Raw genomic sequence first — 288,358 nt, 5'->3', positions numbered from 1 at the left:
TAATGATATGACTCATTAATCTCAATGGTTTGAGGCGATCACTTCAAATATGCTAATTAATAAGCGCAGAAGATATTTTAAGTAACGAAATCAGACACAAAAACATACTTTCTCTGAATAATTGTTTTTGTTTTGTTTTTGCAACGGATTCGAATTTCTGACCCTCAGAATATAAGCCGCAATGTGGGAAACCTTAGTTTGTTGAGGAGAGCGATCCCAAGTTTGGACTCTTTAATTTTACTTTTTGCGTCTCTCGCCTTATCGCGAACACTTTTTTTTAGATAAATTAAAAAACTTCTGCTTAAAATTATGAAATTTGCATGTCCAAAGATAATTCCATGCAAAAAATAAATTGCAGTAAATATTTATTATTTTACTTCGTAATAGCCGAAAAAATGTTAGATTGTGGGATACACATTTCTTATATAATTTTAAATTATGATATTTTGTGTGGCAAAATACAAAATTCGATCAAAATCGGTTGAATAGTTCCTGAGAAATCAAGTTTTAAGTATACGACTTACGTAAAATTCGATTTATCAGAAACTATTTACCCGATTTATTATATATATTATAATTTATTATATATATTATTACCGATTTATTATATATATTACCCAAGTATATATTATAAATAAGTAAATGCAAGTATATATTATAAGCAAGTATATGCAAGTATATATTATAAGCAAGTATATGCAAGTATATATTATAAGCAAGTATATGCAAGCATATATTATAAGCAAGTATATGCAAGTTTATATTATAAGCATTTATATATTATAAGCAAGTATATTCTTGTATATATTATAAGCAAGTATGTTCTTGTATATATTATAAGCAAGTATATTCTAGTATATAATATAAGGAAGTATATATTATTAGCAAGTATCTAATATCAGCGAATATATGCAAGTATATAATATCAGCGAGTATATGCAAGTATATATTATAAGCCAGTATACATTATATGCCCATAGATAATTTTGGAGGATCCGCAGATGGTGTTTAATTTTGTCGGTGAACGGGCTGCTGGACGTGGTCTAGCCTTGTTACGGCCCAAGAGGAATACGTACCACCACCATTATAAGCAAGTATATGCAAGTATATGTTATAAGCAAGTATATACATTATAAGCAATTATATGCAAGTATATATTATAAGAAAGAATATGCAAGTATATATTATAAGCAAGTATATGCAAGTATATTATATGTAAGTATATGCAAGTATATAATATAAGTGAGTATTTGCAAGTATATAATATATGCGAGTATATGCAAGTATATATTATAAGCAAGTATATGCAAGTATATATTATAAGCAAGTATATGCAAGTATATATTATAAGAAAGTATATGCAAGTATATAATATAAGCGAGTATTTGCAAGTATATTATATAAGCGAGTATATGCAAGTTTATAATATAAGCGAGTATATGCAAGTATATAATATAAGCGAGTATATGCAAGTATATAATATAAACAAGTATATGCAAGTATATATTAGAAGCAAGTATATGCAAGTATATATTATAAGCAAGTATATGCAAGCATATATTATAAGCATGTATATATTATAAGCAAGTATATTCTTGTATATATTATAAGCAAGTATATTCTTGTATATATTATAAGCAAGTATATATTATAAGCAAGTATCTAATATCAGCGAATATATGCAAGTATATAATATCAGCGAGTATATGCAAGTATATATTATAAGCCAGTATACATTATAAGCCCATAGATTATTTTGGAGGATCCGCAGATGGTGTTTGATTTTTCTGTCGGTGAACGTTCTCCTGGACGTGGTCTAGCCTTGTTCCGGCCCAAGAGGAATACGTACCACCTCCACCACCACCTCCACCACCATATATAATTAAGTATATGCAAGTATATATTATAAGTATATGCAAGTATATATTATAAGCAAGTATATACAAGTATATATTATATGCAAGTATATATTAAAAGCAAGTATATACTAGTATATATTATCAGCAAGCATATTCTAGTATATATTATTAGCAAGGATATATTATAAGCAAGTATCTGATATCAGCGAATATATGCAAGTATATAATATCAGCGAGTATATGCAAGTATATATTATAAGCCAGTATATATTATAAGCCCATAGATTATTTTGGAGGATCCGCAGATGGTGTTTGATTTCATGTCGGTGAACGTTCTCCTGGACGTGGTCTAGGCTTGTTCTGGCCCAAGAGGAATACGTACCACCACCACCACCACCTCCACCACCATATATAATTAAGTATATGCAAGTATATATTATAAGTATATGCAAGTATATATTATAAGCAAGTATATACAAGTATATATTATATGCAAGTATATATTAAAAGCAAGTATATACTAGTATATATTATCAGCAAGTATATTCTAGTATATATTATTAGCAAGGATATATTATAAGCAAGTATCTAATATCAGCAAATATATTCAAGTATATAATATCAGCGAGTATATGCAAGTATATATTATAAGCCAGTTTAAATTATAAGCCCATATATTATTTTTCAGGATCCGCAGATGGTTGTTAATTTTTTGTCGGTGAACGGGCTTCTGGACGTGGTCTAGCCTTGTTCCGGCCCAAGAGGAATACGTACCACCTCCACCACCACCTCCACCACCATATATAAGCAAGTATATGCAAGTATATATTATAAGTATATGCAAGTATATATTATAAGTATATGGAAGTATATATTATAAGCAAGTATATACAAGTATATATTATATGCAAGTATATATTATAAGCAAGTATATTCTTGTATATATTATAAGCAAGTATATTCTTGTATATATTATAAGCAAGAATATTCTAGTATATATTATAAGCAAGTATATTCTAGTATATATTATAAGCAAGTATATTCTAGTATATATTATAAGCAAGTATATATTATAAGCAAGTATCTAATATCAGCGAATATATGCAAGTATATAATATCAGCGAGTATATGCAAGTATATATTATAAGCCAGTATATATTATAAGCCCATAGATTATTTTGGAGGATCCGCAGATGGTGCTTGATTTTTCTGTCGGTGAACGTTCTCCTGGACGTGGTCTAGCCTTGTTCCGACCCAAGAGGAATACGTACCACCTCCACCACCACCTCCACCACCATATATAATTAAGTATATGCAAGTATATATTATAAGTATATGCAAGTATATATTATAAGCAAGTATATACAAGTATATATTATATGCAAGTATATATTAAAAGCAAGTATATACTAGTATATATTATCAGCAAGCATATTCTAGTATATATTATTAGCAAGGATATATTATAAGCAAGTATCTAATATCAGCGAATATATGCAAGTATATAATATCAGCGAGTATATGCAAGTATATATTATAAGCCAGTATATATTATAAGCCCATAGATTATTTTGGAGGATCCGCAGATGGTGTTTGATTTCATGTCGGTGAACGGGATCCGGGACGTGGTCTAACCTTGTTCCGGCCCAAGATGAATACGTACCACCACCACCACCACCTCCTCCACCACCATATATAAGCAAGTATATGCAAGTATATATTATAAGTATATGCAAGTATATATTATAAGCAAATATATACAAGTATATATTATAAGCAAGTATATATTATAAGCAAGTATATATTATAAGCAAGTATCTAATATCAGCAAATATATTCAAGTATATAATATCAGCGAGTATATGCAAGTATATATTATAAGCCAGTATAAATTATAAGCCCATATATTATTTTTCAGGATCCGCAGATGGTTGTTAATTTTTTGTCGGTGAACGGGCTTCTGGACGTGGTCTAGCCTTGTTCCGGCCCAAGAGGAATACGTACCACCTCCACCACCACCTCCACCACCATATATAAGCAAGTATATGCAAGTATATATTATAAGTATATGCAAGTATATATTATAAGCAAGTATATATTATAAGCAAGTATATACAAGTATATATTATATGCAAGTATATATTAAAAGCAAGTATATGCAAGTATATATTATAAGCAAGTATATATTATAAGCAAGTATCTAATATCAGCGAATATATGCAAGTATATATTATAGGCCAATATACATTATAAGCCCATAGATTATTTAGGAGGATCCGCAGATGGTGTTTGATTTTTCTGTCGGTGAACGTTCTCCTGGACGTGGTCTAGCCTTGTTCCGGCCCAAGAGGAATACGTACCACCTCCACCACCACCTCCACCACCATATATAATTAAGTATATGCAAGTATATATTATAAGTATATGCAAGTATATATTATAAGCAAGTATATACAAGTATATATTATATGCAAGTATATATTAAAAGCAAGTATATACTAGTATATATTATCAGCAAGTATATTCTAGTATATATTATTAGCAAGGATATATTATAAACAAGTATCTAATATAAGCAAATATATGCAAGTATATAATATCAGCGAGTATATGCAAGTATATATTATAAGCCAGTATATATTATAAGGCCATAGATTATTTTGGAGGATCCGCAGATGGTGTTTGATTTTATGTCGGTGAACGGGTTCCGGGACGTGGTCTAGCCTTGTTCCGGCCCAAGATGAATACGTACCACCACCACCACCACCTCCTCCACCACCATATATAAGCAAGTATATGCAAGTATATATTATAAGTATATGCAAGTATATTTTATAAGCAAATATATACAAGTATATATTATAAGCAAGTATATATTATAAGCAAGTATCTAATATCAGCAAATATATTCAAGTATATAATATCAGCGAGTATATGCAAGTATATATTATAAGCCAGTATAAATTATAAGCCCATATATTATTTTTCAGGATCCGCAGATGGTTGTTAATTTTTTGTCGGAGAACGGGCTTCTGGACGTGGTCTAGCCTTGTTCCGGCCCAAGAGGAATACGTACCACCTCCACCACCACCTCCACCACCATATATAAGCAAGTATATGCAAGTATATATTATAAGTATATGCAAGTATATATTATAAGTATATGCAAGTATATATTATAAGCAAGTATATATTAAAAGCAAGTATATGCAAGTATATATTATAAGCAAGTATATTCTTGTATATATTATAAGCAAGTATATTCTTGTATATATTATAAGCAAGTATATATTATAAGCAAGTATCTAATATCAGCGAATATATGCAAGTATATAATATCAGCGAGTATATGCAAGTATATATTATAAGCCAGTATACATTATAAGCCCATAGATTATTTTGGAGGATCCGCAGATGGTGTTTGATTTTTCTGTCGGTGAACGTTCTCCTGGACGTGGTCTAGCCTTGTTCTGGCCCAAGAGGAATACGTACCACCACCACCACCACCTCCACCACCATATATAATTAAGTATATGCAAGTATATATTATAAGTATATGCAAGTATATATTATAAGCAAGTATATACAAGTATATATTATATGCAAGTATATATTAAAAGCAAGTATATACTAGTATATATTATCAGCAAGTATATTCTAGTATATATTATTAGCAAGGATATATTATAAGCAAGTATCTAATATCAGCAAATATATTCAAGTATATAATATCAGCGAGTATATGCAAGTATATATTATAAGCCAGTATAAATTATAAGCCCATATATTATTTTTCAGGATCCGCAGATGGTTGTTAATTTTTTGTCGGTGAACGGGCTTCTGGACGTGGTCTAGCCTTGTTCCGGCCCAAGAGGAATACGTACCACCTCCACCACCTCCACCACCATATATAAGCAAGTATATGCAAGTATATATTATAAGTATATGCAAGTATATATTATAAGCAAGTATATACAAGTATATATTATATGCAAGTATATATTATAAGCAAGTATATTCTTGTATATATTATAAGCAAGTATATTCTTGTATATATTATAAGCAAGAATATTCTAGTATATATTATAAGCAAGTATATTCTAGTATATATTATAAGCAAGTATATTCTAGTATATATTATAAGCAAGTATATATTATAAGCAAGTATCTAATATCAGCGAATATATGCAAGTATATAATATCAGCGAATATATGCAAGTATATAATATCAGCGAGTATATGCAAGTATATATTATAAGCCAGTATATATTATAAGCCCATAGATTATTTTGGAGGATCCGCAGATGGTGTTTAATTTTGTCGGTGAACGGGCTGCTGGACGTGGTCTAGCCTTGTTCCGGCCCAAGAGGAATATGCAAGTATATAATATAAGCGAGTATATGCAAGTATATAATATAAGCGAGTATATGCAAGTATATAATATAAACAAGTATATGCAAGTATATATTATAAGCAAGTATATGCAAGTATATATTATAAGCAAGTATATGCAAGTATATATTATAAGCAAGTATATGCAATTTCATATTATAAGCATCTATATATTATAAGCAAGTATATTCTTGTATATATTATAAGCAAGTATATTCTAGTATATATTATATGCAAGTATATATTATTAGCAAGTATCTAATATAAGCGAATATATGCAAGTATATAATATCAGCGAGTATATGCAAGTATATATTACAAGGCAGTATACATTATAAGCCAATAGATTATTTTGGAGGATCCGCAGATGGTGTTTAATTTTGTCGGTGAACGGGCTGCTGGACGTGGTCTAGCCTTGTTCCGGCCCAAGAAGAATGCGTACCACCACCATTATAGGCAAGTATATGCAAGTATATGTTATAAGCAAGTATATACACAGTCCAGTCACATTAATGTGACCACCTGTCAAAAGCCAGAATAACCACCTTTGGCAGAGCTAACCGCTACGAGACATGCAGAAAGAGAGTCAATTAGGTTTCTGAAAGTGTTCACTAGGATGTTGAGCCATGCCGACTCCAGTGCCGTGGCCAGTTGCGCTAGATTACGCGGTTGAGGATCCATGGCGCGAACAATCCGATCGAGGTGGCCCCACAGATTCTCGATTGGGTTTAAATCCGGTGTGTTTGCTGGCCAGGGGACCACGGTAAATTCATCCTGGTGCTCTTCGAACCACGCACATGCACTGCTAGCTGTATGACACCTTGCATTGTCCTGGTGGTAGATGACATCATTCTGAGGAAAAATCATTTGCATGTAAGGGTGGACATGGTCCGCAAGGACGGATACGTACTTGTACTGATTACTGTGCCTTCCACAATGATGAGTGCACCCAGTGAATGCCAGGAAAACATTCCCCAAACCATAACGCTCCCTCATCCAGCCTGCAGCCCTCCGGCAATTGTTGCATGGTGTTTGCTTTCAGACGTTTCACGCCGTATACGCCAACGTCCATCTGTCCCATGGAGCATAAAATGTGATTCATCGGAAAAAGCCACCTGTTGCCACTCTGTGGACGTCCAGTTGCGGTACTGGCGTGCAAATTCCAGCCTTCGTCTCCGATGAACAGCAGTCAGCATAGGTGCATTGACCAGGCGTCTGCTGCGTAAGCCCATGCGCAGCAACGTTCGCTGAACAGTTGTTGAGGATACACTCTTTGTAGCCTCTTGGTTCATCTGGGCTGTCAGTTACTCAACAGTTGCACGTCTATTCGTCTGAACACATCTCCGTAGCCTTCGTTCGCCTCTGCCATCTTTGGCCCGTGGTGCACCACACGTGCCACGCCTCTTGTTTTGTATAGTGCCATTTTGCCATGCACGGTATACTTTTAACACGGTGGCACACAAACAGTTCACATAATCGGTCGTTTCCGAAATGCTTCCACACTTGGTCCGAAAGCCAATAATCGTGCCCTTTTGGACGTCGGATAAATCGCTACGTTTCTGCATTGCGCCAACGACTAATATGCTTTTCGATGCCCTAGGACATCCAATATATACACTGCATTGTAGTGTGCTGCCATCTGCACTCTGTGATTGGTTATTTCACGTTGACGTCGAAAGTAGGTGGTGGTCACATTAATGTGACTGGACTGTGTATATTATAAGCAATTATATGCAAGTATATATTATAAGAAAGAATATGCAAGTATATATTATAAGCAAGTATATGCAAGTGTATATTATAAGCGAGTATATGCAAGTTTATAATATAAGCGAGTATATGCAAGTTTATAATATAAGCGAGTATATGCAAGTATATAATATAAGCGAGTATATGCAAGTATATAATATAAACAAGTATATGCAAGTATATATTATAAGCAAGTATATGCAAGTATATATTATAAGCAAGTATATGCAAGTATATATTATAAGCAAGTATATGCAATTTTATATTATAAGCATGTATATATTATAAGCAAGTATATTCTTGTATATATTATATGCAAGTATATATTATTAGCAAGTACCTAATATAAGCGAATATATGCAAGTATATAATATCAGCGAGTATATGCAAGTATATATTACAAGCCAGTATACATTATAAGCCAATAGATTATTTTGGAGGATCCGCAGATGGTGTTTGATTTTTCTGTCGGTGAACGGGCTCCTGGACGAGGTCTAGCCTTGTTCCGGCCCAAGAGGAATACGTACCACCTCCACCACCACCTCCACCGCCATATATAATTAAGTATATGCAAGTATATATTATAAGTATATGCAAGTATATATTATAAGCAAGTATATACAAGTATATATTATATGCAAGTATATATTAAAAGCAAGTATATGCAAGTATATATTATAAGCAAGTATATATTATAAGCAAGTATATATTATAAGCAAGTATATTCTTGTATATATTATAAGCAAGTATATTCTTGTATACATTATAAGCAAGTATATTCTTGTATATATTATAAGCAAGTATCTAATATCAGCGAATATATGCAAGTATATAATATCAGCGAGTATATGCAAGTATATATTATAAGCCAGTATACATTATAAGCCCATAGATTATTTTGGAGGATCCGCAGATGGTGTTTGATTTTTCTGTCGGTGAACGTTCTCCTGGACGTGGTCTAGCCTTGTTCCGGCCCAAGAGGAATACGTACCACCTCCACCACCACCTCCACCACCACCATGTATAATTAAGTATATGCAAGTATATATTATAAGTATATGCAAGTATATATTATAAGCAAGTATATACAAGTATATATTATATGCAAGTATATATATAAAAAGCAAGTATATATTATCAGCAAGCATATTCTAGTATATATTATTAGCAAGGATATATTATAAGCAAGAATCTAATATCAGCGAATATATGCAAGTATATAATATCAGCGAGTATATGCAAGTATATATTATAAGCCCATAGATTATTTTGGAGGATCCGCAGATGGTGTTTGATTTTATGTCGGTGAACGGGTTCCGGGACGTGGTCTAGCCTTGTTCCGGTCCAAGATGAATACGTACCACCACCACCACCACCTCCTCCACCACCATATATAAGCAAGTATATGCAAGTATATATTATAAGTATATGCAAGTATATATTATAAGCAAATATATACAAATATATATTATAAGCAAGTATATATTATAAGCAAGTATATATTATAAGCAAGTATCTAATATCAGCAAATATATTCAAGTATATAATATCAGCGAGTATATGCAAGTATATATTATAAGCCAGTATAAATTATAAGCCCATATATTATTTTTCAGGATCCGCAGATGGTTGTTAATTTTTTGTCGGTGAACGGGCTTCTGGACGTGGTCTAGCCTTGTTCCGGCCCAAGAGGAATACGTACCACCTCCACCACCATATATAAGCAAGTATATGCAAGTATATATTATAAGTATATGCAAGTATATATTATAAGCAAGTATATATTATAAGCAAGTATATATTAAAAGCAAGTATATGCAAGTATATATTATAAGCAAGTATATATTATAAGCAAGTATATTCTTGTATATATTATAAGCAAGTATATTCTTGTATATATTATAAGCAAGTATATATTATAAGCAAGTATCTAATATCAGCGAATATATGCAAGTATATAATATCAGCGAGTATATGCAAGTATATATTATAAGCCAGTATACATTATAAGCCCATAGATTATTTTGGAGGATCCGCAGATGGTGTTTGATTTTTCTGTCGGTGAACGTTCTCCTGGACGTGGTCTAGCCTTGTTCCGGCCCAAGAGGAATACGTACCACCTCCACCACCACCATATATAATTAAGTATATGCAGGAATATATTATAAGTATATGCAAGTATATATTATAAGCAAGTATATACAAGTATATATTATATGCAAGTATATATTAAAAGCAAGTATATACTAGTATATATTATCAGCAAGTATATTCTACTATATATTATTAGCAAGGATATATTATAAGCAAGTATCTAATATCAGCGAATATATGCAAGTATATAATATCAGCGAGTATATGCAAGTATATATTATAAGCCAGTATACATTATAAGCCCATAGATTATTTTGGAGGATCCGCAGATGGTGTTTGATTTTTCTGTCGGTGAACGTTCTCCTGGACGTGGTCTAGCCTTGTTCCGGCCCAAGAGGAATACGTACCACCTCCACCACCACCTCCACCACCACCATGTATAATTAAGTATATGCAAGTATATATTATAAGTATATGCAAGTATATATTATAAGCAAGTATATACAAGTATATATTATATGCAAGTATATATATAAAAAGCAAGTATATATTATCAGCAAGCATATTCTAGTATATATTATTAGCAAGGATATATTATAAGCAAGAATCTAATATCAGCGAATATATGCAAGTATATAATATCAGCGAGTATATGCAAGTATATATTATAAGCCCATAGATTATTTTGGAGGATCCGCAGATGGTGTTTGATTTTATGTCGGTGAACGGGTTCCGGGACGTGGTCTAGCCTTGTTCCGGTCCAAGATGAATACGTACCACCACCACCACCACCTCCTCCACCACCATATATAAGCAAGTATATGCAAGTATATATTATAAGTATATGCAAGTATATATTATAAGCAAATATATACAAATATATATTATAAGCAAGTATATATTATAAGCAAGTATATATTATAAGCAAGTATCTAATATCAGCAAATATATTCAAGTATATAATATCAGCGAGTATATGCAAGTATATATTATAAGCCAGTATAAATTATAAGCCCATATATTATTTTTCAGGATCCGCAGATGGTTGTTAATTTTTTGTCGGTGAACGGGCTTCTGGACGTGGTCTAGCCTTGTTCCGGCCCAAGAGGAATACGTACCACCTCCACCACCATATATAAGCAAGTATATGCAAGTATATATTATAAGTATATGCAAGTATATATTATAAGCAAGTATATATTATAAGCAAGTATATATTAAAAGCAAGTATATGCAAGTATATATTATAAGCAAGTATATATTATAAGCAAGTATATTCTTGTATATATTATAAGCAAGTATATTCTTGTATATATTATAAGCAAGTATATATTATAAGCAAGTATCTAATATCAGCGAATATATGCAAGTATATAATATCAGCGAGTATATGCAAGTATATATTATAAGCCAGTATACATTATAAGCCCATAGATTATTTTGGAGGATCCGCAGATGGTGTTTGATTTTTCTGTCGGTGAACGTTCTCCTGGACGTGGTCTAGCCTTGTTCCGGCCCAAGAGGAATACGTACCACCTCCACCACCACCATATATAATTAAGTATATGCAGGAATATATTATAAGTATATGCAAGTATATATTATAAGCAAGTATATACAAGTATATATTATATGCAAGTATATATTAAAAGCAAGTATATACTAGTATATATTATCAGCAAGTATATTCTACTATATATTATTAGCAAGGATATATTATAAGCAAGTATCTAATATCAGCGAATATATGCAAGTATATAATATCAGCGAGTATATGCAAGTATATATTATAAGCCAGTATATATTATAAGCCCATAGATTATTTTGGAGGATCCGCAGATGGTGTTTGATTTTATGTCGGTGAACGGGTTCCGGGACGTGGTCTAGCCTTGTTCCGGCCCAAGATGAATACGTACCACCACCACCACCACCATATATAAGCAAGTATATGCAAGTATATATTATAAGCAAATATATACAAGTATATATTATAAGCAAGTATATATTATAAGCAAGTATATATTATAAGCAAGTATCTAATATCAGCAAATATATTCAAGTATATAATATCAGCGAGTATATGCAAGTATATATTATAAGCCAGTATAAATTATAAGCCCATATATTATTTTTCAGGATCCGCAGATGGTTGTTAATTTTTTGTCGGTGAACGGGCGTCTGGACGTGGTCTAGCCTTGTTCCGGCCCAAGAGGAATACGTACCACCTCCACCACCATATATAAGCAAGTATATGCAAGTATATATTATAAGTATATGCAAGTATATATTATAAGTATATGCAAGTATATATTATAAGCAAGTATATACAAGTATATATTATATGCAAGTATATATTAAAAGCAAGTACATGCAAGTATATATTATAAGCAAGTATATTCTTGTATATATTATAAGCAAGTATATTCTTGTATATATTATAAGCAAGTATATATTATAAGCAAGTATCTAATATCAGCGAATATATGCAAGTATATAATATCAGCGAGTATATGCAAGTATATATTATAAGCCAGTATACATTATAACCCCATAGATTATTTTGAAGGATCCGCAGATGGTGTTTGATTTTTCTGTCGGTGAACGTTCTCCTGGACGTGGTCTAGCCTTGATCCGGCCCAAGAGGAATACGTACCACCTCCACCACCACCTCCACCACCATATATAATTAAGTATATGCAAGTATATATTATAAGCAAGTATATACAAGTATATATTATATGCAAGTATATATTAAAAGCAAGTATATACTAGTATATATTATCAGCAAGTATATTCTAGTATATATTATTAGCAAGGATATATTATAAGCAAGTATCTAATATCAGCAAATATATTCAAGTATATAATATCAGCGAGTATATGCAAGTATATATTATAAGCCAGTATAAATTATAAGCCCATATATTATTTTACAGGATCCGCAGATGGTTGTTAATTTTTTGTCGGTGAACGGGCTTCTGGACGTGGTCTAGCCTTGTTCCGGCCCAAGAGGAATACGTACCACCTCCACCACTACCTCCACCACCATATATAAGCAGGTATATGCAAGTATATATTATAAGTATATGCAAGTATATATTATAAGCAAGTATATACGAGTATATATTATATGCAAGTATATATTATTAGCAAGTATATTCTTGTATATATTATAAGCAAGTATATTCTTGTATATATTATAAGCAAGTATATTCTAGTATATATTATAAGCAAGTATATTCTAGTATATATTATAAGCAAGTATATTCTAGTATATATTATAAGCCCATAGATTATTTTGGAGGATCCGCAGATGGTGTTTAATTTTGTCGGTGAACGGGCTGCTGGACGTGGTCTAGCCTTGTTCCGGCCCAAGAAGAATACGTACCACCACCATTATAGGCAAGTATATGCAAGTATATGTTATAAGCAAGTATATATATTATAAGCAATTATATGCAAGTATATATTATAAGAAAGAATATGCAAGTATATATTATAAGCAAGTATATGCAAGTGTATATTATAAGCAAGTATATGCAAGTATATATTATAAGCGAGTATATGCAAGTATATATTATAAGCGAGTATATGCAAGTATATATTATATGCAAGTATATATTATAAGCAAGTATATGCAAGTATATATTATAAGCAAGTATATGCAAGTATATATTATATGTAAGTATATGCAAGTATATAATATAAGTGAGTATTTGCAAGTATATTATGTAAGCGAGTATTTGCAAGTATATAATATAAGCGAGTATATGCAAGTTTATAATATAAGCGAGTATATGCAAGTTTATAATATAAGCGAGTATATGCAAGTATATAATATAAACAAGTATATGCAAGTATATATTATAAGCAAGTATATGCAAGTATATATTATAAGCAAGTATATGCAAGTATATATTATAAGCAAGTATATGCAATTTTATATTATAAGCATGTATATATTATAAGTAAGTATATTCTTCTTTATATTATAAGCAAGTATATTCTAGTATATATTATATGCAAGTATATATTATTAGCAAGTATCTAATATAAGCGAATATATGCAAGTATATAATATCAGCGAGTATATGCAAGTATATATTACAAGCCAGTATACATTATAAGCCAATAGATTATTTTGGAGGATCCGCAGATGGTGTTTGATTTTTCTGTCGGTGAACGGGCTCCTGGACGACGTCTAGCCTTGTTCCGGCCCAAGAGGAATACGTACCACCTCCACCACCACCTCCACCACCATATATAATTAAGTATATGCAAGTATATATTATAAGTAAATGCAAGTATATATTATAAGTAAATGCAAGTATATATTATAAGCAAGTATATACAAGTATATATTATGTGCAAGTATATGCAAGTATATATTATAAGCAAGTATATTCTTGTATAGATTATAAGCAAGTATATTCTAGTATATATTATAAGCAAGTATATTCTAGTATATATTATAAGCAAGTATATATTATAAACAAGTATCTAATATCAGCGAATATATGCAAGTATATAATATAAGCGAGTATATGCAAGTATATAATATAAGCCAGTATATATTATAAGCCCATAGATTATTTTGGAGGATCCGCAGATGGTGTTTAATTTTCTGTCGGTGAACGGGCTGCTGGACGTGGTCTAGCCTTGTTCCGGCCCAAGAGGAATACGTACCACCACCATTATAAGCAAGTATATGCAAGTATATGTTATAAGCAAGTATATATATTATAAGCAATTATATGCAAGTATATATTATAAGAAAGAATATGCAAGTATATATTATAAGCAAGTATATGCAAGTATATATTATAAGCAAGTATATGCAAGTATATATTATAAGAAAGATTATGCAAGTATATATTATAAGCAAGTATATGCAAGTATATATTATATGCGAGTATATAATATAAGCGAGTATATGCAAGTATATAATATAAGCGAGTATATGCAAGTATATAATATAAGCGAGTATATGCAAGTATATAATATAAGCGAGTATATGCAAGCATATAATATAAGCGAGTATATGCAAGTATATAATATAAGCGAGTATATGCAAGTATATAATATAAGCGAGTATATGCAAGTATATAATATAAGCGAGTATATGCAAGTATATAATAGAAGCGAGTATATGCAAGTATATAATAGAAGCGAGTATATGCAAGTATATAATAGAAGCGAGTATATGCAAGTATATAATATAAGCGAGTATATGCAAGTATATAATATAAGCGAGTATATGCAAGTATATAATATAAGCGAGTATATGCAAGCATATAATATAAGCGAGCATATGCAAGTATATAATATAAGCGAGTATATGCAAGTATATAGTATAAGCGAGCATATGCAAGTATATAATATAAGCGAGCATATGCAAGTATATAATACAAGCGAGCATATGCAAGTATATAATACAAGCGAGCATATGCAAGTATATAATAAGCAGATTTCTGCAATATATATATTATTAGCAAGTATATAATATAAGCAAGGTTTTGCAAGTATATATTATAAGCAAGTATATGCAAGTATATATTATAAGCAAGTATATGCAAGTATATATTATAAGCAAGTAAATGCAAGTATATATTATAAGCAAGTATATGGAAGTATATATTATAAGCAAGTATATGCAAGTATATATTTTATAAGCAAGTATATGCAAGGATATATTATAAGTAAGTATATATTATAAGTAAGTATATATTATAAGCAAGTATATGCAAGTATATATTATATGTAAGTATATGCAAGTATATAATATAAGTGAGTATTTGCATGTATATAATATATGCGAGTATATGCAAGTATATATTATAAGCAAGTATATATAAGTATATATTATATGCAAGTATATATTATAAGAAAGTATATGCAAGTATATAATATAAGCGAGTATTTACAAGTATATAATATAAGCGAGTATATGCAAGTTTATAATATAAGCGAGTATATGCAAGTTTATAATATAAGCGAGTATATGCAAGTATATAATATAAGCGAGTATATGCAAGTATATATTATAAATAAGTAAATGCAAGTATATATTATAAGCAAGTATATGCAAGTATATATTATAAGCAAGTATATGCAAGTATATATTATAAGCAAGTATATGCAAGCATATATTATAAGCAAGTATATGCAAGTTTATATTATAAGCATTTATATATTATAAGCAAGTATATTCTTGTATATATTATAAGCAAGTATGTTCTTGTATATATTATAAGCAAGTATATTCTAGTATATAATATAAGGAAGTATATATTATTAGCAAGTATCTAATATCAGCGAATATATGCAAGTATATAATATCAGCGAGTATATGCAAGTATATATTATAAGCCAGTATACATTATATGCCCATAGATAATTTTGGAGGATCCGCAGATGGTGTTTAATTTTGTCGGTGAACGGGCTGCTGGACGTGGTCTAGCCTTGTTACGGCCCAAGAGGAATACGTACCACCACCATTATAAGCAAGTATATGCAAGTATATGTTATAAGCAAGTATATACATTATAAGCAATTATATGCAAGTATATATTATAAGAAAGAATATGCAAGTATATATTATAAGCAAGTATATGCAAGTATATGCAAGTATATTATATGTAAGTATATGCAAGTATATAATATAAGTGAGTATTTGCAAGTATATAATATATGCGAGTATATGCAAGTATATATTATAAGCAAGTATATGCAAGTATATATTATAAGCAAGTATATGCAAGTATATATTATAAGAAAGTATATGCAAGTATATAATATAAGCGAGTATTTGCAAGTATATTATATAAGCGAGTATTTGCAAGTATATTATATAAGCGAGTATTTGCAAGTATATATTAGAAGCAAGTATATGCAAGTATATATTATAAGCAAGTATATGCAAGTATATATTATAAGCAAGTATATGCAATTTTATATTATAAGCATGTATATATTATAAGCAAGTATATTCTTGTATATATTATAAGCAAGTATATTCTAGTATATATTATTAGCAAGTATCTAATATAAGCGAATATATGCAAGTATATAATATCAGCGAGTATATGCAAGTATATATTACAAGCCAGTATACATTATAAGCCAATAGATTATTTTGGAGGATCCGCAGATGGTGTTTGATTTTTCTGTCGTTGAACGGGCTCCTGGACGAGGTCTAGCCTTGTTCCGGCCCAAGAGGAATACGTACCACCTCCACCACCACCTCCACCACCATATATAATTAAGTATATGCAAGTATATATTATAAGTATATGCAAGTATATATTATAAGCAAGTATATACAAGTATATATTATATGCAAGTATATATTAAAAGCAAGTATATGCAAGTATATATTATAAGCAAGTATATATTATAAGCAAGTATATATTATAAGCAAGTATATATTATAAGCAAGTATATTCTTGTATATATTATAAGCAAGTATATATTATAAGCAAGTATCTAATATCAGCGAATATATGCAAGTATATAATATCAGCGAGTATATGCAAGTATATATTATAAGCCAGTATACATTATAAGCCCATAGATTATTTTGGAGGATCCGCAGATGGTGTTTGATTTTTCTGTCGGTGAACGTTCTCCTGGACATGGTCTAGCCTTGTTCCGGCCCAAGAGGAATACGTACCACCTCCACCACCACCTCCACCACCATACATAATTAAGTATATGCAAGTATATATTATAAGTATATGCAAGTATATATTATAAGCAAGTATATACAAGTATATATTATATGCAAGTATATATTAAAAGCAAGTATATACTAGTATATATTATCAGCAAGCATATTCTAGTATATATTATTAGCAAGGATATATTATAAGCAAGTATCTAATATCAGCGAATATATGCAAGTATATAATATCAGCGAGTATATGCAAGTATATATTATAAGCCAGTATATATTATAAGCCCATAGATTATTTTGGAGGATCCGCAGATGGTGTTTGATTTCATGTCGGTGAACGGGCTCCGGGACGTGGTCTAACCTTGTTCCGGCCCAAGAAGAATACGTACCACCACCACCACCACCTCCTCCACCACCATATATAAGCAAGTATATGCAAGTATATATTATAAGTATATGCAAGTATATATTATAAGCAAATATATACAAGTATATATTATAAGCAAGTATATATTATAAGCAAGTATATATTATAAGCAAGTATCTAATATCAGCGAATATATGCAAGTATATAATATCAGCGAGTATATGCAGCTATATATTATAAGCCAGTATACATTATAAGCCCGTAGATTATTTAGGAGGATCCGCAGATGGTGTTTGATTTTTCTGTCGGTGAACGTTCTCCTGGACGTGGTCTAGCCTTGTTCCGGCCCAAGAGGAATACGTACCACCTCCACCACCACCTCCACCACCATATATAATTAAGTATATGCAAGTATATATTATAAGTATATGCAAGTATATATTATAAGCAAGTATATACAAGTATATATTATATGCAAGTATATATTAAAAGCAAGTATATACTAGTATATATTATCAGCAAGTATATTCTAGTATATATTATTAGCAAGGATATATTATAAACAAGTATCTAATATAAGCGAATATATGCAAGTATATAATATCAGCGAGTATATGCAAGTATATATTATAAGCCAGTATATATTATAAGCCCATAGATTATTTTGGAGGATCCGCAGATGGTGTTTGATTTTATGTCATTAAACGGGTTCCGGGACGTGGTCTAGCCTTGTTCCGGCCCAAGATGAATACGTACCACCACCACCACCACCTCCTCCAACACCATATATAAGCAAGTATATGCAAGTATATATTATAAGTATATGCAAGTATATTTTATAAGCAAATATATACAAGTATATATTATAAGCAAGTATATATTATAAGCAAGTATCTAATATCAGCAAATATATTCAAGTATATAATATCAGCGAGTATATGCAAGTATATATTATAAGCCAGTATAAATTATAAGCCCATATATTATTTTTCAGGATCCGCAGATGGTTGTTAATTTTTTGTCGGTGAACGGGCTTCTGGACGTGGTCTAGCCTTGTTCCGGCCCAAGAGGAATACGTACCACCTCCACCACCACCTCCACCACCATATATAAGCAAGTATATGCAAGTATATATTATAAGTATATGCAAGTATATATTATAAGTATATGCAAGTATATATTATAAGCAAGTATATACAAGTATATATTATATGCAAGTATATATTAAAAGCAAGTATATGCAAGTATATATTATAAGCAAGTATATATTATAAGCAAGTATATTCTTGTATATATTATAAGCAAGTATATTCTTGTATACATTATAAGCAAGTATATATTATAAGCAAGTATCTAATATCAGCGAATATATGCAAGTATATAATATCAGCGAGTATATGCAAGTATATATTATAAGCCAGTATACATTATAAGCCCATAGATTATTTTGGAGGATCCGCAGATGGTGTTTGATTTTTCTGTCGGTGAACGTTCTCCTGGACGTGGTCTAGCCTTGTTCTGGCCCAAGAGGAATACGTACCACCACCACCACCACCTCCACCACCATATATAATTAAGTATATGCAAGTATATATTATAAGTATATGCAAGTATATATTATAAGCAAGTATATACAAGTATATATTATATGCAAGTATATATTAAAAGCAAGTATATACTAGTATATATTATCAGCAAGTATATTCTAGTATATATTATTAGCAAGGATATATTATAAGCATGTATCTAATATCAGCAAATATATTCAAGTATATAATATCAGCGAGTATATGCAAGTATATATTATAAGCCAGTATAAATTATAAGCCCATATATTATTTTTCAGGATCCGCAGATGGTTGTTAATTTTTTGTCGGTGAACGGGCTTCTGGACGTGGTCTAGCCTTGTTCCGGCCCAAGAGGAATACGTACCACCTCCACCACCATATATAAGCAAGTATATGCAAGTATATATTATAAGTATATGCAAGTATATATTATAAGCAAGTATATACAAGTATATATTATATGCAAGTATATATTATAAGCAAGTATATTCTTGTATATATTATAAGCAAGTATATTCTTGTATATATTATAAGCAAGAATAATCTAGTATATATTATAAGCAAGTATATTCTAGTATATATTATAAGCAAGTATATTCTAGTATATATTATAAGCAAGTATATATTATAAGCAAGTATCTAATATCAGCGAATATATGCAAGTATATAATATCAGCGAGTATATGCAAGTATATATTATAAGCCCATAGATTATTTTGGAGGATCCGCAGATGGTGTTTAATTTTGTCGGTGAACGGGCTGCTGGACGTGGTCTAGCCTTGTTCCGGCCCAAGAGGAATATGCAAGTATATAATATAAGCGAGTATATGCAAGTATATAATATAAGCGAGTATATGCAAGTATATAATATAAACAAGTATATGCAAGTATATAATATAAGCGAGCATATGCAAGTATATAATATAAGCGAGTATATGCAAGTATATAGTATAAGCGAGCATATGCAAGTATATAATACAAGCGAGCATATGCAAGTATATAATAAGCAGATTTCTGCAATATATATATTATTAGCAAGTATATAATATAAGCAAGGTTATGCAAGTATATATTATAAGCAAGTATATGCAAGTATATATTATAAGCAAGTATATGCAAGTATATATTATAAGCAAGTAAATGCAAGTATATATTATAAGCAAGTATATGGAAGTATATATTATAAGCAAGTATATGCAAGTATATATTTTATAAGCAAGTATATGCAAGTATATATTATAAGTAAGTATATATTATAAGCAAGTATATGCAAGTATATATTATATGTAAGTATATGCAAGTATATAATATAAGTGAGTATTTGCAAGTATATAATATATGCGAGTATATGCAAGTATATATTATAAGCAAGTATATATAAGTATATATTATATGCAAGTATATATTATAAGAAAGTATATGCAAGTATATAATATAAGCGAGTATTTACAAGTATATAATATAAGCGAGTATATGCAAGTTTATAATATAAGCGAGTATATGCAAGTTTATAATATAAGCGAGTATATGCAAGTATATAATATAAGCGAGTATATGCAAGTATATATTATAAATAAGTAAATGCAAGTATATATTATAAGCAAGTATATGCAAGTATATATTATAAGCAAGTATATGCAAGTATATATTATAAGCAAGTATATGCAAGTATATATTATAAGCAAGTATATGCAAGCATATATTATAAGCAAGTATATGCAAGTTTATATTACAAGCATTTATATATTATAAGCAAGTATATTCTTGTATATATTATAAGCAAGTATGTTCTTGTATATATTATAAGCAAGTATATTCTAGTATATAATATAAGGATATATATATTATTAGCAAGTATCTAATATCAGCGAATATATGCAAGTATATAATATCAGCGAGTATATGCAAGTATATATTATAAGCCAGTATACATTATATGCCCATAGATAATTTTGGAGGATCCGCAGATGGTGATTAATTTTGTCGGTGAACGGGCTGCTGGACGTGGTCTAGCCTTGTTACGGCCCAAGAGGAATACGTACCACCTCCACCACCACCTCCACCACCATATATAATTAAGTATATGCAAGTATATATTATAAGTATATGCAAGTATATATTATAAGCAAGTATATGCAAGTATATATTATAAGCAAGTATATGCAAGTATATATTATAAGCAAGTATATGCAAGCATATATTATAAGCAAGTATATGCAAGTTTATATTATAAGCATTTATATATTATAAGCAAGTATATTCTTGTATATATTATAAGCAAGTATGTTCTTGTATATATTATAAGCAAGTATATTCTAGTATATAATATAAGGAAGTATATATTATTAGCAAGTATCTAATATCAGCGAATATATGCAAGTATATAATATCAGCGAGTATATGCAAGTATATATTATAAGCCAGTATACATTATATGCCCATAGATAATTTTGGAGGATCCGCAGATGGTGTTTAATTTTGTCGGTGAACGGGCTGCTGGACGTGGTCTAGCCTTGTTACGGCCCAAGAGGAATACGTACCACCACCATTATAAGCAAGTATATGCAAGTATATGTTATAAGCAAGTATATACATTATAAGCAATTATATGCAAGTATATATTATAAGAAAGAATATGCAAGTATATATTATAAGCAAGTATATGCAAGTATATTATATGTAAGTATATGCAAGTATATAATATAAGTGAGTATTTGCAAGTATATAATATATGCGAGTATATGCAAGTATATATTATAAGCAAGTATATGCAAGTATATATTATAAGCAAGTATATGCAAGTATATATTATAAGAAAGTATATGCAAGTATATAATATAAGCGAGTATTTGCAAGTATATTATATAAGCGAGTATTTGCAAGTATATAATATAAGCGAGTATATGCAAGTTTATAATATAAGCGAGTATATGCAAGTTTATAATATAAGCGAGTATATGCAAGTATATAATATAAGCGAGTATATGCAAGTATATAATATAAACAAGTATATGCAAGTATATATTAGAAGCAAGTATATGCAAGTATATATTATAAGCAAGTATATGCAAGTATATATTATAAGCAAGTATATGCAATTTTATATTATAAGCATGTATATATTATAAGCAAGTATATTCTTGTATATATTATAAGCAAGTATATTCTAGTATATATTATATGCAAGTATATATTATTAGCAAGTATCTAATACAAGCGAATATATGCAAGTATATATTATCAGCGAGTATATGCAAGTATATATTACAAGCCAGTATACATTATAAGCCAATAGATTATTTTGGAGGATCCGCAGATGGTGTTTGATTTTTCTGTCGGTGAACGGGCTCCTGGACGAGGTCTAGCCTTGTTCCGGCCCAAGAGGAATACGTACCACCACCACCTCCACCACCATATATAATTAAGTATATGCAAGTATATATTATAAGCAAGTATATACAAGTATATATTATATGCAAGTATATATTAAAAGCAAGTATATGCAAGTATATATTATAAGCAAGTATATATTATAAGCAAGTATATATTATAAGCAAGTATATATTATAAGCAAGTATATATTATAAGCAAGTATATTCTTGTATATATTATAAGCAAGTATATTCTTGTATATATTATAAGCAAGTATATATTATAAGCAAGTATCTAATATCAGCGAATATATGCAAGTATATAATATCAGCGAGTATATGCAAGTATATATTATAAGCCAGTATACATTATAAGCCCATAGATTATTTTGGAGGATCCGCAGATGGTGTTTGATTTATCTGTCGGAGAACGTTCTCCTGGACGTGGTCTAGCCTTGTTCCGGCCCAAGAGGAATACGTACCACCTCCACCACCATATATAATTAAGTATATGCAAGTATATATTATAAGTATATGCAAGTATATATTATAAGCAAGTATATACAAGTATATATTATATGCAAGTATATATTAAAAGCAAGTATATACTAGTATATATTATCAGCAAGCATATTCTAGTATATATTATTAGCAAGGATATATTATAAGCAAGTATCTAATATCAGCGAATATATGCAAGTATATAATATCAGCGAGTATATGCAAGTATATATTATAAGCCAGTATACATTATAAGCCCATAGATTATTTAGGAGGATCCGCAGATGGTGTTTGATTTTTCTGTCGGTGAAAGTTCTCCTGGACGTGGTCTAGCCTTGTTCCGGCCCAAGAGGAATACGTACCACCTCCACCACCACCTCCACCACCATATATAATTAAGTATATGCAAGTATATATTATAAGTATATGCAAGTATATATTATAAGCAAGTATATACAAGTATATATTATATGCAATTATATATTAAAAGCAAGTATATACTAGTATATATTATCAGCAAGTATATTCTAGTATATATTATTAGCAAGGATATATTATAAACAAGTATCTAATATAAGCGAATATATGCAAGTATATAATATCAGCGAGTATATGCAAGTATATATTATAAGCCAGTATATATTATAAGCCCATAGATTATTTTGGAGGATCCGCAGATGGTGTTTGATTTTATGTCGGTGAACGGGTTCCGGGACGTGGTCTAGCCTTGTTACGGCCCAAGAGGAATACGTACCACCACCATTATAAGCAAGTATATGCAAGTATATGTTATAAGCAAGTATATACATTATAAGCAATTATATGCAAGTATATATTATAAGAAAGAATATGCAAGTATATATTATAAGCAAGTATATGCAAGTATATTATATGTAAGTATATGCAAGTATATAATATAAGTGAGTATTTGCAAGTATATAATATATGCGAGTATATGCAAGTATATATTATAAGCAAGTATATGCAAGTATATATTATAAGCAAGTATATGCAAGTATATATTATAAGAAAGTATATGCAAGTATATAATATAAGCGAGTATTTGCAAGTATATTATATAAGCGAGTATTTGCAAGTATATAATATAAGCGAGTATATGCAAGTTTATAATATAAGCGAGTATATGCAAGTTTATAATATAAGCGAGTATATGCAAGTATATAATATAAGCGAGTATATGCAAGTATATAATATAAACAAGTATATGCAAGTATATATTAGAAGCAAGTATATGCAAGTATATATTATAAGCAAGTATATGCAAGTATATATTATAAGCAAGTATATGCAATTTTATATTATAAGCATGTATATATTATAAGCAAGTATATTCTTGTATATATTATAAGCAAGTATATTCTAGTATATATTATATGCAAGTATATATTATTAGCAAGTATCTAATACAAGCGAATATATGCAAGTATATATTATCAGCGAGTATATGCAAGTATATATTACAAGCCAGTATACATTATAAGCCAATAGATTATTTTGGAGGATCCGCAGATGGTGTTTGATTTTTCTGTCGGTGAACGGGCTCCTGGACGAGGTCTAGCCTTGTTCCGGCCCAAGAGGAATACGTACCACCACCACCTCCACCACCATATATAATTAAGTATATGCAAGTATATATTATAAGCAAGTATATACAAGTATATATTATATGCAAGTATATATTAAAAGCAAGTATATGCAAGTATATATTATAAGCAAGTATATATTATAAGCAAGTATATATTATAAGCAAGTATATATTATAAGCAAGTATATTCTTGTATATATTATAAGCAAGTATATTCTTGTATATATTATAAGCAAGTATATATTATAAGCAAGTATCTAATATCAGCGAATATATGCAAGTATATAATATCAGCGAGTATATGCAAGTATATATTATAAGCCAGTATACATTATAAGCCCATAGATTATTTTGGAGGATCCGCAGATGGTGTTTGATTTATCTGTCGGAGAACGTTCTCCTGGACGTGGTCTAGCCTTGTTCCGGCCCAAGAGGAATACGTACCACCTCCACCACCATATATAATTAAGTATATGCAAGTATATATTATAAGTATATGCAAGTATATATTATAAGCAAGTATATACAAGTATATATTATATGCAAGTATATATTAAAAGCAAGTATATACTAGTATATATTATCAGCAAGCATATTCTAGTATATATTATTAGCAAGGATATATTATAAGCAAGTATCTAATATCAGCGAATATATGCAAGTATATAATATCAGCGAGTATATGCAAGTATATATTATAAGCCAGTATACATTATAAGCCCATAGATTATTTAGGAGGATCCGCAGATGGTGTTTGATTTTTCTGTCGGTGAAAGTTCTCCTGGACGTGGTCTAGCCTTGTTCCGGCCCAAGAGGAATACGTACCACCTCCACCACCACCTCCACCACCATATATAATTAAGTATATGCAAGTATATATTATAAGTATATGCAAGTATATATTATAAGCAAGTATATACAAGTATATATTATATGCAAGTATATATTAAAAGCAAGTATATACTAGTATATATTATCAGCAAGTATATTCTAGTATATATTATTAGCAAGGATATATTATAAACAAGTATCTAATATAAGCGAATATATGCAAGTATATAATATCAGCGAGTATATGCAAGTATATATTATAAGCCAGTATATATTATAAGCCCATAGATTATTTTGGAGGATCCGCAGATGGTGTTTGATTTTATGTCGGTGAACGGGTTCCGGGACGTGGTCTAGCCTTGTTCCGGCCCAAGATGAATACGTACCACCACCACCTCCTCCACCACCATATATAAGCAAGTATATGCAAGTATATATTATAAGTATATGCAAGTATATTTTATAAGCAAATATATACAAGTATATATTATAAGCAAGTATATATTATAAGCAAGTATCTAATATCAGCAAATATATTCAAGTATATAATATCAGCGAGTATATGCAAGTATATATTATAAGCCAGTATAAATTATAAGCCCATATATTATTTTTCAGGATCCGCAGATGGTTGTTAATTTTTTGTCGGTGAACGGGCTTCTGGACGTGGTCTAGCCTTGTTCCGGCCCAAGAGGAATACGTACCACCTCCACCACCATATATAAGCAAGTATATGCAAGTATATATTATAAGTATATGCAAGTATATATTATAAGCAAGTATATACAAGTATATATTATATGCAAGTATATATTAAAAGCAAGTATATGCAAGTATATATTATAAGCAAGTATATATTATAAGCAAGTGTATACTTGTATATATTATAAGCAAGTATATTCTTGTATATATTATAAGCAAGTATATATTATAAGCAAGTATCTAATATCAGCGAATATATGCAAGTATATAGTATCAGCGAGTATATGCAAGTATATATTATAAGCCAGTATACATTATAAGCCCATAGATTATTTTGGAGGATCCGCAGATGGTGTTTGATTTTTCTGTCGGTGAACGTTCTCCTGGACGTGGTCTAGCCTTGTTCTGGCCCAAGAGGAATACGTACCACCACCACCACCACCTCCACCACCATATATAATTAAGTATATGCAAGTATATATTATAAGTATATGCAGGTATATATTATAAGTATATGCAAGTATATATTATAAGCAAGTATATACAAGTATATATTATATGCAAGTATATATTAAAAGCAAGTATATACTAGTATATATTATCAGCAAGTATATTCTAGTATATATTATTAGCAAGGATATATTATAAGCAAGTATCTAATATCAGCAAATATATTCAAGTATATAATATCAGCGAGTATATGCAAGTATATATTATAAGCCAGTATAAATTATAAGCCCATATATTATTTTTCAGTATCCGCAGATGGTTGTTAATTTTTTGTCGGTGAACGGCAAGCAAGTATATTCTTGTATATATTATAAGCAAGAATATTCTAGTATATATTATAAGCAAGTATATTCTAGTATATATTATAAGCAAGTATATTCTAGTATATATTATAAGCAAGTATCTAATATCAGCGAATATATGCAAGTATATAATATCAGCGAGTATATGCAAGTATATATTATAAGCCCATAGATTATTTTGGAGGATCCGCAGATGGTGTTTAATTTTGTCGGTGAACGGGCTGCTGGACGTGGTCTAGCCTTGTTCCGGCCCAAGAGGAATATGCAAGTATATAATATAAGCGAGTATATGCAAGTATATAATATAAACAAGTATATGCAAGTATATATTAGAAGCAAGTATATGCAAGTATATATTATAAGCAAGTATATGCAAGTATATATTATAAGCAAGTATATGCAATTTTATATTATAAGCATGTATATATTATAAGCAAGTATATTCTTGTATATATTATAAGCAAGTATATTCTAGTATATATTATATGCAAGTATATATTATTAGCAAGTATCTAATACAAGCGAATATATGCAAGTATATATTATCAGCGAGTATATGCAAGTATATATTACAAGCCAGTATACATTATAAGCCAATAGATTATTTTGGAGGATCCGCAGATGGTGTTTGATTTTTCTGTCGGTGAACGGGCTCCTGGACGAGGTCTAGCCTTGTTCCGGCCCAAGAGGAATACGTACCACCTCCACCACCACCTCCACCACCATATATAATTAAGTATATGCAAGTATATATTATAAGCAAGTATATACAAGTATATATTATATGCAAGTATATATTAAAAGCAAGTATATGCAAGTATATATTATAAGCAAGTATATATTATAAGCAAGTATATATTATAAGCAAGTATATATTATAAGCAAGTATATTCTTGTATATATTATAAGCAAGTATATTCTTGTATATATTATAAGCAAGTATATATTATAAGCAAGTATCTAATATCAGCGAATATATGCAAGTATATAATATCAGCGAGTATATGCAAGTATATATTATAAGCCAGTATACATTATAAGCCCATAGATTATTTTGGAGGATCCGCAGATGGTGTTTGATTTTTCTGTCGGAGAACGTTCTCCTGGACGTGGTCTAGCCTTGTTCCGGCCCAAGAGGAATACGTACCACCTCCACCACCATATATAATTAAGTATATGCAAGTATATATTATAAGTATATGCAAGTATATATTATAAGCAAGTATATACAAGTATATATTATATGCAAGTATATATTAAAAGCAAGTATATACTAGTATATATTATCAGCAAGCATATTCTAGTATATATTATTAGCAAGGATATATTATAAGCAAGTATCTAATATCAGCGAATATATGCAAGTATATAATATCAGCGAGTATATGCAAGTATATATTATAAGCCAGTATACATTATAAGCCCATAGATTATTTAGGAGGATCCGCAGATGGTGTTTGATTTTTCTGTCGGTGAAAGTTCTCCTGGACGTGGTCTAGCCTTGTTCCGGCCCAAGAGGAATACGTACCACCTCCACCACCATATATAATTAAGTATATGCAAGTATATATTATAAGTATATGCAAGTATATATTATAAGCAAGTATATACAAGTATATATTATATGCAAGTATATATTAAAAGCAAGTATATACTAGTATATATTATCAGCAAGTATATTCTAGTATATATTATTAGCAAGGATATATTATAAACAAGTATCTAATATAAGCGAATATATGCAAGTATATAATATCAGCGAGTATATGCAAGTATATATTATAAGCCAGTATATATTATAAGCCCATAGATTATTTTGGAGGATCCACAGATGGTGTTTGATTTTATGTCGGTGAACGGGTTCCGGGACGTGGTCTAGCCTTGTTCCGGCCCAAGATGAATACGTACCACCACCACCTCCTCCACCACCATATATAAGCAAGTATATGCAAGTATATATTATAAGTATATGCAAGTATATTTTATAAGCAAATATATACAAGTATATATTATAAGCAAGTATATATTATAAGCAAGTATCTAATATCAGCAAATATATTCAAGTATATAATATCAGCGAGTATATGCAAGTATATATTATAAGCCAGTATAAATTATAAGCCCATATATTATTTTTCAGTATCCGCAGATGGTTGTTAATTTTTTGTCGGTGAACGGCAAGCAAGTATATTCTTGCATATATTATAAGCAAGTATATTCTAGTATATATTATAAGCAAGTATATTCTAGTATATATTATAAGCAAGTATATATTATAAGCAAGTATCTAATATCAGCGAATATATGCAAGTATATATTATAAGCCAGTATATATTATAAGCCCATAGATTATTTTGGAGGATCCGCAGATGGTGTTTAATTTTCTGTCGGTGAACGGGCTGCTGGACGTGGTCTAGCCTTGTTCCGGCCCAAGAGGAATACGTACCACCACCATTATAAGCAAGTATATGCAAGTATATGTTATAAGCAAGTATATATATTATAAGCAATTATATGCAAGTATATATTATAAGAAAGAATATGCAAGTATATATTATAAGAAAGAATATGCAAGTATATATTATAAGCAAGTATATGCAAGTATATATTATAAGCAAGTATATGCAAGTATATATTATAAGAAAGAATATGCAAGTATATATTATATGCAAGTATATATTATAAGCAAGTATATGCAAGTATATATTACAAGCGAGTATATGCAAGTATATAATATAAGCGAGTATATGCAAGTATATAATATAAGCGAGTATATGCAAGCATATAATATAAGCGAGTATATGCAAGTATATATTATAAGTATATGCAAGTATATATTATAAGCAAGTATATTCTTGTATATATTATAAGCAAGTATATACTAGTATATATTATAAGCAAGTATATACTAGTATATATTATAAGCAAGTATATATTATAAGTGAATATATGCAAGTATATAATATCAGCGAGTATATGCAAGTATATATTATAAGCCAGTATATATTATAAGCCCATAGATTATTTTGGAGGATCCGCAGATGGTGTTTGATTTTATGTCGGTGAACGGGTTCCTGGACGTGGTCTAGCCTTGTTCCGGCCCAAGATGAATACGTACCACCACCACCACCACCTCCACCACCATATATAAGCAAGTATATGCAAGTATATATTATAAGCATGTATATATTATAAGCAAGTATATTCTAGTATATATTATATGCAAGTATATTCTAGTATATATTATAAGCAAGTATATATTATAAGCCCATAGATTATTTTGGAGGATCCGCAGATGGTGTGATTTTCTGTCGGTGAACGGGCTCCTGGACGTGGTCTAGCATTGTTCCATCCCAAGAGAAATACGTACCACCACCACCACCATATATAAGCAAGTATATGCAAGTATATATTATAAGTATATGCAAGTATATATTATAAGCAAATATATACAAGTATATATTATATGCAAGTATATATTAAAAGCAAGTATATGCAAGTATATATTATAAGCAAGTATATTCTTGTATATATTATAAGCAAGTATATTCTTGTATATATTATAAGCAAGTATATTCTAGTATATATTATAAGCAAGTATATATTATAAGCCAGTATATATTATAAGCCCATAGATTATTTTGGAGGATCCGCAGATGGTGTTTAATTTTCTGTCGGTGAACGGGCTGCTGGACGTGGTCTAGCCTTGTTCCGGCCCAAGAGGAATACGTACCACCACCATTATAAGCAAGTATATGCAAGTATATGTTATAAGCAAGTATATATATTATAAGCAATTATATGCAAGTATATATTATAAGAAAGAATATGCAAGTATATATTATAAGCAAGTATATATATTATAAGCAATTATATGCAAGTATATATTATAAGAAAGAATATGCAAGTATATATTATAAGCAAGTATATGCAAGTATATATTATAAGCAAGTATATGCAAGTATATATTATAAGAAAGAATATGCAAGTATATATTATATGCAAGTATATATTATAAGCAAGTATATGCAAGTATATATTATAAGCAATTAAATGCAAGTATATATTATAAGCAATTAAATGCAAGTATATAATATAAGCAAGTATATATTATAAGCAAGTATATGGAAGTATATATTATAAGCAAGTATATATTATAAGCAAGTATATGCAAGTATATATTATAAGCAAGTATATGCAAGTATATATTATAAGCAAGTATATGCAAGTATATATTATAAGCAAGTATATGCAAGTATATATTATAAGCGAGTATATGCAAGTATATGACAATCTATAGCTGGAACAATGATGAACATAGCTGGAAATAATTAAATTAACTCAAATATAAGGAAGTATATAATGTTAACAAAATCTGGACTAATGATAAAATTCAAATGCAAGTATATAATATGAACTATAGCTGAACTAATGATGAACCTAGCTTTTCATGATTAAATTAAAATGCAAGTGTATAATACAAGAAAGTATATGCATGTAAATAATATAAACTATAGCAGAACTAGTATATAGTATACTAGAATATATGAATATAACTTGTCACAATTAAATAAAATGCAAGGATATAATATAAGCAAGTATATAATATAAATTATACCTAGACTAATGATGAAATCTAAAATCCAGTATATGCAAGTGTATAATATAAACTATAACAGGACAAATTATGTATAACTTTTCGTATAATATAAGCTATAGCTGGGCTAATGAATAGAACTTTCTATAATTTTATTAATATGCAAGTTTGAAATATAAGCAAGTATATGCAAGTGTAAAATGTAAACTATAGCTGGACTCCTGATGAAAATAACTTTTCCTAATGAAATTGAAATGCAAGTCTATATTATAAGCAAGTATATAATGAAACTATAGCTGGACTCATGAATATAGCTTGTCATAATTGATTTGAAATACAAGTATATAACACAAGCAAGTATATGCAAATATTAAATATATGCAAGTATATAATATATGCAAGTATAAAATATATGCAAGCATATAATATATGCAAGCATATAATATATGCAAGTATATAATATAATCTATAGCTGGTCTAATGATGAGCATAACTTGAAATAATTAAATTAAAGCAAATATTAGAAAGTATATAATATTAACAAAAGCTGGACTAATGATAAAATTGAAATGCAAGTATATGCAAGCATATAATAAAAACTATTGCTGGACTAATAACGAACATAACTTGTCATAATTTAACAGAAATGCAAGTGTATAAAATAAGGAAGTTTAGGCAAGTATATAATTTGAACTATAGCTGGACTAAGGAATATTACTTGTTGTAATTAAATTTAAATGCAAATGTATAATATAAGCAAATATATAATATAAACTATAGCTGGAAACATGATGAATATAACTTGTCATAATTAAATTGAAATGCAAGTATACAATATAAGCACTTATATGCAAGCATATATTATTAACTACAGCTGAACTAAGTATGAAATTGAAATGCAAGTATATAATATAAACTATAGCTGGACTAATGCTGAATATTACTTGTCATAATTAAATTAAATGCAAATATGTAATATATGCTAGTATAGAATGTACCCTATAATTGTACTAATCATGAATATGACCTGTCATAATTAAATTAAATGCAAATATAAGGTAGTATATAATATAAACTATAGCTGTACTAATGATGAATCTAACTTGTCATAATTAAATTGAAATGCAAGTATAATATAAGCAAGTATGTGCAAGTATATAATATAAACTATAGCTGGACTAATGATAAAATTGAAATGCAAGTATATACAAGAATTAAAAATAAACTATAGCGGGTCATATTAAATTAAATGCAAGTATGTAGTATTTACATGTATATAATGTAAAATATAGCTGGACTTATGATGAATATAACTTGTCATAATTTAATTGAAATACAAGTATATAATATAAGTCGGTATATGAAATTTTATGTTATAAACTATAGCTGGACTAATGAAGATAACTTGTCATAATTAAATTGAAATGCAATTATTCAATTTAAGTATAAAATATAAACTATTTCTGGAATAATGATGAAAATGATATTCAAGTATATAATATAAACTACAGCTGGATTAATGACGAATATAGCTCACTAGCTCTAGCACTGAAGAAAAACCACGTATAACATAAATTATCAAAAACTATTGCCTGTATTGTAAAGTATTGTCTATAAACTGTCGTATAGCGTTGGGTTATAAAATGAATTTATAATGTTAACTTGGGAAAGGCTTAAAGAATGGTGAAGTAGAATGGTTGTATCACAACAACTCAGAAAACCAAAATTGTGGCAGTCTTTACAAAAAAACAAAAAAAAAAACATTTTGAAGAGGAAAACTTAAGAAAAAGGAATACCTTCTCAGTCCAGTGCTGAAAAAGAACGAGTCGAATATCTACATCAGTTGTGACAGCAGCATACTGCTGAAGAATTGCGAATGTAGAATAGGTCTCAGGAAAGAAGGTGGTGATCTGTTGGACACATTGCTCCGACGGAAGATACGTTGATTGGATTAATTACAATTATTTTGAAGAAGACAGCAGATGAATGTTCATTCGCGCCATCCTTCCTAACCGTTTTACGGGGAAGGTGAAAAAAACGCGCTTCATTTAACGGAGAATGGATCCAGAAAAAGACAAAAATCGAATGCGCGCGTTAAGTGACGTCAGCAGCTTGAATAGGAAAACGAGTTGCAGTTAGGAAAAAATTAGAAGTTACGGTTAAGACAGGCGTAGGAAGGTGAAATAAAAGTTAAAGTGTTTAAATATTTGAGATAGTTACGGTTAATAAATAAGAAAACGCGGAAAAGTAAAAGTTTTCACAGGAAACATCAAATAAAGCCGAAGCACCTGTTATTCTATGAACTTGAGGGGAGCGACATTCCAGTCCACTTCCATAAGGGAAAGTGTAATAACTGTCAAATTAATTAAAGGGACTATATAATTTTAGATCTAAAAAAAATGAGTGACGCAATGTCACATTAGTGATAGCAGATATTTTGAAACATGAAAATGTTTATTCTTATTAGTCTAAACAGCAATTCCGTTTAAAGACTTTTAAATTTATTAAAATCTTCTGCCATTTTTTCCCCCAAACACAAAATTTTTTAAAAGACAAAATTCAATTTTCAATCCTATCTTCGAATCATATTTATTTAAACAGTAATATTGAAGTTTGAAGATTGATTAATAATCTTCAAACTTCAATATTATTATTGTTGAAATAAAAATATCACAAACTTTCTTAAAAAAAGGTGGGAGGTTGGCAAGATGCACTAAAGTGCATAAATTATATGTTAGCGTACTTATTTAAGTCGTGTATCACTTACCTTCTAGGGATCAATATTGAGAAATAGAGCATTCGCCTCTCACTGAAGTGAACCAGGTTCGAAACTCAGTGATGGTTGGTCAATAAATAACTCTGAAATTGTGCGCTCGAATAAGAATAGGGTCACTGCTTAGATTTTAAGTCGTAATTTTTACACTTACCGCAGTGCTGATGTAAAATATTCTAAGTGGTGGGCAGATCATGGGTTAAAGTTCAATTCTGTCGGAGTATTCGGATGAGGTGTTTATGGTTCTTCAAATACATACTTGATCCTGAAGTTACCTTGTCTTCTGGACTGGGTCCAAAAATAACAAGGTTACGACGTTGAACATTGGTAGCCATAAACTTAAAGATTGGGTCCGCTGTTCACCGACGGTTATAAAAAAAAATAAAAAATTTTAATGAAAAACATCCGTTTATGCTTAGAAAAAACAGTGAATAAAACTAGTTGATAATAATTAAAAGTCCGCTTTTATAACCCATTAAGCATGCCATATAAATGTAATTTTTGATTTAACTTTTAAATGGGAATTTGACTTTCTTTTAATACTGTTGCCTTCAACAGCCGCATTAAACTGAAATTATTATAATATTTATAATTTTAAAATGTCTTCGGCTGGAAAATAATATCAAAACTCTAATCGCAAGTAAAACAAGTTTTATCTTAACAGGTTTTCTTCAGAAGTATCATTGAGCCAATAAAGACTATGTTTAAAATAATGTTGCTCTTAGCAACAAATCAGTTTCAAAATTCTCACTACTTTCATTTTAGAATCTAAAAGTGTGACCGTGTAAAAAGTGAAAGATTAGAATTTTTTGTCTTTTCTACGAAAGGATTATAAACTTTGTTTTTATTTTTTTAATTACGATTTTAAATTTCGAGACTCTTGAAATTAATCTTATTGAAAAAGGTGAACAAGTTGATCGCCAGAGACGGGTATAAAATGAAAATCATTTGAATACAATAATTTAAATCATTGAATAATAATCATGTGCGACTTCCAATTCGAATTTCACCTAATCAGTTATAATCTAAATTAGTTTGAGAACTTTAGAGGAACACTATACAAATATTTTGTTTCATTAAAACCTCTCAGTATTTAAATTAACATTTTTTTTCATTTTTTAATATCTTGTTTGATAATTGAGATCATGCATCGAAAAAAAAACAATTTGCAATCAAAATTTTTTCTAGTTATTCTGAGGTATTAGATTTGTTTGTTGTTGTTGTAAATTTACGTCGCACTAGAGCTGCACAATGGGCTATTGGCGACGGTCTGGGAAACATCCCGGAAGGTGATCCGAAGACATGCCATCACAATTTTGATCCTCTGCGAAGGGGATGGCACCCCCTAGATTTGTTTGCAGTTTACAATAATGAATGTGGATTTTTAGATTGAATATTTACTTTAAAACATTTTTGTTTCGTTTGTAAAATAGTATGTATATCATAAATAATTACAAATATTTGTATTTTAATGAAGACACTACTATTGCGATGTCAACAAAGAGGTTAGGCACTACATGAAGATATATAGTATTTAAAAAATATATAATTTAGAAAATAAAACAAATTTGATTAATATATAAATATAAAGACACATTTTCTAATAGTGTAATAGTGTACAAGATTATCCTTAATGGATTAATAATGGCTCATATTTCTGATCAAATTAAAAATGTGATTTATTGTTATCATTTTTTTAAAGATTTCTATCATAATCCTATTAACAATATCCACTAACGTAAGAGAAATAAATAAATAATTGCTTGTTAATAATTGTTATAACAATGATTACTTTAAGTCAGTTTCTTTAAAAGAGTTTAAAATTGGAGTGTATCGTTACCTTTATGGCTGCTTGTGGCTGATGCATAACAGTACGTAAGTAAAAAAAGCGAAACTGCAATTATTTTCCAAACCAACACTCGATGTTCAATTTTCAACTTTTTAGTGTGCATAACTTTTATACAATTAAGTATGATTTTTATCTGCTCTTTGTTAAAAGATTCTGGAATATTTGCTATTTCAAAAATGCAGAAGCATTCTACTCTAAACATATAACGCCGCGAGTGAATTTAGAAAAATAAAAACTGATGTACAGCGGCACGTCACGGAATTCATTTTAACTAATTTTTGCTTTCTTTTCTGAAGGAAACATTATTATTTAAATACAAAAATTCTACTTAGAGAATTCGAAAGTTCGTGTTTAAAATTGTTTTCCAACGATAGGATTTCGAACAACTTAGATTCATCCACCTTTACATTCACGAATACTCTAAACAATTTAAGACATACTACAGAAATGCATGGATATACTTTCTAACTAATTTGATAGAATATTTAACACGCTTTCGTTTACAGGTACAGTTACAGGTAGATTTATGAAAGTTATGCCTATGCAAGGGTAAAATACCCATTTACTACTGCAACTGAAATGTAACGCGAAATTCAAGGCATCAAACGATCAGCCAAAGAGTTGTGGGTGCGTTTATAAATTTGGATTGCAATATAATGAAGTTCAACACCGTAACAACAAACAATATTTGTGTATCAAATAAAATTGTGTTTGAAATTGAATAGCTTTAAATTTATTATTTTTAAAAAATTTAAAACCGAATTTCGAGAATTACTATAATTTTAAGAAAAATCGTCTCTGTTGAATAACTATTGTGAATCAAATTTTTCATATTTTTCGACCACGATAATTTTTTTCTTCAAATATTTATGTTTTAGCTCAGTTATTCCTTAAATAGTTATAAGTTAATAAAATTCTTTTATCAATAATTCATCAATATCTAATACACTTCATTAAAGCAAAACCGTCTAAGGTGAAATACATGAAACGCATCTTTGGTCCCGCGAGTCAGGAATAAATTATTGTTGTACTTTACAATGGTTAACATGGGCCTGGTAGGTAGGGCACTGGGTGGGCCCATTTAAAAGAGGCAGTGGGTTCGATCCCATCTGGCCGAAGAATGAATGGAGACTCATGCGCGTTAAATCTGTAGAGTCACAAAGTCTTCCATGTTCCCGTAACAAATCATACCTCTGGGGGTACTGATCGAGGAGTTTCCTTGTCTTCTGGATTGCTTCAAAATTACAGGTCTACGGAGTTGAACATTAGTTGTCGTAAACCCAAAATTGGGTCAACGACGGTTATAAAATAAAATAAATAAAATGTTTAACTTGAAATTTTGAAGCTGATTATTACTTAACATAAAAGGATTTTTTTTTGTTGTTGTTGTTAATTTACGTCGCACTAGAGCTGCACAATGGGCTATTGGCGACGGTCTGGGAAACATCCCTATCCGAAGACAAGTCATCACAATTTTGATCCCCTGCAGAGGGATGGCACCCCTGCTTCGGTAGCCCAACGACCTGCACGCGAAGTCGAGCACTTTACGGTAGAACAGTTTAACGAGGATCCATACCGCACACCCTCGGTCCCTACGCAGACTGATCCAAGTGGTCACCCACCCGCACACTGACCGCAGCCAGTGATGCTTGACTTCGGTGATCTGCTGGGAACCGTGTCTTAACGATCAGTCCACTGCGGGACTAACATGAAAGGAAACTGGATGAGATAACAAATAATTAGGTATGATATTATAGTATGTTAAAATATAACACCTAACCGAGTTTTTTCTTTTAAAATTTTTATATCCGTCGTTGAACAGCCGATCCAAACACTACTAATGTTCAACTCCGTAGCCTCGTAATTTTGAACCAATCCAGAAGACAAGGAAACTCCTGGATCAGTACCCCCAGAGGTATAATTTGCTGTGGGAACATGGAGGTCTTTGTGACTCGACAGATTTAACGTGCATCAGTCATCATTTACTACACAGGGAGTCTTTGGCTGGAACCTACGAACCGAACCCATGACCTCTTGGACCTGGGGGCCCAGTGCCCTACCAACCAGGTTATCCCGGTCCCTGACCGAGTTATTGTAATGAATGGTGATTAAAATCCCAATCATTCATTTTGAGGAATGCTATTTCCATTTTTTTCTTTTGTTAGAAGTAGCAGATGGACAAATAAATAAAATAGTTAAAATAAAATAGTTTAGTAAAATTGTTATAACTTTAAAGTTTATTTTAATTTGTTTAGTTCATAATAAAATTGTTTGCATACATTAATGTAGTACATAACATGCGTTAATAAATTGTTTTCGTGATGTATAGGATAAAACAAAATTCGGTTAACATGAAATAAATATGATAGTTCCGCCGATTTCGCGTTATCGAGTGTATATCATTTCGTTTCAGTTACTCAAATCTATAATTTTTCGAAGAAAAAACAAATGCTTACCAGTTTTCCTCGCAAAGCATATTCCAAGGAGCATAATCCGTAAATGTAGAAATCCTTTTGGAATCATATTTTGTCGTAGGATGTTGTGAGCCCTGCACTGCTGCCGAAAACAAATATCTACACTGTATTTCATTAGGACGGTATTTTTTTTTTTTTTCGAAAACAGGTCAAAGTCTGCTTTACTGATTCCCTCTCCTCAATTAAAAAAACAACTTACTGGTCGATGGGCACGTTTTGTCTTAGATTAAAATGTTAAGTGCGCAAAAAAGGGGCACTGTGAATAACTTTTAATCTAATGATATGACTCATTAATCTCAATGGTTTGAGGCGATCACTTCAAATATGCTAATTAATAAGCGCAGAAGATATTTTAAGTAACGAAATCAGACACAAAAACATACTTTCTCTGAATAATTGTTTTTGTTTTGTTTTTGCAACGGATTCGAATTTCTGACCCTCAGATTATAAGCCGCAATGTGGGAAATAGGGTCACCTTAGTTTGTTGAGGAGAGTGATCCCAAGTTTGGACTCTTTAATTTTACTTTTTGCGTCTCTCGCCTTATCGCGAACACTTTTTTAGATAAATTAAAAAACTTCTGCTTAGAATTATGAAATTTGCATGTCCAAAGATAATTCCATGCAAAAAATAAATTTCAGTAAATATTTATTATTTTACTTCGTAATAGCCGAAGAAATGTTAGATTATGGGATACACATTTCTTATATAACTTTAAATTATGATATTTTGTGCGGCAAAATACAAAATTCGATCAAAATCGGTTGAATAGTTCCTGAGAAATCAAGTTTTAAGTATACGACTTACGTAAAATTCGATTTCTCAGAAACTATTTACCCGATTTCGCATAAATTTCGCACTGTGCCATGTAAAATTAGATACTTAAATATGATGCAAAAACTTTATCGAGATTTCACGAATTCTGGCCACCCACTATAGTTTGAAGGTCAGTAATTCAAATTCGTCGAAAAAAGGTTTGTTTTTTCCGACCAAGAGCCTTTCTTTATTTGTCTGAGTTAATTCAAAATACCGTTTGCATTGATTCATTAACATAGTTGAGGTCACCCTCTCAAACCATTAATATTGAGTTTTAGTACGTGAAGATCCGATCATTAGATCAAAAGTAATCCGTGTTTTTCTTCTTTTGTTTTTTCTCTTTGTACGTTGCGTTTCAATTGAAAATATTAGAGTGTATAATTTAAATATTTCAATGTCAGTATTGCAACTATTCATTACTCGTTATTTCTTTTTCTAAATGATAAAAAAAATGATTTCAAAATAATTAAGTTTAAGTTTCATTATTTTTTTTTTACTTGATAAAGATTTTTTTTTTAATATTTCCAAAGCCTACTTGTGTTAGCATTTCGTCAATTCAGGCATTTACAGGGCAGAATTTTCGGCCACTCTTTCAGGGGTACCCTATGAGGTGGGTCAACGTTGCTCCCACAGTAGGAACAGAAAGTACAGAGAATGAAAGAACATCCATGCCTTGCTCGGGATTCGAACCCAGAACTTTTCTGAAACAAGGCCAGTTCCTTTACCCCTAAACAGTCTTGTAGGCCTTAATAAAGATTATTGGTCATTAAAAATGAGTTGATGCAGCTAAACAAGAAAAAAAAGGAACATAGAGGTAATAAGAATTGTAAGTTCGCAAGATACGGTTTCTGGTAGATCACCGATGACAGGTGAGTGAGCAGGTGGGTGACCACTTTGATCAACCTCTGCAAAGGAATCGCGGTGTAGGTCCTCCTTAAACTGTTCTAGGTGGTCTGTTTTTAAAGTAAGGACAGTTTTGTTGTGCACACTAATATGTGACGCTTTTGTCGCAATGAATGCTTGCGTAGCGTTCTGGCATTCCGTGAGAACAACTGTACTTAGTTACAGCTGTGTAGGCAACCTATATGGTCAGTTCTGTGTCTTTAACATGTTCAAGTTTAACAAATCATATGAGGTACGGTGATTGATGCATTCTTAGTCTGCAAAACACCTGTCTGCTGCATACATTCACTGACAGCAACAAAACTCCCTCTCATTGTGACGGGAAATTTTGCATTTCTATGACACTGACCCTCTTCACAGCTCAGTCCTGAGCTTTTGGATGGGAAGTTTTGGACCACTCCTCAATATAACCCAGACCTTGAGCTAAGTGATTTTTTTTTATATTTTCCGATGTTTCAAAGATCATTCTGGTGGCAACGATGACGAAGAAATGAAAAAAGTCGTGATAGTCGGAGCAGGCGTTAGTTAATATGAAGAGGGTGTTCTAAATCTAGTTGTAAGGTATGATAAGTGTTTAAGCAAACTTAGCAACGATTTAAAAAAAAAAAAAAAAAAAAAAAAACGAGAAACGTATGTTGAATCAAAAAATAATTTTTCTTCATGAAAATGTTCTTTGGCTTGGTTTTTTTTAAACGATCCTTACTTAAAAAACAGCCCTAGTACCATGAAGTGATCGACTTCGTGCAGAGGTTGATGGGCTACCATTTTCTCTGCCAAGGATAAAAATTGTAATGGAAAGTGTGCAGATTGTTCTCAGGAATGTTCCTCAGAAAGTCGCCAATAGAAATATGCAGTTCTAGTGCAATGTAAAATAAAGTACAACTACTTAAATTAAAACCGTCAACCCCTCAGCAGAGGATCAAAAATGGTATGTCTTCGGAACATCCTCAGGGATGTTTTGCAGACCGTCGCCAATAGCCCATTGTACAGCTCTAGTGTGACGATCAAAAATGTTTTCAAATTATAAACATAATTCAAAAGTAGCAAAATATTTCTTTAAACATGCTAAAATTCTCTTTTTCCAAAGCTAAAAATATTTACTATTTTTGTCAGAGTTTTTACAGGGATTTTTCAGAGCACAGAGTTTCACACAAATATTTTATGTTTTCTCATTGTTCATCTATAGTATTCATTCCTTTATAGCGGCTCCTCGAACAGTGGTCCTCATTCAGAAAATTGTCAGAGGAAGAGCAACATCTTTTCTTTCCGAAGGAGTCGTTTTCCAGACTGAACTAATGAACTTGTTTCCAGTCACTCCACATTATTTTATTATATTTTACGACAACTACTAACGTACAACTCCGCAGCTTTGTAATTTTGAAAATAGGATCACACATTGGGAGAAATTTTACCTTCGTGGGAGACGTTTTGATGGAACTAACTGGCATTTGCGTTACATGGAGAGGAAAACCACGAAATCCTCCCAGCCTGACGGAAAGGGGACCCGTGATTTATCTACCACTGAGGATATTTTATGTCAGCACTGTAGTCAGTGCAAGCCAGGTGCGGAATTTGAATCAAGCAGGGATTCGAACCCTTTTCCATCTCATTTCTATCCCCCTGAGCTATATCATTAGCCTACAGAAGTACGTATTTCTGCTATTCAAAACAGTGAAAAGTTATCAGAGTGCCGTGTTTTTTCATCAGCGGGAGCTACATCATCAGTGGACGCTATACCGCGGGAAAAATCCTTTATCGTAAATTCTCTTTCACCTACATAAGTAATCAGAAATGTAGACGAAGTGAGTTCAAGCAAACTCAAAGCAAACCATAAAATTTCAAATACGGCGAAAGTTTTTTTTTCCAAAATAAAAGTTTTTTTTTAAATTTTTTTATTTTTATTATTTTTTTTGGAAATGGAAATAAATTACTACAGGATGAAAAAGGATTACGGAGTGAAGAAGTAATCCTACCGTAATTCATTTGAATTTTTTTCTGCATATGAAACTTCATCGTTCTCACTAAGTTTGCCTGTTAGAATTTTGCTGCAAGAATTTTGAGTTGGGTAAGCCAACTCAAAATTCTTGATGATAACATCAAAATATTTTGATGGTTTATGTTGGTTTCAGTGTGATTCATGATGGTCCAACATCATTTGATGGTCACCATCATCCAATATTTTCTATTATGTGTCATGATTTTTTTATATGCAAACAAACTTCCATCATTCCATGATGGAAAATGATACTTCAATACTATGATGGTTAACCATCAAAGAGAAGTTTGACTCTCATGAACAAACAATTTCTGATGATGGTTCCAACTATACATTTCCATGGTGGTTTAATGAGAATTCTTGTTGATTCTCAGTAACACACTATTCAAACAATCCGGGTTTTTTTATGTTGGACCGTTATAAATCAGTCGGAATTCCTACATTGGGATGATGGTGGTTCATGATCGTTCCAACTTTTGATTTCTAAGATACTACGAGGGAAATTCGTAACTGTTTAACATGAACGAACCATCAAAACAAGTGGCTATTCTAATGTTGGACCATCATAAATCCTACATTGAGATGATGGTTACTATGTTAGTTACCATCAGAAAATATAATGGTTAATAATGGAATTATTGAAGGTTTTCATCAAGATTATGTAAGTCCATCAATGAAAAACCATAAAAAATTTGACTCGGGTACTTCTCCCCAAAACTTTTAAATACCAGTTTAAGTGATTTTGAAATGAAAAGTTTCGTCCTCGGTATAGAGTTCTGAACCTTTTACAACAAAACTCATATAATCACTCCACCAGGATATATTTTATGTCAATATATCATCACTCTTCATACTGACATAAAATATACTCTGACCATTATTCAAGGACAAGCTTTCATATTCTATTTTTAAAATGTTTCTTTTTTGCATCTAATTTCATAATATCCTATTTTAAGTTTACAGGTATTAAATCTAATTCAGTTACTAAGAACTGCAATTACATCTTAAAGCATAAATAGTCAAATATTTCTTTATATTACGAATATTTTCACAAGTTTGATAGTCACAAAAATGTTTTTGATCAAACTTTTTGTTTTTCAATTTATATTTCGATAATTTCAAATTTATGTAAAAAAAAATAATTTTTGCTAATTGATTGACTGATGTGTTATTCAGTTCAATGAAATTTTATAGCTTCGACGTTTTATACGCTGTAATTATGCTAAAATCCACCTTATCATGAAATTTTAATCGACAATGTAAATTGATCCTCTCGCTAGTGTGACTTCACTTTTCCGTGATTCTGTACGCCTCTGTCATTATTAGTTTTATAACTCTCATTTATAACTCGTTATAGCATTTAGTTCTGTAAAAAATTATCTCTCTTTTACATCCCATTTATGTGTCCATTCTCATGAATACGCATTTTTAGCTGCGTCCATTCTCTTAAACATGCAATCTGAACTGTGTCCAGTAAAAAAATTCCATCGACAAGAAATTCTTTTTGCTTATTTTTTAAATCCAATTGGTGATTACGTGAAAACCTTAAAATAATTTTTTCGCATAATGTAGTTTTGCAGGACATTAGAAAACAATAAAAAAAAGTATTTTGTTACATTATTTGCTTTTCCTTGAATGAAGTTTTTTGCATACGATTTTTTTAATATTTTTTCACAAAATGTTTATATTTGCATTATTTCGTCCCCTTGAAAAATCTTTTCACTTTGTATTTCTGTTTACCTCATCATGTCAACTATAGTAAAAAGGTTTACCATTTGCCCTTTTTTCGCCTAAGTGACAATTCTTTTTAATTGTTGTTGTTGTCAATTTACGTCGCACTAGAGCTGCACAATGGGCTATTGGCGACAGTCTGGGAAACATCCCGGAGGATGATCCGAAGACATGCCATCACAATTTTGTTCCTCTGCGGAGGGGATGGCACCCCCGCTTCGGTAGCCCGACGACCTGCGCGCGAAGTCGAGCACTTTACGGTAGCACAGTTTAACGAGGATCCACACCGCACACCCTCGGTCCCTTCGCAGACTGATCCAAGTGGTCACCCACCCGCACACTGACCATAGCCAGTGATGCTTGACTTCGGTGATCTGCTGGGAACCGTGTCTTAACGATCAGTCCACTGCGGGGCTCAATACTTTTTAAAAAGGCTTTAAAAGTAATCTTTAATTCTTTTTGGATGAAGGGTTTGAAATTTCAACATTTTTGCTCTATTGAAAAAACGGTTTTAGTGTAAACATTTTCTCGACACTGTAAAAAGAAACTTCTGACACAAGGTTGCTGTGAGGTTACATGATTTCTGGGTTCTAATCTTTTCAAGATTTATCTAATATTAGAAGTAACATATTTATAAAAAGTAAATAAAAGCTTTCACACTTTCTAAAAAATAGCATAAAATGAATCGTAGAACAATGCTTATATATATTTCTGCATTCATTATAAAAAAATAATTAAATCATGAATAGCACATTGCGTCAACATTTTTAAGGTTCTGAAAAACTGAAAAATTCAGAGTTTGGGTGAATGTGAAAACTACTATTTTGAGTAATGTAATTTGTAACTGAAGACTATTATTTTATGAAGAACATTTTATTATCAAGAATCTTTACAAACATTGCAAATCAGCTAACATAGTACGCGTGCACAGAATATGCCGATTTGCAACAACTTTATACAGGGTATATGTACAAACACACCTAGTGTGCTTATTTGTTTATCTCAGGTTCAAAAGTCTTTATAATTCTTGATATTTAAACATGCGAAACTGTTCGTTTATGGACACTTTATTCTTCAATTGAATTTTCCAATAGTCTATTTTTGTGCTAAAATAAAAATCCAATCAAGATGAACAAAGCTTTTAAACAAACTTTCGAGATCGAATTTAGGATTTGGTTTTTAAGATGCCATTCACACAGTAGTAACAATAATGGAATTAGTGGAAGAGAAAACAATTCCAGTTATATTACTGGTATTGTTTTCTTACCAGTTAATAAAAACAAGACAAGTTAATGTAAATGACAAAGGCAAGTAAAACAGCCAGAAATGAAGCGTCTGCGATGTTCACTTTTACTGAAAAGATCGTGAAATAAAAATTTATTAGAAGGCATCAAAAATGCAGGGGAAAAATTTAGATTCGATTTCTCAATAATACCTGTTTTTCATCATATGCTATGCCAGTAGTTTAATACTTATATTTATAACCATCGTTGAACAGTCGAACCAATTTTGGGTTCACGACAATTCATGTTCAATTTCGAAGTCCTGTAATTTTAAACCAGATGCAGAAGACAAGGGAACTCCAGGATCAAGGATTGGGAGAAATTTAATTTCGGCGAGGACTTTTTGATGGAACTAACCAGCATTTGCCTCCACTTTTTCTGGAAAGATCTTGAAATAAAATATTATTAGAAAGTATCAAAAATGCAGTGGAAAAAATGAGATTCGATTGCTCAACAATATCTATTTTTCATGATAGCAAGATGGTCTGCCAGTAGTTGAATAAATTAAGCTTAAAATTGTTTTTAAAGTTGCGACTTAGACTTTAGATTCATGAATACCTCCACTCGTGACATAAGCTTCAGTCGTCATCTTTAATTTATTGAAAGGGTTATTATGAGAGGTTGGATAAGTGAGAAATTTTTTCAATAATTTTTCAATGATTATTTTGATACTGTAAGAATACGATGAAAAACAGTTAATTGGTCTGACAGTTTATAAGTTATAAAGACTTTAAATATATAAAGAACAATTTTCGATTGATACTTGATTAGTTATTTGGGAAATTGCCATCTGGGAAATGTTGTGTAATTTTGGCATCGCGCAGATTGAAATGAAATTGAAATTAAGCTTATAAGAGCAATAACTCCGAAATTATAAGAGTTTAATAAGTAAAGAGGCAAATAAAAATATGATTCATAAAATCCTCATTTTTTCTAAATTATTAGTTCTTTCAGCTTCAGTACAACTTTATTCAATTCAGAGTATAAATAAATAAGAAACAATGCATAATTTGTTTGGATAGTATTTCAGGCAAATAATTGGGTATAAATATATAACGTATAAATTAAAAAAATTTTTAATTTATACATAAAAATCCACTAAACTTCTAAAATACTATTCTTGCTCATTTAGGTTTGATTCACCGGAAATAAGATTAGACGGAAACTGTTAGTTATTTGTCTAGATAGCAAAGAATGTTAAATTTTTTACTGATTTTAATATAAAGCTCTCGTAGTATCAAAATTATTAGATTTTGGTTTGATTTCGTAGGATTAAGGAGAAACAAAATCATTCAAAAATAACAAATTACTTTTGACAGCTGTGAACTGTATATTTTGCTGTGTGGGGAATTCCATACAGCATTCATTCCCAAAACTTAGCATTTAAACGCGGTTTTAGTAATAACTTCGTAAATAACATATTTGAAGAAAATTCCGTCTATCAAAGTCATTTGATTGGAAATTTATACAGATTATTATAAAAGCGAACAAAAGAAACCTTTAATTATTTTCATCAAGGCAAGTTATCTCCTAATATGGAACATATTCTGTTAACATGTTTTGTTTCTTTTTGTTTTTTTCGCCTGTTATCAAAAAAAATAAAAACGTTTAGAAACTTAAGAAGCAAAACATTGGGAAAAAAAACTGAGCTATTTTTTTCTGCGAAGTTAATACAAAGTATCCGTATTAAACCTAAATATTAAGGATCTTAAACCATTCAATGTAACTGAGTAGTAACTATGCACAGTCATTTACCATACTGGTGTAAAATTATAATTCATTTTTCGTGGCTTATTAAAAAAAAAGAAATATATTAAAATAATTTTAAGGATGCTTTGTCCAGTAAAACACCTAAAGATTATAATGGTGGGCCTCATTTCAAAAATATTTTTTAAATAATGCAGCAATAACAATTGACAGTGACCCCTTTAAAAAAGTTATTTAACTGTTTATGGTACAAAACAAACTAAACGTTAGTATGAATTTTTATCAATTTCATTATCTCAATATTGCATACATGTAACATGTAATATAATGACTTGCAGTATTGTATTAAGAATTTCATAAAATATAATATTATAACGTAATATTTTATAATATTATAATAAAAATGATTTGCATGAATGTAATATTGCAAGTCATTTAGTTCTAATTACCTTTCTATTTAACAAAATTAAATCCTATCTCTCTGTAGAGTAACAAAAAAAAGTCTTATAAGGTCGGATTGTAACATGAAGAACTATATACATACATTTTTAATACAAGTATTCAAAAACAAACAGAAATTACCTATAGAAATATGAAAAAGTTGCTATAATAAATGTTCTTTTATTTTTAGCCGTTTTTAGTGTACTTCTCCCTATGGTAAGTGGGATGATTTGCAGTCTTTTATGATATGATATAAAAATGGCTAAAACATAAAATTCAAGCCAAAATTCTTGATGGTCCCATCGAAAAATTTATTTTAATGGTTTATGTAGGTTTCAGTGCCATTTCTGACGATACAACAACATTTGATGATCACCATCATTCAGCATTTTCCATTGCGTGTTCATGGTTTTTGATATGACAACAAACTTCCATCATTCCATGATGGCAAATGCTACTTTAATAATATGATGGTAACCATCAAGAGAAGTTTGACTTTCATGAACCAACAATCCGTGATGGTTCCAACTAGACATAATCATGATGGACATATTCATTCGCAAAAAAATATATATATATATATATTATGACTCAAAGACTAATCTACTGAGAAACCGTATTAAGGAACAAAATGTAATATTTTAAACCTCAACGTGACTTCGATTCGATTCATTGAGCAGTGGTTCAAAATTATCCAATTTGTAAATCCAATGGTGTTCGCGGAACCTTGACGTTCCTTGGAAAAATTAAAAGGGTTTCGAAAATTAGGTTTTTTGAAACCAGTAAGAATTGTAGTTTAATACAGAATTTATTTAATATTTCTTTTAATTTCTTTAGCTTGATTTGTGAAAAATGTCAGTAAAAAAGCAAAATTTTAATAAAAAATTCAATTACAGTAAACTGAATAAATTATGTATAGGATTCTAGTTATGAAAAATTCTAGTCTTTCCATTCAAAAATAAAATAAATTCACCAATAATAGTTTATATTTCTCTGATAACTATTCAGAACGTACTAAATTCAAAACTGTATTTCAGCTAATTTTATTAGTTTCCATTATATGAATACAAAAAAAAATAATTCATAATATTACATATTTCATTTTTCACTATAAATATTTTTAAACATGCTACAGCAGAATAGCAGAACTTATTATATTTGGATTTTATTTATTTGTTTATTTATTGCTGTGTTAAAATTAAGTTTATTTTGTATAGACCTAAATTAAAAATCTTATAACTATTAAAACTATATTTTAATTTGTTTCATAAATTATAGAATACTAAAATAAAATGACGTTGATTTTACTCTTTAATCTAACTAATTAAAGTAAGAATTAAATTTATGCAACATTTCTGCACTGAACGACACTGAAGAGCCACATTATTTCTTTTCATTATTTTGGCAATAACACCTTTTAGATACTAAATGACACTATAGAACCATATTCTCCCTTTTAATTTTTTATTATGTCAGACAATACAATCTCTTAGAGATAGCAGTCAACCTTAGAGTTAAAATTTAAACTCTAGCAAGCACTTTTTGATTGTACTTAAAAAAGAAAAACTCGCATTTTCTACCAGTACTAAGCTCTCGTTGAAATTAGAGTTAGGTAAAAAATGGCTTACATACATATATATAATTGATATTAATCATGAAAGGCATTTTTCGAAAAATATTTCAACCAGCAACATTGAAGAAAATTTTAAGAAATAAGAGTTAAAGTAATTTTTAGAATTCCATTAAAAAAATACAATAATTTGCATTTTAAGATAAAATGTACTTACAGTAAGAATAAATCAATCAAACAGTCAAAATTAAAGATTTCTTAAATGTTTAGTGAAAGGCTAATATAATATAGCAGAAAGCAAGCTCAAATCAAATTTTTATCAAACAGAGAGAAATAAAATTGTGAATGTTTAAAACAATTTGAAGGGTTACCAGATTAAGTATGACGAAGCCAAATCTCAGCCAGTTGGCTATGTTTGCATACTTAAATTGGCGAAATCAGATAAAAAAGCGATTACTTTTTACTTAACTTGTAAAACTCTAAATTCGGACATATATACATATATTTTTTTAAATCTATTCTTTGCATTGATTTTAAACAGTACTGTCGTAACAAATCTTTTAGAGGGGAACGCTGAAAATTCGAAACTTTCATGCATATTTTATTTTTTTCTGAAAGTGTTTAAAAACTGTTATTTACTGCATTTGGGTTTTTGTGTAAAATTTCTCCAGATTATAACGACTTTAAAGAAGAGTTTTTTCATATTTACTTTAAATTCATCATAATTCATAATCATTAATAAAAAATACTCGTAAACATTAATAAATTAAATTCATAATCATAATTCATAATCATTTAAATTCATATCACTAATAAAAAAATAAACAATTACAAAATACAAGCACTTATAAGTCTTTAAGATTTTAATAAATGTTTGAAGAAAAATGTTCTGCGTATTTTAAATGATACGCAGGACAGAAATGGCTTTTCTTGAAAATGAACTGTCAATTTAATTCAATATGAAATTACGGTGTTGAGCTTCAAATATGCCTGCAGTCAGTGAACTTTTTGTTCTGGACACAGATCAAAGAAATATGTTTAAAAAAATTGAAGAAAAAAATCAATATTCAACCCAAATTTAACAACTAAGAGAGGAATTACTTTTTTAAACACTAAGCATATTATGATTATGTACATAATATGTAATATTTTGTAATTTTGGTCCCAACCCAAAAGACAAGGGAACGCCAGGATCAAGCATTGGGATAAACTAGCCTTGGTTGGTGAATTTTTAATGGAACTCTACCTATCCTCAATTTCTTTACATGGCGAAAAAAACTACGAAAACCTCCCACGGTAAACCCGACGGCAAGAGAATTCCAACTCGCGAACCAACTATTAGTGGGAATATTTTTTACCTCAGCACTGTGGTTGGTGCAAGCCGAGAGCAGAATTCATATCAAGCAGCCACCACTGGTATTCGAACCTGGGTCACCTCACTGGCAGGTGAATGCTCTATACCCTTATCCACCGCGTATTAATCACTAAGTATGCTTCATTTTTTTTATTTATTTTATAACTGTCGTTGAACAGCCGACCCAATTTAGGGTTTACGACTACTAATGTTCAACTCCGTGGCCTTGTAATTTTGAACCCAATCCAGAAGACAGGGGAACTTCTGGATCAAGTATTGTAAGAAATTTGTTTTCGCGGAGGACATTTTGCTGCAACTAAGCCACATTTGCGTTACATGTAGAGGAAAGCCAGGAAAACTTTCCTCGGTTAGCCTAATGATCCGTCTACCACTGAAAATATTTTTAAGTCAGTAGTGGGGTTGGTGTGAGACGGATGCGGAATTCAAATCAACCAGGTATCGTTGGGATCGAACCCGGAGCACCTCATTGAGAGGCCAGCGATCAATCCCCTAAACACTAAGTACAATCATTACGGGGTCGGAATTGCTGGGTTTATTACAGATAAAACGTTTCCGGCGAAGGGCCTGTTCAGTGACACAGAGCTATGGGGGCCCGCTCCAATTTTGTTTAAACTTTTGAGAAGTTAATCGTTTAACTGTTGCTATTTGTTTTACAGTTTATTTTACCAATAATTTAATTTTTTTCTTCAAAAAATTAAACTAGAAATGAAGCGTAAAAATTAATGAACTGCAATTCGCAATTTTTATAAATTAATGGAACGTTCCTACTGAAAGTGATGTGATTCTTTAAATGCGCTAGTCAAGTTCTTAATTTTCTTAATGTGTACTTTATAGGTATATCTTGCCTCTTTTATTTTGATGGAAAAGTGAAAAAAATATTGTCGATTCAGCATTGGAAAAACATTTTGTATTAAAATGAAAAATTTGTATTCCGAACATTACAATTCTATATAAAAAATTTTTTATTTATAACAGAACATCTCTTAAGAGGAGTAACATTTCTTCGCAAGTTAAGTACTACCTCCTTAACTACACTGGTGTTAGAAATTAAGAGAATTTTCAGACAATTATCTCTAGAACTACTGAACGGATTTGATATACAATACAAAACAAATAACACATTCCACAATTTTAATACAGATGCATATGATGATCGTGAGTGCAACACTCGTTGGAGTCAGAAAGTATGAAATTGCCACACACGACAATAATAAACTGCCTTTTTTCAAGTATGAAATCACGCCTGTAAGAGGGGACAACCCATTTTCTTTGTTTATTCTGCAACCGTTATTTCATACCTTCCAACGAGTATAGCGCACGATCATGCATGTGTATAACAATTGTTAACTAGTTATTTCTTTTGTATTGCATCAAAGTAAGTACATTTCCTTAAAATCGGTCCTGTAGTTCTAAAGATAATCGACCAAGTCTAAAAATTCTCTTAATTTCTTAAGCCAGTGTAAATTCAAGCAAAGAAAACGTGAGTTCTGGCACACCTTAAGTTAGTCAAAAAATTTTAATTGCTAAAAAAATTTTTATTGAAAAAATAAAAATGCAATCAATTATTGGAAGGCAACTTCCCTGTAGCGTGTTCCTAAGTTATCCTCTCACAAAGTGCTTATTTTCTGATATTTTGAAATTTTCATTTCAGTATTTGAAACTATTTTTCCTGATCTCAATTTTTCGATAGTTTATATTCAAAATCCTTTATGAAGGTGGAAGAGAATTTACAATGAAAAGTTTCTCCCGTGGTATCGCTTCCTCTTAAGATGAAAACCGATTTAACTTTTGTTGACGAGTAGCAATGTCTGAGCAGTTTGGAGCGTGCTCCAAATCTCCATGTTGGACCTAATCTTTTCATATTCAGCACACTAAACGATGAAGTCGTTTTTAAAAATCTAAATTTGTACAACGTCAATTTACTACCAAGTATAAATAACTGCCTAGTTTTTTAAAATTATTTTTAAAATCACGAAAAAGAATGATTGAAAAAAAAGTGACTTAGATAGGTAGATACTTTTTTAATATTGCACTAGATCAGCACAATGAGTTATTATTTTATTTTACAACCGTCATTGAACAGCTGACCCAATTTTTTGGGTTCACGACTACAAATGTCTTCAAATTTTGAACCCATCCAGAAGGAAAGAGAAATCTTGGATCATGTAACGGGCGAAATTTTGGTAAAACTTTTGGTGGAGGACATTTTGGTGGAACTAACCTGCATTTGCGTTACATGCAGAGGAAGACCATGAAAACATCCCTCGACTAGTCAGACGGCAAAAAGGGACTCCAACCCATGATCTTTCCACCACTGAAGATATATCACGTCAGCACTGTGGTCGATTCATGCGAATTTAGAAATTTTACACTCGCTTTCGAATTCTCCACCTACGCTATAGCACTGAACTTCTTATATGATAAGTAACAACTATTGCTTTACTAACTACTATAAATAAAACAATTTTTCAGATAAAATTTATTAACTTTACTATATTCCTCAGTTGAATCCTATCCAGAAGACAAGGGAACTCCTGGATCAAGCATAGGAAGAAATTTTGCCTTCTTGGGTGACTTTCTGTAAAGCCAACCTGCATTTGCGTTATGTGGAGAGGAAAATCATGAAAACCTCCCACGGTTAGCCTGACGACAAGGGAAGTCTCATAATCCGTCCACCATTGAGGATATTTTACGTTAGCACTGTGGTCAGTGGAAGCCGAGTGCAGAATTCGAATCGATCTGTTATCGCTGGGATTCGAACCCGGTTCATCTCATTGGAAAGTGAATGCTCTATCCCCTGGAGCTGTTCACAATGGGTTATTAGCAACGTTCTGGTGAACATCCCTGAGGATGATCCCCCTTCACAATTCTCCGGAGAGGAGATCCATTTTCGTAGCCTGCTCGCGAAGTCTTTAAAGAGAGCCGATACCGTGCACCCTTGGTCCCTAAGCAGGATGAAGAAAGTGGTCACACATTCTTATTGACAGCAGTCAGGGATGCTTAACTTTGGTATTCTTCTGGAAATTTCGGACCAAAAGGATTAAAATAAATGGTCGATTAATTCATGAGGGTTCACTCGTTTATTCTTTTAAAAAGATACATTTTTAGAGAAGTTTAAAAAACAAAACCAAATGCTAGATCTCTTTTTAAATGCACGTTTTGAGCCATGTTTATTTTCTTAAACACTCCTTTCAAGCTATGCACATAGTTCTCATAAATTTTTCGTTGTTCAGTGCCAAGTTTTTAACTTATGAGCTGTATTGAACAGAAGATTCGTAGAAAGGTTTTACTCTCCTTAATGTTATCCTTGACCCTGTCCTTAATGGTGAAAACCTTCCAATCTTAGTCCGACAGTACGAAGAATCTTTAACCAGTTGAGTTGAAAATCGAATTGATTGAATTAACGTGTGAAACAAATCAGTTTGCAGTTACTAGAAGTGCTTGATCGGAGATTCGAACCACGGTTATGGTCAATAAGTAAAATTTATATCTAATAAAAATAAATGTGATTTTTTATTTATTTTGCAATATTCTAGCGTTAATAGAAGATTTATTTTCTTCAAATTATTATTTGTTTCTCTTTTAGGCCCGTATAATATCGTTAAAATAGAAAAATTGTTGTTCATGTATTTTATTTATAAATGACCTACATCTTCCCTTTATATTAACTTATAATTTTCAAACCCGACCAGATATTATAATATAGTATTCGCTAACTCAATGACCTATAGGTGGCATTGTTATTTGAGGCTAGCAGAATAACATGCTCATCAATTGCACAGGGAGATTTCCTCATTGTAGCAAGGTAAGGTTCCTTTATTGTGGCTTATTAAATTTAAAAAAAAAAATTATCTATTCATTCTTTATGTATTCATTCTTTATATATTCATCCTTTATGTATTCATATATATATTATATCCCAAAAGTCAGCAATCGAAAAATCTACTCTAACTTGTATATCAATCAATTTCTAACTGACCATGGAGCTCAAGGTAGTTATCAGTCAAAATTGTTCGGGAAAGACCCGAACTGCAAAGTTATGAAGATATCGAGCACATACTTACTGTCTGTCCTGTTTATGATGATTTAAGAATTAAATTTTTCTCGAGAAATTTCAACTTTGATACCATTAAAAGAAACTGGAACCAAAAGAAACTAAACAAAGGAATTGAAGAGACTTTTTGAAAACAGAATGGAGGATCTGGCCTAATCCGATCCTTCAACAGTATTCCCTGGATGCCCCGAAACGGGGGCGGGACAGGGTAAAGCCGAATTATATTCATTCTTATAAAAGGGATGAGATTCTTCCGCGGATTTCCGCTTTTTCTCAGATTTTTCCATTTTTCCCGCTAATTTCCGAATTTTCGAAATTTTTTTTTTGCACAAGTTAAAATATTTTATGAGGAATTTAATTTTCCGCGGAGCGAAATTATTGAAGTCCTCATTCCTCCCTCTGAAGTTTCTCTAAAAATCATTTCCTTCGGATAAAACTGGTTGACCTTTATACAGGGATGAGATTTTTTTCGCTTTTGTCTCTCGAATTTCAGCCTTTTTATCAAAAACTCAGATTCTCTAAAAGTTTCGTTTTTTTTTATTTATTTATTTTTAAATATCCCGTTTTTTTAAAAAAAATTCAGTCGTTGAAGTCAAATTATTATATTTATTTACAATTTTCAAAGAAAAACAGAAAATTCAAACTACGTCCTAGCTGCTAATCCTTCCGCATGTTTACTTATATTAGCTATTTTCTCCGATTTCACGCACAGAAAATAAAATTTTCCGTATTTTTTATCCGTCGGCGGGATAGCTCGTATTTTCGTAATTTAGACGTCGCTGCTTCTTGTATTCTGGAGAGAAAGCAAACAAAAAAAGTGAAAAAAATAGAGGTGGATTTGTGGTGAAAATATTTATTTGCTCATTCAATTAATCTTGTAAATTTTTATTTATTGTGTAAATAAATGAATGCATCAACCGCTTCTTCAGGGATCGAAAATCGTTTTCCACGTAATTTATTTTTGATGTGGGAATAACAAGAAGTCTTTGTGTGCCAAATCAGGGCTGTACGGCGGATGACCCATCAGTTCGATCTTTCGCTCCGTCAGAAATGTCTTTGTTTGAGTCGATGTGTGAGAGCTCGCATTGTAATGATGCAGAATGATTCGCTTGTTCTTCTGCTTTTTTTGAATTTCTCCGATGACTTCTGGCAAACAAATGGTCGTGTACCATTCAGAATTGACCGTCCTGCGTTGCTCTAACGCCACTGTTGCCACATGACCGTTAATGCCGCAGAAACAGGCAATCATTTGTTTCGATGTGCTTCTTCCTCGAACAACTTTTGTTGATTTTGCCTCGTCTTGGAAGACCCATACAGTTGATTGCTGTTTTGTTTCCGGCTCATATGCATAGATCCATGATTCGTCACCTGTGTAGATGTTATACACAGCCTTTGATGTACCTTGAACGTATTTTTCCAACATTTCCTTGCACCAATCGACACGAGCCTTTTTTTGAGCGTTTGTCAGATTATGCGGGATCCAACGCGAAGAAATTTTTTTTTACGCTCAAATGTTCATGCAATATTTTATTGATGCTAGTCATACTAATGTCCAAAGACGCCTCTATCTCACGGTATGTCACATGACGATCTCGCACAGCATCGATCCTTTCTGGCACAACAACGGATTTTGGACGACCTGCACGGGATTCGTCCTGGATCGAACATCGACCACGATTAAATTCGTTATACCAATTTTTTACAGTGCTGTAGGATAGCGCTTTATCGCTGAATAAAGAATTAAGTTCATCGAAGCACTCTTGTCTTGACAATCCACGTCGAAAGTTATGAAAAATAATGGCACGAAAATGTTCACGATTCAATTCCATTTTTTGAAAGAGGGGAACTTTTCAATTTACTGTCAACAACACAAATGAAGCTATAATGGTAAATCGTCTGCTGAATTTATGTTTAAAAATATCAAACTTTCGATTAAAATCGTCTGCGGTCGCCTAGCAACACTTACTGTTGCCAAGGCCAGAAATATAAATAGCAACCCTCGTAATATTAACGTATAATTTTCACACTCGACCAGTTACTACATTGTAGTATACTCTATGCTACCTTACCAAAGGCCATAATTATCAACGAATTAGTGGGTCCACAATGTGCAAGCCCGGATTTACGTATAAGCTAAGTAAGCTGTAGCTTGGGGCCCCGAGATGGCAAGGCCCCCCCATCCCCCTTTTTTCCTTCTTTTTTAAAGTTTTATCCGAAGTTGGAGCCCTCTGAAACCTAAAATACATCTTTTTCTTCTTTTTCACATTGGCTAACGGTTTTCAAAATTTAATAGTAGTGCTTACAAATATAAAATAATTTTCTTCACTTTTCTAACCAAAAGAGCAATAAAACTGATATAAACATTCCTGCTGTCGTAGGTACCACCCACGGAATTGTCAAATAGCTGCCTCACTTCACACTGTTGGAAAAAGTTTTTAGCTTCTTGTCTTTTACTCTTTTTGTCCTTACTTCCGAAATATCGGATATCCACAGAAACACCCCTTTGTTTGATTTCTGGTCATAAATTGCTTGGAACAAAAAATTTCTAAGACTGCTAAAAAGTTCTTGTTCGTATTTCTTTATTTGGGTCACTCTGCTTCGAGATTTCCGTTGTATCACTCGTTCAGTTCTAATTTTTCTTTTTTACAAAATTTGGATCTTTTTTTCTAATTTATAAAATAGGCTTTTTTTTTCCTTTAATTATCCTAAATGTTTCAACAAGCCTAATTGTTTAATTTACTTAAATATTGTAATTGATTTTATATTGTTTAATTAATCCAAAATAATCGCACATGAATTCGTGAACTCCTAATTTCTATATTGAAGGACATCAAAGAGACATAAATTTTTCACCTTTGGAGGTAAGTAAAGGTTTTTATTAAATGAACTTTGTGGTAAAGGAAAACATGTGAAAGGTTTGCACAGTTTTTCATTTATAAATTTTTTAACATAATGAAATTATCAATTATCTAATAGCTTATTATATTTGCCCCTGCTTACATCAATATTTTTTACTTAAATTAAAAACTTTGTCAAATTAAAAAATATGTTTTATAAATAATTTTTAAGAGGTGAAGAACTTAGCCAAAGCTTCTTACTAAAGGGTAACTTGACCCACTTTGCTCTGAAGGATGAGTATTTTGTGAACCACCAAAGCAATAAGTAAGTATATCTAAAAAATGCTATAATTTTGTTTAAAGAAGCATCAAATCTTATTGTTATTTACTGTTGAATAGTAAGAAATCTGAAGCAACATTGTTAAATATTAATATTAATGCTTATTAAGGAATGAATAGTAAGGTTTATTCAGTAATTTGAACTTAATGGAGAGAAATATATCTTTTTTTATTTATTTATTTAGTTTTTCTAATTTATTTAGTTTTTTATTTATTTATTTAATTCTTCATTTGGTCTACTTTGGATGAAATTCAGATTACAGATCTGATTTTATTTTAATTTTACTTACGGCTAAAAGACAGAAACACCATGTGATATTGCTTGATACAGCATTGAAGTCAAGTGATCATTAGCTAAACAAATGTTTTAATATATATGTAAAAAAATGTTCAAGTCTACTGTCTGACCAAATTTTCATGTTTTCCCTAAATATGAAATATGTTTAATTTGTAAAATATTATATTTCGTACACAAATGTTTATCAATCATACTTTTCTTCAGTCCCGCAGTGGACTGATCGTTAAGACACGGTTCCCAGCAGATCACCGAAGTCAAGCATCACTGGCTACGGTCAGTGTGCGGGTGGGTGACCACTTGGATCAGTCTACGTAGGGATCGAGGGTGTGCGGTATTGGTCCTCGTTAAACTGTACTACCGTAAAGTGCTCGACTTCGCGCGCAGGTCGTCGAGCTACCGTAATAATATCGAAATTTTATAAACATCGCGGAAATACGTCATTTAAATATGCGATAAAGTTTGCGCAAATAAAGTACGTCGAAAACGAGTTTATTTAAATGCCCCATTTCAAACTTTCAAAACGTGAAATAAATTTTTAAAATAATTGCGGTTTCAGAAGCTGCGTGAAAATGGGTAGCAATAACTGCGGACACACATGAACAGCGTCAAAAGTGATAACTAGAATTCAAAATTCGTGTATCGTAATAATGTCGTTTTGAAAATATGGTATTTTCAAAACTATGCTTAAATCCGTAGGGTTAAAAATCGAAAAAAAGAGATCGAAAAACGACATTGATTGAGATTGGGTGTGTTAAAAACCTTACTAAGCAATTACTGATTTTTTTTTATTTAAAAAAAAATTCTTCGTCTTTTTTTTTTTTTTGATTATTTTATTTAGGTTGTTGCCGCAGGCCGCTCATCGACAGTTGGCGGGCATTTATGAAACTAAACATTTTTGAAACTTAATCCCTTAATTACGCGGTCTTGCCTGTTTTCGCAGCTGACTATTTTACCAACTATTTAGTTGTATTTTTACATTTTTCAAGATCTTATTATGTACGCAACCACGCAAATTATATTTTCAATAACATACTAATCAATTGTGCTAGTCATTTAGTTTAGGTCTTTCTTTAAATTAAAGGTTCGTTTTTAAATTATTTTATTTAACAACCGTCGTTGAACAGCCGACCCAGATTTAGAGTTTAGGACTATTATTTTTCAACTCCGTAGTCTTCAAATTTTGAAGTCAATCCAGAAGAAAAGGGAAAACTAAGATCAAGTATAGGGCGAAATTTCGACTTCGTGGAGGACATTTGGTGGAACTAACCAGCATTTGCGTTACTTGGAGAGGAAAACCATGAAAACCTCCATGAATTAGCCCGACTGCAAAGGGACTCCAAACCATGATCTATCCTACCACTGAAGATATTTCAAGTCAGCACTGTGGTCGATTCATACAAATTTACAGATTTTACTCTCGCTTTTGGACTCTCCACCTACGCACTGAACTTCTTATATGAAAAGTTAAAACAACTATTGCTTTTCTATTATTACTTTTATTACTGTTTCTAACTATAATAACTCTTTTTCAGATAAAATTTATTAGCTTCACTATATTCCTGAGTTGAACCCGATCCAGAAGACAAGGGAAGTCCTGGATCAAGTATCTTTTCCTCGTCACTTTTTGTGAAACTAACCAGCATTTGCGTTATGTGGAGAGGAAAGTCACGATTTTTTTTAAAAACAAAGTTGCGACAAGTTATAAGTTATTATTTTTTCAAATTCAGAGCCAAAGCTTCTTTCCAATCTTACGTAAAACTTATTTTAATATCGCGTGAACTTATCTATATATATATTTCTCTTACACGGCACCAAAAAAAAGCCTCATTACAACTCCCCGAATGGCAACGTTAGAAAAGCGACCAATGATTGCTACTAAAAATGTCACATGGCAAATCTGGACGAGGTGGCTCAACATATAGCGCTTTTAAAAACGGAAACAATAACCAGACTGAGCATTATCAGGCTGTTCAATTCAGCTGCGGCAATCTCATACTATTAAGCTAGGCAGAAGTGAGTAATAGATCTCTATTTTAGTATTTTGTCGAAAGCGCTTTTCTGAAGTACTTTGTACAACACTTCACAACACTTCTCTTTTTCACAACACTTAAATATTTACTTTAATTTCTTCATTTATAGAGAAAACAGTCGGCAAAGAATTTTGTTTGGTTAAAAACATTTCGCTAAAAAAAGAACGAATTCTAAAAGAAATAAAAATAAACAACTTAAAAAATAAAAATACTGTTGCCAGCCATAGAATTTTTTGAAAGTTAACTTAGCAACATAAATCAAAATGACATAGAAGCGCAACTAGATCAAAATTATGATACCTGAGCGCTTGACGTAACAAATTCTATAAGTGTTGTATCGCCAAATGCCCAAATTAACAATTGCAATTTCAAATTAATATTGAAATGTACAGGTTCAAAATTTTCTACAGTGAAAAGTTTTCGGAACTTCAGTATTCAAAAAAGTATACAAAAGCTAGACGTTAAGAACGTATCCAATGAGCGAGCATAGCGAGCATTGGATTGCGAAGCAATCCGAAATGAACTGCGAAAGCAGTTCCGGGGGTTGGTGAGCGCCAGCAAGTAGGGGGCGAAGCTTCCTAGTTTTAATTTAATATACTTTGTTACTACGTGAATAATGCCAAGTAATTGCTATGCTTTTAGTGTGAAAAATCTCAGTTTCATTACAACACGCGAGTTTTAAATCACACATTTAAATAATCACTTTTTAATGTACTGTGTTTTGTCCGTTTTTATTGAAAATCCATGTTATTCTTTAATTTTTGGCAGTTTTTTTAATGCAATCCCAGATGATTTTAAAAATTCCGATATTTATTACATCATGGGAATTATAAATCATCCATTCAAATAATTACTCATAGTTACTTATTCGTGCTAATTTTATCGTAAATTAATGCATTTTTTGTTCAATTATTGCGATAATAAATTTTGCTTTTAAGTTTTGCTTTTTGTTTAAACTCTATGAATTTTCTTCAATAAAGATATTTAATTTGATTTTATATTACTCATTAAAATACATTTGTATATATATATATATATATATATATATATATATATATATATATATATATATATATATATATATATATATATATATATATATATATATATATATATATATATATATATATATATATATATATATATATATATATATATATATATATATATATATATATATATATATATATATATATATATATATATATATATATATATATATATATATATATATATATATATATATATATTTACTCTTTTTTCAGTGAGCATTACAATTTTTTTCATAGAATTTCTATTCCTTTTCCCCAATATTCAAATATCGATATATTATACTTTTTTTAATCGAATTAATTACTGATAAATATGGAGAAAAAAAATAGAAAAAACGCAAAAATGGGTACTCAGCTGGTAATAGATAATAAAAAAAATGAATTCGTGCTCTATTATGCCTTTAATAAAATAATAAGCAAATTCCCCAAAGAAAAATTAATCAAGAAAAAGAAAATATTTAACAGATCATCATTCGAGGGCACTTTGATAACTGTAGCAACATTCAAAGTCATATAAGATTGACTCAAACTTGCTGAAGAATTTGGTTATTATTTATTACATCTGCAGGTTTGTGTGCTCAATTTAGGCTGGGAAGATTTCCGTACCGTGATTTGTGACCGAATAATCGCTATATCTTGGCCACTTCAGGGCAGCGGACCGCGAGAAACTAAAAGAAACGTCGTAAAATGAGACTAACTCGAAGGGTGTAACTCATAGCCACTCCCAAGCAAACATTTACATGTTTTTCTTAATAATTTTTCCCATTAAAATAAATTTGGCTCCTTGGAGATCGTAGTTGGCGTTTTAGATCACGATACGGAAATATCCCCTTTATTCTTATTATACCTTTGTCAAATAGAGAGACAGATAGCTGAATACAGAGAAGTTGGAGCACGGTGGCTCAGGGGATAGAGTTTTTGACTTCCAATAAGGTGAACCGGGTTCGAATCCCGACAATGGCTTATTGATTCGAGATCTGCACCCGGATCGCACCAACCATAGTGCTGATGTAACGTATCCTTAGTAGTAGACGGATCATGGGTTAGATTCAGTTCGTCGTCAGGAAAAACAAAACTGTGGGAGTTTTTCGTGGATTTCCTTTCCATGTAACTCAAATGCGGGTTAGTTCCATCATAAAGTCCTCCACGTAGGCAAATTTCTTCCAATACTAGGCCTAGGTGTTCTCTTGTCTTCTGGATTTGGTTAAAAATTACAAGACTACTGAGTTGGACACGAGTAGTCGTGAACACAAAAAATCAGATCGGTTGTTAAATAAAATATAGAGAGTGTCCTCAGTGGTAGACGGATCATGGGTTCCTTTGCAGTCAGGCTAACCGTGGGAGGTTTTTGTGCTGTTTTATTCTCCATGCAACTATAATGCGGGTTAGTTTCATCGAAAAAGTCCGTCATGGAGGCAAAATTTCTCCGAATATCTGATCCAGGGGTTCCCTTGTCATCTGTATTGGGTTCAAAATTACAAGGCTACGGAGTTGAACATCCACATTCGTAAACACCACGAAAAAAATTGAGTCGGCTGTTCAACGACCGCTATAATACAGAGAAGGGTGGCTGAGAGAATAGAGCCTCTAAATGAGGTGACCTGAGTTCGATCCCAATGATAGCTGGTCGATTCGAACTCGGCACCCACGAGGTATGACGAGGGGACGCTATTTTCAAGATTGCGGCTACAGCGATGTAGGTAAGAGACGTGTCCGGGAAGTTCCAACAGTGTACATACATGGCAATTTTTCATTTTTCCCCCCCGTTAACTATTAGGGATTCTTTCAATTTAGCTTTAGAACAATTGTTTAAATACTTTATTGGATGCAACATAAAGTTACATAATCCTGGCTCTCCCAAAAGAGCCATAAATGATCGCTTTCCAGAAAGCGGCTTGTCTGAACGAAAGAAAATAGAAATGAGAAGTTCCGATCTTCAAATAATTAACCATGTGCGGGGAACTGCTAGATGCGGTACGCTATACAAGAAAAACAACTCACAGGCTGAGAAGCATACTCAGATTTAGTAGAGCGCTCTGCTATTATTATCTAATAAGAATTCTATTTTTTTTTTTTAAATTTGGCTTTAATTGACTGTCATAGACAAATGTATGTACACCAAACTTAAATGTTAAAGGGTTATGTAATAAGTTCCAAATATATTAATATTGGTATACGAAAGCTGCCCACGCAAAGTACTGCGCTACATGCTACGGCGAGCTTAAAAATTCGAACATGCATGTACTTTAAGAACGTGCTCTGCGCATTGTTAAATGGCGATCGTTGTACGACTTATCGGATCGTATTCTCTCTGCAAAAATAGTGCTTCAGACAGGAAATGCAGTCCGAGTAGTCGTTACGAAATATTATTTCGAAGACAGACATGGCTGCGAAAAAACATTCATCCTATCATTTCATTGATTACTTTCCATAGAATTACAAACTTCGCTCCATTGCAGAGCTTTAGTTTAATTTTTAAATACGGATTTTTAAGGTTCGGTTATATACACCATAAAAAAAGAAAAGTTTGTTTCTGTTGGTGGTAAAAATAAAAAAAGATTGGAACCTTAAATAAATTAGATGAATTAAGAGACATATCTGTTCATTTGAATTTTTTTTATTGTTCGTTTACATATCCCCGAGTGCAATGACTTCTGTACATTGGTATTAAACTGTTTCTTCTTATGTCAGATGGTTGAGCATATCCTGGAACAATAAAAAAAATAGAGATTTAAGACATTAAAATATACTGGGGGACGTTAAATTTAATAAAATAATGGTTGTTTTCCTAATTATATTCATTGATTGCACAATACATATATATATATATATATAGAATGCGTTGTCAGAAATGTCAATATACACGCGTCTAGAGTGCTTCTCTAGTATGGAAGTTTTATTTATCTAAATTAACTTACACGCCTTAATTATATGTTTCTAATAATTGTCAAAAATATCACTTTGATAGGCTCGTCAATAGCTGTTTTATAGTTATTGTTATTGAAATGACATGCCTGAACGATAATAATGTTGTTTTTAGTAGATTTTAATGAGGGGACGTATTTTTCATTCATGTTGTCTTGTGTTTCATATTTTTCCCAATCGCTTCCTATTTTTAGTTACTTATTGCCAACTCGAAAAAGAAATTGCGTCACTGTTTTTAAGTTAAAAGTTTTATGCTACATAGATATCATGATAGTAAGACTTCTGAATAACTGTTATTTTGAAGGTTTTTTGTCAGGTCACTTAAAAAAGTACTCACGCATGAAATAACACGAGTCTTTGCAAACAATCGCCATTATTTTGCAAAATGACAGACTAATTGTTAATGTTTTCAGGATCGGTCTTTTGGGGCTCTCTTATCGATAGCCTCATCGTCCCGTGAGTGATGGGTGGTCCATCCATAGTAAAATGGAATGGTTCTTGAAGGCATTTCACTCAGTCAAAGAAGCACCAAGAGAGGTGTCTTCGGATGAACATCCATTATGACCTCACGGTTAGCTACATTCAAAGATGTCACGATTCTAATGACATTCTGGAAATGCTTGCTTAGAATCCCCTCCTGACTGGTCTGATAACTTTGGAGAATTCGAACTCACTTACCTTGATGCTAAAGGGAATACCTTGCAAGTGACGTAGGGTGGGTATCTCGATCCTGATTGGATTGTTGAAGCGTGGCATTTGTTTACGCTAGCAACTGTTCTTTCCATTCCCTTTCGAGTAAGCCAAGCTCGTCAATTATCCATTCTCTTAAGTGACGCATTCTAAATTCTTTCGCAAAGATTGAAACTCTCTCACTCTACATTTACACGGAGACTTTAACACAAAGCCACGTGGAACATAAAAAAACTACTTATGCATCGAAGTGGCCAGGAACACAAAACAAAAATACATCACGGTTAAAATGAAACACATAACCAAATAATAAATCTAAGTTTAGTAAAAGAGATGGGCGAGAAGGAATTCCATAAATTCGATGCGCGATACAGTTCTGCATTTTCTAACTTGTGTCGATAAACTTTGCTCAACTTTAATACCGCCATTTTGCTGATAACTGGCGATGACGTCATAGGTCGCATGTGTGGGAGGTCTCCTCTTGAAGTACAAAATGGAAATATCAGAGCATTCTTTTTCTTCTTTTGCTGTTTTCACTCAATCGAGATTAATTTTTTACTCTTTTGAAATGCCTTTTTTTCTTAAACAAAAACTTAATATTGAAAAGTTCCCAGATCACTCCACTTTATATACTGTTTTAGAGTCCTTGTCAAAAATAGAATCAGAGAAACATAGATATCCTTCAACATTGAAGAATGTCGCAACCTGAGATTATTATTTTTTTCTCTAACAATTTTATTGGCCTAGTTTAACCTCATTTGGGCCGTGATCACATGATTCTCCCTCGCGGTATCGATTCAAAGGATATGTAGCGACCCGAAATCTCAATAAGGTACTCATCTGGACATCCGGTTGTTAGGGTGGTGGAAACAGAATAGAGTTGTTTTATGTGGTTTGACCTGTGTCCATTAGTTGTGAGCAATGCTGCTCTCTCAACTCTTATGGCAATATTTTGGGCCTCTTCCAGCATTCACGCATCGAGGCTTGCACAGACAAAATAGTTGTAGCTCATTGACTGCACAATGGGCTATTGGCGACGGTTTTTCGAAACATCCCTGAGGATGATCCGAAGACATGCCATCACAATTTTGATCCTCTGCAGAGGGGATGGCTTCGGTAGTCCGACGATCTGCACGCGAAGTCGAGCACTTTACGGTAGAACAGTTTAACGAGGACGCAGACTGATCCAAGGGGTCACCCACCCGCACACTGACCGGTGATGCTTGACTTCGGCTATCTGCTCGGAACCGTGTCTTAACGATCAGTCCCACTGCGGGTCGCACAGACGAAATAGGTGTTCAGGAACTGGACTGGCCTTCCACAGAACACCTTTAGGACGCATTAGAGTGCAGATTTACGTTAGCCAGTCAAAATCCTCCCTCTGCAAGCACAGCTGAAAGTCCAATCAAAAACTGGTGGAAAAGTGTTCGTGTCATGACTGCAAAAGGGGGGGGGCACATCCTATTAATATGTCTCACAGGACGCTCCATACCAATGGGTGTCTGAATACATTTGGCAAGATAGTGTAGGTACTTTTTAATGCTTGGAATTTGGAACCCCCTGATAAAAGGGTTAAACCAAAATAATATAGTTATTCATTTGATGTACTGACAAGTAAAGTAATTAGAAGAAGAATAACTTCAGTCTCTATTTACAGAAAATTCCTAAAACAAAACGAATTCCTTTAGCCTTACCTGATAAGAGCATTGTGTCGTTGAATTCACTTTTCACTAGATTCAGTACTTGCTTTACGCCTTCAGAACCCTGAAATACAATAATAGGATGTTCTTTTTTGAAAAAAGAATGGAGCTTTGACGTATCGAATGAAGTGCGGATTGTGTCAATCTTAGAAATCTCCCTCAGTTCTCTGTTAAATTTCGCGAAAAAAACGGAAAGAATTATACTTTTATTTAATGAAGAATTAACAATTCATTTATGAAATGGTTACTATTGTTGGAAACTTGACAAAAAGAAATTGTCCAAAAAACATAATAAAATACAAAATGCAGTCCATGGCAAAATTATTCGACGCACAATAAGATTCTATGTAATAATCTTAATGATCAGGTGATACACTCTATACAGCTTTATAGTTCTTACGAGGCTGTTTGCACTTGTTTACGTTCCTGTATCCATGGGTTAAATGAGACGATATATAATGACGATTGGATAAATTGAATGATATATTATATAAATAATATAGAATATTTATTATATCAAGCATTAAATTAGCATATTATAATAACCAGCGGGTGACCGAGCCCCGCTCGGAGAAAACAGGTATCGAAGCTAACTCGAAGATTTAAATTTTCAATTTGTTCGGCGTAATGGAGAAGCATTCTGACAATGACGGTATCTTCTAGTTGTCCATTTGCGGGTAGAATTGAGTTGATCGCTTGTTGTTCCAAAATTCCGGCTCCTTGAAGAATTTCATGTAGAGGTGCGTTCTGCATGTTGAAAATGTAGCTTGAAATCTGATGAATGTTGAAATGTCGGACTTTGTTGACGGTGATTTGAAATCGAAATCAGTTCCTTAAATGCTTTTTTGGAAATTCGAATATTTGGAAATTGGAATTTTGAACGAATCAAAAAGAACGAATCTTTTTAGTTAACGAACGAGCGCTAAATTCAAAATTTCATTAACAAATTTCCCTTAATAAAAAGCAGTGGAATTAGAATCGTACTTTTTCAAAAGAAAATTTAGTAAAAATATCAAAGTTATCCTTATTTTTTTCTTTTATATTTGTTTTACCTTAATTTTGTGATTTAAAAATAATCGTGTGGTCATCAAACTTTATTAGTTCGCCATATTGGCTATAGATGGCAGCACGTTACCGCTTGAAACTTATTAGGCAATAGACAAAGAAAATTTAAGTGCTGCCATCTATAGCCATTATGGCGAACTAATAAAGTTTGAAAATATCCTATCTGTAACTCCGAACTGCTCGACCGTAGCGCTTAAAAACCGGCGCCAATCGATTCCTCATGGCCAAAAACCCCAGACCCCCAAGTTTACAGGAGTTTATTAATTCTGGGGCGATTTTCGACTTGGCAACCATTCCTCGTATTATAGTATAAGATAGATCCAATGATGAGGCGTGTTTTAATAATGACATTGTTCCGCACGAGTTTATAGGTAATACTTTTGTAGTCAAACATACGGGCTTTTATTCGGGAGATTTTTTTATGCACATCCTATTTGTATTTATTTTAAACGTATTGCATTACCCATGTTAACCCATTGATGCAGGAGCGTAAGCAAATGCAAACCGGTTTCATCCTCGCAAAAACACTGAAGCTGTATAGAGTATCATTACTGATAATTATAATTTTATATAAAATCTTGGAGTGCGTCTCATAATATGGCCAGGGACTATATATAACATAACTGCACTATAACCAATCATGAAAAAAAAGACCAATTAACAGCTCTAATTAATTTCTCGGCATAATGCAGGGGTTCGTATTTACTGTTTACATGAGGAATGTACAAAACTCGTCAAAGCATTGTTGAGTCTTTTTAAAGAAGCCGACATCTAGGAATAACGCCTGATTCTGCTTAACAAAGACTACCCATAATAGACATAAGTATATTTTATACGATAACATTGCGATTTTTGATGATAACAATGCATATGGAATACGATAATATCGTCATCATTATGGATACGATACTATCCTGGTCTAAATCGATAACATGGCACGTCAAATTGGGAATATTATTGATAACGATACATAGTGACAGCTTATAGTGACAGTTCATACATTTTGTTTCGGTATGGGTAATATAGACCACCAAAAATAACATTCATGAGTTAGATGAAACAAAGAAATATTCGGATACTATTTAAAAATCGGTATTTTTTTTCATTATACATCACGATATTAAAATTCATTTTTATCGCTTACGTGGCGCAATATGGGTGACCATTCGGTATCCCCAACACATGGATGAGTACCAATTTTTGATTTCGTGATTGGAGATATTTCTGTTTCCATGAAAGATTCAAAATTGAATAATTACGTTGATGGTGAGTCCCCAGATGGTCGGCCTTCCGAAGAACACCATTCTGGCTCCACTTGCTATAGCCTTGAATGCATCTACTCCACTACGAATACCCCCGTCCATGTAGACTTCTCTGGGTGGATAGAATACCTTCAACGCATCCACTACATTCGACACCACATCAATCTGAAACACACACCTCAGTGTTCACTTGCATAGAGAGAATTAATTTAAAAATACAGAGAAAAGTCAGTTTATAAAGTTTCAAATGTTGAAAAAAAGAAATGTTTTCAAATGAGCATAGTGCAAACCCCATTGCGTAATCCCCAAAGCGTTGAAATGATGGACAGAAAAATTCAGATTCTTCAGCTGAACTTGCTTAAGTAGATGAAAGGTTTGTCTCATCCTTTTAAGAGACATTCTCTAAAGCGGAGTAAGGGTTACATTTGTGGAGAGAGAAGCTGTAGACCAGGGGTTTCCAACTTACATGAGGCTAATTAAAAACTCCAGTCAAATGGCGGGCTGCAACTTTATCAAAATTTTATACAGGACTCTTTTATGTTTGAAGGAACATCAAATATTACTGTCAGATTTCTATCAAGTTGTACAAAACAAACGTATTGAATTACAAATTAAAATTAGAAGTAGATTTTTAAGCAACATGCGCGATGTATTTGAATAAATATTTTCTCGGAAGCAAAACCTGAGAAATAAATTTTTTTGCGTCGTTATTATGTTAAATTTCGCAGAAACGAAGAATTAAGGAGTTTTTTTTAAACGAAAGAAAAGTATTTTAAAACCATATAGTTTTTTTACGAAAATTGTCCGCAAAAATGACAACTAATATAATTTAGTTCGCGGGTCGCCAGTTGGTAACCACTGCTATAGACAATGTCAACCTTCATCTACGAAAAGGTATCTTAAAATAGAACGGATTTAACATAAGTAGTGAATTAGAATTTCATTTTTGTAGTGGTACCCAAGACAAAATTTATGATGGTTTTTCTTTGATGGACCAACATGAATATGATGGTAACCATCATGAATTTCCATCAAAAACCATCATGTTTTATGATTATTCTACAATTTTTTGATTTGCGTTCTCTTTCTATTTTTTTTTTAGTACTTAACACACTTTTGATGAAATAGTATCACTTGGCACCTTTAAATAAAAGGGTCGCTCCGTATTAGATGAGAAGAAACATAATTTCCACGGATATTTCTTCAAAACTCTAAAGCAATAAAGTGATGCGATTTAGAGTAACTAATATAAAACTTAACATTTATCAGCGTTTAGATTTTAAAATTTTTCTTTATTTTTAGTTCAGCTTAAAGCGATGGAAACTGATTCAGAAGATGCTAAAAAAAATGAGTTTAACATCAATAATGATACTTCATCAAAAATCTAACATCAGACAACTGATTATCTAAAACGATCTCAAAAACAATGGATTGCTAAATTGTATGGGTATAACTTTCGGATATATGTAAGTGACGTTGTGCCACTACAAAACTGTGCGTTTGCTTATACACTTCGACTATTTAACTCGATCAAGAGGAGGTCATCAGGGAGTTGAATAAAAGTTTACTTTGGTTTGCAACATAATTAGAAAGAAACTTTTAGCAAAAAATGATTTTTAATGTTCTACCCATTTTATTCAAATTCTGGTCATCTAACATCATAAATATTAAAACATTACAATTTTCTTTTACCTTTGACAATTCGAAATCTTGTGCTCGTTATCAATAAAAAAAAATTAAAATAATAAAAAATTATTAAAATTATTTTTTTTTAATGAGTGATTGATTTTTATAATTTGGGAGAATTTTTTAAAATTTTATTTTTTTTGGTTACATTGTCCAAAAAAAGTTTTTTAAAACAAGAGGGTGGCTTTATCCATTAAACTGTTGGCACCCTATTTCCTGGATTGCGAACTTATTCTGAGGGATTATGAATAGCTTGAAAATAAAATTGTTTTTTTTTTTTAGGTGATCCAACTCACTAACTAAGTAGTCTTTTTATTAACCTTTTTTTAAGAAATTATTTTTCGCAATGACCTTCTTTATTTCGCGCTTTATCTTTTCATTCCCTGCGACGTTTGCAATATAGCAATCATCTGTAGATTAAAAAATAAATAAAGAAGCAAATCATACAGTAGCTGGATCAGAATCTAGTTGTCTCGCCCCGTGGTTAGATACCAAAATAGCGGAAGCTCCTGCCTGCACTGCACTTCTTGCATCTTCTCCTACATTTCACAAAAAAAAGTTCATGAATGTACTACAGAAATAAATAGTAGCGGGGCTAGTTACTATTTCAGTTATTTTTTTTCTCTAAAAACTATGATAAATTATGAACAAAAAAAAACTTTGAATGATGAAAAACAATGAAGTAAGGGGGGGGGGGAAATAAGAGAGAGATGCTAAGTCACTACAGAGTCGGCGTTTCATTTCTCGAATTCAATAATACCTTAGTAATATTGTAGTCGCATTATAGTAGTTCAACGCATCGACTACTATACCCAGAAAGCATATAACCTTGCGTCGGAATTTTCTTTCGAGTGTCACGAAGATGTTCGCACTAAAAACCTTTTTTCAATGAAGCAAAAATAGTGCAGTTACAAACCTTTCATTCGAAAAGGATTAAAAAAATATTTCTTTAAAGCTTTTTTAAAAAAGTAGTGGTCACTCATGACGTTTTAGGTGACGTCACACTAGCGATAGGATCCAGTTGTCCATTAAAATTTCAAGACAAGGTGGATTTTAGTTGAGCATAACAAGACTTTACGAGAAGAAACCTTCTAATGACCCAGATTTAAGATTGCATTCCCCTTGAGACGATGAAAGCAATTTTTCACACTCGAAAACCCCAAGTCAACCTCGATGTAAGGTTTTTACAGAGAAGGTTGTATTCCAAGGTTTCGGATGAGGGTAATGTGCGTAGAATAGAGCAGAGGGTCACGGATCTCGTTTCAAGGTGAGAAGGCTTACACGTAAACAGCATAAAAAAAACTTTTTAGGTTTACATTAAAAGGTTTTTGCTGAGTGAAAATAAATCTTACTTTGCTATTTGGGATACTATCTAGTGTTATAGTAGACTGATCATTTCGACTTTCATGCGTTACCACTGATCCATGTATATACTTTGCACAAATGTTGAATGGTTGTGTATCAGTCCCCCAATGTACTAAGATAGGTACACTATCTTGCCAAAAGTAAGGACATCCTGAGACACACATTAACAGGATGTGGGTCTCCCCCCTTTTGCATCCATGACAGCGAACACTTTTTCACCAGTTCTTTATTGGACTTCCATCACAGCTTCTTGCAGGGAGGATTTTGACTGGCTAACTTAAATCTGCACTCGAATTCCTCCCTAAAAAGGTGTTCTATGGAACTGTGAGAGGGCAGTTTTCGAATACCCGTTTCGTCAAACTACGTCTCTGCCAGTCTAGAGAAATGGTTCTGAGATGGGGTTCTTATTCAGCAGATTTTTTATATACTTCTTATTTGTATTTATTTTTAACGTATTGCATGACAATGTTAAGCCATTGATGCACGATTGTAAGCAAGTGCAAATCGCGCAAAAACACCAAAGCTGTATATAGTTATCACCTGATGATTAAGATCTTACACAGAATCTTAAAAGAGTGAAGTCTCGTGGAGTGTATAAGAAAATAGAAACAAAACCTGATAATATTCCTTTGACGACGATGGGTAGTCTGGTGATCGTCTTCAACCACCGGATGTCGTCGAATGTCGCTGCTGCTGAAACGATATCTTCATACTCAGGACCCAGATTTACCAATCTGAAAAATTATTTACATTTTTTTTTAAAGCTTTCAGGTCATAGGGCAACATTTTGCCGCTGGGCAGTTGCAGCATTTTTTTCACAGTGACCTTTTTTTTTATTTTTAAAAACACAAAGCCACTTTTCCAAAATTGAAAATTAGAAACGATTGAAAATTATTTTTTTTAAATATTGTTAAACATTTCTATTGAAGTAAAAGCATCTCAACATGCTATGAGGTTTATTTTGCTTCTAAAATGGAAATTTTAAGAAACAGAGGTTTGGAATAAAGTAATTTTCAGAAAATTATAAAAACTTCAAGATAATTCCATCTTTATTTAGAGAAATAATAACAAAATACAGTCCCTGTCCAAATCATGAGACGCACTCTAAGATTCTATGTAAAATCTTAATTATCGGGTGATACTCTATACAGCTTTATTGCTTTTACGCAGTTTGCACTTGTTTACGTTCCTGTATTAATTGCTTAAATTAAACGATATATAATATAAATTCGACGATTGGATAAATTACGCGATATATCAAATATAGAATATATATAGGTATTATATTGTAATAATTAGATTAAATGATGAGACGCACTGTAGTGTTTTAATAATGACATGATTTGCACGAGTTTATAGGCAATACTTTTATATTTAGACATACATGTAACGGGTTGTTATTCAGGAGATTTTTTATAGACTTCCTATAGACTTCCTATTTGTATTTATTTTTAACGTATTGCTTTATAATGTTAGCCCATTGAAACACTAACGTAAACAAGTGTAAACCGGTTTCAGCCGCGTAAAGACAATTAAGCTCTATAGTATAACCTGATAATTAAGATTTTAATAAAATCTTAGAGTGAGTCTAATAATGTGGCTATGAATTGTACACATTATCGACGAAAAAATTGTAGACAATTTTTTTAGTTGGCCCGTGGCCGTTCATTGCCTATCTGATTTTGATGAGCATCCCTATAATTTCCTGTTTATTCTTTTTTATTGTAAAGACTTGGCTCGTTTTATATAATTTTTTCACTCATTGATATAGATTTTTAATGAAGTAACGTTTCATTTTGATCCTATTTTAGTTCGGAAATGAAGGAGTCTCAAGTCCTCGTGAGGAAAAACAAAAATTTCAGAATCCTATAAAACAATATAGATAAAACAAAAATCAGTTTTAACGGCAATTCACATTAGCAGATAGATTAATAATTTAACACTTTTGTAGCGTGCCTACCACTACAAAAATACAATCACTAGTATATATAAGTTGCAATCAACAACAACAACGTAAAACGAGAAAAACAAGAGATATCTCGTCTGTGGCGGCAGTTATATTAAATAGAAAGAAAAAACAAAACAAATGAAATGAAATCTTTAGACGTTTAATAGATTACACAGAATATTGATTGTGCCATGAAGAGATTGATCTACACATTCTTCTAAAATGGAAAAACACGGATTTTTTTTAAAAATAGCAGGCATTTTATTTGAAAGAAAATAACAATGTTCTTTCTCACGTTTGCTTCATGAACATTAAAGAAAAAAAGAATCAGATTGTAAGAAGGGGAAATGTTCCTTTTTCTGCATTAATAGGAGAAAAATAAAATATGTCTTTCATGTATTCTGTAAAATAGTTCATTTTGGTGAAAAACGTTTTTTTGTCTCTTGAGCGGAAAGTTAGAAAATATATCAATCCTTATAAACTTTTGTTTCTTTCACTTGGAAAACTATTATTGTGCAGGGCCCACACCCTGAATAACTTTTGATCGCATCTTCACGTTTTAGGATTCAATCTTAGTTTTTCAAGGGCCTTAAATATGTTAACTAATTACTGCAGTTGGTATTTATAAGTTACGAAATCAGATACAAAATCGTACGCTCTCTGAGCAAACATACGTGTTTTTCAACGGATTCCTGCCCCCCTAAGATGTAGGGGGTGCCCGCAATCTGGGAAATAGGACCCCCATAGTTCTATCAGGAGGGCTGACCGAAGTTGGGACCCTTTCGTGTTCATTTTACTTTTTGGGTATTTCGCACTGTCTCGAAAACTTTTTAAGCTAATGAAAAACAATTTGCGCACAATTATAAACTTTGGTTATTCGATAATAATAATTCCACGGGAAAAACCTTTAGTAAATATTTATTATTTTTTATTATTATATTTAATCGTAGTCGAAAAGGTTTTGAATTGTAAGGTATGCCATTTCTTACTTCATTTTAAAGAATTTAATTTTATACGGCAAAATACAAAATTTGAGCGAAATCGGCCGAATAGTAGTTCGGCCGATTTCGAACACCTGAAAAATCGAATTTTAAATATACGACTTTTTTTTTTCAAATTCGATGTCAGGAACTATTCGATCAATTTCGCTTAAATTTTGTAATTTACCATATAAAATTACATTCTTTAAAATTAACTTTAACTATCGTCTGCATTAATTAATCGACACGTATGAGGTTACCGATTTCAGCTACTAAGATTAGGTCTTAGAGTGTGAAGATCCGATCATTAGATCAAAACTTATGAAGGGTAGTCTGTTTTCTTTGAGAACATTGTACCTGTAATTATAAACTTATAGGAATATGTTATGCAAAGTTATTCATGGATCTCAAATTAATATTTAAGAGAAGAAACGCTTTCGTAAGTCTTACAACTTGAAAGAACTAAACATCAAAATTACACTACAGAGAACAGGAAACATCAAAACCTTTATGAATGCTGGAAGGAACTGAGAGAAATTAAAAAGCGATAAATATTTTTTTTTTTTTAAATGGCACTCGGCCTTATTTTCCACTGGGTAACGCTACTCTCTCGTCGTGACCCAGTGGGCAAATGGGTCACGGTGGTGGGGTGGCGTTGCCCACGTCATACAACCACAAACCTATTTATAGGGTGGGTTACATTCACACAGAAGGAAGGACATGGAACACAGAGAGAGTTGTTGTTCATTTACGTCGCACTAGAGCTGCACAATGGGCTATTGGCGACGGTTTGGGAAACATCCCTGAGGATGATAATCTGCAGAGGGGATGACACCCCCGCTTCGGTAGCCCTGCACGCAAAGTCGAGCACTTAACGGTAGAATAGTTTAACAAGGACCCATGCCACACACCCTCCGTCCCAACGCAGACTGATCCAAGTGGTCACCCACCCGCACACTGACCGCAGCCAGTGATGCTTGACTTCGGTGATCTGCTGGGGACCGTGTCCTATCGATCAGTCCACTGCGGGACCCAATTTCACCAGGCCTTCTAACTAGTCTTAAGGACTCACACAGTGATTCGACCTATTGACAAAATATGAATGGTTCGACCTCTCACATGAATATTTGAACTGAGAAAAGAGAGATGAAATACTTGATGTGATCTGGTATTTGGAACCTCCTAGCATGGCAGGTGAGTGTTCCCTGAATGTTGGAGTCAGCGGTGAGCACAATGGCCTTGAAATGGCTCCGATCAGCCCTCCTCACAATCTCTTCCGTCAGACTTCGGTTCTGAAATATGTAGGTTTGCATCCAGAGCTGGATTCTCGTCCCCCGCGCTTTCATCGCAACCTCTTCTATGGATGTCGTCGAATAACTGCTCAAGATCATCACAGTTTTCACATCAGACAGAGCTGAAATGAAAAACACAGATCGAAGAAAGACAGTCAAATTATGACACGCACTCTAAGATTCTAATCTTAATTATCAGGTGATAACTATATACAGGCTTTATTGCTTTCACGCGACTTTTTGCACTTGTTTACGCTCCTGTATCAATCTGTTAACATTGTAATGCATTACGTTAAAAATAACTACAAATGGGAAGTGTATGAAAAATCTCCTAAATAAAAGCCCAATTCGCAATTTCGATCCTCTGCAGAGGGGATGGCTTCCCTGCTTTGGTAGCCCGTGCATTTTACGGTAGAACAGTTTAACAAAAACCGATACAGCGCACTCTCGGCCCTACGCAAATGATTAAAGTGTTCACCCACCCGCTAACTGACCACAGAGTCGGATACCACGTGATGAGGATGGAGCCAAGTGCCAACTCCTGGTGAACGAACTGTAGCTTAGACTATTCAAAGAAGCTACGTCACTTTTCGCTATGGAATTTTCATGAAATCACTCTAATAATTTTCAACCGACCCAAAACTTACTTTTTAGAACGAAAAAAAGAAAAAAAACGAAATAATGGAAAGTTTGATTCTGAATTTTGTCTCCAAGATTTTTCCAAATTTAATGTTTGTTTTAAGGCATACGCATTTTCTTCTTCTTAACTCTAAACAGATGACGGTCATCGCCTTAGATCATTCATTTCATACGATTTATTGCTACAAGTAAATGGATGTGGTTTTCTGAGGATTTTCAGTTCAGACCCCCCATTTTAATTTTTCATCTCAAATAAAAAAAAACCATGTGCCTAATAGTTTTACATAAAGAACATATCCTGAAAATTTCAACAGAATTAAAAAGAAATTCTTTAAAAAACTGTCTCTTGTAAAAGGATTTAATTTTAAAATACATACCGGAAATAGTGGCCAATTCACCCTCAGGATGTGCCAGTTTTTGAAGTGCAACCGGTGATAACCCAATAGGAAAGTCCACTTCCTCTCCCAAAACTCTAGTTTTCAGTTGATTTCGATACACGTTCCTCAATACTTTGGGAATTATCTGTATTCTACGCTAGACAGAAGGAAAAAACACATTCAAATGTTGAATTTTTTTCCAGGGGTCATTTTTTCCTACATTTTCATATTTTAAAGAAAGTTTAAAAATAAATAAATAAAGATATTTTAGTGTTATTCGTATACAGTGTCTCTCATTCACCCTTGTCAGCAAAGAACAATCACAAGTATCACCCCCTTTTTGAACGGGTTACTTGATATTGGATTCCAAAATTAAAAAAAAGTGATTTAAAAGTTCAGGTAAGAAAGAGAAGAATTTTATAAATGAATCTTTGAAAGCAAGAGGCTCATGACAAGACATTCTTGTTAATATTTTAACCGTTTGAAAAAAAAATGCTGAAAATCAACCAACTTTTTTATTTTATTCATAAATACAAGGAACTAAAACAAAACATAATGCACACGTTTTAACTTGACATTTTAATTTGTTATGAGTAAAAAACATTTAATTGACCATCAGGTTTATTCTCCCCAATTATCTCGGACAAATGAAAAAAGTTAAATATTAGTTTTTGTAAGAAAGTTTTTAAAACAAGGGACAACGCAAAGGGATACTTTCCAAACGCCAGGGAAGTGACACGCTATTTCTTTTGACTCTTTTTTTCTATGTCAATTCAGCAACCATCGTATATACAATCGTACAAAACACATGTGCAGTCCCACAATCTAACAGAAAAACTCAACAAACAAAACTTTGTGAACTTGCAATCATAGCAGATTACTATTTTTTATTTTTTGGGTTCCGGCCGATTAAAAACGTGATAAACCAAAACGCACTGACGCATTCTGCTACAACCGTTTTTTTTTTTGGGGGGGGGGGGATAATAAATAGTTGCAATACATACGTACCCGAGTTAATTCGGGAGTTCAGTCAGGGAAGCGGTGAAGAACTATTCAGGTGACCTCAAAATAGTCGAATGTAAAAAGTGTTTCACAAGTAGACAAGTATTGAAATAAAACCGTCATAACCTCTGAACGGTTTCGCCAAACTTCGTGGTTGACCACACAGGTCATGATTGGAATGGGTTGTGGTTGTCGGCCATTTGCAACTGACAACATCATGATGCAGTTTGCCTGATCACTTATGAAGGCCAACTTGCGAGGCGTAACAGCTCGATTGCGGCTGAAAGGAAGTTTATACATATGCTGAAGGTCAAAGTGCACCAACCATCAAGAATAAAGTGTTGAGGATTGTGAAGACAGTGTTGGAAATATATCAGTCGACAAACAAATTTGAAAACATTGAGAAGACATTCGCTGTATTCCAAACCAACCCAAGGAAATGGGTCAAAGGAGCTGCTGCACAACAGGTGTGAATAAACCACGATGTGGATGTGGAAGACGATCCCAAAGGACCCAGAGAGTGTTCTAGAGAAGCACTTTGGAGTACCCAGACTCCACTGGAATGGGCCAGCATATTCTCCGGAACTGAAAAATTTTTGGGGATTTATTAAAGATGATGTGTACAAACATTACCATTGCTGAGCTGCCATTTAGGATATCATCGATATTCCGACACTTTTACTGGGCCATTCATCTGTTCCACATAATGATCGAACATACTATAACCTAAATCCGAATATCTGTACCTACCGCCGATCACAGTGCTGACTTCATGTCCTCAGTGTTAGATGCAGCTGTTCAGCAAGGGGTTAGATTCCTCTTGTTGAACAGCCGACCCCATTTAAGATTTTCGACTCCCTATGTTCAACGTCTTAGTATTGTCATTCTGAACGCTATCCAGAAGACAAGGGAATTCCTGGATCTAGTATGGAGATAAATTTGCCTTCGTTGAGGACTTTTTGATGGAACTAACCCGCGTTTGCGTTACACGTAGAGGAAAACCACGAAAACCTCCATGGGTTAGCCAGCACTACGGTCGGCGCGAACCCGAGCATCGACCAGCCATTACTGGGAATCGAACCAGATCCTCCTCATTGGAAGTCGAACGCTGTATCTCCTGAGCCACTCTGTGGCAGTCAATTGTCGTTTTTGGTGAGAATCCTCCTTATAATTTATTGAAATAAATATATAATTTAAAGTCACCCAAAGCAACTCAACCTAGTTCTTCTTCAGGCGGATATAGATTGGTTGAGAAAGACTTACCGTCTGTAGGCTCTCTTGTTCTCTTTGTAGGTGTCTCTTCTGCCGGCTGCACCCAGGAAATAATTCCTGAAATCAAGAGGAAGAAGTGCGGGAGCACAACGGTCAAAATCATCCACCGTCACCTTAAGTAGTCTATGGAAAGAAAACATACCATTTAAAATAATAGTTAATGAATAGTATTTTTATTGTAAGAATTTTTGGCTCAGAAATCATCTCCCACCCTTGAGTATATCAAATGTCATTTTCTTTAAATGTCAACTGAAATATCTGATAGTTTTTCACTGAAATTCTAGTATTTCTAAATTTTTCATAGAGTTGACATGTACACTCAATCTTATTATTATTTCACTCGGATGATTTCCCGCCTCCCCCAAATAATGTGATGTGATGGAAGTCCTATCAAAAAGTGGTGTGCAGGGGCTGTCATCGATGGGGGATAGACATCCCAGAAAGTATGTACAGCTTTCGCGATCGGCACTCAAAATAAGTACGGTGATCTTAATACAGCTCTCCGGGCTTTTCACAAAACAGCAGTGAATCAATTAGTGGTATCCTATTCATCGATTTCCAGCACAGCTATAATTCTGGTGGGGGGGGGAAGTACTGTAGTGTGTCTACCCCTACAAAAATACGATTCCAATTCACTGGTATATAAGACATGTTAAGTCGATTCTATGGTGGGATGCATTTTCACAGATGAATTTTGACTCTCTCCCCACAACTTTATTCTCCTATTGTTTGATATTATATACTCTTTGAAACGTTGATATTGGTAGTGGGTGCGTGAAAATCCGATCTTTGAAACAAAAGTTATTCAGGACGTTTTTTTCCACATGAATCTTTTAAAAAAATTATTATTTTATGCTTATCATTATTTTACTTTCCTAAATATTTTAGCATTTATTTACGAAGTTTCCAAAGGATGATAATAAGTTGCTTAAATTTAATAATGCAATTTTTTTTAAAAATTAATAATGCAAGAGCTTTTGAATTTTGTAAATGAAATCAAATCAAAATGTGACCTTTTCATTACAAAGCATATGAACTGCATTTTTCGTTGTTTAATTTTAACATCTGCCCCATAAAATTCTTCAAAGTATGTTTGTATTTAAGTAGGGTCTTTATTTCCAAGCATCTGTAATTCTAAACACTCATTTTCAGAGGAAAGTAATAAATTCTATAAAATTTAGTAGAAGAAGAACTACTTGCAAATTAAACAAATCGCTCATGGGCTGCAATAGCGGCACAACTCAAAAGTTTTGAGATAAGTGGGCATTGATAAGCAAAATGCATAAGAAATGCTTTCGTTTGCTTAAACGAAGATTATCTTCAAGTTGAATTATGAGTTTTGCAAGTATTGCTGCCGAAAGAATGTGCATTTTCATATTTACACCTGTTCTTAGTCCAAAGGGCGTGTTTTTCGGGTTGTGCCACTATTGCAGCCCATGAGCGAAATATGCTTAATTAAATAAATGTTAGACATACATTCACTTTTAAATAACAATTCATCGGAATTATAAGGATTTTTTTAATATCCTGAATAACTTTTATGAGATCAAGTTTATCTATTAAGTTTATCTATCTACTATATAATTAAAAAAAAAGTATTAATTTAATTTTGTGGAACATAAAATATTTATCACGTCGAAAATTTTAGATCCATAGTTGATTATTGCAAATGAGTCAATATAATGTATTAATACTTATCAAAATCGCAGTTTTCTGGTTGGTAAAACTCTTGGCAAGGCACCTACGGAAAAAAATTACACTTTAAAATTTGCTCTAGAAATATTTGCGAAAATGAAATAAATATCAAGTGGGAAGAACGGTTTACATAAATTTCTCTTCGCCATTTTGAGGGTTACTAAATTTTGACGAATGAATAGTGTGTCAATACGGTTTTCCCCGAGAGTTATTGCACAGTAAAGTGTTTGATCCTTATCCACGCTAAGAACAAATATAAATTGAGAGGGAAGAATGTTGAGGAAAATACGATCAAATCATCACAAATTGCACATTTTGTTTTAGGAAATATAAATTGTAAGATTCGTGTATGTTTTCAATCGAATAATCTTAAACAGCTTTTATAGCTTCCTTAAAATTAAAAAAATGTGAACTTTATTATCAACTCAATAAAAAATGAAATATATGGTTAAAATACAGGGAAAGATTTAAAAATGTGCCTTATTGTTGATGAAGTTTCAATCATCTCCAGCAAGTCCAGTTTCAGTGATTTTTATTAAAGTGGAAGATTTAGAAATCTCCCCTTTCATCTTTGTCGGATTTTTTGAATTGTGAAAGCAGGATTCTAAATCCATTTTTGAAATTGTAGACTTTAAGTAGCTTAGGTTTCGACAACCTGTTATTTAAAACTAAATCTGGTAGCGTTGTCTGTGTTTGAATTTTGAGTCATTTTCCGTTTGGCATCGTTTAAAACATTGCCTTCAGTTGTTTTAGATTATTCAATTGGAGTAGTTAATAATTTATTTAAATCTCGTATTGATAAAGCTTCATCTATCAAACAATAATCTGATCTCAGAGCAGCACTAGAAAATGGAATGATTAAAATGTTTTTTGGATTGGCAGTTGAAGATGAATCTCTTCAAATCAAACGAAAAATGCGGAAACGCAAACCTAGAGAGTGAAATCTTCCCGAAACATCATAATGGATCCCCTATGTTATCCAAAGCATTACAAAAAAGAAATTTTTCATTTAATGAAAGAAAAAAGAATAATTTGATTTGACGAACAATTAAAGCTTTTGAAAATGCTCCAGACTAATGATGGATCTTTAGAGGAAACTTTTAGTTATAAAATATTTGAATACATTCAATGAGGGAGAACACAGAACTCAAGTGTTTTCCGTATGAAATAGATAGAAAACATAATTCGATATCTTAACCGTTTCCCGCATTATCCCGAGTTAACTCGGATATGTATAGGTTGCAAATGTTTACTATCCCGAATAAACTCGGGCATAGTAGAATACGTTAATACCTTTTGTTTTATCACGTTTTTATGCGACCGGAAGCGAAACAAATAATAATCTACTATTAACTATGTTTGCCACTATTTGTTAGGGAATTTAGCTATGTGTGAGACGTGTTTTGTGCTATTGTATACATACGATGGTTGTTGATTTTACATTAAAAAAAGAGTAAAAAAAAAAAATAATGGCGTTCTGGAGAGAAAGTAATGCAGTGTAACCTATACAAAGACTTCATTGTCTCGAGATAAATCTGGATAGTAAACGGATGGTCAATAAAATGGTTTTTATTTACGCATAAAAAAATTGAAATTTCAACTTAGAACTTGTGCATCATGTTTTGTTTTAGCTCCTTGTATTTATGAATGAAATAAAAAAATACATTGATTTTGTGCATCCCCCCCAAAAAAAAAGGGTAAGGGAAGCGATTAAATGTTTTGAATCCCATCATTGGTTAAAACTCTTTCCAGAAATCATTTTCAAGAATTATATCAACTGCCAGAAAAGATTCTTCAGAAGCTATTCCATAGTCGCAATAGAATAAAAGAAATTAAAAAATAACAGCAATTAAAAATTTTATTGCAACTCGTCACATATTCGAAACAGCATGACTATAAAAAGGGAGAAATTTTGCCAAAATACAGATCTTAGAAAAACAGGAGAAGATTAGCAAGAAATCAAAGAAAAAATTTAAAAAAATCAAAACAGATAAAAATTCAAAATTAGAAAAAACAAACAAACTACTAATGTTCAAATAATGCTTTTTTCCCCCCATCACATTTGTAAATATTGTTCGCAATCTCCTTACATATTAATGTATAGATAGTATGTAATAACTTTAGTGTTTTCCTAATTAATTTGATCGAAATTTTCACTTTTAAAATCACTTCCAGACATAAATTCTGCATGCGCGCAGGTGAACAAAAATGTGAAAACGTAAGTTGTTTATTGATATTCTTCTTTTAGAAGCGATATTCACAAATGAAGGCTTCGAATATTCGTTTTCTGATTGTCATTTAGTCACTGTACTTAGTTTTTATCTTTGATGTCACCAGGATAATTGGTTTGATATTTATTACTACAAAATACACTGCAAATTTGATAGAAAAAGTGATGCAAATTATAGAGTTTTCAAATCTTAACGAATCGAAACATTTTTCAATTATAATAGTGTAAAGAAAAAGCAATTCCGCCAATTGAAGGGTCAAGAGATTGTTTAGGATCCCCCACATCGGGACCGACATTCATGTCATTGTGTACTAGCCGCTTTTACTTCCCAGAACACGCCATCGGTTCGAAAATAGCTTCAGAATCCTTTCTAAAACACGTAGCCGTTTTCTTCGCTGCCACTAAAAAAAATTTTTTTGTTTTTGTTTGTTGAAACATTTAGAAAAATACGACAGGTAGGTTCGTATCATAAAATAAAGAAAAATTTCAAACGCGAAATAAAGTAATTTTCAGAATATTATTGAATATTGATCCATATTTATCAAAAACAATAATAAAGGGTACAAGTGGGGCATTTTCGACAAAAAAAAAAGAGAGATTGGAAGAAAACATTTTTAATCATCATTTATTACATTAAGTGACCGTTCTTATTTCGGAATTTTAGAATAGATTAAAAAAGTGTGCATACATACGTCATTCCATACATCGTAAGAGAATCGGCCTGTAACGGAAGAAAATAGTAGGTACGCGATTGTGAAAATCATCGTAGAAAGGAATGAGTGGGGGCCCCCAGGTGGTTTCCGGGTCAAAGCTTAGAATGAAGAAATGCTTCGACTTTTCATCAAATTTATGGTGTCTCGAACGAGGAAAGTAAAAGTGAAGCAGATGTCCCAAAGCATACAAAACTTATTGAGTTTATGAAGATTCATTGCTTCATCGCTTTAAATAGAATCGCTTCATTAAATATACACAAATAATTGCGTTCTTTCTGTCGTAAAAGTGATATATTTTCACTTTAAATTTTCATTTTTACGGCTGCTCAAATACTACGTAAGCAGGTTTTTTTCACTCCTTTTTGTCAAATGAATAATTCCCTCCACGCTGATTTATACAGTCCCCTGGCCAAACGCACTCTTAAGGTTCTATGTAAAATCTTAATGATCACGTGATACTATATACAGCTTTATGTGACTGTTTTTAAGTGTGTTCCCTACCAGAGGTAATAATTATAGACATATAAGGGAGTACACAATTTGGTCCTATAGGTTACAATTAATATATTTATATAATAATGTGTTGAATAGCGTTAAAATGAGGAAATTCAAAGTCAATATTCTGCATAAAAATAGGGTCCTACATCTCCCTCTAATAGTGACCTATAATATTCAAATTGGACCACGCATTTTATTACCCGTGTACCCTACCAGAGGAAATAATAATAGGCCTATTAGGGGGTATACACCTTGTGGTCCTACAGTTTAGTATGCATGTATAACAGTGCGTTGAATAGCGTTAAAATGAAGAAATTCAAAGTCAATCTTCCTCTGGTAGGGAAAACTAGCATCCTGTCATATAATACCTGGTCCAATATGAATATTATAGGTCTATATTAAGATAAAATGTAGAGCCATGTTGCAAAACAGAATATTGACTTCGAATTTCCTCATTTTAACCCCAGTAAAGACACTATTATATATATATATACATACATAGTAACGTATAGGGTCGTAATGTGGTCCCCCCCCCATTAGGCCTATAATTATATCCTCTGGTAGGGAACACTAGTAACCGGAAATTTAATATCCTTTCCAATACGAATATTATGGGTCAATATTAAGAGGAAATATAGGGTCTTGTTGTAAGACAGAATATTGATATCGAATTTCCTCATTTTTAACGCTAATAAAGACACTATTATAAATATACATACAAAGTTAAAAAAGTTTGTAAATATTACTAAGTCTAAACTACTTCAAAATATTTCTAAGTCTAAAAAACTTCATAATTTTTCAAAGTCAAAACAGTTAGAAAATATTGCTAAGTCTAAATTGCCTCAAAATATTTCCAAGTTCAAACAAGTTCAAAATTTTTCAAAGTTCAAACAGCATGAAAATATTTCCAAGTACAAAACACTTCATAATTTTTCTAAGTACAAAGAAATTCAGAATTTTTCTAAGTTCAAACAACTTCGAACACTGCTGGAGGGAGGGGTCCTGGGTTCGATTCCCAGGGACGGACAATTTTCAAAAAATTTTCTTTTTTTTTCTGTTTATTTTAAATTATATTTTTTTTTGTGTTTTTCGATATTCTGGAGGGTCCTGCAGGTAGGAAATAATTTTTTTTCGGGAAAATGGAAAAAAATGGAAAATCAGTTTATTTGCTCTTTTTCGACTTCTTTTGTAACATTTTGGATATTCTAGCATGCATGGGGTGTTTTCGGTGTGTGAAATCCAGCAAAGAAAGCGTAATGTATCAATAAAAAAAAAGAATAAAAAAATAAAATGGCTCGAGAAAGGTTCAAATTTCAAGACCCCCAGCTCCCTTTAATATCAAGGTATAATTTTAAAATCGGACCCTAAATAAGGGTCTATGGTCCAAACAAGGTTGCCGAAGAGAATTTTTGTAGGCCAATTAGGGGGGTCTCAGTGGGCCCTCAAAGGTATATTGCGAAGATGAGATGAGAGAGCTTTTGAAGCGAAACTGTGGTAGGCTTCGCGTATCACCGTGGACTGGAAGGTAGTCCAACAAACAAGCAAGTTCGCTGCTGGAGGGAGGGGTCCTGGGTTCAAATCCCAGAGACGGACAAATTTTCAAATAACAATAAATCAGGTAATCAGTGACTTTTAACAAAAAAAACACTGAATTCAATTGTTTGTCGCCACCAAATTTTTTTTTATTTTATCATAACATTTTTTTGTTGTTTTATATCTTGCTTTAATTTATAAATACATAAAACCTGAATTTGTCTTGATCGGCCTCTAATATTGACCTATAATATTCAAATTGGAAAACATATTATATTGCCAATTACTAATGTTCCCCACCGGAGAAAATAATTATAGGCTTATTAGGGGGTTATTCAATGTGGTCCTATAGGTTACAATGCATATATATATATATATATATATATATAATAATGTGAATAGCGTTTAAATGAGGAAATTCGAAGTCAATATTCTGTATAAATATATGGTCCCATATCTCCCTCTAATATTGACTATTCAAATTGGACCGCGTATTATACTCCCGGGTACTAAGTTTTAAACAAAAGGGAGTGGACCGTAAAAATTGATCAAATGACAGTGGTTTAAAGCACCGATGTAAAGATAGTGGGGTCAAGCTTCAAACAAAATACAGTGGATTACAACATGTCCCTATATCTCCCCTTAATATTGGCCCATAATATTCAAATATCATATTAGAGGGTACTAGTGTACCAAAACCAGAGAAAACAATTATAGGATTATTAGGAGGCACACAACGTGGCCCGATAGGTTACAATGTATGTGTATATATAATAGTGTGTTGAATAGCATTAAAATGAGGAAATTCGATGTCAATATTCTGCATATAAATATGGTCCTATATCTCACTCTAATATTGACCTTTATTATTCATATTAAACCACGTATTATATTACCGGGTACTAGTGTACTCCACCAGAGGAAATAATTATAGGCTTATTTGGGGGTACACAATGTGGTCCTATAGGTTACAATGTAACTATAATAGGTGTTTGTGGGGGCGGAGTTATCGACCATACCAACCGTCATCTATCAAAAGGTACCTCATGATAGAATCAAGTTAGCATGCTTTATATATATTAGTGAATTGATGTTTAATTTTCGTACTGGTAGTTACACCACATGTTGAAGAGCGTTGAAATTATTAAATTCGAAGTAAATATTCAGTATTACAATATGGTCCTATATATCCCCTTAATATTGACACAGGATCGGCAACCTTGTCTTTTCCCCCAGTATTTAAGAAGCTTCGAACTTTGCTCCGTGCACACACATACTTAATTCTACGTTTCTGTTTTTATCTTGTTATGTTTCAGTTAGTAATAAATGTTGTTTGATTTATGTCATAGTTGTCTTCAACTTAATGTGAGAGGGTTCCTCTCCCTCAATTGGTGACCCGGACGTGATTTGAACACGCAACCTTCTGATCTGGAGTCAGACATGCTACCGTTGCGCCACCTAGTCATAGTGGTATCATAGGAAGGTAGCCGAAAAAGCACACAAATGTATTGAGCCTTGCAGTTTTAATTTAAACTGCTGAACTTTATTATTAGTGCGGGGGTTAATAGTAGTGAGAATTTAAAATTTAGCCACCGACTTTTTGTTACTGGTCACAAAACTAGGTCACTGTTCTTAGTGGATCTGATGTAAGTTTATTGCCTATAACATTTAAAGTTTGCAGGCCAACGTCAACGCTCCCTTAAGGCATTTCCACTTCTCTTTTTTCCTCTAGTGAGATCGGATCACACACGTATTCCTTAGGATACAACTAGAATATATTCTGCATCCGATTCGGTCCCGCAGTGGACTGATAGTTAAGACACGGTTCCCAGCAGATCACCGAAGTCAAGCATCACTGACTGTGGTCAGTGATGCGGTCAGTCTGCGTAGGGACCGAGAGCGTGCGGTATTGGTCCTCGTTAAACTGTGCTACCGTAAAGTGCTCGACTTCACGCGCAGGTCGTCGGGCTACCGAAGCGGGGGTGCCATCCCCTCCGCAGAGGATCAAAATTGTGATGGCATGTCTTCGGATCATCCTCCGGGATGTTTCCCAGACCGTCGCCAATAGCCCATTGTGCAGCTCTAGTGCGACGTAAATTAACAACAACAGCAACCACATCCGATTCGCTGAATATATTTTCGCAATTGCGTTTACTGCATAAGGGGAAAGAATTAGACGATGATTGGTGCAATGCAATTGCATTGATTTTATTTGTCCCAGTAAGAATTGTCTGTAAATTTGTACTTGCAATAGTATAAAAAAGCCTGCATGTGGATACAGAATTCATTAAGTAATACATTTTAAGGAAAGGAAACTGGTGGCAACTGGTGCGCAGGGGAGAGGCAAGTTGAGTCTGCTATTGAATTGATTAGACTGCAAGACGGTTCAGTTTTTAGTTTGGAATTGACGCCGGGGTTAAAATTATTTTTCATTTATTTAATGTTATGAAATTTTATATCTCTGAAGAAACTAATCACAAGACGCCAATCAAAGTAAAAGATTATATTGTATCCTACATTTTTAGATTTCTTAGAACTTTTGGTTAATGTATCTAATAAGCCTAAGATATTTTTATCTTGCCGGTTGTTTCAAATCCTACACTAATTGTATTTTCCATGTTTCAAATGCTTTTATTTGCTTAGTTCGTGATTGAATGAAAAAATATTGCACTCCAAAATTTAAAGATTCAGTCTTATAATGAATTAAGATTTAAATCTTACTTCTTTTCTTTAATTTACTTAAATATTGCATTCGAGTTGTTTTAGATACGTTATATAATTATTTGTGTTTTTTTTTAAAAATAACTTTGTTCTAATCATGCAATTTTTTTTATTTCTATGTTTATAAAAATTATTAAAACGTTTAATTCACGAAATTTCTTTTGTCCTTTAAATGATGTATGGAAGAAAGATCAAATCATTATTAATTGAATTTACCATAATAAATAGATTTGCGTTTTCTTCAAGAGTCTTTCCGAAAACATTATGTGTATGTTTAAAATAATTTTGCTTAAAATTTTTAGTCTTGTAACTGATTGCAGCTTGTGTATAATAATTATATGCAGAGAGGCTGAAAAATTCCTTTATTTTTGTAAGGTCTGTATAGTTTCTACAATAAGTGTTCCATAGAAATTATTTGTTCTAGTAAATGGTAAAAAGTTTTAACTACATGAGATTGAATTGATAGGCAAGAAAATATTCAATTAAAAGAGATCAATTCTTAGGTAATAAATTTATACTTCTATGTTTAACATTTTTCTAGTAGACAGGGCTGATTGTGCTCCGGAAAAAATCTGGATTTCCGGAATTTTCGCTAACAGTGATCCGGAAGTTTCCGGAGATCGAAGGTCCACACAGAAGTTTCCGGAAATCAAATTTTCAAAGGTGGAACTTAAAAACACAGTTTATTTTATTTGTTTGTAAGGAAGAGCCAGAGAGATACTTTATAAGCTTATATTCATGATTAATATTCATTTTTTATCAGTAAATAGTAATGTCCCCGTAATCAAATCCTCCCATATAATCTAATAAAGTTTCAACAGAGCAGCAGAATGAGAAATTGTATTTCATTCATTTACTACATCTTCTGCATCAGTTACTATCATCACTATTTGATTTAACAACATAACGATGTCTTCATTAGTCAAATACTGGAAGCCAGACTCACAAGCATCACTTTGAAACCAATCTTCTAAATTTTCTTCATCAAGAATTTCGAAACCTTCGATTTCTTTTGCTTGTTCGAGAATACTGTTATCATTTTTTTCTTGAACATCTGAAGAGGATTGTTCATCAAGCGGTATGATCTTTCTCCAAGATCGTGATAACGTAGATGATTTTACCTTTGACCATGTTGCTGATGTTCCATATACTTCAATCCGATAACGAATATTGCTTCCAAAAATTTGGTAGTGTTATAACTTCATGAATCAAATTTTTTTAATCTTGAAAATGTTTCTCTTTATATTTTTTTCGTGACTCCGGAATGAGCACTGATAATCCGCAAACCGGATAATCCGCACACGGATAATCGAGAGTGTACTGTATTTGTAAATTTTAATTTCTTCTCCAGGTCATCATAGGTATGCGTAAATGGTATTGGTATGTGTAACATTTTAAATATATTTTAAGTAAACTAAGAAATATTGAGAAAAAGGAAATAAAAAACCTTGTTTAAATTTTTTTCAAATTAAACTTTTTTTTTTTTAAATCAAGAAATTTTCTGGAATTTTGACTTGGGCTCACAATCTCCCCTGAGTAGATTTACTTATTTAGAGACATAATAAATGCTGTCGAACTTAAGCTATGTTCTAGTATAGTTTATATTTCAAAAATTAGTTTAATTAGCTTATTACATATGTAAAAATAGTTTTTGTTTTAGGATATAAGAGAGAAAAAAAAACAGTGATCTTAAAAAGGTAGCTAAAGTTCTGTTTAATATAAATGGTAAATATTGAATAAGATAAGTAAATGAATTTTGCTTTTCTCTTATTTTGGTGATTAAAATTGTTATAAATATTTTTTCCTTTAATAATTATTTTAATATGTCATTGTGTAAACTTTTTTTTATAAATGACTGTTTTGTTTAAAGTTAATTATTTTCATTTTGTATGTCATTTTATTATTTTCTTTTTTTTATGAATAACCATTTAATTTTAAAATTGTTAAATTTCTGATAAAGTTATTAAAATAGTTTTTTTTAGATTTTGTTAATTATAATTTTAATGAATATATTAAGAGATTTTATTTGGATGAAAACCATTTTTTTTTATTTTAAGAATAAATATGGATTGCAAAAATTTTATTCATACGTATTCTAACTTTATTTTTATTATTATTTTCAGTCTTATTTTAATAAATATCTCTTTTTAAAAATAATAGTTATTAAAAAAATATATTACATTTATTTTCTATTTTTGTTTTTTAGTTGAATAAAAATTACAAATTTAAATTAACAATATCTGGGGAGAAATGAATGTCCTAGAAATGGATTTTTTTTAAAAAAGTTAACAGATTAAAAATCTTTTGATATTATGTTTGGATTTTTATGTTCTTACATTCAATATTAATGTATGGGGTGCCTAACCTTAAATACTAATGCAGATGAAATATTTTTTTAAAAAAAATTGCACGGTGAAACCTCCCGGAAAGACCAGCTCTATATAACAACCACCTTTGTTTACTACCACTTTTGGGAAGTGCAGAGTTTTTTCCATAGACTTTCTATTGAAGAAAACCTTTAAGTAAGACCATTAAAACCTCTGCACCAACTGCCGACAAAGTCAAATCAGGAAACATGAGAAAGTAACAAAACAAATAAGTAGATTAACATGTATTCAAAATATTTGTGTGAGACTTTTGATGATACAACCTCATGTTGCAGTCAGGGTGAACTAGAGATGAACTATTAATTATTCACTTTTAGAGCTGAAAGTTAAATCAGTAAAAAAAGTTATTTTAGAAAAAACCAGCATCTCAAATAAAAAAGACCTTTTATCTTCTTTTAAAGCTAACTAATTTTAATGATATAAAATTAAATTCTAGCTTAAACAAAACATAATTGTTTATTTATTTAAAATAGCTTTATCATTCATTATTGAAAAATTTGTTTAAACACGTAATTATATTAGTTGAAATTATTTTTATTGATGCTAAATTTTATTCATCGATCCGTCTTTTCGTGACGCCAACAGAATGGCATTTCCGCACCAACAAAGGGCCACTGATTAACATTAAAATCATTTGTGAAAAATCGTATACCTTTGATTACAATTTTAAAGTCAATAGAGTCTAAGAATGACCAACCTCCACCAACAACCATTTTATTATGGAACAGAAATTGGTCGCTGTGAAATATTTAAAATTTGATTCCTCTAGAACTATTGAATTGTTTTCATATTTTCCAGTTGAAATTTTATTCTTTAAAATGGTGAGAAAAAATTTCATACCTCTCCATTTAAAAAAATTTTTTAAAAATATTATTAAATATGATAATAACGACAATAAATATTCAAATCATTACTTTTTTTATCCCATTTCTCCAGAGCAGGTAAATTTAGCTGGGTTTTTTTTTTTAACAAAAAACTTGTCACTTAAATATAATAAGTTTTTAAAAGAACATTATGTATTTACCAATAAAGAAGATTCAAATATGTATTAGTGATAATGCGTTATTTAAACTTAATATAAAATACATATAACAAAATTATAGTAACTTTTTGGATTTATTTATATTTTTAAGCTTATACAACACTTTTTAATAATAAAAATATTTACGCAGTAAAACTTAAAGTTAATGACCACTAAATGAAAAAACCCAAAGGTCTCCGGGTTTTTTCAATAAAACCCAGGCGAGCTGGGTTTTTTCTAAAATAATTGGGTTTTTTCAAACCCAGGTTCTTGCAGAATGATTTTTCTTTTCGACAGAAATTTACATGTAAATATTTAAATTATGTATTTAGAAAACTTTTTGATGATCAATTTACAATGATAGTATCGTAAATGTTTGTTAATGTATGTTTGTTAATAGTATGTTAATGTTTCAATTGTATTTTCGGCAGTTATTTATATCAATTTTCAAGTGGATTTTAAATATCCTGATACATTTCAAGCAATATAGAAAATTCGAATCGTGCATTTCAGTATTTACTTTTAAATACAATAATTCTATTGAATTTTTGGCAGTTATTGCTATTTATTTTTTCGTAGTTTTTAAATCCGATGTTTTTTTTATACGATATTATTTGTTACAACAACCTAATCTCAAAACAAATCAGGCATTTGAGAAGTCCGATTTGCGTGGTTTCATCGTTGATCTTTTTTTCGGCAATTACTACCATGGATTTCATACTTTTTAGATATTTTATTTTTATTGTGATGATAATTCACAAATTGCGAAGAATAAATTTTGCTTCCCCCCCCCCCCCACAACAAAATGCGAGAATATAACCCATAATATTAGAATAAAAAATTATTAGAAGTTCAATTATATAGTATAAGTTAGATTTTTTTTTTTTCTTCTGTAAACCTCTTTTTGTTATTTTAAATTATTAACATATCAGAGCTCATTCTAGGCAGGGTAAACAGGGCACAGCACCCTGCTGCCCTTTTAGTCAAAAGAATCCACCCTGTTGCTTTTGAAGTAAATTAGTGCCCTGATGTAATAGACTCCATACCCTTTTTGCCCATGCTTTCCTCAACCCTTTATTTTTTCCCCAAACTCTACAATGGATTTCTTAAACTTTTGTTATTTTCAACTCTTTTTATTTAGTTTGTCCTTGCTCTCAATACATAGATTTATATGGGAAAGGAAAAATAGCCATCACACCCCCTTGTTGCACTAGTCTTTGAAAGTTTGCAGTTACTTCCACTATCATTAAATAATAATTATTATTAATGATTTTAATTTATAAATCATAACTACAGACACTTAAAAACATGCATTTATTATTTTATTAACATATGCATGCATTTTAAATAAATTACTAAGCTAACTAGCTCGATATATATGTTAATTTAGTAATAAAAATTAGTAATTAATATGATTTCTTTGCTACTGTTAGTAAAGTTGATAAAAACATTTTTCATTTACTAATTGACAATGTTTATTAATAGAATGTGTAAAGCCCATAGAAAGAAATTATTGCCTTTTTTAAAGTAATAATGCCCTTTTTTTAAACTTTTGCACCCTGCCCTTTTTCCTTCCTAGAATGAGCTCTGAACATATATGATTAAAACTGTCTTGCAGAAAGATATTCGTGCTACAGTTTTGTTGTAGATAGCTCAAAAAAATTCTGCCAGAGAGTTGTACTGTTGCATTTTTTCTTACATCTCTCTGATAATTTTTTGGGTTTAGTGTCTCCAGAAATTAATGTGTAAAAATTTTCTATAGAATTTAACTATTTATTGTGATGTCAGTAGAATGTAATTTTTGTTTAATGCAAATGTATGAATATTTTCAGACATTTATCAGAACATATTTCAGAGTTTTGTCATGTTAATACATTTAACAAGTTATCAAGGCATATATCTATCTCAGCAATATTTTTTACATAAAAATGTATTGCTATAAACTTAGAATGTATTAAAATAAGCACTCAACTATTCTTGGAACATATGTATTCAGAGTTGGCAAATTTTTGACAATCGACAGTTTTAACCATGGTTTTATCATCTGTCTTGTCAAAAAACCCTTTTTGACAAGTGTCAATATCTCAAAATTTTAGTGTAAGGATAATTATTAGCTATTATAAATAAGAAGTATTTATAAATAAACATACATATAAAATTATAAATGATCAATGTTTAAATATTATTTTGATATTAAATTCTTTTTGACAATTACTGTCAGAAACCCAAATTTTTGTGTAGAAAATATTAAATAATAATTGAAAATGTGCAAAATTGAAATGTACGCAATCTGTCCGTTTGTTAATATATTTGAAATCAAAATACATATACAATCGGTATAATTATAAAAAAAATCACTCAACAGCCGTCTTAATCATTATATCTAAAATCATTTTCATTTAATCCCATTTTAACTACTTCTTTCCCTGAAGCATACACCTACCAAAAAAAGTTTTGAAGCCTTCTCTATAGGTTGTCCACAGTAAGAACTCCCCCCGCCACAATGTCTGAGACCATCTGCTGCTATGGAAACAAGAACAGCGCATTTCAGGGAGGGTAATTTCTCTTCACTCTAGGGCTAACACAATAAACTGAAGAGAAAAAAAAGATTCCCTTTCGTTCGCTGACCGGAGCCAAAACCTGCCCTAAACAGTGACCCCACACCCTTACTTGAAATAGTTAAACCTCGTTACCATAGTTACCACCACGGGTCCTGTTAAATGACTAGGGGAGTTCTCACTTTAGACAAACTATACTCCAATTTCTTTTTTCAGTTTTGTATGAATAAGACTGAAATTCCAAACTATTATTTTGATTGATGCTGAGCTGCGTAGTCTAGAGCAGTGTTCCCCAACCTTTTTATCACCCCTGACCTGTCAACGGACCTGTTTATTGCAGCCCGCTGTGGGGGGTGGCAATGATTGTTTATATTTTAGATTATTTTGATTCATTAATTTTAATTAAATTGTATTTAAACATGCCTTTAAAATAAAGTACAGTTACACCAAAAAAAGTGATTTAACACTTTAACTTACTAGAACGTTAAATCAATGAGAACCCTGAGCATGTTTCTTTGCAATTTGACGGTTTCATCTGGGGGTAATTTGAGACAATGATACATTACAAACATTAAAAAATTTATGTCACTACCTTCGGGGCCCCCTTTTTTTTAAATAAGTAAAATTTTAATAGAACACATATATTTTTAATTTGGGGTCTAAACCAAAGAATTTAAATTCAGTTTCAATGAAATGGGCAGCCCGCTACCATTCAATCCACGGACCGGGGGTTGGGGAACACTGGTCTAGAGTGTAGAATTACTAAAGCTATTATAGCACAATAAAATAACATGTAACTAAGAAATTTATTTTAATAATGCTGCTATAAAGGTAAACCCTTGAATTGATTGCTTGAAAAAATTAACTCATTTATGTTTTTTATAAATTGTAATTCATTAATCTGTGAACTAATTATACATTAATAAAATTAGCATTAGTTCATCAGTATTGAAAGTATTCATGTACGTATAAGCAGGAGTACAGAAAATCCTCAGATCCTTATATTTCCAATGAACAAAGTTTTTGTTGTTTTTTTTTATCTAAATTTCCCCAAATATTTTAGCTTTTTGTTTTTTTAAATAGATATATATATATATATACAGTCAAACCCTTTAGTGAACACTGCTAATTGTGAACTCCCAGATATAGTGAACAAAACGTTCAAACGCTTTGCTATACACATATGTTATTTTTTGTGGATATAGTGAACCAAAAAACAGAGGAAGTTGGATATTATGAACTTTTTTCTGTCTTCGACTGATTTTTTTCTTCATTTTCTGTTATTTTTCGAAATTTCTACATGTATTACATGTACTGATTTTTTAAGCCATCTATAGAGTGGAATTTAACGTAAGCATTTTTTCTTGTTTGATTCTTTTATCTCAATTTCTCATCCATAAATAAAGGCCATTCCTAAATTTTTTGTAAAATGTAACGCATTTTTTGTTACATACTTTTTTATAGTCTTTTTTGTATTTCATTTTATTGGTCATTTATTTAAATGTGTAATAAAAGGGAGGAATTCAGAACCATTCGTTAAAAAATTTTGTGGTATGTATATTGTGGACTCCTCGTTATAGTGTACCGAAATTTCGGTCCCTTGAAGGTTCACTATACTGTATTTGGAAAATAAAATTCAGATGGGGAAAAAATTCATTTGATTTTACACAATTCTTGAAAAAACGAGCATATGTGTTATAAAATAATAAAAATCAAAACATATTGAAATAGTAAAAATTAATTCAAATAAATTTTAAAGTCTCACTTATTAACTAAAAGAATTTAAACTAATAAATACACAAATTGACATGTGTTTTTTATAACAAGAAAAAGTTTTGCAAAGCGATACATTTTTTAACAAAAGATTTTGTAGAAATTTTCCCATGGCTGAGACTTGTTTGCTCTTTTAAACATATTCTGCTCACCTGAATATAATTAATAACAAATATTGAGGATCTATAAGAAAAGAAATTATACGTTGAGTTTAGACAGTTATTGGCGAACACTTTTATTTTATTTAATCTAAAAAATTTGCCTAAATTATAACACAAAAGAATTAAAATCAATATTTATATTAATAATAATTTACAACTCTTTGGTATTACCTGTTATATAAACCAAATAGTTATAATATGGATCTTGAAGTATGAAGATTACCATTAGAAAAACCATTTAATAGTTTCAATAATTTTTGCATCATTTTTTAAATATGATATACAATATAAATCATAAATATAGTAGTATATAATTCGAGTATTGTGCATGATTTAGCATCTAAAAAATGTCTCCAATGTTGAAAAAGAAATTTGCCCAGGATTTTTACAGATTTCGACAGTTTTTGACACTTTTCCGATAAGTTTTTGACGTCGAAAAACCAACCCTGGTTCCCAGATCTTTTAGTTTGGTGCCTCTTGAGTTTATGAAAGTATAATTGATTTGTTTCTAAAAACTTTTATTTATTTTTCAAGTGTAAAATTCGAGAATTCTGCTCCTTACCAAACTCCCTTATTTTATCTTCAAAATACTGAAGTCTCTAGACCAGTGTTTCCCAACGTGGGGCCCACGCCCACTGGGGGGCAATTTGATTGTTAAGGGGGCAATTCGAAAATGGACTCGACACGAGTTTAACCCTTTTGCTCCGGGCTATTTAAATGCAATGCTAGATTTCGGTGCCAAAATTGCAAAATGCTAGAATTCGGTGCAAAAATTCAAGTTCTTAAATAATTGCAGCTGATAAATATTATAAATTCTTTTGACAAGACCAGAATATCAGCTGGGTTTTTGGCGTCGTCAAGTTAACCTCCCTGCAGCAGACTCCGTGTGGACTTTCAAGCTTTAAGGAAAAATTTTGAAAAGAGAACAACAATAAAGTCTCTATTTACTGCTCACACTTCAACTCATAATCGTATTCTTGAGGCTAGTTATCAATTTTTTTTTATTCATCGCTAAATCTGGAAAAAATCATACTACAGGAGAGAATTAAATAAAACCGTCAATATCAGCATCGCTTAAAACGGTTCTTGAAAAAGATGTAAAAGCTATGCCACTCAGTAACAATACTGTTAGCAGAAGAATAGACGAAATGAGCGAAGATATCGAAAAACAACGTGTTGAAAAGGTGAAAACAAGGAAATTCTCAGTGCAAATGGATGAATCAACTTTGATAGACAGTGTGGCAGTATTGATAACTTACGTAAGATATATTAATAAAGGGCATTTTGCTGCAGAAATGTTGTTCTGTAAAAGATTAGAAAGCACCACTACCCCCAACGATATATATAATAAGCTAAAAAAGTATATAAATGTCAATAATATACCAATAAATACATAACATCTTGTGCTGCAGATGGTGCTCCTAAGAAAAATGGCTGCTTAAAATTGATGAAAGATGAGAATCCAGAAATGATTGTCGTGCATTGTGTTATTCATAGGGAAAACTTGGTAGCTAGAAACATCTTGCCTGTTCTAAATGAAGTACTACATTCAGTAATAAAGTGCATCAATGATATTAAAGCTAATGCCAAATGTTAGCTTCTCTTCAAGCTATTTTGTGAAGAACAAAATGCAGGCCATGTGAGACTTTTACTTCACACTGAAGTAAGATGGCTCTCTAAAGGAAACTGCTTGAAAAGATTTATGGAACTGTTTGATATTCTTAGTGATTTTTTAAGTGACAAACCTAAAATGAAGTATCCGTTAACAGTCAATGATAAAGCATTTGTGAGTTATTCAGCCGATATCTTTGAAAAACTAAATATATTAAATAAGCAACTTCAAGGAACAAATAAAGCTCTTGTTGATGCAGAAGCGAAGATATTTGGTTTCATTAATCTTATTGAGTTATGTCAGATATATATTAACAACAAAAACTTTGAACAGTTTCATTGACTCCAAAAATGTGAAGTAAATAATACCGCTTCACTTGTTATTGTCGATCATCTGAAAATTCTATCGGCTGATTTAAAAGAAAGATTCTCTGATTTAAAACAAATTGATTTCCCAACATGGATGATGCAGCCAAAGTTAGTGGATTTGTCTGATATATCAAATATGCAGTATCAAAAAGAACTCGCAGAAATGCAAAATGATGAGTCAGTTAAAACTTTATTTAATATAAAGGGATTGATGGCATGGCTTTGTGAGGAAACAGAAATCAAATACCCAAATTCAACCAATTGTGCAAGAAAACTATTGCTACCGTTTCCATCTTCATATTTAGCTGAATGTGGATTTAGTGCTGTAAATGATTTACTGCTAAAAAAAGAAATCGTCTGGATATAACACAACGGGGATACTTGAGACTGAAGCTAACCAAATTGGAACCTAACATAAAATCTCTGTGCAGCAAGGATCTCACTAAATTAAAATATAAAATTATAGAGAAATCTTTATTAAAACTATTTGAATTTTAGTTTTTCATTATATGTTTTGAAAATTTATTCACTGTGTTTCGCTAACAATTTCCTAGTGATTTCTTCCAAAAACCTATCATTTAAGTTTCTTAAGTGAACAATTCAATTTTTTAATATTAAAAATTATGTATATGTTACATAGGGGGGCATAAGAATTTTAGAATAACTTAGGTGGGACATGGCACAAAAAAGGTTGGGAAGCACTGCTCTAGACCTTTGTTTTTCTAACAAACTTACTTCTTTAACCTTCTACAAAACAGTTACAATTTCATTGTTTTTACATAAAAAGGTGGCGCATTCTACCTGCCCTTGCGCTTTGAGTAAAAATATTGTCGCCTCATTTTTTTCAGGAAAAGAAGGAAAATGTAGTTGTAGTAGCCGAAACCAGGAACTTTAGATTACCATAACTACAACAAATTATTTTTAAGCTAAATTGATTTAAAATATTATTTGTCATTTATTCGAGTATTTTAAATTCGGTTTTGAAGGCCATTAATCTAGATATATTTAATATAATTTTTAAGATTAGTATACTCTTCAAAACTGAAGGTGACCTGCCCTTTTTTTTTTTTTTAATTTTAGAGAGATCTCTGCAATTTTCTAAGGTTCTTCGTAGGAATGTAATGAATATGCGGCCACTATTCGATATTCGTCCCTTTTACCGAATGTTCGGCAAAGTATTTTTCAGAAAAGTTTTTTTGATAGATTTAAACAAAGAATAATCTAAAATCCAGTATTTTTTATTATTAAGAATAGTTTTTACATCTATTTAATAAGTTCTAAAACTTGCACACGGCTTGCAAAATGTGTTCTAGACGAAGACAAATGGAAAAGCGAAATTTGACGTGTAAAAACTAGATAACTTTCTACGAAACCACGAGTTTTGCTTAAAACTATATTCAGACAAGTCAATTTCGTCGTGTTTTTTTTCTTCCAGCGATTCGCTTTAAGAATAACGAAAGTCGTTTTTGCAGTTTTTATAATAGCACAGCATTTAAAGGAAGCGTCACTTTTCCTGCTCGATAAGACAGATAACCGATAACCAACTGTGATTTTTAACATTTAATTTTAAGAACTAGGAATAAATATTTTTTTATTTTTTCGGCGTTTTTATATCGAAGCAATTATACGTTTCTAATGCGGGCACGTTTTTATGGCATTCTTCTAATAGCGCAGTATTTTTAAAAACGAGTCTGATTGATTGTTTGAACGTTTTGTGAATACTTTTTTTTTTTTTTTTTTTCGGAAAATATTATTTTTAGAACTAAAATTTTGTTGCAAGAATTAAGAGGTTTTCTATTCTCTCTTTCTTTTCATTTTCAACTTCAATACTTTAGTTTTATAGCTGTTAGTCAAATTTTTTTTTTTTTATATATATATATTTTAAATAAATATTGTGTGCCCAGTTTTTGTAGATTGCCCCTCCTAAATGCCCCAGTACGGGCCTGTAAGGAAGTTACAAAAAGAATGAAATTGAGAGAAGAATCCAAAAGAAAACTGCTTACAAAAAGTTTTATCGTCATTCAATGATCATTCATTTGAAGAAAGAATGAGGGTTGAAAACGAACGATTAAAAGCCTTTACTTGGATGAGATAAACAGTGTATCAGGGCCGTCTTAATAGCAAGCAGGACCCCCGGGCACAAAAATATTTTGGGCCCCAATTATATGTCCAGGGTATCTGTGCACCTGGAAAGTCATGAATTTCGGTATTGAACAAAATTTGTCATGATATTTACTATTTAAAAAAAAAAAAAAAAATGGAAAGTCATTGATTTAGATATATTGATTTAGGGTATAACAAAAAAAATTCAAACGGTATGAATTATTTCGTTACATTGATTTAGGGTATAACAAAAAAAAATTCAAAAGGTATGAATTATTTCGTTACAGGGTTAAAGTCAGTTATAAGAATATTCCTCAACGCACATCTGACCTAACCCGTTTAAAAATTGCTGTCCCATAAAACTCTTTAATTCTATGCTCTTTCAATTATTACTTTATTTAACTAATTAAATACTAAACAGAGTGGATGGTGGTCAAGCATAACTAGAGAAACTAGTTGAGTACCTAAAAACTTCATTTTAACGTAGAAAATTAGATTTCGGTTGACTTTTTAAGTTTTCTTTGTGATAAACTATTCAAGTTATGGGTGTTTGCATTATAATCAGGGGTGCCACTCTTCCGTCTTGGGGACGGAATTCCGTCCTATTAAAAAATATCAAATTCAGAAATTCAATTTTAAATTTGAAAAAAAAAAACCATTTTAAAAATAAAATATATGTATACATTGCTAAAAATGTTTTTTTTTTCGATAATTATTTCAGGAAAATATCTTTTCCCGTTTATTTCTTCCTAAAATTTAGAAGTAAAGTCAAATTATTCACATAAGCGCAAAAAATGCGATAACGCACTAAGTCACGGAGTAAGGTGACGTCAGGAAGCATGACGTCATAGATTGCGAATGGAAACTAAAGCGCTAGTGGATTGGCCTTCGCTACTGGGAAGCAGGAGAAAAATTCTTTCTTCACAGACTTAACTTAGCGGGAAATTGAATCTGGCATCGATCATCGGATGGTAAACTTTTTACTGCGTTTGATTACAATGTGTTAAAGTTGATTATTTTTACAATGGAATATGTCAACTCCAATAAACCAACGTATGATGTTGGAATTAAAAATAAATGGCGATGGGAGTGGCTTCAAGAAAAAGATTCAGGTGGTATTTTACATGTGGAGTGGTGTAGGAAATTAAAAGAAGTGGGTCATTGTTTTTGCTTTCTCTGTGGAAAAAAATTAAATTATGCTAACAATGGTAAAAAAGCTTTATTAAAGCATGCAGAAGATAGCGAACATCAGAAAAACTGTCGTTCTCAGAAGTATGTGCAAACTCTTCCAGGTGCAAAACAACAGTCTGAGAAGGCTCATCTTGCATTATGTGATCGTATAGCAAATCAAAAAGCTGTTATTTCGTGTTTTTTATCAGAACATTCACTTCCATTTTCGCTAGCTCCTAAATTAATCGATTTAAGTCAAGCATTAGCTAAGGATAAATTAGCTTTGTCGAAGTTGAAAATGGAAAGAACATCTGCAACTTATATTACAACGCATGGTGTGGCAAAGACAATGAGAGATGAATTGGTTGCAAAGCTAAATGCTAATTTTTTTTCTATGAACGTAGATGAGGCAACCAATAATAATGGGGAGAAAATAATAAATGTCTTGGTTAGAGTGTTTGATGATGATCTTAATAGGGTAATAACAGCCCATTTGGGATCAAGGAAAGAAAATATGGCTTCTTCAAGAAACATATTTTTAAAGATAAATCAACTTTTAGAAGATAACGATATTAATTTTTCTAAAATTGTTAGTTGTCTTTTTGACAATTGCGCAACGATGAGAGGCTCCAAGAATGGAGTTGAGAAGCTCATCAGAGACGAAAATATGCATTTGCTGCAAATAGATGGGGATTTAACTCATAAATTCCACAATGCTGCAAAGGTTTTCTTTAAATATTTTGAAAAATTTATAGAAGAAATCTCAAATAATGTATTTTATGACATTAATGAATCGCCAAAAGCTAAATGCTTATTTGCTGAGCTTCAACTTTTATTAAATTTCAAAACTGTTTTGCAAATTCTTCGTCCGATTGAAAACAGATTTCTACAAATGCTTACAATATGTGATAGACTTGTTTGCATTAAAGATGCATTATTAATTTATTATGCAAGTTTTCTTACGGATGAAGAAAGTAAGAAATTTGAATTTCTATTAGCTTTAGTATTTGAGAGGAATCGTGTTTCTGAAGGTCAAAAATTATCCATTAAAAACATTCAAGCAACTATTAAAAAGCAAAAAAGATCAGATGCTAATCAATCTCGTAAAGAAATGATTTTATTGACTCTGTTTGATCAGAATGAGAAGTTTGACTGTCTATTAAATTTTTATTGTGGAATTTTACCGCACTTTAATAAATTAGTAAAGTTTTTCCAACATGATCAACCAAACCACCATTTAATACACGCTGAGTTGTTTGATTTTATGAGAAATTTTCTTTCATTTTTCATAAAACCAGAATATTTGCCAACCAATGTATCTGATTTAAAGGATTTTAATTTAAATGAAGATAGACAATTAAGTGATAAGTTTTTAAATGTAGGGGCAAAAGCATATGCCCTAATTAAGAAAGCCCAAAAAAATAAGAGCAAGTGGGTAAATAATTTTTTTACATCTTTAAGAGAAGCTTATGTTGCCACAAGTAAGTATACGATAAAGAATTTTCCATTTCATAATAAATGTTTGCTCTATTTTTCCGCTCTAAATCCAAAATGCAGAAAAGATAATTCCTGCTTAACTGCATTGCTAAATTTGGGAGAAATGTTACCTAATGTCATTCAAGAAGAAGATATAGGCTTTTTGCTGGAGGAAATAAAAATGTATGTGATGGATGAGAATTTAGTGGAATTTTCTGAAGAATCAAGAATAGATAGCTGGTGGGCGGAGGTGTTTAATATAAAAGGAGAAGGTGGTGATCCAAAATACAGGTTGCTTACTATTCTCATAAAAGCAGCATTGTCAGTTTTCTCAGGACCTTTAGTTGAAGGATCATTTAATATTATGGATGACATTATTGTTGATGATAGATCATCTTTAAATATTGAAAATTATGAAGCGTCAAGTTTGATAAAATTTTACCTGAAAAGCAGACAAGAGAAAAGCACAGACTTTCAACCTAATCATGTTATGAGAAAAAATATTAATTCTGCTCGACAACGGTATCAGCAGTGTTTAACTGCCAAACGAGAATTATCAAGTTCTAAAAATCCCTCAATTCAGATATCTGATAACTTAACAGAAAAAGAAATTAAAACAGCTGATGACCAAACTAAATGTATTTCAAAGAAAGTAATAAGATGTGATGAATCAACATCAAAGGGTTTTTGCCTTAAAAATAATATAGCTCCACTGTGGGTTGAGCTTACAGCAGCTGCCTCAAAAAGTGTTAATATAAAAACTGATTGCCAGAACAAAAGAAAAGCTTCATCTCCCTTAAAAGAGAAAGGAATTAAGAAAGTTGATAATCAAACTAAATTTATTTCAAAGAAAATAACAAGTTTTTTTATGAAGCAATAAAATTAGACTCGGATAGCAGTTTCTATGTAGTGGATCCTTATTTATAGAACATTTTGTAGTATTTTATTGAGAAATTAAGAATTTATATTGTTTTTTGTGCTTTGTTTATCTATAATAATCTTAGTTGTTAGTAATTACTTAATGTTATCGGAAAATTAAAACTGCTTCTCAATCTTTAAAATCACATTAAATTTTTAATTTATTGTTATTTTATTTCTGTTCTGAATTAATGTTATGTGTTATTTTTAAGATTAATAATGCAAATATTATTGATATTATACTAATTAAAATGTTCAAGAGGGATATTTGTTCACATTGCGCTACACCGTTAAAATATATAAAACTTTCAGTCCTGTGATTTTTTTAGAGTGGCACCCCTGATTATAATCAATCACTGTAGACAAAAACAAAATGCACACTTTTCACACTAGAATATATTTAATTTAAAAAAAATATATATAATGCAATGATTTTGAAATGAGAACAGAAAAATCAGGAGTATTTTTAATACAATATATAAAATTCTGAAGGACACCCGAGTGCTTGGGGCAAACGGGCCCTGCCCGATGTTTCCATTCGTAAAGACGGTACTGTGGTGACAAATTAACATTTCTAAAGTTATTTGGAACCACGTGTTTATGGGGGTGGAAAATAAGATGCAATTTTTTTCAAAGGCGACAATTTTTTTATGCTCGAAAAATTAATAAATCAAATATTGCATGCAACTTATTAAACTCAAGTTTATAGGGTCTCTGCTAATTTTCCATTTATTATGTTCGTTTTATATAAAGTTTATCTTAAAATATGTTGCAAGAATTTCTTATAAAATTTTCGTGAAAAACTATAATAAACGCATATAAACCACCGATTTTTTTTTTCCATCTGCTTTCTATAAAAAATTCGCGCAACACATATTTTTATAACCTTAATATAAAATGAGCTAAATACCCAGAAAATGAGTCGATTTTTATAATTTACTCGCAATGTTTTATTTGTTTTCGTGCTATTTTTTTTTTAAATTTATTTATTTTTTAAATTTTGAAAACATTTTTTTCAACATGTATTTAAAGAATAAACTCGAAGAAGATACAGGTTTCTTGTCTTTAATGTGTCTATAATAAAATATATATTAATTGGAGGTGTTCTGCATATTGTCCGTGACCTCGATATGTCAAGATACATTAACAGAGGATGACTGAATCAACGTTTATATCCTGTGCTATTAGTTTGAGATATTTTTCATGTCCATTTTGTTCAGCATTTGAGATGAAACAAAAATTTAATCTGTTAATATCTAAAACGTTTTCTGTTTCACAATTTTTTTAGAAGGGAAATTGAAATGAATGGAATAAGAATTAAAATTGGAAGTAAGTCCAATACAATGCATCTTAATCACAATTAACAAAATCAGGCATTTTTTTAAATTCAATTATACAAAACAATTTCTTATTTTCTCTTACTGCTTTGCAATACAAATTGTTTGATAAAAATCTTAACAGTGTAAATAAGTCTAAAACCTTGAAGCTGGAAATTTTAAATGTAATATTTTAAAAGTCAGTAGAACTTATCAGTACCGTCTTTACGCATGGACACACCCGGCCAGTGCCTGGGGGACCCAACCACTCAGAGGGCCCTTAAGAATCTTACTTTTTATAAATTGTGTTTAAAAAAAAAAAGCTAAGCATAATCAACATTGCATTATAAATATATTTTTTAAATAAATATATTCTCGTGTTAAAAGTGTGAATTTTTTTGCCTTTAAATAGTGATTGATTTTCATTCATCAAAGACCAATAATTTTAATAGTTTATCAACAAAACTTAAGAAGTCAACCGAAATCTAATTTTCTACGTTAAAAGGAAGTTTTTAGGTACTCAACCTTTAAGTCATAATGTCCCCTCATATGCTTGACCACCACCAACTCTATTAAGTATTTGTAATTAGTTAAATAAAGTAATAATTGAAAAAGTTTAAAATTACACAGCACTAGGGAACAGCAACTTTTAAACTGGTTATGTCAGATGTGCGTTGAAATATATGTTTTAATAACTGACTTTAATAATAGTTTGACGAAATAATTAATCTTTTCAATTTTTTTCACTTGTTACACATTTGTCATTTTTTTCATTTGTCAACATTTTCATATTGTATTGTTTATTTAATTTAATTATTTTAATTAGCTTCATGGTTATTAAATTTTTTTTATCCTTTAAGAATTGCACCTGATTAGTATCTCAATTGTTTTTTAAATTATGCATAGTTTAAAATTGCTTTATTTTATGGACATTGAGTGAGGTAAGTTGGTTAAAATTGTAATTAATATCTTAAAAATGCTTTATTTTATGTATGTGAAGTTTTTTAGTTCGATTTTAAACAGCATGACATGTTATAGGGACCCAATACATTTCTTTTCCCGGGGGGGGGGGGATGCTTGCCATTTAAGACGGCCCTCGAACTTATTTGACTTTTCACACTAAACCGGGGCTGTGGAGTTGGGGTGAAAAGTTTGTTTGACTTCGGTTCTACGAGTTAGAAAAAAAATGCAAGTAAATTTCAGTTTTATTTAAACTCAACTAATATTTTTAAATTATGTGGAAAAAAAATATAACTCAAAGTAGTATTAGAATAATTATTTAAATTTTAACTTATCACAAACTTAATTTGTTCGCATGTGAACAGATATGAATTTCTGAAACTATTGAAAAAATTCCAAACTAAGTTTATGATATGAACCTAGGTTAAAAAATAAATTAAGATAGGCTAATTATGTGTAATAATTTTCTACTTCATGAATATATATATATAGAGAGAGAGGGAGAGTTCAATTTGTTAGTTACGGATGTAGTATAATGTTATTTTGAATAACAGTTTTTACTTTTAAAAAGAAATATTTTTGCTTCTTTTAAGGATATTTGTTTAGTTGTATTCTCTTGAAATTGGGTCATTGAAAACTAAATTTGATAGGCAAGAATTTGAAAGTCCTCCCGTTCTATTTACTGATGGATGGACTTTGAGATGGAACATTTCATCAATAAAATAAGAGTCTTATTTTCAATGTGTTGACGTTTATGCAAAATAAAGGTTGAAAAAAAAAAAGTAATAGATCGATCTCGGAATTAATTCTTCAAATAATAGACTTGAAAGATAAGATAAAAACTTCAGTGGACGTGAATCAATTTCTCTTTCCACGTCACTTGTCTCTTTTTCTTTTGCTTGCTGGGCGTTTTTGTGGTGATTCAGGTAAGAAGGCCGCTCCTTTTCCGTTCTCTTATTGCAATGCCTCTGTTTTGTAGGAGCAATTTTTTTCTTTTTCTTTCTAACTTTCATGTAATTTAACAGGGATAGTCATCATGAAAATGTTATTTATAAAAGGCTCAAAAAACCTCGAACACAAAAGAAATAAAAAAGGAAAGAAAAGCGTTTCTGTCTGTTTAAATAAGAATAAAATAATTATGTCATGAATCTGAGATATTAACATAGCACTGTATTTGGTCAAACACTTACCTGTTATTAAATCTTAGTTTATCGGAAACTCTTTCGCCCTTATGTAAACGGAATTTGATGATAATGCTATATAAATGTTTTTTTTTTCTTTCTCTTAAGCTCGAAACATATTTTTTCTGGTTTATTTATAGGATGAATAAACAAAATTCGATTTGAATCGTCGGATGTTTTTAGGAATTTCCCTCCACTGCGGCACTTCTGTGAGATTTTAAATTGCCTGAATTAATCTGAAATAGAAAGATATATAATATTTCGTTCAATGCCTGAGCGGCATTTCATATTCTGGGTCAAGACCAAGCTTAGATTTTTGACAATTACTGATAAAAAAAAAAAAAAAAAATAACCAGTTCATTCGTCCACGTTTCATTCCATATTTCTTTGAATCTGAAAAATGACTCGTTAATTTGCATGTCAAATGGTCTAAAAAGAAAAAACTCTTTTTTATAATTCATAAAAATATTAAAATTTGGTTTTTTGAATTAACAGTTCTCACTAGTTTAATGAATATTAATCAGCCACCCACCGTTTATACGTTTATTCACATTTTTGTCTGTCCCCGAAGTTCAAATTTTCATACTAATGTTTTGCCCTCTTATGTGTTTAGTAAACAAACAACAACAAAAAAGGCATAATGATAATTTCTTTTCCAAATAATCCGATGTTAGTTAATTATCGTTAATCATTAATCAAGTTTCGAATTATGACGCGTACTGAATAATTATAATTTCTTTTTGCAAATGCGAATTTCTGACCATCGAAGCCTGGTGGAAAATAGGTTCCCAATAGTTTTCTCACGTGAGCAGTTAGGGCACTTTTTGCGTATTTCGCCAAATCACGGGAACTCGTTTAAGTGAATCAAAAAAGTTTTATCATGAAATTCGAATCTTAGGAAATTACATGTAAGAGAAATTTTTAACGATCATTGATTCTTTGTTTGATTCGTTTCTATTTTTTTAGTTGTAAGGTGTATAAAATTGGAACTCATTCGAAATAACTTAGAAACTAACTAAAAAAATTTTTGCCTTATTATTCAAAAAAATTTTTGTTGATCATTCATTAAAAAATTAAGAATAATTTAAAGATTGAAATGCTCATGATATTACAAAAAAATCTATGAATAATTCTTCCACCAATCATGCATTAAAATTACAAAATTCTTTAACCAATTAAAATAGTGATAGGTTAATTATGAAGTAATCTGTTAAATTATTTTAGAAAATATTCTATTCAAATATATATGTAAAAAAATTTCTTATGCTACATTTTCAATGGATTGGTAATGTACGCTGATGTTTCGTTTCAAATGAAATGTGTTGCAACTTGTTGCAAATTAGAAATTGAATTAATTTTTTTTTTTCCTTTCTAAAACTTATCATTCTGTTATCTAAAATTTATCATTCTGCTAAAAAATTAGGCCGATCAGAAACATTTTTAAAAATGCCGCACTTATCATAAAAACTAAAGTTTGTATACAAAAGGGAAGTAAAGAAAATAAAAATCGATCTTAATTTTCAAAAGAAAATTTTAAGTCTGAACATCTCAGTTTTCCAATTTGCCAGAAAAAAAAGAGTAAGTCTAACAGAAATGCTGTTAAAAATTGTGGCGCTTATTAAAAACGTGCATAAATTAAAAAAAAAAGAAAAAAAAGATGGATAGAAGCAAAAGCATAAAACGTTCAAACATCAAAAAATATAAAAAAAATTTTAATGAAAATCTAAATTTTACACTTTGCCATAATTTTAGAAGAAAAAAAAATTGCTATAAAATAAATTTTTTTACTAACGTTCATTTAAAAAAAATGCTGTGTTATAATAAAAATGCCTATTAAAAGAAAAGTAAATTGATTAAAAGAAAAACAGACCAAAAAGATTTTTTTTTCTTAGTTCCTAAAACAAAACTTTAACAATGAAAGTCAAAGTTATCTATGTTACTGGTTATCTATATTATAGTACAGGGAAAAAGTGACAATAAATTAATAGTTGTTCCCTAAAAATACTGTAAAAATGCTATGTTATAATAAAAACAGCAAAAATGAAAGAAAAAACAACTTTCTGAATTCTTAGAACAAAAAGTATTGAAAAAATGAGGAAATTGACTTATCTGAATATAATTTTTTTTTTTTTAAAGAAAAAGCAGAGGTGCAAAAATTTGAATTCACTGTAAAGTAATCTAGTTTCAATTCTTCAAATTTTGTTTTTCCACGTGTCTTCTAGAAGATAAATTTGCAAGCCGTGTTCAGAAACAAGGATTTTAAAATTTAACGAATTTGTGTAAAAATTATATCTTATAATAAACAATACTATAATGTAGTTAAAAATATGATTTTATATTATTCCTTATCAAATCTATATAAATTCAAAAAAAAGTTGAAAAATACTTTTCTGAAAAATACTGTGCTGAATATTTAGCAGATCATTTGGCCAACTAAATTTTGACAAAAGGGTCAAATACTTATTACATCCCTAATTTAAATGCAATGTAAGTGCAGCCTGAGAAATTCACCAAGTGGAGGAAATGTGAATTTTCAAACTGTTCACTGTTTGTAATTTTGATTTCAATTTTTTGTTTTGTTAAGTGATATTTTTTGGTACAAAAAAAAGAAAATGCTTGCTATATAAAAAAAATCTAATATTCAATAAAAAGAAAGTACAATAAGTATTAAATTTTATTTTGAAGTATAACAGTTTTGTTTTAATTTTCGGTTAATTACTATGCAAAAAAATCTAATATTCAATGAAAAGAAAAATAAAGTACAATAAGTATTAAATTTTATTTTGAACTATAACAGTTTTGTTTTGATTTTAGGCTTTTGTTTAAATTTCATAAATTTTCTTCAATTGAAATATTTAATTTGTTGTTGTTCATTTACGTCTCACTAGAGCTGCACAGAGGGCTATTGGCGACGGTCTGAGAAATATCAATGAGGATGATCCAAAGACATGCCATCACAATTTTGATCCTCTGCACAGGGGATGGCGCCCCCGCTTCGGTAGCCCGACGATCTGCATGGGAAGTAGAGCAATTTACGGTAGAACAGTTTAACGAGGACCAATACTGAACACCCTCGGTTCGTACGCAGACTGATCCAAGTGGTCACCTACCTGCACACTAACCGCAGCCATTGATGCTTGCCTTCAGTGATCTGCTGATCTTAACTATCAGTCCACTGAGGGACAAATATTTCATTTAAATTTATAATACTTAATATGTACTTAATTTTTTCCTACTTTCACTCTGTGAGCATTGCAGTTTTTTTTTATTAGAATTTATTTTTGATATGAATTTTTGTATTGCGTTAAATGATAAAAAAAAAATAAATAAATAAAAAAAAAACATTTCTTTTCTCCAATGTTTATTTATTTTAATAAATCTATTTTTGAATGAATACTAATAATTGAAGGCCTTTAATTTTCTACATATATATTATTAAGTTTATTGATAAAAAAAATTAGAACACTAATGTTTAGCTAAATGTTAGTACATTTGCCATCAACATGTCTAAATACATGTGTGGCCCTTTGTTAGTCAACCTGCTGTTAAAGTGGCCCTTCACTCAAAAAGGTTGTGCACCCCTAATATAAAACCTTAATTATTCTGCTGAATTCAAGAGTTGATTTCCTATGATTAAGTACAAACAAAAAATCTATAAGAAAAATATCTCACTTGTCTGTATTTCAATAGTTAAGTTCCCTCTCTTTTATATCCTTCCCACCCCAGTTTTAAGTCCAGTAAATGGTTATTCATAAGGAAATAAATGCATTAGGAAACAAATGAAACCACTCAAAACAGTTTATCAAGAATTTCCAGGAGAGGTAAAATGTGGTAAATATGTAGCTATGCATAGTTGCCAACTCAACTGGGTTTTTTTTTCCAGTAGACTACTGGATTTTGTCAGTTTCTCCTGGTGCACTGGTTTAATTCTGGCTTTTGTACATTTTAGAAAATTCTCTAATATTCTCTAAAATTGAGTAAGTTTCCTACAAAAATCCCTTCTGAAATAGAATTTTTATACAGATTATTGCTTGAATATTTAAATAAGTATTACTAGTAAATAATGAAGTGAACCTCATTTATAGAAATCAGTTCAAACTTTTTTTGTTCTAAAATGTTCAGTTTATTTTTATTCTGAACTCTCTTTTTTATTAATTAAAAATATCTTTTAACTATCTTTGATGAATTAAATGCCTATTAATGTTCAAAATTATGAATAAACATAATACATAATGTTTCACATTTATTTAATGTCAATCATAACTGGAAAATATTGCAGTTTTTCTATTTTGATGACTGTAAAATCCCTATAAGTCCCTATGTGTAAAATATTTAGTATATTATGCAACAATTATTGTGAAATTTACATTTCGTAAAATCTTCTGGTTTTTTTCCTATCCATGTTGGCAGCTATGGATATGTAAAGAAAGGACCTGATTATAATCCCAGAAAGCGTTTGACCTTACAGCAACATTGTGTTGGAATTTTCTTTTCATTGTCACGAAAATGTTTGCACTAAAAACCTTCTTTCCATCGAACACAAACTCTAAAATTTCAAACCTTTTATCCTAAAAGGATTAGAAATTATATTTAAAAAATTTTTAAAAAATATTGCCACTAAGGTTAAAAAAAAAAAAAGAAAAAAAAACGAATGGTAAACCTTTTTATTATAGTTCTCATGATATGGTAAACAGAAATACAAAACGAAAGCTTTTTCCAAGGGAACGAACTAATACAAATATAAACCTTTTGCGCAGAAATATTAATAAATATTTTTAAAAAATTGTGTGTGAAACACTTCTCAAAGAAAAGCAAATAAACAAACGAAATAACTTATTTTGTTTGTAGTTTTCTAACGTCGTGTGAAACTATGCTATGCTAAGACCTTCTTTTAAGGTTTTCACGTAATCAAAACTTGGATTCGAAAAATAAGGAAAATATTTCTTGTCGGTGTACTTTTTTATACTGAACACAGCTAAAAACTTGTGTTTAAGAAAATAGACACAGCTAAAAATATGTGTTTATGAAAATGTAATGAAATGTGTGAACCTAAATGGGATAGAAAAGAAATAATTTTTTCCCGGAACTAAAAGCTAGAAAGAGTATAATATGAAATTAATAATAACAGAAGCGTGCAAAATCATTGAAAAGTGACATCATGCTAGCGATAGGATCAAACTGCATTGTCTATTAAATTTCATGACAAGGTGGATTTTATCTGAGCATACAAGACGTTGCAAAAAAAAGGGAAAAAAACCTTATAATTACCTAGATTTAAGATTATTTTCACCTTCAGACTTGCTTTATTTAAGTGCTTATGGAATTATGCTGAGTGGAAATAAAACTATAATCTTGTAAAAATACAAAATTATAAAAAAAACACTGTCAGCTAGATGAATTAAAGACATATTTATTATTTTCAGCATGAAGGGCTTGTATGCTGATGTGTAATATTAAGAAGCCATTTAAAGTCTCCTTCTCTCTACACTAAAGATTGGTAAGTTGCTAAAACAATTATGGGAAGTTATTTTAAAAACATGTCATTCTGTAATTGGCTGATTAATTTTTTTTAAAGTGTGACACCTTTTTAGGATGATGCCTGTAGTCTGACCACCTCCTGACAATAAAATATCTGTAATATAAGTAGCTTCATGGGAAATGTATTTCAGTCGAACCTCATTAACCAGGGGTCTGTCCAGGCCAAATTTACTACCGTTTAGCGGTACCTTCACAAATTCAACTTTAGGAAAAACGGTAGTTTCACAAAATACTTTTTCTTAAAATTTTATTTTTTTATTCCTTAAGAAACGATAAATCTATATTTTTACCATATTTTTTGTGTTGATTTTTTAATATAATTTTTAATTTTTCACAAATTATGTCTAAATTTTCACAAAAAAGGTACCTTTCAGAAAAACCTAGACAGACCTCTGTTAACGTGAAATACCGCTTTACGTGAAACACATCTTTGGTCCCCTGAGTCAGCAATCAATTATTGTTTTTAAAATGAAATTTTCAAGCTGATTATTGCTTAACATTAATTAGGTATGGTAGTATAATGATATAATATAATAGGTATCTGATAGTTATTTTATAACCGTCGTTGAACAGCCGACCCAATTTAATGGGTTTACGACTACTAATGTTCAACTCCGTAGCCTTGTAGTTTTGTACCCAATCCGGAAGGGATTAACTCCTAGATCGAGTCTTGGGAGAAATTTGCTTTCGTGGAGGACATTTTAATGGAGCTAACCTGCATTTGCGTTATATGGAGAGCAAGATCACGAGAACCTCCCACGGTTAGCCTGACGGCAAGGGGACTCTAACCCATGATCCGTCTATCATTGAGGACATTTTACGTCAGCGCTGTGGTCTGTGCAAGCCAGATGTAGAATTTGTTTAGACTGGAGGCGAACGTTCTATCACCTGAGCCATTGCGGCTCTGACCGAGTTATTGTAATGAATGAAGAATAAAATTCCAATTATTCATTTTGAGGAATGCTTATTACCCATTGCCAAAATGGGTCTTGGTTTGGATTTGATAAGGTTTCAGCTGCATTCAAGAGTAACAGTAAACAGTCCGCAAGCAAAGAGTAACAGTAAACAGTCCTAAGGCGACCGCTGCTGTTTTTCTTTATCTTTTCACTAGCAGGCATTTTTAATGTATTTATATAATAATAATTTAAAGTATTTTTTATATTCTTGTTATTATGAACATATAATGACTGGCTTGGCGGTGATTTCAATATAATTATGAATGCTGAAGAAGGAAAAGTATTTTGTGACGTCTTGAAACTTACATAGGCAGGATTTGAAAACCAATTCGACGACAAACATCCATGGAGACAGTTTTTGCAACCCATGATTTGAAATGTTGTGGCATTTAACAGAGTCAATCCAGAAAGAAAAAGCAATGACCAATGGGTATCCAGTGATTGTAATAAGGCGATCACAACTTTTTTTTCCTATTTTCTTCCTTTGTTAGGAATAGCAGGTGAGCAAATAGATGAAATAGTAGAAATAAAATAGTTTAATTAAGTAATTAAAACTTAAAAGCTTATTTTAATTTGTTTGTTTTATAATTGTTTGCATACATTAATGTAGTACTTAATAATACGTAATAAATTGTTTTCATGTTGCATCAGATAAAAAAAAATTCGGTTAACGTGCACTAATTATTATACTCCCACCGATTTCGCATTAATGAGGTTCGACTGTAATAATTTTTGTTCGGCACAGCTTTTGTTGTGTAGTCAGGAGAGTATCAACAAAATAATGGTTCTTTCATAGGATGCTTGCTTGCAATTTCTTTTAATTACTCGTATAAATTTTAGGTACTTCAATTGCATTCCAATCTTACCACTATAATCGGTATATTTAACAACAGAGCTTAAAATAGTACTCAACAGCCTGTGTTTTAAAAAATGTTTGCATTTTCTTTCCCACTGATGCGTAGTGTCGTGCCATTTTTGCCAAATTACTTGATATTTAAAAAAATTATCAAATAATAGGGTGATTAAAAGTTCTTAGTGCTTACTTTCATGAATTTTTTAATAGTTTAAAAGTTTACAATAAATCATGTAGTCATCATTTTCCTCCCTCTCCCCTCTAACATAGGGAGAAGGGTTTTCCCACCTAGGAAGTTTAACAAATTTGCTGAAAAGAAATATGTATGTTACCAGCTTAGAACATGATATGTAGCATTTTTAAAAAGTGCTTATTTTCGATTTTTAAAAGCCCTTAAAGATGCTTTTTTCATTGGGTGTTTTTAAAACGGGCTTAATTTTCCCTTTTCGAAAAGGAGATTTTTTCTTTACCACCTCGATTTTCGCCATGTATTATGAAAAATCGCGCTTTTAATAATCTATTCTATGCTTTCACAAATCACTCAACCACAATCTATTTTGGCCTCCAGTCGGTCCATAACATATGAAAGCGCCAATCATGATTCATGTTTGATGAAATACTGAGCTGGGTTTGGTGAGATTCTTGCACTCTCCATTGCAACTCAGCTGCATTTTGCTAGATGTTCTCAATTTCAAGTTTCATTATTCACCGTCTGATACGAGCAGAAAAACCTCTTGATCTTTTTGTAATGTCTAATATAATCAAGAAAAGAGTTCTTTGTCAAAAACTGATTATTTTATCATGATCATGTAAAGTCTTTGAAAACTATTTTTCATTTTGTTAATGTATATAGTGCTTAAAAAATATTTTTGAATGCTTAAAAAGTACTTAAAAGGTGCTTATTTTTTGTTGATAGATTTGGCCACGCACCCTGTGGAAGTATTATCTAAAAATGTTCCAAGCATATTTGTTAAATTAATTTTGCACCTTTTTAGATGAGAATTCACTGTTACCATGTTTTGCAGCATTTAAAATGGCAGAGTCTAGCTCATCAAATATCGCAAGTTTCTATGCTGACAGAAGCATCCTTATCACAGGAGCAACTGGATTTATGGGCAAGGTGACAGTTTATTTCTATTTTATGAAAATAAAAATGATTATGTTAAAAAATTAAATTTCTTTGTGTCAATAATTTTTGTTAATGAACTAAAATTCATCAATAAATTTTCCATTCTTTTGCACATTTTTTTTAAAAGTTAATTTAAAAAAAAAAAAAAAAAACAGAATAGTTCAGACATTGGTAGTTCTTTTTCAAAATTTGCAATTGTTTCATCATTATTAGAATTCCAACTTTAAAAAAGGTTATTTTAGGGTTTGGAAAGCTTTTGTAAAATTAATATAAAATGAATTCGTTTTGCCGGGAGAAAAATGAATTCTGTAGAATAGAGATTGTAAAAGAGAGAAAGTTTGTTACTCTTTCGTTCAAAAGTTGACTTATATATTTATTAGATATTATCAATTCATAAAAAAATACTAATTTTCATTACATCAGTATGAAACAGTTGTATTCACTATTCAGTGTGATTACATCAGTCTAAAACCCATATTTTACTGATGCTTATTTGACTACTTGCGAAGGATGTTCGTATGTATTTGATGAGATATTTCGCAGGAAGTAACAAAACTATTGAATTGTTATAAAAGTAATACAAAAATGATTTATTAAGAAAATTATTGTGAGCCTCGTAAAATCTTGTTCACTGCTATTTGACTCGCTAAGAAATAAGTTTTCTATTTTTCTTTTCGAAATTTCAACGAATTAGGGTAAAGATTTTAAGTCCTCTTTACTCGACAAAGATTCAAACTGGTCGCGTAAAGAGGCACAAATAAACAGCAACGGGCACAAATAAACAGACATGATACCATGGAAATAAACTAAGCGAGTTGTTATTCTTGTGACCACCAAGCACTTGCATTATTAAAATATCGATGGGAGTACTTAGCAGAATACTTGTGACCTGAAGGAGATTTCACTGCAAACATGTGCGGCAGACAACATGCAAGCGATACAAAAGTGTTACTCGTGTCTCTGAAGAAATCCAGCATTCTTGATCAGAAGTTACAATTTTTTTTGGTTCCACTTTTCCCTATTAATTTCATTAATAGTATTGGAACACTTGTATTCTTTATCTTAATTATGTAGACTAATTTTTAATAACATTGATTTCCTATCGGTGAAATGTTTTACCTATAATATTATATTGTTTCTAGGTTTTGGTAGAGAAACTGCTCAGATCATGTCATTCTGTCAAAACAATTTATGTTCTCCTTAGACCAAAAAAAGGTCAAGAACCTAAGCAGAGGTTAGAAGAACTTCTGCAAGCAAAGGTAAGTTGCGTTTTTTGTTGTACTGTTGTGTTAAATATTTATTTAAGATACATATAATACACACACACAGTAGAACCACAGTTTTACATCATACGATCTCCCGCTTCTTATGTCATTTTCTGCTGGTCCATGAAAATTCCCTATACCAATAATAAATTATTCCAGATTTTATGCTACATTTGTTAAAAAAAATCCTGCATGTAGGAGTCAACCTACCTTAATAAGTAAATATCCATAGATATCAATTAATACAACTGAAGGAAATCGCTCATAAACAATAACAGTTTTTTTAAATAACAACAAAAACAGTTAATTCATTAAATGATGCCAAAAGACTCATGATATTCTATACTTCAAAATATGGTTCCAATTAACCTTAAAACACATCACACACATTACATATGGCGCAATTGTCTGATGGTCTAGAACTAAGATGAGCTCCATCAGGTCTCGTCTTTAGTGAGATGAATTTGTAAAATGTGTTTAGATAAACTTAATAATGTAAAAATAAACAGGAAAGAAGCAACAAATAATGAAGAATATCAAAATATTGTACAATTTTGAGGAATGATATGTTGGAGGACAGAAAAATCTGATTTGTAGTAATGCAATGCTAAACTAGTGTAAGTAGAACTGAGAGAAAATTTTCAATTTATTATTTAATATACCATTTAAAATTTCCTGGTTAGTATATTATAAAAAGTAACTTTGTCTTTTTACGTACATGTAACTTAGTCCTTAAAAATTAGGCTTCTCATATATATTTTGTTTTATACAAATCATACATTTTTCCTTGAAATGAGTTTTAATTTAAAATATTTGATTTAGATATAGTATTCTTTGATATTATTGAATCCTAATTTTGTTATTATTACTCTAAATATTAATTATTTAGATTAATTAAACTGAATTTGAATTCCTGTAGAACACGAGTCATACCAAACTTGGGGATTAGGTGTTATACTCCGTTGCAAGTTAAGAAAAGACTGTTGTGGTATAGGATTTAATGAATCATCCGCGATATAGTTCCGTTTTATTTCATTATCAGATTGTACTAATATGCTTTCAAAACAATATAAAAGCTTCTAAAAGTTAAATACGTCAGACAGAAATTTAATTTGTGCTATTCTTTCGATATGTATCACAGAATCAATACAACAGTTTATAGTTTCATAATCTTACTGGAATCCTTGAATGGCTGCATGTTTTGATAAATAAGGAGAACATATGTTCTTGAAAAAGGAACAACTATATGATCTTGCAAGAATATTGAATTGATATGACCACTAAAAATGATGTTTCTCATGCCTGTAACAAATTAAATGTGAGATAAGCGAATAGCAATTTTTATTTATTTTAAATACATTTTATAATTCATTTTTAAAAAAATTATGCCAATAAAATTTAAATGTCATTTAACTCTCGAATTTTGCAGGAAATAAAACAATAATTTTCATTCTATAAGTTTTTTTTCTTATTTTACACAATTTTAAGAAATCAAGCTAAACGATAAGGCTATGCGTCAATAGTTTGGGGGACGTTGATGTATGTTAATGCTGAAAACTTGACATTCATTTTGATGCAAACAAGTTCTCTCTATTGGGATAATGTTTTTTTTTTTCTTATCTTGCAACTGAGTAACATGCATGACAGATAAAATTATATCGAATATAACTTACATTTATTTCAGACTGAGTGGGAAAAAATTCTTAAAATAAAAAAGAAATGTCTTTGAAAAAGTTTTCTTAAAAATCTGAATTAATTAAATGAAGAAAAAATAATTAAATGACAAATTCTCTTATTTATTTTTTAATTTCTATGTTTTTATCCTGCTTCTACCATATTTGTTCAAGAGGTTCCTAATATCTCATCATGTTGTTTTTTTTATGAGTAGTGATCAACTATAGTATTTGTTAAAATTTCATTGTGTACTCTTTCATGTTGCAGTAAATTCTGATTCTATTTAAATGTCTTTAGAAATCATAGCTCTTCAGAAAATATTATTAACAAAAGTTTCGTTTATGTGTCTGAGGTGTTTCAATTTCTTAAAAGGAAACAGCCTACTAATAGTGTCTGAAAATTGAAATACCTATAATATTAAATGTGATGCAACTCTCTAATTTTGCGGGGACATCATGTTGCAGTAAATGTTGTTAATAAGAGTTATTTTCCTGTAGGTGTTTGAACGTCTTAAGAAAGAACAGCCCAATAGTGTCTCAAAATTGATTGCGATTCATGGAGATTTGACACTGCCAGGATTGGGAATTAGCTCATCTGATCAGCTGCTTCTCACCACAGATGTATCCATTGTATTTCACTCGGCTGCCACAGTCAAATTTGATGAAAAACTGAAGTGAGTTCTTTCTTTATTAAGTACCTAATAACTGTAGACAATATGCATTGTATTGATCTAGGAAGCGTATAAATAATGAAAGTTACAGCTTATTCTATTTTAATAAATCAACAAAAATTCATTATCCCTTTCAGGGTTGACACTCCACATGGAGAACAAGGAAAATACATGGATAAGGAATTTAATAAAATAATAGGGAATTAAGTTTTTTTTGCTTGTTAAAACTTAGTTAATGAATCTATTTATAAGGTTCATGCACGTTTTCAATCTTTATAAATCAAACACCAATTTTTCTAAATTTTAAAAAAAAATTTAATTCCGAAAAAAGTAATGTACACCTTTTCTAAAGTATGTTATGATCCATAACTAAAGACGTTGTTAAACTATTTCACTCCTAAACAATCAATAAGGTCTCTTGTCATTTGTAAGGGAAGAAGTGAAAAAAAAAAAATGTGAAAAACACAGGTTATGAGACCCCACATGTTGCCACATTAAATGCTCTCAATTCCTCTATTTTTATAATCAATTTGACCCCTTCACCTAACACAGCTGATTAATAAAAGAGAATATAAATCTTGTCAATATATAATTAATTTCAATTAATGTTTATTTAAAATTTTGTTGGCATAATTGTACGAGCAAGAATATGCAAATGATGTTGCACCTCATTGCTATGAAGTGCATGCATACTGAAACCTGTGTTTTTCTTGTTGAAGTAAGTATCACATGATAGCAATGATATTTTTCTTGATTTAAATTTATAATAAATAGATTTTCTTTTACTAAACTCTGTCTTAAATTAAATCTGCATTCACAAAAATCATTTGAATGACTTACTTTTCTTTTCATGCATTTCTATTCCATTTGCCCTTGACCTGTAATTGAAAATGAACTCTACTATTCTGCTTATATTATTCCTGCACATCTGACTTCTCCTTTCATACATAGCATAATAGACTACAGGATGGTCACGTTTTCATAACCTGTAAATTATCAATTTATTTATTTACTTCTCTTAAGATTTCTTTTAAATATCCCTAACAAACAAACTTCCATTAATCAATCCTTTACTGTCCACGCTATAACAGTCCATATTCATTTGAAAAGAGAGAAAAAGGCAACTTTTTGCTTATATAATTATTAAATAACAAACATTGGAGTTGGTAAAATATTTAAATTTCACATTGAAACACTTCATTGAAGAAGGTAAGAAAGAATCTATCGGATGCTAATGAAAGAGGTTTAAGAAGTCAAGAAATAGTTGCCGATTGCTAAAAACAATTTTGGAGCTGAGCAACAAATAACATATTGTTAATAAAATACTATTAATAGAAAATATTGTTATTAAAATACTGCAATAATGAATTTATAAACTGATTTAAAAAATTGTTAACTCATCATCATCAATGGCTCGACCGCCCAGGGTGGGCCTTGGCCTCTTCCAGGCAAACCTTTTTCCTGCTAGTGTTTTCTAGTTTTTAGTTATTAAGACCAGAATGTATTTTTCTAGGCCATCTATCCATCTGAAATTCGGCTTGCCTCTTTCTCGTGCGCCTACTGGTCTAGCATTGAAAACTCTTTTTGTGGTACGGTCTTCGTCCATTCTGATGATGTGGCCTAACCATTTTATTTTTTGTCGTTTAATAAAGTTAATAATGTCAGGTTCATTATATGAGTGATAAAGCTCTAGATCTGCTAAGCCACTCACCATTTTTTTAAATTCCTCCTAAAATACTTCTCAATATCTTTCTCTGAAAGGTACCCAACATAGCCTCATTCGTACGAGATATGGTCCAGGTTTCATAAGCATATGTTAAAATTGATCTTGAAAGAGATTTACATAATAAAACTTTTGATCGTCTATGAATTACATTAGATTTTATGTATTTTTGAATTCCATTAAAACATTTATTGGCTATAGTAATTCTTCTTTGTATTTCCATTGTAATAGTGTTCCTGATTTAGATTACAGAACCTAAGTAAATGAAATTATCAACAACTTCAAATTTACATTGTTTAATTTCTAAATGGGTGTTATTGAAGCTTGCTTTAGTACAGGGCAAATATCTTTTATTATAGATTCTTCCTTGTTTCCTTCAATGAAGTGTTTCAATGTGAAATTGAAATGTGTTACCAACTCCAATTTTTGTTATTTAATTATTAAATAAGCAAAAAAATGGCCTTTTTTTTCTTTTTTTCAATGAATAATATTTATTATAGTGTGGACGGAAAAGGATAGATTAATAATGCAAGGGAAGTTAGTGAGTAGGGAGGGGGTATTATTCAGAGGAAATCTTAAGAAAAGTACATAAATAATTTATGGGTTATGAAAAAGTGACAATCCTGTAGTTTATTGTGCTATGTATGAAAAGGAAAGTCAGATAATATAGTAGAGCTCATTTTCAATCACAGGACAGAAACTATGTTTGAGTGAATAGGATAGAAATGCACGAAAAGAAGTAATTTAAATACATTTTGTAAGTGCAGATTCAATTGAAGACAGACTTAGGTGAAAGAAAGTCTATTTATTATAAATTTAAATCAAGAAATTTCTAACTTGCGATAAATAACGTGACAGCATTTAACAAAAGAACATGAATTTACTAACAGTAATTATAATTATAAATTTGCTTGAAAATCAACGTTAAAAACAAAGCCACTTTCAAATTTTTTTGCCCCCACTATTTCTCTGAATTACTTTTTCTGGTTTTCAATTACCATACTTAAGACAAGGATATTTTTTTTATTATTAATGTAAAAATTCCAATAATATATTAAAATTATTTTAAATGAGTATTTAAAAGAAGTATTTCAAGGACACTCTTTTTTTTTTAAAAAAAACTTAAGCTTTCAGCTTGTTATTTACCTTTCTAATTGTTTTTCAATTTTCATTTTCAGGCGTTCTGTTGATATGAATGTTTTGGGAACAAGGCGACTTGTTGAATTGTGCCATAAAATGGAACACTTAGAAGTTTGTAGCATTTTGTCAAATTTTCTTTTTTCTTTTGATAAATGAAATCTTGCAAATTATGTAGATTTATGTATTGAATTAAGCAATCCTTTTTTTTAAAAAAACATTTTTAAAAAGCATAATTTTAATTTAAGTAACTAGTGCAATTTAGAAAAAAAATTGTTTTTTTGTATTGCAATTATTTTTTTTTAATCAGACTTAAATAAAGGAGAAACTAATATTTTTGAGAAATCTTATCAAAATTATATTCTTGATAATTTTATTATTTAAATTGCATTGTTTAAAATTCAGTTCTGTGTTTCAAGAACTATTTACCGTATAGTACAAAACTAATTTTCTTTTATAATTTTCAATGAAATTTTAAAAGTGAAGACTAATTATCATTAAATTATCTTAGTTGTACATTCTTGACCCACAATTTACTCTTGTATTTATATCTGAGGGATATTGATCCATTATGAGTTAGTACTGCTGTAGTTCATTGCCATAGCAATATATTTACTTAAGTATTAAATGATAGAGAAATAAAACAAAAATGTACAATTTATTATGTCTTATAAATTTTTCTTTCGTTGTTCTAACAAACATTCAATCTAAACTGCAAGAATTTTTACGTGCAAAAAGCATGTCAGGCAATGTAATTTTAGAGCTCTGGCATACACATTGTAGGAAACTTGTTATTCAATCCTTTAAAATTGCAGCATATTTCTAACTGTAGTGTCTATGTTATTAATTTAATTTATTTTGTACTTCATAATAATTTTGATTGTTTTTCTTAAGGCATTGGTCCATGTGTCAACAGCATATTGCAATTGTGACAGAGAACAAGTGGATGAAGTTGTTTATGAACCTCCAGTTCAACCTCAAAAAATTATTGACACAATTGAGTGAGTTATGTTTTTAGTATCTTTTAATATATTTTCTATTACATTTTTTTAAAGCACCTATCTACTTTTTATTAATTTTATTGTTTGCTTTCTTTTCCAAAAAAAAGTCTCCCTGATCAATTTTCTATAAAGTTTAGTATTATCTGTGACGAAATGTTTTTTAAGAATTGCTCTCTAATATCACCCAATGTGTGTGTCGTAAGGATATCAACAGGAACATGATCCAGATTGTTGTTTGTATGTTTTTTTCTTTTCTTTTCTTGGTCAGTTTTTGCACGATTTTGTTTAAAAAACCTCCCTGATTATCTTTTTGATTCTTATGAAGATAATCTTTCTTCAAGTAGCAGAAAATTGAAGCAATGAAATCATTGCATGCTGAGCAACTCTGTAAACGAAATGGAAAGTAAAGAAAAATACCAATGTATAATGACTAACATAAATAAAATAACATGAGAGTTTTGATGTTACTGTATGCATAGTTGCCAACTCTACTGGATTTTCCAGTAGACTACTGGATTTTGCTAGTTTCTACAGGTTTAATGAAAATTCTTCTAGTTTTTGTACATTTTGGAAAATTCCCTAAAAGTTATCTAAGTTTCCTAAAGAAATCCGCATTGAAATAGAATTTTTGCACAGATTATTGCTTGCTTGAATATTTAATTAAGTATTACTAATATATAACTAAGCATGCCTCATTTATAGAAATCAGTTTAAGACTTTTTTTTTCTAAAATGTTCAGTTTATTTTTATTCAGAGCTCCATTTTAATTTAAAAAAATCTTAATTGTTTTGTATGAATTAAATGCCTATTACTATTCAAAATTCTGAGTAAACATAATGCACTACATTTCAAGCATATTTTATACCTATCATGACTGGAAAATAATGCAGTTTTTCTATTTTGATGGCTGTAAAATCCCTAGAATTCCCTGTGTGTAAAATATTTAGTACATTATGCAACAATTATTGTGAAATTTATATTAAAATCTTCTGGTTTTTTTTTCTATTCATGTTGACAGCTATGGATATGTAAAGAAAGGACCTCATTATAATCCCAGAAAGCGTGTAACCTTACGGCAACATTGTGTCGAATTTTTTTTTTTATTGTCACAAAAGTTTTTGAACTAAAAACCTTTCATCTTAAAAGGATTAGAAATTATTTATAAAGCTTTTTTAAAAAATATTGCCACTTAGGTAAAAAAGTGAAAAGCTTTTTCCAAGGAAGCGAAATAAGGCAAATATAGACCTTTTACACAAAAATGTTAAGAAAATTTTATGCAAAACACTTCTCAAGGAAAAGCAAATAAAGAAACGAAATAGCTTATTTTTTGTTGTTTTCTAATATCATGAGAAACTATATGTACTATGCTGAAACCTAAAAATCTCCTTTGTGTAAAATATTTAGTACATTATGCAATAATTATCATAAAATTTATATTTTGTAAAATCTACTGGATTTTTTTGCTATCTATATTGGCAAAATATGAAATCATTTATAAAATAAAATTACAACAAGGAAATACAAGCAGAAAGATCAGCCTATGGGGAAATGAGTTTTAAAAAAAAATACATAAAATGCATTCCAACTGATAAAAGGTATAAAACAAAAAGGGTAAAAAATTTTGGACCTTATTTTCCAGTTAAAAGCTTTGAAGGTCAGAAATCTGAATAAACGAAAAAAGGTTTGTTTATCAGGGTTGCTACTCCACAGGGAGAATGGGGAAAATACAGGGAATTTAGTTTCTTATTTTCCTCTTTTAAAAAATGGCGACCACTCAAAGTGTAATCAATGAGATATTTAAGGATGATATTTCAGCTATGCTAAACTATTTCATTTATGAATGTGCAATATTTAAGCATGTTCAGCTGTTCCTTTTTTTTCCCTTTAAGTTTTTCCAGCAATTAAAACTAATAAATAGAGTCCCCCCCCCCCCCCCCCCCCCGTGGCTGAATTACGGCGACATTGTCGAAGAACGTTAAAGTTTTTGCAGAAAAATGTTTTATTTAGGAAGGGAAAAACTTTGGTTTTCCTTCCTGCATAATTTTTAAAAAATGTTTTTTCAAAGATGTCTTTTTTGCTCATAAGAGAGGAGAGAAAAAATCATGATTTTTCAATTCTCATTTGGGATTTAACAAGATAGTCCGTAATAACTGGCTTCAGCTGGAATTTCAAATGCATAATCTAAAATCAAAAAATCAGAAATCCCGAAAGTTTAAAAGATAATTTGCTCTAGAAATGATGTCCTTCCTTTCATTTTTTTCTTTAAAAAACACCATATTTTACATACACTTATTTGAGTATCTCTTTTTTCAAAGAGTCCTATATGCTTAATGATTGTTATTCAGGTGGATGGATGAGGAGCTTGTGAATGTTTTGACTCCTCATTTGTTGAGGGGGAGGCCAAATACTTACACTTATACAAAAGCATTAGCAGAAACGCTGCTTGTAGAGGAGAGTGGAGCTCTTCCCGTTGCTATCGTAAGACCTTCGATTGTGACTGCAGCTTGGAAAGAACCTTTTCCGGTAAAGATTTTATTTTCAATTACTATCATCATTTCCTCATGTTCTTTTAGTTCTAGTTTTAGATTAATTAAAAAATTTAATTTTAATGTTTTTATTTTTATTTTGTCATAACTTCTTTTATTTTTATATGTATACATATATATATATATACATGGCATTTAATATCAAAACTTCTTTTGTTTAAATATCATTTGAAAAAGATGTAAACGTAAGATTTAAAACCAAGATCAGTTAAATCACAATTCAAGGTGTAGATTTTTAGAGTTTGATGGGGGTAGTGTCACACATATAGAGAAAAGAAAAACTTCTTTAATAAAAATATTTATGCTCATCTTGCTTTTAACTTCCTAACAATTTGACTATGTACAGTGCGCAAAAAAATATTCATATTAAATAACTTTCATTCTAATGATCTGATTTTCACATACTAAGTGCCAATCTTAATGGTTCCTGGGGGTGACCTCAAATATGCTAATTAGTATTTAGTGCTAACTATTAATTATGTTATGAAATTGGATACCAAAATATATTTTCTTTGAATTAACATATATTTTATTTTACATATTTGGATTCTTAAACTTCAAAATATAGTGGGGATATAGTCCCCATAGTTTGGTCTGGAGAGCAATCCAAAGTTTGGACCCCTAAATGTTAATTTCACTTTTTGCGTTTTTAGTTATCAGAATGTGATTATGTTTTACTTTTTAGTTTATTTTGTTCAATATTTGATACAATTTCAATAATATACATATATGTGCGTAGATTTGGAATGATATATGTATCAATTTCAATAGATATTTTGAAATTAGTTATTCGAAAGCATAGTCAAAATTTTTAAGCATCTTAAAATTTCTTAACATGTCATAGATCATCTTAATCTTAAAATAAATGTTTTAATTACCTGTCTAAACGTGTTTTGCGGAACAATTTTATCAACTATTTAATTAAATTTTAAAATTCTTGTCAAGTTTTTATTAAAAGAAAACTTAGAATTAATTGCCTGCTAGCTGAGAATTAAATCTTGTTAAGAAATTAAAAACATTCTGCTGTTTAAAATTATTCGATGCAAAACAGCTGACTATTTACTAGGTATACTATTTTTTCAAAAAATGACAATAAATTATTGATTGTCTTTTTATTGTTTCTTGTGACTTCATAACTTATCTAAAATAGTGTTGATGATTTATAAGTCACTACAAGGAGTATAAACATACTGAACATAAAGAGATGTTGAATATATAACCAAAGCTAAGTGTCTTGAAATATCTCAGTATCTTAAATGCCTAACATCTTAATTTTGAAATTAAATTTTTGGTTACCTGGCCCAGTGTGATTTACAGACCTAATTATTTTATTATATTTTTTTACCCTTTATGTTACCACATAGATTTTTTTCCTATAATATACTAAACTAGTTTGTTTAATTTTTATTGGTATTTAGAGTTTTTCTTTAAATTAACACTCATTTTAAGTAATTGCTACGTTGTTGTTTTTTGTTTTTTCTTCCGAGCCTCAGAACTATAGCCAGTTAGCTTTTCTTTGTTAAAATTACTCAGTGCAAAACGGACTGATCGTAGCAAATAAGTGAACCCTTTTCTCTAAGATTGAACGAACAAATTATTTATTTATTTACTTTTCTTTCTTATTTGTTTGGTTTGTGAAAAGTAAATACATATTAGTGCAATTCAAAAAACCACAACTGTTGGCTTTGTTTTTTGAATGATCAAATTTGAACTGAAATTTTATTTTGACATTTAAACTTATATATTACACAGTTAATTTTGGGAAAGTTGCTCTTTTAAAAAAATATATTGAAAATATTTACTTTTATTAAAATTATTTTTTCAACTTTAGCACAATTTCCCTAATATTATTATAGCATAATTTGTTATTAGAAAAATGTTTTATTTTGTTAAAAAAAAAACTAAAAATTGAAATTTGTAAAAAGATTCCGATTTGTACAAAGATTTTAGAATCAACTCATTTAAATAATGTGATAAATACTCAATTTTCGAAATTTTGAGAAAGGAAAAAACAAGTAGCGAGGCGGTTATATTTTTTCAGAAACTGTGAATACGAATTAGTCCTATATTTCGTCACGAGGATAAAATTACATTGCTCCAAGAAACTGACTCAATAATTTCATTATTTCCAGAATTGATAAAAACAAAGTATTGCTTGAAAGCTAAAATGAGAAGAAAGTTTTTAACTATTATTTATCAAAAATACACATAAGGGTGACCTTTGTGCTGAAATACAAAGTAAGGTAAGACAACGTTTAAGAGCACAAAAAATATATGAAATGCAGACAGCTGTTTCGGATGCTCAAAGGATGCTTCTGTTGCACTGATGAAGGTTGCCCTTTGAGCATCCGAAACAGCTGTCTGCATTTCATATATTTTTTGTGCTCTTAAACGTTGTCTTACCTTACTTTGTATTATTTATCAAGTTTAATTAACTTAATGATAGCGCTATCAAGACTAAGGATATGCGATGAAGGCCCCATTTACTATTGTACTAAAATACATTAAATCATAATTTGAATAATTTATTATTAAGCAAATTATTTAATATTTTTAAGCATATGTTCCATTTTCGCATTCAACTTTTGAAATTTTGTAAATGGAATTTTTTTGTGTCCTTTAAAAGTCTATTGAGGGTAGCAGTAAAAAGTAATTGTACTGCATTGATTTTTTTTAAAAATAGTGACGAGTTATTTTTTCAATCTAAGAACCTATGCCTTTTATCTTACATAAAACTTATTTTAATATTGCGTGAAGTAATTTATTATACTTTGTTACTAAATGAATAATCCCAATAAACTGAATTGAAAAGATAAAAACTTCATTGATTTAAAAAATAATAGATAATAAAAGTAGACATGTTTTGAGAATCCAATAATTAACCTCACTGGTCACTCACGGCTGACGATTCTCAAGAATGAGCCCTTATATTTGAACGTTCGAGACATGTCAACTTTTATTTTCCTATTTTTTGAAGCCAGATAAGTTTTTATCACTATTTTGATAAGGATTATATTCTCGTAAAAGTAAGCATATGAATTTTAATATTTTAACAGGATTCATATGGTCTTTAAAAAGGTTAGAGAACTGTAGCATCATTTTTATTTCTTTAAACTTTCTTGCCTAGAAGACTTGATTAAAGTTGTAAAGAGGATTACCTCTAAAATTTTGTAAATAGTTATAATAAGTTACGTAAATTTGATTTTGGTATGAAATCCTCGTATAAATGAAGTAAAAACATCGTAAAAAACCAAATTAATGTCAGATTAAAAAATCATAAATAATTTACAAATCGATCTAAATTTTCTTTTCAAAGGAAATTAAAGAGAAATGAGCTTTTTGTACAGAAATCAGCTTAGAAATCGTCTTGCCTAGAAACTTTGAGATATATTCTATTAACTATTAATAAATAAAACTTTCTGAGCAATCACAGAACATTATTTCTTTTTATTATCAGAACTTGTTTGCTTAGCAACAGAGTAAAATTAGGTCTCTATAATTTGTTTTAAAATATTCATTCGCTTCTCTGTTTTTTGGGCAAATATATATATAGCTTATAATTTATGATCCAATCTTTTCGAAATTTTGTCTACCTATTTTGATTGTCAGGAATCCAAATACGTACAAATATATATATATATATATGTTTATTCAGAAAACTTGCATTTTTGTGTCTGATTTTGTAACTAATTAATAGTTGCACCAATTAATTAGCATATTTGAAGTCACCCCCAGAAACCATTAAGATTGACACTTAATACGTGAAAATCTGATTATTCGAGGGAAAGTTATTCAGGGTCTTTCTTTTCTCACAGTAGCTCTCACAAATATGCTCTTTGGTGCCTTTTTTGAGTTTTTCTCAAATTAGTTATGAACATATGCACATAAACTATGCAGAGAAGTTTTCTAGTATTGCCATTGTTTTTGTGTACCTGCATGCTATAAACCATATTTTTTTACAAACATACATATAACCATGTTGGCTTGCTATACCAAAAGTTGAAATAGTTTGAAAGATTGTCTAGAGTATGCTACATTGAAAAGAAACATCAATAAGCTTCAAATATTATAAAAATGAGGTGAACAAAATCACAAGAAAAAGTAAGGTTTTTCTTGTGTCCACAAAATTTTTTGTTTTTGAGCATCTTATTTTGATATTTGTAAAACATATTTTTTTTTTAAGGAAATGTGTATTTTAAGTAAAAGCTACCAAATGTGTAGAAATTCCATTAATGATAAGCTTTGTGGTACATATTTTTGAAGTCATTTATAGTAAAGTCTCGATAGTTCCAGTTTCCCAATAATGAAAACTAGTGTGTGTGGGGAAATCAGTATTGCTCCCAAATAATAACCAACGCATTTACTACAACTTGTTTTTATTGTTGTTCACAGAGTCTACTGCACCCCTCCAAAACCACTAGCAGGAATCCCCCTTCCTTAAGAAAACTGTTTGCTAGGTAAAGGACTTGCAAAAGGTCAAGGTGAAAAGAATTGTTAAACAAACTTTCACTCCATTCCACATTCATTTGCATCTACATTCTAAATATTTATCAATTCTCACATTCTTTAAATAATAAGGAGTCAAGGAATTCTTTTATTTTAACAGGGTGCGTAGCGTTTGTAAAAAGTACTTAAAGGTGCTTTTTTCAGCTGGCGTTTTTAAAAAGTGCTTTTTTTCCGAATAATTTTTTTCTTCCCTTCAGTGATATCTGGTGGATCCCATGCATTTCACGAAAAATGGTGAGTTTGCTACGTAATCATTCACGCGGACTTCATGTCGTACCCACGTTATGACTTGCACATGCGCGCACACTTCAAACCGAAACCCGAGTGCTCCAATTCGGATAGAGAATATCAGATCCTTATGAAATGTTTTTCTTTCTAATTTATTTTAATTTTATTCTTGTTTATTTTATTTTATTTTACTTCAAACACTTTTTTTTGACGTAGGGGGTAAGGGTACTTTTGTTCTGAGTTCAGGGTCAAGTTGAATTCACTCTGATGTGGGATAGTACTGATTGTTTCGATTTACGCCCGTTTCTTTTCTTTCTTTTTTTTTTAACGCTAAAACTGTTTATAAAAAGTTTTTGTTCTTCAATAATATCATTGATTGAATATGAATTTTTTGAGTGCTTGAAAACTTTTTAAAAAGTGCTTATTTTTGATTCAAAGATTTGGCTACGCACCCTGTTTAACTTGTGATTGTAATTTTTAGTTGTGCTTTAAAGAATGTTTAGCTCGTTTGTAAATCTGCATTTTTATGATCAATTCTAAAAATAAAATAAAAATTTTAAAAAAAATTCTTGCAAGAAGTGTATTCTACTGATAAGTACTCTAATTTTTCTTTGGACAGAAAAGAATTAAATTTTTCTTTGAACAGAAAAAGAATTAAATTTTTCTTTGGACAGAAAATAATTGGAGATCAGAGATAAATTGGAAGTTGTCATAGAGAAATTTTCTGAGGAAAGCATTGGCTCACATTGGGCTGTCTGGCCAACTATGATGATGATCATCATCAAAACCATGAAAAGAGAAGTGCTCCAAGACACAAATAAGCAAGAAGAGATTAAACAGGGTTGCTGACAGGGTTGTAAACAAACCCTGAAACGTCCTTGAATTCTGCCATAGGGTACTTGAAAAGTACTTGATTTTTTAGGAATTAAAATAATACTAATCGTTCTTACAAAAAAGCAGTTAAAAAAATAATAAAATTCAAAGGAAGATTATAGAAATTCTGATCGATGCAATTTTTAATTCTTGAAGTGAAAAGAGGTTAAAGAAGATGCAAAACTTTTCTCTCCTAGATTTTTCACACCAGATTATTGTTCATTTCTCTGATGTTTTGAAAGCTGAAATTTCTTGCAAATTTAAGGGTTTTGACATCATAGTTTTCGAATGATATATATGGTGTTTAATCACTTTAGAAATATGTTCAATGTGTTAACTTCGTTATTACGACAGGTTAATATTGTTATCCTATTTGTTATTTTAATTTACCTACGAAGGATAATTAATTTTTTATCATTTATAATCAAATTTTAATATTTAGTTTTTACTGCTAATCAATAAAATTTAATTCTACAGGTTTTATTGATTATGAATAAACATTGTGATTTACATTAAACTGATTCTTGATTTACAGATCGGAATTCATATAAAATGTTCTACGAATTGCGATTTAAATGAAAGTGATTAATGAATCACATATTGAATATTACTTTAAAGTGATTTGCAAATTACTCATCAGGATTCACACATCATGATTTCAATTAAAGTTATTTCTGAATCATATAACGTGATACGTATTTAAGTAATTTCAGAATCACACCTCACAATTTTCATTCTAATAGTTTACAAATCATGCATTGTTAGAGCTAATTGCTGAGTTTGTTTAATAGTTTAGTCTTTTTTTATTGCATCTGCTTAGATTGGCCTATTAAAAAAGTGTGCAAAGTAGATAAAACAATATTCTTTTTGAAAAAGAAAGTTATACTCGTTTATGTCTTAATTGAGTAATAATGTATTTACCCATGGAAAGTGTTTGGTAGAAGTCATGGAACTAGATTTAATAGATACACTGCAAAAATCACAAGTGTAATACACCCTGTGGAATCCTACGGCAGTTGCTGCAATATCTTCTACAATATACGTAAGAGGATACCATTACAGGAGCTTGATGAGAACAAAATTTTATTTTATAACTTTCGTTGAACTCTCGATTCAATTCTGGGTTTACGACCACTGATCTTTAACTCCGTAGCCTTGGAATTTTGAACCAATCCAAAAGACAAACTCCTGGATCAGTACCTCCAGAGGTATGATTTGTTATGAGAACATGGAGGACTTTGTGACATTGGAGAAATGATAAAGGACAGGAAAATCTGGCCGATTCCATACAACCAATGAGTAACTTTAAGGGTCTTCCTGCTCTGCAAACCAATATGTGGAGCAAGTAATGGGAACAAGATGCTACCTGGACAATTGTACAATGTGTATATTAAATAAAACATTTTTAAAAAGTTAGACAATTATTTTAAAGCTTAGAAGATGATGCATTAGAAGTATCCTGATGCTCTTATGTGAGTAAATTTTCTGTAAATATAATATATTTTTGAAAATTTGAGGTAATCTCAATCCCTTGCACCTCTAACTATTGAGACTAGACTGTATATTACATAGAAAGGTTCATTTCAATTAAAATATTTTTTTATCAACAATCAAAATGAATGAAACATTCTCTTTTTATTTTTAGGGTTGGGTAGACAATTTTAATGGACCAACTGGCCTTATTGTTGCTGTAAGTATTTCAGTTAGTTTTAAAAATCATGTGTTTTTATTTTTATTGAATTAAGCTGTTTTTTTGAGGCTGAATGTTATTTTTTTTTCCTCCTTAAAGTTTAAATTTGTGTCACTTTTCTATTTCATTATCTTATATTCTAAATGAGTATCATATATGTTAAATTCATCTTAAAAATTTCATATTTATTATTGTTACTAATTTGTAGGAAAATACATTAATTCGCAATTTAAGACATTTTAATTTTTAATAGGTTTCCGTAAATAAGCTGATAAAGCAGAATTAATTTTGTATAGTAATCATCTTAAACAAAAGTTTTCAAAAATTGCACTCTACTTTTAATTGATTCTACCAATCTTGGCATTCCCTGTGTTGGGTATGCTGATGATGGTGCACTTCTAAAAGTAAAGAAAAGGGTGTCTTAATCTAGGTGATGTGTATCACCTAGACTATAGGTTAGAACTCACTGAGAATGTCAAAATTCTCAGGGTTTAGTATGACTCCAAACTTAACTGGGATTATCATTTAGAATATTGTATCCACAGGACCAAAAAGATTTTCTGATCTTGTAGAAGTGCTATTGGTAAAACTTGCGGATTATCCCCCAAGATAGTTTACTGGATGTTCTCAATGATTATTAGTCCTATTATCCTAATTGTCTGGTGGTCTAGGATGAGTTCCATCAGATCTAGTCTTAACAGACTATGAAGAATGGTCTGCGTAGCCTTGTCAGGCTGTCTCAGGACCACTCCCACAGCTGCTCTGGAGAGAACCATTGAAGTTGAAGCTCAAACTGGTATTAAGCTTCTTATGTACCTTGGCTTATGGAAGGAATATTCCAAACATTTGTCATGGGGTCACCTTGTTTTGCAAGTGTTGGATATTTCCTCTTTGACTAGTGATTATATATCACTAAGATATTCACAGGCTCTTCAAGATCCATTTTCCTACTAGAGATGAATGGCTTAATTCTTCTCGGTGGCTCGAGGATTGGTCCTAAATCAGGGGCAGGAATTTATTGCTCCAGTGATGGTACCAAACTTCATTTTCTCTTACTTAGTTATTCCACCGTTTTTCAGGTTGAGGTCTATGCCATTATCTTGTGTTGCAAGATATGCTTCGACAGAGGATATCAAAATATGCCTATCCACATCTGTTCTGACAGTCAGCCTGCTTTCCTATCACTATGAAGGTGTAAATTCACCTCCTCACTAGTATGAGAGTGCTTCTCGGTCCTCTTTGACCTCTCTATTCATAATAAGGTATACCTACATTGGGTACCTGAATATATGGGCATTCTTGAAAATGAGTTGGCTGATGAAGCAGCGTGGGCTGACTCTAGTGGGATTTTCTGGAGCCCTGAACCAGCCTTGGGATTTTCTCTCACATCATTCAGAGCATCTATATTCAAGCTCTATGGCAAAATTGGCCATGAGCAATGGTGCAAGTCGAATGGTCAGAGACAAGCTAAAGAACTCCTTAAGCTAAACAGGAACAGTTTGAGGAAGGTCTATTCTGCTCAAAGATTTGGGCATTTAGGTCAACATTGCATTGAGGCCTGGGAACTGCAGGACGTTCCAGTCAGGTGTTTGCTGAACTTCATTTCAGCTATAAGGCTTTCTTGTTAATCATGATTTAGGGTTCAGGTACAATAGACCTCTGGTCGATGTACCCTGCTCTTTGGAGCTGCCCAACCTCCAAGTCTAAATTTAATTGATTTTACTTAAGCACAAAAGATTCAGCTCATAAAGTGAAAAGGAACAGAACAAACTACAGAAACCTCAACCACCACAACATAAAATCTGAGCCCTTAAGGTGCTTTTTTTATTCGGAGTTTGTTAAAAGTACTTAATTTTCTATCTTTTAAAAAGAGTTTTTTTCCCTCTTTGCCGTGTCATTTTAAATTACAAAAATGCATGGTTTTCTCAATATTCATCAGAAACTAGTTATTTTATCATGATTATGTAAAGTTTTTGAAAATGTTTTTGAATTTTATTGATTTTATGTTCATAAATAAATGACCTAAAACAATAGAAAAAACTAATTTTTGTTACTGCACAGATCCTAATTAATATTATTATTATTATTTTTTTTGGAAAGTTACTAAAAATATTTTTGAGTGCTTAAAAAATACTTAAATTGCTTATTTTTTGTTGAAAAATCTGGCTACGCACCCTGATTTGAAGAGAAGCATATTGAGATGCCATTTGAAAATGCATTGATATGGTTGTGCGAAGTAAAATCTTATTAAATTAGGACAAATTAAATTTTGGAGAATTTTATGAAATTAAAAGTACTAAAATATTTTAAACCATTTTATCACAAGAAAAAAATGCCCACAAAGCATCAGAATAAACTTTAATGATAAATAGCCCACAAACTGTAAAGCATTGAAGCATAAGTAAATGAGAACATTATTTAAGTAAAGATTTTAGTATTTTTTTCTGTTCTTGAAAAACTGTCATGGAAACAGGGCGTTTGATGTGTGACCCTTATGAAAATGAAGACAGTAACTAATTGTTATTTAGTGATTCTATTTGTATATTTTCATAAATTCTTACCTATTTCATTTTATCTGATGTACTGGTAAGTACTTCTGCAGGTTGTCCTGTTTTTTTTTTCTTTGCTTTTAAAAAGTAATCTTCTTTAGTGATCTGTAAAAAATATAAAAATAAGCTAACCATTGACATTCTAGAAATGAAAATTTTCTAATGTTATCTAACATTTTATCCGCATAATGTTTTAGAATTTTATTGTGTTTGCTTTCAAAAATGGATATTTTAACTATTTAATTTTTTTTTCCAGACAAGTAAAGGAATTTTAAGATCCATGCATTGTAAATCATCCAGCATAGCTGATTTAATACCTGTTGATGTTGTTATTAATCTAGTCATTACAGTAGCATGGTATACTGCTAGTCATAGGTATGTATTTTTTTTTTAAATATACTTTTAAATTAGTACTCAATGAAATTTGTACCACCTGACAAAAAAAAAGAAAGAAAGAAAAAAGAGCTTTATTTAAAGAATCGTATAATTACAGGATAGTAACTATACCAGGGTGTGTAGCATTTTTAAAAAGTGCTTATTTTCGATTTTAGTATTTTTAAAGTCCTTAAAGGTGCTTTTTTTATTGGGTGTTTTAAAAAGTGCTTAATTTTCCCGTTTTTGAAAATGGGATTTTTCCTTTACGATGTTGACTTTCGCTGCGAATTATGCAAAAAGAAACAGTTCACATTGTTGTATTCAACATTTTCACAATTAATTCAACTCCAAATTATTTTGGCGTATTGTCAGTCCGTAGCGTGGAAACGCCATTCCTTTTACATGACTCTAAATTTTATGATTTTTGACAATTTTCTAACACAATGCCAAAAGTTTTTTTTTTTTTTTTTTACGTGACTTTTAAAACAAGATAAAACTGTAAATTGTCAAAAACTTTCCAACCCTGCCTCATTATATTTTTTAAAAGTGCTTAAAAATATTTTTTGAGGGCTTAAAAAATGTTTAAAAGGTTCTTTTTTTTTTTTTTTTTTTTAATAATTTGTTTACTTACCCTGTACATGTTAGTTTAAATATTATTTTAAAAGTTTAAATTTTAGGTTTAACAAAAAAAAATTTTAAACCTAATTAGAATTTTTATATTAAACAAAATATAAAATATCTGCTTACTACAGATGCAAAAGTGTAACATAGGCCATATAAAAGGGTTGCCACTCCACAGGGAAAATGCTGGGATTTTTTTTCTTTACAAATTGGAAAAATACAGAACATTAATTACTTGAAAACATTCATTTTGAATCATAATGCTCAGGGTTGGAACAGCTGTGCAACTCTGCACCCAAAAAAGTCTGTCTGTTTTTTCCCAAAATTGTGCTCCAAAACTCTTATAATATTCATCCAGCGAACAGTACAACTCTGGCCCAACTGGGTGGCAAATTTCTGCATAAAAAAATCAGTTGTCATGTTGTGTTAAAATTATCAAAATTGGAAAGAAACTATTAGGAAGAAAAAATATATAAATAAGGATTTTTTTTTTTTGTTAGAATTGTCATAAATACAGGGTATCCACACACCTGGAAAGTCATGAATTTCGGTATTGAACAAAATTTGTTGTGATTTTAGCCATTTTTTTAAAAAAAAATCATGAAAAGTCATGGATTTAGGTCGCTAAAAAATCTAATTTTTAAAATGAAATTTACCAATCCCCCAATTTCATGGTGTTCTGAATATCTGAATTTGTAACAAAATCCCCATCAACAGTCATATTTTATTGAAATGTTTTTATTAATTACTTAAAAATTAAGGTGTTATTTCAAAAAATGAAGGAAAAAACATCACTTATCTTTTAAACTTAAGTGATTTCAGAATTTGTGTTATTTTTTATTTTTATTTTATCAATTTAAAATTTTAGCTAAAGCAAGCCAGTCATTGGCCAATTTTTTAAATTCTGAAATGAGATCAGAAAAATCAGTATTTTTTTCGGATTTTGAGTGCTGATCGTGAGAGCTGTATTAAGTTTGCTGTCGCTCCTGTGTTGCCATTAGCAGTGAAGTGTGTGATTGAAACTGAGTAGCAACAGCGCGAGGAGGTGGGATAATGTCACAGTCACAAGTAGCAAGTCCAGTGGACCATCCATCGAGCAGGCGTGTTCGGATCAAAGTGGGCGTTACTGTCAAGATAGGCTTGTTCTTATCGAGTGAGCATTTCTACCAACATAGGCGTGTTCACATCACGTCCGAAGTTCACCAATGTGGGGATAGTAGCTTTTGACCATGTCAACCGTCATTTATGAAAAGGTGCTCCTTCATAGAATCGAGTTAACATGTCTTATATACTAGTGAATTGGAATCCTATCTTTGTAGTGGTAGATACGCTACACCTATCATTTCAGTGAATGTTATTATAATGCTTTTTTAAATTTATTGTTGTGTTTTTGTTGGAGAAAATAGTAATTTCATTAAGTCATGAAAAATTCTTGGAATTAGTCATGAATTTGAAAATCTAAAATGTAGCATATACCCTGTAAATAGAGCATGTCATAAAGCAGTACCCAAAACTTGAAATACATGTTGTAAAGACATTGTATTTAAAATATCCCAACGAGAAAAGACAAGTTAAATGGCCAAAGGTAGAATAGCATCAAAATAAAATAGGTCAAAGAGTGATTTTTGAATAAATACTTGGCAAATATTCTTTAATCTGAATCAAAATTCTCGTGTTGTTATTACATAGTATTAATTAAATGGAGTTTCAGCGAATCAAGTTAGTAAAGAAGTAAAAACTGAAATTCAAACTAATCGTGTTATAATGACACCCTATTTAAAAGATAGGAAAAACCTTATGAAAATTGCCAAAAAATGATATGTAACTAGAAAAAAGGAAAATAACTATGATTTACAGGAATCAAAAGCTTTTTTAGATTTTATTTCTGAATGAAACACATTTGATTAAATATTTCTAGTTATATATTTATTTAGGTAACTATTTGTGTTTTTGTTACATCCTTTCTATTTAATAACACATTTTTTTCTGAGCTCTGTTAAATATAATATAAAATACAAATTTGCATGCTCAAGTGCACTTTATTGCCCCAAATATAAGAATTATATTGGATCCAAAAATCAATTTACATGTTCTAAAACATCTTTTTTCAGCTGTGGTCTAATTATGAGGCTCTTCTATCCCTGAATACATTTAGCTAGTCAGTCTGATGGCTTTTTGTTCTTGAGGTTTTGATTTGAAATGAGACATCTGAATTGACATTTTATTTTATAGCCGTTGTTGAACAGCCGACCCAATTTAAGTTTTACGACTACTAATGATCAATTCCGTAGCCTTGTCATTTTGACTTCAATCCAGAAGACAAGGTAACTCGTGGATCAAATATATTGGGAGAAATTTGCCTTTGTGATGTACTTTTTGATGGAACTAACCTGCATTTGCGTTACATGGATAGGAAAACCTCCATGGTTAGCCTGAAGGCAAGGAGACTAACCCATGATCCGTCTACTACTGAGGATATTTTATGTCAGTCCTGTGGTTGGTGCAAGCTGGATGCAAAATTTGTATCTCCCAGTTATCACTGGGATTTTAACCCCCTTCACCTCATTAGGGGGCGAGTACTCTATCCCCATAGCCATCATGGCTCCTGAATTGACATTAATAAATTTTTGGAAAGAAAGAAATATAAGTGACAATTTGGATGATTTGAAAGGGGTTAAGGAACAGTTTACTATGAATAGAAGATTAAAAAAATGGCCCAGTTGTTATGTGTGACAAAAATATATAAAAATGGTGATAGAATATTATATTCTATTTTTGAAGAGTAGCAACAAAGGAGAATGTTTCCTTTACCCTTTACTTTACTCTCTTGACTCACATTACTTTCTTATTTTCTCATTTTATTTTGCCTCTGCTCTTTCAAAACTTGTGTTTATATTTATACTATCCTTAATTTTCGTTATTGTATAGCCATTGCTTCGGTCCCCAGGAATGGATTGGGCTGTATTAAGATCTTTATGGAATTAACATTCTCAATGCATTTAAAGTTATGCTTAAAAATGATTTTTCTCTATTTCAGACCTAATAGCATTTTAGTGTATAATTGTTCATCTGGTAGCACCAACAAATTGACTTGGGGCACTGTTGAACGTTTAGCCATTCCATTAATTCTAAGACATCCGAGTCATGAGGTCTACTTTTATCCTAATGGCAGCTTCACTAATAGCAAGCTCTGGAATTATCTCTCTGTCTTACTTTACCACCACATCCCTGCTTATCTCATAGATTTTGTCGCTGTTCTTACTGGACACAAGCCTAAGTAAGATATTTATTTAGCACTATCCATCCCTTTTAACCCTCCAGCCCAGTTTTTATACTTTCGGTCCTAAAATACGGGGCAATTTTTTAAAATATTTTTTTTTAATCTACATATGCGTCTTCATCAGTTGTTTTAAAATAATACATGAATTTGAATGGCTTTTACGTATTCAAGAAATATATAATTTTCTATTTCAGTTATAAGTGAAAAAATTCATGTGATTATTTTTATTTTCAGATGAATATAATTTGTAAACATTTTGTCTCAAATGTTACCGAATAAAACAAAAAAAAATTTTTAAAAAAATGCCCAAATTTATGGAATACTCTGAATCCAAATCACTGTCTACATAATTAAGATATTTCGGTTGTCTTTCATAACTGCTTCTCACTTGAAAGAAAAACAAAAAGCATGCAAACTCACAAATATGCGGGGGGGGGGGATCAAGCAAGAGTAAAAAATTCCTGAACCCTCTAGTGCCATCTAGCAGCGAAAATAAGCATCAAATGATGTTTTTTTTTTAACCTACACGGGGAAATAGCAGAATCAGTATTAAAACAAGGAGAAAAAATTCTTCTCACACGAATTTTACGTGACCGTAGTCGGGAACAAAACTAATACATCGCTCAAATCGCAAGACCCATACGCAGAGGGTTGAAATGCATCCTTTTTATTCATATTCCATTTTAAAAAATATGATTTCACTGTTCATATAATAATTACATACTGGTAAAATTATCTGTGTTTATAGGTTTAATTATGATTGCTTTTACAAATATTTACTTTAAGATTCCCAACTGGTTAAATTTTTATAAGCTTTTTTTTCCTGAGGGCTTGGGATATTAATAGTGACTTTAAAATTATTTTTTAAATGAATACCTTTTTTAAAAAAAAGTATAACCTTTAAAAAGAATTAATCTTTAATTTACGTGCCTTTTAAATGTTTATTTTCTCATACTTTTCTGTTTAAATTATAAAAAAAAAAAGAAGCTTTCAACTTGTTTATCAATTAATCATTTTTTTTAGTTGATTTTATTTGAAAAAAATCTATGCATAGAAATTGTTTTTCAGTATACTTTTAATTATTTTTATAAACTACAAATTGTTCTCTTATTTTGATAATGAGAGAGAATTATTTTTAAAAATATACACTTAAAATAGTATAGTTAAAAGAGGGTAGTTTAAATATTGTTCAGTATCAAATTCAGTTATTGCATAATATTACACAATTTAATAAATTTTTAAAGTGTTTATTGAGCGCACTTTCAAAACTCAAAGTTCCCTTTTCTGGGTGTAAGTGTCATACCCCTTTTTATTCCTGGGAAAAACTCTGTATGGATGGCTGAGCGTGTAAAGCTAAACTCAGATGGCGCTCATAGTCAAAATTTGCCGTAAGATTTCTGGGTTACTATTTCCGACGGATTTTTATGCATAAGCTTGAAATAACCTGTCATCCAATTTCAGTTTTTCAATTTAACTTTCACTGAAACAAACAACATATGAATTTGTACTTACTGTGATGCTACCCAAAAAATTACAAAAGGCCCTATTTTTACACAAAAATACCCAAATACGGGACAACATGAGAACCATAGCCGGTCAAATGATCAGATTTTATGTTTCTTTATAGAATGTATGAAATATGGATGTTCGGAAGGAAATAAATTTAAAAAAAACTTTTATAACTAAACAGAATTGTATTTTGCCAATTTTTATGTATTATTTAATTCATTGCTCAAAGCATTTTTTTACATATACAGAGTGTTTCCATTGTACATTTTTAGCAAACATATATGCCAATCTAAAATTTTAGGTACTTTCTTGAAATGCAATACGCTGAACACGCATTACACTGTAATTTCCGATCCGATAGCCTCATAAAGCAATAAATTGTTCTCCCGGTCAAATGATCGGTTGTGGTAGAAATAGGTATACGACACATAGTATTCGAAATCAACAAAATGCAGAAAAAGAGTAATAATAGAATATTAGGTCATTTATCATTATTAGGTCATTTATTAATATTAGGTCTTAAACAGTCATTTGACCAGTTAGGGTATGTTTAGTGTTAAATTTGTTTTGGGCTCGAGGCTTAGGCTGTTAGAATTTATAAATTACAAAAAAGTTTTATGGGTTATGAAATATTTAAACATAAATCCTGGAATATTAAATCTGTTCACAGATCGCCTCGTGCCATAACAAAAGAGGAGTGTGAAATTCAGTCAACCATCCATATTCTAGGGTCTTCTACTGTGACTGCATCTCATTAAAAATTTGTCTTGTATGAAATAAATTTTTCAATTCGAATATTTATTGAATTGCATTGATAATAAAATTACTATTCTGCCAAGGAGGACAAAATATAAATTGCACTGTTAACTGATTAAACAAGAGCCTATCTGGAAAGTTTAAATGCATGGTAGAAAGTCAAAATGGGTAATTTGTTCCTACTTACCTAAAGAAAAAGCGAACATTTCCAAGTTAATGGAAATCTAGTTAGATGTTACAACTGTCCAACTGAAATTCTAAAATCAAAGTGAAATTAAACAAATTTACGTCACATGAAGCATTTGTTAAAACCCTTAATTTTTTCAAGACAGTACAAACCAGTATAATTTCATATTCAGTTTTAACTTGTTGAAACAAGTTAAAACTGAATATGAAATTATATCACCCTCATTGGTAAATAGCACGAAACTTGGAAATATTTGTCATTCATGTTTTTTAAGGATATTGAGTAATCGGTAACCGCTAACTTAAAAATCATATTTAGACATTTCCCCTTTCTAAACAATAAATTACGCATGAGAAACCATAGCCGTCAATTGCACAAATTTAAGTGGTATTCAGAAAATATGGCTTTTTTTTTTCTTTTCAATTTTTATAAATTTTAATCGTGATGCACCACGACCAGTAAATATTAACTGATTGTAAAATTGAATATAAAAACTTTTTTTTTCCAGTATATATTCTTATTGGTATATTTAATTCTTTTCATACAGGCTTATACCCATCTATAAAAAACTTCATCGAGCAATACAATGTCTGGAATATTTTACAACTCACGAATGGACTTTTAACAGCAGCAATGTGTCGAATTTGTTAGAAAAACTTTCTCCGCAAGATAAAAAGGTGATTTCTTTCTTTTTCTTACTCATGTATTGTTAAAAATTTTGTCAAATTTTCTAACTGTTCATGTTTTAAATTTGCTCTTGTTCGTAGATGTTTCTTAACAGCTGTGTCGCTGTAACTCTTCTATTTGAAATTGTATCTGTTTTCATTGGCTATGTGCAAATTGTAGCACTTTTCATCATCACAATATGTTTGCTACCTTTATTCAATGCTTTTACTGTTTTTTGTTTGATGCCTCGCCTGCTATGTCTGAACACTCAAACTCCTAAATTTTTTTACCAAGTAACTGTTAATTTTAAGAATTCACTAAATTCTTTGTGGCTACCTGGTTGGGGGGAGGGAATCTTTGAATCTTAGTTAGGTTGCTGCTCTGAACGTGCGGCGCCCAGCCTACATCAACCAGGGTTTTCCCTTAATTTGCTTTTGCCTCTCTTGCCCATTATTTCAACGTGTTACCATGGATCGTCACCAAGCCTACCTTCGTGAATCCCCTTTTTTCTTCCTGAGTAGTCGTGTGCGCTCACTTTGAGTCTACGGTATTCTCCGGTTGGGACGGGGTTAAGTTTTGATTTTTTCTTACTCGTGTTAAATTATTATGTCTCGTTCTGACTACCTTTTTAGTTGGGAAATGTATCTACAGTTGAACCTCAACAGCGCAAAATATCGCATCCCATGAAACACTTGTTTGGTCCCGTGAGTCTGCAATCAATAGTGTTACATTTTACATGTTTGACAGAAAATTTTAAAGCTGATTATTGCCTAACATGAAAAGTAACTGGACACATCACAGATAATAAGCACGTGAATGAACTCCTAATCATTCATTTTGAGGAATTTCTATTTTCTTTTGTTTGAAGTAGCAGGTCTAATAAGTAAAATAGTTTAATAAAGTAGTTAAAACTTTTAAGCTTACTTTAATTTGTTTTATCAATTCAATAATAAAAATATTGTCTTTACTCATGGTACATAGCGTTTTTAAAGGTTTAATCTTCGTTTTTTAAAAGCCGTTAAAGGTTCTTTTTTCATTGGGTGTTTTTAAAAAGTACTTAATTTTCCCTTTTCTATAGTGAAATTTTGTTCCTTACCCTGCGGAGTTTCGCCACATGTTATGAAAAAACCTGGTTTTCACATTGTTCTATCAACGTTTTCATAATTCATTCTACCACAATCTATTTTGGCGTACCACCGGTCCATAGCGTATGAAAGCACCAATTATTTTACATGTTTGATGAAATGCTTGCGAGTCTGCACTTGTGTCTACTAAGCTGTGTTCAGTGAAATTATTGCTCACTCTAGAGGCAATTGTATTCAGGTGTACCCCTAAATTCTGAGTTTTTTGTATCTTCCTTCCAGGTCTAGAAACTAGGACCAGGGCATGTGATTTTTTATTTTGCTGAATTCTGCATTTCTCAAGATCATAGATTTGTTGGCTTCCGCAAATCAAAACTTATAATGCGACGGAATTTTCACTGCAATCTAAAATTGAAATTTTGCTTCGCTAAATTGCGTTAACGAGACGTTTTCATACACTTTATTCTTTCGCAACTTCGATTTTTTAAAATTTATTTAAAAAAATTTTTGTCGGGTTTTTATTGTTTTTAAAATTTGAAACTATGCTGATATCCATTATTATTGCGCTTCATATTCACGTGATTTTAATATCTAACATCGATTATTGTGTTTACCAGATTTAACAATTACTCATTTTAAATCGTATTCGCGTGATTTGTATCCAAGTGATTTAAATTATTGCGATTCCAATATTCCAATCCAATATTGCAATTTGTATTCCCACAAGTTTAAAACCCAATATAGCGATTCTTGAAAGAAATTTTCTTTGCTAAGGTTTTTATTCTTAAATTAGTTACTATAAAAGTGGGATGTTCTTTATTGCCAGGTAATTGAATTATAAATCTTTGTTCAAAAATTATATTAAATATGAATCATATAAAAATTTATATATATATATATATATATATATATATATATATATTCTTTTGAATTTTTGCATATAAAATTTTCAGGGTTTTTCACTTTGTGTCACAATTACCACTAACTCTCATGCACAACTCTGCTGCATTTTGCAAGATATTCTCAATTTCAGCCTTCATTTTCCACTCTCTAACGATTGAAATCAAGATTAAAATCAATTTTGCACTTTCAAAAACTATTTACAATTCTGCATTTTATCTCATCCCATTTTCTTTTAATATAAAGGATTTTTTTGGAAACAATATTTTAAATGCTGTTTTAGAAAAACCACGAACACTTTGAATCCTGCTTCTTTTTTATTATCATCTTCAGAAAATACAAATAGGTTGGGGGTAATATAAGGGGCAGTAATCTATATATATATTTCTCTTACACGGCACCAAAAAAAAGCCTCATTACAACTCCCCGAATGGCAACATTAGAAAATCGACCAATGATTGCTGCTAAAAATGTCACATGGCAAATGTCACATGAGGTGGCTTAACATATAGCGCTTTTAAAAACGGAAACAATAACCGGAGTGAGCATTATCAGGTTGATCAAATCAGATTCATGCCCTAAAAACATGATAATATTTAATTTAAACTCAATTAGGAATTAATTAGGCTGGCCTTCTCCATGACTATAAATAAGTCACAAGGTCAGACTTTTGAGAAAATCAGCTTAGTATTTCTCGGGTAATGCTAACAGCCATGCATTTTAATTTATTGTATGTAAAACATCCTTATTTTGTTCTAAAATGTTATGTACTTTATCACAAATGTTAATTAATATAGAAATTGATTTCAATAATGCTGATCACCAAAAAATATTTCATTTGGCAATAAAACAAATTTTTGTGTTCTTGAAAATGAAAGACTTTTTGAGGGTTATTATCTCACCAGGAAAAGTTAGGGTTTAAAGTTTATATTTTTAAATAATAAAATTTTTTTCTGAAACTTTCAGAATTTCTAGCATTAACTAATTTATTACACACATTTATTTGAATTTTGGTGAGTAACTGCAGTATTTGATAATTTATTTTGCTAATATGTTTCTCATTTAGCTAATGTTTTGATTTTTTCACCATGTACAATCTACATAGCTAATATACTTTTTTAAAAGCCAATAAGAACATAGACAGAATTCTTCTACATAAGTACAATACTATGTCTTTGATGATAAAATACTATGTCTTTGATGATAATATACTATGCCTGTGTGCTAGAACATTGTGTTCATTGGCGAGCGAGCGCAGCGAGCCATGGTTCAAGGCGTGAACCACATAGGATTGCGTAGCAATTCTCGGGGGTTAGCGAGCAGGGGGCAGAGCCTCCTAGTATAAGGATAAACCTGACGCAACATTTAGATATATTTCATTGTTAAATGAAACGTTTCATTCCTTTAATAAAAGAATGTCTTCAGTTATTTGAATTATTTAATTTTGTTTTATTGGTTTTTATGCTACTCACAGAGATTTTTTAATGAAATTTGGGCTTAAGGCATTTATTGGTTATATTATATCTGTCATTAACAATCTATAAAGATAAAATCAAAGTAAAATTTTCTTTTAGCAACTGTTTTAAAATAAGTTATTTTTATAAACAATTTGTTATTGTTATGATATTTTCTGGCAAAATAGTTGAATGAAAATATGCATCACTCATTTGGTCAATTGACACTAACTTTTGTCACATGATTTGGCAATGAACTTGTTAGTCTGTACTTAGCATTTAACATTATTCATATATGATTTTATTATTTATTTTTTTGTTGTTGCTTACATTATCTGGACTCAATATAATTCTAAAAGAATATGCGACATATCTAAAGGAAATTACTTCAATTGAATAAATAAAACAAAGACAAGATTTGTACAAAAAAATCCGTTGATTTAATTTTCAGGATCAAGAGAAATGTATATTTCTCTTTTAGTTAGAAAAAATTGTGCACTAAAACATAATTTATTGTGCCAAATTTATGATTTTATGGCATTTGGTAAGGTGGCGAATGCTTAGCACAGGTCCTGTATCTACTGTTTACTATGGCATAGCTCAAGACTTGTCTGAGACTATTTAAACTTAATTTATAACTAAAAGCTTTGTATGATTATTTTTTTGCTTATAAATTTATTTAGATGTACATTTTTTTTCAATGAATGGGTATTTTGTATGAAAATAAAAGAATTATTTCTTTTCCCATTAGGAATTCAATTTTGATATTGAAAGTCTCCATTGGCCAACTTACATAGAAGAATATATTTTAGGTATTCGGCAATTTCTTTTAAAAGAAGATCTCTCTTCACTGCCATCTGCTAGAAAAAGTTTAAAAAGGTTTGTAAAAGTTGTACATTTGGTTTTATGCAGATGCTGTGTAATTTACGTTCAACGCATGATAGCACATTCTATTTCTTTTCCCAGAAATTAGAAAAATCATGCCAATTCTATCCATTTTAATGATTTCATACAGGGTTGCCACTCTACAGGGAAAATACAGGGAATTTAAAAATCACCTAAAATAACAGAGAATTTAGATTTTTTCTTTACAAACTGGGAAAATACAGGGAATTTTTGTTTCTTATTTTAGTCTTTTAAAAAAAAAAGATGGCCACTCAAAGCGTAATCTATTAGATATTTAACAATGATATTTCAGCTATACTAAACTATTTCATTTACTATAGCATTATTTAAGTACGTTCAGCTGTTTTCCCAGCCATTAAAACTAATCAATGTTGTAACCCAATATAGCTTGCACAAAAGCACAATAATTGTTGTTTCCTCTTAATATATTGTGTATAATATGTACAGGGGAAACACAGGGAATTTTTTTTCTTCCAAATTTGAGTGGCAACTTTATTGTACCTAGTTAGTAAATTTTTGATTTTGTTGGTGTTTTAAACACTTTTTACAAATTCAAGTGTTAATCCTCTTAACCTTACAGCACCAAATGTCACAGTTACGTAACATTGAAATATTTCTGTGGCTGTAGAAATATAATAAAACGTTGCAAGTGATTAAAAAAAGAGCAAAATGTCATAACAAAAAGAAACATTTGAATGACTTTTCCAATGCTTTCTTACGAAAAGGTTGTTGAAACCTGACTAATATCAGAATTTACTCTAGAAAGCTAACAATTAGGCAAACAGATGCAGGAGTAAGCATGTTAATTGGGAAATATAATCCCATTAATTTAGTCCTTAATGTTAAATTCACTTTCTGTGTTTTTGCTCACAGCTTGCGTATACCTAATGATATTTTAATGGGAAAAATTATTTTTATTAACTCTTAAGAATTTTATACTACGAAAAAAAAAATTTAATCGCGAGGCATACAAATTTTTAAAGTTTTTTATATTATATAATTTTAAATTAACTTTTCGACTGATATGTTCACATTTTGCATTTTGTTTTAAAATTACATATTTTAAAATTGTGTAAAAATCTGCAATTCTAAATTTTTTTAGACTATTATTTTTTTATGAAACTATCTTTGAATTATCAAGGTTCTAGCAAGAATTATCTGAATTGTGCAATTACTTTTAGACCTATGGAATACATATGGTTCAGTATAAAATATTCTAGTTTCAATTCTTCAAATTTTGCTTTTCCAGCTGGAGCATTACAAGCACATAAATTTAAAACTTGACAAATCGTCGCTTTGAAACTAAACCTTGGTAACTCAAAAAAGCAAGTTTTTCAGGAGAGTGATTTCAAACTTTCCGCGCTAATGCTAATTGCGGCAATGCGATGACGATTTATCTGCTCTCTAAATTAACTTTATGGAACTATAAAGATAACAAGTTGTTTTTCTAAAAGGGTGACTTTTTTTACACAAAATGACCCAAAAATCTCATTTTTCGACTTTTTTGAGTTACAACGGTTTAGTTTCAAAGCGACGAAATGTCTTTAAAGACTATTTGTGATAATGTATAGCATAAAACACTATTTTAGATTATTCTTTATTTAGTCTATTCAAATTTTTAAAAAAAATTGATGATAGCTTAATTTTGCTATAAAATGGGTATAAATGCAACTCGCATTCATTATGAAACAATTTAAACTTGCGTCGTCACTGGTCATGGAGCATTCCAATTAGTCGGAAGGGTTGCAGATGTCAGATTGTTAAAGACACGAAAGCGAGTGAATAAAAACGTTGTAAAAATGCACTGTCATATTTAAGTACCTTGGGTGTTGCATTTAACTGCTGGTTGCCTTAAATGTAACAAAAATGAGACAAGATTTGCATAGGTTACATATAATAACTCAATTTTAGCAAGAAAAATTTGTTTGAAGCTGAAGTCGTGTAATACTTCAGCTATTTTCAGTGAATATATTCAATAAAAGGTCTAGTTACACTTAAACTGCCCACCTGGAAGGTCATGAGAAATCATGGAAAGTCATGAATTTCGGTATGGAACAAAATTTGTCATGAAATGTCATGATTTTAACTATTTTTTTAAAAATTCATGGAAAGTCAAGGATTTAGGTTGCCGAATATCTGAATTTCTAACACAATCCCCACTCACATTAATATTTTATTAAAATATAAAATGTTTTTATAGTAATTATGTTCTTTCAAAAATGAAAGAAAAAACATCATTTCTGGAGCAAATTATCTTTTAAACTTCTGAGATTTCAGAATTTTTGTTATTATTTATTTATTTTATCAATTTAAAATTCTAGTTGAAGCAAGCCAGTTATTTGCGAATTTTTTTTATTCCAAAATGAGAACAGAAAAGTTAGGAGTATTTCTTCTTTTCCGATGAAAAAGAAAAGTACCTTTAGAATGTAATTCTGCTGGAAAAAAAAATAAAAAATATTTGCTTTTGTATTTTTTTAAGCTATTTTATTGCTTCAACTCTTTCTTTACTCTGTTTTTTAAGTTTAAAATCTATATATCTGAAGATGCAGAGTATAACTTTTGATCATACCTATAATTTCAATTGATGTTATTATAATGCTTTTTTTAAATTTATTGCTGTGTATTTGTCAGTGAAAATAGTTAACTTTGTTAAGTCATGAAAAATTTTTGAATTAGTCATGGAAAGTCATGAATTTGAAAATTTAAAGTGTAGCAGATACCCTGTAAATATTACAAGCTTATGTGAAATTCTGTTGCATTTAAGCAGACTGGCCTTGGTTAATTAATTCATGAATATGTTCATGATTAATTCTTTGTAGGTTAACATGGAATAAGACCCATGGGTCCTTTTTCTGTGTGAAACTCACTATATCATAATTTTTATTGTGTGTGCTGCCCATACAATGTAATTTATATTCTTTCTACGTTTAATTTCTTTTGCAGGATATATTTATATACTAAGATGGGCCATGCTCTTTTATTGTTTTTCCTGTGGAAAACAGTGTTCATGCGATACAATGGTGCTCGCAAGCTCTGGTTCATATTTCTCTCTATGATGGTCAAAGTCTATAATATACTGCCTAAAGCTTTCCTCACCTCATGAAATTTATAGGAAATTAAAAATGGTGCACTTCTTTTCACAGTCTTAGTTTCTCTGAAATTCATATGCATAACTTGTGGATTGTTAAATAGAATTCGATCCCCCTCCCTCCCTATCAAAAGAAAACTAGGAACTCTGCTCTATAGATGTGCTTGCAAAAACTAACTTGATTGAAGATTTTATTCTATGAAACTATAAATTTGTTTCATCATTAAGTAATTTTACCTAAAAAAGAAATGTTTTGTTTTCCTTATCACTCTGTTTACCTTTGTTTATGATTATGTTTTGTATATGAAAAGAAAAGAAAATTCTTCATGTGTGTGTGTATTATATTTTAACGACTTTTTTTTTTTTTTGTTATTTTAAGAAAAAAAAGTACTTGAGAAATTACATGTGTTGATTAATGTATTTTTTTTCCTCATTCTAATTTATAAAAATTATCTGCATTCTCTTACATTAGACAATGTACTAACATTAGCTTATTTCTAAGCAAGAATCCATCAGTTAAAATGCTTTTAATTTTAATTATTTATAAGTGTTACATATTATAGTTTATTTTCCTTCCTGGTTTTCATTTTAAAAAAATCACTGGAATTGCTCCCTAAAAATTGCAATGGTGTTTTATATCATTAAAAGAAATTCCTTTTTTAGTCTAAATTTTTTAGTAGTGGACACCCTCCATTAGGAAATAGACTATATAAAAAAAAGTTCCATGTCTCAATTATTTTGAATTTTTTTTTGTGTAAAAATAGTTTTAATTTAAATTTCGACTTTGCTAAGAAACTTATATCAAAAATTAGGATTTCAATGCCAGGTTTTCTAATGGAAAAATAATGTGTTTCAAAATCTGAACAAAGTTTCATAGTTACTTAGAAACATTCACACAGCAAAACATTCTGCTTACAAATATAACAGCTGAACGTAATTCTTAAACAAAATAATGAAATTACAGACAATTTCAAAACCATTAAAATAAATCCTACTGCAAAAAGACTCCATTTGAAATAGATAATCTATTGATATTTAATTTTAAATGCATCTAAAGTTAGATCTATTTGGAGTTAAATCCTTTTTATATTCTATTGAGTTAAAATACTGCATGTGATGGAAATAAATTTATTTTTTTTAATGTAGTGGCATTCCTTCTTTAATTATTATTATCCAAAGGAATAAATTTTCTAAGATTAAAATAAGACTTCTTACGCATTATTTTTTTGTTCCTTGTCAAGTATTTGTAGACAGTGAATTGCCATGATTTGTAAGTAATACTAATTATATTGTTTTTGTGAGATTTAATATCGTGATAGAAGTATCTGTATAAATAATGAGTTTTTATGCATTTAATTGTTATTTTCTCATAACTGCTAATTCATTCACATTTGTAGAACACTCTGCCATATTCACTCTCTTCTGTTTATATTTATTTATTTTATTTTAAAAAAATTTCCTGCTTCGATTTTTAATACTTTCCCTTCATACTGCCAGCCTTAACACTAAACATACCAACACTTAATTAATACCATAGTCAATCAAATGACCAGACTTTGTTTCTTGATTGAATTTATAAATGGATGGAAATAAACTAAATTGACGAATAAGAATTTTTAATTCATTGCTTAACACATTTTTTACATATACTGAGTATTTCCATTGTTCATATTTCTTCTAATTATTATTATTTCTATAATTCTTATCATTATTCTTATAATTCATATTATTTCTTCTAAGAATTCGTGCTGCTCGATTGTTTTGACATTTTTCTGGGTAAAAACTAACAGTTAGTTAGAAATAAAGTAACGCTATCAAAATAAGGTATAAGCTACTTACCAAAACATTTAGTTTTTGTCACTTTTTATTACACAAAAATGCCATTCTGAAATTTTAGGTACTTTCTTTAAATTTGAATTCACAATTATTCTGATTTGAACTAACTATGCAACAGTCTTTGCAAAAATGTGCAACTCATCGAATGCAATACGTTGGACACACATTTAATCGTAATTTCTGATCCGATAACCTTATAATGCAGTAAATTGTTCTCCCGGTCAAATGACCTGTTGTGGTGGAAATAGGTATGTGACAAGTATTATTCAAAACAAACAAAATACAAAAAAAATATAATACTGGAATATTGACTGTATATATTTGTTGGAAAAAGTCATAAAGTAAAGTTAAGTCATAAGTTATATAAAAGTAAAAAACAATGAGAAGATAAGCGTATTTTCGATGCAAAAGTTCAACGGTCATTTGACCGATTATGGTATGTTTAGTGTTAAAATCTGATATACCAAATACATCATTAAGAACAATTTCTTTGGAATGGAATGAGATTGCATTTAGAATAATGTGGCTAAGAACAAAGAGAGTAATTTCCTTGTGCAATGTAGCTAAAAACATTATTTCTTGAAAGAGTAAAGTTTGGTTTGAATCAACACTTGTGAGAGGCACTCTTGTGTAAAAGAAAAGGTTGTTTGACATTAATAGAAATAGATTTGAATTATTATTTTGTATATAGCCAATATAATTTAGAAAGCTCTTTAATTAGATAACTTTAATGTTATTTACTTAGGATTTTTTTTTTTAATTTCTAGCAAGAAATTGGCAGCTTTGTTATATTGCTTCATTACATTTAAAGAAGTTTAATTAAATTAAATAATTTGTTTTATGTTCTAATTGAATAAGTCAGATGATTTAATGCAAATCTTTAAAATATGCTAATTCTAGATTATAAAATACTGCATGTGATAGAAAAAAAATTTTTTTTTAATGTAGTGGCATTCCTTCTTAAATTATTATTATCCAAAGGAATAAATTTTCAAAGATTTGTTTTAAAACTATTAAAATAAAATAATTCTAGATTTCAAGTTTTTGAAACTCATTTCCCATCAAAATATTTGCTGTGAAGTTTCACATTTTTTTTTTTTATCATTCCTTAAGTAAGGAAATATTAGAAATCCTTTCAAAATTTAAACTTGCTCTTAGAATATTATACTCTTAACAGCTAAAATGAAATCACTAAAATGTAGGTTCAAATGTAATTTAATCATTACCATAAAATATCTAAAGAATTCCAGAATGTAACCATACAGCGAAAAAAAATTTATTTTTTCAAATAATTTAAGAGGCTTTTGAGTACATAAGTAAAAGTGCTTTGTTAAATTTCCTTTGATTCTTAACCTGTGAAATTCTGAAAGTTTTGAATTCAAATTAAATGAAAAGAATTTTTTTTATTGCTTATTTTCAGTAAATAAATATTAAACATAAAATAATAGCTTAAAAATTTTTGTTGTTGGGTACTTTTTGAATGTTATATCACTTGAACCTTTGATTCATGTGGGATATCGAAAAATACATTTGTTTTTGTCCATAAGAATAGAAAGTGCGAAAAGTAGTCTAGTCAAATACTTTCTCCAAAATATAGCCAAACTCTATAAGCAGCTTCTTTTCAAACTCATCATTAAAAGAGCCATAAGTTCAAATGAATCAAGTGTTGTCTGTCATTTTCTTTTTCAATATATAATAAAATCATATTATGAATTCTGATTTACATTAAAAATTTACTTGCATTTGAAATTAAGTAAAAACTGTTGATATTTTGCCTTTCTTTTTATAGATTATGATTATTTTGACTCGTAATTACACGTTTATTGCATTTTTTTACGTGATTAATGTATAAACCTTTATTTTATGTCGATTTTCAGAGATTTATTTAATAACCTTACATTTTAAGATTCCTTTGTTCTATTACAAGAGTTCTACTTTCTATATAAAATGTAAATAGTTAACATAGCTTGTTTATTGCTAACAAGCATAGCATCTTACAAAACTTGATCTTAAACTAGTATTTTGCTATATCCAATATTATTCCAAACTTGGTATTCTACAAAATCTACTGTTTACTGAACACCTTTTTGTGCATTCTGATTTTTATTAATTTTGTTCAGCCAAATAATGCAATTTCCAAAATGCTTGGAATTTAAATAAACTGATCCTCAAGTGAAAAAATAAAAAAATTCTATATGCTATGAAGCCTTGAACTCTAGTAAATATTTATAAGAAATCATTCTGTGTTCACTTTTAGCTTTCTAGGCAATTAGCGTATTTAACTAATTCACTATTTTATTAGTTAAGGGATCACAGTACCCTTGCAACATTTTTTTTTAAAAACAGGTATAATCTTTCATTTTGTGGATGCTTGATATGCTCATAATGTTTTTTTGTTTTGTTTTTTTAATTTTAAAAAAATTCTAAATTTTTAAATCCTTAAGGCTCTTTTATTTCAACATATTTTCAAATTTTTTTTCTTAGTGCTTATAACATTCATCTTAGCAGTTTTGTGCATTCATTTGTTCATATGCCAATTTGAACATTTTTTATACATTTTGTAAAAAAAAGTGGGGAAAAAAAGGTTAAAAATTCCTGTTAGGTATATATAACATGCTGTAAAAATTGTAATACCTTATAAAATGCTTGTTCCATGCACAGTTTAAATAAGTGTATTATCCTTAAGATAAAAAAATTTGCTTCAAAGCTTTATCTTAAGTAGAAAAAATTCCTTAGGGATTTAATTAAGATTGAAACACAAAATTATCATCTATGAGAAAAAGCACTTTGAAGTCTGCTGATCCAAGTTTCTGTTTTAGAGCAATCTGAAATCATTCATAATTTTTTTTTTTTAAATATGGATAGAGAGATTATTTTTTTTCAGTGTATTTGAAATAGTTTGAAGTTTCATTTATAAGCAATAAAGAATTATCGATATTTTGGTCATTTTTTGGGTAATGTGACCCTTTAATTCGAACATAAAGCATTTATAGATATATTTGTTATTGTTACATTTAAATTATAACAGCATTTGTATCATCTTAAAATAACACTGAACATTTGTTTATCATCTAAGTGTAAATTTAAAAGGATGAAATATAAATTGCTTGGAACTCTTTTTATGCATGAAATATACATTTATACTAATGTAAAAAAAAAAAATTTAAACAATTTTTGGTTATTAGATCTTTTTCTTATAAAACCATTTATAATTCTGCAAAGCAATATTTTATTTCATTTTAGCTGAGCTTTTCCAAAGTCATTAAATAAAAGCTCTACATCTGTTTTTGTTAACTCATTTCATTGGTTTGTGTTTTTTAATGAGCTTTGTTTTAGTGCCTGTTTTGTGATATTTAAGTTTATTAATTTGTTTTATGAAAATTGTATAGTGATTTCATTAAATATTTTGTTGAAATGTATTTAACTATATTTTAACCTAATGTCATTTAATTTCAAAATATAGTTAATCTTTAGAAGTAAAAAAAGTGTTTTTATTCCCCTTTGACCATTTTTTTTTTTTTAATAAAAAATATTTAATATTTTAAAGGAAATATTTTTCAGCTTGAAAATTTTGAATTTGTTTTAATAAGCTGTTAAAAAAGATATCTACTGTAGTTATCCTGTATTAAAAAAATCTTACAACATATTGCATTCATGTGTGATTATAATTTATCTATATAGCTTTAGAAAGTGATTTAAAGCAGGATGTGATTTGTTTCAAACTTTTCGTGGAGTTTAACTAGTTTGCTTCAATTATTTAAAGTATTAATGTTAAATTTTTATAACTGTTCACATTTTACGCTTATTCAAAAAATTTTAAACAAAAATATTTTAGTGTATGAGATTTTTTTTTTCCTTAATACTTTTATTTTTACTGCAGATGTATAACTGTAAGAATGTTATAAATTTTTTTTTATTAATAATAAATGTGTTTTTTTAATTACGTGCTTTTTTTTAAAACTAGTATGTGAATAAAAATATTTAAAAAAGACAATGCTTCAAATGTATCAAAAAACTATTTTTATTTGTTTAAGAAACTTCATTTTATGAGATTTAAACTTCATCAGGGTGCATAGCATTTTTAAAAAGTGCTTAAAGGTGCTTATTTTCATTTTTTAAACGCCCTTAAAGATGCATTTTTCATCGGGTGTTATTAAAAAGTGCTTAATTACCTAAAATGATGTATTTTTTCTTTACATGCCGATTTTTGCCACGAATTATGTAAAAAGCGTCGTCTTCACATTGTTCTACTCAACAATTTCACAATTCATTCTACTATGGTGCATTTCAGCGGGCCGTCTCTCCGTAGGGTATGAAAGAGCCCATAATTTTACATGTCCGATGAAATGAGAGTCCGCATGTGCATCTACTGAGCTGGGTTCGGTGAGATTATTGCACACTCGTGTGCAATTATGCTGCATTTTGCAAGATATTCTCAATATGAGGCTTTATTTTCCACCCTCTAATATTGAACAGAAAAATCTCTCGATCTTTTTACGGTGGCTAATATAATCAAGAGAGTGCTTTCTCAGAAACTAGTTATTTTATCATGATCATGTAAACTTTTAAAAAATTATTTTACATTTTGTTAATGCATACAGTGCTTAAAAATACTTTTTGAGTGCTTGAAAAGTACTTAAAAGGTGCTTATTTTTTGTTAAAAAGTTTTGGCTACGCGCCCTGTTACTTTTTTGATGAAATTCTTGTGGGTTCGTATGTGTGTCTACTGAAGTGGATTCAGTGGAAAGGATGCATTTTACAGGAAATTCTCAATTTCAGGCTTCATTCTGAAATCAAACCAAAAAATATCTCGAATTATTTTCTTTAGCATGTTAGTTGCTTCTTGAATTAAAAGAATATTTTTAAAATTTTTTTCTAAGTTAATTTTCAGTAGAATAAATAAATTATTCTCACATCAATTCACTCCTTTAATTGCTATTAACTCTTTTTAAACCAAGCATAGAAATCTTTTAAAATGTGGTGCTATTTTAATTGAAATATGCTTGCATTACATTCATTATAACGCAAAAAAAATTCATGTATGAAAAATTATATTTTATTTAAGAAATAAAATGGTGCATATAAGCAGCATTCACTAAATCGATGAACAAACCAAGTTCAACGCTTGTTTTTTTTTATGAAATTTGTTTTTGTTATTATACTGACTTTATACTTATTATATCATAAAAACATATGATAAAACTCAAAAGGAATAATAATAAATTTTCCAAATAATTCATGTGTCAATAACGGTTTTAAGTTAATAAGCTAGAGTAGTTCAAAAAATTTCTCAACAGAAAGTGTTTGCTCTAATTGAATTACTAATATTTTATAGATGTCTTCAGAACCCTTGACAACGGCAGAAAAATATTTATTGAAAATGGGGATTTATGAGCAATTGAAGTCTATTGTTATTTCTTCCCTGAATGTGCGAAGTGGAGATTGAAATAAAGAAGTGCCCAATATTTTTATTAGTATAAAATAGCAGCACAATCATAAATTAGAATAGGGCTAAAACGATCTTTGGTTGCTGCAGCCAGAGAAATACGACAGTTTATAAACAGAGAACGTATTTCACCGTTGAATATAAAATTAATAATACTACTACCGAAACTAAAGTATGCGATTTTACTTGCAGTTAAATTATTCTAAAAAGAACTTTTTTTTTTATATAAAAAATACGGAAATACAAAACAGATACGAAAATGCAAAACTCAAACATAATTAGAAAAGTATGAACTGCATGACGTCTTAAAAACCTTTGCTGGTACTATTTGAATTTTCTGCTTGTGCAGAATCGGGGAAAACCTTGACAGTAGTGAAAACGTTTGGAACAGTGTTCACTAAAGAGTTACAGAAATCTAACCCAGAAAATTATTTTAACTCATTAATTATAATGGTAGCGAAATAAATATAATATTAGGACATTGATATTTATTTAAATTTCAATAATATATTGAATAAAATTGTAAGATAACTGTATTAACTCTTACTAAAGTTGCTTTCAGCAAATGCAACACTTTATTTTTTAATCTTGACGCTGGCAGCCTAAAACGGTCAGATTAAAAGTATAGTCAGGGCTCGAAAAACCGCCCGTCCTCGACGGTCAAGAATTCCCCGCGGACAACAAATTTCTTGAATCCGACGTCCGCGCGGACGGCCATTTTCCCGTTAATGTTCGTGATACATTTTCAATTTTTGTCATATTACAAGAGTCTAGCGCCTCACTTCTAAAATGACTCTCTAATCTAGAAATACTGCGCATGGTGGAATTTTCTCTGCTTGGGAGTACTGCAGCGGTTGAAAGAGGCTTTTCAGCAATGAACTTACAAAAAAAAAAAAAAAACATTGCGTACAGGTCTTAAACAAGAAGCGTTAAACGCAATCATGAACATCCTCCTAAATGGAAAACCCCTTTCAGATTTCTGTGCAGAAACCTCTGTCAAATCATTGGCTCGATTGTAGAACTGGCAAACGTCCTATTTGATGCATTTAAAAAAAAAACGCAGTACCCTCGGATAAATTGACATTCCAGATAACTTGACCTTTGTCATTTAAATTATTTCATAAAAGAAATAAATTATTTCATAAAATAATTACTAGGTTTTGCTATTAGTAACCTAGTATTTCTTTTATTACTGTATAATGTGATCCAAGTAACTACTAATTCATTGTGCAATTTATATAAATGTTTGTAAGAGAAAATTATATTTTTATTTATTTAGAAGCTACGTTTCAAAGGAGGACAGGTAAAATTTCTGAGTTTTTTCCGTGCCCTGAGTAGTATAGAGTGTTGTAACAAATTGGGTGAGTTCACAATTGTCATTCAATATTTTTACTTACGAAGAATATATTTTAAATTCAATATTTGCTCTCATCCGCATAAAGCTAAGTTCTAAATTATTAAGCAAATCTCTTTAGCTGTCATTCATATTAATGTAATTTGTACCCAAAAATATGTTAAGATCGGACACCGATTTAAATAATCCGTAGAGTTACGTTATTCTAATAATAACAACAATCCTCTTCCTATAGAAAACAAAATGAAAAACCTTAATAATAACAGTACAGACCTTTAAATTAGGGATACAAAAATAGTGATAGGAAAACAATCTTTATAGCTAAATATCCATTTTATGCTGATGACAACCAAACCAAAATGAATGTGGGAAAACTGGATTTTCCGACCCATTAAAATGCACCGATAACAATGGACATATTCATTAGACTTTTATCTATAGTTAGAAATTATTACAGTCGGACCCCGATTTAACGATTTTTTTTTTCAACCCCAGCAAAAACATAGTCAAAAATCCCTAATTAACGAATAATTAACCTCGAATTAACGAATTATTTCAGCATCCGGAAAAAATATTTTACATTAATTTTGATCAGAAAAATATTGCATTTTTTTGTAATTGGCAGATTCTAAAGGGAAAAAAATCTTTCCTGGGAGGAATAAAATAGAAAAAGTGCATATTCGTCTCAAACAAAAGAAAAGCCCGCAACAGGGAAAAACAAAATTCGTCGTGGGTAGGTGGGCAGAGTCAATAAGACATATTACACTTGCAAGGTCATTTTCCGGGGGGTTTGTCGCGTGGACTATGAGTCAAACAGGAATAGTCGTTTATAACTAGTAATTTTTAACATATATACATATGTACATTACATATATATACATTAACATATATACATAACATATGTACAAAAAAACAAATTTTTTTTGAACCCCGATTTAACGAATAAAATTTCCGGTCCCGATGAATTCGTTACATCGGGGTCCGACTGTATTTTTTTTGTCATCATCGTGTGAAGTATAACGGTCAATGAATTAAAAGATCTCTGGAACTTCTCTCCAGTGTGATGCTGAGTGGTTCTTAGTTTAATATCCCTGAAAAAACAATCACTGGAAAAGTAAATAAAAACTGTAAGAAATAAATGAGAATTTTACATTGAAATATATTAATAAAAGCTAAATGTTATTATTTCCTTTCAAGCGGGAAATAAAAGCGGGTGATAAAATAATTTCAATCGTGATCTCTTTCTTCAACTTTAAAACTACATCGCTAAAATTGAAATAATATTATTTTTAAATAAATTAAAATGAAATATTATTATTTTTATCAAAAAAATAAGGTTTTTTTATCCCCCACCCAAATAAAAGTTGAGTCATGATTAACTCAAGTAAAATTCCCGCTAAAACTTTTAATGTCATACGAAAATAATACTAATAGTACATTTAAAATGTTTTGTGAATAAATAATAGCTAGGAGTTGGGAGCTTTACTTCATGAAAGGGGTCATCTCTCCCTATTGGATGGGGGGGGGGCAATGAAAATGGTTTAGGAAAACGACTGAATTCATTTATAATTCATAGTAAATCGTCCAATGTGGAATTTATATTTTCAATCCTGTTGATGTTCATTTAAAACTATTTTTGTTTACATCATTGGAGGGATCAAAGCAAAGTGATGAGTCCAAATTGTAATCATCCAGCACCCTCTGGCTGTCTCCCCCCCCCCCCCCCTCTAATGTTTACTTCAGTCTATGTGTCGTTTCTAACTTCCTCCGAAGAAAGTTAATTCTTTGGAATTATTTAAACCGGTTTTGTTACGACCGACCTCACTCTTATATTTCTTCCGCAAACGGCACTTGTTGAGAAGCTCTCCTGCTCTTCGGTAAGTAAAAAAAAGATCTTTATTTATCTCATTCCTATTGATTTATATAAAAACTAAATTGATGACGCTACTTGATTTACAACATGTATTAGAAATTTTAAAACTTTATTTAACAAGCTTTTACGTTTCATTTCAAAGAAATTGAATGAATCCAATCTTATCTGGAAAATGAAATGAGTTGTAGCAAATTAATTTTGTGAGTAGTGATATATATCTGCATAATGAATTGCATTTTCCCCAATGTTGATCCCGATTTTTTTTTCTTCTTTTTTTTGTTTAAGGGAAAAAAATAGCAAAATACTCTTAGGAAATAACAAATTTACTCACGCAAAATAATTCTATTGTAATAAAATAAAATTTGCAGACTCATAAAATTGTGTTATGTTTGACAAAAAAAAATATAAAAAGCAAACTAAAACAATTGATATATATATATATATATATATATATATATATATATATATATATATATATATATATATATATATATATATATATATATATATATATATATATATATATATATAAGTATGTATGTATAAAGTTAAAATATTGAGAAAATATGCACAATAATAAAAAATAATGACAAGAGAAGAAAAATTATTTTTTAAAACTATTTAGAAATAATATTTTTTAATTATCTAAAAGGAAAAAAAATTATTAAAAGTCCGGAAACCAAAATAAAAAAAAAGATGTAATTTCTTCATCAGCTCACACGACTCTATCCGCAAAAAGGTATATATATATATGAAATGAAATGAAGTAACTGATAAATTAAGCCTATTAAAAAAAAGTTTTGTGTGAAGTATTACAAGGGTACATTTTTAATACTATTTTTAAACATATATTAAACACTTACTCGTTCATTAAAAACTAATAATAATTGAGAGAAAATTTGACACGTCATTTATAATTCATTTAAGAACTATTGTAATTTTACATTGTTCATTATTTCAAAGTGTTTCTAACTCAACTATTATTTTCAATGCAATTTCCTTTAAGAGTCGACTTCAATAATGAACGATTCTATGAGAGAATTCATTCATTGTTCTAATTATAATAAATTTCCTTTTGTACTTTAATGACATCAGAAATAAGAGATTATTTTAATTTCAAATAAACGTAAGTGAATTTTTTTTTCCTTCTCATTATCAATGACTGACTTTCGATTGCAATACTTTTGTAAAAATTAAAATGCGTGTACAGAGCACGAAATAAAATATAGATCTCTCTAATAACTTTCGATCTAAGGACAAAACCGGGGACAGAAGGTTCAATCTGCCCCATCTAAGTTGTAGAGGAATACTCTAGATCAGGGGTTTCCAACTGGCGGCCCGGTGGCCGCATCCGGCCCGTGGAGCCTTTTTTTGTGGCCCGCGAACTAAAATATATTAGTTGTCATTTTTTTGCGGACAATTTAAGTAAAAAATCTATATGGGTTTAAAATACTTTTCTCGTTAATAAAAACCTAATTTCTTCTTTTCAGTGAAATTTAACATACCAACGGTGCAAAAAAATTAATTTTTCAGGTTTTGCAGTCATGAAAATATTTATTAAAATGCAAGAATAATCGTGTATGTAGCTCCATTTTATTTCATTTTTTTGTATTTTGTGAATATAATTTAGCATGTGCGCATAAGAAATTTTCTCTCAGAAATTCTCCGATTTAACTTTTTGAAACCACTCATTTTGGACGAAAATATTAGCACACACATTTTTAAATTTAATATGTAAATATCTATTCTCTGGCGGTTACAGCAGACAAACCTCAATTTTCTCATTAAACATTTTGTGAGAGAACCATTTATGTTTTAATACCAACTTTTTTGAAGTTTTATATCTTAACAATTAGATATCTGTTGCACATTAATTGTTTAATACATAGGTGCACATTAAAGTTATTGTAGCCCGAAATTTTATTACTTATTTAATATTTTTAAAAATATTATTAATAACAATTAAATATTTTTAAAAATCTACTTCTTATTTTAATTTGTAATTCAATACTATATTTTTGTACAACTTGGTAAAAATCTGACAGTAATATTTAATGTTCCTTCAAACATAAAAGAGTCCTACATAAAAGTTTGATAAAGTTGCAGCCCACCATTTGTTTTCTGTTTTTAATTGTGGCCCCCGGCCTCATGTAAGTTGGAAACCCCTGCTCTAGATGGCCCCTATCATCAGATTAACTTATTGATTTTTTTTTCCCATCTTTTATTCCTGATAATTTTTTTTTTTTTTTAATAGTAAGCAAGTCGACTCGAGAGAAAAAACGTTGCTACGAACGAATTTTTTTCTTCTCTTTTGTCTTTAAAGCTCTATTTAAAAATAAAAGACGATCTATTGATAGATCATAGGCCCGTAACAGTGAATGGTAACATGTCCTGCTCTTCAACTGGACAATGGGTGTTATGAGCACACAAGCAACCGCGCAACAAAAAATAAATGCAGAAAGTGCTAAAGCATCTTATGATCGTTCATTCATTACAAAAATAAAAAGTGAGTCGTGGTGGCTCAGAGAATAGAGATTTCCTCATCCAATAAAGTGACTCGGGTTCGAATCCCATCGATGGCGGGTCGATACGCACCGAGCACAGCGCAGGTGTAAAATATCCTCAGTGGTGGAAGGATCATGGGTTAGAGCCTCCTTGCCGTCAAACTAACCATAGGAGGTTTTCCTCTCTATGTAATGCAAATGTGGGTTAGTCCCATCCTAAAGCAATCCATCAATAACAACAACCTACACATCTTTGGGATGAAACAGAAATAAAAAACAGATATATTTCGTGTAATTTTAAATCATTTTTAAAAATTACGTTGCAATAATGATGGTGTATTTTTAAAAAAAAAATAATTTTAACAATGGAAGTAATTAAAAAAATTTCTGTCATAAGATTTGTATCAAGGGAACCTCATTAACGAATTCCCTTTCAACAGTGGAGCCATTTTTCTTTGACAAAGTGGGTCAGATTAATATCTCAGAAGGGAAATGTCATGATTGTGTATCACAATTAAGATCGTTGCACCAACGTGGGTCTCGTTAAGAATTGCAATGTGACTTCTATAACTGAATAAATTATCTTTCAAATTTTTGATTCATAAGACTATACGCATGAGGAAGAAATAGTAGGGACATTGAGTGACCGTATTTTGAACTATTATTTTCCGCGATCAAAAAATCTGTTGAACTTGGTTCGAATCTAGGTTCTAAACTTTTCGAACCTCAATCATTCTATGAACCGTAGTATCGTAGATGTCGAACATCCGTGGTTCAACACACTCGATCTTAGTTCGAACACAATGAAGTTTTAGTATTCTTTAAAAATTGAAAATAAAAGACGTCATTTTTTTATAGAAATAATTTAATTCGTGAATCCTATTTTTAAGTACTATTAAATATGATTATAAATCACCTTTTTTATTATTTAAACATTAGTAAATTAAATAATGACCTAAATTTCATTTTCAAATTTTAGCGCTCATTATAAGATATTTTTTTATGATTTTTTGATTTGATTTTTGATACATTTTGATTCTAGCCATCACTTTCTCATATTACTATTTGCTAAGTGAGTTTGTAATTTATGTACCTTAAAATAAAGAAATACACACGTTTAATGAACACTTCATAATCTATTGGTAAAAGGAAATTTGTTTTCCATTCCATCTTTATAATAATAATGATTTATTCGTTATTTTACAAGAATAAAAGTGCGAGGGTTGAGACGATGAATGATTTATGAACTGTACCTTTCTGCTTTTAATAATCGCATTTTTTCTCGAGACACTTCAATCATTAAAAATATTTTCTATGTCATTTTTCTGCTTTGAATACATTTGTTTTATAATTATTTAGTAAATACAAAATTAGTGTTTTCTAAAAATAAAGTTAAGAAAAATAAGTTTATGCCATTTTAATGTGTGAACAACATTGTACATCGATGTATTGGCAGATACTTTCTTATAGATGGACAAAAAGCGCTTTTGTTATTCCTATAATATTTATGTTATAATGATATTATGTTATGTTACATAATATTGTGTTAGACATATTTTCTTCGCCTACTTTTCATAGGTGTGCATTGCACACATGATAGACATTTAGTTTCTATAACTGTTTTTTAATATTTTTTTACCGCCATTGTAATATAGGATATATTTTAATAGTGAAGCTGTTGCATAGTTATTGAGAAAGTATTTTCGTCATGACTAAAAACTATTTATTAATAAGTTGTTCCGAATGATAGGATTCTTATTAAACTAATGATAGAACATGTCCGGTGCACACATTTATTGTAAAAAATACAACCATAGACTTAGAAAATGTAGCCATGCTAGCAAAAGAGAAAAAACAGAATGAGTCACGAAACAAAACGCTGCATATTCAAAATGTATGGAGCGTTCAATGGAAAAATTGAAAGGAGAAATTTAAATCAAAATCAATCCCAATAATAAAAAAACAGGTGCAAACTAGCATTTAATGTGCACATTATGACTCAAAACGTAAAAATGAAAAGGAAAATAAAAAGGCAAGGCAAGAAAAATATGAAGTAGAAACAGGAAGAAGGATAAAGATTTCAATGCGAAGTTTAACAACAAGAATTTCGAAATATCATCATAAATGCAAACAACTTATTTGGAAAATATAAGTCAATAGTCAGAAATATTTTTCAGTCTATTTAAACTATGGTTTAACGAGAAATATAGAATTGATTTTTTTTTTTTTTTAACAATGACCAAATACTTACTTATTCATTATGCAGTAGCTTGACTAAATAGTTCCAACAACGATTCTAGTATAGTTTGTCTAAAGTAAGAGCTCCATTCATCTGGACCCATGGTGGTGAGTATGGTCATGATGAGGCAAAACTATTTCAAGTAGGGGTCACTCTATTTAGGACATGTTTTGGGTCGGCGAGAGCAAGGGGAGTTCTGTCTTAACCCTAGAAGTGAAGAGAAGCTGAATGCTCTATTCTTGTTTCCATAACAGCACACGGACTTTGTGGCGGGGGAGGAGTTCTTACCGTAGACAAACTATGTAAGGTGGAACGGAGTGAGTTAAAATGCCCACCACAGGATAAAAATAACATAAGCAAACCTCCACGTTAGACGGAAAAACCAATCAGAAGGTGCTATGGAGTTCCAGATAGGAACTCTAGTCGCGGCCCCTGAATCCCACACGAGATAGGGTTATTCCACTTCTTTTGAAGGGTAGAATTTCGACTAGAACATAATAAATACTTTGAGCACACATCAGCACGAAAGAGATATACGAGGGCTGTTTGAGTAAGGGACCCTTTGAAGATAAAAACCAAACGAAAGAAAAATTTTAAGAAGCAAATATATTTTTAGAATCTATATAGATTTCTCCTTTTTTCAGCATTTTTGAAAAGTTTGTTTAAACACTTACACCTAGATTTAGAATACCCTCTTCATACAAAATTGCAGCCTACTCCGTGAACCATGAGGTCACGGGCGTTTTTACGTCATCGTTGTAGTGATAGCAGCCAAAAATGTTTGAAATATCAGAAAATATGAAAACCAGTCGGCGCAAGGTCTGGGCTGTAGGGAGGGGTGGTCCAAAACTTCCCAACCAAGAGAGTCCCATAAAGCTGGAGAGAGAAATTGTCATAGAGTAGTAAAATTCCCTGTCAGGGAATTCTGCTTCTGACAGGGAATGTATGCAACAGACAGGTTGTTTTGCCGGATGAAACGCATCACTGACCATATCTCGTGCGTGGCGTTAAATTTGAACATTTTGAAGACACAGAACTGACAGCTGCAACTGATCACAGTTGTTCCCGAGGAATGCCGGGACACAAGCACTCGTCACCTATTAGAGTACACAATAAAACGGCCGTATCTTTATTATTCCCATTGCAATATGACACTCCTCTAAATCATATCCGACATCCCCCCCAGTGCTACCAAAAGTTCAACCTCCAGCAGGCGAACAATATGACGCGCACGGCCCATATTCGAGATTTCCTCGTTTGAACAAAACAAAAGAGATTGGAAAGCATCTTTAAAACACTTTAATTAAACATCATTCATGTTGTAATTAGAATAAGAAATATAATCTACCAGGCATCGAAAGATTAAAATTAGATTTTAGAGCATGGCATAAAAACCAAATTTATTTGGTTAATTTTATTTTTGTATTTGTTACTAAATGTAGGGTTATAATTTTGAAAACTTCCGGTAAACCTGTTACTAGCGAACGGTAAAATTATTTAAATAGTGTACATTCTAGTTCAATGATCAGTCATTTTGCCAGAAATGTATTTACAATACTGTAATTTCGCCAGAATTTTTTCCCTGAGTTTTTCTGTCACTTTAATTTTAAGACAGTTTAATAATCTCGATATATTTCCTTTTTCATTGCCGTCAGGCTAACCATGGGAAGTTCTCGTGGTCTTCCTCTCTATGTAACGCAAGTGCCTGTTAGTTCCATCAAAAAAGCCTCCACGAAGGCAAATTTCTCCCAATACTTGATCCAAGAGTTCCCTTGTCTTCTGGATTGGGTTCAAAACTACAAGGTTACGGAGTTGAACATGAGTAGACGTAACCCCAAAAATTGGGTCGGCTTTTTAACGACAGTCATAAAATAAAATAAAATATATTTCTTTTGATTTACAAATACATTTTCGAATCTAGGAATTAATAAAGACAACTTGTTTTTTCAATACTTCTCTAACACTTATGAAATTTTTCTCGATTTTGGCCGTCGTAAATATGCATTCAAAATCGGTTTTTGAGGGGGGGGGGGCGTTTTTTTTTCTTTCTGAATATTTGGTACGCTGTACTCTTATTTTATAATAATGCAAATTCCACTAATAAAATATTTTAAGAATTTTAAATATTTAGCTTCAATAGTGAGTCAAACATTTTGTATAGTTTTGTGTAAAGTTTTAATAAATGAATAGAAAAATAGTTCAGTTGTTAAATTCGGAAGACTCTTTTCAAGCAAATTTAAATTTTGGTTATGTTAGGATTTTTATTTTAAAGAGAGTCGTAATTTTTATAAGATAAAAAATTATGAGTCTATTTTTTTTTTCATTTTACGACACATTATTTCCCTCCTTTTTATGTACATTTTAAAATGACACACATTAAGAAAGTGGTATTCGTTCACTTAAAAGGCCTATTTTTAATGATAAATATCTACTTAAGCACTATTTCTTTTGACCTTTCCCACCTACCAGAGCATTCGAACAATAACATACTTTAATCGGTACATATACCGTTACTTAAAGCATTTAAGTCAATGGACATATATATATAATTTATACAGTTTAGTCAGCTATATATTAAGCTCGAATCGATAGTAGTGTTAGGAGATACAATTCAAAGTGATATTTTACAAATAGTGTTATCGAAAACCTTCCTGCATATTACGTTCGCTCCACAAAAACGATTTTTTCATTTGGTTACATGCTGGACGCGAATTTTAGACTGGTTCTGTGACTGAGTGTGAAAGGGAGCAACAATTGCCCCCCCCCCTTTTCTCCCTAAGTGTTCATTTCATTAAGATTCAATTCATTAAATAAGTGGAGGACCATTCAAGGCCGTCTTTTGTTTGTTATCTCTGCCGTAAAATAGGTGACCTCTCGCCTCTTTGCAAACACTATTTAACGCACGCAGACATTTGTTGTTGCGTAAGAAAGTGCGCAAATAGTGTACCTCTCATTTAACAACATCATTTGAAAAACGAGGATAAAAATAGCGTTCAAGTAAATATTATTTTATACCCGTTTCCAGGGACTCGAACCATCGAAAAATTGACAGCTTTCGAAAGATAACTTAAATAAAACAAGTTGTCAAATGATGGATGGTATATTTATTATGTATCGCTCTTTTGGAAGAGCTATCCATAAAACACTTATGAATGGACCCATTTGTTTTGGAACAATTACACAGATTGCAATAAGTAGAGCACAAAAATAAAGAAAAATGTGTCAAGTTTTTTTAAAAAAATTTTTTTATAAACTGCTGTTTGTAGAAAATGCAACACCATGAAGGAATCATCAGAATCAAATGAAATTCGCAGCAAATGTCAATTATAGGATATTATGCAAATTAATAAAGTTTCAGAGCCATCGCGCGTGCGTGGCGCGCGCAGCGCCCTCTGAATTGATGCTGAAAGCGTATAAATAAAGTGCTGTAGCGGGACGTTGAAACTAGTCTATGATTATTTGTTAGTGGCAAACGTTTAGTGAGACCTGAGTATGCCTCCACGACGGAAGAATAAGAAATTCAAGCAACTTACGGAGTTTGAACGAGGGAGGATAATCGGCCTTCGAGAAGGAGGATTTTCCTATCGCGCAATAGCAGCTCGTATGCAGCGGAACAGTTCCACAGTGATGCGAGTTTGGAAGCAGTGGACCGACGAGCACCGAACAACTCGAAAAACAGGCACTGGACGACAGAAGGTGACGTCAGAGCGCGATGATCGACACCTGCTCCGCATGGCGGTGAATGATCGCACAGCTTCCTCCAGGCAGCTGGCAGCACATTGGTCTACTGCTACAGGTGTACAATTGTCGGCTTCGTCAATTCGTCGTCGTCTGCTGCGCCGTGGATTGCGTGCAAGGGTGCCATTATACAGGATTCCCCTCACGGCGGATCATCGACGGCTGCGTCGGCAGTGGGCTCTTGAGCACAGAGACTGGCGAGCTGATTGGCACCAAGTTGTCTTTTCAGATGAATCACGCTTCAATTTGTGGACCCATGATGTTCGTGTTAGACGTTATGCCGGTCAACGCTGCCTTCCTGAGTGTATTATTGAACGACATAGTGGTCGAACACCCGGAGTTATGGTCTGGGGTGCAATTTCGTATCATGGACGATCCAATTTGATACGAATTGAGGGTAATCTCAATAGCAACAGATACGTCCGTGAAGTGCTACAGCCCGAAGTCGTTCCTTTCCTTCAAGGCATCCCTGGAGCTATCTTTCAGCAGGATAATGCACGCCCACATGTTGCGCGGACTGTTAGAGACTTCTGTTCAGCACAACGCATGCAACTTCTTCCTTGGCCTGCTTATTCGCCGGATATGTCGCCTATTGAGCACGTGTGGGATATGGTTGGTCGGCGTCTCACTCGTGATCCGCGTCCTGCAGTTTCCAAAGACGAACTTTGGTTGCGCATACAAGCGATATGGAATTCTCTTCCTCAAGCAGATATTCAACATCTGTTTGACTCCATGCCACGTCGTATAGCAGCACTTATTGCAGCGCGTGGTGGCTGCACCAAATACTGATTTCGGACGCTTAATTTGTTTCTTTTGTTTTGAAAATTTCATCATTTATTTGTATCAGTACAAGTCGTTTCTGCATTAAATTTCATTTGATTCTGATGATTCTTTCATGGTGTTGCATTTTCTACAAACAGCAGTTTATATATACTGTTATTGGTGTCGTCGGCCTTTAAGGCAGACGGGGTGTGATTGTTCTTGTTTTCCAGTGGTGCCGTCTATGGCCACGATTTCGACTTCTGCCACACAGATACGTCACACCCGCTTATAGGGTGGACTCATTTCTACATCCATTCATTCGTCTACAGATCACAGTTTTGTCAAGAACCAGAAAACTATGAATCTCCAATTCAGTACCTCCAGAGGTATTGCTTTTTTTTTTAATGGGAACATAGAGGACTTTGCAACCCGACAGATTCAACGTGCACCAGTCACCATTTTCTACGTGGTGAGTCTTCAGTTGCCTGAATTCGAGTCCAGCGCCCTGTCAACCAGGCTATCCCGGTCTTTTCTTATACTCTATTTGTAATTTAAGTCACAAATGTTCGTTGCAAGGCAAACGTCTAATCTTTAATCAGGTTCGTTTTGTAGTTTCGCACTGTCAATGGTTTCCAATGCTGAAAATGTTGCAGCTTTTCAGGCATCGATGGTACAAATACAGAGTCTTTGACATAATTCTACAAAAAGAAATTCGCACTGCGTTACATCCGAGAATTTTGTTGCATCGATGTTGTAAAAAATGCAACCACTGAAAATGCTGAAGTTTAAAAAATGATGGAAATGAACTTGATTTCAGATTATTTGTTTGTCGTGTCTTAATCACTTTCCTTACCTGTTATTTTTTTTAAAATATGCAAAAAATCAGCATATTTTTTGATTTTTATTTATAAATACGGGGAACAATAACAAAACTTAATGTTGAAATTTTTCTTATGTGTAAAAAATATTTAATTTAAAATCAGCCATCACGAGTTATCTCGGGCAAATGAAATAAGTTAAATAACAGTCTTTGTCTGATAGTTCTTAACACAAGGGACAACACAAAATGATACTTTTCAAAAGTCAGTGAAGGACTCTTATTGAAATGTCAATTCAGCAACCATCGTATATACACAATCACACGTGTGCAGAACAATCACAGCAGATAATGTCTTCCGACCGAGTAGAAACACTGACAAAACAAAATGTATTGACACATTCTGCTAAGCCCGTACGTAACCCGACTTAACTCAGGATCATTTGTAATCGAAAAATTTGTACTAATTTCTATAATTTTGTGAATCGCCATGTTATACAAGGACAATTCTCATTTTAACATCCACTCAGAGGCTAATAATAATTATTTGTTGCAGGTCTTGTTCATTACATCATAGAATGTCTTGAAGAAGAGAAGAGATGTCTGTCATTCATGCAGAGAGCGATGGTTATGTCTCGCCCATCGACGAAGAAGACGATGACATCTCTCGGGTGGCAGAATTCTACAGGGGAAGATCTGTCTTCATCACTGGAGTCACAGGATTTGTCGGAAAGGTCTTCTTCTTCTTTTTTCCATCTTATTCAACCTGATCAGTTAGGTGGAATCCTGGTGTCGTGTGACCAATAACGTGGAATATGCAGTCCCTGGTCATATTATGAGACGCACTCTAAGAGTCTATGCAAAATCTTAATTATCAGGTGATACTACTATACAGCTTCAGTGTTTTTTACGAGACTGTTTGCACTTCTTAACGTTCGTCCTGTAAGTATGTAACATTGTCATGCAATGCGTTAAAGATAAATACAAATAGGAAGTCTATAAAAAATCTCCCGAATAAAAACCCATGACATGTGTGTTCAAATATAAAAGTATTGCCTATAAACTCGAGCAAAACATGTCATTATCAAAACACTACAGTGCGTCTCATCATTTGATCCAATTATTATAATATACTAATATAATGCTTGATATAATAAATATTCTCTATATTCATATAATATATCGTCTCATGTATCCTATCGTCGAATTTATATTATGTATCGTCTCATTTAACCAACTAGTACCCGAAAGTAAGCAAATGCGAACCGGTCTCGTCAAAACAATAAAGCTGTATAGAGTATCACCTGATCATTAAAATTATACATAGAATCTTAGAGTGCGTCTAAGAATTTGGTCAGGGACTGCATATACCAGAATACCAATGCGAGCCATTAATCAGGACAATCGAAACCCTCAATCAGTTAGCAAATCTGACCACAGTACTCTGCTGTCAGCGGGGGGTCTATGTGGAATCCTGGTTTGTGGAAAATGCAATCACTTCTATGCAACTGAAGTGGATTGAATTGCTTTAGTTGAACATGAAAAAGACCTGAGATAATTTAAATAACCTTTAAAATCCCTTTCTCGTTTTTTGTTGACCTCATTTGGGTGTGAAAGAACAGATAATTCTCATACTAAATGTTCGGAAATGTGAAGTCTTTGAGAGTAGTAGTAGTAGTAGTTAATTTGCGTCGCACTAGAGCTGCACAATGGACTATTGGCGACGGTCTGGGAAACATCCCTAAGGATGATCCGAAGACAAGCCATCACAATTTTGATCCTCCCTTGAGGGGATGGCACCCCCGCTTCGGTAGCCCAATGACCTGCACGCGAAGTCGAGCACTTTACGGTAGAACAGTTTAACGCACACCCTCGGTCCCTACTCAGACTGATCCAAGTGGTCACCTAACCGCACACTGACCGCAGCCAGTGATGCTTAACTTCGGTGATTTGCTGGGAGCCGTGTCTTAACGATCAGTCCAAGTCTTTGTGAGATTTAACGATACTGTACTCATGTCTAGGAGTATATGTGAAGATGAGGATCATGAATTTTTTTTATTTCTTATTATTAAATTAAGTTTTCCTGTAAACTATTTTGATAGAACGTTCCATACCAGTTTTTGTGTAAGATCATAAAATTATTAAAACAATAAGAACTTCTTTTAAAGTTAATCCGCAATCTTAAAATCAGAGATGAGTTTTTGGATCTGAAAGGTACATTAATCTTTATTTATACTTAGATCTAATCAATAATCCATGAGTGATTTCAGTTGGCCTTATAAAATTATTTGAAGTAAAGTACTATTAAAAAAGAAATGGATACTTTTTTTAATCAATATATATTTTCTAATAACAATATATTGAATAAATTATTAAAAAAGATCTTGCATCATTTTCCCCTTCACGCCTTTTAAGTAAAAATAAAATTCTAATTCATTTTCAGCTTCATCACACCTGAAAAAGGTATAGTAAAAATAATTCTAATTTTCTCTCTTACCTGGATCTTATCTATTTACCAGACTTCGCTCGCTAAACTGCTTCGCTTGTGTTCAAAAGAAAACGAATTCTAATAATTAAACAATTTTAATGAGAGGACGGACTTAACATAAAAAACGATCTTCTTTCATCGAAGCTGTAGAAATCAAACTAAAACAGAAAAGAAAAAAACATTAATGTTCGTTCAGTTCAAGCGCCATCTGTGGGCATTCAAGTTAATCTGTGTCAACACCAAAAGCTCCATGACTGCCTTCAAATTTAACTGCCGTACATAAAAACTAACTAAATATTTCTTCCTTTTAAGTATTTTTAAAGTAAAGTCTGTTGTTGGCGCTAGTAATTATTATTATTTTATTTATTTTAATTATGAAGCTGCGCATAAAGAATCATTTGAGGTTCCGTAACATAATGGAACACAAGAATAGTTCCATCATTTCCATTCTCAAAACAAGAATTTAAGAATAAAATAAGAAGTTTATATATGTATATTTCAATTGCAATCATTGTGACGCAGGTGCTGCTGGAAAAGTTGCTCAGATCTTGTCCCCGAATCCGAAACGTGTACGTCCTTCTGAGGTCAAAAGATGGACAAAGTCCAAGACAAAGGCTGGATGAGTTACTCACATGTCAGGTAATCTTCTATTATTCGGAATATTATGAAATGAATCCTTTTTAAATTGAAACCAATTCTGTAAGCATAGTTTCCTCAAAAATGAATGTGGATACAGAATGAACATTTTGTAAGTATTGAATCTGTGGCGTAACTACCACTATAAATATCAAATAACAAATCACTGGTATATATAAGACATGTTAACTTGATTCCATCTGGAGGTACCTTTTGATATATGAAGGTTGACATAGTCGTTGATTAATTCCCCTCAAATCCTTCCATGAAATGTTTAAAGACTCATTTTTCTTCAGGAGGATACAATAAAAATTAATTTTCAAAAAGTTCTTTTTTTCTCGAGATACATTTTATAAAGGTCTTGAGTTGCCTAACAACAGTTATTTCTCATAACAACGCAGAGAATGGTGAAAGCGATCGTTGTCAGAATCATATTAAAAAAATGTCTCAAAATCAAAGATATTTATTGAATCAACAACTGCGGCATTGTTCTAAATCTGTTCCTCCGGCATTTTGAACTCAAAGCATTGTGATTCAGCACTCGCCTGTAATGCGCTATAATTTTGTAATAGGTACAAGTGCAAATAGCTATCTCTGCAAATTTAAAAATATCTAAAAAAGGAAAGAAACGAAATATTAACATTTAAGGACGCAAAAAAATAAAACATTTTAACCGCTTCCCTTACCATCCCGAGTTAACTCGGGTATGTATAGATTGCAAATATTTATTATTCCGAGTAAACTCGGGCATAGTAGAATTCGTCAATACGTTTTGTTTTATCACGTTTTTATTCTGCCGGAAGCAAAACAAAAAATAATCTGCAGTGATTGGAAGCTGGTCATTCGGGATAGTAAACTGATTGTAAAAGAAATATTTTTTACACATAAAAAAAAAAAAATTGAAATTTCAACTTAGAACTTATGTTTTATGTTTTGCATTAGTTCCTTGTATTTATTAAAAAAATAAAAAAGGATAAAAAAAAAGTTTTAAATTATTGATAGTTAAAAATATAAGAATAAAATGAAAGAATCTTAAAAGAATAAAATGAAGAGTCCACATTTAAAAGCAAAAGATAATGAATGAGAAAAAAAATCAAAAGGAAACTTATTAAGTCGCTGGGAGGGAAATGTTGTCATTGCTTTGTTGAATTACAACAGCAAATGTTCCATAACGTCATTAAATAAGGAAAAATAAATAAAAACATATTGAAACTGAAAGGGTTGCTTTATGAATTAAATTATTCTTACTTACAGTAAAAAAAGGGGGGGAAACATAATAAATCATTTAATTAAAATATTTTTCCGTTGATCGTTCTTTAAATCTGGAACCGAATTTCGTTTATATATAATAGATTCTCAGATGTCGTCGTTCCAAAGAAGAAAAAATTGGGGGGGAGGGGGGGGGGGTTTGAGCTTTTTCCCAATTGTTTTGCCAAAGATAACAAAAAAAAACTGTTTTTAAGAAAAATAATGAGAGAGTTTGTTTGAAAGGAAAGAAAAAAGAATTTGGATTTTTAACTTGGGATTTTTAACTTGAGATCGCGAAAAACTTTATAAGTGAAAAACTGATGATCAAGATTTTAAAACTAAAAATTCTTAAATGAGACTGTGTTCATTACCTATTTTAAGAGTCTGCATACACATTCGTAAATAATAAATACAATATTTTAATGTCTGGTTTTTAATTGCAGGTATTTTGCAAGATAAAACATGAAAATCCTTCCATTCTGACAAAGATTGTTCCCATCAGTGGTGACATATGTGCTCCAGATCTGGGAATAAGCCAGTCGGACACCAGCATGCTCCTAAAGAATGTATCTGTCGTCTTCCACTCGGCTGCAACAGTTCGATTTGATGAGCCGCTCAGGTCATTCTTTCATTCACTCGAACTCCCTCTCCTACACCTTTTCCCCCTCCTTCGTTACGATAGTTTCAGCAAATCGTTATTTTTTTAGCTCTCGCGGCAGTACGTTTCATCAAAAATTTAGATGTACTGGTGTGGGGAAAAAAGTAAGATTTGCCAAGACTATGGTAACGAAAAGTGTGTTAAGGAGCGTCACCTTCAGATGGTTCTCTTGTTTATAAAGGGTATAGCACATAGTTTGTCTACTGTAAGAACTCCCCTCTCCACAAAGTCTGAGGCCGTCTGCTGCTATGGAAACAAGAATAGCTCATTTCAGTAAAGGTAGCTTCTCTTCACTCTAGGGTTAACATAATAGACCGAAGAAAAAGATTTCTTTTCTTTCGCCGACTCACCGCCACGGGTCGAATGGCTAGGGGAGTTCTTACTTTAGACAAACTATAGGTAAAAGTATTTATAAAAATATTTTTCAGTACTTTCGAATCCTATTTACAACCATAAATCCAAAGCCAATTGTAAAACAAAAAGTAACAACAATAAAAAAATATCTTTTTTTTGTCTGGGATAAATTAGAAATAAATAAAAGAAGAATTTGTCCAGCTTGGTATAGACAAACAACTCCTATGCCTTTCATAAAAAAAATAGTTTATTAAGCTTAGTTTCATCGTTTGTTGAAATGAACACTCTGAAGGAATGGAAAACAAACATCGATATAGTTTGTCTAAAATAAGAACTCCTCCAGACTTTCGTCTGAATCTGTCGCTGTGACTATGGTAACGAGGTATGACTATTTCAAGTAGGGATGCGTGTTTTGGAGTGGCCGGGAGAAAGGGAATCTCGTTCGATTGCGTTAATCCTAGAGTGAAGCTACCCTCCCTAAAATGCACCATTCTTATTTCCATGGCATCTGACGGTCTCAGACTTTGTGGCGGGAGGAGTTCTTAGCTTAGACAATACATGATAACTTCTATGGATTTTTCTTTAAAATATGAAACAACTAAATTGAGAGGAAAGAAAAATCTCTCTGATTATTACTTTTTATTATTGTTTCAACTGATTAAGAAGAGTCTGAAAAATAGCTTTAGCGAACCCTTCAAATACTACTTAAACACATCTGTTATTTTTGCTGACAAGAGGGGAGAGTTTAACCACATAAGATACTAAAATTAATAAAAAAAATTTGAATGTAACAAATGATGTATGAAATTGATAAAAAAAATCGATTTGGAAGCTTGGGGTAAAGAGAAATCCTCTGAATTTTTTTTTTCTAGAGGTTAAAACTTTTAACTAGAGAAGAAAACATAAAAATAATCCCTAAAATATACGTCATTCAAATTTTTTACGATGAATTAAAACACAATTTTTTATTAAAAAAAAATTAAATCATCGATAAAATTAATCCTAAAGCTCAGTTACGATCATAAAAATTAAAGGAGTGAGCGAGCTCACGTGAGCGCGGGATGGGGTTTGTAATTTGCTTATTTTGGGGGATAAAGAGAAAGTAGATTGAGTTTGAAATGGTTAAAAACGTGCTCTTACGTAACACTTGAAGGCTGTCTAATGTAAATGAGTGAAAAACAAAGGATATTCGTCAACAATCTAAAAAAAAGCAAATGTATAATGCATCATTGTATTTCGAAAAATGCTGACCTCTAAGGTCACTGCAAAAGTACACTATCTAACTAAAAGTATCCCTCAGTGGTACGGACTTAGAGGCACATATTAGTGTGATATTGACCCCTCTTTAGCATCAATGACAGACTGCACACTTCAGAGAAGATTTTCCACCATCTTCCTTCTCACTCCCGTGAAAATGACGGGGTTAGGTTTCTCCCTCTATTTCTCGCTCCTGTGATGTTTCCGGGCTGGAATGCTCAGTAGTAACGCGCCAATAAGAATAAAACAAATTCATTTCTTTTGCCCGAAAAACATCTTATTTCTCATTAATACACACCAGATGGCAGTACCAGGATATTTTTTAGGTAATTGTAGATAGTTTATTTTAAACTAGATATCAGCACAAATCAATAGCACTAATAAAAAATAAGCACTTTTACGACCGTTTTCTTGAAAATTAACCGATCGTTAAGGGGTTAAACACAGCTGAAGTGAGTGCTTGCAGTGAGGATTTGGTTGGCTACCTAATCTGCGCTCTCATTCTTCCCAAAAGGTATTCTATGAGATCGGAGGCTCTTAGAAGGCAGTTTTCGAACGTCTGTGCAAGCCTCAATGTGTGGAAGAGAAGGCCCCCCGAAATATTGCACCACATACATCTCAGAGTTCCAACCACAGGAAGGACGCTAGCCAAACCACGAGAAACAACCATTATATTTCCACCACCATAACAACCGGTTGTTCGGATACTTCTGACCACATAGTGCATAAACTTATCAACAAAAACCTATTCTGCGCGTTATACTTCTGAAATTCATATTAGACATAAATTCTTTCGAATGATAATCAGGGTGCATATAGCCAAATCTTTCAACCAAAAATAAGCACCTTCCAAGTACTTTTTAAGCACTGAAAAAATATTTTTAAGCACTATATACATTAACAAAATGCAAAATAATTTTCAGACTTTACATGATCATGATAAAGTAACTAGTGTCTGATAAAGAACTCTTTTTCTTGATTATATTAGCCATTAAAAAATGATCGAGACATTTTTCAGTTCGATATCAGAGGGTGGAAAATGAAGTTTGAAATTGAGAATATCTTTCGAAATGCAGCAGAGTTGCACATGATCTCATCGAACCCAGCTGACATGCGGACTCGCAAATATCTCATCAAACCTGTGAAATGATTGACGCTTTCACACGCTATGAACCGACGGCAAGCTGAAATAGGTAGTGGTTGAATGAATTGTGAAGAAGTTGAATAGAACAATGTGAAAAGCACGCTTTTGCATAACACGTAGCGGAAATTGACAGGGTAAAGAAAAATCTCATTTTCGAAAAGGGAAAATGAAACACTTTTTGAAAACACCCAATGATAAAAAAACGAAATTCGGAAAGCACTTTTTAAAAATGCTACGCACCATGGTAATGTTTCGATCTCGAACGTTAAATGAGCTTCCAATTTGTTTCAGCTCCAAAAACAACGCGGAACTTCATACATAAAAAGCAGTTGTGAACATATTTACCGAACTCATTTTATCAAGACTATTCATTATCAAAATAGTTCACGTAAAGAATAAAAAATTGTTTCATCCATATTAGTTTTAAAATAAGATTTCACGCGACACAGTTGAATTGGCGGAGCTGAAAGAATATATTTTCCAGTTGGTTTTGGTTAGATGCAAAAATTGAAAATACAGCTGAATTATTGTTTTCGTTAGAACGACATTTGACTCGAAAAGTTTCAGCTAGTTTGGTGGGAAATATTAATACATTTTTTTTTAAAAGCGTATTATTTTCATATTTTTTCAATATATTGTCATTAGAATAAATGCGTGTTCTTAAAATGTTGTTATTTTTCTTCCATAATTAGAAACATCCGAAATATCTCATAAATAGTGGATTATTATTTCGATGTCATTGTGATCTTTTTTTTTTTAAAAAACTCTTGGAACCCCTTTGACTCAACCACGGAAACCCTAGTGTTCAGCAATTGAAAGCTTTTTTTTTTTCTTTTCATGTAGGAAATCTATTGAAGTGAACGTGGTGGGGACAGAGAGGGTTTTGCAGCTTTGTCACAAGATGACTCAAATCGCAGTAAGTACTTTTCAATTAATTAGATAATGAAGTGATTACAGTTCCACATTCGGTCATGTTTGGATGGTTTTTTTCCATGAATGGACCCACAAAATCTTGAATCCATAATTCCATCAAGAACCATTATACTTTTTGACGGTAACCAACATAAGTCACCATCACCCAGAATTCGGACTGATTTAGGATGGTTCAGCGTTAGAATAGCAACTTGTTTTGATGGTTTGTTCATGGTGAACCGTCAGAAATTTCGAATGTAGGAATTTGGATTGATGTGTGATGGGCCAACATTGAAAGAAAAAAAAACCAAATTATTTTACGGTATTTTCTTGAGAACCAATAAGAATTCCCGTTTAAACCCTCAAGGGAAATCTATAGTTGGAACCATCAAGGATTGTGGGTGTCCATGAGAATCAAACTTCTCTTGATGGGTAACCATCACAGTATTCAGGTAGCATTTGCCATCAGGGGAATGATGGTAAGTTAGTTGGCATATCAAAAACCATGAACGCATAATGGAAGAAAATGTTGAATCGCACTGAAACCAAAATAAATTGATGGAACCAACAAGAATTTTGACGGGTAGTCAGAATCGCCGCCCTTGAGTACTATAGATTATGTGACCCATCATTCTTCTCTTCATTTAATCGACAACATAAATAATCTTTAAGCATATCTTCATTTCGTCAAATATTAATAATAAAAATTGAAACTAAAAAAAGAATTTGTTTTAAAATCTTGTCCGTGTCGAAACATATGAGTGGAATACATATATATATTTTTTTAATCTATCAATGCTTGAATAAATCATCACTTCCGATGATTATTTATTAGAAAAAGGTGTACTTCATGCAAAAAAAAAAAAAAAAAGTGAACATCCTGAATAACTTTTGCTCTAATGATCGGATTTTCAAGCATCGGCACTCAATTGTAATAGACCTTAAATATGACTCACTAGAGTTAATGATATCTCGAAATCAGCTTTTAAATTCTTTTTCTTTGACATCCAAATCATTGGGAGGAATCTGGAGTGGTTTATTTCACTTTCTGCGCTATATTCCCGAGACAACAGCGAATTGAAATATAATTATGTTTATTCATAGATAACTTCGTGTAAAAACTATTATTATTTACACACTCTTTGATTATTTTATTGAAAAATGGTCCAAAAAATGTTGTGTTATAAGGCATTAAAATGTTCAGATCATTTCAAAGTACAGTCCCTGTCCATATTATGAGACGAACTCTTAAGATTCTGTGCAAAATCTTAATGATCAGGTGATACTCTATACAGTTTTATCGTTTTCACGCGGCTGAAACCGGTTTGCACTTGTTTACGTTAGCGTATCAATCGGTTAAATGAGACGATCTATAATATAAATTTGACGATTGGATACATTACACGATATATTATATAAATAGAATATATATTATATATATTATATTATAGAATATTTATTATATCAAGCGTTATATTAGTATATTATAATAATCAGGTGAGACGCACTGTATCTGACGTCAGACGCACTATCATGAGACGCACTGTAGTGTTTTAATAATAACGTGATTTGCACGAGTTTATAGGCAGGGGCAACCTGTGGCTCACGAGCCACATGCGGCTCTTCGAAGGATTATTTGTGGCTCTCGATAAATGTACCTTTTCGTTTTCGTGCTATTATATTTTAAAAAATTATTATCGTTCCCTATGTGTTTCAAAATGTCTTTTAAATTGCTGACAACAAATATGAAAGATTAATGCAACGTTGTAGCAAATTTCATTTCTGAATATCAAAATATAAGTCGATTATACTGAATTTTGGATATTAGTACCGGAATCGAAGTATATCCTGAATTAAAAAAGGCTGCTTGTCGAATTATTTCAGTATTAGGAACAACGTACTTATGTGAATCAATTTATTCCACTTTAAAATTCGCGAAACCCAAACACCGATCAGTATTAACTAATCAACATCTCAAGGGATTACTGAGAAGTGCTGTCACCCATTATTCACCAAATTTTAAAGAATTCTCAAGAGAAGTAAAATAAATGTGCTTAATATTTAAATTCAATACACATATTTTGTACTTTTACTTATATGTTTTCAATAAATATAATTTCTGCAAAAAAAATATAATGCCTTTTTTGCATACCTTTTAAATGCGTATTTAATTGCTGCTCGCGAAAAATTTCAAATTTTGAAAAATAGCTCGACTATCAAGGAGCTTGGCCACCCCTGCTATAGGCAATACTTTTATATTTAAACATACATGTAATGGGTTTTTTTATTGAGGAGATTTCTTATATTCTCCCTATTTGCATTAATATATTATTTTTCAGCATATTGCATTACAATGTTAACTAATTGATACACGAAGGTAAACAAGTGCAAACTGGTTTCAGTCTCGTGAAATCTTAGAGTGCGTCTAATAATACGGCCAGAGACTGCATGTAATTTAAAAAAAAAAAATTAGTAAATAAATCCGAATTTTGAATCTAGTTTCTGAGCTATCAAATTTTAAAAATGTTTTTTTCGTCAATCGTTTGACCGATTTCGTTCAAATTTCGTATTTAGTCTCTTAAAATGAGGTCATTAATAACTAATGTAAAAGTGTGTGTTATTGAATAAATTCCTCTTCAGGCCCTGATTCACGTATCCACAGCCTACAGTTACTGCAACAGAAAGGAAGTCGATGAAATAGTCTATAAGGAGAAGGTATCACCTCAGAAAGTGATCGATATAGCTGAGTAAGTATTTATAAGGGGTGCTTTCTTTCTCACACCTATTCTCTCTTTTTTTTTAAAAAAAAAAAACAAAAGTATTTTCACAATAATATATGTCTTCAGATTTTCTGAAAGAATTGAGTACAATTTTTATCGTTCAAATTAAGTACAAATCTGATCTGGAAATAAAATATTTGCAGAGGAAGAGTTGTTAAAACGTGGAAGTAGATTTTAAACTGGTTTCCAACCACTATACTTATCCTCTGAATCTTTAGACAAGCCCAGCGAAGCAAGGAATTATTCATTATATTCCACAAGAAACAATATTTAACTGGATTTGATTTTATTATTTTACCTCTCAAAGATCTCATGTTTATGTATGCCAAAGTAATAATTTCACTTTTAGCATAACAGTCGCTTCTCAATTTAAAAATTAGATTCTTTGGAACTAATTAGAAAAATATTTAGTATTTGCTCACCAGAATTTTTAGGCTTATTGCAAAAGAGAAGAAAAAAGATGTAGAGGAAATGAACAGATTAAGAAATCTTATCATATATTGTTGCGAGCATCCTTATTTAAGGTGTATTGGAAAAATGTCTTAATAAAAATCAACTAGATTCAGTAGTTTTTGCGTTTCCTATAAGTAGCTTGAAAGCATGTCAGCAATAAGCCTAAAAAATATCGTGGTAGATTAGAAAATGAACACTATTCCAACCAGCCATTGTAAAATGCCGTTTTAAAAAGAGCCTTTATATTATTCTACGACATGTTATATATTCATCAAAAGTGCTGATGGTCAGAAAAGTCTTTTGGAGGGAAAAACTGATTCATTGGTGGCAGATAGAACTGCCATCAATCCCTGGAAAAATTAGGAGACCCACTCTAAGATTCGATGTGAAATCTTAATGACTCTCAGGTGATACTAGTATAATACAGCTTTATTGTTTTGACGCAACTGAGACTTTGTTTACGTTCGTGCATCCATGGGTTAAATGAGACGCTACATAATATAAATTCGACGATTATATAAACTAGACGATATATTATATAAATATAGAACATATATTGTATCAGGTATTATGTTAGTGCGTTATAATAATTAGATCAAATGATTAGACGCACTGCAGTGCTTTTAATAATGACACGAGTTCATCCACAATACTTTTATATTCAAACACACGTGAAATGGGTTTTAATTCTGGTGATTTTTTTCACTATTTGCATTGATATATTATTTTTTTAATGTATTGCATTGCAATGTTAAACCATTGATACACGAACGTAAACGATGAAAACAGTCTCGACAAAACAATGAAGCTGTATCACCTGATAATTAAGATTTTGCATCGAATCTTAAAAGAGTGAAGTCTCATAATATGACTGCAAAACAGTTTTTATTCGCTTAATTTCATCAGTGTGTGTGAGAGAGAGAGAGAGTGAAGAGAGAATTAAAATTTTCAGGTGGATGGATGAGTCCCTACTCGAAAGTTTCTTGCCTAAATTGATGGACGGAAGACCCACAACTTACCATTACAGCAAAGCAATGGCGGAGAATCTCCTCGTTTCGGACAGAGGGGATGTTCCTGTGGCCATCGTCCGTCCTTCCATTGTGACCGCTGCTTATAAAGAACCCATGCCTGTAAGTATCACCTTTGATTCACTTCCATCCGCATATTTGAACAGATACACTTTTGACAGAAAAATGGAGCCCCTTCTTGCTCTTATATAAGCTGATGGTCGTCCACTTCAACGAGTGGTCAACTCATAAAATATGTCATTATTCTTTCCATTTTGTGACAGTAAAGGTTTCCAGAGGTCGTCCACTTTAGAAGCTCTATTAAGTCATAACAGTCTGTAAATCTTTAACGATTCAATTGCTGATAAATAATATCAAATGTTAATCCTATAACAATTTGTTTGCATTGTAATATTTCTGAAAGCATTTCAAACTTCGTGGCTCGATTTTTCTCTCTCCAACTTTGAATGGAATTTCTTTTGATGAATAAATGAAGAATTGATTGTTTTTTCTTTCTATGTTCTATACAGGGATGGGTGGATGGAGTGAATGGACCTTCAGCTTTCATCATTATGGTAATTATTAAATTTCTATCCTGTTGACATTCTAAATCACCGAATGAGTTCTTCCTATAATTTAATGCCCTCATGTACGAGCTTTACATTCACATTCAAGTTTAAAATGTTGAAATTCTAACTTTTTCGCTCTATTTTTTTTTTCGCCGGATAAGAAAAAGAAGCCTTCTATGTTTTGGTATAACTTAGTAGTACCATCGCCTGCAGCACTGAAACAACGGTCTTACTCACTCTCTAGTTTTAGTCTAGCCTTTTATTAATTAGGGTATTCTTTTCTAAGAAGTCTAGACTTTTTACGAATATGTTCTTTTAAACTTCAAACTCTTCTTGACAGTGAATATTTATTGTAGAACATTATCAAATATTTAAGTGATGAATGCTTTTTAATATCCTTCAAGAAATAAAGTACACTGCGCAAAATAAAAAACGGAACATCTTGAATGATGATCGGATCTTCACGTTATAGATTTCAATGGTTCGATTTCCAATGATTCCTTTGTTCACAAGATTTCCAATTGTAATGAACGAAAAGAACATGAAAGAAATAACTGCTGCCAACCAAAATGGAAAAAAATTGCTGCTCTTGAGCATCAGACGAATATTTTTTTAGCTTTTGAACTTGATTTCGTGACTAAACTTTAAAAGTAGTGTATCGCACTACACGCTACACTACTTCTTTTAAAAAATGTCGCACTATACTACAAAGTACGAAAAAAAAGTAACGACTACAGCGCGCTACTTCCGACCACTGCCCATGCGCATTTGTCCGAGAGCAGATTTAATAGGGATTTGTCCTACGCATACATTTACCTTTTTCGTCATTCTTTCTGTCAATTCATCCGATTGCAGTAGTTTAAAAAACTGTCTGTAGACACATTGTTCTCTCATTGAGCTTCATAAATCACCAAGCATTCATTAAATAAGTTCTAATTTTCAACTCATAAACAAAACTAAAGGTAAAATGGTAGCACAGTTTTTATGAAGAGTTTATTTCATCCCATCTCTATTTATTTCAGTTTTTTGTTATGAATGAGAGATTTTTTTTTTATCCTCATGTTTAAACGCCCAGCCTAGTCCTTGTAGACCTATGACACGACATTGACAGAATCCATGACTCGTGCTTAAAAAGATTTTTTATCTTAATATGTTATCCTCCGATGACCTTCTATTTCAATCAAATTTTTAAAAAAAGCATTTGCATATTAGACCCTAATATACCATCACTTGGAGGGGGAGGGAGCACCTTGGAGGAAAATTTAGTTTGTCTAAAATAAGAGCTTCTCCAGAGTGGCGGTGTCCATGGTAAAGAGGTATGACTATTTCAAGTAGGGGTGGGGGGGGGGTCACTGTTTCGTGGCTCGGGTCAGCGAGGGAATATCTTCGGTTTATTGTGTTAGTCCTATGGTGAAGTGACCCTCCCTAAAATGCGCCATTCTTGTTTATATGACACCAGACGGCCTCAGACTTTGTGGCAGGAGGAGTTCTTAGCTTAGACAGACTATATATAAAAAAAAAAACATTTATTCTATATTTATTTTTTAAAAAAAACATTCGATAACAGCATTATGTTGAAAATGAAACATTTTCAGACGGGCAGAGGTCTACTTCGCACAATGCTGGTGTACGAAGGGACGGTAGTGGATTGGATTCCTGTAGATTTGCTAGCCAATGTCCTTCTCACAGCTGCATGGCACATTGGAACACACAAGTAAGTCTTTCTCTTATTCTATTCAAAAGCAACAAACACAATTAGTGAATAAGTGCCGTAATAACTACAATTATCAAATTCATTTTATGTCCGTCGTCGAACAGCCGGACCCTATTTTATGGGGGTTCACGACTGCTCATGTTCAAATCCTTGTCATCTTGAATCCAATCCAGAAGACAAGGGAACTCCCGGATCAGTATCCCCCGAGGTGTGATTTGTTATGGGAACACGGAGGACTTTGTGAGTCGACAGATTGAACGAAGATCAGTCACCATTTACGACACGGAGAGTCTTCTATCGGCGGGGATCGAACCCACGATCTATTGGACAAGGGCCCAGTGCCCTACCATCCAGGCTATCCCGGCCCAACCCATTCACTAGTATATGATATATATTAATCTAGACTTGATAGATGAAGGTTGCCATAGCTCTTATAGATGGTTCCTACTCCGATAGATGGTTCAGACTGAAAAAGTTGACTCACTATGTGTGATTCCTCGCGCTTCTCAGTCTCATTGACGCACAACGGAATCCTGCACACACTCAACTTCTATAGCAGCACAGGAGAGACCCAATACACAACCTTGAACTTAATACAGCTCTCACTACCAGCGATCAAAACACGGTGAACTTAATACAGCTCTCACCATTAGCGTCTCAAAATCCTGTGAACTTAACACAGCTCACCCGGCCTTTCGCAAATACGACAACTATGAGTGGTATCTTCGAATTCCATCGCTGATGAAATTCTGGAGGGGGGTGTACTGTAAGGTAACTTCCGCTACAATTATGAAACATTCATTCACTAGTATATAAGACATGCTAACTCGATTTCATCTTGCAGTACCTTTTGATAGAAGAAATGTCCCCACAAATCTATGATGGGTCCGAATGTACGAGTTCGCACTTACGCGTCTTTTTATAATGTATACGGTGATCAGAAAATCGACATTTTTTTTCGTCAACTGCTACTATAATATATATTTTTTTTAAAAATATAGTAATTAATCATTTTTATACTATACATAATTTAAAAGAAAAAAAACATTTGAGATGCTTACTAATCCAAAACCATGGAAGTTAATTAAAATAATTAAATGAATGTAAATTAAATGTAAAGTTATAACAAATAAAAAAAAAATTTAAAAGGTATGAATTATTTTGTCAAACAGTTATTAAAACGTCTTTCAATGCCCAAGTACTTAACATTTTCATTGAAACGTAGAAAAATAGATTTCGGATGCCTTTTCAAGTTGTTTTTTTTTGGGGGGGGGGATAAACTGTTCAAACGATGGGTGTTTGCATGATAATCAATTTATATTTTTAAAATAAATATATTCTATTGTATCACTTTATACAATAGAATATTTTTATTTTTAAAAAAAAAATGTACAATTTATAAAAAGAAGGATGCACCTATAAAGGATTGTGTTTGTTGCAGGCCCAATTCCGTGAAGGTGTTTAACTGCACATCGGGTAACCTGAACAGGGTGACGTGGTCGGACATCGAGAGGACAGCCTATCCTCTCATCATCAAGCACCCGAGTCTCAAGATACTGAGGTATCCGGGAGGAAGTTTCAAGTCCAGTCCATTCCTCAACAAGCTCTCCATCAAACTGGAACACAGTCTGCCGGCTCACGTCATCGATGCACTCTCATCCATCATAGGTCTCAAAACAGAGTCAGTCTCAAATCAATCTTCTTTTTTCCAATTATAATCATAGAAATTTCGAATTAAAATTCATTATATATTAATGCAGTCGGACCTCTATTTAACAGAAGTTGCCAAATCCCGATAATACTGTTCCTGTCCAAATGATGAGACTTCACTCTAAGATTCTATGCAACATCTTAATTACTCAGGTGATAACTATATACAGCTTTATTGTTTACACGTGACTGTTTGCACTTGATTACGTTCCTGTATCCATGATGGGTTAAATGAGACGATACATAATATATATTCGACGATTGGATACATTAGACTATATAATAGATAAATATAGACTATTTATTATATCAAGCATTATATTAGTATATTATAATAATCAGATCCAATGATGAGACGCACTGTAGTGTCTCAATAATGACATGTTTTGCACGAGTTTATAGGCAATACTTAAATATGAATGTAATTCAGCAGATTTTTTATACACTTCCCATTTGTATTTATTTTTAACGTATTGCATGTCAACCCATTAATACAGGAGCGTAAACAAACCTGTTTCATCCGAGTAAAAACAATACAGCTGTATAGAGTATAATTATAATTTTAGATAGAATCTTAGAGTGCGTCTAATATGGCCACGGACTATAAGTTCGTTATATGGAAAATTAGTTAAATAAAAATCACTTTTTGATCACCTTTTGAGTTCACTTAAACAACACAAAACAGGTTTTAAATTCATGAACACTAGACATAATTAAAATAGCAACTGATCTTGTAAACAAATATCTCTATTTATTATATAAATCCTAACCACCATAAAAGAAATCTACATGGAAGGCAAGAATAGAGCAAAGCATTATCCAGTGTTATGCTATCACGCAACATACATTTTCAAACAATAAACAAAAAAAAATGCTTAATATATATATATATATATATATATATATATATATATATATATTAAAATTAGAGCTGCATTTAATATAGAAGTAATTTTAAACATACATTAGCACATGCGTTCTTACGTTTCATTGCTATTGATTCATTTTGTTTGATTTTATCGTTTGAAATGCAAACAAAAAAGGGGAAAGGGATTTTACTGCTTTCTCTGAAAGTGAAGTGACTTCGAAAATAAATTGAAAGTCATTTCAATGCGTTAAATACACCATAAAATACGTCAACAAGTTTGAAATGTTCTGAAATATTTTGGGGAAATAGGGAAAGTGGATCTCAAAGAAAAGTTCGTTCAATAGAAAATTCACTGCGCTATTTGGAACTTATATTACGATGAAAATTCAAAAATGTTCTTCGTTTCTTGAAAGAAAAAAAATTGCAGAAAAATAATAATAATAATAATTCGAAATATGGAAGTTCATTAAATAAAAGTCCGACTGTATCACTGGTTGCAAAAAAAAAGATGTTCCTCGGATGAATTTTTTTTTAAACCAATAATTATCATATTTAAATTCCAATTCATATTTTATTTAATATTTTGGTTGCTTCGATGGAAAGTGACAATGGGGAAAAAAAGCACAATTTAAGAAAAAAATAAATTCTATAACAATGTGTTCATATAACCAAAAGGATATGCATTTATAAAATTATATTATATTCTATCATGCTTAACTCAATAGAAAATAACAACAAATCTAAATCATAAACAAAATGTCACGTTGAAATTATTCTAAGAAAAGTTAATTTATGTGCGTGTAGCACACTATTAATTAACAATATCACCATTAACAGTTTTTTTAAATTATCTCTGTTTTTTTTTCGAACCATTTTTCAAACTAACAGTAAATATAAAATAGGCGTCCAAAAAATTTATATTTTAAAATTGAATTTATATTTTTATAGCTCTTGTCTGCTTAGTTTTTGTTAATCAGCTAGTTTTAGTTAACTCTTTGCAGGAATCAAAGTTCTTCTTTTTTTTTGTACAAATTAAAAACGCATTTTTCATTCTTCCGAAACTACCAATTAAACTTTTCTTTAAATCTCATTTTCAAAAGCAGCACAGAGTAATATTTGATAATATTCTCAGTGACACAATGAAAACTGCAGAAAAATGTAAGATAACATCATTAGATAAAGGACATCATTAACATTTTCCGATCTGATGAAAATGATCGTTTGATATTAAATTTAATCCTTTAAAATAACTGAACATTGTTGTACATAACTGAACATTGTTGCAGCTATTATTTTTTTTAATGATTTTTTTCAACACAGTTTAAATTTAAACGATCTAATCCTATTCCCTTTTGCACTTCGTATTAGAATCAGTTAATGTTCTTGAGTATTTCATTTACAACACAAAAAATGATTTATTTTGCAGTTCTATTTATAAAAATATAAATATAATTAATGCTCAAAAATAAATAAATAAAAACACAAGGCCGTTTTGTTTCTTCTCCACAAAAAAGAACAAACAATTTCAGGAAGAAAAAAAAAACTCTTACCTCAGCAACATAATTTTATGAACTAGATCAAAGTTAATAATTTAGCAGACGATAATTCTCAACACCATAGTCATTGGTGTTAGTGAAGAGCATTCTAATGATTTCCGTTCATTATTGAGTTCTGTTTGCAGGTACGTGAGTATGGTGCGTAGGATGGAGAGGGCTGCTGGATACCTTCAGTACTTTACTACCAAAGAATGGACATTCCGCAGTAACAACTACTTGCACCTCAGGGAACTACAATCAGCCAGAGACAGAAAGGTCTTTTCTCCATTTATCTTAACACAAATCTCAATGGCTATACTTGTGTCTTGACTATACTTTGGCTATACTTATCTCTATATAATACTTCGTATTGTACAGAGTGTAGGGAGGGGGAATACCACCCTCAATAGCTTGTGTTCTAATGATCTGATTTTCACTTACTCATTGCCAGTTTTTATGGTTAAAAGAGTAGACCAGCTACCGTTATACACTTATGAGTACCTAATGCATACCAATAATAACAATATACAAACGAGTATATCGTGCTTTTTTTAATAACGCTATCTAATATGATAAAATCGTGATTTTCATCAATAACATATCAAAAAGATTAAGTAAATAATCCCAAGAAACTGGAACAGTTAGATATACTAGATTAAAAAAAATGATAGGCTTTAAAAAATATGAAGATAAGTCTGCACGATTTAAGAGTTTAAAAATAGACGTCCATTCTCAAGACTTGAATGAGGAAAAACAACAGCTATTCGAAATATAAATGAAAACTAAGGGAGAAAAATAAAGGTGAAAAACAAAACTAGAAAAAATCACAGTAGTCGAGAGCGATATAGAAAAATAAATCATCTTTCTGAATACCTGCTAGTGGAAACAAGGATCAAAATAAATCTTTTATTTTATATTTCTCTGTTTTACTCTCGGCTATTACGGTTCCCCTCATTTTGTTTCTCACCTTTATTTTCCATTTTTTATCCACAACGTCTAATACTTCAAATTCCTTTTGTTTTTTTCCTGATTCATGTCTGACAAGGCTTATGAGTGAGCCCCTATTTTTGAGCGCAAATGAAACATCTCAACTTTTATTTCCATCTTCATATTTTTTGAAGCCCATGAAGTTTTTTTTTAATCAAGTATATCAAAAAGATGATTATAGAATACAACATTATTTTTAATGTTGGTGCGGGTTGCGTATCGAGCAGTCATGGCTGGGATTCGAACCCGGTTCACCTCAGTGGAAGGCTCGATTCCCTTGAATTTTATTGATTCCGAGAACGGGTGCTCATACCAATGGAATTGAAACCAGACAAAGCTAGAATTTCGCTAACAAAATATTCGCCAGGTATCTCATGAAATCTTCGATTCTTATTTTGCTGAATTTATGCGGGATCATCTGTTCCAGTTTTAATGTGTTTCAGTTGTTTTAAATAGATTTGTAAAAAGTCTGAAGAATCTCTTTTACGCTAAGATCGGCAAAAATGAAAGGGTCAAAAATGACCTAAAATTTGAAATTATTTCGTTTTTATTAATTGTACCGATATATGTGTTTCGTATGAAATTTCGTTACGTTGATCCATACCGATGGATTGATTATACTTTTGTTTTGTGAAAGACGGGTTATTCAGCTAATAATGAACAACAACAGTGTTTTACTTATTAGGCTTGAATAGCAACAATAGACTGTTTGATGTCTTAAATGAAGATATGTAACGAGGACTATTTAAATCCTGCTCTCTCAATTCCATCAAAAAAATAAAAATTCTTCTTTTTTTTTAAAAAAGTCTGTGAAATCGTGTATCTGCAAAATATTAAATATTTTTGTTGACTTATTAGTAAATGCATTCTCAGGCGGATGGTCATTCAAATTTATTCAATCCATTTGCTTTTAGATTTATTTTCTTAAATTTATTGACACTTAAGGATTCTTTCATTTTGTTTTATTATTTAACATTGAATACTCGGTGAAGGGCGCATCACCTTAAATTCGTAATCTTTTCATAGGAATTCGACATCGACATTCGACCGATTGAGTGGACTCCTTATCTGGAGAGTTATGTTCTAGGAGTGAGGAAATATATTCTCGGTGAAGATGATTCCACATTGCCAGCGGCAAGGAAAAAAATCAACAGGTAATGGATGTTTTTATCTCTCTTTTGAACTGTGTAGGGGAGGAGTGATTGTTGAATTCTCTCTCTCTTCTGCAGGCTGTACTATGCAGGCATCTTGGGACAGGTGAGTGTCCTGTTGGGAGTGTTGTACATCCTTCTGAAGAGGACGAATCTCTCTCATTATCTGTTGTGGGGTGCAATCAGCCTCTCCTTTCGAATCATGCAGCACATGCCAGACAGTTGGATACGTTACCTCAACTCAGCATAATCACTATTGTATAATTAATAAAGAAACTGTTTCTATTCTTTCTTTGTCTTCTCATTAAATCACAACTCTTGTGGAAGAACTGAAATAATTATACTCTCCGATAACGCGTTGAAGGCCATGGGGGGTGACCGATGACCGGCGAAGCCAAGATTATTAGAAACACATAATTGGAGTAAATCTTTAATGTTTTCATATTATTATCGTTATTAAAATGGTTTGAAGAAATGAATGCAATACATACTGAGAAAATCATTTTGGCCAGACGGGCAAGCCATGTAAAAATGAGGGTGTTCATTGAACGTGTTAATAATTATATGACTGTAACAACCGATTCTACTTGTATTCCAGCCGTGGGTCGGCCAGATTGAATGTATTTATTCGAATAAAATGAGATGCTTTAAAAAATATGAAGGATTCATTTAAAGTTCTCGAAGAGTCGTTTTTCAAACTTTGTGATTATTTTTAGGTAGTTCTAACGCCGTTATACCTTTCAATCATAGTGTGTTATTATAATACTATACAAATAATACTTTTTTCAAGAAGTTTTTTTTTCCCTTCATTTTTTAATTGTATTCCATTGAAATTCTCTATCGTTTTTGATACCGTCGAGAGGGACTATTGTGAATTGACTTTAATGGATAGAGTTATTTTATAATAAATAGAATGGCATCCAACTATTAAAAGTTCCTTTCATTCCACTTCACATCAAGCTTCGTATATTCATTATTTTTGTTTTTCAAAAGAAAACATGAAATGACATATTTCATTCTTATGAAACGACTTGAAATCTGATTTCAACGGCCCGAATCGAATCGGTTGTTAAACTTGTTACGGTTGGGGCCGTTCCATAAATGAAGTGGTTAAAATCAATAGATGGTGAACCTTCAAGGGACCGACATTTCGGTTCACCATAACCGGGAGTTCACATTATCCGTTCCGCAAACAAGTTTAACTCATAGTTCCGAACTCCTTCTTTTCATTATACATTTTTTAAATAAATGACCCATTAAAGGAAATACAAAAATGACTGAAAAATAATACGTAGCAACAAAAAATGCTTTTATTTTTCATGACTCTTCGACTTGTGTAAAAAGAAGAAGAAAAATTAGTATTCTTTAGCTGATGCGTGGAAAAATGTGTCTATACATCTGCCTGGGTTAGCCTTTGTTTAGGGATGGGAAAGTGGGATAAAAGAAGCAAACAAGATATAATGCTTATAGCTACATTTCACTCTATAGATGGTTTTAAAAATCAGTATAAGTATTTATTTCGAAGCAGACATTTCAAAATTATTACATAAAAAATGAAGAAGAAAAATCAGTCGAAGACAGAAGAAAAGTTTCCTCTCTTCTTTTGGTTCAATCTATCCACAAAAAATAATATTGTATGTGTATAGCAAGGTACGGGACCGAACATTTCGTTCACTATAAACCGTGTTCACTATAGCGGGGTTTGTATTCTGTATATCAAATCAGCAAGATTTAATATTTTTATGTCATTAGTTCTCCATCAAAATAAGTTGGCATCTTATCTCGCTTAGAAGGAAGGATAAGAGATAAGACCATTATTGAACTTATTTTATCATCTAACAGTTTTTGCGGTTAAGAGATGGAAATTTTCTGTCAAAGCGACACTCTTTTTCTACGGCGAGATATAAATTTGGTTTCTTATCTTATTTATCGTTCACTTTATTTTTTGCCCCCTCCCTCCACTGTTTATGAATTGAATAATTTCAAAATACTATTTTATGGAACTGTGTTTTTTTTCCCCCTTCACGTTAGAATTCACATGATGTGTGTACAAGAGTAGAGGTAGAATTGTTTAACGATTTGAAATGACCTGTAAAAAAAAAAAAAATAGGTTCTTTTCCAATAACATTGTTTATTGTAGGCATTGACCGACATTGAAAGCACCCAACGTTGTTGCCGGTTGCCCCGGTAACCACATTCTTCTTTTTTTAGTGTCTTGACACCGCCTCCCCCCCCCCTGTCCACAGTTTTCAAAGTCGACACCACTCCATCCATCTGCGGCTGCAGGTGAGTTGCTTCCTTTTTCCTCTCAACGCACTCTTGTTTCATTCATAAACTTTAACCTATCTTTCAAAGATAAACCTATTCCTATAGTTACAGACATTCGTGAATTATGACGTCGCACTATTTATTTATTATTTTTTTTCAATATTCCGAAAACAATAATGAGGGTTATCTTTAAGTCAATAACATCAACACTAATTTACTTTAAAAGCTAATAGTGTGACTAGTTGTACGTTCATCAAAACGATGAGTTTACCTTACAAAAAAGTATACAACACTATGCTAAGCAGCTATTTCTCTCGTTTCTTTTCGTTATTATTATTTTTATCTTTTCAAAGTTACGGAAAAATTTATAAAGTTTTGTTTTGTTACTATTCACCAACGTAAACATTCACTATTCCACCAAAGGATGACAAAGCGAAAATGAATATGTATTTTGTAACATATACATAATATACCTCTTTTATTTAAAATAAAAACTGGATTTCCTGGGTAATATTAGAAAAATAATGAAACACGTGATTATAACTGTCTGACATGAATACCGTCTATTAGAAAAGTAATATTGATCAGGGCTCCGACTTAGCCTAGATGGGGATCGGGGCAAAAACTTCTTTGCCCCCCCCCACTCTGAACTATATGGAGGTATTTGAATTTTTCACCTCATTATACATATATAACAAGAAAATTGACTGGAACCTAAAATAGCTATAAAGAACCTAAAATAGCATGCAAAGTCCCCTCCCCCTCTAGTGGTATAGTTCTGTTCATTTTACTGATTTTCTGACAATTCCATGTCCATCATACCGATTGTTGTTTTCTGATTGTTAACTTTATCATCCAGCTGCGAATCCTTGCTGACATTAGGGAGGAAATTTTCGCAATGGCACACTTAAGCCCATCAGAGGCCTGTATTTTTGTAAAATATCGCATTTTGCGATATGTGAAAATACAGGCTTTTGATTGGCCAAATGTGTCCATCGTAGTTGCAAAAATTCAGCTGAATTCCGCACAAGAAAGCCATGGATTTACGAAAAATAGATTATTTGTGTTCATACGATAGATTAATGAAGAAGCTAACATAAAACAGATGGATTTTACGCTATACTGATATCTTATTTAAAAAAAATTCATTAAAGATGGAAATTTAAAATAATTTTTTAATTCGATTTGGGCCCCCCTCTCATGTGGGGCCCGGGGCAACTGCCCCGGATGCCCCAGCCTTTGTCAGGCTCTGATACTGATTCAATAAGCGATATTTCAGAAATTAAATTGATTTTAAATTAAGTTTCATTAGAATTCACAGAAAAACGCATCAAAAAACTGGCTGAAATTTCTGAATTTCATTAACATGTATCCTTACTATAAAAGAACAAAAAAATGAAATAAAAATTATGTTGTTAAATGTCGTCAATAAGTTTACTAGAGAGGTCATGAGTGGTGTTATTCCCTTAAAACCTTTCGTGACGTACGATTTTTTTTTTTAAATTTATAAATATCTAAAATATTTGAAGTGTGAAATCGAGCCTATCAAACTGAACACTCATTTTAATTTAAAATTAAAGTTCAATTTTTTTAAGCTAACTTTTAGAATAATAAAACTAACTCAGAAATGTTTGAGACATAAAATGGGATACCTGCCTAGTGTGGGTATCTCGATCCTGATGAGTTGTTGAAACGTGGCATTTGCTTACGTTAGCAACTGTTCTTTCCATTCTATTTCGAGTAAGCCAAACTTCTCAAGTATCCATTCTCTTATGTAACACAGGTTATATTCTTTCACAAAGATTTCAATTCTATATTTACAGAAAGGCAGGCAAGAATCCACGTAGAACATAAACAAACTTATTATACATCGAAGTTGAACACAAAACAAAAATATATCACGGTTAGAATAAAATACGTAAACAAATAGTAAATCTAACAAGGGAAACTAGGGAAGTGTGACTCGCCAATTTTGAAATAAACTAGTGGGATGTATGCCTTATGAGGAATAATTTTAGGGGGCAACATTCGTTTCGGCCCATAGAAGGTCCTATGAGAGATAAAAAATAATTCAATATATAGAAAAATCGGTATTTTATTACTTCAATGCAGACTATTAGTTATTGTAATTGTCTTATAATCCAATTAATTTGTAATTATTTGGATAATTAATTAATTTGCTAAGTAATAAATTAATCAGAAAAATAATTAATTATTAATTAATTGTTAATTAATTTTCAATTAAATAATTGATTTGCAATTACACACTCCAATTAATTTAGAAAGTTTTTTGAGAAAAAAAATTTGATGTCAATTTTTTTTTTAAAATTAACCTAACAAGTTTTTCTAAAAAATTACAGATATATAAAATTTTCGAAATCAATTTTGACAATAAATATGCATTATATAGAACGTGAAAGTACCACAAAATTAATTGGAGTATGAGACAATTACAATAACTAATAGTCTGCATTGAAGTAATAAAATACCGATTTTTCTTTATATTGAATTATTTTTTATCTCTCATAGGACCTTCTATGGGCCGAAACGAATGTTGCCCCCTAAAATTATTCCTCATAAGGCATACATCCCACTAGTTTATTTCAAAATTGACGAGTCACACTTCCCTAGTTTCCCTTGTAAGTGAAGTAGGAAGAATTACATTCCAACACATTCTATACGGCTCTGAATTTGATTAACTTAAAATTAAAGATCAACTTTAATTACTGCTGAGATAAAGACTAGCTGGGGTCTCACGCGTGGATCGTCTTCTTAGAATGCAAGTACTACATGGTAGAACAATAAAGTTTTTTTTTTAAATAAAAACTAAACTTATTTCTAAGAACTAATACATAAGAGAGCTTAAAAAAAAAAGAATCAATAGGATTCATTTCTGCGATGTTTGAGGTCAAGCGTATATAGATAGATGTTGCAGTCATTTTAAGGTACCTAAACTATCAGTCAGCTACTACAGTCCCTCACCAAATGATGAGACTCACTCTTTTAAGATTCTGTGTAATAATCTTAATGATCAGATGATATACTATCTGTACATTGTTTTGACGAGACTGTTTGCCCTTGATTACGTTCCTGTATTCAATGGGTTAAATGAGAGGATACATAATATAAATTAGACGATATATTACATAAATATAGAATATTTATTATATCAGGTATTACAATATAATAATTAGACCCAATGATGAAGCTCACAGTAGTGTTTCAATAATAACGTGATTTGCACGCGTTTAGAGTCAATACTTTTATATTTAAACTGGGTTTTTATTCGGGAGATTTTTTTTATGCTTCCCATTTGTATTTATTTTTAACGTATTGCATGACAATGTTAAACCCATTAATACACGAACGTAAACAAGTGGAAACGTGTTTCAACCGAGTAACACTCTATATGCTATAAAGCAGTGATTCTCAACCACTCTGCCGCGGCACTTTTGTGTGCCGCCAAATTCTTAGAATGTGCCGCCAAATATTAGAAATGATTATTTATAAACTATTATATATTAAATTATGATGATTATTTATACATTGAATGCCAAATATTTTTTATTACGAGTAAAGTTTAATTTTAAAAAAAGTGTAGGAAATTTAATGACTATTAAAATTATTAATAAACAAAGGAAAGCAAGCTAAATATAACTTTCTAACGGAAATAAAAACTAATCATTGAAGAAAGCTATGAAATAAATGGTTATAAAAGCAAATTAACAAAGGACAACTAACAAAAAATAAGCTAACAATTAATAATTAGCAAAAAATCTAGTTTGCAGGAAATCACAAAAGAATACGAATTAATGTAAAAAAAGCGAACAGATAATAACTATAGAAAACAAGCTAACAATTAATAACTAGCAAAAAAATAAATAACTGTTACTAACTAACAAAAAATTAGTCGGTAGAAATAATTAATCCCTTAATAAACGTGCTTTTGTAGTACATATTATTTCATTTCACATTCAAAATTATTCTCACAAACTGTTTAACATGGGTAAGTAAACAACTTTTAAACTAATTTTTTACGTTTTCTGCCGTCAAATTTCGAAATCGTTAAAAGTGTGCCGCCACAAAAAAAAGGTTGAGAGTCACTGCTATAAAGTATCACCTGATAATTAAGAGTTTGCATAGAATCTTAGAGCGCGTCTCATAATATGGCCAGTAGGGACTCTAAGCTACAAATGAATTGACAGACGGAAAAACAATGAACAAGAAAGAACGAAAAAAAAAAATTATTGAAGATCCGAGAAAAATATACCCAGCAGGGACTTTATTGGCACGCGTTCAAATATTATACTCAACAGCTGTTTCTAAAATAAAGTGTGTAATGGTCCGATTGACCGCTATTCCAAAACTCCGCCCTTTTTTCGATCTTATATTTAATAATAGTCTCTGGACGGCTTCTAAAGATTCCTTTTGAATACGGGAATTGAAATTCGTTATTTTTAAAAAAAGATCTTTCCAATCATTTCATTTCTAGTAATGGAGGGTACGACCTTGATTCTTATAAATATATATTATTATAATAGAAATTAAAGTGCTAAAATGGAAAAGTCTTTGATAAGTTACAAGAAAAACAAAAGGGAGAAAATGTGTCAAGTGAATTAATGAAACATATTAATAAATTTCATCAAGTGTATTGAATAATTTCTCCTTTCAGCCACATCAAGGAGAATATATATATATATATATATATATATATATATATATATATATATATATATATATATATATATATATATATACAGTTGACTCGCGTTATAACGACCCCATCGGAACTGCCCCAATCTGGTCGTTATATCAAATGGTCGCTATATCAAAATAAGCAAATTTCCTTTGAAAATCGGTCACATAATGGTTTTAAACGTCATAATGCATGCATATACCTACTATTTGTGGTATACATGTTATAAACCAAAAAAGGATAGGATGCATACATTAATAAAACATAATGACATTTTAACAATTGAATTACTACTGTTAACAATTAAGAATTTTATTTTAAAGTTCAGATTAAAAAACATAGTATGACAAAAAAAAATCTAGTTTCTAATGAATTAATTTTTTGATGTACATAATTTGCGGTATATATAACGAATTTTTTTTATGTACATAATCTGCAGTATTATAAAGAAGAGTAAACCGAGGAACATAAACGAGGCTTCATTAGACGAAGACATTAATTTTTTGATGTGCATTAATTTGTTGAAGTAACATGTTAAGAGGACTTAACATATGTGTGCTTGTTCAAGGTCAACCATTCAACCCCACTTTCCAATAGGAAGTTAGAAAAGGGCGGTGTTCAAATTCAGAGAGGGTCGTTATATTAGGAGTTGACCTTTTTTACGGTCGTTATAGCAAGAGTAAAATAACGTTATCTTCCATGGATGTGAATTGGGACTCCTTCACAGGGTCGTTATATCATGTTGGTCGTTCTATCACAGGGTCGTTATAACACGAGTCGACTGTATATATATATATATATATATATATATATATATATATATATATATATATATATATATATATATATATATATATATATATATATATATATATATAACATAAAAAGCTTCTATGAAACTTTTTATGTTATCCTAATTAATTATTCTAATCGAAATACTTTCTCACACTTTCAAAAGCCACATCCTGTTCTTAAATCTATTTTTGACTCAGGTATGCATTTAATTAAAAGCAGGACATTTTTCCCTTTGCTCTCTGTGGGAAACGCTCTATTTCATAAACTAATTACAATTTTCAAGATTTCCCTCTTTCCCTAAATTAATTTTACGGATTTTACTTTGTAAGATTTTCCCTAACATATAACCGAGGAGTGCAACTTTTCGTGTTCACTTTTACACACTTTCATGACTGCTCTGTCGCAATAATTAATAAACAAATTTTGTACCCTCCTTCCCGGCCTAAGACCTGTTTTAATCCTTCCACTCGGCAACGATATTATAAGCCGGTAGGATTGAACACTCGGGAAGGGGGTACGGTACATCAAAAATATGGAATATCTCTAATTTGAAATTAAATAAATCAACTTCGGAAGAGGGTACATCAAAAATATCGAATATCTCATTCGCATTGACAGTTGAAAATTTATCAAGTCAAATTCTTCTGCAACTCATGGTAATTAATAATTCATCCAGTATCTTCAACAACAACAAAAATTTCTTCAATCATCGAACTTTTCGTTTATTTTAATGATACCTACGCCCAGTGGAACTCAACGATCATCCGTTTTCCTTTTGTCTATGCTGCATATTATGTCTACGTTCTGAAGGAACGACGTTATATATATATATATATATATATATATATATATATATATATATATATATATATATATATATATATATATATATATATATATATATATATATATATATATATATATATATATATATATATATATATATATATATATATATATATATATATATATATATATATACGAAGATGGAAGACACCAAGGTGCATTTCGATTACCTGTCACAGCAAAACGGCGCGTGGAAGTGTTTTGATATCAAGCTGACGTATTTTCTATTTAGAACAAAAAATGCCGCGCACATTAACGGGCAAGCCAACCGGCCTGTGTAGGGGTCGGGGAACTGGCCTTGCATTAGAAAGGTTCAGGGTTCGAATCCCGGGCAAGGCATGTATGTTCTTTCCATCTCTGTACTCACTGTGGGAGCAACGTTGACCCACTTAATATTGCTAATAGGGTGCCCCAGAAAGAATGGCCATCAAATCTGCCCTTTAGATGACGAAAGGTTATTCTCCAGTTAGGCATTGGAAAAAAAACATTTACGGACAACCTTATTTCAAATGAATACTTCAATATTGCTCGTATGTTATTATTAAATAGGCTTCGATTTTTCATTTTCTTCCTTCTTTTATAGTTTTATTCGCCAAGAAGTTCTTCATGACTACATCTATTAAGATTTAAAAAACTGATCTTTTTTTTTTCCTTACGAATTTTTGCGAGTAAAACTTTCAGTCCGGCTTTAAGAACTGAAAATTTTATGCCCTACTATATACTATAAATATATTTTTTTCTCTATAAATATTTTATTAATTCCTTTACACATTTATTTATTTTATAACCGTCAAATACAGTTGAATAGTAGCTGAACAGCCGACCCCATTTTTTGGACTGACGACTACTCCTATTCAACTCAGCAGCCTTGTCATTTTGAACCTAATCCAGAAGACAAGGGAACTCCTGGATCAAGTATTGGGAGAAATTTGCCTTCGTGGAGAGCTTTCTGATGGAATTCACTCGCATTTGCATTACATGGAGAGGATAACCTCTCACGGCTAGCCTGAAGGCAAGGGGACTCTAACGGTTCGGTTTTTGGTTCGGCTCGAGCTCGGTTCGGTATTTGTATGTTCTAGCCATTGCTGGGATTCGAACCCGCGGTTCACCTCGTTCGCTGTGTCCCCTTCCTTCATTTAATGAATGAAAACAGGTCGAGACACTCTTTAAAGGAGTCTCTTTTTCCATATTTATTTATGTGTGTAACTCAAGCAGAAAATAGCTAAATTTATTTAAATAAAGTATTATATTAAAAGCACGGTAAAATTTTAATTTTACGTCGTTGAAATTTCATAATAAAGATAAATAAAAAAAAAAACACTGCGTAATGGTAAAGATAAATTAAAAAAAAAATTCAATTGTGAAAGTAATTTAAAGTACATAAAAAGTAAAATATTAAAAAAAAAAATATTAATTTTATATTAATCTTCAAATATTTTATTGTTATAAAAATATAAACACGCCATTTAAATTTTATAATAAATTATAATAATTTATTTTAAAAAAAATCTTTGATTTCGTAAAAGATAAAACTTTCTAATATTTTATTATTAAATGTTATTTTGAACAAATTATGCAGCGAAACATGAAAACAATTTGAGCTGACAATGGAGTATCAGAATGTGAAACGTTTTTGGAATTCTTTGAAAAAGAATGCCAAGTTTTAAATAATATCGTAAGAGTCGTGATGGCTCAGGGGATAGAGCATTCGCCTTCCAAGGAGGTGAACCGGGTTCACATAACGGATATAGCTGGGATACGAATTCCGCATCCGGCTTGCATCGACCACAGTGTTGACGTGAAATATCTTCAATGGTAGAGAGATCGTGGGTTAGAGTCCCCTTGCCGTCAGGCTAACCGTGGGAGGTTCTTGTGTTCTTCCTCCCCATGTAACGCAAATGCGGGTTACTTCCATGAAAAAGACCTCCACGAAAGCAATTTTCTCCCCGTACTTGATCCAGGAGTTCCCTTGTCTTCGAGATTGGGTTCAAAATGACAAGGCTACGGAGTTGAACATTGGTAGTCATAAACCCAAAAATTAGGTCGGCTGTTTAACAGGCTATAAAATAAAGTAAAATACTATCATAAGAGCAGCAATGGCTCAGGGGATAGAGCGTTCGCCATCCAGAGAGGTGACCCGGGTTCGAATCCCAGCGATGGCTGGTCAATGCAAATTCCGGCTTACATAGACCACAGTGCTGATGTGAAATATACTCAGTGACAGACGGATCGCGGGTTAGAGTACCCTTTCCGTCAGGCACACCTTGGGAGGTTTTTTTCGTGGTCTTCCTCTCCATGTAACGCAAAATGCAGGTTAGTTTTATCAAAAAGTCCTCCAAGAAGGCAAATGTCTCCCAATATACTTGATCCAGTAGTTCCCTTGTCTTCTGGATTAGGTTCAAAATGACAAGGCTGCTGAGTTGAATAAGAGTAGTCATAAACCCCAAAATTAGGTCGGCTGTTTAACAACAGTTATAAAATAAAATAAAAGTGTGTGAATAATTCAAATGAAAAGAAGCAAAGTATAAATCGTTATATCTTAAAACTTTATTTCCAGAAATTAAGTGATAGGCATAAACAAATTGAATTTCTTAGAAATATAAAGGTGAATAATATTTTCAGATATTTTGAATTTTCATATGATACATCATATTTAATATGAAACGTCATATTAATATGAAACGTCATATTAATATGATACATCATATTAATTACTTATAAAGAATAATTTTTTTAATTTTTTAATTTATCAGTATTCGGAATTATTTATACTCATTTGGAAAATAAATGTTTTTAAATTTTGCTTGAATATTTAAATTTAAAAAAATAATTATATCATTGCTTTTTAAAAAAAATTATGTAGAATTTAAGAAAAATCAATACCTAAGCATTCTGGAAAATATGTAAAAAAAATTTGTAATAAAATTATTGAATTTTATAAAAATCAATTTTGTGCAAATAAAATAAATAAAGTTTATAAAAAAGGGTTATATTAATCAACATTTCGATAGCTTAGCAGGTTAGAACTAGATACTAGTTTAAAAAAAAAAAAAAAAGAACAACTGATAATATTCGTTTAAAAGATAACGTCGTCTTCGGAACGTCGTCGAAAACGGTAAATAGCTCTTTAACGACATTTCGTACTAACGGGGAGCGAAATTACTCTCAGGCCCAACAAACCTTAATACAAGCAAACTTTAATGTATGAAAAATTGTTCAATCAGCTTGAATTTATTTAGGCTCATTGCCCCATTTTGAATGGAGAAAGAGCTTATTCCCTAACGCTTTTTAATGAGTCAGTTTTTGCAAGAATCCTTTCCCACTGTAGGCTTAAAATAAATCAGCAGGCTAATTGAGCAATGAATGATTATTGCGGATGACATTCCCAATCAGTCTGGTCGGCCCCTAACTAATCAACCTTCTTTCGACGGACTTAATCCATAAAGTTTATTAAGGTGAACTTTATAAGACTATAGTTAATTAGAAGATTTATTCATCGTTTGATCATTTTGATGATAAAAGGATGTTATTCGGAATGTGAAGTAATAGGCAGGTAAACGATAATAGGCAGTTCATTTTGTAGTGTTATATCTACTCTAGTTATGAATTTGTTTTTTGTTGTAAATGTATGAAATAAGACGGTTTACTTCTAAATGAAAAAATACTGTTGAAAATAGTTATTAGAAAATCGTACTTTGTTGGTAAAGGATTTTATTTTGATGGTGAAAAGCGCGATAGGATATAATAATATGCAATATTTCATAAATGTTTCCATAATTTATTTAATATTTTATGACTCTTTTTCATCATTTATTTTTTAATATGCTGTGTCATTAGAAATAATATATTTTCTTTTAAAATGTGACATTTTATTTGAAATAATTTCATAAGATTAAATGAATTATAGATTAGATATAAATATAATGAGCGACCCGATTTAATGTAGTACAGGGATTGTAAAGAACTGTCTCGTTTTTATAGAAGGAGAAGAGAATGAGTGATGGTGAGACAGATATTCGGCTTCTTGCACTCAGAAGAAAACAAGAGAGAAGACAAAGCAGGGTGATTATAATTATTTCTCCATTTTTATTATTTAACAACGACGACTCTCTGACTCTAAATGATAATACAGTAAAAATACAAAAAATTGTATGTTTATAGCTCTCTTAAAAAAATCAATTGCATTTTGAGGGATATTCGATAATTGACGTGAGAAATTCAATACGAAGGGAAGACATTCCTTTTCTGTATTATTATTACAAAAAAAAAAGATTATTTCACTTTTACATTTGTTAGGTCATGTGTAGGCGACCACCGGGAAAGTGACCTTTCAAAAGACTCTGTTCGCAACACACTTTAAAAGAATGCATCCCTTCTAAATGCATCTTTTATTTTTAGGCATAAAAACTGTGCCTTTTTAGGATATATGATACCAGTAAAAGTTTCAAGCAATAACTTTTAGAAGCAAATGAAAAATAGAATATTATTAATATTTTTTGATGAGTCGGGGTATCTTATGGGGATCGAGTGTTTGCCTTCCAATCAGTAGAACCGGGATCGAATCCAGCAATGGCTTGTCGATACAAATACCGCATATGGTCCGCACCGACCACAGTGTTAACGTAAAATATTTTCTGTGTTAGACGGATCATGGGTTAGAGTCCCTTTGCCGTCAGGCAAACCGTGGGAGGGTCTTCCTCTCCACGGAACGCAAATGCGGGAAAAGTTCCATCAAAACATCCTCCACGAAGGCAAATTTCGTCCACTACTTAATCCAGGAGTTCTCTTGTCTTCTGGATTGGGTTCAAAATGACAAGGCTGCAAAGTTGAACAGGAGTAGTCGTGAACCCTGAATTGGGTCGGCTGTAAAATAAAATATTTTTTGATCTAAACATCGGCTTTTTATTCACTACGATGCAATCTCAATGATTTAAGAGTTTAAATTGAGCTCGCTGTAAGATAAATAATGAAATCATATGGAAACATACAGAGTAAAATCTCGATATGAATCCGCGACACATCGCCATGTCATCGTCAAATTCCTAATATTAAAGATACAATGTTTTATAAGGAGTTAAAAATGATTCCGCGCTATTACAACAGAATTTGTTTTTAGGAAAAATGCATTTTTCTGCAGCGCAATATTATATGTTTAAATGGGAGATATATTTCTGGGATCAATACAGAAAAACGTTTCCTTCTTATAAAGCAATAAGGAAAGTTAGCACTGCTATTTTTAAAATGCACTTCAAAACAATGCGTTCCCTAAATTACTATTAAAGTTAGTATTCACTGTCATCAAAGCATTAAACGTCAATGTAATTGTTGTTTTACCATTCGTGACTCACATATTTAATTTTAAGAGATCTGCTTACAAGAATTTCAAGACACTGGTCTGACGCTAGTGAAACAAGTCGCAAAAATACCCCTTTGTCACTTTAGGCGTGAAATGGTTCTCATGCAACTTTCAAGGGATTTCAAAGTTGCAACTAATTGGCAACAAAGGAATTTCAATGATTTAGTGTGACTGACAAAAGTTGCAATAAATAGTCAGTGAAACTTTTATGTGATATCACGGAATAAAGAAACGCCAAAGTCATATTATGACCTTATTTGGACAATTCGCACCTGTGATTATTTTTATGACGTCTCTGTTCGTCACAATCTGTGCGGAATAAATTCAGCGAAAAACTCATCCTTACTCAACAAGCGATCGAAGTTGCGTGAATCACATGCAGTGGGAACGTCCCTTAGATTTATTTCACAGACGTATTTTTACATTCGATGCAGACAGAGTTTAGAAGTATTCATTTCAGGTATCTTCCGGTCACTCGGCCTATGAAGCGACTCCCATAAAAGAATACAATCGGACAGATTTATCGAGATCAAATTCACGACGGAATTCATATGTCGAAGTGACGCCTCGTCTATTGGAAGAGGAGATTCACATTGGGAGGATGCATGTACCACCAGTCATCACATGCGAAGCAAGTATTCACTCTACTTAATTATATTTTGTACACTGCTAACCGTACCACTTTAAATAACTTTTGATCTAATGATCGTGTAATACCATAAAATTGTACCATAAAATTGTGTCGGCTGTTCAACGACGGTTATAAAATCTTAAAAATGATGCGAAAAATTGTGTACCTTACAAGTGAAAATTTTTTGGACCATTCTCAAATATAATAATAAAAATCTACTAAAAGTTATTATTTTTTTTTTGCGTAGAATTATCTTTGGATCAACGAATTTCATAATTGTGTGTAAAAAAATTTCAATTCACTTAAAAACTTTTTTTCGAGATATAGCGAAATACGCAAAAAGTAAAATTAACATGAAGGGGGCCAAACTATTGGAACCCTATTTCCCAGATTGCGACTACCTCCAATTTTTTGGGGTTCAGAAATTCGAATCCATCGAAAAATGTGTATGTTTGTTCAAAGAAAGTGCCTTTTGTGTCTGATCAGCACTTATTAATTAGCACGTTTGAGGTCACCAAGTCGATCCTTTAAGATGGAGTCCTAGAACGTGAAATAGTTGGGATCAAAAGTTATTCCGGGTGGTCAGAATTTTTTGGCTCTCTGTACATCTGGTTCCATGAAAAAAGTATTTTTTGACTAACCTCCATATAGTTATACCCCCAATATATTCCTCATTTAACGATTTCATACATAACTATTCTAGTAACAGAGCTGTGAGAAAGGCACTAAACTATTGGTTAGAAACTGGGGTGACGGCAGCCCTTCAGATCAGGTACTTGTCTGGGAAGTAAAGGCGGCATGTGTTTAATGCTGACCACATCGCCACACTATGGCCGTTGGTCACGAAATAGATGTGCTTTAAACTTCACGAATCCCCTGTCCTTCATGACTATTGCTTTACTTTTATTCTAGACAATTAAAAATGAATCTAAAAAAAAGAGAAATAAATGAATTCGCAGTTAAGACGAAGATTTAATATTATTCCTATCCCACGAATTGAACAACAAATAATTTGGCAATCGGCAAGTAATTTGGTGCCAAATAGAAAGAGAATCTGACGTCACACGAGCACGGAAGACAAAGAAAGAATCGAAAAACCGAATTATTTTTCGGGTTAAACAAAATTAATCATAATTTAAAAATATTTCAAAAATTTATTTATTTATCATCAGTTATAAGAGTACGTAGCTGCTACTGATTCGAAATTTAAACACGTTATTTTCTGGGAGGAAAAATATTTCATCATAATTTGAATGTAGTTTTATTTTAGTAGTCCCTTCAGGTTAAAAAAAAAAGCACATTTTTAGTGTCCTTGAAATAGAATTTAAATTCAGAAAAAAAAAACATGAAGCAACGTTAAAAGGACGCCATACCTCGGGAGAAAATGTTCGTCGCTAATTCTTATTATATTACTTATTTAAAAGGAAGAAAAAGAGTTAGTTGAAGCAAACTTGAAGCAAGTCACGAAGTTTCAATTGCTGAAAAAAATATATTTCAAAATGCAAACAAATGATGCGAAGAGAACTTCTCAGTTGCTTCATTCCAAATTATCATCTCATCATTTATTTTCATTTGTATATTTTAAATTTTTCTTTTCAGTCTTTGAAACTTCCATGGCTTGGTTCGTTTCTCTACACTTTAAATGAGTTATGTTGGTGAAAAGAGAATTGACGACGAAAAGTTTCTCCCGTGGTATGGCTTCCTCTTCTGGTGTATAATACAACATTGTTTGTCAATAAGATGGTTCCGTTTTCTGAAATGTATTAAAATAGGATGAGCTGCTTTTTCTCAATCTAATAAAGGAGAATAACTGGTGATACTCTGTTGAGAAGTATTTCTTTGAAATTCTTTCCAGCAATCGTGTATAGTTGAATGATCGTAATCAAGATAAATGTCGACTTTGTCGGTGAATGTCCGAAATATCCGATTTGATATTCATTCGATATTTTAATATTTGCTGAGGATAGCGGTTAAATGACCTTAAAAAAACATTGATGTAGGGCAAATGTATATGGAGGCTAGACCTAGTATGTATGTTTCGGACATTGATGAAAAGTCACCCCTATTGATCATTTTCTCTCTCTTTCTATAGTGCAATGGAAGTGAAGCATTTGCCCATATAAGTTCATCGGAGCCTGTCTCAACAATGTCAGCAAACTTCCTCAGAAAGCTAAGGTATCATTTACATTATTCAACCACTTCTGGGGATCGTTCACATATTACATTATTTATGACACCTCCATTTCTCAGCAAATCATATGCCTCCCTCCCCCTGGTATTTACTTCGCTTATATTGGATGATCAAATTAAAATAAAAAAGTGTCATTTCAATAAAGCAACATTTACGTTTTAATCTATTTTATAACATGTAAGGAACCTTTTATTTTTTGTTCAAAACTTTTGACGTCTAAATCTTAACCTTTATTTCAAAATTTTCTGTGCGTCATTTTTTGTTAATTTCTTATTTTGCTTTTTAAGAAAATTATGAAGGGATTTTCAATTCTTTCATTTCTGAATTTTCGTTTGGAACAACAGTTTATTATAAGAAGGAAAATTTAATTTTTTTTTCTACTTCGTAAAAATAAGTAAATCATGAATTCCCCCCTCTTTTCTTCGATGCTTAACATAATAATTGAACGGAACAAGAATAATACTTTCTATGAAGGGAAAAAAAATCCTTCTGTCATGTCCTAAATTAGACTGGATATTTATTTCAGGAAAATGATTATGGTGTTTTTCTGAAATTGTATTTTTTTAAAATACGTTTTCTCCACAACCAGTCTTTGTTTTTTGTTAAGTTTTTTCTCATCATATGGCGCTGCGAGTCATAAAACAGTCGACACATCATAAAAGCAATTGAAAATCATATCAGAATTTTTTGAAATATTTCAGTGAATGAAAATGACATGATGATAATTTCAAAATGCCCACCCCTCTACAACTATCACACGTTGTAAAGAGAGGTAAAACAAGGAACAAACAGAGATCATCTGTCAGAAAATATTTGAACTTAGATTAAAAAAAATGTGCCAAATCAAACGAATTAGCTCCAAAAACAGATTTTTTTAACTTCCCTCAATACTAATAATGTTAGCCCGCAATAAATTCTTGAAAATTGATTATCTAATATTAATCCTGCATCATGCCCTCTTCTCTTTGAAATTTCTCCCCTTGATTATATCTATAAATTGTAAGCAACTATTAAAGGAGTGTTAAGTGCAAAAGGAAGGAATGCAAAATCTCTTTATTAAGAGCCGTGCATAAGAATGTTTTTTTTTTTTATACAATATGAGAGATTTCGTGTTTGGTCTAGATTTTATTGATCAGTAATAGCAATGGGTCGTTTGAACGCGCACCTCAATCACGTGAAAGACAAACACTATTAAATTCTCTCTCTTTCTAAATGATGTATGTTTGTGTGTCATTTATAGACTCCTAAACCATCCAACTGAAAGAAATGAAATTTGGAGCACAAATAGTTCGAAACACGAGGAAAAGTCACTGTCGACATTAGAACATTCAACGACGAATCGTTCGGGCTGGATGAGAGAAAAATGAAGTAGAATTTTTTGATTGGTTAAACGTTAACCATTGTTTTAAATTCAACTACAGACGTTTCAAGTTTTCAAATATTTTAAAGAAAACATAAGTGATATTTGTTGGCTTTTAGCTTTATTTGATGAAAAAAAAGTTTATTACACATTCTTCAATATTTAATTATTTTTTATTCGCTATGTTACAGAAATTCAATGAACAACATTAATGTGGTAGCACACGTGGACTACGTTATTAAATTAGTATTGAAATTATACATTTTTTATTGTAATTCTTTTAAAAGTCGTTTCTATAAAAGTATATAATTTAAAATCAGCGATATTTGAAATGAAAAAAAAAAAACTTAGTCCTCTGTATTCCAGTGGCAAATTTAAAGGAAAAGTGGTATTATTCGCTTAGGAGAAAGTAAAAAATCGCCAATCTATTATTGACACCAATGGTGCTTAATTAATTTAGTCATTCTACGCATATTTTAATCTTATAACCGTCTTTGAACTGCTGATCCAATTCTGGGTTTACGACTACTAATGTTCACCTCCGTATCCTTGTCATTTTGAACCCAATCCAGAAGACAAGGGATCTTCTGGGTCAAATATTGGGAGAAATTTGCCTTCATGTTGGAATTTTTGATGGAACTAAGACGCGCTACATAGAGTGGAAGACCACGAAAATCTGAAACGGTTAGCCAGGCTGCAAGGGGACTCAAACCTTCGACTATTGAGGATATTTTGCGTCGACACTGTGGTCGGTTGTAAGCCGGAATTCGTATGGACCCACCATCTCTGGGATTCTTCACCCACTAATATATGGATATTGAAAGAACTAAAAATTCAAATGAATGGAGTAAAAATCTAGAGGAACTGTTATAATCTACAAACTATTTACTGACGACAATGATGCGCAATTAATGTTACTAACACACATGAATTAAAGTTAAAAAGCAAAGTTAATGAAAAAATGGGATAAGGGTTAATTTGTTTCGGTGAACAATAGAGAATCGCTATATAAGCAGATGACGCTTCATAAATTTTGACACTATGCACTACTGGTATTATGGTAATGGGTGCAGTTTTAATAAGAATTCTGCAACAAGTTTAAAGCAAGTTTCAGAAATATATTTTACAGTAGTAGCGGGGACATTTCAATGAATATGAATTAAAAAGAACTTTTTTCCTCTACTACTTATAAATATTCTAAACAGCAAATTAAAGGTCAGATAGAGAAATGGTCATGTTTCTAAGTCTTTATCAAAATCTTATAAAAAATCGATTAGCTTTTAAAATTTCGGCATTTCGTAGTGTTACTTAGTGCTGACTATTTTTTTATTCGCCTAGTGAAAAACGGTGTTCAGCTAGCATAAATAATAAGAAAAAAAAATCGATCTTTTCAGGCTACAAGACCAGGTTGTACCTGACACGGGTCACGTGTTCGACTCCTTCTCCTTGCAGCAGCAGAAAGAGTTGAAAGGAAAAGTAAAGTACATCGATCTCAGCATTGGATCGACATGGCAACAGGTAGCACAGTTCAACATAGGTATAAGCAATCTTTACTACACAGGTTCATTGTTGTAATAGCCTTCTTTAGACAAGTGGTCAACTTATAAAAGTGGAATTGAATTGTTTTTTTGTGCCTTTGCCAATTTCGGGCTATAACATTAAGAGAAATTTAGACTTGTGGTCAACATACAGACTCGATCCACTTTACAAAATAGTGAACCCATGAAAGTACCATTAAAATTTAAAAAAAAAGTCAGTCTTCTGTATTCAAACAATTCGTTATTTTCTTTCAAAACGTGACCAGAATTAGTAATCTGCTAACTGATTAGATTAACTTCATAATTTAGAATTAAATGACAAAATTAGATTTCGTTGATAGAGACCAACGACGTTCAACTTTTCAGCCGTTGATTTTTCCATTTTTGTTTAATAGGGTAACAAATTTCAAAATTACAATATGCTATTTGATTATTAATTTTATAACTTTCATTTAAAAAGATTTTCAATCACTGCAACACATAAATAATAATTCTAAGCTCATATATATATATATATATATATATATATATATATATATATATATATATATATATATATATATATATATATATATATATATATATATATATATATATATATATATATATATATATATATATATATATATATATATATATACAGGGTGCGTAGCGTTTGTAAAAAGTACTTAAAGGCGCTTTTTTGGAGATTTCGTTTTTAAAAGCTTTTAAAGGTGCATTTTTCATCTGGCGTTTTTAAAAAGTGCTTTTCTTTCCTGAATATTTTTTTTCCCCTTCAATGATGGTGGGTCCCATGCATTTCACGAAAAATGGGGTGTTTGCTACGTAATCATTCACGCGGACTTCATGTCGTACCCACTTTATGACTTGCACATGCACGCACACTTGAAACCGAAACCCGAGTGCTCCAATTCGGATGGAGAATATCAGATCCTTATGAAATGTTTTTTTTTTAAATTTATTTTAATTTTATTATTGTTTATTTTATTTTACTTCTAGCACTTTTTCGACGTAGGGGGTACGGGTACTTTTGTTCTGAGTTCAGGGTCAAGTTGAATTCACTCGATGATGTGGATTGTTTCGATTTACGTTTGTTTCTTTTTGGATTTTTTTTTTTAACGCTAGAACTGTTTATGAAAAGTTTTTGTTTTTCAATGATATCACTGATTGAATATGAAATTTTTTAGTGCTTGAAAATTTTTGTAAAGTGCTTGAAAAGTTTTTAAAAAGTGCTTATTTTTGATTCAAAGATTTGGCTACGCACCCTGATATAAACAACCCTGACAATGTGACAAATTTAAATTGCTTCCTCAATTGTTTATTTCATATCGCTCTGAAAACTGTGAGGTATTTTTTTAATGATGAGAATTGGCAACTCTATGCATTGGATGTCATACGCTTATTGGGGACTTATTAAAAGAGAGAGAGAAACGTTTCTTTCACTGATAATTGAAGGTTCTATTTGAAATATCCAAACATTTGATGCGTCAGAAACGCTTTTTTAATTAACATCTTTACATTGAAATAACAAACATTTGCAGCCATGCTAGAAAAATTCCATTGATAAAATAAAGTTCATAAACTTGAAGGTTTGGTGTAGTTCATTTACGTCGCACTAGAGCTGCTCAATGGGCAGATGTCGACGGTCTGGGAAACATCCCTGAGGATGATCCTCTGCAGACGGGGTGGCACCCCTGCTTCTGTAGCCCGATGAAATGCACGCAAAGAAGTCGAGCACTTTACGGTAGAACAGTTTAACGTGGACCCATACCGCACACCCTCGGTCCTTACGCAGACTGATCCAAGTGGTCACCCACCAGCACGCAGCCAGCGATGCCTGACTTCGGTGATCTGCTGGGAACCGTGTCTTAACGATCAGTCGACTGCGGGACTTAAAAAAAAATAATAATTTAAGAGTAGCCTTGTCTAAATAATCCACATTAGAACAGTTTCTGGAAATGAATAGCCACATCTTGTACAAAATAACTACAGATCTGAAGCGTGGAATGTAATAATCTAAAATCAAATAGTATTTAGTATAGAATCTGATAGATATATAATCATGTATTTTACGCACATGTATATTGTGTGTAATAAAAATATATTTTTTTCATTTGCAGTGGAAAATCACATAACTGATATTACTTTGGGAATAGACTTCTTGCGAAAAACACAGGTAAATATTTACGCACCTTAATTAATGCTAGCACACGAAGAGCTGCACAATGCGTTAGAATTCGATGAACGAATACCACTAGTTGATTCATTGCTGTTTGGTGAGATGCCGGGAGAGCTGTATTGATCACCGTACTTTTTGAGTGCTGATCGTGAGAGTTCACGGTCATGGTTGCTCTTGTGTTGCCTTTAGCAGTCGTTCTGTGCGATCGAGACTAAGAAACAACAGCGTAAGGAGGATAATGTCACAAGTCAATTGTTCCATGTGAACCATCCATCGAAGTGGGCGTTTCTGCCAAGGTAGGCGTGTTCAAATCACGTCCGAAGGTCACCAATTATTGGTTAGTGATAGCTCGGAAGATAAATAAAAAATACTATATACCGGAACATCATTCTTTAATATAAAGCAAACAAACTAACAACAATCACGTCCGGGTCACCCATGTGGGGAGAGATGTTATCGCCATTTCCATCTTCATCTGTGAAAAGGTACCCCAACATAGAATCGAGTTAATATGTCTTATATACCAGTGAATTGGAAAAATATTTTTGTGGGGTAAATTTTTTTCGCATCATTACAGTAACTCAATAAACAGAGAATTCGAAACTGCACTTCGATATAACTGCTGCATACCGGCTTATATCGACTCCGTGAGTCTGCAGAGTTTAATAAATGTTTTTTTAATTTTATTTAAAACCTTTCTATTATAGAGAGTTTTTAGAATAATTAATGTGCGAGTTTAAAAACGTTACATTTTGTAAAATTTATTATCTGCACCCTCAAGCTCAAAATCGAAACATTTATATTTAATTATATGAATTTATGATTGAAATGAGACTAGTATCAACAGTTTGAATTAATTTTCTTATTTAAAATACACATATTTCAAGGACTTAAACAGTAATTTGCAAAATTATTTTTCTAAAGTCATTGCATTGCATTGCACTAATCACCATTTTTTTTTCTGCCCTTAGTTGTAAATGACACGATTTCGTTTACAGCTTAAAAACGTAATCATTTCGTCACTATGACAACTATCCTTCCGTTTTCTTCTCTTTTTTCGTTACTGTATTTTACGCAACTTAATCTTTTAGACCCCCCCCCCATAGTTTTGTGTGTATATATATCTGTAACATAAAAAGCTTCAATTAATCTTTTTATGTAATCCTAATTAATTATTCTAATCGAAATACTTTCTCACATTTTTAAGAGCCACATCCTGTTCTTAAATTAATTTTTGGCTCAAGTATGAATTTTATTAAAAGCAGGACATTTTTCCCTTTGCTCCCAGTGGGAAACGCTCGATCTATTTCATAAACCATTAGCAACTACTAAGATTTCCCTCATTCCCTAAATTAAGACATTTTTACGGATTTTACTTTGCAAGATTTTCCCTAACATATAACCGAGGAGTGCAACTTTTTGTGTACACTTTCATGACTGCTCTGTCCTAATAATTAATAAATAAATTTTGTACCCTCCTTCCCTGCCTAAGACTTGTTTTAATCCTTCCACTCGGCAACAACGTTATATATATATATATATATATATATATATATATATATATATATATATATATATATATATATATATATATATATATATATATATATATATATATATATATATATATATATATATATATATATATATATATATATAAAATGCAAAATTATAATTAGTGGTAAGAATTTTTACGCATATTTTAATAAGAGAAGTATTTTAAGAAAAACATATAGATAACGACACTACTTCTTGCGAAATCCGCACTCCCTATACATTAGGGTTGACTCTCTCCTCACAAAAGCTATTAAGAATTTTCTTTGAACGTCAGCATCTATTAGCGCCCAAGATACACTGGTGGACAAAATTAAGAGATGGAAGACATTTTCCCAAATATCACAAAAAATACTGAATATAAATAAATGAAATTTGGTATGACTTATTCCATGTAAAGTATGCAAAACAAAAATTAAAGTGCTATTCACTGGCAAGACCTATTGCCAATAAATCCAATGTAGTCTGAACTTAAGAATAAAAGTGAGGCTTGTACAGTGTGTGTTGCCTCTACTATGGTGTATGGTCACCCCTCACAGACAGACAGCATGCACAACGAGTATGCATGCTGTTAATAAGGGAGTTAAGGAGGACTTGTGGAAGACCCTCCCATTCTTCCACCAGAGCAATTTTCAACTCCAGAATGGTTCTGGGGGAAGGTTGGAGCATCCCAAGCATGCTTAAATGGATTCAGGTCAGGGGATTTGGCTGGCCAATCCATTCGTTGAATATTCTCGCTTTCCAGATAATCATCAACCATGAGAGCTTTATGTGGTAGCGCATTGTCGTCCATAAAAATGAACTCAGGGCCAACAGCGCCCCTGAAAAGACGCACATAGGACTCTAGGACCTCCTGCCTGTACCTCTGGGCATTCACGGAACCATTGTCAAACACATGGAGCGGTGTGTGGGTATCTTGCATGTGCGAAAATGCTTTCCATCTCTTAATTCTGTCCACCAGTGTATATAGTTCAGTGAATTACATACTAATGAGAAGTAACTTAACTGAGGGTGGTATGTGTAGCGTATTTTTTTGAATATTTGATCTCAAAATTGAAAAAAAAAAAAAAAAAAAAAAAAAGCTTAAAACTGAGTTGTGTAAATTAGGATTCAAGCATAAAAAGAGTGGGGGGGGGGATATCACAGCAGAATTTTTATTTTTAATTTAATTGAGTTACAAGTTTTAACGATAACAGAAAAGTATTAATAGAATTCTTTTTTTATTTTGCCACATAACTTTTAAGCATTTAATAGAACTTCTTGTTTGCTCATCTTGTTAATCTAAGCCTTTGAAATCTTATATATATCTTTTGGACAGAGTGTTCTGAACTTTGAGGATTCTTCTATCGTTGTTGGTGGAATAAGAGGAGAGAGAATTCCATTCCTGAATTCCAGAGAGGTCATGTTTCTGGCGAGAAGAAATGCCAATAAAGCAAACAACCTCTTTAATGGGAATAGAAACAGAGAACTCCTCTGAAGACCTTCTTGGATGAAGCAACACAAGTAGGGTGTCACATTGAGGAAGAAATATTTAACTGAGAATCATACACGAGTTAACTCTAATTACGCAGAAAAAGTGATGATTATTTTGTGAAGAAATCATCTTAAGAGCTTTCTACCTTCCTTAAAAGTGTTTCAATGATTAAGAAATAACAACCAATGTATTGATTTCTACGACACACACGAATCAAGACTTAAATTTTTTTCCGGTTAAACACTCTATTTGGGTCTAGAAAACTGTCAAATTTTTAATCAATGGACTTGGAGCATTTTACTTTTTTAAGTTTTACGAATGCTTAATATTAATGAAATTAAACTAATAAATACCAACAAAATAAAATAAATATGAGTTGGAAACAATAATCAATATTAAGCTGCATGCACTTTCATTGGATTATCAGAATAATTTACAAATGGAGTTGCCAACAGCTCCAAAATCTTTTAATTCTGAAATTCGATTTGCTTTGAATTAAAAAAGAACCATAGACTGCTGTAAACTGTTTTGCTTGCAATTTCATCCACTCTATTAGGAAATATTTCAACGATGTACAAGTGTTATCAATTCTTTTTTTTTTTTTTTTACCAATGGCAGGCACTGAATCTGAATCTTAAAACGACTGAACCATGTATTTGGAATTATGAATTTCAATTACATAATTTAAGTATACATATAACAGTGGACTCTAAAAGTAGAATAGCTCTAGACCGAAGTGTTTATAATTATTTGATCTCATAAGTAGAAAAAAAGTGTTTTTGGTAATGTTTGGAAGAAAAATGTGCATAGAACCACGCATATAGGACCCCAAAGCTTCACAATAACAGTGCCTATACCACTGAGCCACTGTGACTCACGTAATAACTTGTAGAGTGGAGGTTTCAAGGGACAATGATTAAAGGTAACCAACTGAAAGCGATGTAAATTTAGTATTTTCTAAAACCAACAGTTGTGATATCACGCTTTGTGCCATTATAAGTATTCACTCTAATTTTTAATTTAAAAAGATATTTTTCATTATATATATATATAAATAAAATCAAACAAATAATTTTGAGAAAATATATCTCAGTGCCTATTTTTGAATTCTTTTCGTAGGATTATTAAAAATTTATAAACATGTTATATTGTTGAAAACTTTTGAGTTTATGAATAAAAGTTGAATGTTGTTTCCACTTTCATTTTTAATTAAATATAGTTTCAGAGCTGTTTTTTTAAAACCCTTTATCAAGTTATTTTTTCCAGGATGCGTAGCCAGATTTTTCTACAAAAAATAATCAGCTTTTAAGTACTTTTCAAGCACTCAAAAAATATTGTTAATTACTTTCCAAAACAAAAAAAAAAATCATAATTAGGATCTTTGCAGTAATAAAAAATTATTTTTTTCCATAGTTTAAAGCTCTTAATTTATAAACATAAAATCAATTAAGTTCAAAAACATTTTCAAAAATACATAATCGTTCTGATAAATATTGCGGAGAAAAATTGTGAAAATCATGCATTTTTTGTAATTTAGAACCACAATCGGCATGGCAAAGAAAAAATCTCTTTTTTAAAGATAGAAAACTAAGCACTTTTTTACAAACCCCGAATAAAAAAAAGCACCTGTAAGGGCTTTTAATAAACGTAAATATAAAATAAGCACCATTAAGCATTTTTTAAAATCGCTCGCTAAGCACCCTGTTTTCTTAATACTTTATGTTAAAATATTTTTGGGATTGATTTATATATAGATAAAAAAAAAATTAATTTAGTTTATTATCCAAACGCAAAATAGATTTTTTTAAAACCAGTTTTTGTTCTATTGCAGTGTTGCCACTCAAGTCTAGAAAACCTGTGTTTTCCCCTCAACATATTTATTAAGAGGAAAACTGTATGAGCTGTAGGCCAACTATATTAGTTTCAATTGCTGAAAATTTTCAAAAAAAGAAACAGCTGAACGTATTTAAACAATGCTATAGTAAATGAAATAGCTTAGTATAGCTGAAATATCATCCTTAAATATCCCATAGATTGCCTTTTGAGTGGTCGCCATTTTTTAAAAGCCGGAAATAGGAACCGAAATTCCCTGTATTTACCCAGTTTGTAAAGAAAAACTCAAAATTCCCTGTTATTTTAAGTGATTGTTAAAGTCCCTGTGTTTCCTAGGTTTTCCCTATTCTTCCTGCGGGGTGGCAACCCTGTATGATTATAAATAATGGAATTTATAAATTTATGTTTATAAAAAAAAACCCTGTAGCAAGTTGATTAAAAGAAGGAACACACATGAGAAAATGGCTCTCTCCTTGACTTCAAGCTATTACCCACATTTATGTATTAAATAAAACAAAAGTTATTGAACAAATCTAAAGGATAAGAAAAATCCCTTAACATTTAAAAATCAAGGATGTGGTTGGGATTATAAAGGGTTTGGATTGTATTTAACTGAGAAAACAATTTTCCTTTTGAAAGAGTTTCTTCCAACAATTGATTCTTTTCTACTGCACAAATATTTCTCATCTTATTTACATTCAACATCGATGAAGAGAAATTATTTTTATAAATTAAAGCCATTACAAAAAATTTATTAAAGATCGTAAAAAATTACAGGAAACAGAATAAATTTAATAAATAAATTTGTAGATCTGTTTACTTTTGGAAAATCGTGCGAATTTAAATACTTATTTTGTTTTGTGTAACATTCAAAATATTCACAATAAAAGTCGGAATCTATAGCACTTGATATTTATCTACTTTGAAAAAACTGATAGAAAGGCATAGAACTCATTTATGCCTGGCGCCACTTAAAACTGTTTTCAAGTTGAAAAAAAAAGTGGTAGTACAAATATTTTATTATTTGTAATTTACTTTTCAGGATCGAGATACCATAATGTTTGTAAATATTTCTCATTTCGTGTCAAAGCGTAGAACATTTTTTAAAACTAAAGTGGTAGGTAAAAGAAAGAACTACCCGCTATGAACAAAATAGGCCCTATCGATTTTTTCATGCAAGTATTACATGGATTGCTAAGAGTGTTATAGTATTAAACAACTTGAAGAATTTAAAAAATAAACTCATTCAGATAAACATATATTTTTAACAATGCTATTTCAACTTTGATATGTTAATAAATTGTATAATTTATGTAATTCATAACAGCGTCTTCTGTAATGATTACACTAACATAGAATATTGTGAGAAATATATATTAGTGCTACAAAATGAGTGTTTAGAATGCGTTTTTACTACATTAATAATTAAGTGTGGGAAAAAAAAACATTCATTTACTGATGTGTCATTATTGAGGATAAGAAAAGCAAATGTAGGTTTAAAATAATTTAAAAATCAGTTTATTTGTTTAATGGGATAAAATTCATGTGTTCTCACAGAGAGATGTTTTTAAACTTTATTCTTTAAAAAAAAAAACCGGTTTTGGATGATTTTAACAATTCTTCTTCCTTCAGTAGTCATAGTTGGACAAAGTTGGACAATGGACAAAGTTTGGAAATGCTTTTTTTTCCACTTTAATTTGAGTCTCTAAATAATGTGGGAATAATGTGTGCTTAGGTGTATAATATATGTATGGGTATGTATATTAATGATAATAACACATTGAAGGTTATCATTAAAAAAAAATACTCTGAATGCTATGAAATTTAATCATGAAATGTAAATACAAAACGAGATATGACTAGAAACACAATATCATTATAGGAAGAAAACCAACAAATAAATAAAGAAATTCAATTCATTTAAATGCATCAGTCTTGAGAAATATTATCGCTCTAATGCAATCTTTCCAACATGTTGGCCTCATATCACACTCATTAAATACATGACATAATTTGGATAAAATTTAAGACCAATTATTTTTATGTACCACCAGAATTTCAGATATTTTTTGTTAAGCATTGATAAAAAAATACACATTCAAACATGTGTTTCAATGTTGGCTGCTGCAGCACACTTAGAGTCAGGAATGGTGGCATTTGGACACCACAATAATGGCCATTTTATTCACCAGACTTGAGTTCAAGGAATTTCCTCTCCATTTCAGTTGTGAGACAAGACTTTGCACAAAAACCTTATAAGACATTTATAGCCCTACAAAATTCTTTATGGAAGGAATGGAATTTTTATACCGGGCCACCGGGTTTTTGATGTTCGAATATTTATTTTAAAGTTTGGTTGTGACATTTTAATGAGCTTTCAAATTATAAAGTAAATCTGTTTTTTTTTTGGTCGCCTTATATTTTTGCTCAATGAAGACCAGGCAAACAATAATGTTTCAATCTAACTGACCACTTCTCCTTTCACAATTTCAAGGGTACAATAAATGCACAAAATTTTATGATACAATATCAATAACATAAGTGGAAGACACAAGGATTATTTATCAACAGTTATTTACCTAGCAAACTATTCTTCAAAAATATATATAAACAATATAAATATAGGAATAAACTTTAGTTAACTGAATAAATAGTAAAAATTTCAAGCTGAATCTTTCATTTTATTATAAATAATAATAATAATAATGACTAGCGTTATGTAACTTATAAAAGGAAAAATTTCAATTTATCACAACACAAAAATTACGAATCATAAATTGACTGTTTTGATGGAAAAAAAATGTGTTGGTCATAAACAGGTGCTAACCTTCAAGACAAGCTACCATTAATCAGAAGTTCAATAATATAATTAGCTCAATTTTGCTACCTATTTCTATATAGGTAAGTGATTAATATTGAGCATGAATTTACTGATTAAATATAAAAAAGTAACAATTCAGTGTTACTTTTTTATCCGAATATTCTCAGCAAACAACAAAACTTCGTGGTAGTTAGGAGGAAAAACACTTATTTTTTACAGATTATTACAAAAATTCTGATGAATCATAATTTTTATTGTTCAACTGTAACAACGTAATCTTGACTCTGCTATACTTCATAACATTCATATATTCCCTGTGGCAGAATCGTGGCGACATCATCGCACAACGTTACCGAGTTCTTGCGGAAAGATTTTTCTTCTGGGATGAAAAAAATTTAGCTTTTCTTTTCTGCAGAAATTTCGAAGAAAAGATTTTATCTTTTCTGCAGAATTATATTTAAAAGATGCCTTTCTCGCGCATCGGAGTGGAAAAAAGCTTAAGATTTTTCTATTATCATTTGAGAATAATAAAAAATAAAGTATAATGAAGTAAAAAATTTAGTTTTCTTTACTGTAGAAATTTTCGTTCTACTTTTTTATGCACTTATTACTGCTGATTCACAAGCTTTTAAAATCCGATATTTTTAATACAATATTTTTAATACAATATTATTTATTACAATAAATGAATCTCGAAATGAAACTACGCATGTAGTAACCCCTTTTGGAGAGTCCGATTCGCATGATTTCACAGTTAATTTCTTTTTTTGGTAGTTACTGCTATGGATTTCACGATTCTTTTTTTTTTTTTAATGGGATGATGGATTACAAAATTCGAAAAGGAAATAATTAGTTTGTTATCTTCCTAGAAAATGTGAGAATATTGCCCATAATATTAGAATAAAAATATTACATATTCAAATAAAACAAATTATTTCACTTGATCCGATTTTTTTATTTATTTATCTGAAGTTAACGCTTCTGTTACTTTTAATTAGTAACATGTACATTTGTCATTTTTAAGTATCTTGCAGAAAGATATTAATACTAGAGAGGTATGTTGCAGAAAGCCCGAAAAAATTTTGCCACAGGGGAGCCATACTTTTATGAGGATCTTTTCATAAATTCTTGGCTCTTATTAAAAGATTTAAAAAGAAAAAAAAAGAAGAGTAAGAGCTGCACCAAAGAGGAGTAGCACATTTTTTTTTAAAGGAGAAACTTGAAAAGTGTCTAACAAGGTACTTGTCAACAAAAGGAGTAAAATGCGATTTAAAAATGTCAAAAAAATAATAAAAAGTTAGTCTACTATAGGGCAAAATTACTGATCACCACAGGAGGACAAACACCTGCCAAAAAATTACTAACCAAATTCTGCCAAATGCTACCCAATCACCACTTTTTTGTTAAAAATGCATGTGAATCTTACTATTATTATTATTTTTTAATAAATATGGAATTATGAATATTCATAATTTAAAAATTACTTTATTACATGCTTGTTACTTAAAATGTTTCTTCATTTTAGAAAGGAACCTTTTAACACATACCGTATTTTGAGAAAGGCTTAAAAAGAAGCATTAAAACCAGGTTTTTTTTCTGATTATTTAAAATTATTAATTTTTTAAAAAGTGACCACGTGTTTTGATAAGTAGTCACTATTAAAAATACAACTACTGGCCTGTATAAAGTTTCCTTATTTTGCTCGATATGTCAAAGTGAAGATAAAAAAAAATTATTTGCTAGGGGTATTTTATGTATTTGTCAACAAAGTGTTGTGCAACGTGAAAATAGTAGAAGTACATTTACAGACTGCAAGAAGGACAGCGCTCATTTCAAGCATTCACTAGAAATTTGCATCATTGTGTAAACATAATTTTTTAAAATGAATTCTTACTCCCAAGAATACGGAAACATCTGTCTTCCAATATCCACACGTTTAAGCTCGGTTACATAAATATTTCTTCACAAATTATTCTTTCTTATCATACAAAATGAGGATTGGAATGTCTGTTTTGTAAATTCCTCAGTCTGGGATAACGCTCCGGTGCTCTCATCTGCAAAATAAAAAAAAGAAATCATCGAACAATAAAATATGAACCCTATAAGATAAATATTACCATAGACTAGTTGAAAAGCAATGAAAATGCAAGGATATTGCTCAAAGTAACAACTTTTTCGAACAAATTAATAATAATAATAATAAATGCACGAGCATTTAATGAGTTTTAAAGTTTGGAATTATTATTCACTGCTTTGACGGCATTTGGCTGTAAAACCAACCAAATCCAAATTTTTTTTTCTCCTTTGTTACGTTATTCACACGTTAAACTCTTATTTAATTCGTTAAGACTTTTTGCGAAATTTTTTCTCAACTATAAGAAAAATATAATACAAAAGCTTTCCTATTTTTTCATAGTTTTTCTTTTCTTACTAAAGTCAACACACAAAATTTTTTTTTTAATTTTAATGAAAATAATTATTTTTTATAGTGATTATGATCTTTGTCAGCAATTCTCCTTACGTTCTACAACATATCGATATGCCGAACATTATAAAGGGAATAAGAAAAAAACAAGTTATAAAGCGTCCATGGGATGCATAATTCCCTAGCGACAAAAGAAGAAGAAAAAAAAACACTGCGTCGGTTGATTAATATTTATATAAATTCTTTTTTATTTTAGTAGAAACTTATAATTTGAGGTATCATATGACATTGTTGTCTTTCTTCCATCCCTCTTCAGCTCTCATTAAAAGCCTTGCATTCTAAAATATAATCCTTTTTGTGATCTCTATCAATAGATAGAATAGTTATCTATGAGCACATTAATAGATAGACACAGAGACTTTATACTTTAAACAGAAATTCACAGAACTTGATGAGCTGTCTTTTAAAAAAAAGACTGTTTTTCTTAAATAAATGCATCCATTGCATAACAAATAAAAACACATAGCTATAGTTTTACATTATTTTACATGTTTAAAATGACAGTTAAAACAGTTAGACATAGTTTGAAACTAAATTTTTTGGGATCAATGAAGTAAAATTAAATTCTGACAACAAAGATTTTAAAACTTCTTTCATTTTTACCTGTTTTTTTTCATCAATATTATTAATTAATTAATCACATTGATGTAGTTAACCCTAACCATACAAGGTTAAAAAAAAAACTTTTTTAAAAACAAAATGACTGCAGATTGTACAAAAAAAAAAAAAAAAAGCCCTAGAAGTCAAAGTTTATCAATTATTGTATCAAAAACCATAAATACAGTAAAAATGTTTTTTAAGTGTAACAGGAACTATGTTCGGGGTATCTGCTACATTTTAGATTTTCAAATCCGTGACTTTTCATGACGTTCCATGACGAATTAAAATATTTTTTCATTTCTTAACGAAGTTAATATTTTACTAAAAACTTTTATTACTTTTTATACTAAAAACTTTAATACTTTTACTTTTATTACTAAAAACACAAGAATAAATTTAAAAAAGCATTATAATAACATTCATTGAAATGATAGGTCTAACCAAAACTTTCATACTCTGCATCTTCATGTTTATAGATTTTAAATTTAAAAAACAAAGTAAAGAAAGAGATAAAGCAATAAAATAGCTGAAAAAATACAAAAGCAAAGAAATTTTTTTCCCGCAGAATTATATTCTAAAGAATATAATTCTACAGAAAACTTTACAGGAAAAGTATCTTTATATACTTTTCTTGTTCATCAGGAAAGGAAAAAAATACTCTTTTTTGTCTGTTCTCATTTCAAAATAAAAAAAAAAATTTGCCAATGACTGGCAATTTAAATTGATAAAAAATAAATAAATAATAATAAAAATTCTGAAATCACAGAAGTTTTAAGAGAAAAATCCGCTCTAGAAATGATGTTTTTTCGTACTGTTTTTGAAAGGACAAAAAATTTTTTAAAGAACAGGATAAAAAAATTTTGTATTTTAAAAAAATATGACTGTGAGCGGGGATTTTGTTACAAATTCAGATATTCGGAAAACCATGAAATTAAGAGGGGGGGGGGCAAATTTACTTTTAAAAATTAGATTTTTCGATGACTTAAATCCATAACTTTCCATGATTTTTTTTAAAAAAAATAGTTAAAATCATGACAAATTTTGTTCAATACCGAAATTCATGCCTTTCCACAATTTCTGATGACATTCCAGGCGCGCAGATAACCTGTATAAATGATTAAATTAACTAAGATTAACATCATTGGGTTTGATACAGAGGTCTTATAATGGTTTGATACACGTTAATGGAATGAAGGGTTACTTTTGGAAGTTCTAATGAGCACGAAATGTCTATGTAATAACAAATTGGACTTCAGATATTTAAGAGAGAGAGAAAGAGAGATACATACTTCAGCCTTCCAGAAGGATGTGATGGAGAAGATGATGAGGATGGCCAGCGTAATGTAAGTGACAGCGCGTATGATGTCACGCGTCCTCCTCCACTCCTCCAGGTCAGCCACATACAGAAATCTGTTGCGGTACTCAGGATTCAATTCAAACTGAGATCTCGATGGAAACAAAGCTTCATAAAAATCCTCAATCACTGCTCGGATCTGAAAATGGGTGTTCATTAAATTATGTATGACCTAAATAGTTCAAATTATTATTTAATATTTTGGAATTTATCACTTTAATGTCGGATAAAAATGCGACTGAGTGAATTAGAATTGTAGACACATGCATGTATTAAAATTAAGAGTTTTTCCACTATTATGCCATTATTTTTAAATGAAGAATAGAATGAAACTAGCGACCAAATAGTGCTCCGTTTACAAACAATTGCTATAAAATAAGTTGCAACAGAAAAACTACTCTTAAAAATAAAAAAAAATTGAAAAAAAAAGTAAATAAATAAATAAAAAATATCTTCAAAAAATGGCGAATTTCTTTAAATTGTACCACAAATTTTTATTTTAAGCATAGTTTTTAATAAAATTAAAAGATGACAATTTTTGTGACATTTACAATTGTTTACTAATGAAAAGTAATTCAATTTTATTCCTATTTACGGAATGTGAATGAATAGTAAAAAAAAAAGAGAGAACAGTCAATCAGCAGCAGTTATGTCCACATTTTTGTGGCTTTTCTCCCCTTTTCTTTATAGATAATTATTTCCAAGCTTCAGAGTAATAATCTTATTACAGCTAGAGTTGTAATGAAAAGAAAGTTCTTTTAAATGCAGTCAAAAAATTCTTGTGAAGCAAGTTTTTTATTTTTGAAATGCCAGTTTCAAAGCGTTGTTAGTGTGAATTAAATAGGGTTTGTAGCAATTCTGTAAAAAAAAGTTTTATATTTATTGCAGGTTAGAGTAATGTTTTCCACAAAGATCCTATAAACCCTCATGAAAGATCTCTCAAGGTTTCATAAACCCTTGCACAGTAATAAATCTGAGTAAAAATAAAATGCGTTTGAAAGCAAATATTTTAGAAAAATTATCAAAGGAGATTAAAAATTTTAAGCTTTTTGTAATTCGTAGTACACTTTTATGTTATCTTTATATTTAATTTAATGAGATAACAATATTGAAACATAAAAACATAATAATTGTAACATAATATGGAAACATAAATTCAAAATATATTTATTTGCAGCTTTTATATATAAATATGTAAAATATATTTATCAAACCCGGTTTCTTAGTTACAGTTTTATAATACAGTCTAAGTTACAGTTTTATAATACAAGTTGACAATACAATTTTGCACATGATATTTCATTTTTGTTGCTATTTTTTTCTAATGATAAAGACTTAAAAAATGCAATTGTGATTTTTCCTTATTTCATCTTAGGATAATTTTATTTCTTGTAATGTAATTATGATTTTTGCTTTGTTATATTTTGGGTTCAGTAAAATATAAAAAAAAGGTACTTTAAGATATAACAGAATGTTCTCTTAAATTAAAAGAATGAAATAAATGTCTAATATTTAAAAATTGGAGTTTTGAAAGCAAACAATTTGGGAATAAAACTGCTTATCCGTTTTACACAATTTATCACAAATATTCAAAATGCTTCTCATAAATTCACAGGATACACATATATAAAATAATTTACCAATTCAGCTTCTTGTGTGCCATGATTCATGTTGTCATTTAAACAGACAAATTTCCTGGAGAGAAAAAAAAATATATAATTTACAAGAAAATCAAAAAGGAAGAGAGAGAGTAAAGGGAATGAGAAGGGAGACAGACTTGGGATTTTTCCTCAGGTCGTCTATTTGGCCAAGAACTTGAGTGAGGTTGTTGTGAATCATTTTAAAGGCCACTTCCTCCTCCCCCACCACCTCGTAGGCATTCCTCTTGCGACTGCCGAAACGCTGAAGCAGCAGATGAGAGATGGGTTGACAGGACTTCACAAGAGTTTCACTGACAACAGGCTAAAAAGAATAAATACAGATTCTATCTTTAACAACAGCATAAATGTGGTTGCTTTTAAAAATGATAACTGAGTAAAGGGATGCTTGCTTATGTTCTTTAACATTTTTTGTTGTGTATAGCAAGGTGCGTTGCCAAATCTTTCAACAAAAAATAAGCACCTTTTAAGTACTTTTAAAGCACTTAAAAAGTATTTTTAAGCACTATATACATAAACAAAATGCAAAATAATTTACAAAGACTTTACATGATCATGATAAAATAACTAGTTTCTGACAAAGAACTCTTTTCTTTATTATATTAGCCATTATAAAGTAATCGAGAGATTTTTTGTTTCGATATCAGAAGGGTGGAAAATGAAGCCTGAAACCGAGAATATCTTGCAAAATGCAACAGAGCTGCGCATGAGGGTGTAATAATCTCACAGAATCCAATTCAGTAGGCGCACATGCGGACTTGCAAGTATTTCATCAAACTTGTAAAATGATTGGCGCTTTCATACGCTATGGACCGATGGTATGCTAAAAAAGATTGTTGAATCAATTGTGAAAACGTTGAATTGAGCAATTTGAAAAGCACGGTTTTCATACGGCGAAAATTGACATGTTAAAAAAAATATCATTTTCGAAAAGGGAAAGTTATGCACATTTTAAAAACACCAAATGAAAAAAGCACCTTTAAGGGATTTTAAAAACATAAATAAAAAATAAGCACCTTTAAGAGCTTTTTGAAAACGCTACGCAACCTGTCCAGGTTAATATGATATATATATATTAGAAGCTTTAAAACTCTGGTGTGCGATTCAGATCACAAATTTTTGCCTCTAACTTTGATTGCAACAGTTTTTTTAGAAGAGTAGAATACTTAAATTAGTTTACAGTGTTTCAGCATTCCATCTTTAAGCAATGATAAGATTACTTCATTCAGAGACATGCAAAAAAAAAAAAAAAAAAAAAAAAAAAAAAAACAGACGGGGAAAATTTTCATACAAGAATTTTTAAATTCTGGTCATTTTCCTCCAGTTTATAAGCTGTTTAAAAAGCATTAATGGGTTTTCCTTTACTCCAGTTCAATCAAAGAGTTTAAACACTATGCTAGTCTTTCAATCTTTAAAATGTATTATTTAAATTTTAAAGTAAATAACATTAACTGATCTGACTTACATGTTTAGTTCTATAACTTTCAATTGTTTGAAAAGAGTTTTGCAAAGTTCATACTCTTTATAAGAAATCCTATTTTCTTGTTGAAAAAGAATTTTTTTTCAGACACAAATTTATTCTGCATTTACACTAGCGTGCAAAATTCTTTAGTCAAACTCAATATTATAGATAGTTGATTGGAAATGAAATAATAACGTATAGTTTTATTCCTAAACATTCTTAATATGCTTATCAACCAGAAAGCAAAGTTAGCGCTTTGAAAGTAACTTTAAATCAAATGCAATTTTCCTATCAGTCGGGTATTTGTTTTTTGTGAAGCGATTTTTGTATATCTAAGAATTGGATTAAAATACAATTGAAAGTTACAATTTTAACAAATAAGCATAAGTTTTGCATATTTATTTATGGAAATAGCGATTTTAACTTTAATTTATTATTGACATTTACTTTCGAAGAATTAGTTCTTACAATACTCGAATTATATATAAAAAGAAATATTCAACTGAATTGAGTGCAATGTTTTAAATTTAATCCAAAGAAGAAAATAAAAAATAATAATAAATTGCAAGAAAAGTAAAAATTCTGAAATCAAGTGTAATATATATGCTGGCTTGACTAAATAAAACAGAAATCATCCCTACAGAAAAAAAAATTTGCATAGAAAGGTTAAAATTGCCTTTCACGTGCTGACCAAAAGCTTTTGCACGACAGTGTAATTAATTATAATGCAGACTTAATGTATCAGAGTAAACCAACTATAACTTTTTAATTATTCTTTTAAAATGTTTGGCTTTTATTAATGCTTAACTTTTTGAAAATCTCAAAAAATCTAAATTTGCTATTGGGCTTGATTAATTAATTTTAATTTCATAGTAATTTTTTTTCACACAGAATATTACATACAATAACAGAATGCAGCACTTACTATTCCAATTTTTTTAGAGCCATTGAATTGAAAACAGCCATTTATAACAACAAGATTATGATTGAATTCTTTAGCTAACCTTAAAATAATTTGATTATTTTCATATGATTTTAGAAACCACAAAAATTATTATTATTACAAAAAAAAAAAAAAAACAGTAATGCAAAGTTTAAAGAATTTGTATCATATCTACATTTATAGTGGACTCTTTTTGTATGCAAACAAATTTTTTTTAAAAAAAGATTTTAACAAAAACTATTGGTTGTAGTGTTTCAAAAGATTTAATTGTTATGCAAAGTAAATTACAATTACTCTGTTGAAATGATAAGGTTCCTAAAAAATTAGGGTGAAAAAACTTGATGATTGATGTTAGTAGATTAATAATTGCTTGAAGATATTTCTGTTGAAAAAAATAATTATATCACATAACAAATTGTAATCCTTAATGCATAGAGCCTTCCAAATTTGCAAATTAAATTTGCAAATTAAAATCTTTACAAAGATGAATGATAAGAAAAGATGAAAGATGGCAAATATCTAATCAAAACACATAACTACTGACTGATTTAAATGAAGTTTTGTAGTGTTTTATTCCAAGAAAAACATTTGGAACATTGTTACAGGTTTCGTAAAAAGGAATATGTTTTGATTCGAAATAAATGAAGAATAATTTCCTGAAACTATATAATAAATCAATTTTCATACACACTTAATACATTTGCTGCAAACAAGAAGGGAAATGCAAAGCAAAATATTAAAAAATCCTAAATTATTGAAAGATTAAAAAACAAATACGAGTGATTCTGTAAGGAACCCTCCTTCTAATCTCATACGTTTGACAGAAGCTGAGCATTCGATTTTCAACAAAACACCATATTATCTGAACAAAACAATAAACAGGGATTTTACAGATGAACAGTAAAATGGCTAAATAATATTTTATATATGTTTTATTCTGTTGAATTATTATTTTTAAGTTTGCTATAATGTTGTAAATAATGCTAATTAGACAAAATATTCAAGGTTGCAGTTTTGACACAACACCTCAAAAACCTGTCAAAAAGTGTAAAAAAATGATAAAAACTGTTAAAAAACCTCAGGCAAGTTTCTTTTTAGTCATTCGGGATATTTTATAAATAATAAATCAAAACTTGTATTATATACAATTATAATTAAGATTTATAGTGTATAACATATGTAAAATACATAGCAAAAATTATTGAAACTATTAACTGATTTTTCTAAAAATATGGTTATGTTACTCAATACTTTAAGATTACCTAATATTATTTGCTACAACTATTAGGTTTACATTACAGATAACTATGAGTTGTTAATTATGTATTATCAATCTAAATATTTATTTTAATTATTTTATTGCTCAACTTAGACAGATTTTTTAGACTATTTAAAACTTAGAAAAGTTGGCAATAATTTCCTTAACCCAACTTAGAATTTTTTTTTATTCTTAACATTTGTTGTTATTGCTTATATACAGGGGAGCAGAACATGTTCAATCGCGCAACTAAGAATTGAGGAAAATTCAAGCAATCGTGAAGAAATGTTTTATCTAACAAATTATTAAAAAATGTGTCGCGTTTTAAAATTTTTCCTTGCTAAAAAAATATATGCCGATTTGTGTATTTATTAGCTTGAATTCTTTGAGTTTCTGAGTGAAATCTTAAATTTCATTTAATGAATTATTTCAATATATTTTGATTTTTATTACTTTTTAACAGATATGCTCGTTTATTTAAAAACTGCGTCACATAAATTTTTTTCTTTGATTTTTTATCAAACTTTTTAACAAGATATAAACTTTACTCCCCAAAACTATTTTATACTAACTAATTATTTCATATAATTATACAAAAATTATTGTATTTAATAATTTTTAACAATTATTGTTTTTTTATTTTATTGTACTAAAAAAAAAATAAATAAAACGTTAATATCTTTGGAGAAATTTTGATCTATAAAAAACTATGTTCTGAGAAAATATTAAGATCTGAGAATTTTCTACAATTCTGCTAGCATGCACATGAATATTTCCAATAAATCAATATATTCCCTGATAAGAAATTAATTATAATTTACAAAAAAGATAAATTTTTGCTTAAATGATTTTTTTTTATAATTTTTGCAATCAAGCAATCTATTTTTGCAATTCAAGTATTTAACTAAGAAATTATCAATATTTAGTAGAGTTATTAGAATAAATGTTCTAATTACTCGTTATTTATTATGTTAGAATAGTTTGCCATACAGCTCAGCATCAATCAAAAGAATGTTTTCGATCTCATTCATACAAAACTGAAAAATGAATTTGGAGAGCTTCAAAACTATTTTTGGTAATCACATGCTTTGAGAAAAAGAGGAAGTAAAGTTGATTTTACTTATAAGATGATTGTTAAGTTTATATAAAATGATTGTTCCTGTAGTTCAACAATCAAAGAAATTAACAGATTGGATGAATTTAAATTTTTATTTAAAATTATTTAATATTTTCTACAGCAAAATTTGAGTTTTTGACAGTAATTGTCAAAACAAAAAGAGAGTTTATTGTCAAAATAATTCAAGAAGATGATTTATCGCTCATAATTTTATATGTATGTTTATTTATAAATGTGTCATATTTACCCCATAGCTAATAATTATCCTCACACCAAAATTTTGGAGTTTTGACAACTGTCAAATTTGTGTCAAAACGTTTTTTTTTAAAATGACGCTTAAAACCATTCATTGTCAAAAACTTGTCAACCAGAAAATATACGGGCTGCAATAAAACATAAAAAATATAAAGGGACATAATTTTATTACACAGAATTTTGAATATGCAAAATAATGTGGATGAATGGAAAAAAATTAATTTACTCAGTTTATAGATAATTCAAAAGAATATATTTACTCTGTAGAATTTCTGACCACATAAATTTCTTCTTAAAAGATTTTCTCATAAAAAGTTTATGCTAATATAAATTTATGTACATTTCGAATATCAAAATCTTATTTAAAGATAAATGTAATTTATAGTATTCTTATTAAGAGTTAGAAACAATGAGAAGAAAATTATGAATGGAATAATAACATACCAATTTAGACTCCTTTTCTGTTGTTAAAGAGCAGTTGACAATCATTTGTTCAAATACAGCAACAGAGGAAAAATCCAAGGGTAAGTCATAAAGGCGTGCAAGAACTGTACGAATTTCTCGATCAGACCACGACCTATAAAGGAAATGCTTACAAATACATAAAACATTATTATACATACAAGCACATAAAATATTAAAAGCTTTGTACGCCATATAAAAATGATTAAAATTGGATGAAGCGAAGCAACAGACTACAAATGGGAATGCACACAACATTCCATTTTAAATGCACACTGTGATCTTTTGTATGCCATAGAAAAATGATTAAAATCAGGTGAAAGGAACCACAGTTTACAAATTATGATATTCTTATAAGATGAAAAGAAACATAATTTTTTATTCACTTTTAAGTTTGTTTACGTATTAGTATTATGCATTATTATCGTGACACAGGTGCTTGGTTGGATCCTCGGGCCGGGCAAGGCTGACTCAGCTTTTCATCCCTTCAGTGGGTCAATAAAATGAGTATCAAGCATGCTTGGGAACTGAAAACTGGGGATTCCGCATTGGGCTGACCGGAACATCTGCCCCTGAGCCCAAAGGTCAGGAAAACTGAGATGGGCACAGTAGGCCATCTAGAGGCTGTCACGCCACTGATTTTAGTTTTATGTATTAATATTGCAGGGTTCGAAATCTTGAAATGTGGCAAGCTTAATAAAAAACAGATGTTTTTCTTGTTAAACTATCCATATTTTGAGCCCATATTCTAGCCTCAGTTAACATTTAATAATAATAATAAAATAAAAAAAAACTAAGGGTTTTTATTAAAGAGCCTGGATTTCTTTTTTGCCTCAGGAATAATAAAATTTACACATAACCATACAATAACAAAAAAAAAAATTAAGATAATTGAATTTCTTTTTAAATTATTTGCTTCTTCTCAGTAATTTTCTTTCAGAAAATCAACATGTTGAAAAAGAAACAGATTTTTATACATATTAACGCACATGCAACAGAAATAAAGAAAACATGCAATAAACTCGTTTTTGATACAATTGAGTTGTAAGCTAGCAAACTATACTGATGTTATTTTTAAGATAATTGAAATTGAAGTTGCAGCTTAAATTTAACAATGCATAATGCTAACACCCATGCAAAATATTAATTATAACATGTTCTTTTCAAGAGAGCTAAGTTTTAAATGATTTTAAAGAAATTTACCAAGTTTTAAATGGTTTAAATTGTCCAAATTTCAGGATTTTTGCACAAATGGTTATGAAGTTAAAACAGACATAATTTTTGATTCACAGAATTTGAATTTAAAACAGATTTTTTTTCTTTCATTACTAAAGTTTAAACTCTTCTTATTGTAAAGTATGATAAGTTGTTATTTTTGGTCTTATTTGTTCTGCTCTACTTCTTGGTAGAAAGTATACGGCTGCTTACTACAGCTTATTCTGCAAGGCGATATTTTCAAACAGATAATTTTGTTTTCAATAAAAGAAATAAATAATAAAATTTTTGATCTTAAATCTGTTGTGTTTCATAAGATATTAATGATATTTAGTAATTCTGGTGAGTTTGAGGCGAAAATTTGCTTTAGTTATTTAGGGATGTAGAGTTAAAAAAACGGTTGGTAGTAGGACTGGGCTATAAATCGATGTATCGTGACATATCGATTGAACGCATATATCGGCAAGTCGATACAGCGACTTTCGTTCCAGGCGGTGCATCAGATTTCTGATGCATCAGAAATCTGATTTAAGTCTTCGAGGAAAGACAATATAGCGATATAAGACACGCAAGGATCTTCCCTTACGTTCCGATCCCCACTCGGGGTGTTCGTCTCGTTATGTTGAAATGGCCTTGATTGATTAGCGGTAGAATCAGAACCAGAGTTTTGAGAATACTATATTGTGATCTCGCATGTTCGCTTTCGCACCTCTTAGTTTTTTGTTTTTTCTCTTTGTCACAACTTGATATCATTTCTTGTAGATTATTTTCAGTGGGACTAACTTCGTGATTGCTGCCGTTGCCTTGTTCTGAACGCAATCTATTATTGAAAAGAATTTATATAGAATTTGGTCATTAATTAGGTAATTTTTTTTTCAACAAAACTTTTTCTTATTTTGAAATGTGAAAATTATCGGAAATCTAATTTAAGGCGCCCAAAAAGAATTAAGTTACAAAGTTATTAAATTTGTTAGGTTTTTTTTTTCTTTTAATTTATTAAAAACTTTTTGGATAAAACTTCTAATAATTTAATGGGTTTTCATTACTGATTTTAAATTTATAAATCTTGAGTTCTGTGCCCCCCCCCCCCAAGTTCTTGGGCGCATTCTTGGGAAAATTCTAAATTCCCCCCCAAACTATTCGTTTTATTTAGTGTAAAAATCCCCCCCAAGCTTTAAGTGGGCGCATCGTGCGCCCACCTTCCCCCATGGTGGGGGCTCCTGCTTGAGTTGCTTTTATTTTTAGAAATAAAGTTAAAACAAAACTTATTTTTTGTCATTTGGATTTGGACATAAGTCAATCAACTTCGTTTATTCAAAACAATTTTAAAGGTTTGTGAATTTTATTCATTTTTTTCGTTTTATTAGAGAGTACAATCAGTTTTTTTTAAAATTTTCTTTTAATATTATTAGTTAATTAGCTAAATATATTATCGAATATCACAATTCTTTTGTTTTTATTTTTAAGAAATTAAACCTTACTTTGTTTTTCGTTCATAATTCGGTCATTATTCAATTTAATGTAATTATTTATGTGAAATAATAATAATAAAAAATAGTGATTTAAAAGCGTTTTATTATTATTATTTTTTTTTTAAATTTATTTAGCACTTTGTTTTGAACATACAAATAATTTTTAACGAACTTATTTTTTAAATTTTCTTTCTATATTGTTAGGTAAATATATTGATAATTTCTATTTTATTTATTTTTTATTATTTATTTTTAAATTAAGAAATCTTTCATTATTTGCGTGATCATTTTTAGAAAATTTAACAAAACTTGCGTTTACTTTTTCATTTAGAATTTGAGCATTACAATCGAACTTAATAATTATGTAATTATCAAAGTTATTTTTATATGGCTCATTTAGTAAAATTACTTTTTATGGCTTTAAACTTTTTTTCTTCAAAATTTCATTCGCTTAAACTAATTGATTTTCAAATAATTCATAAACCTATCGTTTTAAACTTTCTTTTATTTCTAGTTAAAAGCGTAGTAAAATTACCTAATAATTACCTAAATTAATTAATAATGAATTAATAATTTATTTAATTAATAATTTAGGTAATTAGGTACTTAATTAGATACGTTAATAGCTCATAAACGATAAAGAGGTGCAAATATTTCATTCCGTATCTACACATTTTTTCAATAAATATTTTAAGTAAGTTTTGTGCATAGTAGTCAATTTATTTAATATCTTTCTTAAGCAAAACATATATATTCAAACTTATAAATTGATTTAAATCAATTTGAGTATGGAGTTTCGATAGAAATCTGACTTTCTGTGCCTTACAAGTAATTGAAATTCAGAAATACTATATCGCGATGCAAAATTGACGATGCATCATATAATTTCTAATATCGCCCAGTCCTAGTTGGTAGATTTAGAAAAAACTCGCTTTTTTGGCAAATCTGATTTGACCTCTTTTTACTTGTTTATTACTGTTTGTTCTTGGTGCAAGCTCTGCACCGTCATACGTTTGTGTAGGCATTTTGTTTGAGTATAGAGAAAAAGTTAATTTTACAAATTATCCTTTAGGTTTGAATTTTGAAGCCTGTATATTATTAAGATTTTATTATTATTATTATACTCATTATTATTATTATACTCATGTATATTATTATAAATTTTTATAATGATTTTTCTTTTAAACACAAAACACAAATAATAAATCAGGTGACAAATGCAAGAAATACTATTTGAGAGAGTCTCAAACTAAAATGATCGCGTTGTGAGGCTTCAAAACACAGCAAAAACAATGGAGCATAGGAAAGTCAAGAAGATGTAGGAAAAGATCCCTCACTCACCCACTCTTGTCAATGTCAAAAGAACGAAATATATCGGACACATCGACAGACTCCATTTCACTCATCAGGTAATAATAATAAGAGAAGGCAAACTGCATGTCGTTGGAGCTTCGGATCTTGTGTGAAGAGGTGACGTCGAAAGCGGAATCAAACCTTGAAGTAAAACTTTGTCATAAAAGACATTAAAGTTAGGAAAGAGACACAACTATAAGATAAATAGAGCAGCATTTCATTGCATTTAATAAAACTAATTTGTTACATGTTTACAGAACCGTTATCCGATGAATGCTCTTTTTGAGAGAACAGAATAAGAGGCTAGAACACAATTCTTTTTTATTCATTGCATAATAAGTTTCGCAATCCAATACAAGTGGTAGGGGTGGAGAGCATTTCTTGGACAGTTCCAGCCAACACTCATTTCCCTCCCCCCCAATAGCCCAGACGATATAAATAGGTGCTCACCAGTCTTGTCCCCATCAGAAGTTACTCGTTGAATTTTTTATTTTAGACTCAGAGATGACTCCTTTGTGAGGATATTTGCATTTCCTTAGAATGGCTCAGGAATCCACAGAATTTTCGTTCCAGGTAGAAATGATTATAATACAAAAACATCCAAAATAAAAGTGCTGAATAATGAGTTTGATGCCTGTTACAAAATGATTATTTGTCAAATTAAAGCTAAATAGGTAAACTACATTAATAATTTTTAAATTATATAATATTCAACTAAGTTTTAATTGTAACAACTAAATTTATTAATTTTATGTTGGAACTATATGTTAAAGCAAAAATATTTCTTTCTAAAAAAAAAAGACTCATTAAGTTGTTAGTAAGATTAATGTTCTTATTTGTAGGGAAAAGAAACAAGGACACATAATTTGTTAACTCTTTTTCAAGCAATATTAAGTGCAATCTGGTTTAAATATGTGTTTGTTTTATTCCATGTACTTTGTCTTTACTAAATTTGTGATTATGGTAATCATTAAACTCTTTCCTGGGTAGAGAGAACTTACATTTAAAAAATTATAAGATTATTTTGGAGTGTCATTATGCAGTCAGGGTAAATATTTTTATTTTTTAAAGAGCATCGAACAGTTGACCCAATTTCGAGCGCATGACTGTCGATGTTTAACTCTATCGCCTTGATCTTCATCCTGGATCCAACAATGGGAGAACTTTAGAGAACTTCAATATGGAACAAAATCACGTTTGTGTTACGTGGAGAAGAAAACCAAAATCTCTAGTGGTTAGCCTGACAATAAAGGTATTCCAACCCCTCATTCACTTACCGGAGAGGAAAAAAAAATCATAAATAAAGTGCAATTAACAAAACATAACCAAAAGCACGTAAATATGAGACATAAAAATTGCTTACTCATTGGTTAAACGGGACATGACATTTTTATCAACGAAATGAGCAATGTGTGAAGGGACTTTCCTTGCCTCATAACCAAACACCTCATTGTACAACTTGTTCACGTGCCTCAGTGAGTCCCCAAAGGTGTCCAGCAAATGCCTCTGTGTGGCTGTGGGTGGAGGTCTCAATACACGGGACACATTCTACAGAATTAATGCAACACATGTTATAAAAAGAATTCATTACAGCAAACAAAATTGTCCTAACACCGAGTTTGTTACTAAAATCTCACATTCAAAGTTAAAATAGTAATAAATCCATTTAAATGTGTAATAAGATTTGTTTACTTTGTTTTCTTTTATGTTCAACAACTATTTTAATTTAAAATACATATCTAGAATACATCTGAATGGATAATTTGCATGTAACACAGGTAATAAGTACAATCATAACCTGTTATAACAATAACTTGTCAGGGGCCTGTCTAGGTTTTTCTGTGAGGTACCTATTTTGTGAAAATTTAGTTATAATTTGTGAAAATTAAAAATTATATTAAAAAAATAGCAAAAAAATATGGTAAAAATATGAATTTATCGTTTTTTTACGGGGTACAGAAATAAAATTTTAAGAAAAAGTTTTTCCTAAAGATTAATTTGTTAAAGTACCGCTAAATGGTAGAGAATTTGGCCTGGACAGACCCCTGCTCATAATAGCAAATACAATTGTCTTGGCAGCAAGTTTGTTGTTAAAAAAAAATGCCCACACTTAATGTTAAAATAACAATAATAAAAATTTAAATATGTAATCGATTTATTTACTTCAGTTCCTTTTATGTTCAACAGCTATTTTAAATTATAATACATATCTAGAGAAAACTGTTTTTGCATAAAGATTGTAGATTGAAGTATGTAGCTCTGTACTGTATGAAAGGAAAACAAAATGTCAGACAACAGAAAATAATGAACTCAAATTTCTAAATTTTAAAAAATTTTTACAAGATGAAAATGAAATGAAGTGTTATGAATGATGAATGACATCATTTATAACTGTAAATGTTGATTTTAATGGTAAGTTGTCAAAAAAGGAAAACAAGATATAGTGTCAACAAAAGGTGCATTCTTTAGAAATGTGTGATAGGATTTCTAAAATTAGTGGAAGAACTATACTTTTGTTAGGAAGAAGATAACTTAACCCGTGGTTGCCCATGAATTACTTTCTATAAATAAAGGATAAAAACTGCAAGAAGGAAAAGATGTTCGTATTTTGCTTTTTTTACAGATACCAAAAATAAATCAAAATGTTTTCCATTTAAACCTTTTTCATATAATATTGCTCCTTAAACAGCAAAGAAAAAGTATTTTTTTTTTCGTTCTAACTTTATCTTAAAAATTCCTTCCATTCTCAACCAATTTTAAACATATGATGGAATAAAAGTTCCATTAAATAACTTTAAAAGAATAAATAACGTGAAATTGTTGCTTGTTTAATGACATACAGTATGAAACCCCTTTAATATCTTATCTGGTTTTGCTTAAAATTTGTCATCATCATCATAGTTAGCCAGACAGCCCAATGTGAGCCAATGCCTTCCTCTGAAGATTTCTCCATGATGACTTCCGATTTATCTTTGATCTCCAATTCTTTTCATTAATTGTGAGAAAATTAGACTCCACTGAGTCAGCCCATCTCAACTGCGGCCTTCCCCGCTTTCTTTTTCCAGTGGGTCTAAAAAGCAGTATCTTTTTTATTGTATTGTCGTCACTCATTCGAATCACCTGGGTGATCCAATTCATTCTATTTATTTTTATGTATTTAATAATATGAGGTTGTTCATAAATCTTGTACAGTTCAAAGTTAAATCTCCTTCTCCAGTTATTGTTTTCATTTAAACCACCAAGTATACCCCACAAAATCTTTCTCTCAAATATTGTGATACAATTTTCCTCCAGTTTTGTCATTGTTCAAGCTTCAGAAGCGTATGTCAAGACTGGCCGGACAAGAGTTTTGAACTATAATCAGCTCAAAATTTGTATATTATTTAAACTACATAATTTGATGTAAAAATTTACATATATACCTTACAATTCAATTTAACTATTATTATTATTATAAATAACAGTTAATGTTTCTAATAATATTACTTTATAATAGTTCCTTTTTAACTATTATAAAATAAAATAACAAAAAGTATTAACAATTATCAAAATTATTTTTACATCAAACTATTTTTAAATAAAGAAACTTCACAATTGTGTGCAAACGTTTTAAATTCGCTTAAAAATTGCTCAAGGTATAGACAAGTATGCAAAAAGGTGAAAGTGACATTTCCACAGTTATGACTGCTTTCTAGTATAAACTGTTGGGATTAACATTTTCATAGATTCAACAAAAGTAAATTAACCATCCATAACGCTTAGTGAAAATAGATTAAACACAGTTTATACAATAAGATTTATATTTCTATTTTATAAATTAAAGGGAACTCACCTAAACCATAACAGTAACAAGAGTACTAACTTAAAGATTACACAACATTGATAGCCTGTGGCCACTGGCTTCATTGTCCTCATAAACTACTCATTGCATAAGATGGCATTTTGGTAATAATAATCATTTAAGGAATCAAAATTTTTAAGGAATGAATCTTACACACTGGTCAACCCTCTAAAATTTTCAGCTTACACACAACACACACACACATATATATATATAAATAAGTACCCATGTCTATACAAATATTGATACTTTGCAACTGAAATATATTTATTGCTTCAAAAATTTATTTTTAATTTGCATTAGAAACTCAAAAATCGTTACGATGTTGCTAATATCAAACAATTTGACACTGCCACAGTATTTTTATCAAAACTATTTGACTTATATTTCCTGACAAAAATGTGTTTCGAATAAATGTATCCTGTATAAAAAAATAAAAATAATTAAGTAAAACTTATTTTCATTGTGCTTGCAAGTTCCTAATTAAAATTCAGTAACCTTTTAAATATGATGAGTACATACAGATTTTTAAAAGGCAACAATGTATCCAATACATTTCTTTAAATATAACTCAAGTGTTGCTATTTAAATAAATATGCCCACAAATTTGATATCACGTAGGATAAATATGTACACTAAATTACTTTCGATTTGTTAAATTTTTCCTGAACTCAATAACTTTAAGGTATATAATTTATTTTTAAAGTATTTTTAATAATTGTTTTTATAATCTGGCAACACTATTCACAAGCATGCTACTATGAAAGCATATTTATGCACAAATATCATAAAAAATAACTAATATAACATTTCATTCATTCATACTTCTCTGGGAGAAACATTTTGAAGTTTTTTGAAATAATCAACGAGAGAAGGAGCAGTCGTCATTCCTTTCAGCATTCGTGGAAGAATTATTTTTGATAGCTCTGCTTTCTCTGAAGGCACTTCTTTCGAATCCTTGACAGGCAAGCTTACAGTAGTGTTCTGCAGTCTTTTAGTAACAAGAGGCCCTTTAGTAACAGCCATTTCAGTCACAAATTTCAGCGAGTTTCGAGCAGATGAATTTAAACTGACAACATAGTCATTGATTAATTCGCTTTTTTTCCTCAAAAAAGCTTTGTATGTGATGATATCTAAATTAATTTTTAAAAAAATCAAATTTAATCAATAACAAATGAAATTGAACTGCATATATTTTATATACAATATAATTAAAGAATGCATTCTTTAGGGAGTGATTTTTGTCAAAAGTCTGACATATTTTGATGGTATTTCACTAAAAAACAATGAAAGGGATATGCAGATAAATTAGTATCTAACAAAATAGCCTTAAAAAGAAAAAAAGAAGACTTAACGTTGATAAGAGTGACATTAAATTTGAATATTATCATTTTACATTACAAGTATGTAAAATAATTTCTTTTTCTTTTATCGCAGGCACTGAACTTTTGTTCTTCACCTCGAAAGATGCCGGAAGTGTAGCTCATTTCATGTTGCCCAGTGGGCACCCCTGAATCTGAGTCACAGAGCCGAGCAGTATTGCCCATGCCTCAGATACTCGTTTATAGGGTGGGCCACATTCACGCAACGCACGGAGAGGGAAACATCCATGCCCTGAGCGGAATTCGAGCCCCGCAGCCACTGGCTTTACAGTCGGGCACGCCGACCGCTCGGGCAGCCGGCAGGCTGTAAAATAGCTTGCCGGCAAAAAACCTATTTTAATTATTTAATTCATGCTTATTTAATTGCAGTTCATGTTTATCAAAACTTGTTCTACCCAATGTAACTAGAAAAAAAAAGAATTTTTTTTTCAGTAGTGTTTTCTGATCTTAACTGATTTCAGATAGTTTAAAATAAGGTTACATCGGCATTCTGATCTTTTCATGATCTCAATTTCCGATCAGCTTCCGAGAACCTGTATTCTTCCAATGGAGATTGACTTTGGGGTTTGCAGCATTGCAGATACACAACAATTTTGCAGACCATAATAATTTTTCAAACAGCTGTTTCTTAACTAGAGTTCCAATCAGAAGGGCCACCTGATCAGTTTGTCTGCAAGACTTGCCTTACGATATTCTCTCTACTTTGTTCTCTTGTTGCAGCCTAGTTGACAAGTATTTTGTCATTATTAAAATTATTTATTATAGACAGTCTTGTGTCTCTTATTAGGTATTCAGGGGTCTGTCTAGATTTTTCTGAGAGGTACCTATTTTGTGAAAATTTAGACATAATTTGTGAAACATTCAAAATTGTATTAAAAAATCAACAAAAAAATATGGATTTATCATTTTTTAAGGGATAAAAAAATAAAATTTTAAGAAAAAGTATTTTGTGAAACTACCGTTTTTCCTAAAGCTGAATTTGTGAGGGTACTGCTAAACGGTAGTAAATTCGGCCTGGGCAGGCCTCTGGTATTATACAATCAGCCAAGCATCTCATTTCACATTTAATGACCCTGTGTTAATGAATCTTTGCACAAATAAGATGTTTGCATTACTGTAATATTTCTCGTAGTTACATTTTTGATTTAAATCTTTATTTCATCTAAGTGCTTTAGCGATTTACTTTGCACTTACTACTAGTTAATATTTTTGTAACTTTGATATTTTAGTTTTGCTTTTAGTATTTCTGAAATCATAAACAGATAAAGAGTTATGTTTTCATTTACTTTTTCTTGTTTCATTTATTTGCATTCTTTGAGTTATTTTTTGCTGCCATTGATTATAAGTTTAATGTCTTTTTTTTTTTTGTTTTAGTTAAAATTATTCAAGAATACAATTTTTTTTTAGAGCTTGATACTAAGTAATGTAATACACAACTTAAGCATTCAATTTGGTTTATTTTTTTCTCATTTTATATTCACATTATCTCTATTAAATTTCTTTATTGCAGTCAATTTAGAATTTGAGTTAATTTTTTTAAAATTTATTTTCAACTATACTCAAAAACATATATACACAGTTTTTGTTCTTTTAATTGCCAGTAAGAATTTAAAATATAACTGAATATGATAAATTGCATACATTAAAAAAGTTAAATATTTAATAAGATCTAGATCAGTTTTTTTTTAAAACTGTGTGCCAGGCTATGGTTTTAAATTACTTAAGATATTCCTTATTACAAATAACGGAAAAATAATTGCTCATAGAATTAAGCTTTTTTCATTTTGCTAATAAGTGCTCAAAATGTTTTGTCTACTAACATTGTTTCTATTACAAAAAAAAATAAATAGCTAAAACAAAGATTATTTATCCAAGATACATTCTATAAAATTATAATATAATATATCCAACAAATTGCAATTTGCATAACAAATAGAAGAATAAAAACACGAACATCTCATTCATGTGGGGATTGATACACACACCATGTTTTACGTAGACCGAAATTTTTGATGGGTTAAAGTAATGTTTAATAAGAAACATATTATTCAGAACTATCTATAATAAATAGCTTCAAAAAATGACAAAATAATTTCTATTTTCTCAATAAGTAGGCTACAGCTTTACTATAAAAAATATCCAACATTATGTACTGATGATGGAAAAAAAATAAAATTTAAAGAAAAAAGAGTAAAAACAAATAAATGCTGAAAATGCAAGTTATATACAATATATTTACCTTAAAAGCACTTTTTTAAAAAATGTTTATTACTTTTCTGGAAATTCCACAAAATAAGTTTAAAATTAATTTTTACGAAGATAAATTTATTTAATAATCTATTTAATACAAATATTACTAATAATAGCTACATAAAAATCATGTTCAAACCTTGCCTTATATTAATACATGTATAATAAAGAAAAATAGCATAAATTAATATACTATGTACAACTTAATAAAAAATGAAATAGAAAACAAAATAATTTCTTTTAATTCTTTCGAACGATATGTTTTTTCTCTCTGTAGATTATGATCAGTGTATTGATTTAAGTTAAATATGCGATAAAGTGATTTTTCCAAACTTAGCCAATAGATTAAAAAGAGCATAATCGAAATGGAAATCGGTATTTCGAAATTTCTGTGATCAATCGACTGAAGTTCACATCATGATTACGGTTTGAAGAGTTGAGAATACAAAACTTGGATTCAACCAACAGTCAACCTCTTTTTATTATGGTTTAAAAAAAGTTCAGAATACACGCCCGTTAGAATTATTAGGCGAAATGAAATCTGAATGTTCATCCAACACAATGTGAATGATGGCAAGATAAAAAAAATAATACCTTCATCTAAAAGTTCCTTCAGTTTGTGCCATGATGTAATCAACTCTCTGGGAAGGTGAGATGCAGACAAATTCACATTTTCATATCCAAGGTGGGACACATTTGCAGCATGTGAAGTAAGCAATTTTGGTCCCCTGTTTCACAAACATATAATTAAGATGGCATCATTATGCTATTCAGTATTTATTTTGAGGCAAAAGAATAATTAATTTCATTTACTTTAATTAGATTATTTTGCTTTTAATTTAACGTTTGTATACTTAAAAAATTAACAAAAACCACACTTCAGTATTTTTAAATTTCAATTCTTTGACGTACACCTGGTCTATTGAGTAATATTGAATGAAATAAATTAAAAAAATGTGGAAATCAGGTAAAGTACATATCTGTAATTTACACAACTGGGCATAAAAAAATGTGAGTTAATTTATCCCACTATGTAGTTTAACTAAGGCTATGTAATACTAAAGGTCACTTTTGAAAACTTAAAAATAGAATTTAATATTTAAGTATTAACAAAGATAATTAGTTACACCTCAGCAATGAACAAAACAATTACCTGAAGATCAAGCAACAATTTTGTAAAGTTTCATGTAATTCTATAAAAATCTGCTTATCTTTGAAAGTTTTTTTTTCCGGTTTAGAAGGAAATTGATAAATTAATTTTACTTTTTAAAATAAATGTACTTGTTTCGAATATTTGAATTTATTAAATAGATACTTTCAGCAACAAGAAAATAACTTTACGGGCATTTATGGAAATCCTAGTTACAATCACACAGAGGTTACCAGATGATCTGTAATAAATCATTTATAAAACATTTAATCATTAAATCAGTACAAATACTCCTACATTAACATTTACCCCTAAGCATTTTATATATAAAAAAAGACACAACTCAATGAAATAAAATGTTTGGATGCCAACATCTTATCTATCAACATCGAAATATTTTAAATCTTAAAACTTTTGCAAATATACTGGGTATTGTTTAGCTGATGGTCTTCAGGAATATACTACAGTGAACTATCGCTACTACGATATCCGATACAGCAATAACTCCTTTAATTTCCCTCCTTACGATAATGTTTTGTGGTCCTGATGAATTTGCATATGAATTAATGTTATTTTCCTCTCAGTATTACGATTTTCTCTGAAGCAATAAACCCCTGCAAAACGATTTTTTTTTCAAATTTTTACCGTATTTTCTCCATTTATTAATGGTTTTCAAATAATGTAAAAAATCTTATTTTATCATCTTTTGCTATTTTTCCATTTTTTTCTGACAAGAAAAGACTCACTGTTGACCCCTCCCCCCAAGATCTTCCATTCTTAGAATTGCCTCCCACAGTCACAGATGTAACATTCCTACCTGATTTCATTTCCTTTATGTTAAAAGCTGATCATGAGTCACAAATGACCACAAACATCACATTAACACCTTAAAGAGAATTTTTTTATGTAGAGGATGGGGGGGGGGTGGAGAACCATTCACAAATGAAAATCATTTTTATACTTTGAACTCAATGCGTACTTTGTTGGTTGACTTAACAGTCAGAAGAATGAATAAACAAACAAAAATATCGGATTATTTTCAATAAAAACGGTTTTCAAGTGTACTTGCGATCTTAGTTTATTTAAATTGCCTTTAACATTTAACCATAATTAACCTATCTGCCAAATTAATATATACATTTATAGTTAATTCATATATAACATTACAATTAAAAAAAATCTTATTGTGTCCCCAAAGTATGTAGGCCCTTGATATAAAAATAGATCCCACTAAAACAATATATTTGTTTGGTAACAAAAATATTGTTGCAACGAGGTTTTACTGTATAAGAATTAATTACTAGGGTCAGGTATAAAGTAAAAATGCTGCAAAAACAAAACTTTTTTAAAAAAAATGAAACTTTTTGAATTATAATCGCAGAAATCTTTTTGAACACTTTTGTAATGTTGTTGTGTAACACTTTACATTAATTTGTTGCAAGCAAATAATTTGTAAGAAGTTCAAATGATTCTTCATCAATGATTCGTTTAACTTTCAATGATTAGTTTAACTTTTTAACCTGTCCAAAATTCTACCTTTGATTGGTTGACTAAGTTTCGCAACTTTACAATTCTGTAATATAATTTTAGAGTGGGTGCTTTTTTTAACCAACGCACACACAATGCAGTGCAAATTTTAGCTGAAATTTTAGTACACATCTAGGATACATTTATTGGAATTTCAGCTGCTTAAACAATATGCAGATTCAATTTAACATCTAAAATTTATCATCTTATTTTCAATAATTTTTGAGTAATTTTTAAGATGCTTATTTACTTATATTTACCCTTCGGTGGTGTGCCAGCTCAGGAGTGCACTTGCACACAGACTTGCCAATATGAGCCAAGTTGTGAAGAAAAAAAACATATCATTAACTTTCTCGATCTTTCCTTTTGCTTTTATTAATTTCTTAAAATATACACATTTCAATGCCATAATCAAATGCTGTTGGCACAATTTGAATGCTGGGTCTTGGCAGGTAAAACTAATAAGAGATAATTATTTCTACTAATAAAATAAAGTTTCTCCGTGCATATGTTTTTTATAACTCCAGAGCAGTTTGCGATAGGGTCCTCGATTTGGACTCTAAAGGAAAGGCTGTGATTATGTTACTTTCTGCCACATCCTTAAAAATCATTCAAGGTTTTAGATTAGATTGTTTCGGAGAAATGTTTGAAGAATGGAATTTTCTAATTGGTTTAAAACTAGCCTTTTATTTAAAACCCAACTATAGATGAGTTCTGCTTTATCAAATGTTTAAAAGATAACATTAGTGCCATCTTTTTTCTAAGTTATAGCTTTCATTCATCAAAATTAAGAGTTTCTTGCACCTATTTCAATAATAAACTTTTTTTTGTTTGATGAAAGTAGAGAACTAAGCTTGATTTCTTTGACCATCATGTCAATTGAATACACTCAATCTATATTTTGATGGGATGAACTGTTAAAAACATATTTTTCCTGAATAGAGTAACGAAAAATCATTAGGAAAGCCAAAAATAATAAATAAAAAATTAGAATTTGTTAGCGTTATTGATAGTGTTGATTGTCTTTCAGTTTAAGCTCAGTTTATTTACTCTTTTTAAATTGTACGGAGTATTCAGAGTGAATGAAATTTGCTTATTAATCAATGAAATTAATTAAATACCTGTCAGAAAATTCCTCAAAAGTAAAACTCTCTTCAGTCTGAAGTGCAGTTGTTGACCCAATACTTGACACATTCTTTTTAGAAGGCTGAGTATCAACAATCAAGTGAAAGGTTTTCTATCAATAAAATAAGAAGCATTATTATAATTAAATTTATGGATAGTGAGCACATATCATAAAAATACAAAGAGTTCAGTGCTGCCAGTAAATTTAGACCAAAATAATAATAGGATTTATAATAATTTGAGGAATATATAATAAATAAAAACAATAAATTTTTTTATCTTGTTTAAAAGACCATATTTATAGAATTTTTTTTTATTTTTTACAAATTGACCCATTTTAAGTTTTTAGCTTTCAAAATTTGCAATAATGTCTCATTTTGTTTATAACATTAGGCAAGTTATGAGCTTCATCTTCCTTTAACTTTCAATTTCTCGTTAGCTGTTTAATAATATTTTGTGAAACTCTTGATTCAGTTTTATTCTACCATATTGTAAATCAGATATTAAACTTTCACTGCTTTCAGTGATTATCTGCTAATTATTCTCCTACATTTTTGCTTTCAACTTTTTATTATGAATCAACATTTCTTCTCAGCTTTTATTTTTTTTCCATCGTCCTTTCATCTTCTTCTGCAGCTTTCTTTTATACATTCTCCCCTCTCTTTTCCTTCTCTAGATAGTTGTCATAAGTTTAATATGTAGAACCAGACTAGCCCAAATGTGGCCCGGGGCAAAAGCCTCTAAGGGGATCTCCCTCTGCTTCTACTTCAGTAATAAGAAATCGAACTTTATGGAGGTATTTAAATTTTTTACCTCATTATAGATAGTTAACAAAAAATTGACAAGATCCTAAAATAGCTATAAAGTCCCCCCCCCCCCAATCAATGGTCGAACGAAATATCTTTCTGTTAATTTTATTGGTTTTCTAACACTTCTATGTCCATCATTAAGAGGATATAGCACATATGACGAGCCAAAATGCATTATTTTCTTTAAATTAACTGAACTAAAGAAGTACAAAACAGTCAAGAATGGGATAACAGAGTGTTAACTTTGTCATCTAGCTGCAAAAAAATCACATCTTTCCATACAAGCTTTTATTTGGCCATATTTGTCCAGCGTAATTAAGAAAATTTAGCTGAATTCTGCACTAGAAAGCCATGGATTTACAAAATATAGATTTTTTGTGTTCATATGACAGATTAATGAAGAAGCTAACATAAAACGGATTTTACACTGGCCTGATATTTTGTTTAAAAAAAGTTCACTAAATGTAAAATAAACTTTCTATTCAATTTGGGGGGCCCCCTCTGATGTGGGGACAACTGCCCCGTATGCCCCTGCCTTAATCAGGCTCTGTTGATATGCAACAATAGCCATTTTTGTTATTTTACTCTTTATGAGAACAGCTTGGTTTGAGAAATGCTGTTTTAAAACCTCAACAATAACTCCTGAAATTATTGTGTGAATTGTTAATCCTCTTCATACATTTCAAAATACTCTATCTTTAATATAGTATTGAACTTGGATTCAGAAACAATTTTTGAAGTCTCTTTCTAGAATGTTCTTCTATTTTTCGGCATCCTTAAACTGCTTCTTCTTTACTGGTTCACTGAGGCCTACATTGGAATCTTTTTTTTCTTCTCCATTCTGCTCTTTTCCTCACCAGGGTGTTCCAGTTTTTCATTTCGAGTATTTTGAAATCCCAATGAATGCCTCCAACCCACCTTAGTCAGGGCCTGCCTCTAATTGGATAAAAATTCTGGACAGTAAGGAGGACCGGTCGTTAAGGCAGATGTGCCCAACTAAACTTTTATGTGCTTTTAAATATCTGTCTCTCCATACAACCTGTACAGTTCACATGTGCCTCCCTGTAACACTGACATTCGCTGCACCCAGAATCCTTCTCAAATTTATTCTCTCAAAGATAGTTTGTTGATTTTCATGTGATTTATAGCCTAGATTTCTGAAGCCTAGATGTGAGCACAGGTCTATTGATGGTTTTCAAATAACATAATTTTTGTTAATCTATATCTTGTTTTGACTGTAGGAAATTCATCAATCCATTACAACAACAATAAGCCGCAACAATAGGTCGTTTTTATCTAAATTGTTTTAACTTTTCACGTTTCAGTCAAAGCTGTTGAAGCACTATCAACAAATCTTAAGGCTTGTTTTTTTTAGCAAATTGTTTGGTGGAAGTTGTGAAAATGAACCTTACTCTCCAGGAAAATCTTTTGCAAACATTCTTTTGTTTCAGAAACTGAAAAATTTACAAAAATGATAGGGGTTTAGGTATTTCAGAGATATCATGAAAAAACATCAGTATTGAGGAACATTCAAATAAGGTTTTCTAAAGTTTTTTCAGAAACTTTTAAATCCAAGTGCAGAAGTACATTACAGGACTACAGGTGGCTTCAAATCCTATTACATGTGTATGTAACCCACATTATATTTTCAGGTGCTATTAGAGACAAGTCTTGGATATTAATAGCCATACCTTATACATAGAAATTCTGTAACTAAAAGTAAACAACTTTTATATAGAAACAAAAATTCTACCTCAAAAGACTCTCCCTTTAGATTCACGACCACGTCAGTCTTGTTGTGGTTGGGATGTAACACGATTCCAATGATGGAATATTTGATGGAAATGGCGATTGTACGTATGGCTGGATTCTCTTCGTAGGAACCCTCCGTCAAAGTGTGATTCGAAGCAAGAAAATCAGTCAGGTTGAAGAAACCCACACATTCACCTATTAAATATTTGAACTACAATTATTACATTGATTGTTTAGTTATTATTTGATTGAGAGACCACTGATTGCTAATGTTATTATCTGTTAAAGAGAGTAGCTATTTGCTTAAGAAATCGTTGATTGACTATAGCTATTATTTGTTCCCCATGGAATCACAGTGACATTGTGGCAGAACGTTAAAGAGTTCTTGCAGAAAGATTTTTCTTTTGAAAAGTAAAAAAAGTTAACCTTTTTTCTACAGAAATTTACACATAATATTTGAACCACTCATTTAAATAATCACTTTTTGCCGCGCTCAATTTACGCAGATAGTATCGTAAATTGATGTAATGTTTCGATTGTATCAGCAGTTATTGATATTCACATAGATTTTAAACATCCCGATATATTTCAAACAATATGGAAAATTCAAATCGCGCATTTGAGTATTTAAATTTTAAAGTAATAATTCAATCTAACTTTTGGCAGTTATTGCTATTGATTAGTTTTTAAGTATGATATATTTTATAAGATATTATTTATTACAGCAATCTAATCTCGAAACATAAGACGCATTTGAGGGTCCAGTTCGCGTGATTTCGTCATCGATCTTTTTTTCAGCAATTGCTAGTATGGATTTCATTATTTCTAATTCTTTTTATTGTGATGATTATTTACAAAATGCGAGTAATAAATAATTTGTGAAAAACACTTATATGTGCTTTCATTCAAAAGAAAGAGTTATAGTCAACAATATTGAAGTTTAGAAAAATAATAAACACTCCATATCCTATAAATAGTCAGCATAATAATCTATAACAGCCTTAAATATTGGGATTGCAGTATTCTATCTCAACAGCTTGGAGAAATTTAATTTTCTATTAACTTGTTTCAGCTAAAAAGCTGTTTTTCTTCTTCTTTTTCTACTAAAATTGAATGCCTTTTAATCATTATCTTAGGGCCTTGCAGTAAGAGATGTAAAAAGAAATTTTATTGTTTGTGCAAAGGAAATTAAATGCAATTTTAAACTTTCAGTAAATCGAAGATTCTTTGATGAAATTCTGTTTCATTAAGTCTAAAAGAAATGTTTATTATGCAAGATAATTAATATTTATAATTGATGAAATAGGATGTAAACAGATTGCATTACTGTAACTATGCATTAAATAAAAAGTTACGTTTGAATAGTAATTTTTGTTTGTTTAATGAATGCATACATGGTAACATGGGACCCAATATATTTTTTTAGTTGCAATAAGAAGTGAAAATATAAATAAAGGCAAAAACCTTTAGGAAGGTAATAACTAGTTTGATTAAGAGACAAGACAAGTTGTGGTAGTTCATGAAAACGTTCCAATCCACAGTCACCTGCATCATAACCACATGCCCTCACATTACAGGCCTAGAAAACAAAAAATATACATCAAGCAACAAGGGAAAACATATAGGATGGGTGCCACTCTAAAAACCATTTCAAGGATGAACTTATTTTTTGACCCATCAATGTACAGCGTTGTTTACTAGAGTTTACAGAAAGCTCTCTGACTTCAGAACTCATATTTCCATCAGAATATATAATATCTATAAATTCATTATTTTTTCTAGAAATTATTATTTTTTTTAATTCTCTTTCATTTTCTTAGTTTATTTTTTATAGCAAACAAAACTAACAGCTATTCTCACATAGTTTTTTTTAATACTAGTAGTAGAATAATACATAACTAACTTTTTCTTGGTTTTTTCATTCTATGAGCAATGTTTCATGTTGTAGATCTATAAATTTCATTTTTTTTATATAAATAATCTCAAGAGGTCACAGTACCCTTGCAAAATTTTTTTAAATAAAGGCATAATCATCCATTTTGTCGATGCTTTACATGCTCGTTTAACTTAGAATCAATAATTTTTATTCAAGAAATAATTAAACTGTTTAATTTTACAAAAATGTAAAAAAAAATTAAAAAATTCAAAATTTTTATAACTTTAAAGCTTTTTTATTGTAATAAAAAAAAATTTTTTTTTTCTTAGTGCTTACAATATTGATCTTAACAATTTTGTGCATTCATTTGCTGATATATTAATTAGAACATTTTTTATAGATTATTTTGTAAAAAAGTAGGAAAAAAAGGTTAAAAATTCCTGTTAGGTAAATATAACAAGCTGTAAAAATTGTAATACCTCATAAAATGCTTATTCCATGTACAGTTTAAATAAGTGTAATATACTTAAGATAAAAAAAGTTTACTTCAAAGCTTTATCTTAAATAGAAAAAATTCCTTAGGGATTTAATTAAGATTAAAACACAAAATTATCATCTATGAGAAAAAGTACTTAAAAGTCTGTCTGCAGATCAAGTTTCTGTTTTAGGGTAATCTAAAATCATTTATAAATTTTTCAAAAATGCAGATAGATTGATGATTTTTTTTCCAGTGCATTTAAATACTAGTTTGAAGTTTTATTATAAGCAATAAAAAAATATCGATATTTTGGTCATTTTTTTGGGTACTGTGATGTAACTTTTACCAGAATTTAAAAATATCATAGAGAAAAAAAACTACTATTTCAAGTAGATTCAGAGATAAACATTTTGCCTGCATAAGCAACGATGTAGTTCAGTCAATCTCATTCTTTTAATGTAGTGTGACATCAGTACTTGATCATTTTGCTAGGCATAAGAAAAAATAACAATACTTTCAGTAAAAAGGAATTTCAATTGACTATTTTTAACACAAAACATTTCTTAAAGAAAAAAAGAAGATAGAAATTGGACTTTTTGAAAAAATAATTTAAATAACAAATTAGGTAGAGATATTTATTAAGATTTACTTCCAAGGACTGATTTCAGTCCCCAGGACTGAATCAGTCTTTGGAACATTTGCGCATTTTGGAACATAAGAACATTTTGTGCAAATAGACACAAAATCCCAATTCATAGTTGCGGGCAATCATCTCCTAAAGATCCTCAAGAGGTTTAATTGTTCTAACAATTATTTTGAAATATTTAAAGTAATGTTATATAATAATACATTTACGCAAAAATAATGTAATAATACTTTACAAAGCAGAATATTTAAAATACTTGATGGCATGAAATCTACATTTGCTTCAAAATATATAAAGATGATAATGAATGTCAAGATGTATCAAGAATTGAAAAATAGCCACACGTTCTGAAGACTCCCCTGATATGAATGAAGTAAACTTGATTTGGAACAGAAAACGTAAGGTTGACTAAGAATAAATAAATGGAAAAGAAAGGTGAAAAAAAAACTTTGACTACAGCAGTTTTTCTAGTCTTGTTTGTTTTTCACCTTCAGTTTTAAATTTTTTGTTTTCAATTTTGTATACTGTTTCAAATCATTTTTGCTTTTCTCATTCCCGCTTGGTGAGTCTTGAGAATGGGCAACTATTTTTGACTGGGTTCACCAAGGTGGGCTCAGCTTAAAAGAAAAACCCAGCAGGTTTTTTCAGATTAGGCCTGTTTGAAAAAAACCATCTTTATACCCATATAGTGTCCTTTTTACCTTTTAAATTTTATCCTTTCCAATCAATTTTCTTTGCAATTATCAAATAAAATTGTTACTTGAAATTATCGTTGATAAATTTAACTTTTACACGTAACTGTTACACAAAATATTTTAAGTAACTTTTTAAATAAAATTATATGAAGTAGAATATTTCAGAAAACTGATTTTAATCTAATATATCTAATCTAATATAAAGAATTAAATACAAAGTGCATAATAATAAATACTACATAGTACATAATAATACAAATAATAGTACATAATAATGAAAATATAGTACATGATTAAAGAAACATATATCTAAATTATAAAACTTGATATATCTATAACATAAATTATGTGCACAGTAATCTAAATAAATTATTACATAATTTATTTGGATTATTAGCCCTTCAGGAGTTTATAATCTAAATTGACAAATACAGCGGCGGATGTATATTTCAAAATGAATTTGGCATGGCATTTTTAGACAAAGAATGCACAGAAAATTTTCCAATTAAAAAAAATTACCATATTGAGTATTTTAAAAGACCATAACTTCCATATTTTATTTTAATATTTCTATTGTACTTGATTCTATATTGTACTTGACTCTATATTGTACCTTTTACACAGAAATCTATGTTTAAAGATAAACTCATAAATGTGGCAGAAGACCAACATTTAGAATATCAGTTTAAAAGCCAAATATAGCTCAATAATTCACTGTTTCTGTTATGACACCTAGACTAGAAAGGATAATTTCTAAATTTTTTTAGTTCAATTGAAAGCTGAATTTTTTTTTTGTTACTTTAATCGAAAGAAATAAAGACACTCTTATATTCTAAATTTTTAGTTTAATAAACATCAACAAGAATTTAACAAGAAGGTATTTTATTCAATGTTTTTGAATCGTACTTTTGTTTGCTAATATTTTATTTGGTAAAAATTTGTTATTCAGAGATTTATTATTATCTCTTTTCATCCACTTTAAAAGCAATAATAAAGATAAAACTTGAAACAAACATTGAAAAATACAAATGAAAACACTATGTTCATTTCATTTTGTGAATGTATATTTATAATTTAAAACAAACTTTACCATTATACAATTCATTACACATTTAAAAAGAACAAAAATACATGTTCTCATAACCATTTCTTTTATAATCAAGCAACATTTTTTCAGTGTATGCTATTTTTATATTTAGTACAGATAAGTATACATATAAAATATATATTTTAAAAAACCCAAAATATCATGGAAAAATCCACAGGGTCTCGGTTTTTTTCCTTAAAAACCCAGATTTCTGCAAACACTGATTCTTGAGCACTCAAAGCATGTTTATTTTTATTACCATTTTTATATATTTTTTAGCAAATGAAGATTTATATCATCAAGTATATCTTTTTTGCTTCAGTTTTTCTGGGTTATTTACTCAATATTAAATACTAGTCATTTTCAGTAACCAGCAGGACCACACCCAAAGACTCTGAATTTATATTGCCCTCAGCAACATTGCTCTAAGCGTTGATTTATTGACTTGCTCCTTTTCAATTTATATTGGATAATATATCAGTGATTAAAAAAAAATGTGAACACACATTTAATTTGTAATAATTGCAAAATAAAAGCAATGATAGAGCAACAACAAAAGGCAATGAAAAATAGTGTAAATCAGGGAGTAAAACAGCTAAATAATATTTAAGTAAGGAAATATTACTACTAAAATTAAGAAGGTAAATATTACTACTGAACATAAGAGAGTACAAAATCTACCATACAAAGAAACAAATGAAGATAAGAGAGTGAAAAATACTTTTTTCTTGATGGAAGAGGAGAATTGTTTGTTTTTGTTGCCTTGAATGACATATTGCAATGCTTTTACTATCAAACGGGCTTTCTGATGAAATTTTCAATGTCTTTGCTTATTAGATTTTAGAAGATGTAACCAAACTTAATAGCTCGTTGTTTAACATACCAATTAAAACAATTATGGCTCATTAGAGCCAAAAATAACAGATTAGATAAAAAATAGCATATGAAAGAAAAAATAGGAGATTACAGCAAAAATAACAGATAATAGATTAATTTCAACAATTGAAACTGATCAATAAATTTTAAAATATAAAAATTTCTTTGTTTGCAATAAAAACATATGGGCACAATGCCAATGCCATAAAAAATATTCGAAATATTTGATATTGAAAAATATTTTACCTCATTTTAGACCTACACAACTTTCAAACGCATGGTAAAGGCAAAATATCATAACAACAAAATGAAGTTTTGAATATTTGTTTTAAGTGCTACTTTTTAATTATTAACTAAATATCTCTTTAGAATGTTAATATTTTTTGAGTCATATTCTATAGTGATTTAAAAAAACAAACAAATATGATTTAATAAGTTTTTTTAACATAAGAATTTTGAAAAACACAGTTATAAAGTAAGTATGAAGTTCATATATTGAAATGCAGATCTGTAAAAGTAATTAATATGTTATTATTTTGTATTCGTAGTAAATTTTAGCCAAAATGATTGTGGAAAAAAGTTGAAAGGTAAAGCATAAACATGAGAGAACAGAAATACAATGCAGGTTAACAAATCACAAAACAAAGAAAATAAATTACTTTATCACAATATCTGTCAGCCAGCCAAGTGTCTGCACATTCACTGTTGCAGTATGCTGTATGAAAATATATGACTCAGTTTAAAAAATAAACTTTAAATGCTTTATATCTTTAATAAAAATAATTCACACTTTTAACTTAAATTTCAAAACAGATCCTTTCACTTATACTTACATTTTCTAAAGAAAGGAAGTCAAAACAAAAACGTTTCAAAAAATATTTATATTTATAAACCTGTAACATTAAAACAACAGATTTTCAACTAACAATCATGCAGCTTTTTAATATTATGGATTTTAAATAACTCCAAATAACCTGGTTTGAAAAGAAAAACATAAATTGTTTTAATGTTCCAAGGTAACAATTAATTTTTCTAAACAGAAAAATGCAAAATAAAAAAATTCTTTAACCTCTTTAAAATGTATACACTATTCTGTATTATAGGGAAACTCAAACTACGGACCACATGCAGCCCCTCGACTGTTGACGTGGGGCTCGTGGAAGCTTCTGAACGCAATGAATTTTTTTTGAAAAATAATGAAAATATTGAATTTTATTTTGTACTATAATGGATTTGTTTTAATTTTTGGTTTTTGCCTGAACTTTATAAATTTTCTTTAATAAAAATATATAATTCTAATTTATATTACTCTAGAAAATATGCTTTTTTTTTTTTTTTAACTTTCACTCAGCTCTAAAGTTTTTTTTTTCTTTATAGCTACCCTTTATATACATACACATACATATTTCAATAAATTAATTATTGTGAAAAAAAGTTTAAAAAAATTTACCTAATTTAAAAAAAAGTATTAGTTTTTTTTATCTTTAACTAAATTCAAATAATTAAAAGTATTTAATTTTCTGCTAATTTGTTCTTAAGTTAACAGATAAAAAAAAACGTAGTGCTAAGAAAACTAATGTTAATATAAAAATTATCATATTTGCCGCTAACATGACTAAATATGCATGGAGTCCTTCATTAATCTTCCTGGTGTACAAGTGGCCCTTCATTTAAAAAAGGTTGTGCACTCCTACTGTATTCACAGATAAAATAATGTTAAAAACTTTAGAAAATGCTAACATGCAAATTTTATTGGAAAAAAAAATAGTTAACAATAAAAAGTTATCCAATATAGAGTTAAGATACAATTTTCAGATGAAATCAATCCTTGAATACTAAAATGTTAGCTTCTGGTTTTTAAAAAAAAATACCAACCTTTGTTGGAATATGCTTTGATGTTGTGAAAAAAGCTAGTGATTCCGACATCATGATGGACATTTTGGAAGGGCAACATTGGATTATCAGCTGTGCAGTCCCCTCCATCCCACTGACAGTGGGAATTATTGCAGGGCTTATCGCAGTACCCGTCTCGAATCCAGGAAGATGGGCAGCCTTCTGCACAATTTGGCACTGGCCAAGATAAATAAACCTAACAAAAACAAGCTCTCATATAGTATTCTGTCTACTAAGATATTAAAATTTTAAAAAAGTGATAAAAATGCATTCCTAGATGCAACAAATAATACCTAACAATTAAAAATTCCCCCCCCCCTCAGAAATGTATTCTTCTTTGTCAGCGAAACAGCCCCTTGCAAGCCTTGGCTGCCTCATCAGCTGACAAACACCATCACCTACTATCCATGGCAACTCCCTTTCAATTTCTAATCTTTAGGATTTTCAAATAATTTTCGATGTCATTGAGACATCTAGTAGGGGGTCTGCCCCAGGGGCAAGGGGTTCTTAAGGATTCTCATGGCGCTATTATCAGAGCTTTTCCATAGATGGCCCACCCATCTCAGCCTATTACTGCAGATTATTTGGGGCCGCTTATAGAGTTGGTAGAGCTCAATGTTATATCTGGTCAGAAGTGGGGGCCATTTAACATACAACGAAAGAGAAGCGGTGGCGTTTGTAATTTACTTATTTCTGATGAGGAGGTGGGGAAAGGGATGAGCAATGCTTTTGTATGATTCTGAAATCTTCATACATAAAAATACAAAATATATGTAACAAAAAAGTTGAGAAAAAATTACAACTGTGTAAAAAAAAAAAGGATAGAAAAAATTCCCTCAATGAATTTCAAAAATTTTATAAAGTAAATATTGCATTTCGTTTTACGTAAAGTTACCTTTTTATCATATTTGAATCTTGAAATTAAATGACTGCAGCAATCAAAAGACAAAGGGGGGGTGGAAGGGTTTTGTAAGCATGGAAGGTGATTCAGAGTTTGCGTATCTTAAATCATTTTTAGAGTAACTCTTTGTCTTTCCTGTTAAACAGTACTTCTTGTAGGGTGTAAAAATCTTTACTAGTTGCTTAATCTTATCTTTACTAAAAGCAGATTCGAAATTGTAGTAATTTAAATTTTCAAAAACAACAAAATTTAACAAGAAATATAATAAATTTGCACACCAAATGATTTTCCAAAAATTAAAAAAGTAGAGGTAGTATTTAATTTGATAAAAAAAAAAGACTTTGATCAGACAATCTATTATTTGCTCATCTACTTACTTATACAAAGAATTTCAAATCAAGAAAATGTTTTTGATTGAACTGAATGATCCAACACCTGCCTCAAGGAAAATGTAATTTGAATGTCAGTATCATTTTCATTGAATATTAAAAATATGAAAACAGTCATATGAATGAAAAGAAAATTAGGCCTATCGAAACTTTCTTTTCACAACCATTTTTGGCATATTTAGATGTCTGCAATGTTGTGGAATAACATTTAATTATTTCAGAAAAGCTGAAATTATTATAGTCAAAATAAATCACCTTCTGTCCTTTAGTATGGGTATAAAAATCTTCAGGCCACACATTTTTTCCAAAAAGAACGTCATCATTTAAATACAAAAATTTATCAGAAAGATTGGGTATCCTGTGAAGGTGACACTCAATAGCAGGAGAACTGAAAGTAGGGAGATGACTTCCATTTGGGAAGATATCCTGCGGGGGGAAAAAGAAACAAGATGAAGTACGACTTCCGATAAAATAATATAATTTACAGAAATACATTCTTTATGAATAGTACTATTTATTAATGCATTTAGTCTGACATAAAAAAAATCATCTGAGTCAACACTGTTTATGTTTTTAGAGTAGACAAAGATGAAATCATTTGTTTAATTAACTGAGAATTTATTTTATTTATTGCTAAATCATAACTTGTAATATTCATTTGTTCAACGTTAAATCACAGAGCAAGTGAATGTTAATTTTATTTATTTGTAAGTCATGAAACATCTGAAATCTCATTTCATTAATTGTTAAAAAAAATTTTGAACTTAAAAAAATCAATTCCATCTTTCAAAAGTTTTTTTTTGAAAATTTTTCAAATGCTTAAATTCAAATTTTTGAATTCAGAATTAAAAAGAATTAAAAAATATGCAATTGTTGCTGTTTGTTTGTCAATAGATTTAGAAAAATAAATAAACAAAATAATTTGATTTTACCAAAAGTGACAACAGCAGTTTCTGCTAATTATAAGGTTACTTAAAACTCTGATATAGTTCGTCACTATAAAATGCATTTATTATTGAATTTGATGAAAGTAATTCGCTGAGTGTAATGAAAAAAGTATCAATAGCAGCATGACAAATAGGTGGAAGTATGGCTGGAACACTTTTTACTAGATTTATTAGCCTAAATATTGGCTATTGAATTTGTATCCTTTCAAAAAATGTTTCAATAACTCGGATAATAATAAATCAATAGGCAAATTAAAAATTATTGACCCCAAGCAAACCCTAAGCAAATAACTTACAATAAGATATAAGTTTCTGTTTATCTTAGGAATAAAAATCTCAAGGTATTTTAAAATGTGGCATACTGATTGAGGTGGGTTGAAAAAACGAAGTTAAAATGGAATATTGCAGGAACAGATAAATAGAAATAAATTTTCATATTGAGAGAGTGCATTTTTGAAAGTTCACATATACTCACATGATGAGTGATAATCGAGATTCTTGGATTATCCAAATTCAACCAATACGGAATCTGTCCATTTGTTACAATGTAGATGTGCCGAACCCAAGGGGCGTGTTTTTCGAGAGAGCGCAACGAGTATCTGAGCTCCTGAAAAGAAATAATTATACAGTCCTTTATTCCAACACAGATTCTATTCCAGATATAACAAGTAAATTTTTAATAAAAATTTGGTCAGCTTTGGAATATCCTCAGCGGTAGACGGATCATGAGTTGGAGTCCCCCTGCCGTCAGGCTAACCATGGGAGGTTTTCATGGTTTTCCTCTCCATGTAACGCAAATACGGGATAGATTCTTCCAATACTTGATCCAGGAATTCCCTTGTCTTCTGGATCGGGTTCATAACCAACTTATAAATAATTCTTTTTGTGAGTGAAAGCTTTTGTTCTGACTCGAGCTTAACAAGTGAATTGCTTCAGTCCTTACATTCTTGTTATAAGGGAATTCAGCTGTGCATATAAATATAAGACAATGAAATAGTTTAAATAAAACAGTTATAAATAACAAGCTGTGTTTAGATAATTAATTTCTTACTAATAATTCATTTTGTGAGCTAAACCAAAGAATGATTATTGGAGGTTTAGGGCTAAAGTGTAATGTTAATTTTATTTTGACGGCTACAATAAATCACTGGCAGGTAAAGTTTGAAACAAAGGGGAAAAAATGGTGAGTAAACTCTGAATATTAGCATTAGATAAAGTTACCAAGTATTTTACAGTCATGATAGCTGGAAAATCTTCTGAAAATATTTTGTTAAAAACTTTGCTGGAAACTATTTTGTTAAAATACTTAGTCACTAAATCAGTACTATTTTTGAATAATTGTATTTCAACAATTGTGATGTTCCTGAATGGGGAGAAAAATTAAAGTCTTTTGTCTCAATGAGATAATTTCAATTTATGCTTTTTGAAATCTCAATGGAACAATGCATATTTCACAGGGTAAATAATAACAATCTTATTCAGCTAGACATAACTTGAAATTTAAAATGAGCAATATATAACTATCAACACTTAAATGAAATAAATACTTGAGTTAAATTTACTGATTTAATTAAAATAAGTAAAGAATCATATAAAGAAAATTTTAAATAGAACTAATCATAATATTTTAAATATAAGCTTCGATTATTTTAACATCAAAAGTACATAAATGAAGCAAGAGAAATAAAGCATAGATATTTAATAAATGCTTGCAATTTTCTCTCTATATGTATATATATATATAAATAGGGGAAGGTAGGATAATACCTGTTGGAGCTAAATTTTTCTACCTAGGAACATTTACCAAGATACTCATTGTTTAGTTGTGTACATTCTCAAAAAGTCATAGATGTACTACTTTTTTCATAAATGATTTTTCACCCGACTAGTGTGATAAAATTAGGTGCACATGTTAACTTAAAGGGAAATTTAAAAATATTAGAATTTCAGTGAAAAAGTAGCTTATATTATATAAGACAATTTAGAAAAATTATGCATGTAATTTTCAAGGGGCGAGGGACAGTCGTCCCCTAGAATTTCTTGAGGGCCCAATCAAAATTCTTTACAAAACTAAATAGCTCATTAACTATTTTTTAAAAAGAAAATATAGCAAAGAATTTCTTTACATCTATATAAAAACTACAATTTTGCTTGAAGTCTCTTCAAAAATTCTACCAAACATAAAACAAGGATTTTTACACCTTAGAAAGGGGCCCATAATAAATTTTGTCTTCTTCTGCTGCACTGCAGCTTTTGTGGGCCCAGCAGACACAAATGAAGGGGGGAAAGACACCTGATCGAGTCGTACCTGATCTTACCCCACAAGAAGAGGTTGTCAAAACAAAACAGAATAGTACTACTATTGACAGGGTTGCAAAAAACCCACCTGCCCAATAAAACCCGCCCGGATTTTACTGGGTAAAAACCACTGTGAAAAACCCAGTAAAACCAAACCTAAAGTGGGTTTTAATTGGGTTTTTCTAAGATTGATTTCTTTTTTTATCCTCTGTTATATTAAAGAGCTATTCTATTGAAATATTTATTCAGTCTAGCCTAAAAAAATTAGCTTATAGTGAAAAAACTAATTGTGTTGGAGACTGGAGAGTCACCTTGTTGACTAGATTTGACTGTATGGTCATTGATTATTCAGTGCAATTTATTCGATTTCTATGCAAATAAAGAATGTTCCTCAAATATTTTTTAAGGTTAAAATATAAATAAAAAGTATTCCTGTGTTAAAATAAGTTTCAAATGTGCGATGCATGTGAGTACATATAACATTTTGCATCGTGATGTCAGAAGAAACTTTTTTCTGACTTTCACATCAATTTATTTGTATTAATTATCTGTAGGAAGTCAATTTATAAAATTAAACTTAATTATTAACATTAAAATAAGCTTTTTTAAAATAAGGTACTTACCCCTGCCCTCTCTTTTGAAAAAACCCCCATGAAAACATGAAAAACCCAGAAAAGTCCAATAGAACCCAGAAAAGCCCAATAAAACCCAGAAAAACCCACCCGGGTTGGGTTTTTCTACAAAAACCCAAGTTTTTTGCAACCCTGACTATTGAGCTAAGTCCTTTTTGTTTGTTAGCATACAAACCTTTAGCAAACGTATAATACGATGGACTAAAAATAAGTTTACTAACTGCAATGACCAATAAATAAGGATAGCTCAAAAACAAAAGAACATTAGAGAGTTGATATAGTTATAAAAACGTATCTACAGACACGCCATCAACATCAATGCTTCAATAGGGTAGGTGCTTTTTCTTAACTAGTAGAATGAAATTTAGAATTTGTTCGCTGAAAATCAGAACTAATTTTGCCGAAATCGAGGTACTCAGTTTTCCCCAAACTCTTTCTACCTTTTTTTATATAACAAGTAAATTCACTGATATCAATATATAAAATAACTTTCATTAAAGCCACTCTAATAAACTACGATATTCAGAGAAAAAAAGCTAACTTACTTCATTATCAGTAAAACGACTAGCAGATATATCTTCATGATCCTATAAAAAGAAGGAATAAAAAAATAAAGTTGCCAAATTAGATGATTTTTCTCTAAAACACTACTTCTGCCAACATCAAAAATTGCACAAAAAACATTGAAATTCAGTGTAGGAAATATTAATAATAAAACTAAAACTAGTAGCATTTTCTATGGAACTAGAACATTTTATTAAGGTTTTTTAAATGCACAGATAAAATATTTAAAACCATTAGTTCCAAAGCATAAATAGGGAGAAAAAAACTAAGTAAGACAATGAGATATAGGAAAAATGAATTAAAATTAGAAATCGTACAAATAATAAATTGGAATAAAACAATAGCAAGTACTAAGAAGTTTCAATGCCGTCATATTATATTTTCAAGTTATGTTTTACTTTTTAGTATATGTCAGGAAAGACATAAATATATTCAGCTGGTTTAGCTTTAAAAATAAAAATATTTAATTTTATTTTTTTAGATCATTTGTAAAATTCTATGAATTAGAATACTCTGAATTGTAAAGATTAATTTCAAAAGCGGGAAAATTATATTCTTATCAGATTCTGTTGGAAAAAGACACAGTTATAGAAAGATTAAAAAAAAAAGTATTTTTGATAAACACATTTTTTAGATATCCCAATAAAAATATCATTTAGAATAAGCAGTCAGAAAATATTATGTTTTACAGTAATATTAAAAAATTCATCCTTTAAATGTTTAGTTTATTAACAGGCTAGTAAAATATACATATAATTATCCATATAAGTGTCTCATGCATATATTTAAAGCACTAAAGTTATCAAAGAATATTTCTTTCATTTTACAAAAAAAATTTAATAAAATTTCAAAATCTAACAGTAAAGAGATTTGTGTTTTTATAAATTTGAAATAAATAAAACATGTGCATTGAAGGTCTGCAAATAATACTATAATCCTTTTTATGTTGATTATAGTATATATTATGTTGATATAGATTAAATATTTGCTTACAGTGTCAATTTAACTATCGTTTCACTTCAAAAAAGAATAAGAGTTGATAGGTAAGCTACAATTCTATTTCTAGGTTTATTGAAACACATCACTGTCTCATACATATTTTTAAAGCACTAAAGTTGACAAAGAATATTTTTTCCCTCTCTCTAATAACAATTCAATGAAAGTTCAAAATCAAACAGTAAATCTATGTTTTCATTTATTGCCATACGATACGATCATTCTCATGAAATGATAATAGATCTAAAACTATGAACCACCAAAATATTCTTTTAAAACTACTTAAAAGGTGAATTTAATTTCTACATAATGTGCATCCAAAAAGTAAATCCCATTCAACCACTGCATTTTTCTAATTTAAACCATTCTTACCTTTCCATTTTGACCCCAAACTTAGTGACCGCCTCATAATTAAAAGGGTAGGAGTGGGGACCATAGCCCACATGCAGGGTATCTGCTATATTTTCGATTTTCAAATCCATGACTTTTCATGACTTTCAATGACTAATTCCAAGAATTTTTCATGTCGTAACAAAGTAACTATTTTCTCTGACAAAAACACAACAATAAATTTAAAAAAGAATTAAAATAACATTCATTGAAATGGTCGGTATATCCGAAACTGTTATACTCTACATCTTCATATTTATAGATTTTAAATTTAAAAAACAAAGTAATGAAAGAGTTGAAGCAATAAAATAGCTAAAAAAATACAAGAGCAAATAATTTTTTTCTTATTTGTCCTCATTTCGGAAGAAAACAAATTCGCCAATGACTGATGGCTTGCTTAAGCTAGAATTTTAAATTGATGAAAAAAAAAAAAACTGAAATCACAGAAGATTACAAGATAATTCGATCTAGAAATTATGTGTGTTTTTTCTTTCATTTTTCGACCATCAATCAATTTTTTCTTTCATTTTTTGAAAGAAAACCATAATTTTTAAAGAACATGATAAAAACATTTCATGCTTCAATAAAATATGACTGTGAGTGGGGCTTTTGTAGATATTCGGAATATAATTCAGATTCGGAACACCATGAAATTGGTGGTGGTGGGGGGTAGTTCCATTTTAAAATTAGATTTTTCATTGACCTAAATTCATGACTTTACATGATTTTTTAAAAAAAAAAAATAGTAAAAATTACGGCATTTCATAACAAATTTTGTTCAATACCAAAATTCATGACATTCCGTGATTTTTCATGACTTTCCAGGCGCGGATACCCTGCACATGGCTCAGGGTGATCCCTCTGTGATTAGATTTATGTTCGCTCAGAATGGGAAGTGGCACCTTTCAATTTGTTTTTGTGGGATATTAAATGACAATTCACGAATGAATACATTCTTTGAGAGGCAGTCTAATCAACTAAGAAAACAACCTTTTAAAGCACATTTCATTGTCGGCATCATTTTAAGAAAGGATATATTTATATTATCTAACACAACATTGGGTTGGGTTATTTATATTATCTAACACAACACTGAATTTTCTGAAGTCAACACTATTTTTGTTAGCGAACACAACTACTTACAACTTAGAATTAGCAGCATATTTGACAGAAATGCTTCTAACGAGAAAAATAAAATTTTCAAACATCTAAAACTCAGTGTCTGACCGAAATCAGAAGATCAAACATTGTCACTTAAGTAAGAAATAGTAAAAATCAACTTTTTTTTCAGACAGATTTATATTATTCTACACGTATAAATCATATTTCAAAATAAATTAAAAAATTGATGAGTTATTTGTTGACATTATTATTAAAAATTAATTTTTGCATGCAAAGTATATCTGAATAATAGAGCATAGTATTTAGCTAAAAAAAAATTTTTTTTCTCAACAAGTGTGAACTCATTGTTAAACTTACGAAGTGAAACAATGTACACATAAGAAGATTGGGGAGAAATATAAATAAGGTAATAGTGTCATATTAATGTACACACTATCAATTTTGTTTGTAAAAATATGAAAAAAGAAATTGTACTTACTGAAGGCAGTTGTACAACTAGATAAACAGGTGATATAACAGAAACTTTATTTTCTAGGGTAATGTTACTCAACTTCAACGCAGAGTTAACGACCTCTTTGTCAGACGAAATAAAAATAGCGAGGTTTTTTTCTTCATAAATGTTTACCTGAAAGAGTGAAATATGGATTGTCTCAATTAGCTGCAATGGATAGAATTAAATGCAGAGTCACAGATTAGGCTAGATGTGAATAACTATAAGTATGTATGATTATAAGGAGTCATTTTTACCAGCAATCATAATCTAACAATAACAAGTAATCTGGAATATGAATAATTTAAAAAATAGTAACTGTACAAATACATAAATATGTTGTTGTACATACATTCACACTTAACTACGCTGCATGTTTATGCGAACATTTACGAACGAGCACTGTATGTAAATGCTTGCATGAATAAGTAAAAAAAGTTGAATGTTTACATACTTTGTTATTACATAGTATATGTGTAATTACATACATTGTATAAACGTATACACATGAAATATATATGCAGGGATCTGTCTAGTTTTATTTTAAAAAGGAACCTATTTTGTGAAAATTAAGAAATAATTTGGGAAGATTAAAAAATCAACACAACATGCACACAATATCCTTTCAATTAGTATTTTACCAAGTACTCAGCACACTTAGCATATTGAGATAACAGTATACTGAGATAAAATAACCGATTTTTAATATTAAAATACTCAGAAAAGTTTCGACGTTGTATTTGGTTAATACTGAGTAGTAGTAAAAATTTAAGATTTATAAGTGTAAATAAAGACGAAGATTTTTAGTAATGAAAAAGAAATATGTATTCAAACATAAATTTATAGCAAGCAATCATTTACTACTGCTTAACTCATAAAAAAGACAATTGTACCACAAAGTTTTAAAAGGAATGGAGGAAAATCATAAAACTTGCTTTTTTTAAAAAAGTATTTTGTGAAACTACCGTTTTTCTTAAAGTTGAATTTGTGAAAGTACCGTTTGCTCGAACGGTGAATTTGTGAAGGTACCGCTAAACGGTAGTAAATTTGTCCATATCAGGCCCCTGACTATATACACATAGTTAAGTATTGCTCCCACCCTGGTCACTGGTTTTGACAGCAAACCATCTGATCAACACGGTAGCAGTTTAATCTGATGCGGGAAGGAGGCACAAATATAAACAAAACTCACTTTCGAAATAGATGGCCTGATATCTAGAGGCAATTTATCGAGTGTATTCTCCTTTGAAAGGACAGAAGAAATTGCAGATATCATGAACATATTGTCCAGTAAAACAGTATGCTGAGAAGCCCAGTTGTCAGTCAGGTAACCAGAACTCAAACTGTAGTTTTTACCATCGATTTGAATGGTCCTCAATGCTAAAGCTTCCTCAGCTACAAAAGAAATAGTCAGTGAGTATGGCACAAATCACAGGGCAAGTAAATATAACAAATGGCAATTCAAAAACTGCTTGTCAGTCATGACTTAATTCCTTAAAAATTGCACTCAATGCGCATATTATAATTATTTTTTTAATAAATAATTAATTATTGCGCATACATTCGATATTCTAAAAATTATTTTAGTTCCCATTTGTTTCCTAAAATTTTTCTTCATTTTAGAAATGAACCGAGTAATGCTTATCATATTTTGAAAAATGCTTTTGAAGAAATGACATTATTAATATCAACAGGTATTTTAATACTTAAAATTTTTTAAAAAATGGCCACATTTTAAGATGCAAAAACTGGCCAGAAACAAAATTTCTTAATTTTGCCAATGTTATTGCACTCCTAAACGATATAAAAAAATGCTTGGAATACTGTCCAATATTAGAAATAAAAAGAAATTCTATGTTGCATATAAGAGATTCTTTTTAAGAAGCCATTAAAAATATTTTAAGAAGTTTCTCTGTAATAATTTAACAAACATAAATATTTACAATGATATGGAAGTTCTTTAATTGAAAAAAAAAAATAGAATGTAGAAAAAAAAAGAACAAAGGAATGAGCAGACTATTTTTTACCACTTTTCAAAGAACCTTGGGTAAGCTTTATGAATGATGCTTCGTCGAATTATCTTATCAAACTTCTGGAAAATTTGTGGAATGTAATGAGATCCTTAATCATTGTTTTCAGCCATATTATAAAAATAAAGTATTGCATAAAGAAATTTTTTTTATAAACAATAAATTGCGTACAACTATTAAATTTAATCATTGAACAAACAAACAAGTTCAGTTCCCCTTAATGGTTTGTCTCTAAACCACAAAGAATGTTGAATTAAGAAATAAAAGAAACTGAAAATAATTTAATATGCTTGGTGGCTGAGTGGTAGCTCTTCGTGCTCCCGTGCCACAGATCGTGGGTTCGATCCTCGGGCCGGGCAAGGCTGCCCCAGCCTTTCATACCTTCAGTGCGTCGATAAATGAGTACCAAGCATGCTTGGGAACTAAACATTGGGGATTTCGCGTTTGGTTGACCACCTAACCGGAGCATCTGCTCCTATCCCCCAGAGTCCAAGGTCAAGAAAACTGAGATGGGCACAGTAAGCCTTCTATGGGCTGTCGCGTCACTGAGTTTAGTTTTTTTTAGAAAATAATTGGAATTTAGTAGAATTTGAGTGGAGCTTATCTTTGGAACTCTACTATCATGATTGAGAAACCAGTAAAATATATTATATTATTATTATAAATGGTCAATAATCAAAATTAAAAACGGAAGAAAAGACATATGAACATAAAAGATAAAGAAATTTTCATTTTCTTTAATTTGCATTTGGTATTAGCATAAGTCGCATGCATAGCATGCACTGGAATAATATCGCATACATAGTATATGTATACTTTTCATAATAAAATTCTATTCCCTTTTAAAATCCCAGAAATTATCAAATTTTTGCAATGACAACAGGGGGTGGGTTTTAATATGAGTATTAGAATTAAACTTACACTTCTCATGAAATATCTGAGTATTACAAGTAAAAAGATGGATTTTAAAAATTCCACACCAATTTTTCTGCTTAAAAATTACATTTAATATGCTTTATACATTTTTGTTGTTGTTTTCGTGGTCATTTTTTTTAAAATAATGAATTTTTCGTCTTAGATAGTATAAATTACACTGAGAAAAAAATTAGAACTGAAATGACATAAATGCAAATTTTAGATTGTTTTATATAGTACCACACAAGCTTTTAACTGATGTTGAATTTTCTTGTGGTAAGACAGTCATATCCTTTCACTAGAGTAACAATGTTGTGGAGTATGCTTCTACACAGAGCTGAATGCGTAGATGCATTTGGTCCACATTAACTTTGAACGAGCAGATGGCTCCCTGACTTTCAAGAGAGAAGAGCTATCAAAGATTTTTTTGTAATTTTGATTGTCTTTTCATGTCTTCATTATAAAATGCGTTTGTGTACATTTGGGACTTGTTTATTTCCTCTTGATCTGCTATGAAAAATCAAGCAGAAGTTTACTCATTTCCCTATTGTAATAATTTTGGAACTTGTCCGCAAGCAACAAATATTCACTTTGAAGTCAAAAATATGCTTTGAATGCCAGAAAATGTTATTTTGAATTCTTGTTTACGATGAATTTTATTTATTTATTCATCATTATTATTAATTTATAAAATTTGCCTTAAAATTTTTTATAAGACACATAACATGTAAAAATTTATTAAAATATTAGATAGCAAGGAAATTAGTGAAAAATTAGAGTCTTTATGAGATAGTAAGAAAAAATTTTAAATTCAGCCCACATTTATTTTTTGTTAAAAGTTTTTTTACACACACAAACAAGTACAAATTCCCACACAATACAAATGTAAAATCATAAGATTTAAAAATGAAAAAAAAAAGAAAAAAAAGTATACATGAATAAGGGTAAAATAAAATAACAAATTCTTCACTAAGAGAACAAACAAGAAATATTAATGTTGGTCATGAAGAGGGGAGCTTAGTTTAGTTCCTATTATAAAAATGCTATTTTTTTTTGGAACCATATAATCATCTTATAAAACATTTCAAAAATTTTGTCTATCTTACCAAAAGAAAGCTCAGAGAAAACTAGCACAGTGATATTTTCTTTGTTTCTGGATTGAGAAGATACTACAAATGTTTTTTCCATATTTTGAAATGCTGGACTGATTTCTTCCAAATCACTCTCAGTTATAAAAAATGGCAACTCCGGTCTTACAAGCAACATCTGTGATTTCACGCAGTTGGAAAAAGAGCAACTGAAATTTTGTAAAAGAATATAATTAATTGATACAATTCCTTTTGAACATTTTTTTTAACTCTGAAAAAAAGCAATTTGACGTAAAGGTTTTTTGAAATACAATTAATTTTGTATGAAGTGAAATAACAGAAATAATCCAAGGTTGAGGTTACAACATAATCGTATGCATGTACTTCATTTGCATCAAAGAACCCTATTGTTAAGTAAAATTTGGACACATGTCGTTACACATTCCCACTTCCTTGCGCTGTTGCCACTTAGTCCCGATCACTTACAACACAAACACTTGACTGCTAAAGGCAACACAGGAGTGACCACAACCGCGAACTTATAACAGCTCTCACGATCAGTACTCAAATAATTATGGTGATCTTAAAACAGCTCTCTGGGCTTCTCACAAAACAGCAATGAATCAACTAGTGGTATCCGTTCATCGAATTATATCACAGATATAATTCTGGAGGGGGAGTACTGCAGTGTATCTACTACCACAAAAATATAAATCCAATTCCCTAGTGTATAAGACATGTTAACTTGATTCTATGTTGGAGTACCTATTCACTGATGAAGGTTGACATTGTCAATTTTTACATTTCCCCACACATGCAATCACAATAAAAATTCCAAAAATTAACTTAGCAGTATTTGCTATAAGGCTCCCTCTTCTTGTTGAGTTCAGGGTTCTTAGGCCTTAGTTTGAAATGCAAAATAATCACTAAGCCATAAACTTGAAAAAAAAGAAAAGAAAAAGTAAAGAAAATAGAAACAAAAACTGAACACACAGTTGTGCTATTTCTTCATTTTAAAATTTAAATTCAACAAATTCATGAATAATGCATATTATCATAATATGTCTTTATAACATAACAAGGCATATAGTAATTCACAAAGAAGAATTGAGAGATGAAATTGAATTCAATGAAGGAAATTCAATCAATAAAAATTCAATAACCAACAAGGAATTATTGGCAATAAGATTTTTGGTTTGTATTGATCTCTTCTCATACAAGATAAAGATCGAGACACCATTTAATTTTCAGACAAGATACAGTTTTTTTAAGAGAAACTTTCAGTACTAAACCAATACAGATATAAAATTAAATGAAGAGGTGGTCTCTTCATTTAATTTTAAATTATAAGAAGTTTCATTCTATATACAACATATTTGTGCGAGTGAAATTCCTAGAGTAACCCTTAATTGGAGAGCAGAGAGAATTAAAGTGTATTGTGGTCAGGATGATTTCATTTTACATCCATCATCGAAAAGTCGACCATATTTCGGGTTTACGACTACTAATGTCCGACTCCGTAGCCTTGTAACTTTGAACCAATCCAGAAGACAAGAAAACTTCGGGACATGGGCCCAGTGCCTTACCAGTCAGGATGATGGAAAGAATGAGGCTGGGTGGTCTAGTTGGTTGGTAGTAAGAGCAGCCAACAGAGGAGACTGAGCCATGAATAAGAGATGATTTGTATGTAATCTAGATCTATTGGGTGATTTATATAATGAGATGAGAAATCTGTAAACCATACAAATGTGAATCAAGAAGTATAATTTGTAAATTGAGTGTAATATAGATTTGCAAACCATGTAAATTTTGATGCTGCATTTAAGAAGCAAATATATAATTAAAGATTTACATGCAGCAAAAGCAAACATAGTTTTTTTTTGTATTAAAATATGATATTTTTATTTCTTTGTCATTTCAGAATGATAAAATGGTAATTTTTGAGAAAGTACAAGTTCAAACATTTAATTTTGTATTGCTGATTTTATTATCAATAGTAAAGTATTAGGCAAAGAAAATGTTACTTTATATTGTATCCAGAAAATCCATACTCTTCTTTTGCTTGTTGTAATTCTTTAAGAAATTTAGGATCAGATCCATTTACCCATGTATATACAACGTCTATAGGCACATATTGGCATAACCTATAATAAATATATTTATATTCATGTATGCAAGTAATACTTTTTGTTGTAAATAATATATTTTGTATTAAATTTCTCCAAAAGAAAAAAAAAATATTGAAGACTTTTTTAAAAATAAAATGTTAAAACAACTTTTCAAACAGTTTTTAAACATCAATCTAGTTTCAATGATAGTATTAATTAGCAATATATATAAATAACAGGAATTTTGAAAATAAAAATAAATGTAAGGAAATTCCTAGAAAATTAACGCAGCCATAATTTCTTTTCATGTTTTAAGCAGGTTTGGAAAAAAGAAGTTTTTTCTTCTTTTTTTAAAAAAAAAAACCCTTTTTTTGTTAGTTTAAACAACATCTCCCCCCCTTTTAAACTGTTTTTTTTTTTTTAAAGCAATATGTCCAATAATACTTGAATTGAAATTTACTAAACTGTTCCATAGTAAGTACTTCACTATTCCATTTAACTATTGATTAATGTTTCAATAACAATTCAAAAATAACTTATCTCAAATACTTTTGTCCCTAAAATAGATTCCCGTGCATCAGCAATCAATTATATTGTTTAACATGAAAAGTTTTAGCTGGTTATCGCTTAATATGAAAGGAAACTGGACTAACACCGATAAAAAATAACTAGGTATGGTAGTATAGTATGTTATAATATAATACCTGACCAATTTATTGTAATGAATGATGTATAAAATCCCAAACATTCATTTTGAGGAATGCTATTTCTATTTTCTTCCTTTGTTAGAAATAGATGGGCAAATAAATAAAATAGTTTACTAAAGTAATAATGACTTAAAGCTTATTTTAATTTGATTGGTTCATAATAGAATTGTTTGCATACATTAATGTAGTACATACCTATCATGCATTAATAGACTGAAATAAATTGTTTTGTTGATATATCAGATAAAACAAAATTCGGTTAACATGAAGTAATTATGATAATCCCGACAATTTCGCGTTATCGAGGTTTGACAGTACTAAACAGAAAAAAACTGCAAAACAAAAATTTTTTAAAAATTTATTTCCGTAGACTTCTGATTTACTTAATTTTGGCATAAAATTTACAAAATTATTGCTTATTAATCATGCATGCAATAAGCAAATCACACAAAATAGAGAAAATCATTACTCACATAGTACGATAGCTTTTCCCAAGAATATTATCACTATAGGGGCTAAAAACAACAGCATATTTTTCCTTACTCCATTCTACAAGAGTCTATAGCAGAAGTAAACAACAATTATTTTCAAAAATATTTTTCCAAATTAAATCTAATACAGAGGCAGAATAAAATAAAATAGGACAACTACATATCTTTTGAATTAATATTCAGATTTACATTTATATTAACTAAACAAAATTAGCTTTAAAGAGGAACTATTGTGTATTTTTGTAACCTGTATACCTCCTTTATATCACAAATTCAAAAGCATATTTGTTAGACTCTTTAACCATAGAATAGCTTGATTTTTAAATTTAGTTGCAAAAATAAATACCAACTCTTTCATTAGATCAAAAGCCAGTCGGGTGTTTCGTATTTAACCAGACTTGTTTTTTTGAAGATTATTATTACTATGCATTTATATTTTTTCTTGCAGCTTATCTTACTTAAGACAAAAAAAAAAAATGCATTTCAGTAAAAATATAGCTGTTCACTCTACCTCACCAAGATGAAGAGCGGCCACAAAAAGTGTGATAAAGCCTAAAAAAAGAAACAGACTTGTGTATTTTTTCGAAAGGATATCATAGGTTTTACGTTGAAGCAGCTTACAAAATATTGTTTTAGTCATCACTGATATTGTACTTAATAAATAAATATTAAAGGCATTAATAAAGTTTTTAGAGTTAAATTATGAGCAAAATAATCTACTGGAAAAGTCTCTGACTTATAGTTAATTTCAAATTTAAAAATTTTTTTGACGCCGGAAAAACTACGGAAACAGAAGGACTAGAAAGTGGTTGATTGATTGCTTATTGATTGCTTATGAAATCATAGGTAGCTGTAACTCTTTTCTGCTTTTAGCATGCATGGTAAAAATGTCTTTTCATTTCAAAATTTAGACTCAGAATCCATTTTTTTGATAAATTTTTAGATTCAAAATATTTCTTGGAAATTTTAGGTTAAATAATAGCTAATAAGTGGAGCTTTTTTTCTCCAAAAAATTACTTACACCAAGCTTGCGTAAAATTTAATCTCTATGCAAGCTACAAACTAAATGAAAGCAGTTTGCATAAGTATGGGACTCTCGTCACTTACTAGCAAACAATCAATTCATCAATTAAAGACGAAACCCGTAAAGGGGAGCGAATTTTATTTTCTGTAGAGAAATGTCCAGCAGGTAATTAATTAAGTTTCAGTTCAATTGTAATTAAGTTTCATTTTCTACTCCTTACTAACATCAGAACTGTTGGAGGTAAGCAAATCAATCTAGTTTACCTACCCACTTTTGATTTTTACTTGCATAGCCTATATATATTAATTATATCCGAACTCTAATTTTTCCAATGAGAGCCTCCTGAATGGAATGAACGAAAATAAATGTCTGATTCAAAGACAGACTTATTATAATTTGTCTCACAGTCAACAGGACTAAATTTAAAATTCATTTCTATAATTCTGTTTTTATGTATATATGTATGCCAAAAACTTGTACTTTAAGGAAAAAAAGAATCATTTTAAGCTGCTCAACTACGATCTTTTAGAATTTTTTTTTCTCATTGTCAAGTTTTTTAAATTTTTTTATCCCTTTTATTGGTACTGAAAACATGCTTAGCAATCCTTCTGCATTGAAAATTTTTGTTTTATTACTCTAAAATGGAAGAAGCCCGGTGGCTGAGCTGTAGCGCTTTGCGCTGTCGTGCCTCCTGTCCCTGGTTCGATCCTCGGGCCAAGCAAGATTGACTCAGCCTTTCATCCCTTCAGTGGGTCGATAAATGAGTGCATGCTTGGGAACTAAACACTGACCACCTAACCGGAACATCTGCTTCTGCACCCCAGAGCCTAAAGGTCAAGAAAACTGAGATGGGCACAGTAGGTATTGGCCCTCTATGGGCTGTCGCTTCGCTGAGTGTAGTTTTTACTCTAAAATAGTGATACTTCTGAATATGAGGAAATTACGGAGGTGATTCTTAATAAAAGGTATAATATATTTAACAGTTATTTTTGTATGTATATATAATTTGCTTCAAAAATTTAGCCAATATGTCTCTATATTTGCTATAGCCCATGTAAAGAACAGACTGCTATATATTTACAGAATATGGTTGCTTCTCGTATTTGGTTATGCATAGCATGTTCATTCATATTCTCTCAATAAAATTCTTCGTATGTAAAAGAAAAAATCAACATTTATCTTTATTAAGCTCTTTGTTTTTGAAATAAATGACGAAAAAGATGAATGAGTGTAAAGTGGTGAATTCAATTATTCAACGTAATGTATTCATTGAAAGAATATTTTCAACCATACACATTATATGAATACATACATTTTATCCAGCTTCTTGAAATTTTTTTCATTAACTGAAAATTAAACTAAATGTATAGTATAAAACAAACTGCTTAAAATATATAAAAGGCATAGGAGAAGGAAGTATGTTATATTCTGTCTTGATTATCTCATAGATTAAAAACTTATTAATTAGGAAACTATATGGAACTGAAAACTACACTAAACATAGTTCCAATAGAAAGCATCATGGAATTTTTGAAAAATAACTGTGACAATGAAATACGAAAAATATTAAGAAAGAAGGAAATATTGTAGTACATTCCTACACAACTGAAAATAGGAGGAGAGGAAAGGGTCAAGCCCCTTATATATATATATATATATAGTATTTGATATTTTGACTTGTTGTACACTGCTAACGCAGGGCACATCACTAAATTGCTCATATCAAAAATGACTTCAGAGCATGCAAAGGGGCTCAATATCCATGAAGCTCGTTGATTATCACCCATGCTTCTTTCATGTGTTAACCCACCTCGATTCAAAATGCTTCACATATAATGGATGATGACATAAAAATAAGATAAAAAATTAGTTGTAAAAATAGTTTCTTTGGTATTTCTGTTGCATTGTCAGCGGAAGTATTTAATTTTCAACGCATAAAAATGTTTGAATTTTATTCCCCCCTGAAACAACAGCGAGTAAAAGAAATATTATGATTTCCAGTGAAAATGCTCCGAATCATGTGTTTTGCACACTCACGTTGTTTTGTATGTCACCATACTTTATCTTCGCCAACTTCAAAACACAACTATAATTTTATTTTCCAGGTTAAAATTCAATATCATGCACTATTTTTTTAAAAAAAAAAAAAAAAATCAAAATGTCGACCCAGTACTTCCTGTTTATATTTTTCAAATGTGTCCAAAAAGAAATTACCACCCACTCATTTACTTCATCCACTGAACTTCGAAAAGTCATTATAATTTTCCCCGTGGCAGAATTGCGGCGACACGTCGGCATTGTCGCAGAACTGGAAAATTTTTGGTTTTCCTTTCTGCATAATTTTTCGAAAAATATTTTTTTTCTCTTTTTTTTCTACAGATTTTTTTTTAAATGTGTCTTTCTTGCACACCAGAAAAGAAAAAAAATAATGGTGATTTTTCTATTTTTATTTAAGATTTAAGAAAAGACTGGCTTCAGCTAGAATTTAAAATGAATAATATAAAATGTGAGATTCAGAAATCGCGAAAGTTTAAAAGTTCGCTCTAGAAATGATGTTTTTTTCTTTTCCTTTAAAGAACACCCTGCTTTACGCACACTATTGGTTTATTGGAGTACTGTAACCATTTTCCAAGAAAATAAAAACAAAACACCGGGCTAGCTCTAAAATTATTTATTTACTAGCAGAGCACAGAAAACAGTTACAAATTACTAAAAAAACAACACAAAATTAACGAAACGAAACTCACATAACACTAAACAAAGAGATTATTTTGGAGATGTTCTCCAATCGGTTGCCGCAGTTCAACTCAAACATCTCGCCACAAGATGGCGTGGTGGCACTACAGTTTTAAAGTAGTATAGTTCTGTTGCAGTATCTCTTTTTTTTAAAGAGTCCTATTCGCGTGATTTTGTCGTCCATCTTTATTTTGGATTGACAACATGGATTTTACGATTTTTAATTTACGTACACATTTCAATTCATGATCGTTTAATTTATTTATGAATTTTAATTTTTGCAATGATTTAAAAAAAATCGAAAGAGGAAATAATGAGTGCGTTTTTCCACCTACAAAATGCGAGAAAATGCCTATAATATTAGAATTTGAAAAAATAGTACTTCTTTATTATTCTATACTTTCTTATGTAAACACAACGTTTCTATTACTTTAAATTAGTAATTGTTATAATTAAAAGTATCTTGCTGAAAGATGAGGTGCTTAGGGATGTTTGTCGCAAAAGCCGGAAAAAATTCTGCCACGGGGTCATTTTATTTTGCAGCTTAATATACCCCGTTTCTTGTTAAGATGACATTTTTTAAAATTTCGATGTTTTTAAAATATGGCAGTCGAAATACGCATGCTCGCATTTTACAAGACTTTTAGTGAGTATGACAAAAAGTTAACAATAACGAGCTAAAAAAATCCTTTCTTTGTGGGAATGAGTTCCACCTACTTTTCGTTTCTTTCTTTCTTCTGTATTAATTGTTTATTTTTTATTATGTTTCTTTAGTGTTTCTGTTATAAAAAACCTTTAATTCCAAACTGCATTTAGTTTAAATTTCCCTAAATCACAACCTCCACCCAAGAAAGGTTTTTCCTTTTGTGAATGAGGCTTTAGTATTTCGTGTCAAACGTGCATGTAACAAACAGTACAACAGCAGCAAGAAACAATGCTGTACACAAAACGCTTTAAAACAGGGGTTGCATTTCACCCGAAAGAAGCCCATTTCTTCTGGGACACTGAAAGAAACTAAACAAAATGAAGAAACTGGACTGTGTTAAAAAGTAACCAATACAATTGTTTAGCAATAATTGTAATAAGAATAGGTCAAACCGATGAAATTTAATATGGTAGTAGAAAGTTTTCTGCTTTCACTTAAAAACAACAACTATTTATTTGATAAGTTTTATTCAAAGCTTTAATATCTATATATATATATTATTCAATTCCTACTATTAGTTCACACTCTCCCTATTTATCTCGTTCAAATTTTAAATCGTTCATAAAATACTTTTTATTTATCCATTCAAATACTTTTTAAACTTGTAGTGGATGACACTTAATGTTAATACAGTTTTTTTTTCCAAATATTAATTCATTTATTTAAATAGGGATGAGATAAAAACGAAATGGAATTTTCTGATGGGTTAAGCGTGAGTCACTGTCTGAAATTTTACTATAAACGATTCAGCTTTTCACATATTTTTTTAAGATAACATCATTGATCATTTCTAACTTGTAGCTCTATTTGAACAAAAAAAAAATAGTTTATTGCGCACATTTAAATATTTTATATTCGCTATCAGATGAATTCAATAAAGAATTCATTACGTGGTCCACGTTACCAAATTTATACTTTAATAGTTGTCTCATACCACGCACCCTTTTTTCTTCTTCCAATTCCTACTACTATTAGTTCACACACTCTCTCTATATATATTTATACATCTTGTTCAATCTTTAATTAAACACTTTTGTCTTTATCCACTCAAGTTCAAATACATTTTTTTTTAAACTTGTGGCAGGGGACACTTGATGTTCAAATATTAATTCTTTCATTAATTAATTTTACTTTTATATGGGCGAAAAAATTGTAATTATTTAATAAAAAGTAACTAAAATAAAAATTTTCTTTGTTGACTCAAGTAGGAATTGACTTTAATTTTTTTTTTTATATATTACTTATTTGCTTGTCGGTTTGATCATTCATGCTAAACATTATTTGATTATAAAAATGAGTAATCTATTCATAATCGTAAATGTTAATTTATTAGCATTTGATTATGTTCATTTTCACATAATTAAAAATGATGTGCTAAATGACTCAATACTATTATTTAAATTAGATTGCACTTATAAACTGTTTAAATATTTAATGTTTCTTTTTTGTAAAAGGGTCTCTTTTTAATTCTTCCACTTGGGTAAAATGATAACCATTTCTTTCCAGGTGGTTTTTCTGCGGTACTGGAAAAAAATTAGAGGGAAAAAACTGATTTTTTTTTTTAAACCTATAATAAAAAAAAACGCTTCAAAATAGAGAGAAAATGGAATTTTATCGAAAAACTAGATGGAGTACACAATTCTTTCTTCATTAAAAATGGCATATGCCTTATTAAAAGCGAATTCACAAGGAGAGTCCATTTGAATGGCGGACAAAAGAGTTCTCTTGAAAAGGAAGTGTCATTGGCAGGTCTTCTCTTTTCAATGAAGAAGAATAATATTTATATTCATACTCTTTTAGTTTGTCTAATAAGAAGTGAAACACTGCTGCTGCATTGAAATGTGTGCCATTTGGTGCGTCCTTTTCTTAAAAAGAATCGTTTTTATAATTCTACAGCGTGCAGAGCCAAATCTTTCAAGCAAAGAATACGCACTAAAAGAATATTTTTAAGCACTATATACATTAACAAGATGCAAAATAGTTTTCAAAGACTTTACATGATCATAATAAAGTAACTAGTTTCTGATAAAGAACTCTTTTTCTTGATTATATTAGCCACCCTAAAAAGATTGATAGAATTTTTGGGTCCGATATCAGAGGGCGGAAACTGAAGCCTGAAAATGAGAATATCTTGCAAAATGCAGCAGAGTTGCACATGCGAACCCTCAAGTATTTCATCAAACATGTAAAAGGATTGAAACTTTCATACGCTACGGACCGACGGTACGCCGAAATGCATTGTGTTTGAATCAATTGTTAAAACGTTGAATAGAACAATGTGAAAATCACGATTTTGCAAAATAGGTGGCGAAAATCGACATGTTAAAGAAAAAAAAATCTCATTTTTGAAAAGGGAAAATGAAGCACTTTTAAAAACAGCCATAAAAAAAGCCCATTTAAGGGATTTAAAAAAATCGAAATTAAGCACATTTTAAAAACGCTACGCACCATGTTCTATTGCCAAAGAAAATAAAAGTCACAGTCTTATACTTGAGGCAGAACTGTAACTTTATATCCGTGGTTATAACATAACTACTCTGTGTAATACACTGGTTATCATAAATTAAGGAAAATTCACAAAAATCGCGATAACTCAAGAAATTACACATGGAATTTTATGAAACTTACCCACAGTATACAACACATAGTAAGGTATTAAACAACATAAAAAGAAATTATCAGACATTAATAGTAGTATAGAAATTAGCACATGTATAAAATAAACAAATTGGAAGTATCGGTTTGCAATAGAAAAAGTACCTTTAATATGGAATATGATTGCCTCTAGAAGCAATACAGCACAAACAGCGATGTGTGATGCTTTCAATTATGCGGTCTATCAGTTCAATAGGAAGTGAGAGCCATTGCTCTTGTAAAGCAGTTGCAAGCGTGGCAAGGGTCTGAGGGGGCGGATTTATGGCAGATACACGCCTCCCTAGAGCATCCCAAACGTGCTCGATAGGATTCAAGTCCGGGGATCGAGCTGGCCACTCCATGCGAGTAATTGTTTCCTGTTGAAGATAATCATCAACAATGCGAGCTCTGTGTGGTCTTGCATTATCGTCCTGTAACAGGAAGCAATCACCAATTGTCCCGGCATATGGGCGCACATAAGCATCAAGGATGTTGTCTCGATAAACCTGAGCATTCACGGTTCCCCTTGGAAAGACATGGAGGTATGTGCGCCCTCCTAAGGATATGCCTCCCCAAACACAGACACTGCCTCTTCCGTATGCATCTCTTTCACGGATGTTTGATGGATGATAACGGGTCCCAGGTTCTCTCCATATCAAATAACGTCTACTGTCACTTTCTAGACTAAACCTGGACTCATCCGTAAAGAGAACAGGCCTCCATTGATCTGACGTCCAGTGGACATGTTGTCGGGCCCACTGCAAACGGTCTCTCCTATGGCGTGATGTGAGCGGCACGCAAATGGCTGGTCGTCTCGCATACAGACCACCTTCGTGGAGCCTTCTGCGCACAGTTGACGTTGACACCAACCTTCCGGTGGCTGCAGCAAGAGAGGATCTAAGATGTGTCGGAGTAGCGGTTCTATTCCTGCGTGCACTTAATGTCAAATATCGGTCATCGGCACTGGTCGTAACAGTTGGCCGTCCTTGACTGAACCTCCTAGATGCCGAATCTGTGGTTTGAAATTGCCTCCAAAGTCTATGAACCACAGATGGACTCACATTTAGCCATCTGGCCACTTCTGATTGACTCTGCCCTGCCTCTAGTCTCCCGATGGCTCTCCATCGTAGTTCTTCAGGCAAATGATGCCTAGAGGTCATTATTACGAATTGGCTATCTCAGATTTTCAATGTCGCAATCACAGTAAAATTTGTGTGCTTTCTCTCAAACTTGGACTTTTATGCTCCAGGCAGATGACGTAAGCCGAGTGCAGCGCCACTAATTTGCATATTGCAATTTTACTCAGCTACTCTTAGTGGACAACATATGCAAATTTTGCACGGTTTGGCTTACTTTTGAAAGAGTTATCGCTATTTTTGTGATTTTTCCTTAATTTATGATAACCAGTGTATATAACGTATTTATTAAAGAATAATAATTAAATATTATTTAATGCAAGAGCTAGATGGCACAGGTGCCTCTCTTCTGATCTATACCGTCTTGACACATAGTATTGTCTGTGCTTTAGAACCGAAATTAACTTAAATATTTTATAAAGTTAATTAAACTTTTTGCAAAATCATCCATTTAGCGAGTCTTTTCCATTTGATATGAGAAACTATCAAAAATCAATGAATAATTCTCAAATTTTTATGAGCTCAGATGATGCTGCATTGGTGTAACTTTTTTAAATATTAAAGAATGAGTTGACAAACGCTTTTAATTTTCATATAAATCTGGCTTTTCTTCATATAGAAGTTATGAGCCTTTTTAAGAACTGGCATAAGTGAGCTTAAGAAGCAGTTATGAATATTTGTTGCAAACTCACGGGATTTATGAAAATCACGTAAGGAAAATAAATAAATATAAAAAAATCCGAAGAAAATAAAGAAAAACAATAAGTTTCATTTATTGCGCATAAGCTACAAGTAAACAGAACTCTTATAATCATAAAAAAATAACAAACAACTGGGAAAAAAAGGATAATTTTTTTTTAAATCCGGAAAATAAGAGATATAATCTTTTCATCAGCCCACACGATTATATCTGCAAAAAAGAGTGCTTTCTGATATTGTATCAATATAGCCAGGGCAAAATATATCAATACAATAGTGTGAGGGGCACTCAAAAATTTTTTACGAAAATTACAACAAATAAAATAGAACACAATAAGTAAAAATAACACGTAAAAACAGAAAATAAAATAATAAGAAAAAACAGAATAAAACATAATCTATAAAGCTAGTAGCGAATTCAAATGTACTTACATGAACGGGAAATTTTTCAAGAATGATTTAAAATATTTTCGTAACAAGATTGCCAGATTGCAAAATATGAAAACAAAAGCGCAAATGGAGTGTAACTAGAGGAGTTTTGTTTTAAAGTGCCCTTCTTACTGCATTACTGAAGTGCGTTTGATTTTTAATTACCAAGGATGAGCCCGAAAAGGGATGTGCGCAAGATAATATTATGCTGGATAATTTAAAGAAGTTGACCATAAATAATTTTAGAAAACAAATATTTATTTAAGAAAAAAATAGAAAAGAAAAACATGAATTGCCTGTTTTGCACATAATTTTAGCCACGGATTTGCACATGGAAAAACTATGTAAATTAGAAATCAAAGAAATCTTTTTAGTGAATAATTTTAGCCACAGATTTGCACATGGAAAATTTTTATAAATTAACAAAGAAATTTATTAGTAAATAATTTTACCCACGGATTTGCACCTGAAAAAAAATTTTTAGTAGATAATTTTAGCCACGGATTTGTCCGAATTTTTTTGCAACGGATTTGCACAAGGAAAAATTTTCTAAATTAATAAAGAAATTTTTAGCTAATAATATTATCCACGGATTTGCCCGAAATGGATTTGCACATGGGAAAATTATATTTATTAAGAAAGAAATCTATTTAGTGAATAATTTTAGCCACACATTTGCCCGAGATGGATTTGCACATGGAAAATTTGTATAAATTGACAAAGAAATTTATTAGTTAGTAATTTTACCCACGGATTTGCCCGAAATGGATTTGCACATGCAAAAATTATATAAATTAACGAAATAAATTTTTAGTAGATAATTTTAGCCGCGGATTTACCCGAAATGGATTTGCACATGGGAAAATTATATTGTAGCACTCTTTTTTGCATATATAATCGTGTGGGCTGATAAAAAGACTTTATCTTTTATTTCTCGGATTTTTTTAAAAAAAATTTATTATTTTTACCCCAGTTGTTTGTTATTCTTTTTATTATTATTTTTCTTTCCCCCCTTTTTCATATGTCTGTAATTTTCCTTCGTTTTATCTTCATTTTGAACTGTTTCGTTCGTTTTATCTTCATTTGAATATATATGTGTATGGAAAATAGTAAAACTTAATTAAAAGATATCTCTTCAGCAGTTTACACGATAATATCCGCAAATTACACAATCACACGCACACGCACGCGCGTACTTTCAGCTTATGCGCAGTAAATAAAACTCATAAATTTTCTTCGTTTTTCTTTCTTTTTTTTTGTGATGATGTATATTGTGGTGGAATGTTTCACCATTTTCGTTAATATTTTTAACTTATTTTATGAGCTTGTTTTTATTTTACTTTAAACTTATCATCCGGAGCATTATTGAGATTAACACCCATTACTGTTAATTGATACCTAACATATGAAAATATACAATCCTAGGAAATAAATAATTAAAACTATATCAAATTTTAAAAAAATTCCTTTACGTCCATTTCAAATTAAACCTTGTATATAAATAATTTTTTTTTAAAAAATATGTAGTTACACTTGAACAAATGTTTAAATTAAATTTTGGCTCAAGGGTCTGAATCGAATGGGTTAGATATAATTTTTAAATAGCACCACCGTTTTTTATGTGCCACAGTTTTGCGTAGCAATTTGTTTTTCTTCTTCTTTCAAAGCACTACAGCTTGTTGCATGCCTAAGTCGTCCGAAGCCATTTTTGACGGCTGACGTAGCGAGACCCTTCCTTTATTTATGATATTAAAGTCCTTCTCCGCCGAGTCAAGGAACCTAATGGTTTCTGTTTCTCATAGAATTAGTAAGTATAAGTTTTTATTTCATTGGTTGTTCATTAGACAGGAATAAATGTCTATCGCATTTTATGATTTTATAACAATATCAGGTTTGCTTGTTTCTTTCATACTACTTTTGAGGACGGTACTTAAGGAACGGTATTGTTGATCTGTTTTTCGTATAGGTGGATCAAAATCACCTCAATTCAACAGCACAAGATAAAACAGGGAGAGAGTCGAGGTGGGATGTGAACCCTTTCTGGTATTATCCTTACTCAGATTTAAAATATAACATGTATACCAGTTATATTTTAATATAAAACAGCATCTACCTTTAAGAAATCCACACTTCCATTAACTTTTTTCAAGATGTGGTAATACTCTGTTAAGGATGCTTGAAACGATATTAAAGATCGAGTTTAACTTTTTTTAGTGTTTTTTTTTCCTTACTTCAATTCTTTTTATAATCGATCATTCTTCAATATTTTCTTTTGGAAATAATGTTTTACAAAATATTTCTAACAGTGAATTTAATTGAGGTGGATCAGATATAGCTAAAGAAAACTATTGCGAAAGTGAAAGGGGAATATTTTTCAAATTTAAGAGAAGCTTGCCCTCCTCCCTTTAGCATTTTGGGGAATGGGCAAACCATAATTTATGCATGAGTTACATTGTGTCTGAAGTTCTTAAGCATTTAGTGATTCACTTCAACCGTTATTCATAATCTCCTCTAAGTTCATAATAGTAAATTCGTGAGCCGCGATGACTCATGGGATAGAGCGTTCGTCTTCCAATGAGGGGTCGATACGAATTCCGCACCCGGCTCGCACGGACCACAGTGCTGACGCGAAATATCCTGAGTGGTAGACGAATCATGGGTTAAAGTCCCCTTGCCGTTACGCTAACCGTGGGAGGTTCTTGCGTTCTTCTTCTCCATGTAACGCAAATGCGGGTTAGCTCCACCAAAAAGTCCTCCCCGAAGACAAATTTCTCCCGATACTCGATCCAGTATAGTTCCCTTGTCTTCTGCATTGGTTTTAAAATGACAAGGCTACGGAGTTGAACATAAGTAGTCGTAAACCCATTAAATTGGGTCTGTCGTTCATCGACGGTTATATAATATAATATAATAT

The 288,358-nt window shown here is 30.7% G+C and overlaps 5 protein-coding genes across 11 annotated transcripts; 3 read left to right on the top strand and 2 right to left on the bottom strand.

Annotated features, from left to right (window-relative positions):
• Window positions 1-64,247: 64,247 nt before the first annotated feature.
• LOC110281909 (uncharacterized) lies at window positions 64,248-84,654 on the bottom strand. Its single transcript, XM_021145932.4, has 10 exons — window positions 84,471-84,654; window positions 81,548-81,594; window positions 79,845-79,976; window positions 77,580-77,731; window positions 76,427-76,685; window positions 72,959-73,077; window positions 71,426-71,517; window positions 69,290-69,457; window positions 66,960-67,029; window positions 64,248-64,356 (listed from the first exon to the last, which is right to left on the bottom strand). Exons 1-10 carry the CDS (start codon window positions 84,540-84,542, stop codon window positions 64,268-64,270), a joined length of 1,200 nt encoding a protein of 399 aa, XP_021001591.3. The 5' UTR covers window positions 84,543-84,654; the 3' UTR covers window positions 64,248-64,267.
• A 4,164-nt stretch (window positions 84,655-88,818) lies between these two features.
• Window positions 88,819-153,858, top strand: LOC107456785 (putative fatty acyl-CoA reductase CG5065). Of its 6 annotated transcripts, none has more exons than XM_043051087.3 (14): window positions 88,819-89,015; window positions 113,671-113,744; window positions 116,590-116,714; window positions 117,866-117,982; window positions 120,160-120,335; window positions 123,234-123,306; window positions 124,087-124,193; window positions 126,539-126,716; window positions 133,992-134,036; window positions 136,842-136,960; window positions 140,619-140,858; window positions 143,861-143,990; window positions 148,167-148,294; window positions 151,265-153,858. In XM_043051087.3, exons 3-14 carry the CDS (start codon window positions 116,628-116,630, stop codon window positions 151,422-151,424), a joined length of 1,560 nt encoding a protein of 519 aa, XP_042907021.1. In that variant the 5' UTR covers window positions 88,819-89,015; window positions 113,671-113,744; window positions 116,590-116,627; the 3' UTR covers window positions 151,425-153,858. The 6 variants fall into 6 exon arrangements, with proteins under 6 accessions (XP_042907021.1, XP_042907022.1, XP_071041684.1 ...); XM_043051088.2 differs by having other exon boundaries at window positions 88,830-89,015; window positions 116,620-116,714; XM_071185583.2 differs by having other exon boundaries at window positions 88,858-89,015; window positions 116,511-116,714.
• An 8,035-nt stretch (window positions 153,859-161,893) lies between these two features.
• LOC107456784 (putative fatty acyl-CoA reductase CG5065) lies at window positions 161,894-193,737 on the top strand. The gene is made up of 13 exons (XM_016074732.4): window positions 161,894-161,922; window positions 172,535-172,712; window positions 174,989-175,105; window positions 176,794-176,969; window positions 180,607-180,679; window positions 183,316-183,422; window positions 184,861-185,038; window positions 185,446-185,490; window positions 187,080-187,198; window positions 188,640-188,879; window positions 191,458-191,587; window positions 193,325-193,452; window positions 193,528-193,737. The coding sequence occupies exons 2-13, from the start codon at window positions 172,578-172,580 to the stop codon at window positions 193,697-193,699; spliced, it is 1,620 nt and encodes a 539-aa protein (XP_015930218.2). The 5' UTR covers window positions 161,894-161,922; window positions 172,535-172,577; the 3' UTR covers window positions 193,700-193,737.
• A 1,686-nt stretch (window positions 193,738-195,423) lies between these two features.
• On the top strand, window positions 195,424-218,391 carry LOC107456788 (nuclear receptor-interacting protein 3). Its single transcript, XM_071185128.2, has 7 exons — window positions 195,424-195,735; window positions 206,036-206,116; window positions 207,871-208,041; window positions 210,134-210,216; window positions 212,987-213,129; window positions 215,251-215,306; window positions 218,182-218,391. The coding sequence occupies exons 2-7, from the start codon at window positions 206,048-206,050 to the stop codon at window positions 218,338-218,340; spliced, it is 681 nt and encodes a 226-aa protein (XP_071041229.2). The 5' UTR covers window positions 195,424-195,735; window positions 206,036-206,047; the 3' UTR covers window positions 218,341-218,391.
• Window positions 218,392-222,712: 4,321 nt separating this feature from the next.
• Window positions 222,713-276,922, bottom strand: Gnptab (N-acetylglucosamine-1-phosphate transferase subunits alpha and beta). Of its 2 annotated transcripts, none has more exons than XM_087165026.1 (23): window positions 276,592-276,922; window positions 276,063-276,148; window positions 274,799-274,918; window positions 272,793-272,983; window positions 269,934-270,136; window positions 268,730-268,876; window positions 265,725-265,766; window positions 262,725-262,856; window positions 261,558-261,728; window positions 259,995-260,208; window positions 258,779-258,834; window positions 253,926-254,040; window positions 252,463-252,656; window positions 249,897-250,012; window positions 246,693-246,826; window positions 243,292-243,599; window positions 239,989-240,173; window positions 238,614-238,766; window positions 234,568-234,700; window positions 229,208-229,392; window positions 229,071-229,125; window positions 227,366-227,569; window positions 222,713-225,045 (listed from the first exon to the last, which is right to left on the bottom strand). In XM_087165026.1, the coding sequence occupies exons 1-23, from the start codon at window positions 276,718-276,720 to the stop codon at window positions 224,974-224,976; spliced, it is 3,345 nt and encodes a 1,114-aa protein (XP_087021152.1). In that variant the 5' UTR covers window positions 276,721-276,922; the 3' UTR covers window positions 222,713-224,973. The 2 variants fall into 2 exon arrangements, with proteins under 2 accessions (XP_087021152.1, XP_087021151.1); XM_087165025.1 differs by having other exon boundaries at window positions 223,787-225,045; window positions 238,614-238,778.
• Window positions 276,923-288,358: the final 11,436 nt, after the last annotated feature.

This window comes from Parasteatoda tepidariorum, chromosome 5 (genome assembly GCF_982258835.1).
Source record: "Parasteatoda tepidariorum strain Cologne lab strain chromosome 5, Ptep-v5.0, whole genome shotgun sequence".
NCBI classification, from domain to species: domain Eukaryota; kingdom Metazoa; phylum Arthropoda; class Arachnida; order Araneae; family Theridiidae; genus Parasteatoda; species Parasteatoda tepidariorum.
Note: the sequence above shows the minus strand (reverse complement) of the source record. Positions and strands in the feature narration are given on the sequence as shown.

Excerpts from the sequence above, each read along its gene's own strand:
- LOC110281909 (XM_021145932.4), bottom strand. The coding sequence starts at position 84,542 with ATGATTTTCACAATCGCGTACCTACTATTTTCTTCCGTTACAGGCCGA. Across the intron at positions 81,595-84,470 it reads CTTACGATGTATGGAATGAC|GTGCCTTGCCAAGAGTTTTA; the intron begins GTATGTATGCAC and ends TTTTTTCCGTAG. Across the intron at positions 67,030-69,289 it reads TCTGGGGACTCACCATCAAC|GGTTCTGAAGGCGTAAAGCA; the intron begins GTAATTATTCAA and ends ATTGTATTTCAG.
- LOC107456785 (XM_043051087.3), top strand. The coding sequence starts at position 116,628 with ATGGCAGAGTCTAGCTCATCAAATATCGCAAGTTTCTATGCTGACAGA. Across the intron at positions 136,961-140,618 it reads TGGTATACTGCTAGTCATAG|ACCTAATAGCATTTTAGTGT; the intron begins GTATGTATTTTT and ends TCTCTATTTCAG. Across the intron at positions 148,295-151,264 it reads GCTAGAAAAAGTTTAAAAAG|GATATATTTATATACTAAGA; the intron begins GTTTGTAAAAGT and ends TTTCTTTTGCAG.
- LOC107456784 (XM_016074732.4), top strand. The coding sequence starts at position 172,578 with ATGTCTGTCATTCATGCAGAGAGCGATGGTTATGTCTCGCCCATCGAC. Across the intron at positions 183,423-184,860 it reads AAAGTGATCGATATAGCTGA|GTGGATGGATGAGTCCCTAC; the intron begins GTAAGTATTTAT and ends TAAAATTTTCAG. Across the intron at positions 185,491-187,079 it reads CTTCAGCTTTCATCATTATG|ACGGGCAGAGGTCTACTTCG; the intron begins GTAATTATTAAA and ends AAACATTTTCAG.
- LOC107456788 (XM_071185128.2), top strand. The coding sequence starts at position 206,048 with ATGAGTGATGGTGAGACAGATATTCGGCTTCTTGCACTCAGAAGAAAA. Across the intron at positions 208,042-210,133 it reads CACCAGTCATCACATGCGAA|TGCAATGGAAGTGAAGCATT; the intron begins GCAAGTATTCAC and ends CTCTTTCTATAG. Across the intron at positions 215,307-218,181 it reads ACTTCTTGCGAAAAACACAG|AGTGTTCTGAACTTTGAGGA; the intron begins GTAAATATTTAC and ends TCTTTTGGACAG.
- Gnptab (XM_087165025.1), bottom strand. The coding sequence starts at position 276,720 with ATGACTAAAACAATATTTTGTAAGCTGCTTCAACGTAAAACCTATGAT. Across the intron at positions 261,729-262,724 it reads TCTCGATTATCACTCATCAT|GATATCTTCCCAAATGGAAG; the intron begins GTGAGTATATGT and ends TTCCCCCCGCAG. Across the intron at positions 260,209-261,557 it reads CCCATACTAAAGGACAGAAG|GTTTATTTATCTTGGCCAGT; the intron begins GTGATTTATTTT and ends TGTTTTTGTTAG.